The sequence below is a fragment of the Lemur catta genome, chromosome 6, assembly GCF_020740605.2.
Source record: "Lemur catta isolate mLemCat1 chromosome 6, mLemCat1.pri, whole genome shotgun sequence".
Classification (NCBI taxonomy): domain Eukaryota; kingdom Metazoa; phylum Chordata; class Mammalia; order Primates; family Lemuridae; genus Lemur; species Lemur catta.
Window position 1 is genome coordinate 41979876 of NC_059133.1, and position 288358 is coordinate 42268233.

Genomic DNA, 288358 nt, shown 5'->3' on the forward strand with positions numbered 1-288358 from the left:
TACTTCTATTTTGTAAAATAATTAGCATTTGCATAGCTTTATCACAGACATACATACATCTTTATAGAGAACTACATTTCATTTCCCTTATGTACTATGGTTCCTCTATTTGACTTACTAAAAAAGGAGATAAAAAGCAAGCTGATGTGTAAGATAAATTGATTACATTTTAACTTATAAACTATGAAGATATAGTAAGTACTTTTCTGAGATTAAATTTTACTGTAGGTTTATGAAGAGAAAAAAAGCCCACTATACTGGTATGCTATTAATATTTCTGAGGTATAGAATGTATTTGTAAAGCAGTTAAAAAGAAAAAAAAAAGCTTAAGAGTTTTGGTATCAACACACATGGGAGCACCAATTTTGAGGTTGGAAATGTGATATTTTTATTATGAAAGAAAGAGTAGTATACATTTACCTATTTGCTTCATTAAGGTAAAAGTTAGATTCTGAACTTCGTATTATTTCACTACATATTTTCTTAGAAGGTGAATATAATCAGCTACCAGACTACCAGTCTGAGGTACTTGAGGCTTTACCTAGTTTGGATGACTCAAGAGTACTTCACATTCAAAAATACTGTTTTCAAAATATTTTACAACCTATTTTAAAATCTATTCCTATGAGAGAGACCAAGCTCACTTTTACTGGTAAAAATATAAAGAAAGTTTAAATTAAAAAATTTGCCCTGTACCTCAGGTTTTTTTCTATAAATTTTTAAATCACAGTGCCAATAATGTGATTAATTAATAATTAATACAAAACCCAGTAGTTTTAAGGTCATATTTAATGTTAGTTAACTCCTACTTAGCATCTTATTTAGAATGTAATATCCCAACTTTGGTACAGGAAAAAATTCTCTTCTAATATAAATTAAACATATTACTTATCATAAGCTGTTCTTTAACAGTAGTTTAAAAAGACAAAAACAAAAACACCTTGCAAACATAAAATTTCCTGGAAAAATTTTTAAGTATGTAATTCTCATGTAAGGCACTTCCATTCATTTTCAAAAGAAAATTTCATAAAATTTTCTATTTTTTTGTAATCAAGTCTTCATAAGTTATACAGTAATAATTTTACTTCAAGTAAAATTTTATTAAATACTGAATTTTGGCATAATTGCCGTAAATGTCTTTGTCTCTGAAAAGAATGAAGAATTGGCATCAAGTTCTATGTAAGCTCAACTTAAATGAAAGTACTCTTGGTCTGTTTTAGATTTAGAGACTTGGTAATGTTTTACCTTGTTGATCTTGTTCAAGAATCTTGAAATTTTCCAAAGGAAGATTGCTTAAGGCAGCTGGTAAAATGTGTTCTGATGTGCCCTTAGGTAATATGTTACTTGATTCTAAATTCTTCACGAAGCACGTGGCTTTGATCCATCTTCGAGTTGCTCTGCGTTCTTTTTGTAAGCAAGTTTTCATTTTTCTTCTTAAGCTTGCTATTTCTTTTTCCAGTTTAATTATCCTCTTTTTTGCCTCCATAGGATTCCTGAAGGCATAACTGTGTTCAAGTAGTACTTGCTGACTACTAATGTTTGATTTTAAATTAGATGGTCCGGCTGGAGTACAACTGTTGTTTTTCTTCAAAAGATTCCTTGACTTGAGTTTCTGAGCCCAATAAAATTAGAGGGTTGAACATAAATTATGGGATATCACAGATAAAGAAATACTGTCCAGTTTTGGATCACAGTAAACTATTCTTTTAAGAATCAATTTTAAACCTTTGATAGGAAACAGCAGCAGCCCATCTCATGTAAACATGGATTAAGTTTCTGAACTGGTTGAATTAACTCTAGTCACCTATTTTCTTTTTGTTCTCTCTCCAAAGAGATTCAAACACTGATTTGAAAATTGACAGTGGACTTCAAACTATTGAATATGATTCTACTGAGACTTTAAAAACCCTTTGCAATGTACTTATTAAGGTCAATTTAGTATGTATGTAGACATTTTGTTTATTATCAGTGATGTTGATTTGATCCCCCTTTTTAAAATACTATTTTCTTAATTTGATGAATATTTCAGACCGAGGGTCCTACTTAATAAAAACGGTAGGATCCATAGAAACATATTCTTAAGTATCAAGCTTCTAAATAGATTTTTCTATTAATTGTTCATGGTTACATCTTCAAGGATTTAAAATCTGGCTAGGAACTTTCTGCCCAAATCAGAAACCCGAGGAGCCTGTTTTTTCTTTATCTCTTTCATTCAAATAGTCATCAAGTCTTATTAATTCTACCTCCTAAATATTTCTATCATGAATCCTCTCCTCTCCATCATTTGTAAGCCACCAGAATAATTTTTCTAGCAGATTTGGCATTTCTATTCTGGCTGAATTCCTCTTTGCCTACCCATTATATAAAGAAAAAAAAATTCTTTACATGACATACTATACCATTTAGGATCTCACTCTATTCTGCCATTCACCATCTTGATTTATATTCCAGCAAACTACTAAACTACTTAAGAGTTCCCAGATTATATCATATCCTCATAAATTTGTGTCTTTAATTCATTAAACTCTTATTGAAACACTTACTATGAATTCCTGGGGACACAGCAGTGAACAATTAAGATAAATATGGCTCCTGTCCTCATGAAACCTACAGCTGGTCCCTTTGCCTAGGATATTAGCAAGGACTCTTTTGATCTTCATATCCCCAGCATGTAACATAGATTCTGGCATAATGTAAAGTTGAGTTGTATTTAAACGATCAAAATGTCAAAAATAAGGTATATTTCAAATTCAATAAAAATTTGAATGCATATTATATCCAAGGCACTACTTGAGGTGGTAAAAGTTCTTGCCCTCATGAAGCTTTTCTAACATCTGTGATAATTAGTTCACCACAACCTCTGCTCTCATTCAGATAGTAACTCATGTACACTTACAAATTTAATTGTCACAAATAACAGAAGCAGTTATTTTTCCTCTCTCAGAGGAAAACACGTCTGTTCTACTTTTCAAAGCTAAACCCTCTATTTGTGTTCATTCTACCCCCTTTTACGTTTTGGTGATCCTGTCTTTCTCAGCTAGGTTTTCCTCTCTGATCAGATCTTCCCTTACTAGATAAAACATTGTTTTAATTCATCTTGTACTTTAATTCTCTCTTTCCTTTTCAATATCACTTGCTAACATTTTATTATTTCCTACTCACCCCTCAATCCATTGGCTTTTGTTCTCACCAAACAATTGCAATTGTTCTTTGCAAGGTCAAGAACACTCTCCTGAATTCCAAACTTCTGAGTCTTTAAGCCCAGCCTAAATGCCTGAGCTCTATGAAGTTTTCTGTGATGCTTCTTCCCTCTGAACTGACATCCTTTGGTGTAACTCTGGGTGTGCCCCTAAGTGCCCTTAAAGCACTTGGCAAATGTTAGGTGTGTGTAATCTTAAAATCAGAGCAGGGTGATGCTGGAGATTTCATTACTGGTATGTTTTCTGTCTTACCAGTGGTACAATTATTAATAATATTTGGTAGTAATTAAAAATTCCAATATAGTAAAACAATTTGGATTGGGGAAAGAATGTTGGAGTCAGGAGACCCGAGCTCTAATTCTAGCCTGCACCTTTACTGCAGAAGAGTCTAACTTTCTTGAGGTATATTAGCAGGTATGAATTTCAATATATCCTAAATTGCTCCATTGTACAAACAAAAAGGAATGGGTTCTAAAAATGGTTAAAAAAAAGGAGAGTAACATTACCTACCATTGACTTTATATGGGTACAAAAATCAAAAATGGTTGGAACAGCATCCATTTTAAGTCGTCGAGTTTGTCCTGTTAGGTCAAAACAAGAGGCTTCAAAGTGCTTTGAACAAAGAAAAGTGTGTTTTCCTGGCACAAAATTTTTGCGCCTAACTAGGCGAACCCATTCTTTTCTTCTTTTAGGATCCAAAGGAAACCTTAAAAAAAAAAAAAAAAGGCAACTCAAATTCCAGCTGTCATACTCTAGTTGTACATAAATGATTAAAAGAAATTTAAAAGGTGGTAATTTAAAGTGTCTTCCATTTATGTAAAAAATTTTAAACTCACAATATCCAGACACAGAAACAGAAACCAATTCATGGTAATTTTTATAAAGTATAAAAAAATAAAAAACTGACTTTAGTGAGTTTTCTGAGCTTTTAAAAAGAGATATTTGTTCCCAACCTAGTTCTTAACATGCACAGTAAAGTAAAATATGACTAAACTGATCCAGAACAAGTTTATGTGGAACCATTATAAGCAGGAATAACTTCACAGTGCTTTGCTCTGCTGCTGGTGTAAGTCAAGACAAATCAGATACCTAAAGATTAAATTTTATCAGGCAAAGTCTAAGCATATTCTGGTACTCCTTCCTCGGTGTTCCATCATTATAACACTTAAACCGCATTGTTTTATAATTTTTCCATTTTAATAAATTTCCAGTGAAATAAAGGATTGTATGTTTCTTGAGGATAGGGATCGTTAACATATCTTTTCATCTATTTATCTTTGACACTTAGCATAGTGCCTTGCAAACAGTAGGGACTCAACAAAAATTTGCTAAATTAGTACAAATACAGAATTTGTAGCAATGTTTTTCCTTTCATATTTATTAATATTTCAAATGCAAAATACAGTTGACCCCTGGAACAACGGGTTTGAATTGTGCAGGTCTAATCATATGTGGATTTTGCTGATAAATTTATTGGAAATTTTTTTTAGATTTGAGACAATTTGAAAAAACTTGCAGATGAACCATGTAGAAATATTGAAAAAATTAAAAAGGTATGTCTTGAATACCTAAAATATATGTATATTCTATCATTTACTACCATAAGATATACATAAATTATAAAAAGTTAAAATTTATATAAACACGGAGTGTACACGGCTCCATTCATAGTAGAGAGAAATGTTAACCAAACGTAGATGCAAAATTAAATCATGACTGCATAACATTAAGTGTGGTATGGTAAATGCTGTGCTATTGTAATAATTTTGTAGCTATCTTCTGTTGCTATTGTGTTTAGCTCAAATGTTACAAGTTTTCACTTAAAACTTCATGTGACACTGATTATCTCTGCCCAAGCAATTTTGTCTCAGTTTTCACTGATACATAGTTAAATTGTGTATCATGGCAAAAAGTGATCTCTTGTGGTTCTTGAATATTTTTCTTTATGGTTAGTGCACTACCATAAACCTTGAATAACACCACGGGACCCATATGAGTGCCACTAGTGATGCTGGATATGCTCCCAGGAAGCAGAGAAGAGTCATGATAATGCAAGAAAATGTTGAATTGCTTCATGTATACTGTAGCTTGAGGCCTGCAGCTGTTGCTGCCTGCCATTTCAAGATAAATGAATCCAGGACCATTGAAAAAAAAGAAAAGGAAATTTGTGAGGCTGTTGATGCAGGTATGCCGGCAAGCACAAAAACATTGCACTTTTTGCAAAATACTTTTTTATTCTGCATTGAAAATGCAGCTTTTATGTTGGTGGAGGATTGCTATAAGAAAGGCATACCTATAGATTCTAATATGATTTAAGAAAAAGCAAAGTTATTGTGTGACAACTTAAAGCAAAAGGAAGGTGAATGATCTAAAGCTGGAGAATTTAATGCTAGCAAAGGATGGTTTGATAATTTTAGAAAGAGGTTTGGCTTAAAAAATGTCAGGATAACAGGAGAAGCAGCTTCTGCCAACCAAGAGGCAGCAGTGAGTTCCCAGAAGCCATTAAGAAAATCATTGGAGAAAGGATACCTACCTGAACAGGTTTTTAATACAGATGAAAGTGCCCTATTCTGAGAAAAAAAAAAAGAAAAGGCCACAAAGGACATTTATTAGTAAGGAAGAGAAGTGAGCACCAGGATTTCAGGCAAGAAGGGATAGGCTAACTCTACTGTTTTGTGCAAATGCAGTCAGGTTTATAAGGACTGCCCTTATCTATAAAGCTGCTAAACCCCTAGCCTTGAAGGGAAAAGATAAACACCAGCTGCTAGTCTTTTGGTTGTACAAGAAGGCTGGGACAATGAGAATGCTTTTTCTAGATTGGCTCTGTTGATTCTTTATCCATGAAATCAGGAAATACCTTGCCAGTAAGGGACTGCTTTTTAAAGTTCTTTTGATATTGGATAATGCCCCTGGTCACCCCATAAGTTCAACACCAAAGGCCTTGAAAGTGGTCTACTTATCCACAAATACAATGTCTCTAATTTAGCCTCTAGATTAGAGGTTCAGAAGGACCTTTAAAGCTCATTACACAGGGTCCTCTATGGAAAGGACTGTCAACACTATGGAGGAGAACCCTGACAGAACATCATGAAAGTCTAAAAGAATTATACCATTGAAGATACCATTGTTGTCACAGAAAAAGCAGTGAAAACCATCAAGCCTGAAACAATAAATTCCTGCTGGAGAAGTGTGTCTGGATATTGTCCAAGACTTCACAGGATTTGTGACAGTGAATCAAGGAAATCATGAAAAAGATTGTGGATATGGCAAAAAAGGTGGTGGTGGGGAGGGGGTGGTGAAGGGTTTCAAGGTATGGAACTTGGAGAAATTCAAGAACTAACAGACACCACACCAGAGGAATTAACAGAAGATGATTTGATGGAGATGAGTGTTTCTGAACAAGTGCTAGAAAACAAATTGACACTTATTCAAGACTGCTTTTGACTTCTTTTATGACATGGACCGTTCGATGATAGTGGGACTGAAATGACAGCAAATGGGGAAGAAAGATTGGTATAGTACAAAAATATTTTTAGAGAAATGAAAAAGCAAAAAAGTCAGACAGAAATTACAATGTGTTTCCATAAAGTTGCACCAAATGTGCCTACCTCTCCTGCCTCCCCTTCCTCCTCCTCCACCTCTTCCACATCAGCTAACCTCGAGACAGCAAGACCAACTCCTCCTCTCCCACTTCTTCCTCAGCCTACTCAACATGAAGATGATGAAGATGCTTTATGGTGATCCACTTACACTTAATGAATAGGAAATATATTTTCTCTTCCTTGTGATCTTGTTAATAACATTTTCTTTTCTCTATTGTAAGAACACTGTATATAATACATATAATAGACAAAATATTTGTTAATTGACTGTTATTGGTAAGGCTTCTGGTCAACAGTGGACTATTAGTAGTCAAGTTTTTGGGCAGTCAAAAGTTGTATGTGGATTTTCAACTGTGTGGTTGGGGGATTAGCACCCTTAATCCCCACGTTATTCAAGGGTCAACTGTATACTGATCTGCACCCAGTATATACCTGTTAAGGAAGAGACAAATATAAGGAGCTGTCTCTAAAAATTCTACTGGTTAACTTGGAAACATAAGAATCAGCATTCACATGTAATAAGTTTGAATTCAGCTCTTTTTTAGTTTGACTACCTTATCCTTTAAATATTAATTATGAACTGATTAGTGTTTAAAAAAAAACTATAAAATCCAAGTTGGAAGATCATGTGGTTCAGAAGCCCCCAAATGAAGCCTCATTAGGTAACAGCTTTGAGTATATGACATATACTGTTTGTTCAAATTACCTGCAATGAGAGGCAGAGATGATAGTCCAGATTTACAGTCAGCAACCTCCCATATCTTGTCCCCATCCCCCTCAATCTCAAACATATCCTGATCTGAAGATGTTAACATTTGTATGTCTCTACAGTTTGTATGTTTTCATATGTTTTTCCTATTTCATTAGAAAATAGAAATTTTCTGATAAAGACATTTTCTCTGCCTAGCCCTCACCTCTTAATGATAATCTGTTCTCATTGCAAAGATCTCTGTTCCAATATTTAATGGTTTGGAAATGTTTCCTAAAGCCTAAGCTAAAAATCAAACTTTAGTTAAGCACATTCTTCTTGTCAGGGCCTCAATAAAAACTTAGAACAAGTAAGTACTATCATTGCATTATCATTTGTATAAGACTCTTCAGACATACAAAGACTATCTGATATTATTTTTCAGCTCCGTAATTCTTCTTTAAAGCTCTTTTTAAAATTAGTTCCTTAATTATGAAACCTCAAAGTGAACCTTAACTTGACCAAATTCTACTTCCTTAAGACTGTTAGGAATCCCATTTACTAAGGAAGTTTTTCATGATCAAAGACTGGGTTAAATGTTGCTATTAATATAATCATATAGCACTAATATCACTGTATTCTAATTGTTTACTTTTCTATCTCCCTCACTAGACTGTAAGTTTCTCCAGGGTAGGAGCTATGTTTTTCACAACTTTATCCCAGGATCTAGCATTGTACCTGTTAGGCACTCAATGAACTTTTCTGAGTAAATCAGGAATGAATGAACTAATGGGGTTAATCTGGCATTACTAGATAATCTTTAGATCATCTGTGATGAAACAGAATAAGAATAATAAAAAATTTTATATTTTGGTATAATGTTTTTGTACAGCAGTAACCTTAGTCATGTTTTGGATGTGTTTTTTGGATTTTTCTCAGCACAAAGGGTGAGAGATGTAGTCCATAAGCTGAATTTAAGTTCAGCTTAGTTTAGCAATAAATTATAATAACCTACAAATAATAAAAAATTTAACATGGTAACAGATGCACATATTCCTGTCTATACAATAATAGAACCAGGCTTTCATAAATGACAGATGTTTTAGAAAATCACGTAGTATTTTAAACAGTGCTATTCTGCTTGCAACTTTAATAAATAGTTGAATGCTTCTTACATTCCAAGCACTGTCCTAGGCACTGAAGACATGCTAGTAAACAAATCAAGACATGGTACTTATCCTCTATGAGAATATACTGTAATGGGGAAACTGGGGAATCAAATAGCTTGATGCAGTAGAACAGAGTGACTGAGAACATTGTCTCTTGACTCAAACCAGGGCACCCATCCTGACTCCTTTGCGTAATAGCTGGATAACTTGAGGCGTTATTTAACCTTTTTAGGTTTCCTTTTTATCATCTATAAAGTGGGGTAAGAATGGTACCTAGTGCGATTTTAAGGACTGAGTAAATGAGTAGCCCAGTGCACAGTACATGGTAAATACTAAATCAATGCTATTTACTATAAAAGTAATTACAAGTATCCATGAGTCTTACAAAAGTATAAGTACAGAGTTGCACTGAACCATAAAATAGGAAGAGCTAGTCAGGAGGCCTTAAAGAAGGAATTAGCTGGGGAAGTAGTGGTGAAGAGTGTTAAGAACATCTTGAGGACAGGGAAGAATATTAATGACATGAAATGATGCTGGAGGGCTTTCTAAGTCCAAGAGTAATTTTTGAACTTTATCCAAAATGGCATTGGTAAGCCATTAAAGGGCTAAATTCTGAACTGAGTATTAACAGAAAATTTGTGAGAGCTGGTTGTTAAACATAGCCATTATTAAAAATTAAATTATATATAAATTGCAATTAAAACTAAAGGTAATAAACACTAAAAACCCCTAATTATTTTGCTGTTATCTAAACTCTTAAGGTTATGTCTGTTGCATCTATATGGTGAAAATACTATATAGTGTAGGACTGCTGATGTCATATCGGTAGCTTGAAAACAGCTGTGGTAGGAGTATTTATATCAGGGAGATTGGGGAAACACTACAAATCAGGGCTTTCCCCCTTCCCTGAAGAGCCAGTTGTTAAAACATTTAGTAACACGCCATTGATTTTATAGAAGAGTGGCCAGGAATACATGAAAGGAAGCAGTGAACCAGTTAAGTCTGTTGTAATAACCTAATCATTAGGTAATGATAAAAAGTCAAGGGAGGAAAACTTCCAAGTTTCTGGATAGATGGTGTTTCCATTAATTGAGAAAGAAAATACAGGAAGTGGAGTATGTTTGGGGTAAGAGAAAGGGCAGTTCATGAATACAGATACTGTATATGGGTGACTGGAGGGAGACCAGGGAAATACTGAGTAGACACTTGGCCTATAATTCTGGAACTTATTAGAGATATGGACTGGAAACATTGATTTGGGAGGCATCAATGAGGAGATTTTAACTGAGACCACAGGAATAGCTGAAATCATTTTGATAAGAGTATGAAGACCTGGGATAGGGGTTGGGGAGAAGGGCTGGCAGAGGACATTGAAGATGAGCCAAAGAAGAAAGATAATCACAAAATTATTGTCAAATAATTCAAAAGTAGAGAGTATTTCAAAGAGGAAATTATCACACAACATGAAAAATGAATGTAGAGAGACATAGAGGTCATGTTAGCAAGAGCAATTTTCAGATTATTGAGGAGACTTAGACTAGAGTGGACTGAGTAAGAGGTAAGAAAAATAGAGACAGAAAGTTTAGGCAATATAACTTGTACATGGGGATAAAGAAATCTAATGTCCTAGAAGAAGAGTTAATCAGATCTTGTTTGTACTTATGAAATAGGAATGTATTTTTATCATAATCAATGCTGTTTTAAGGTTTGAATTTTTGAGGTTATACATGAAAATGTTAATTTTGTAACAGGCAAATGGTATTCATACTATTGTACCACTGTCCATCTCTTAAACATTGTTATTGGTGCCTGGAGTCCTCCCTCTCTTTCATCTTCCAAATCAAATTACTAAATTCAGTAGTTTCTCCTTAAACATCTCTCAAATCTATCCCTTTCTTGCCATCCCTACTGTCACCACCACCCTAGCTTGGGACACAGGGTGGGCTCTTCTTGTTTTACCGTAGCTTCCTAACTAGTTTTTCTTTATCAATTTTCACTTCCCCCGATCCAGTGCTGGTTTGGAGTACAGCTGGCTAAGTACAGTGTTTAATTTAGTTGACATTGGAGCAGGATATCCCTGTGAAGGAAACAGTAGCTAAATTAACATTCTGTAATAAGCTCCTTTCTTTCCAAGTTCATCTCCGATGATGCTTGACCAGCACTTTAAGTAACATTGTAATTCTCCACACTGCAGCCAGAGGGCTTTTTAATATAGCGTTTCTTTTAAATCCCCCCCCCCTTCTTGAGTACTCTTAGGACAAAATAGATACTTAAGTAGCATAAAAGACTAAATCTATGATATCCTTTGGTCTCATTTGAAATGTCACATCCTTTGAGAAGTGTTCTTTGACTTTCAAGGCTAAGTTAGGTCTCTGTGAATGTCTCTTCTGTGGCACTTAAATAATTATTTATGTCATTCTCCCCCATTAAACTCTAAACTCCAGGAGGGTAAGAATTTTCTGGATCCTTAGCATAATGTCAGTCAATTACGAACTCCGTACATATTTGATCGATGAATGAATAAAGCGCTACATTTGCATAAAGTAGTTTAAAAACAAACATCACAAGGATTTTTTTAAAAAGTGGTAGCTTTTAATAAAGGGTACATTTAGTAATAGGGAAAAAAGTCAAGGATATAATTTTCTCCATTCTAAGAGGATATAAGTTGTGAGGTATATAAAATCAGACCTGTTTTCACTTAACTTTTTAATGTTTCTTTTCTTCAGCCACGTGGCAGGCACTTGCAGAGAAGGTAAACATTTACTGAGTACCTGTTATTTTCCAGGCAATGTTCAAAGTGCTTTCGAGAGTTCTGACTTGATAGAACTAACGGATTTTGATTGCTCTTCCAGTAAACGAAGGAAAAATAAAACCCAGGTTCTTTTTATTACTCAGTTCTAGTAAGAACAGAAAGCTATCTTTTACACTTTCATTAACATCGCTTAATTCCAAGGCTACTAAAGGTGACTCAATTCCTCCGCAGTTACTCTGTGTGACTATTAGAAATCTAAATGCTTCCCATGTCAATTCGGCTAGCGAGAATTTCCTAATTTTAACGAGAACACAGCAGGCTTTTAAGGTGATTGCTGACTTGAACGGGAAGATCTCTCTGTCCCTTATGGCGTCATTCATGCCAAGACCCGGTCTAATATATAGAAGTAAAAGAATAGAAAATTAAGGTAGGCTCCTGTCACTTTTTCACTAAGGGGTAATCACCACACAGTACTTGGATTTCTTTTAGAGAGTAAAACTTCCCCGAAAGGAGAGAAAAATTGGACAGATTTCAGAAACACAAAGACAAAAATGATTCTTCCCCGCTACCAGCTGGTAAAACTATTAGAATGAGTAGAATCCTCCTGTTCCTTCCACACAAGCGATACCCAGAATAGGAGCTCGCTTTTCATCACCCCCACTCCCTGCCCAAGTTACCTGTGGAAGCTGACGTTAATGTGTTTGTTGTAGGTAGTAGCACAGCCCGCCGCGGCGCAATTGGTCGGCATTTCCCTCTCCGCCTCATTCGGCGATGTCCTAAGCCTGTTCTGAGGCGCTGGCCGCTAAGCTGCTTTCAGGCAGAGGCTGGACAATCGAAGCAGGCGTGCCTTAGTCGAAAGAGCTTAGTCTCGAGAGCCGGGTGGGAAAAAGGGGTGTGTATGTGGGGGCGGCGGCGAGGGAGGATCAACCTTCCCTTTCTTTTTATTAATATGGCGGACTTGAGCCAGCAAAGCTGACCATCCTCGAACTCTAGTCGCCCTCGTTTGATTTCACCAACATGGCGGACACAACCCGTTCTTTACCCCTACCCCCAAGAGGGAGTAGATCTGCGTCTCTTTGACAGCAGTCATCCGGGCAACAGGAGGTGTTTTCCCCTCCGATTACTATAAAACTCCCTCAAGGTTGCAGCTAAGAACAGGTCTGCCCACCCCCGCACGCACTCAGTTGTCCCAGCCTGAGGTGGGCGAGACCCGTAGACCGGAAGGGCTAACCCGAGGAGAGACTAAGACTACAAATCCCATTGAGCATCGTGCTGTCATTAATTATTATCGCGTGAATTGGGAGACTCGTTTCCTGCTTGCTGCAGGAAGTGACGTCTCGGGGACGGCCGCTGCCAGAGCCCCTTTCTCGCGAGGCGGAAGAGCCGCGATCGCTGAAGAGCAAGGGGGCGCTAGGAGAGGAAACTGGGTTGCGACGGTCCGGCGAGAAGGAGCTAGGGTGTCGGGAAGTTGGGGAGCAGAGGCCGCTAGGTGTCCGAGTAGGATAAGGCCGCACCAGCCGGGGCCGTTAGAAAAGAAGAGAGCAGAGGAGGAAGGTAATTGTCGGGCGGATCCCCGGACGGAGGGCTAAGGTTGTGTGGAAAGCGCTTCTCCCCAGATGGCGACGGCAGATACTCCGGCCCCGGCCTCCAGTGGCCTCTCGCCAAAGGAAGAAGGGGAGCTTGAAGATGGGGAGATCAGTGACGACGATAATAACAGCCAGATGCGGAGCCGGAGCAGCAGCAGCAGCAGTGGTGGCGGGCTGTTACCGTATCCGAGGCGAAGGCCTCCTCACTCGGCCCGGGGCGGTGGATCTGGTGGAGGCGGTGGCTCTTCCTCGTCATCGTCCTCTTCCCAGCAGCAGCTGAGGAATTTCTCACGCTCGCGGCATGCGTCGGAGCGGGGCCACCTCAGGGGACACAGCAGCTACCGACCCAAAGAACCGTTCCGGTCTCACCCGCCCTCCGTGCGGATGCCTTCGAGCTCACTGTCCGAAAGCAGTCCCCGGCCGTCTTTCTGGGAGCGGAGCCACATAGCCTTGGACCGTTTCCGCTTTCGAGGCAGGCCTTACCGGGGTGGGAGTCGCTGGAGTCGGGGGCGAGGAGGGGGTGAGCGAGGAGGCAAGCCGGGGTGCAGACCTCCTCTGGGAGGAGGAGCGGGATCCGGATTCAGCAGCAGTCAGAGCTGGCGAGAGCCTTCTCCACTTCGGAAGAGCTGTATCCTTAACGTGGCGGTCTGCCCTGGGTGTGTCACTTACTCAAGTTCCCTTTAGCGTCATTACTAGGGCTGTGAGATACGAGTGTAACTTTTCTGAACTGTCAGAACCGTTTATTTGTCCCTTGTGTCAGTGTTCTACCTAAAGTAAGTTCTTGGGCAATTCCCATGTGTTACACCATAGCCTTGTTTCCTAGATTATTGGGTATATTGCTTTTTAACATTAAGGTGTCACGGATTGGGGTAAGCTGATAGAATCTAAGACAGTCAAATCTGATTTGTAATAGTGCGTCAGAAGCCCGAGTTTCATTAGTATTTGTTTTTGCTGGTACGGGAATTTTGTCTTTTATGTAAAGTTGACTTAGATTGTTGGAGAAAAAATAGTCATAAATAGTTTGGGGAATACTGTTTCTTTATGATATTGCGCTGTGACATTGAATGTTGTGAAGTTTCATTTTGCATAATCTTACTGTTTTTGTGCTTCTGTTTTTACCTTTCTTGATTTTTCTCCCGATTGCTGCCATTTAAAGTGGGGGGAAAACCAGTGTCTTTATCAACTCTTAATTCAGAGCTTTTTAATTCACTTATCTTTTTGAAAAGATTTACTTCCTTAACGTTTCTATTTCCTGTGTTCACTTTTGGACAGTGTGTGACTCTTAGTGCTGACTAAATGTGAGCCAGAGGGAGAAAAATAAACAGCATTTTTATTTTACTATATTAGAATGGGCAAGTGTATATGGGAGGGTGGAGATTATGAACAAGTTGAGAAGGAAAATAGCAAAATACCTGATTTTTGCTACTTCTAACCTTATTCTCAGCTATTTTTAATATTACTGAGTTTACTCAGGATTTATACTGAGGAATCAATCATCTGAAGGTTTCTTGTTTTACGATGGGTTTTTATTTCTTGAGTTACTCTGCAATAACGACATAAAAATTGTTTAAGGATTTTCATTACTAGTTGTAATTCCCATAGTGCAATGATTTTTAATGTATTCATTATATACAAAATTTACATATAATGCCACTTATTTGGAAGACACTCAAAATTATTTTTACAGAATACTTAGAGCCGAATGGTCTTTCCCAGATGTTGGGATGTAGAGGGGACAGGGAACTTACACTTAGGTAAGAAACAGCAGCTTCTGGTGCTAGTGTCTTGAAAAAACTTATTTCTGCAACCAAAAGTTGGGTTAGGAGCATTTCAAGATTGTTTCGAAGAAAATCATATAGATATTTACTTTTTTAAAAGGAAGTGTTATTCCGAGATGATTAGAAAACCTCTGCCCAAGATATTTTTTATCTGTGGATTTGTTGTTTATTCTGAATCCAGAACCAGAAGGGCTATTTAAGTACATATATATGTGTGTATTTAAAGGATACAAAGGTGAAATTTGTAATTTGTGTTGTGGAGACAATGAAAATAAATAATTAAAGTTCAAACTGAAGTATGTAAAAAGTACTATGGGAGCTCAAAGCTTTTTCTTAATTTATTTTATAGTAGATGAGGGGAGGTCAGTGGGCTTGCCTGCTTTCTGCCTTTGTGTTTGTTCATTCATTACCAGTTTGGGCCTCTGCCATATACCTTTATTAATTGTTAAGTTTACATGTTTTTATTAATAAACAGGCATATGATGTTGCAGAAAAAGTACAGGAAAATATCCAGTCTGTCTGTGTGACTTTGATTTCTGTAGTAACTTGTCAGAAATGAGCTATGTTGCTATTTTTCTTTTCACAGATGCTGCACTTAAGAAAAGGATGCCTTGTTTTGATCCTGTGCTCATTGTTTTCCTCATGAAGTATCACTAATCCATCCTAGAGGTGGTGTTCTTTTTTAAGAATTTGAGAAGGAAAACATAGTTCTCAGCCACTTTTGTATAATGTGAGCAAACAAAATGTATAATACAAAACTTTATTCAAATTCCTTAATGTTAAGATTGTACTGAGTTTAATTCATATTTTTACTGATTATAATAACAGCTTTTTAATTTTTACAAATATTGTATAAAGAAAGAATAAAAGTTACTCTGCGGTTATTTCTATAATCTAGAAGTGAAGTAGCCAAAGTACAGGAGCTATTTATTTTTTTGCCATAAGCTCTTTCACTATGATAAGATGTGCTAGTTGCAGCTTTAAAGAAATAGAATAAACCAGATTCTATTATAGTTCTTATTTTCATTATTTTTTCTTAATGATAGACACTGTCAGTGTAAGTCTCTCTTGAATGACTACTGTTTTAAACTTTCAATTCTGATGAGAGCTAACATAATTAGGCCAGTGTCTCTCATCAGTAAAAAGTCATTCCATTTTCAGCTGCAGCTGAAAAAGTTGAATAGCCGTTCTTTTTTTTAAACCAGGTTTCAGTTAGAAATTGCATCTTGACAAGCTTAAATTTGCTAAGATTGTTTGATTCTAGGTATCTTGTATAGACAGGGGTAGGCGATTTCATTTAGCTTTAAAGGAAATTAACCAATTATAGTCATAACTCAATTGCTTTTCTTCATTTTCTGTTACTTTAGTTATGTTTTTTGTTAGTGTATTGAATCTTTTTTCTTTGCAACTGTTTCTAAGGTCTTTAGTCATTCTTTTTTTGAATTACTGCAGTTGTGCCTTTAAATGGCTCTGTTGAAAAGTAAGTTGTAAATGCAGGTAATTACAGAATTCATGTACAGAATACATGAGAAGGGGGAGAGGAGAGCAACTCTCACTTCACAGAGGAGGTGACATTTGAATTGGGGTCAAGTTGAAGAATGGAGAAACCTAAACACAAAGCTAGGCATACATTGTGATGAGCAGAAAACAGGTAAGTTTGGAAAGCACAGGTCAGATCTTCAAGGCATTGTATTCATTCTTAGGATTTTGGACTCTGTTAGTGAGATTTAAACAAGGGGAGGGGTTTTATCAGATTTGTATTTTAGAAAGATTACTCTCTCTGGCTGCAGTATCGGAGATAAATATCTTATCACCGCCGAACTTCTCTCTTGTAATAGTAAAACTATGGGAGTGCATTAGAATGCTCCAGTTGAAAAGTGAAAGAGACTAAGTTGAGCTCACTGAAGAACATTATTATTTCAGGAGTTTGAGAGAAAGGAGCCATGAAGCTTAAAAGACAGTCAAACAAACAAAACAAGTAGGGAAACAAGGGGAGAGTGGGGAGTTACGGAAGCCAAGAGAGAAGTGGTTTATAGGGTCAAATGCTGCAGAAAGGTCAGGTGCGAAACAAGATTTGAAAACATTAGTGGATAAATTCAGCCAGAGCAGTTTCTGTTGACTAATGGGATAGAAGCCAGATTCCATTTGGTTGAAGAGTAAGAAAGGTATTGAGAGACTAGTTTTCTTTCAAGAAACTTGGCTCTGAAGAGAAGAGATCAGAAAACCAAAGATTTACTGGAACAGGTTTGCTGCAGAAAAGTTAAGATTTTTAATTGTAATGCTTATTAATGCTTATTTAGTTTCTCAAATGGTGGTGATTGCCATTCTTGGAATTGATCATCAGGAGACTTTAAAAATCTTTTGCTGGCTGCTTGTCCTGTGAGTTGTTAAACGAAAAAGAACCACATTTAGGGAACTGTAAATGTTATAGTCTGGCCAGTTTAAAATGATCTATAAATGATTAATTGTGTTAAAACCACAGAGAGTATTTGTCTTTTATTTTAATTTGTAGGCTGAAAAAATGAGGTGTAACAATTCTCATGCATACATTGTTTGGAATAGCAATTACAGTTTGAAACTTTGTAGCCATTTCCAAGGAAGACATTCTGTTGTATCACTGTTAGAGAAAAAAGTAAAAATAATTGGTATCCTTGTCTTTAGGGGAAAATTAGTTTAGAAAATATATTTTGAGTCCTATTTAAATGTTTTTTTAATTTTATAACTGCCATAATTATTTTAGTTGTGCATATGTTGGATTTTAGTATACTTGATGAGCTCTAAACTTATGCATTAGATTTTTAAGAAAATGTCTCATTCGTAAATTAGTCTGCTAATTGTCAGTGTTCATTTTTTATCTCTTATTTTTAAAAAATTGAGACATGAGAAGAACTAATTAAAGAGAAGAAACATTTCCTCCTGATTATTTGCGGTGTAAATTATCCACATCTGTGACAAACCATTCAGTTTCTCCCCTCTTCCTTCAGAAAACAATCTCTAACATCCAGTTTGTTATGGGCTTTCTTGGCACCTACGGAAGGAAGGATGCTAAAACCTAACTAGGTGGACTGCCTGTGGATACTACTGGTAATTACTGGCACTAGTGATTTTGTAAGTGGACTATTTATGTGGATGCTTGTTAAATTGAAATATGGGCACATGATGAAAGTGGGCATTAGTAGCACATATATTAAATGGAATTTAGTAAGTTAAAAAATACCAATTCATCTTTCTTGAAAAATTAAAAAGGGAGAAAATTCGTCTATAACATATATATTTTTGTTAAATTTAACTGGAAAATTTTTGGAAACTGGTTTCCTTAATATGCTATTCAGCCAAAGGTTTTGGAAGATCTCCATCAAGAAAAAATTATTCATCAAAAAGTGAAAACTGTGGGGAAGAAACTTTTGAAGACTTACTTTTAAAGTATAAACAAATACAATTGGAATTAGAATGCATCAATAAGGATGAAAAACTAGCTTTGAGTAGCAAAGAAGAGAATGTGCAAGAAGATCCTAAAGTATTGAACTTTGAGGACCAAACAAGCACTGATAATGTCAGTATTACAAAGGACTCAAGTAAAGAAATAGCTCCTGAGGAGAAAACACAGGTCAAAACTTTTCAGGCATTTGAATTAAAACCACTCAGGCAAAAATTGACTTTACCAGGAGATAAGAACCGGTTGAAAAAAGTTAAAGATGGAACAAAACAGCTTTCCCTGAAATCCGACACTACTGAATCTAGTCAAGGTAATGGAATGAAGTATTTCAATTAGTAATAAGATTGTTCTTTCTCTAAAGGAGTAACTATTTGTTTTGGTAGTGCACCTCATTGAAATGATTCTAACCCGTAAATTCTTTTATTCTTACTATGCCAATAGTCATATTACTGAATAATGATGTTTTCTTTCTAATCTTTGTTATTTCTTTTTTAGCCTGACATGATGGCCAGGACTTATAATACAATGTTGAACATAAGTAATAAAAGTGGGCATATTTGTTGCCTAACTTAAAGGGAATGCTTTTGACATTTACCGTTAAACCGATGTTTTTCTAGTACCCTTTATTAGGTAAAGGAAATTTTCCCCTCATTCCTGGTTTGAGATTTTCGGCATGAATGGATCTTAAAGTTTATCAGATTGTTTTCTTTCATTGAGATGAGCATCTAATTTATTTCCTTTAATTTATTAGTATAGTGAATTATGTTAATTGTTTTGTAGTATTAAACCACCCATGTATGTCTGCTTTAAATACAGTTCTTGATAAATCATTTTTAAATCATGAATTTGTTTTGTTAATTTTTCATCTTCTCCTTTATTATTAGGATTTAATCTATATACAGTATAATTTACCTTTTTTAGTGTATAGTTTTTCAAGTTTTGACAGATGTAGACAGTTGGGTAACCATCACCAGCCACCACAGTTAACAGAATAGTTTCATCAACCTCTGACAATTTCCCCATGTGTTTTTGTAGTTAATTCTGCTCTCAGCCCTTAGTCTGCTTCGCCACCACTGATCTGCCCTATAGTTTTGCCTTTTCCAGTATGTCACATAAATGGAGTCATACAGTATATTGCCTTTTGATCTAGCTTTTTTCACTTAGCATAGTGTATTTGAAGTTTATCCATGCAGTTGTGTATATTGGTAACTCATTCTTTTCTATTGCTGAGTAATATTCCATTGTATGTCTATACTATAGTTTATCCATCTCCCATTTGTGGGACATTTGGGTTTTTCCAACTTTTGGCAATTATAAATAAAGGTTTGCTTATGTTTTGTTTAGAATTTTTCATCTGTGTTCATAGCCTGTAATTTTTCCCCTTTTTTCCTTGCCAGTTTTTAGTATAAGGTTATGATACTCATAAAATGAATTGGTGGTGGTGTCCTCTTTATTCTCTGGAATAGTTTAAGATTGGGATCATTCTGGGATATTTGGAAGATCTTGTAAAATGTCTGAGCCTGAATGGAGTTATTTCTGCGAAGATTTTAAGCTACTGACTGTTCGTGCTGTCATTTCTGTTAAGGCAGTTTATGTAAACTTTTTTCTTGTAATGTGTCCATTTCCTATAAGTTGTAAAATATATTAAAAAAATTCTTAAGACTTTCTTACCTTTTTAATATCTATAGCATTTATAAATTCTATCTCCCTTTTTTTCTCTCTTCTTTAATTTCCCTTGAAATAAGTCCATAATTTTAAAACTCATCAGTTTTCAGCCCTTCTCCTATTCAGATCATTTTAGGCCATGAAATTTCTGCTTTATTCTATCTCAAGTTGAGATATGTAAGATTTTTTTCATTCATTCTTAATATTTTCAAATTTTTGTTTTTATTTGACTTGTAGATATTAGAAGTGTGTTTCTTAACTTCCAAATATGTAGGTTTTCTCGCAGTTTTTTATTAGTGATATCTAAGTCAATTGCTGTCAGAGAATAAGATTTATATGCTTACCAATTTTTTAAAATATTTGTAGAGACTTGCTTTATTGTCTAGTATACGATCGATTTCTTTATATGTGTTCTGTGTGTGTTTGAACGGAATGTATAGATTGATCAAACTTCATGTTCACATTTTTAGGTTTTGATCTGCTTGATCAGTCACTGAGATAGGTTTGTTAGTATTTGCCATTATAATGGTGGATTCGTGATTTTTACTTTTTACTTTAAATACTTTGAGGCTGGGAAATTGACTCATTATTATGTAGTAACTTTCTTTATTTCTAGTAATATTTTTGCCTAAAAGACTATTTTGTCTTATATTAACAGCAACACCATCTTTCTCTTAATAAGTGTATGCTTGTATATAATTTTCCGTCCTTTCCGTCTTTCTGTATCCTCATATCTCACATGTCACTTGTACATAGTGTAGAGCTGGATTTAATTTGTAATTTAGTCTGACAATCTTTGGGTTTGTTTTTTTTTTCTCTTTTGCTATTCTGGAAGTTAGATACTAAGTTTCTAGTCTCTTATTGATTCTTGTAGGAATCGTAACATGAATTCTTATCAGTGTTTGAAGTTAATCAAGATCTTATTCTCTCCCTAAATTACAAAGACCAATGTTTGCTTAGCTTTGCCTGTATATTTAGCACTTTCTTGGCTCACTCATTTATTATGTCTAGAATTACTTATGCTTAAATACATTCTTTAGAATTTTTTAATGTGTTTCTGTTGGGTGGAGAACTATTTCTGTTTACCCTCTTTAAAGGTGATTTCTCTAGGTTTAGAATTCTAAGTTGTCCAATTATATTCTCACCATTCTGAAGGTATTTTCTGGCTCCCATTGTCGATTTTATAAAATGTCAATTATCAGTCTTAATGATTTCTAATTTGAAGGTAATCTGTCTTCTTTATCTGGTTGCTTTAAAGATCCTATTTCTGTTTTTGATATTTTGCAGTTTAACTATGATTAGATTATAGATTTCTTTCTTTCTTTTTCTTTTTTTTAATTTGTCCAGTTTGGAATTTGTTGTGCTTCTTGCATCTGGTTTGGAGCTACTTTTCCCCTTTTCAGTTTAGCACCATAATTCTTACACAGGCAGTTTTTAAAAGTATAACCCAGGGAGATAGAAAAGATACAAATAACTACCATAGAGTATAATAAGAGTTATGTGTGAAAGCCTGCAGTAACACAGAGGAAGGATCAAATATCCCCACCTGAATTTAGAAAATTTTCATAGAGATGGAAATGTTTGATATGCATCTTGAAAAATGAATCTTTTCCATTGGGGAAATTAGAAGGAACCAAATGAGCAGGCAGAGGAGGCACAGAGGACTTGTTAAGGATATTGAGATTGGTCAAATATGGATGCAAGGTGGGATATATGGTATGTTTTGGGGAGTGGTTGGACATAAGTTTATAAAAGGACAGGTTAAAGTTAGATTGGGAAGGGCCTTGAATATCTAGCTAAAGAATTTGAATTTTGTTCTTTAAACATGGGATGAACTGTCAGATATTTTTAAACAGGAAAATGGTGTGATCAGATGTGTGTTTTAGAAAAGTAACTGGCATCAATGTGGAAAAGGGTTTGGAGGAAAACCAAAGAAGCTTAAAACTTCATCTGAATCAATGTGTTTCTACATGAGCATTTCCCCCGAATCTTCAGTAAGACTCTGCTATCTAATTTTTAACTTGTTATTGGTTAGCTTTTTTTCCATGTCTCTCAGCAACTCTTATACACCTTCATCATGATTTTTTTCAGGCCTTTTACTCACCTTTATCCCTTATTGTCAGCTTGAAAAGCTTGCCTTATTTGAGGTGACCTCACTCAATTCCAGCTTTTCAGTTCCTGACCATAAACTTGTTATCCATATCAATTTTTACTTCCATTCTTCCCACTCTGTGGAAGTGATGACCGTCTTGTTCATGGCTACTTTGTTTTAATCTATATTCCTGGCTCTAACTTCTCCCACCTTCTCTGAGTCCTTGCTCTATGTGTTATTTATTCTGCTTTCTTTAACCACTTTCTCTTTAGGGGGTTCTTATTATAAACACGTTTGAGTTTTCCATCCAAAAAGTTAAACATCTCCTCTTCATCCTGCATTCTCCCTTAAATTAATTAAGTAAAGTATTTCTCCTCTTTTTACTGAGACTACTGGAATGGCTGTTCTGCACTAACTCTCTTCACTTTACTTCTCAATCCCTCATTAATCCAATACAGTCAGCTTTTCTATCCCCATTGCAATATTGAAACTACTCAATGGCTAGATTTTTATGCAACCTAATTGTAAAATTCAGTGGATGTTTTTTATTTCATTCTATCATTCATTCAAAAATTAGTTGAGCACTTTATTCCTGGTTCTCAGGAAATACTTTAGTGTAGAAAATATACAATCATTTATGGCTTCATGGGCTTGCATTTTAGAAGGTGAAACAGTTAACATGATGAGTAAATTAACTTATGAAAAAGAATAGCAGGGTAAGTAGGAAGAAGGGGATCACGGTACAAGTTGCAGCACTAATAGGGTGGTCAGGATAGGCTTCAGTTTGAAGACGAGATTTAAACAAAGATTTTGAAGACAGTGAGGAAATAGCCAAATAGATTTCTGGAAGAAGAGGTTTCTGGGCAAAGAGAATGGCTAGAGCAGTGATTTTCAAAATGTGGTGGTCACTGGGGCCTCATTACCTGGGAACTTAATAGAAATGCAAATTCTCAGGCTTTAGATCACACTGAATTGTGAGCTGTGAAAATGAGGCCCAGCAATCTGTGTACAGCCAGCCCTTCTTTGATGCTAACACGTACTAAAGTTTGAGAATCACTGGACTACAGTAATGACCCTTATGCAGAAGGATACCTGGCATATTTGGGAAATAACAAGGAGGCCTATGCTACTAAAGGCAAGAGTGAAGAGGATGAATAGAGGGAGAGAAGAGATTGGGGTGGGGACAGATCTTATAAAAGCCTTGTAAGAATTTATTATTCTGAGTGAAATGGGGAGCTCTCACAGGGTGTTGAACTAAGCACTGACATAATCTGTTTTATGTTTTCAAAGGATCACTCTGGTTGTAATGTTGAGAATGATCCATGGTGGGTAAACATCTCTTCTATTTTCAGTGATGTTTTTCTTATCTTGCAATTTTGGAGTTTCTGTACTATTGTACATACGGATTTTCTTATAACTTTCTGATTTCCTTTTTTATTTTTTAGAATTACTTTTCTTGTGTAACTATTTAATCTTTTATTATTATGGTTTTTACTACCATCTGTGTGCTGATGACTTTTATCTCTAGTTCACATTAGAGTATCATTCAATAATATTTTAAATATTGTATGACTGTATAAGACCAATTTTCATTCTGGAGGTTTTGAGTAAAATTGAGATACTTTTATTGTACAGACCCATGAAAGTGGTAAGACAGTGTCTAATTACCCATTTAGTTAGTTTAAACAACCTGCATTTGTAATCTTTGAGTAAAGTTTATTGTCTGAAATTTATGGTTTGTACTTGTTTTTAAGGGAAGCATCATACCCATAAGGTACCTGCTAGGTTAATGAATATTTGCCTCTGTGCTACATTAAAGGGCGGAGGAGGGGTGCTGCCATTTTTAATAGACAAATGAGATCCTAATCAACCAACAGATTTCTCATGACCTAATGAAACTCATAGGTTTCTCATGTAGGAGAAAAATTGTAGTTCTTTCTCTATTAATTACTGGAAAGCTATTTGTCTTCATTTTTTTCCCATTTATTTTTGTCTAATAGTCATTACTAGTCTCATGGTTTTTGAAGTAAGGTAAATTTTGCTGCAATGGGACATATGCATTCCTAAATATCACCACACTGCAGAATTGTGCAATAAAAACCAGAGTGTATGGAGAAAGTAGGGTTAGAGGAACAGCACTCAAACTTGTCAGTGACACATAAAAAAAGATAGGAATTGAAGAAAAATGATAGCATAGTTTTACATGTTAAATGAATTAAAAAATGCTTGAAATATTATAATACATGCCAGTTTACCCTGAAAAAGTCTTAAAGTGTGCTTGTGGAAGTAGAAGGTTTGCAGCTACGCATTGTTATGAAGTGGAGCATGCATTGTTACGAAGTGGATAAGTTGTAGCACAAGATGTGAATGGGTATGGTGCATAACATACACAGTGAACTGTGGTAGCTGATAGTTGTTTGAAGTATGTGTGGTTTGTATATTCCTACAAGGCTCAGATGACTTTCTGCATTATTAGTGTTTCTCTGAAACAAACCACATATAAGTAGATGTAAAATTTGTGTTATCCTCAAGTTATTTTCTAATATACCAATCATGTTACAACAAATTCACATTTATAGAATAAGCCGTATAGCAGAACTCATCTATCTTGAAATTTGATCATTGCCTTCTATTTACTTTCACTGAGGTGTTTGATTAGTCATTTCTCTTCTTATTGAATAAGTTGCATATTCTTTCACCAGTAGACACTTGAGCAATCAAATTAGGCTGTTTGGAACACTGACAAGTGTGGTATTGTGGAAAAAAACTTGGGCTTAGAGTTTAGATCTAGTTTAAATCCTAGCGTTGCAACTTTACTTGTGTCATCTTGAAAGATTTCTGAGTTTTTTTACTTCATCTGTTTTAACTACAAAAATATCTTAATAGTATTGTAAATGTACTATAACCATATTGTGTGATTTGTAAATCTGTTGTAGATTAGATAATATATAAATGTAAAATTTTGTACACTGCATCATTGGAATTCTGGGCCTAGGCTAGATTTCTGGAAAATGTGGATGAACTTAATTTTGTTAATACTTAAACTGCCTTTGCTAATGCTTTTCTAGATAAATAGAAGACCAGTTCTTTGATGCATGAGTCTAATACAGTCTTGAAATGTTGAATTCACTTCAACTTTAGAAGCCTAAATTAATTTAATCATGCTATCTGTGGATAATCTACTTGATAATGAAGCTTTGCTTCTTGAATATCTACTGTATAAATTCTATTCCTATTTGAAATAATTAGTTTTAGTTCAGAAGTCATTTTATCAAAGTATAGTTTTAATTTAATATTTTGTATCATTGCCTCATAATTCTCAGAATTGAGGCTGATATGAGAAGTTTGTTCAGATTTTCCTTCTCTTTAATGGAATTCTTTTTGGTTGAGAGATTGAAAAAATGAGACCCTTTATTGATATGCCTTACTACTAAATATTATATAGCATTATTTTATTTTAGATTGATTGTGACTATCTCTTAGAGTATTCAAAAGATGCTATTTTATTTTAAAGGATTAGAAGATAAAGAACAAAACTTAACAAGAAGAATTAGTACCTCAGATATTCTATCTGAAAAGGTAAGATACTGCTTTGTGGCATTGGGTTATCTCTGTAAGACCCATTCTTGCATTGCTTTAGTCTGTTCTTTTGAAGGGAAATCCTATCTTGCTTTCCACTCATTTTCTTTGATCATTGATATAACCCTATTTTGACATAAGCCTTAAAGATACATTCTGGAGAGACATCTTGGAGTCTCTTTCCACTGGGTTCTGCAAGTTATATTCAATTGAAGTGTTATACATACTCCTATAGATGACCTTATTGATTGTTTTTTGAAATTTTTCATTTTGATTCAGAGATTTTGTAGTTTTTGTAGATCATCCTGTGTGGGAAAGCTTTATAGTTAGGTAGACTTTGACCTGGTATCAAATTCTGGCTCCTCCTCTTATTAGCTGAGTGACTTTGTGTGTGAGCTATTTAGCCTTTGTTTGCCTCCATTTTCTTTTCTGCAAAATGAGTTTAATGTCATCTGTTCTCTGGGTTGCTGTGAGGTTTCATAAAGTACAGAGGATCAAGCACTGTGTTTAACATGTAATAGGCAGTGGATAACCCAAGCCTTTTCTTTATTGAATTAGAGATTTGAAATATCTGTAGTTTCTTCTATTGAGATTTCAATTTGTTTTTATGTGTAAATCAAAATAATTCAAACAGCCAAGGAGCTTTAGGAAAAGATGGTCTTGAATTTAGGGCTGATAAAATAACACATAGTTTTTAATATCCTCACGATTACTCTATGAAGTAAGTTGACATTATGTATGTTTTATAGATGAGGTAGGATTCATTTGGGTAAATTAAGTGATATGCCTAAAGATGCGTAGGAATTAAGTGCCAGAACAAGTAGTCAAATGAGGTTCTCTGACTCCTACTTGTTCAGTGCTCTTGCTGTTTAAGTAGCTACTTAAGGTGTAGCATGTGTGTGTGTGTGTGTGTGTGTGTATATATATATATATATATATATATATATATATATATATATATATATATATATATATGCTTGTTGTGTTATATAACAGAATCAGTAGTTTCTTTCATTCCAAAGGAAGTAACTACAAAAAGTAATCAGATTTTTAAGTCTCAATGGAATAGTGATGATAGGTTTATTTTAGTTAAACTAAATTTCCATTGTTTTCTATAATAATGAAAATGTTCTATAGTTGTACTCTCCAATTTGGTAGCCATTAGCCTCATGTGGCTATTAAGAACTTGAAATGTGATTAATGTGATTTAGGTACAAATTTTAAAATTCAGTTTGCCACATGTGGGCTGGGCACTGTGGCTCACATCTGTAATCCCAGCACTTTGGGAGGCTGAGGCAGGAGGATTGCTTGAGCCCAGGAGTTCGAGACCAGCCGGGGCAACATAGTGAGACCTTGTCTCTACAAAAGATAAAAAAATTCACTGGGCATGGTGGAGTGGACTTGTAGTCTCAGCTTCTTGGGAGACTGATGCAGGAGGATTGGTTGAGCCCAGGAATTTGAAGTTACAGTGAGCTGTGATCATGCCACTGTACTCCAGCCTGGACAACACATTGAGACCCTATCTCTTTAAAACAAACAAAAAAAAGCCATGTGCAGCTCATTGCTACCATATTGGACAGCTCAGCTCTGGAATTTCAGTACCAAACAATAAAATTTGGTATGTTTAAGTGACTTAGAGTTAAAAAAAAAAAAGGATAGTTCAAAAATTATTGTTTACGTGTTATTTCACAACAAACGGAAAGGGTAACTATTTCCTGGTTTGGTTAAACTGAAGTACTGATGTATACGATGGTAGTTTAATAAGGGATTTATAGTAGTTCATATTCAGGTGACACCATTAGTTTGGATCGACTGTTTTCTTTATGCTTAAGAATAGAAAGAATTTAATTGTATTTTAGGTGAATAATTACAATTCACCTATAAGAAAAAGTTATTGGATAAGTGGACCATAACCTTTTGGAATCTTGGACTCTCTCGGCTCCTTTCCCTTCCATACACACACATAAAGGAAAAACACACATAGTTTTGTGCTTAACTTTAGGGGTGGAGAGGCCAAAGGAGCCTCCCCTCCATTAAAATCCATGGACTCATCTAGGCACCATGGCTCACGCCTATAATCCTAGCACTCTGGGAGGGCGAGATGGGAGGATTTCTTGAGGTCAGGAGTTTGAGACCAGCCTGAGAAAGAGTAAGACCCTGTCTCTACCAAAAATAGAAAAAATTAGCCAATTGTGATGGTGTGAACTGGTAGTCCCAACTACTTGGGAGGCTGAGGCAGGAGGATCACTTGAGCCCAGGAGTCTGAAGTTGCAGTGAGCTACGGTGATGCCATTGCACTCTAGCCAGGGCAACAGAGTAAGACTCTGCCTAAAAAAAAAAAAATCCATGGACTCCAATTAAGAACCTCTGCTTAGGAACCTGACATTTCCAGTTATATTTCAGCTTTAATGTGGAGAATAGATTAATTTTTAAAATCATCTCAAGAAAAGAGAAAAAATGAATGAAATGAAAAAATTAAGTTATTTCAATTAGAAAAAGTTCTCAAACCTCTGCTTTTAACATCTTCCTGTTTTAGCTTCCATGAAGTTTTGTGTGTTCTAAATATTTTAAATATTGAAATAAATTTCTGTAGCTTTAGAACACATAATAGTCAAATGTAAGCAAATCTCTATAGATTTTTATCTTCAGCAGTACTTTAAAGAATTTAAAAATACATAAAAAAAGAAAGTTTGCAAATTTGAGTCTTGACATTCAGTGGATCTGTTCTCTGTATTACATGTGAGGCTAGAAAATCGTTATGGAACCAATTCACTCTCATTCCTTACCTCTCCTGGGTTCTTGATTTCTACTTGTATTTGCTGCCATCAGATTTTTACTCTCTCAGGTTTGGGAAGCTCTTTTAAATGCAAACCTCTAATTTCTAGTTTTCCCTTTTTGCATCATCCTGTTCTATCAGTTATACCCTCCCTGTCCCAACCCTGCATATTTACATGTATACAAATACCTTCCTCAGATTGATTTTCTGTTTGTATTAAAGGCATTAAATTAGGGTCTTGGGCTATGGTAAGTAAATTTGTTTCCTTATTTTATCTGTATTTGACCTTTAATAATTGCCTTAAAACTAACTTTAAATTCTAGTCTTAAAGATTTGACTTGGTGAAATGTTTGAGGTTAAATTATAGAATTAAAAAATTTTAACTGTTTCTTTTTGCTTTAAAGAAACTTGGTGAAGATGAAGAGGAGCTATCTGAATTACAGCTTCGTCTTTTGGCTCTTCAGTCAGCCAGTAAAAAATGGCAACAAAAAGAACAGCAGGTGATGAAAGAAAGCAAAGAAAAGTTGACTAAAACGAAAACTGTACAGCAAAAAGTTAAAACCAGTACAAAAACACATTCGGCCAAAAAAGTTAGCACAACAGGTGATCATTTCTGTTAAATTTTTAAGGTTGAATTAATATTTTCAGTATAGTTTCTAGATTTTAATTCAGAAAGCTTCGAGTCTGGGGAATTATAGGGCCCTAAAATGGAAGATAATCCTATATAAACAGAACTTAGAGGAGCAACTGTGTAGATGACTCAGTGATGATGAAAATAATTTTTAAAGCTCTTATTTTCTTTTATCTTCTATAAAATTCTAACTCTAACAGATACTAATGTTTATGTATTTTCATTTAGCTAAACAAGCATTGAGGAAACAGCAAACAAAGGCATGGAAGAAACTACAACAACAAAAAGAACAGGAAAGACAGAAAGAAGAGGATCAGCGGAAACAAGCTGAAGAAGAAGAGAGAAGGAAAAGAGAAGAAGAAATCAGAAAAATTCGAGATCTCTCAAATCAGGAAGAGCAGTACAATCGATTCATGAAATTGGTTGGTGGAAAGAGGAGATCAAGAAGCAAGGTAAGAAATGCAAAAATATAAAGTCAAAATATTACTCAAATTTAAGTGTTCTTAGAGTCTTATAGATTCTGTCAAATAAGATAAACCGCAAATATCTTATTTTTGATAGAGCTTATTACATAAATAACTCTTGGGGAAAAAGGAGAGTAGGTTATAATTGGGAATGAGTCTTTCATAGTTACATGTGTTAGAAAAAATTAAAGGAAGACTAAAATTATGGTTAGCAAAGACTGCTTCTAGCTTTTATCATTTTCTATTTAGATGAAAATAGGATTACTAAATTGTGTTGAGGACGTATTTCAAAAATGTCTGTTTCTTAAGTACAAAGGTAGAATTTCATTAGTTTTTTATTGTTTAGTAATGTAGAATGAGAAGTGTGTCTTGATTAATTGGTATGGATTATTTTAAAGAATGTTAAATCATCATAGAGTAATAACCTTAGTGCATGTGGCTATTTTCTATTTAATCATCATGCATTTGTTGAACATTTACTATGTATAAGTCATTGATAGTGTCTTTAAGAATACACTTGTGAATGTACTTATAAAGAGTAGAGGGATATTAAAGAATAAGTTCTTTAATTAAAGAGAGTCAGGAGGTAGGTTTGCCTAACCAAGGAATATTATTAGTATTGTAAATATTCATGCTTTGAACTTTTAAAAAGTACTTTGATAGAATCTGTTTCTAGAGATAAGTATTATTTGCACATTACTCTTCTACCTCCATGTGGATAGGTTTTGCTAGTTTTTAGTTATTAATAGTTATTAACTCTGTGAGTGGAATGTCATAAGTAAAAAAGAAAACACAATAGACAAACACATTGACCCAGAGGTTAGAGTTTTCAGGTATCACTAATTTATTCATGATTAAAATATTACTCAATTTTTGGGAAATATTGTTAATATAGTCTTCATGACATAAAACTTGTATATTTATTCCTCTAGTTTTTTTTTTTTTTTTTTTTTTTTTTTGAGACAGAGTCTCACTTTGTTGCCCGGGCTAGAGTGAGTGCCGTGGCATCAGCCTAGCTCACAGCAACCTCAGACTCCTGGGCTTAAGCGATCCTACTGCCTCAGCCTCCCGAGTAGCTGGGACTACAGGCATGAGCCACCATGCCCGGCTAATTTTTTTGTATATATATTTTTAGTTGGCCAGATAATTTCTTTCTATTTTTTTTGGTAGAGACGGGGTCTCACTCTTGCTCAGGCTGGTGTCGAACTCCTGACCTCGAGCGATCCACCCGCCTCGGCCTCCCAGAGCTAGGATTACAGGCGTGAGCCACCGCGCCCGGCCCCTCTAGTTTTTTAATCATATGGAAGACGTGTTCAAGAGGTTGGTGTCATTTAATAGAGGAATCACTGATTATTTAGTGGCTCAGCTAACTATAGGGAATTTTATTTATATAGATAGTACTTGCTAGATTTCCATTTTCTATCTGGTGATGCAATTATAAAATGGCAACCACAGTGTACCTGTCATGTAAACTGAATTTCCCAAATCAGATGTGATAAGCAGATCTAACTGAATCACCATGATTTTTGATACTGTTTCCTAGAAGATAATTATCAGTTTATTTGTGATTTGTAGCTTAAGAATAGCCTAAGACAGAAAATGCTTTGAAACTAAAAAATAGTGTTGTATACTTAGTCTTCAGATCCTGACCTGAGGCGATCCTTAGATAAGCAACCTACTGATAGTGGAGGAGGCATTTATCAATATGATAACTATGAAGAAGTTGCTATGGATACAGATAGTGAAACCAATTCTCCAGGTATGAGCTGTACTGGAAACATTTGTGTATTTACAATTATGAGAGAATGATCATTAAGCTACTCAAAACCTTGAAAGAAATGTGTAATAAAAGTGAAATTTGCTGATGGAATGTGTAATCATGGACATTATTTGGTATTCTAAATACTTAGAGAGCAAACCTGAAATAAGTTATGTTAACTTTTATTTCCAAGTGTTTCTAGGTAGCCTTTAAGTAAAAAAAACCATTGTTTAAAGTCTGATCTTAAAAGTGAAGATTGTGGGAAAGATGAGAACACTACTCTTTTTTAAAAAACCGTAACAAACCCTTGGTATCCAAGAATCTTTCTGCTTTAGTTAAGAAAGAAAGAAAGATCTTTTTTGCTATTAGGCTTCCTGTCTCCTTCCAGTAATTATACTTTGTAGGAATTTGGAGATGGAAAGTGATACCGGTGGCATCTCAAGAAAGGCTAGTTAGGATTGGTCAGAGCTGTATCTCCATTAAATTGCATGGTCTAGAATCTGACTCTATCTTTGACGGCCAGAACTTGCTTTTGTTTATGTTCAGGAGTGATTAGCTGTGAGAGACGACTTCTCACTAATTTGAAAACATAAGATGGAGACAGATAACAATGCAGTTGGCATTCCAGAAACAGCAGTGTTTAAAAGACCACATGATCAGTGTATTTCTCCCTGTCATACTGTGAGACCAAATCAAAACTAGACTCCTACTTTGGTGTGTTTAGAATAGAGACAAAGCAAAACAGATATTATTTGGCTAATGTTTACCAAAAGTGCTTATTTTCAGGTTGTTTTAAGCTGATGTTGATAATCTTACATTATGTTTTGATTTCATAATTTAACTCTCTTCAATTAAAGATTGAAAATTGATCAATCTTTAATTTTCTTATTTTCAGATTCTTGGATGATTCTTTATAATTCCCAAGTATTGACAATATTAATATTCTGTATTTCTATAAAATGACTTTATGATCTATGCTTTTTAAATTTTCTAAAAAATTATTATGCAGAGAACATACTCCTCACTCAGCTTTGTCAAATTTTAACTTTTTCCCATGTTAACTATAAATATTTATATTTTTAAGAAGTAGAATGTTCTAAAGATCAATGTGTATGTAGATGTTCTCATTTGGACCTCAAGTCAACCCCTTATAAGGCATGGGTAATATCTGTATTGACTTGTGAGACAAATGGGATAAAGAAGGAACCTTAGATTTTCCCTGAGGTTATATAGTTAGTGGGTAGTAAGAGCAGTCTTTGAATCTGCCATATTTCAGTGAGCCTAAGAAATCATTAAGCCAAAATGCCTAATTATTTTTATCTGTTACCAAGGAAGAAAAATGCTAACAGTTTAACTGAGATGAATTGATTGTAATTATTTTAGAATTAACGTGAGAAAAAATTTGTACCTTATTGATTAAATACAGTAAGTAGTTCTTCTCATTCCTAGTTTTATTTGCTTTCCACACAGCTTGTATAGACCATGTCCTCAGTTTTCTTTGCTCCACATGAAGGGAAGAATGGCACTTTGGCAGGATTCAGGGGAATTTTTTGTTTCATTATTTCGTAAAAAGTATGTTTGCCAAAAAAAAAATATATATATATATATATATATCTTTTAACCTATCCTGATCTGTTCCCTACTGTCATCATTAGGTGAGAAGTGGAACAACATGAGACTTTTGAGGGACTAATCGTCAGCTTAAAGTGAATGGCTGACTTTATGTGATGATGTGACAGTTTTAAGTGGGTAGAGGTGGTGGACTCATGGGGATTAAAGATTTTGTCAGAGATTGATAAAATCTAATTTGCATTCAACCTAGATGTATTTCTTATACCACAAATTTAATATATTTTTGTTGAGGTATTTGTATTATTAAATTCTTATCAAAAATTTTTTTATAGCTCCTTCACCAGTACAACCACCGTTCTTCTCTGAATGTTCATTGGGGTATTTTTCTCCAGCACCATCTATTTCTTTGCCTCCACCACCTCAGGTTTCTGTAAGTCAGAATTGATATGATTTCTAAGAAAATTATTGTGTTGCCTTGTCTTTTCTAATTTTACAAAAACTGGTGTGTAATGAGTGAATAGTTAGGTTTTAAGAGGGCTTAAAAATCATAATTGCTTACCAGAATTAATAGCAATGAAATATGCAGAATAAACAGTTGTGCGTTTACTGGCAAGCTATCCATCTGGTAGATTTTTTTCATAGCTAAATTTTTAAATTTCATGTTGACTTTCTTTGAGCACTTAGCATGTCTCCTTCTTTCTTACCTTTGCTTCTCAGCCAGTAGCTAGTCAGAAAATTTATTCCAAAGCAGAATAAAAGTTATCTACTGTTTTGACTTATCTCTTTTTGGGGGAATTAGGATTTACCTGTGTTAGGATACTTTCAAATATTAATTCTCCCCTTTCTCCTATTTTGATGAGTACAGTTATTTTTAACTTGAAAATCCAGCAAAAGAAAAGCATTTCCTATGGAAATTTATTTTCCCCCTGTCTTACACTTAAAAGAACTACCAGTCCCCCATTTAAAAAGAAAAAAAAAGGAAGTGAGGGAATTACAGAGTAAAAGTTTTGAAGTTATTTCTAGATTGAGAGGGCCTAGAGATCAAACTGAGTATCTCACTAGGTAAGAGAGAGAACTTTTCCAGTTCCAGTTCATATTCACTAGGTAGATACAGACATCTTGTGTCTTCCTAGGATGTTTATGGTGAGGGAAATGTTAGAGCAGAGAGTGAGAGAGAAAACAACCCTTTTTTTCCTTCCTTGAAATGTTTTCTTCTGGGAACTGGAGAATGAATGAGCTCAATGCCAAGACCAATGCTGGAAGATCTGGAAGCAAAAACATACCCAAACTCAGGGAATTGTATAAAAATTAGTTTCGTTTATAGATAATCTCTAAGAAGCCATTTTATGAGAGTTGTCATGATTCCTCTTGCAACTTAATTAAGGTATTTTGGGCTGTTATTCCCAGAATCCCTTTGGTTCCTAATTTTTATTTTACTTCAATATTATATTTTTGGTTTTAATATCTCTGCCTGTTTTCAGATAGTCATCTAGAAGGAAAGGCCCTATATAATTTAATTTCTATATCTTCTAGAAGGCTAAATGGAGATAAAAGTGGGAACAGAGATTTCAAAAATTGTTGATTTTTTTTAAAAATTGCAAAAATAACACTTTTTCATGGTTGAATATTGAATCTTGGTTTAGTTTTAAATTTACGGTATACTTAGTTTCCTTACAGCTAAAATAATACCTAAAGTTTACTTTTCTCTAATTTAATATTGCTGCAGAGATGAACATTTGCAGTTAATAAAATTTGCATTGTAATAATTATTTCTTTTTAAAAAATAGTCTATGCCACCTTTGAGCCAGCCTTATGTGGAAGGCTTGTGTGTTTCTCTTGAACCTCTACCTCCTCTGCCACCTTTACCACCTCTCCCACCTGAAGATCCAGAACAGCCTCCAAAGCCACCTTTTGCAGATGAGGAAGAGGAAGAAGAAATGCTGCTTCGAGAAGAGCTACTTAAATCTCTAGCAAACAAAAGAGCTTTTAAGCCAGAGGTAATTTAGGTATCTGAATCTCTAGGTGGTGCTCTTGAGCTTAGTTTTAGGGTAGTCCTACTTTTTTTTCTGTTTATTTGGGATTCATTAGGCTTTTCAGCAAAGTAAGAATAAGTCTTATACTGCTATGCTCAAGATTTTTAAAGATGATAGAAGTTTCTTTTTATGTAGTAATGTTTTACAGCAATCTCTTCCTTACTTAGGAAACATCCAGTAATAGTGACCCACCTTCACCTCCAGTTCTGAACAATTCACAGCCTGTGCCAAGAAGCAATCTATCAATAGTCAGTATTAATACGGTATCTCAGCCTAGGATACAGAATCCAAAGTTTCACAGAGGACCTCGTCTTCCACGAACTGTGATCTCGGTAAAAACAGACAAAAAATTTAATATTTTATTCAAATGGGTTGTGAGAAATTTGTATGAAGTTTTGCTGTCCTGTTTCCTACTCCCTGGTTTATTTATATATGCACATACATTCATAAAAATACAAATTGTTAAAATTTATTTTTTATTGATGAAGTGAGAGCAACGTCTTCACTAAACTGGTAGTGTTTGGTGATAGGGTATTTGGGGAAGTATTGTTCTCATCAGAGTGTGGTATGCTTTTCTCTGCCATTTCTTCAATTTTTTTTCCTATGGAAATTGGTTCATTCAGATTTTCTATCAATTCTGGAGTCAGTTTTAACAACATGTATGTTTTGTATTTTTCTCATCTCTTTTTATACTTTGCCCATATTTTCAAACCAGTGACTGTACTGTAATGGAATGATTTATTTGTGATGTTTGTTAAGGGACATTGAAGACACAGTTTTCTACCTTTTTTTTTTTTTCTTGCTGTTATTTGCATTTATTTTATGTTGCATCTATTCCCGTGCCATAAGTTTTTGTTTCTTCAGTTTCTTCTGGGATATCTTTTTCTTCTGTGCAACCTCCTCTTCTGGTTTTGGAACAATTTGTTCCTTTTTAGTGAGGATCATCTCCATGTGGCAGGGGGAGCTTATGTATGGATTAATCCGACCATGAGCTCTGTAAGTTCGGCGACGCATCTTGGATGCTTTTGTTCACCTGGATATGCTCAATGACCAGAGAATCTACATCCAAACCCTTAAGTTCAGCATTACTCTCTGCATTTTTAAGCATGTGCAGCAAAAATTCAGCACTCTTTTTGGGCCACCGACCCTGTGTCCAGCCCAACTGTTTGGCCTGGGCACACCTACCAACTCCACCATTGTAACGTCGGAATGGTACACATTGTTTCTTTAAAGTGACATCTTCCAGATACTTGGTGGCTTTTCGTATATGCATACCCTTGATGGCCTGGGCAGTTTCACGAGTGTTCTTGAAGTGAACACGAAGATTTAAACCTCTTGACTTGCATGATTTTGTGGGGTTTTCTGGGTCAAGTGAATAGTGAACCATTTTCACCGATCACCTCAGGCCGCCTCTCTACCTTGTTTTCTGAAGGCTTGAAAGTAAAATAAATGGAACAAAGCCAAGTTGAAATCTTGCCTGTGTTAGGGAAACCAACTTTGGCAGCTTAACTCTCTATATGTAACCACAAAGACTACAACATTTTTTTAATTATTATGTAGCATTATTAAAATAATTTTTCTTTGGTTTTAAAAGGGTTAATTTAGATGGCATTATGGTTCTTTATAGAATGTTAAAGAAAATAAAATTTAATGAGGGAGGTAATCATAATAATGTCTAGAAAGACTTAAAGAATATAGGCTATTTTATGTTTTTGGCATATAACCAGTATTAGTGGAGTGAGATAAAATCAATTATGTAATAGAACCAGAAAGAGCCATAGACAGCTTACTTGGAGCCCATTATTTTTGTGGATTGAAATTCAGAGATGTTAAAAACTTGTCCAAGGCTGTGCCCCTCATTGTGGTAGAGCCAATAAAAGAATAGACATACTTTTGTTATCAAGAGTAACAAATATATTGTCTTTGTAGCTTCCAAAGCATAAATCAGTGGTTGTAACACTAAATGATTCAGATGACAGTGAATCTGATGGAGAGGCTTCCAAATCAACTAATAGTGTTTTTGGTGGATTAGAGTCCATGATTAAAGAAGCAAGACGAACCGCTGAGGTAGGTGCAATAATGAGAGGTGAAAATAAAGATGATCTGTCAACAATTATTAAAGTTTATTTTTTCCTGATAATTAGACCTTAGAGTTAAAGATTTTTAATACATGGATTTGTGGACATATTTTAAGTATTTATGTTATTAAGACTTTAAATAATGAAGCATGTATCAATTTAGATCAGTTTTACTATTAAAAATCTCCTTGATTTGTGTTTCCTATTAACTGGTCCCTTCAAAATAGTAAAATTGGATAATTGTCCTGTGTACTACAGAGATTAATTGTTGTTTTAGAATTGCATTATGTTACCAGAAAAGAGTTCTTATTAAAGTGTGCGATCTAAGTACAACTCATTCTTTTTCCCCATTGCAACAGTTGTTTAGAAATGTCTTAATTCAGTGATTTTCCAAACTGTAGGTCTTGACTACTTGGTGGTTTATACAATTATTTTGGTGGTTATCAACCAAGATTGTTTTAGAAAAAGGAATAGAAAATAATGAAGATATTCAGGTATTTCTAAATGTATTCAGTATACACTGGATTACAATGTGCAATGCAAATTTTTTTTTATTTGCAGATGACATGATTTTCTTTTCATAAAATCCCAAAAAGTATACCAGAAAAAAGGTATTATATTTAATAAGTGAGTTTAGCAATGTCACAGAATACAAAGTAGTATACAAAGAGTAATTGTATTTCTATATATTAGCAATGAATCACTGAAAATTAAAATTTAAAAATAACATCATTTATATTAGAGATCAAAACACAGCAAAAATACATGAAATCTCTGGGTATAAAACTAATAAAATATGCCTAAGATCAAGATGTTAAAATTTTATCTTGAAATCAAAATACACCTAAATAAATTGAGAAACATACCATGATCATGGATTGAAATAAATAATACAGTTAAGATATCACTTCTCCCTAAACTGTTCTTTACATTCAGTGCAATTCACATGAAATTGGAGTAAGATTTTTTTTTTTGTAAAACTGACAAATGAATTCTATTAGAATAGCCTAAATGATTTTGAAAAAAATTAGAGCAAAGTTGGAGGAATTATCTACCAACTTTAAGACTTACTATAAGACAACACAAATCAAGGCAGTGTGTGGTAAAAATTAAACATAATGGGCCATCCATAATTATACCCACAGATAAATATATGGTCAATTAATTTTTTTAGTATATAAATCTTAGTATGAAATTTTTGAAAGCTGTTGATCTTGTTGACTTCAAATGTTTTTTAGCAAGCTTCAAAACCGAAAGTACCTCCAAAATCTGAAAAAGAAAACGATCCTTTGCGAACACCTGATGCTTTGCCTGAAGAAAAGAAGATTGAATATAGATTGTTAAAGGAAGAGATTGCCAAGTAAGTGTAATTTTATGTAGTTAGCTTTAAAGGTATGTTCTGTTTTCAGAACTTCCTTTAGTCTTTATAAAGTTTACTGGCACTGGGAAATAAGTGATGATGTTTTTTTCCCAAGATGCAGTTAATGTTTTTGTAACTCACAGAAGGGGGAGCCAGATGGTCATGTATAGACTTGAATACAATGATGCACTGTGATATAACCAGCTTAGAAAAAGATAAAAGCACTCAAAGAGAGGGACTACAGTGTCATCTTTGAATGCCACCTCGGGTCATACATATTGGTCATCGTTCATAATTGTTATTAGTGTGATTAATGTTTTTATTTTATGAAATGGAATACATTTTAAAGAAAAATAGTTTCAGTTTATTCTTGAGTGTAATGCATCTATCTTTATTGATTATTTTAGCCGAGAGAAACAGCGTTTAATTAAATCAGATCAGCTGAAAACAGGTTCATCATCCCCAGCCAGCTCTGATGTGGAAATTGATGGGATTGGCAGAATAGCCATGGTTACTAAGCAGGTTACAGATGCAGAAGCAAAACTTAAAAAACATAGGTGAGCCTTATTATTTTCACATATCTAATTATTACTGTATTTGAGGAATATATTTTTATGGTGTGTCATTTATACATATAGGATTACAAATTTTTACTTACACTTGGTAGAACTGTAGAAGTCTACCTTTTTGTTGAATTACACATTTATATAACATCATAGAATGAATGTTTAAATAAAAATACTAAGCCTTCAAAAGAAAGTGGAGCCCTTCAGATTGATAACGTGGCTCATCCATTGCTAAAAATATTTATAAAACTCTCCTCTTTGGAATTTTATTTAAAACTTCTGGCATGTTTTTTGAAATATCTTCATTGGAAGAACTATGCATCCATAGTTAATTTTTTTTTTTTTTTTTTTTTTTTTTTGAGACAGAGTGTCGCTTTGTTGCCCAGGCTAGAGTGAGTGCCGTGGCATCAGCCTAGCTCACAGCAACCTCAGACTCCTGGGCTTAAGCGATCCTCCTGCCTCAGCCTCCCGAGTAGCTGGGACTACAGACATGCGCCACCATGCCCAGCTAATTTTTTTTTTCTATATATATTTTAGTTGGCCAGATAATTTCTTTCTATTTTTAGTAGAGACAGGGTCTCGCTGTTGCTCAGGCTGGTCTCGAACTCCTGACCTCGAGCGATCCACCCACCTTGGCCTCCCAGAGTGCTAGGATTACGGGCGTGAGCCACCGCGCCTGGCCCATAGTTAATTTTTTTTGTTAAAGGTGAGCTTGATTGTTGGAAATAGTCATCATCTAGTCTGATCAATGACATATGGTCAAATTATAGTGTTATAAAGTATGAATATTAAGTTATGATCATAAAAATTCTTGTTTTATGAAATCGCTATGCTGTTCAAGTGGTGATTGAAAATTTTGAGAATATGTGTAAAACCTCACAAGATGAACATACTAAATGATAGAATTCATTTGAAGGTATTACCATATATTTGATAGAAATATTATGGGTACATATTTTTTCCACTCCAGACATCTTATTAGTTGATGAAGAGCAAAATGGTTTTAGTTATCCTTGACATTTGTGAGCTTTCTTCTGCCAGTCTGCTTTTAGGTTTACAAATTAAGGGGGAGGTTCTGTGTAAGACTTTTCTTGTCCTATTTTTAGTAACTGACTAACCAGTTCTTGAACTTCATGGTAGTAAAAAATTATTATAGTGATGAATTAACTCTTAATGTTGAAAATCATTAATAATATTTGAACAATTTAATGGTTTTTAAAACAAGCTTGAAAAGTTCATTCATCCATAGTTAATTAAGGAAAAGAAATAAAAATTTACAGCTTCATTTCTAACATAATAGCCACTTTTCTTTTTATTTTTTTAAGCCATGAGAAAGAATGTCATTTGGTATGTTTTAATAAGGCAACAGAGACATCTCAAGGAGATATTGACTGTGTAAGGTTTTATATTAAATATACAAATATGTTTTGTTTTTCATTTACGAGTAAGATATTAGATATTAAGTGTTCTGAACAAAATAAAATGCATTTGAAAATAATGTTTATAAAGTTCTTCAATTTTAAATATTTGTCTTGTGCTTAACTTACCATATTTCATTACATCTAAGGCGTACCATTATTTTATGTACTATTAAGAAAGGAAAATGCTGATAGTTAAACTATGATATGCAATAATGGCATCTTGATGTTAGAGATCTGAAAAATGTGCTTCATAGATGAAATATAAATAAAATTTCCAAAATTATCAATGAGAAATGGTATTATATATATTTTGAAAGAGTTTAAAAGCATTTAGATTCTATTTAATGACTTTTATAACAAATGAAAAGTTTATAAAAACTCTTTATGTGTCTTTCCCTTCCCTATCCTATTACATATGCTCTGTCTTTATGATTCATTCTGGATGTCAGTAGTTGTGACTAATGAAATCTGGTATCTTTCTGGAAACATGTTTCATTCTTTTTAACCACATATTCAGTAGTGTGAAATATTTAAAATCTTTTAAACTTATTCATATCCATGAATTTGTCTTTCTGTTCTGTTTTTCTCAGTTTCAAATTTATGTATGTATGTATAAGTATTTAAAAATTAGACTTTCTTCTCCCCTTCCTTGCCTTACTTTGGATAAAATGAGTTAGAGATGTATAAGTTAATTAAATGTGCTTATATTTATTAGATGTTTATTTGAGTGCATATTAGGAACATTATAAATGAAACTGAACATAGCAACTTTTCCAGTTTACCTCAACCCTCACTTCACTCATTGTTCAGGATCCATACAGGGTCAGATTCAGCCAACATTGAACATTCACTGTAAACTTTACAACTGTAATTCACATTAACTCAGGCTTAAATGATATTTTTAAAAAAAGATCAAACCCATAGTTAAAATTATAAAATATAACAGTGTCAATTTAAATACCTGTGTGATTGATGAATGTAGAAATATTCATCCTTTTAAATTCTTGCCTGCATATTATAGATATGTTTTTTAAAATGGTCTACTACTTTGAAAATATTTTATTCTGATAGTGTCAATCTGCTAGTTTAGAAAAATATTAAATAAGAATTTTGTTATTTCCTGTTTAGGATTCTCTTGATGAAAGATGAATCTGTTTTAAAGAATCTAGTGCAGCAGGAAGCTAAGAAGAAAGAATCTGTTAGAAATGCTGAAACAAAGATTACAAAACTCACAGAACAGCTTCAGGCAACTGAAAAAATTCTCACTGTCAACAAAATGTTTTTGAAGAAGCTTCAGGAACAAGTAATGCTCCTGTTTTAAAAAATTAAAATATTATTAATATAACCTTCTGTTTACTACACATTTTTATAGGCCAAGTTTTCTGTAAGACCAAAAACCCCATAAAGTCATCAAAATATGTATAAACTCTAGTCTTGCATTGAGACAGAATGGATTATTTTTATTTTCAGTTTAATACCCTAAAACTGCAGTGTTTGAGAAGAAGAAATTTCCTCTCCAAACGTTTTCATTTACATTTTCATAATTCTATATTTTCAGATTCACAGAGTTCAACAACGTGTTACGTTTAAGAAAGCATTGACCCTAAAATATGGAGAAGAGCTTGCTCGGGCAAAGGCAGTGGCTAGTAAAGAAATAGGAAAACGTAAACTGGAACAAGATCGCCTTGGAGTAAGTTGTTTGTAGAAATATTTATTTTTGGAAAGCAGAAAGTTTTTATGATACTTTTGAGGGTAATAGATGTATAAAATAACTTTTTCCTGTAAATTCAGAGAATAAGATTAAAGCTTTGTTTTTAAATGACATCCACATTTTTGGATGCTTACTTTAAAAAAATTTTTTTTTGTCTTGACTTTGTTCTTTGGTTTTTTGTAGGTCATAGATTAACTAGCAACACTGTTGGAGACTTATGTTAAACTCTGTTTTAGTCTCTATATTGATTTAGTTTTGTAATGTTGGCATTCTATGGTAGGGATAGCATGATTATTTTACCAAAAATTGTTTATAAAATCACAGTGATATAAAATATTTATATCATTTTTCTTCCCTAGCCAAACAAAATGATGAGACTGGACAATTCTCCAGTATCAAGTCCAAGAAAGCATTCAGCAGAACTAATTGCTATGGAAAAAAGACGATTACAAAAACTTGAATATGAATATGCCCTGAAAATTCAAAAATTAAAAGAAGCCCGAGCTCTTAAGGCAAAGGAACAACAAAATATTGCTCCAGTTGTGGAAGAGGAAGCTGAATTTTCTTTACCTCAACCCTCACTTCATGATCTGACGCAAGATAAATTAACCCTGGACACTGAAGAAAATGATGTTGATGATGAAGTTTTGTCTGGTTCAAACAGAGAACGAAGAAGATCCTTCTTAGAATCCAATTCTTTTACTAAACCTAACCTTAAGCACACTGATACCCCTAACAAAGAATGCATAAACAAACTTAATAAAAATACTGTAGAAAAACCAGAACTTTTTCTAGGGTTAAAAATTGGTGAATTGCAAAAACTGTATTCAAAAGCTGACAGCTTAAAACAGCTGATTTTAAAAACCACCACAGGCATTACAGAAAAGGTTTTTCATGGCCAGGTAACTGAACATTTCATATTTATAAAATTTAGAATTTGTCTCATTCTTACTTGCCTTATAGAATTATTATTTTCTTTTGCAGGAGATTTCTGTGGATGTGGATTTTCTCACAGCACAGAGTAAAACAACAGAAATGAAGCCGTGTCCTTTTAGACCCTACCATAGTCCTCTTCTAGTTTTTAAGTCCTACAGGTATAAAAGAAAGATTCAGTAAGGTTGAATTTCAGGATTACTCCTTGGTTCTTAATATTTTACCTTGAATATTTGATAAATGAAAAAGCAGTTGAATCATGGTCACTGGAAAATGAACCTGTCCTTTTAGGGAAAATAAAAATTACATGTGTTGCTGTTGGACTCACTGTGTCTGGAAGTGAGGTTTGGTGCACTCTTGGATTTATCATTTCTTATCAAATTCCAGTTTCTGGCTACTGGTAGAAATGTAGAGAACTCTGGATTTCTCTGTGTTAGGGATTTTAGGAAAAATACCTGGAGGATTTTTAATTTTTGATTCTTAATTTTACTACTGTTCAGTCTAAAGAGTGCCTTAGCCAGCCTTCATAAAATTTATTTAGACATTCTCAGATGATTAACTTTGTGGGAGGTTGTCCCACAAATTTTTTAGACTTCTAGAAGTTGTGAGACTGTTAAATGGGTATCATTTTATCATAAAATTATGAAGCACCTTCTAGGTAGTATAGATTTTTTCCCTATATTTGTGTCTGTGTGGGTGTGTGTTGGCTGGTAATGTGTGCAAGAAATACCCATATTATACAGCATTTTATTATGTGGTAAAAAAAAACACTACTTTTAGAATACAGGGTTTTTTATTTTCTATTTCAAATCTTTTATGTTCTTGGTATAAAAGTAGCTTGTTCCTATTGCTTGATATTCTGGCTCTTAAGTTCAAAGTATAGAAATCTTAACTGAGAAAAAAAAAATTTTCCTAGTTTTCTGAGGAATGTTTATGGAGCATAATATGCCTGTCCACTCTCTTTTTAGATTTAGTCCATACTATCGAACCAAGGAAAAACTTCCCCTAAGCTCAGTATCATACAGTAATATGATTGAACCGGATCAGTGTTTCTGCCGTTTTGATCTAACAGGAACATGTAATGATGATGATTGTCAGTGGTGAGTTGTTTTTATTTGTGAGCATTTTATAATTTGCAAGGAGGTTTTCGTTGCTTAACTTTAATATACACATGATTATCTTTGCTGTGTTGTTATTTTATTTTAGGCAGCATATAGAAGACTATACACTTAGCCGAAAACAGCTATTCCAGGACATTCTGTCGTACAATCTGTCTTTGATTGGTTGTTCAGAAACAAGCACTGATGAAGAAATTGCTGCTGCTGCAGGTTTTTAAAAACTTCTTATTCTTCCCCAAGTGAAAATTTGAATTTAGGCAATTTAAAAATTTTATGTTTAGTTGTTGATGTTTTTAAATAGCTACAATAATATAATATATTCACCTATGTCCCTTTATCTAGATCTGCTGTGTCCAGTATAGTAGCCACTAACCACATGTTGCTATTTAAATTCAAATTAATTAAAACTAAAGTAAAAATTTACTTCCTCAGTTACACTGGCCACATTTCAAGTGCTTAGTGGCCATATGTGGCAAGTATTTACCAATAGAACAGCATTTCCAATGCTATAGAAAGTTCTTTGGACAGAGCTCATCTAAATAGTTCAGTTTATTTAAAAGCAAATGTTAAGCTATTTGTATAGAAATTTACTAATGATTTTAACATTCTGATTTCACTTACTGTTTTCAAAAATAGAGAACTGGAAGTTAAGATGGCTGTAGTTTCAAATTCTATAATGAAATAGTACTTCATATACTTAGATATTGTAGAAAGCATAGATTACTATCAGACATTTTGAGCAAATATTGTTAAGGTTTTCCCTAGATTTGGTGCCTAATAATAAACCTTAAACTACAAATCTTTTGGAAGTAAGGTAATTGATAATTACTAAAATTGGTGTTATCACAACCCAAAGTGATTGTAAACTTACTGAATCTATTTCATCACTCCCAATTTGGGACTTTAACTTTCTTAATTATTGAGTTCAGTTCAGGAGATACTTTTTTTCCTTCCCAAATTGGGTGTATGATGTGGTAGGGTTTGCCATAGTAGTTAAAATAATGTAGGTTTTGCCCTCTCAAAGGTCATAGGAGTTATGGATTAGGGCCATATACTTTTCTTTGAATTCTTAAGCTATTCTTTGTGTCATATTCTTTAATTATACCAGTCTTTGTAATTGATGTTTTTATGAAGATAGTATTGCTCTTATTTCAGAAAAGTATGTTGAAAAACTCTTCGGAATAAACAAAGATCGGATGTCAATGGACCAGATGTCTGTTCTCCTTGTTAGCAATATCAATGAAAGTAAAGGTCATAGTAAGTATACATATATATGTGTGTATGTGTGTACATCCCTCTCTCTCTTTTTGGTTTTATGTTCTTAATATAAAGTAGATATCATTTCTAAGATGGAGTAAATGTATTTCTTCTTAAATATTATTTGGGTAGCCTTCAAAAGGATAAAAACCTAGTTATATCAATTAACAGTCTTCTCCTGTTTACGTTAGCACCTCCATTTACAACATACAAAGATAAAAGAAAGTGGAAGCCAAAGTTTTGGAGAAAACCTGTTTCAGAGAATAGCTTCAGCAGTGATGAAGAACAGTCCATAGGACCAATTAAGTATGGTAAGAAATTATGTAATTTAAGATCCAGAATTATTAAATTGTGGTGCTCTATCTTTATCTAACACTTTGCTAGTCTTTTGGTGTTGTACTGGCCCTAGTTTTAAAAATTTTTTGCATTCTAATTTCAAGTTTGCATAATTTGTTTACTGTTTGTGGATTAGCAAGTATCAAAGATATGTGTACTCTCATGTGATTATTTACATTAATGTAATACTTTTTTTCTAGTTTGGATATAGTGGAATAAATCATCTTCATAAATTACAACTTTTAATTTCTTAATTATAATTTATAATTTAATGAATATAAATTATCAGATGATGTCACTTATCTTTAAAATAGGATGACTTGTACTTCTTGTTTGCTAGGAGAGTCCTAATTACTCCTATTATCCTGCTGTAAGTTTGGATGATAAATTATGAGGTTATTAAGTATGAAATGTCTGATTTCCTTAAGTACTAAGTTTGGCAGTTGATATCTCTGACATTTCATGTTGACACTTATGTTTATTTTTATTGTGAAGATACATCCTCATTCTTTCAAATGCACATTTTGGCTTATGATTATCTTTCAGATTTTTTTAGAGCAATTTTTGTGAAACATGGATAAGTCAAAAATTCGTGTTATTTTCAAATATGAGTTCCATCGTGGAACCAATGCAGCACAGACAGCTCAAAATATCAAAGAAGTATTTGGGAAAGATGTGGCTAATGAACTCACGGTACGTCGATGGTTTGAGACGTTCCATTATGGTGATTTTAATCTTGAAAATGAGCCATGTGGGTGGCCTGAGACCCAGGTGGATAATGATGAGCTGAAAGCTATAGTGGAAGTGAATCCATCTCAACCTATGCGTGAATTAGCAGCAAGGTTTGTCATTACTATTCCAACAGTAGTGGACCATTTGAAACAAATAAGCAAGGGAAAGAAGCTGGACAGATGGGTACTACCTGAATTAAACAAGCATCAGAAGAAAAATCATCTCAAAGCTTTCCTTTCTTTTCTGTCATGACATTAAAGCAAACCTTTTCTATGCCGTATTGTTATGTGTGATGAAAAATGGATTCTTTTTGGCAATCTCAAGCATTGGGCACAATGTTTGCATAAAGATGAAATGCTGAAACACAGTCTAAAACTGAATATTCATCAAAAAAAGCTAGTGGTGTCTGTTTGGTGGTTCAGTGCTGTTATCCACTGCAGCTTCATGAAACCTGGTCAGTCGATTACACTGGATGTCTACTGCAACCAGTTGGACGAAATGATGAGGATGCTTGTGATTAAGCAGCTAGGATTGGTCAATAGAAACAGGCCTATCCTCTTGCAGGACCACATGTCACAAAAAACAACATTACTCAAACTACAGAGGCTGGCTTTGGAAACTCTCTGTCATCTACCACATTCACCAGACCTTGCACCAACTAACTACTTCTTCCAAGCTTTGGATCACTTCTTGCAAGGAAAAATACTCAATTCTCAACAAGCTGTGGAAAATGCCTTTGGTGATTTCATTGCCACTCGCTCTCCAGGCTTTTTGGCTGCTGCCGTAAACAAGCTACAATTAAGATGGCAAACTGTGTTGATAGTTTAGGTGCATACTTTGATTAATTGTACTGCTTCTTGTTTGAGATATAACAAGCTAAACTTTTGATTCAAAATAGGACATTTCATATTTAATGACCCAATGTATGATAGCTCTACCTTAAAGCTATAAGCTCCTGCCTGTCATTTAGAATCTAAGTTTTTAGTTTATCTCAAAGATGGTAAGTGCTTACTGAACATTTTTTCTTGGGTCTGTGGATTAAAGAAAGTATTAAGCTAATGATACTTTTTTTTTCTTACAGCTTTCCGATCAGAGAAGCGAATAAATGTTCCAGCTCTGGATACAGTTGTCACTCCAGATGATGTCAGATACTTTACAAATGAGACTGATGACATTGCTAATTTAGAAGCAAGTGTGCTTGAAAATCCTTCTCATGTACAACTTTGGATCAAGCTTGCGTACAAGTACTTGAATCAAAATGAAGGGTAGGCCAGCTTCAAATCTTTGTGTAGACTATTATACATTTATATTTTTATGTTTGAGGTTTATTTCACCTATGGTAATCAGGTTTCTTTCCTAGTATCAATGGACTCTTTGTTTTTTTGACAAAGCCAAAAGCATTTTATTGTTTAAAAGCTATTAGAAAAGTTTAAGATTAGATCTTGAGTTTGTGTGCGTGGCTCAGTGTATGGGTAATAAATTATACTCTCAAGTTTTTAACTCCAGTAGGCTCTCATTTTAAAGTAGGATTAGCTAAGACAGTAAATTCTGAGTGGTGGGAGGATTAATTATTAGTTTTTTTTAAAAAATCAAGTAGTCATAGTCTCTTAATAAAATTATGATAAAAATAATAGTGGAACAGATTAAATTTTATGTTAATTTGCAATGGAGATTTAAAGCTTATCTAAAAACCTCTAAATTTTGGTGAATTTTCTTTTTTCCTGTGCATGGTATTAAATTATGTGTATTTAAGATAAATAGTAATATTTTATAACCAATAGCTCCTGTTGCAAATGGCATCTCCTGACTTCAAGTTTTTAATAGTAGAGATAAACCAGGAGTAAAATAATCTTTTTATAATCATATTTTAAAGCTATTTTAAAGGGTTTATTTTTTTCAGGCTTCTCTGGCACATTTGACTATCTTAAAGCATACTATAAAAGTATAAACTTTTGAATAAGACAGCACTGCGGAGTGCTAATAAACCACACATGCCTGGATATGGTGCTTATTTAACTTTCCTTGTGTGTGATTTCCATGTTAATGGGATATGTTACAGTGTTTTCTTTTCTGACTCATTTACTGAGTGAAGGCCAAAAGAACTGTACATAATTTTATGAATAGGATCATGAGAGAGAATTATCTTCTCCAAAAGATAGCAAGCCCTTGACCGTTGAAAAGAACTATTATATTGAAAGCTTTGATATTTTTGTGCTGGCGGTAGCTGGCCTTGAGAGAGAATTGTTTAACTTTTCCTGTTCCTGAACAGTGTAAATCATAAAAGGTATTGCTGAATATGGACATAAAGCACATTTGAAGTTGATAATCTTAGTGGTTTTATAACACTGTGTTTTTATCTGTGGTAAGTGCTTACTGAACATTCACTTAACAAGAAATTGTTGGATCTCTGGGAAATCAGGACTTTTTTTTTGGATACATGTGATTGAAAATCCTAATCTATTGCCCTTAGTCATATGTGATCCTTGCATAATAGAAAATGAAATTTAAAAATTGACTAATTACACTTGTTTAAGTTTTTAAGTATTAGTTAAAAAAAAGCTCCTGCCTTTTCTTTTAAAACATACAGGCTGTGTTCAGAATCCTTAGATTCTGCTTTAAATGTTCTGGCTCGAGCATTGGAAAACAACAAAGACAATCCAGAAATTTGGTGCCATTACCTTAGATTGTTCTCCAAAAGAGGAACCAAGGATGAGGTGCAGGAAATGTGTGAAACAGCTGTTGAATATGCTCCTGATTATCAAAGCTTTTGGACTGTGAGTAGGAAAGATAACATAATTCTATGGGTCATCTTAAATATTGATAGAGCATGTGCTTTATCTGGATACAGATATAATAATTTTACTTTCAGTTTCTAGTAACCTCAGAGCCACTTCTGGATCAGGATTAATACAAAGTAAGCAAAAAGAAACTATTCAGTGAAGAGGTGATTTTTGTTGTTGTTAACGTTATTGGTTAGCAAAAAATATAAAATTATTAAATATTTTGCACTTAACTGTACTTACACAGTTTTAGTTTGGACAAAGTTAAGTGTAGTTTTTTGCAAAACATCTCAAAATTTTTTTTCTTTTAAATTGCTTGTATAAAATTATGGATGACAACAAATAATTTGGTCTCTTCATTCTTTATGGAAATAGTTGTAGTTTACAATCAACACTAATATGAAACCTTGCCAAAATACAAAGATTTGGTTGGAAAAAAAAATGGGTTCTTCCTCTTTCTCCAAGAATAGGATGTTTTCCACCCAGACTTAAAGTTATAATTGATCCACTTGTGAAATAAGTATTCATTAATCTGAACTTTTATTAGCTAAACTCAGGAATTATTAGATTCAGATTACGTTTTCAGATAAATCTGTTGCTATCAGATATATCATTTATTTGCTAACTAAAATTCAGAACCAAATAGATTTGTATAACATCGTATCTTTTAATGAATGAATTTGCTACTCTAACTCTTACTCTCTGAGCTCAGGTACTGAATAGATTTGAACAGTAAAGGATGCTTGATTTTTGACCTGGAGCCTTGTACCAAAGTTAATGCTATAGATCACCACAAGATTTTATAGGGTGTGGAATATTCAAAAGATTTAATGTTTTTCCTTGAATTTGTTTGGTCTTCAATGTATTTTGCCATACATTTCTAATATAAATACCATCTCAGATTGTTATATAGTCACACACGTAAGCAATGCAAATTGTATATGATCATAAATGTGAACTTTTGGATATCCATCATGGCCTTGCTGCAATTTACCTTTAGAATCAGGTAAAGAGAGATGAAATTGCTTCAGTGATGACTCCGAGAGTATATCTGTATTGTTTTAGTTTTCATCTGATTCCACTTTGCAACATGTGATAGAAGGGGAAATCTAGGTTATAATACTGAAAAATGGGTTTATACATTTTTTAATTATCCTTTTTGTAGAAACTGAAGATTTGGTATGAGACAGTTTCTTAATGAAATGTGACAAATCTGTAGTTTTAGTTTATTCCTACAAAGCAAGATTAACATATGAAATCCCTTTGGGCAGTTTCTACACCTAGAAAGTACCTTTGAAGAAAAGGATTACGTATGTGGGAGAATGATGGAATTTCTGATGGGAGCAGCCAAGCGGGAAACATCAGATATTCTGTCCTTTCAGCTTTTAGAGGCTCTTTTGTTTAGAGTTCAGCTGCACATATTTACTGGAAGATGTCAAAGTGCACTAGCAATTTTTCAGGTAAACATTTATTATAGCATTTAATTATATTTTGTAGAAAAAATTTAAAAGTCTAAAACATTACAGGTAGCATTATTTAAGGGTGAGAGCACAGCTTTTGGATTTGAATCCTTGTTTTGCTGCTTACTAGTAAATTGTGTAATGTTGGTTACATTTATGACTTTATTTGCTCATTTGCTTGGTAGGGGTAATATAAGGTTTAAATAAGGTTTATAAAGTTTAAATGAAAATATACTATTGTGTGTTAAGTACCTACCAGATAAACTTCAAGATTCAAACCATAAGGGAAAAAAAATCAGTCTATAATGGAAATCATCTTATGTGAGTGTGGTTTTTAAAATTATTTTTTTACTGTTTTGTTTTTACCTTATTAGATTTTAAGTATCAAGACACTTAAAATGTACAAGTAAATTCAGTGTTTTCCATTAATTATGCCATATACTTTAGCATAGTGAAATTATATTCATCTGGTATTGACATCTCTAAAGAATTTTTTCGTTAAAAAAATTAGTGACTATCAAAATTAACACTTGTTTACCTTTATGTTTAAATCATCGTGTATGAGAAGTCATTTTTTAAAAAAACACTTTCAGATTATTTTTTTATTTTACCTAGAATGCATTGAAATCGACTAATGATGGAATAATAGCTGAATACCTTAAACCAAGTGATCGATGTTTTGCTTGGCTGGCCTACATACATCTTATTGAATTCAACATTCTCCCCTCAAAATTTTATGATCCATCTAATGCCAATCCTTCAAGAATTGTTAACACAGAATCATTTGTAATGCCATGGCAAGCAGTTCAGGATGTAAAGACTAATCCTGACATGTTGTTAGCAGTTTTTGAAGGTAAGTATAAATGTTTACAAATTATAACATCAACTGGTACAAATTATAACATCAATGTTTAGAAAATTAAGCACCCATTATTATGATTCTTCATAATTAAGTGGAACAAATTTATATCTGTATATTGCAGGTTGTAGTTTAACTATTTATTATGTAAATGCTTAAAAAATTAAGGATTGAATCAGATAAGATGGGCATTGGCATCTATGAAAACCAAGAACTACATTATATGATTTATTTTTCTGATTATGACAAAGGAAATCAGCTAAATTATATAATACAGATTTTATAGGTTTGATGAGTTGATTGAATCAGAGAACTAGGTTTTTTTTTTTTTAGCAATCCATTAAGATAGAAGTTTAAGAGGATATGTCTTGTCTTTTCAATTAATTTTTTTCTCTATTAGTCAGTGACTTTGATTTTACTAAGTGATATGTCTGCTGTGAAACACATACAAGGTATAAAGCCTGTTCCTTTCTAAAAGAAGTGTATAGCCTAGTCAGAAGATGCAAGATAAAATCTATACCTTTGAAATAATTACTAAACATACAAGGCCATATAACTAACTGTATTAGTGCATAGTTTAAACTGTATGCTATAGAAAAGACTAGGATCTGTGATTTATATAATTATTTGGTACAGGCTATGAACCCAAAGGGAAGAGATTATTGTAGGTTGGCATGATCAAGGACGTCTTCGTAGAAAAATTTGTACTTGAAGCTGGACCTTTAAGCACAGCTATGATTTGACATAGTGGGTCCCCTCAAGATGGGGCCAGGGTGACCCTTATTTATCTCTATATTTCTGAGGGCCTATAAGAATGTCTGATATTAAGTGCTTAATAAATGCTTGTTGAATAACACAGTGAAGACAGGAAAGAAAAGAAAGGTCATTTTTGTTAAGGGAGCTAAGTAAACAAAAAGCAATAAGTATATAGGAATTTATGCCGTGCATTTGAAGTGGGATTGGAAGAAGGGATAATCACTATCAAAGTGAGAATTCTGTGCTAGACAATAGTGGGATTAAGCTTGATAAATGGAATGATACCAGATTGACAAGAACTTTGAAAGTATGGTAGACTTGATGATAGCAGTAGAGGTTTTTTAAGAAAGAGAGAATGTACTTGAAGAGAAATTATACCAGTGGTAGGAAAACCAACCAGAGGGTGATGGCCATAACTGAGACACAAGAAAAGTAACCTGAGAAAGAGAGTATTTGTTAGAGACATTTCAAGTTACCATATGTGGGGTACAAATTAAATGTCAGGGAAGAGGAGAAGGAATAATCAAAGACAATTTCAGGGTTTTGAGAATGATGAAATGAAAAGTGTCATTAATAAAAAACTAGTAAGTTAGGAAAACTGTTTTTGGTAGTAGGAATAGTATTTGTGAATGTAATTGGTCATTCAAGTGGAAATGATTGTTGGCAGAAGGAAGTAAGGAAGTGGACCTTAAGTAGACAGTTATGGATAGATAAATGGATTTGAGAGTTATTAACATAGAAATTACTGTGTTACAAAGTGCTTTACAGTTTTTAATGTGCTTACAAAGTAAATTATTTAATAGTTGAAGCTATGGGACATTTTGTCTGAGGAAATGAGATTTAAGAACATAGCAATAAGAGGTATAAGGGAGAGTAGAGTCAATGAATGAGGCTAAGAGGCAATATAAATAATCTCTTGGAAGCAGAGGCAAGAAGAAATTAAAAAGAATAGGAAGAACATTGTCATATGCTAATCAAAATGAGGGCAGAGGTGAGGGCTTAGGTTTGATAAGATATGAATCCTTATATTTGAACCTAGAACACAATTTCAAATTGATGACATTAACTTTGAAACTGTAAATCTGAGAAATCATGCTACCATTGGGCAAGGAGGAAATGGTGACAGTTATGCAAAGTAAAATACTGTACCATTTTATAAGAAGCAACAGGATTAAGTAATGAAATCTTTACAAGGGGAAAAGTGTGTTTTGAAGGAGTAAGGAAAGGATCTAGTTTAGGGGGAAATTTCGTAAATGGCTATTGGACAAGCAGAGCAAGACTTTTGCAGTGGTCAGGGAAAAATAAAAAGATAATTTATTCTGTGATTTTTTTTTTTTTAGGTGAGTATTAAGGAATTTAGGATAATTGCAGAGACACTTGCTTAAGCAAAAGCATTGATACGAGAGCTCATGTGGGATGGTTTTATTCTTGCCAGGGGAGTTGAGGGAAAGGGATTGGATTTTAGGATTTGGGAGATTATTTTAATTACTTCCTTTGGATAAAAGCCAAGAGTTCAACAAAGGTGAATAAGATGATGGGCAAGCAAAGGGATAGGTCATCTTTTCCCATTGGTCTCTTAGAACTGAAATAACACCGTCTCATAATTCATTTTATGTTCGATTCATGTTGTTGTGATGTTTTTGGATAGATGCAGTGAAAGCTTGCACAGATGAAAGCCTTACTATTGAGGAAAAAATAGAGGCTTGTCTTCCACTTTACACAAACATGATTGCTCTGCACCAGCTCCTAGAGAGGTAAAACCTAATTGCCAAGCAGCTAACCTTGTGTTAAAAATTGATCGTTTCATGTGTTTAGGCTTTTTTTTTCTTGTTAAGGTATGAGGCTGCAGTGGAGCTTTGTAAATGTTTGTTGGAATCATGTCCCATGAACTGCCAATTGTTGGAAGCCCTTGTTGCTTTATATTTGCAAACAAATCAGCATGACAAAGCCAGGGCAGTGTGGCTTACTGCATTTGAGAAAAATCCTCAGAATGCAGAGGTTTTTTATCATATGTGCAAATTCTTCATCTTGCAGGTAAAAAATGTCTCATAATTCTTAAATATAATGTTTTTATGTTTCAAGTTTCCTTTTTATCAGCCTATCCAGGAAGCATTTCCTGGTCCTTTTGCCCTTTGCAAACTGTGTTAGGTATTCCTTCTCTCTTTGCTATAGTTCTACGATTGCACTTAATACAGTGCTTTGTAATTTTGTTTATAGCTGCTTTATATACAAAAGAACTTCTTGAAGGCAAGGACCATGTCTTATGTTTACAGTCCCAACACCTACCACAGTGCCAAACATGTGATAGACACTTAGTAGATAATTGGTGCTTGAAATTTGAGCTTCTGATAGGTAGTATTGGATGTTAGGCTGTTTAATGGTTAGTTGAATTTAATTCGGGAATTATAATATAGAAGTTACTTGAATGTGTCTCAAACACCACCTCTACCCCTCACCCACCCAAGAAACTTAATCAGTATATTTTATTTTAAAGTGCTTTTTTCCTCCCTTGAAACATTTTAATTAAACACTGTAAGGCTGATGTATATCCCCCTCCCTCTTTTAAAAATAGAATCGAGGCGATAATCTTCTTCCATTTTTGCGGAAATTTATTGCATCCTTCTTTAAACCCGGGTTTGAGAAGTATAATAACTTGGATCTGTTTCGGTAAGTTATAGAACTCTTGATTTGTAGAGGAATAAGAGATAGTACAGTTCAGTGGAAAGATTACATTTTAGACTTTTAAAAAAATATGCCACTGTTATGAGGGCAGTAGAATAAATAGAATAATAAAAATGGAAGCAAGATATAAAAATTTTTTTTTACATTCTTTGGATTAAAGACACTTTGCAAAGTAAGGTTTATGGTAACACTGCAGTGACTCATTCTTTTACATTATTTTTATTATTTTATCGCTTAATGTTATAGCAACTAATTATCCTGAGAAATCTCGGTAATTTTTGGAAAAAAATGTGTTTTCATTTATTTGTTTGGTGATCTGAAGTGGATGTAAATAATAAACCGTTTTCTCTTTTTTTTTTGTTAATTCCAAAAAGAACTGCTCTGGCCTGTGAAATGTTAAGTAGAGTTTCAGAGAGAATTCTTTTCTCAACCATCAATTTCTCAATAGCTCATATAGAGCTCTGTATTTACTGTATTTGTTTTGCTTAGAGTTCTTGTTCCAGCTGTAGGAAGAGGCCACAGCAGAATATGAAGAATGGTTGTTTGGGGAGGCTTTTAAAATTCTCTTCCTTCCTCCCCCTCATCTCTCTACAGGGGTCAGCAAACTTTATGTGTTAGATTTGCAGGGTATATGGTCTATCACTACTTTAAACAACTCAGCTTTGTTGTTGTAGTGAGAAAGCAGCCATAGACAATATGTAAATGAATGGGCATGGCTGTGTTTCAATAAAACTATATTTACAAAAATAGATATAGTTTGACCCTAAGTAAAATAGTATCAAAATGAATATATTTTATTGTGACATACGCTATTATTTTATGTTAGGAAGAACTCAAAGAAGGAAGACCTAAGCTAGATATCTCCCCAAAAAATTTCTTGTGGAAAATATTGATGAGTGAAAATAAAATCTTTGTTTTATGTTAGCAAGTCTAACGCTTACAAATACATATTTTTCTTTTCTTCAGTATTCCTTTCCTACTCCCCTTTCCATCCTCCGATAGCAGTGTTATATAAAAACAGATTTTAAAAAATAATCCAAATTTTATTAAGTAAGTGGTCCATCTGCCCCAGAATTTTTTGTGAACATGGTAGTTTTATTTGAGATTTGGGGTCACTTTTCCTTCCAAGACCTAGATCTTTATATTTGTCCTTTTATGGTGGCAAGTTTATTGACAGTGAGTTTAGTGCCCTTGCTGAAATTCTTTTTGCTCTGCCACATCCAGGTTAATATCTTAAAAATAATTACAAATGAAATAATTTTAAATGCAAATTAATAGAAAAGGATGAAACTATAAGGAATTTATAGCTTCCCATACTCAATTTCTCCCTTGTTTAAATTAGTTTCCTTTAACTTCTCAAACTCAGGCAAACGACTAATTCAAGGCTGAACCAAACTCTTTACAGACTTGCTGGTTCTGGTCTTCCCTTAGGCATGGAGGTAATTGGTTTAGCTTAAAAGAATATGCTGACAGTGTCTGCCCTGGTAACTAATCAAAGATCTTCAGATCTTGATCTCTGCTTAATTAAGCAGAACAAATAAGTGTCAACAAAAATTTGAAAAATGGGTTGCCTCCAAATATTCTCATTGTTTACTGAGTCTTCTTTCTTTATTAAATTCTTTTGTGGAAGTAATCAAAATTCATAACTAACAAGAATTAGAAAAAGGTGTCCAGTGTATAGTTTATTTAGACAATACTGAAACCCTTGTTTCCACAAGGATTGTGCATTTATGTTAATGTAGAAAGTCTTTTAAGTCGTATTAGGAGAATGGCAATGGATAATTTTTGCATTGCCATACTTATTGTATATTGATATAAATATAGTCAAAGTATATTAATAGGAGAAATCAGTGCTCTTAATTGGTTCAAAATACTTTCAAAATTTCACGAGTAGAAATTGTAAAGCAGAGTACTTAGCACTATATTTACCTAGCGTTAAATTCTATCAATTCTCTGTGACATTTAGTATAAAGATAACAAGCAGAAAGAACTAAATAGGGTAATTTTCATGTGTTTCAAATCAATTTGAAGATTAAGTGGATAGCCAGAAAAGTTAATTTGGGGATTTCATTTACCGTACTTAAGTTAGCCTAGTGATTGTAGTTTTATAAATATTTGAAATCATCTATTTAGACCCCCTCAGTTTTCAGCTGAGGAAACTACAATTCTTTGAAGTTAAGTGATTAACTCATGGAAATATAGCTAGTTATTAGGATAAAGTCAGGAGGATAACCTGACTTCTAGGTGTCCCATTTCTTTCTATTGTTGTGTTTGTCTCCCAGTCTGTCTAATCCATTAAAACTTATTCCTTTGCAATCATTTTAAAATCCAAGGTAAATAGTTGTACTAGGTTGTCATTTTTGAGATCAATGTATTTCCTTTAAAAACATTATTTTTGAAGATGCTGTTAAGTATTATACACACACAGATTCAAATACATTGGGAGGGAAACTGAATTATTCAAAATCAAATAGATTTTTTTACTGATCGACTTAGGGCCTTTGATATCCGATTGTGTACTGTGGCTTTTCTAGAAGGAGGTATAATTTGCAGTATTTCCCAACTTCATTTGATCCTAGACCTCTTTTTGACAAGTGTCTTATGGGCCAATGTGTTATAGAATATGTTTTGAAATCATGTCTAACATTAAACCTAAATGGGGGGGGACATGTTTGTGAGAGAGATTATTTTCAGATATGAGGTTTTGTTAAAAAAAACCTTTTTTACAAGTATGTACAGGTTTTATGAGAAAATGTCAGATACTTGGTAGTCTCTTTTTTTAAAATTAGGTTTAATTAGAGGATTATGGTGATTTCTTTAATTTTGGAGATAGAATACAAACTTCATTTTAGGAAGGGAGTTATCCATGTAGGTATAAAACAATAAAATTTTCAGTGAATATGTGATCCTGGAGATGTGACCAAAGAGGTGTGGTATATATGTGAAAAGAGGTCTTATTACTTTCTAAAAATAATTCAATGAAATTTAAGGATTTAAAAAAATTATAATATGTACATAGGCATAATGTCAAACAATTTTGGGTTTTTTTTTTTCAGATATCTTTTAAATATCCCAGGACCTCTTGACATTCCATCTCGTTTATGTAAAGGGAATTTTGATGATGACATGTTTAACCACCAAGTTCCTTATTTGTGGCTGATTTACTGGTGAGATATTATCTACTGTGGAAAGATGTTGCATACTAGGCCTGAATTTGCTATTTATTACTGAATTACACTATGTTAAAATTAACCTGATGTTAAAGTCATTGAAGCAAAATTGAAGTGATGCTAAGGTTTAATACATGCTAAAGAAGAAAGATCAAAAGGACTCCATTGTTACAGTATTTGTAATGTTTAAAATATACTTTGTCATTCCTTTACCTAATAGTATTGAATGGTAGACATACGTTTTCCTTCATTTTTTAAACAGCCTTTGTCATCCTCTTCAATCAAGTATTAAAGAGACAGTGGAGGCATATGAGGCAGCATTAGGGGTGGCCATGAGATCTGATATAGTACAGAAGATCTGGATGGAGTAAGTTTAGTTTCTCTTAATAAGAATGGGATTTTGGAATAAGGGGATATGGTGGGTGTAAGGGGTGATAGACTTTCTTGGTAAGAGAATTACTGGCTTAATTATTCTAAATTACAATATTTTTCTTTTGGCAGTTATCTTGTCTTTGCCAATAATAGAGCTGCTGGATCCAGAAACAAAGTCCAAGAATTCAAATTTTTTACTGATTTAGTGAATAGATGTTTGGTTACAGTCCCTGCCCGATACCCCATTCCTTTTAGCAGTGCTGATTACTGGTCCAACTATGAATTTCATAATAGGGTAAGAACTTAAAACTTTTTTTTAGATGTTTGTGCAAAACAAAGGGACTTTTAAAATGACAGCAAAACTATGATTTTATATCAAGAGTACTTTTCCTAGGATCCTTTCCTAGCATTCACTATTATTCTTGGCCATGTTTCTTACTTACCTCTTCAAAGTCGAGCAACAGAGCCCTTGAAGGCTCAATTAAGGTATACATATTGATTGTGTTGTATTTTAAAAACTTAACACTGAAGCAAAATTGAAGGGATGTTAAGGTTTAATACATATTAATGAAGAGAGATCAAACAAAACATTCTATTGTGATGGTATCTATGATATTTTACTTGAGTAGTTGAAAATTTTACTGAATGAAATTCTTGTAACTTTAAATAAGAATGAACTTATACATTGTAGCTAGTCTTCTTGCTAATATTTTGACAAGCCATTATAGCCATACACAGGTCATAAGAAAGCTGAAATCAGGTGTTTAGAATTTTAAGAGTAGATGCTGATTAATGATATATTTATAAGGTTTTCTTTTTTTTTAAAAAAATTTATTTTCAGAGACCCCTTTCAGTCAGTGCAATGTAGGCTAAAAAGCTCCTACTAAAGCTCAGTGTAGACTAAAACTGTTTATGGGTTTGTTTGGGTTTTTTGTTTTATTTTGTTTTTTTGTGGGGTGATTTTGTTGCTAATCGGGATAACCAATTATTATGCTTTGTACTTCTATGCCATTCTTTATCCCAGGATCTCAAACCACTTTATGGACATTAAGTCATTTACACACGGGCATTCCATGAGCAAGATGTGGCAGGTATTATTAGCCCATGACTTGCCCAGCTATACAGCAAGTAAAGGTAGACTCAGGAATGAAAACCCGGACTCCTGGCTTCTTGTCAGTGTTCTGTCCATGGCTCTCATCACTAGATCATATTTCCTAATTCATATCTGGAAAGTCACTAATAAAATTAATGGTAGGAACTATAACTCACATCATACATTATTGTAATTTATACATTCACATCTCAAAGACCATTTTGGTTTTCTCATTAAAACACATAGGTAATTGGATTTCACATTTTGGTTGCATTCATTTTTTCCCCCCCTCAACCTTTACAGGTTATTTTCTTTTATTTGAGCTGCGTTCCAAAGACCCAGCATTCCAAAACCTTGGAACGGTTTTGCTCAATTATGCCAACTAATTCTGGACTTGCACTGAGGTAAGAAAAAGTAAAATTCTTTTGTTCCTCAGCTCAGTAGTATAGGTTCTTTATATAAAATTATTCTTGAAAACTTGATAAGAACAGTCTGTTCTTCCACTGTGTTCTCATGGATCTATACCATTTCAGAGTTTTGTTAAGAACTATTTAGCTATTCAAAATGGTCAGTGTAAAAAATCTGGTCGATTCAGAAAACTGCAGGTTATAAGGGGGCAAATAGTTCCCTAAGCACACACCATCTGTCTTTAGCAATTGCATTGTAAGTAGTATGCATGTTTAACATGGCAGAGGAATATTACTTAAGAGGTTTTCATATTTTCACATAGGTCATTTGCTCTCAAATATTGGCATACATTAAAATCTCCTCGGATGCTCATTTAGAATGTAGATTCCTGAGCTTGAACCCTCAAACTACATTTCTGAAGCACTGATTTAGGGATTTATTTCATACATTCAATCAGAAGGAGATTTCTGAGCATTTCTTTGTATTAAATAGTTTCTCTGCTCTAATAGAGTAAACCTATTTTCACTCTCAAGAATTGTGCTTTTTAATTCAAAAAGGTACCAGGCACACTAGTGGTTTGTCTTCCACTTGTGCAGTCATTTCTACTATGTCAGTTGTATCTTGTGGTTGTGAGTTTATTTTATGGTTAATAAGATGCCCAAAATATTTGTCAAATATTGCCCTGTGTTTTAAAGGATTTATATTTTACCTAGCATGTATGCGGGAAAAATGGTTGAAGTGTTTGAAAGGCTGTAACAAAAATAACCGTAGTGAATTATTATATAATTAAATTTCTTAGCAGGCATACTAATCTGTAAAAGGTTAAGTAATTTGAATTATGAAACATTACCTTTGATAAAAGTATAAAAGAAAATGTCATATTTTGACTAGTTTCTATTATGATAGGCATTTTTGAATCTAGGCAGTTTAATTGTTGGTTTTGTTGGTAAATTCTCACCTCTGTGTTTTGATTTCCTTGTGGTCATCCCTATCTCTTTTTTTCAGGAGTATAGAGAACTTATTATTTAGTTATTATACTTACATTGTAATTCAAGAAACATTCAAGATTGAGCATACTGTAAGAAAGAAAAATACCAGGAAATTGCATTAATATATCAAGTCATTACTTTTAAAAAGTTTGGGGTAGAGGCAAGGAGTGTTATTTGGAGAGAATGCTTTCATGTCCTGTAGGACTACATGGGCCTTATTTTAGTCCGTTGAGGATGAGCATGAATCTTGACTGGACTTCTTGCTAGTTTGCGTATTCCTATCCCAGGATAACTTTCATAAGAGACATTCTACAAATATTTGCTGAATAGCCTTGATGGAACTTAACTGACCAAAATTTATCCTTCGTCAAACATTCTGCTCATAGAGCACATTATGGTTCCCTACACTTGCAATGCTTTGTTCATTTTCCTGAATGTACTTTACAGGCTACTTCAACATGAATGGGAAGAAAGCAATGTTCAGATTCTGAAACTTCAAGCCAAGATGTTTACATATAATATCCCAACATGCCTGGCCACCTGGAAAATGTAATGCAACAATCATGTTCATGTTTTTATAGCTATTGCTTTTGTTTATAAGGTTTGCTCCAGACAGGTAAATCTGAAATGACATCTATTTTTTTTTTTTTTCTGAACAGATTGCTACTCTAATATAGATTTATTTTTGGCACTTGCTGAGGTTTAATGCCAAGAGCAAGTGAGTGTTCATTAACACTGGCCTCTAAAAGCAAAAAGGGTAGACTTTTAATTTTCCTTGAAGAAGAACATTTAGATAATACTGTTATCAAACAAATCTGTTATAGACATTTTAAGACTATCTTTTGAAATGTGGTGTTTCTCACCATTATAGCATGATTTCTACCTTTTTAAAAAGGTGTTAGTGCCAGATATTTTTCACTAGTAATTATGAGTAATTTTTTTCATGAACGTTATTTATATTCAAAACACTGGTCTGCTTTTTTCTTGTAAAGTTGATAAAAATTGTTGAATTTTTCTTTTCACTGTAGGTTATCCTCCTTGGAAGTTTAGCCTGTTACTTTCAGGAAGTTTTGTACTCAGATTCCCACAGTCAGTATTCTGCCAGTGGTGGTGTTTCATTTTGTTCAAAGATATATAAATTTTTCTTTTCCCTTTTCTATATTCCTTTTTTTCCTTAGAGCCATTGCTGCTGAGATTGTTCTAAAGGGACAAAGAGAGGTAAGCCATGATTGAATCTCAGATGGGTCACTTTTGTTTTTTTAAGTTATTCTGCCCCTGTTGTTGACTTCTCAGTTTAAAAGGATTAAAGCATAGAAGTTAACATTTCAAGAACTCTAAGTGTTTGCAAACCCCAAAACTCAGCATAACCATTTTGTCTTGAATGTTATTATATTGTGAAGAACCATTCTTTAAACAGATAGGATGGTGAAGGTGTTTTTCATCATGTTTTCTGATGGAATTGTATGTGTATCTATCTTATAGGTCCACCGTTTATATCAGAGAGCCTTACAGAAGTTACCTCTTTGTGCATCACTGTGGAAAGATGTAATGCTTTTTATCTTTTATTTTACCTTGATGTTTTCCTATAAATTTTCTGCATGTGCCATATCCATTGATGTGGTAATGCTCAAACTCTAGCTAAGTCTTACTTCTATGCTTCCCTGTCTTTTACAGCAACTCTTGTTTGAAGCATCAGAAGGAGGTAAAACTGATAACCTGAGAAAACTAGTTTCCAAGTGCCAAGAGATTGGAGTCAGCCTAAATGAGCTCTTAAATTTAAACAGTAACAAAACAGAAAGCAAGAATCACTGAACACTGGGTACAGTCAGTTCTAAGTCCTTATAATAATTGCCAAAATTATTTGAATGATTCTTCGAGATTAGGCTGATCCCTGGCTAAGGTCTATGTAAGGCAGACAAGCATTATTGATCATATCAAGTCCCCTACAATATCCTATCCTCAAAACCGGAAGCAATGAACATGATCCTCTTCGGTTGGATAAATGAACTTCCTGTTTGGCCTGCTTCTAGGCCCTGCCAGATTCTCATAACATCATGTACGTAAGTATAGTTCCTCAAAGTGACTGACATTTATTTTAATTTTGCTTTTTTTTTGTTTTTGTTTTTTACTTTTTCCCCTTCCTTTATGTTGTGTTATTCCTGATTCACTTGACACTCTCTGATGCCTGAGAGATTCTTGTTTGGGATTTAATTTCCAGTGCTGTGTTTACAGTAAAAAAAAAAAAAAAAAAAAAAAAAAAAAGGCAGGCAATCCCTTTTAGTTCTTCCTTTTTAAATCTTCTGAGATTCTTCATTTCAGGATTTAAAACTTAAGCAGTCCATCTTAAGGAAAGTGTAACTGCCATGGCCACAAGTCTGCTAGTTGCACTTGAATGCTCTAACAGGGTTGTTTATTGCCCTTTCTACGTTGTGGACTCCTTGCCGAGACTGTTTAACTTGAAGATTAAAGAAACTATTGCAAATGCCAGTGCATCAGAACCTAAGAGTGGTCAAATATTATGTGCAATTTTTTGTAAAGAAATTTTAATTTATAATAAAGTTTAACAGTTTAAAGAACAGTTAATATTTGAACTGCTTTGTATTGAAATACTACTTTGTAGTATTAAAATTGTTTATATACAAAATATTTTTAATATAAGTTTTTTAAAAATCTTGCTGTCTTTATTCACTTTTCACACTGGTGGGAAAAGGGTTGAAGTAGGAGATGTGGATAATCACTATAATTGTATTAGTACATTTTATTGTGAAACTGCTTTCCCATTAAAAAAAAATTTCAGTGACTTTTAATTATGACAAAATGGGTCCTGTTCTGAGGACAGTGAACAGAGAGGTTTGCACTACATTAAATTCTTTGTTCTCAAAACCACAGTCTTCAGGAAGTGTCTCCCAACTATAGTTTCAATGACTTGCCTAGTGACGTGCTGTCTTACGTTGAATAGCAATATGATCAAATATAAAGGAGACCATGTTTTTGTTTTGTTTTCTGTCTGTCTGGGGTTGTTTTCACCTTGGCAGAAAAAATGATAACACATGCTGCCACAAATCTGGTCTTACAGCTACATACAGTCAAATTGTTGGAGACAGAGCAGGAGCCCATGAAATGCCAGACAACCTTATACATCTTTACATTTGTATAATGCTTACTCAAAACCATATTTTGATGCCCTACTATGAGCCTACTAGCCAGTATATTTGACTATTAAGTGCTGTTTGTTAGGGTCAAGAATGGAACTCATTTGTCTAGTGTTTTTCTATTTAACCAAAAAGAGAGCTGGAGGCTTACTGGTTTTTCTCAAAACTGAAGAAATTTGGGTGGAAGATAGTAATTCCAGAGGGATAGATATCCATCCCTCCATTGTATGCATTTAACTGTTTAACCCTGGAAGGTTTGCCTGCTCTGATTATTTCAAAATAGTTGTTAGGTGCTTGGAAAAATCTTTGCATTCTGTACCCCCATACAGTTTTTATGTTAACTGAAATGTCTTGGTAGTTTTTAGGAGAGAGGGCTAAGTTTTGAACTTTTGTTCCATGAGCAATTCCATCAGCAATAACTATCTTACCTCCTTTTTAAAAAGAGCCTTTGCATTTGCATTGGTGTATGCAGAGCTCCACTCAGGCTGTGCATGTAAGCCCGGGATCCATCCACACAGGCTGTACACCGTAACAACTCCAGGGGTTGCCATTCACATGTCATGTAGTCATGCAGGCCTTGTTTCCTTTTGGATCGGTTGTATTGCTATTTAAAACCAGGAAGGTAGCTTATAAAAATTATATTGCCTTAAAGATACCTGCTTACGTCACCTTTTCTTCCTGTCATTTTATAAACTCACTTTAACCTCTGCATAAAAATAGCAAACACTGCTTAAGCATGAGGTATATGTTCCTGTCATCCTCCCACACTCAGATTTACTTTTTTTAATGAGGTGCTTTTAATATGTAATAATTAACATATTAAACAAATTTGGGGTTTGAGTTGATCAGGTTATTCTAACTAAAGTCTTTCTTTGGGCAGAGAAATATCATACAGTGAGAAAAGACTAGTCATTGAGCACTTCAGTCGCTTGCATCCCCCACCCCTGCTAGGGGAAAGAACATGCACACAAAAGAGGCATTTTAAGCTGTGGAGTTTTATCTCTGATAAAGGAAATGGAGTGGTAGATTACAGTGTATTTTTATGTGTTTTTCTTCATTTTAGAGAACAGCTTAATATTTCTATTTGCCTTTTAACGGAAAGTGGACCTTGTAACATTGTTGTCACTGGATTATCTAAGGCGGTTTGCTTTCAATTAAAGGGCATATAAACCTACATCATAAAGTAAGCAAGAATCTCCAGGTGCAACATCTAAGAGCTAAAGGCACTAAGCAGACAAGCTAAAGGTGATTAAGACTGACAACAAATGTAGAAGTACTTTATTGAAGATTGTAGTTCAAATATTTATTTTTCAAGGTTGAAAAAGTAGGAACATGTGGCTAGAATACAAAGCAGGGCCAATATTCTTGGTTAAAGCTGTCATGTGTTCACAGATAAGTCATAATTTCCTTTCATGTCTGTGTGTTAATAATGCGAGGGAAAAATGGGGAAATACAATTTTAGTGAACTTTCAGGTTTGGGGATTATGCTTCTAAGTGTATCATTGTCCCTCAGTGCAAATTAACAGTAATTATTACACAGAATATTTTGGAACCAGAGCTGTTTAAGAAAAGGCAGACTTGTCAGGAACATTTCTGACATTGTTTCTTATTTGCTCCTCACAATTTCATAATTAGGTCTGTATCTTTCCAAGCTGTGGTGTTTCTTGATGTAGGTGGTAGAGCTAAGCTGAAGAAGAGCTTTTTCATTAATTTTTTAGGGCTGTATTCCATATGCCACCAAAATGTCCCCTCACTTTCTGTAGGTGGCTCTTCAGTTGTGCGATTCACTCTGGGGGAGAGGGGGAGTGAACCGCCATCTGAGGACATGCTCCACCCTGTCCACGTTCCTGTCTTTCACCACCACTCACGTAAGCTTCCTCAGTACTTTTTGAGCACTGCTTAACTGAGATTTCTACAATAAATGTGAAAATATTTTTCAATTTTTTTTCCTGTCTGACATCTTTGACATAGATAATGGCAAGCTGTATCCATCTTCCACAGACAGTAAAATGGATGTAGAGTTCGTCTCCATTTTTTGTTTGGTGACTTTAATAAAAGGGTCCCCACAACACATTTTTCAGAGATCTCACTGAAGAGAATCAGGCATTTTTTCATTCCAGAATCCATTTGAGCTCTGTGCTGGGTACCTTCAATACAGAAATGAATAAAGGGGTCCCCAGGGGTACTTAGAAACCAACAAACAGAAGAGTGTATGCCAAGGAAGTGTCTCAGAAGGGATCCTAACTTGAGGTGGAGGTTGGGGAAACTTCCTGGATGGAAGTGATTTGTTGACTACGTCGTCGTAAAATGGGGGGAAAAATTGAGACCAATATGTTATTTTAAATTATGCATTACTTCCACCTGAATACTGTAGAAAGATTTGTCCATGTTTAGAAACCTATGCATTTTTTAAAACTTCCTGAAAAGCTTCTATGACTTTGCAAATTCTTGCTCAACTCACAATTGGTTAGACATAACAGGTAAGATGTGTAAAACTCCACAGCAGCCTAACTGTCCAGAAGAGAGTGCTCTTGGGGGCACCCTGTGCCTCAAAATCCACTTGAGCCTGACTGACTAGGAGTAATCTTACCACACTCAGCATAAACAGCCTTGATATGCAAAGTCTGATTGAAATTGCAACTGCTGCTTCTAGCTTTACTTTTTTTCCTTCTAACTTCTTGGGTAATGCATTGAATAAAATGCTACTTTCAGCATTTGTTAGTATCTACAACTTGCAGAGCACTATTTCAATTCAGTTAAGGCTACACAGTTGTTTTCCATTACTCTTTAAGAGTCATGGTTATTTTTCTATCTATATAAAACTGCCTAGAGGTGGCCCAGACTCAGAGCATCTTCAGTGCTTTAAACTTATTTTACCATAGGACCCAATACCAGAAATGTTTGTAATCAACGTTGAGTTAAGTAAAGCCGGGAATAAAATGGTCAGTTGGGGAACAAAAATATTTGCATGAGCTTAGAAGAATGTGTGCTTCCTAATTTCATCAAGAAAGCAGAGGTTCCAGAATATCTGAGGCCAATATGATTGATATTAAGCAGTGAGTGCTGTGGTGGGTCTGAATTTTTCCTCTAGTTCAAAGACAAAACTTATTGCATAGAAAACAGTGAATAGAATGTTAAAAGAGTGTGTGAGTCAAATGTATTCCAAATACCATTGAATAGCATGAATGTCTTTTATGCAAGACCTTAATAAATTTTGAAGGCATCCAAAATATAAATAAATATGACTTCAAGGGCCATCTTCTGTGAATTAAGTAAAAGCCTAAATCCAAACATGAAAACTATTTGCACAGCCGTTCTGAAGAGTATATACTACATTTGCCCTTTGGGAATCTGAAAGCTTCAAGACTGAGTATCAAGTCAGCCAAAATCAAAGGTGGGTTTACAATATTGTTAGGTCAATCAAGAAAATTCAGTCTTGCAAATGTTCTTACCTGGTGAACGAAGCCTTATGAAAGAGAATGATAGCCAACAGCCTAAAAAAGCTGAATCAATTAGGAAGAGTGATAGCGGACTGGTGAGCTGTTTGCCTCAGTGGAGATAATCAGGGCATCCGCTGCCAAGGCCAAAACAAACACTCAACGTGGCACATCATGCAGTCAAATTTATGAGGCTGCCTGTGGACAGATTTGGCAGTCACATCATGCTGGTTGAAATGGAGAGACAAATAGTTTGAGGAGAGGAGTGTGAACCAATGTGAGTGACGAAAAGGCACATATGTAAAAGATCTGGGTATTAGATTTAGCTCTGCCATGAACTATGTAATTGTGACAGGCCATTGGGACAGGCTCCTTGTCTTTTAACATCAAAATATGGAAATATGTGCACTTACCTTAGGGATGTTAAGAGATCATATAATAGAAATTATCTTTAAGAAAAACAAGAGTATTTTGGGTTTGAGATCATTCTCCAAAATGTTGAGGCCATGGGGACTACAAAGTAAGTTTGCTTGCTCTGGACATAATTCTATTACTGTCAGTTGATGAAGAGCATATGACCCTACCAATGGACAAGCATGAGTTAGTTGCTATTTATGAGAGAGACATCAGAAAATTGCCATCTAAATTCAGTAGCTCATTCCTGATATTACTCCCCAAAATAACAGGTAAAAATATCCATTAAAAGATGGTCTTGACTTAAGGTTTCTAAGTCAAAAGGGATCAATACAAAAATCCTGTCTGCTCTTATTTTGAAGTCTGAGGATTCGCAGCATGTTAGCTGGGCTCCTTTTGGGGTGTAATAGAGAATAAAGACTACCCCTTAATTCTGTACTCAGAAGTTAAGTACAGAAAGTGGCCAATAATCTAAGCCACTTGCCACACTGTATTGGAGTTGCCTCGAAGGGTATAACAGTATTGACCAACTTAAGTTTACTTATTCTTGCAGGCTAAAGCCATAAAATGACCTAATTGAGCAAGAGGACATGCATGAAGTTTGCATGAAAGATAACCCTGCAGGAACATACTTTTAAGATAAAAGAATTTTTTTTTTTTTTGGTGGTGGTTGGGGGAGGGAGATAGGGTCTTACATGTTGCCCTGGTTAGAGTGCAGTGGTGTCATAGCTCACTGCAACCTCCAACTCCTGGGCTCAAGTGATCCTCCTGCCTCGGCCTCCCAAAGTGATAGGATTACAGGTGTGAGCCCTCCCACACACACACCTGATCAGAATTGCCTTTTGGGGGGGAAAAACTATGATTTTACTTTTATTATAATTATGTTAAAGCCAGCTGAAGCTCCGGTCCCACTGGTGGAAAGAGATAAAAATCAGAACGCAGAACAGGGGTAATTGGTAGTATTCACTTTTGGTGATTAATGTGGTTCTAAGTAAAAGCAATGTGATCTTGTGAGGGGAAAAAAGGATATGAGTCAAAATGGCCAAAAGTAAAATCCAGAGCTTCCAATTCAGTGTGAATGAGATTTCTATATATTAGGACTGACAAAAATGAAAATAGCTTTGAATAAAATTTTCTGAAGTCCAAGTAGGTGGACCAGAAATGCCTGGTATGGCACTCCCTGCTAACAGAAACCTAGCAACCTTCTATCTAATTTCTCTGTCTTGTGTGACCTCTATTCCCGAAAAAGGGTTGCTACATACTGTGCTAGTCATGTCCTGTAGAAGGGCACATGGCCAAAAGGCTGAAATGTTAGGGGCTGAAATTAAGGCTCATGATCAGCTCATCAAGCACCCTAGGGTACTGGTTGAATTAGCAAGGAGGAAGGGTGGCCTTTTTAAAATTCACACAAAGAGGCAACTTAGACCCTAATTTCTATGAGCAGAGTGGGCCTTTTTTTTTAATTGCACAACAGCATCATGTGGGTTGGTGGTCTTGATGATTCTAGATAGCTTCTCCAGTCCCAGCCCTTTTGTTCACGTTCTATTAGCAGGAAGGAATAATGAGGGGAACCCCTCATTATAACAAACCCCTCTCTTAAAAGTACTTCTCAGAAGCTGAACATACCACATCTGCTTTTATCCTGTTGTTTAAAACATAGACACTTAGCCACTGCAAGGGAGGCTGGGAAAAGTAGTTTTTATTTTGAGTGGCTATGTGGACAGCAAAAAATTCAAGTATGAAATTATATACATATTTGGGGGACAACAAAATATCTCTGCCACACCACCAAGTAGAGTAAACAGATTATAGAGTAAAGTTTGTGGCTCATTCTGAGCTTTAAAAATATTTTAATGATGAATCACCAAAATCTCTTCTGTTCAGGAATGGGCATTTAATAACAACTAACACTGGAGGAGGGGGTGAGTAAATTCACACCTAATGGGTACAGTGCACACTATTTGGGTGATGGGCACACTTATTTAACTTTGACTCAAACTGTCCAAAAGCAATTTATGTAACCAAAACGTCTGTACTGCTGTAATACTCTGAAATAAGAAACAAAAAAATAACATTTTATTGAGGTTTTACCCTGTATCAGACTGTTGTAAGTGCTTGAGGTTTATTGGTTCATTTAAATTCTCACAACAACCCTGTGAGAGACTGTTATAATCTCCATTTTATAGATGTAAACTGAGTGACAAGAAGTTCACTCAGGTCACAAAAGTAATGAGTGACAACCCAGGAAAGTATTAGGTCATTAAATATGAAATGTCCGATTTCGAATCAAAATTTTAGTTTATTATATCTCAAACAAGAAGCAGTATAATTAATCAAAATATGTGCCTAAATTATCAACACAGTTTTGCCATCTTAACGGTAGCTGTTTATGCCAGCAGCAAAGAAGCCTGGAGAGCCAGTGATAATGAAATCTTGAAAGGCATTTTCCACAGCTTGTTGAGAATTAAATATTTTTCCTTGCAAGAAGTGTTAGTCAGTTGGTGCAAAGTCTTGTGAACATGGTGGATGACAAAGAGTTTCCAAGTCAGCTTCTGTAGTTCGAGCAGTATTATTTGTGCAACATGCAGGAGAGCATTGCCTTGCAAGAGGATTGGCCTGTCTCTGTTAACTCATCTCAGCTGCTTAATCACAGCATCCTCATCATTTCTTCCAATTGGTTGCAGCAGACATTGGCTGTAATTGATTGATTAGGTTTCATGAAGTTATAGTGGATAATACCAGTGCTGAACTACCAGACACCATTAATTAGCTTTTTTTGATGAATATTTGGTTTTGGACTGTGTCTCAGCACTTCATCTTTATCCAACCACTGTGCTGAACACTTGAGATTGTCAAAAAGAATCCATTTATCATCACATGTAACAATACAGTGTAGAAACGGTTTGCCTTTATGTCGTGATGGCAAACAAACGCAAGCTTCCAGATGATTTCTCTTCTGATGCTCATTTAATTCATCAGTACCTATCTACCCAGCCTCTTTACCTTGCCCATTTGTTTCAAATAGTCCAATATTGTTGGAATAGCAACCTCAAATCTTGCTGTTAATTCATGTGTAGGTTGTGATCGATTCACTTCCACTACAGCTTTCAGCTCATCATTATCCACCTTGGTCTCAGGTCGACCACGTGGTTCATTTTGAAGATTAAAATCACCAGAATGGAATTTCTCAAACCATCAACGTACTGTGCGTTCATTAGCCACATCCTTCCCAAACACTTCATAGATATTTTCAGCTGTCTGTGCTGCATTGCTTCCATGATGCAACTCATATTAAAAAATAATACAAATTTTTTACTTACCCTTGATTTCACACACACACACAAAGCAATCCTGAGACCTATGAAGGAATTGTTAAGACAGAGCTGCTTTCTGTTAGTAAGCTAGTAGAATGTAAGCTTCCCTCAACACAGCACTGTTAGAGCCCACTGGGAGTGAGGTCCAAGAGGAAAGCAGAGCTAAGAGGTGAAAAGAGACATATTCTTGGTGACAGCAGGATTCACTGTGTCTGCAATCAGATACACTTGCATTTTTCAGACATTTAAAAAGTTTCATTCTCATAAAGTACTCTCCTTCTGCTTCTTTTAAAAATGGAGCTTCTGAGATTCAGTAGAGGTTCTTTTCCTCTGAAAACACTAAATTCACCTAAACATTTATGGCCCCATGCCTGAAGAATGTAACATCACTGATTAAGTCATTTAACACTGAGGACAGAAAGTGAAGATCTTAGAGCTACATGAATTGTGATCTAAGTAGAAACTTTTTGTTGCAGTTGAGAGGTATAGAAGAATGGGCACTGAAAGAATTGTGTATTTAGATATATAGGGAATAGGGCTGGGAAGACAGAAGCTTTAGGAGGAAAATACAGCTGTAGTGCTTAAATTCTCATTAGCTTGGCTATATGACCACAGGAAAGTTCACTTAACAATTCTAAGCCAACATTTCTTCATTTGTAAGATGGGATTAATACTAGTGCTTATCTCACTTGGAGCTGGAGGATAGAATAAGAGTGTACAGGTAAAGAACTTAGAACAGTGCCTGGAGCATTGTAAGTAACAGCATTAGCCACAGAAGACTTGATATAGTAGAAGCTTTGAGCAAAGAAGGCTTGGAAATACAGGTAAGAGTAGTGTTTCAGTATAATAAGAAAAGGCTTGTATTGGTAGAGTCTAATTACTTGATAAAATTTTTACTAGAGGAAGGAAGACCTGAAAAACAAGTAGAGACAAGGAGAGTGGAATAATCAAGTAACATTTAGTTTGGACCTATATTAATTTGACAAAACAAAGCTCTATTGAAGCTTTGGAAGCAAACTGGTGTTGATGGATGGAGACGGCACTTGCATTGAGATGAAAAGAAAATGGGGCTTTTTCATGGTTGTGGGTGGTGGCTCATGCCTACAATCTTAGCACTTTGGGAGGCTGAGGAAGGATCACTTGAGGCCAGGAGTTTGAGAACAGCCTGAGCAACATAGCGAGACCCCGTCTCTCTAAACCTGTAGTCCCAGCCTCCCAGGGAGGCTGAGGCAGAAGAATCACTCGAGCCCAGGAGCTGGTGATTCCCCAGTGCAGGGAATGTGCTAAAAAGAAATAGGCCTTTGCTTCTCAGTGTGCTTCTGGATCTACAGCATCAGGGACATCTGGGAGCTTATTAGAAATGCAGAATCTCAGGCTCTACCCCAGACTTACTTAACCAGAATCTACATTTTATTAAGCTCTCTAGGTGATTTTATGCACATTAAAATTTGAGAAGCACTGCTCTAAGCTGGAGAAAAATGCATGGATCTCGGATGGGTGCAGTGGCTCACGCCTGTAATCCTAGCACTCTGGGAGGCCGAGGCGGGTGGATTGCTCAAGGTCAGGAGTTTCAGACCACCCTGAGCAAAAGCGAGACCCTGTCTCTACTAAAAATAGAAAGAAATTAGCCAAAACAACTAAAATATATAGAAAAAATTAGCCGGGCATGGTGGCGCATGCCTGTAGTCCCAGCTACTCGGGAGGCTGAGGCAGGAGGATTGCTTAAGCCCAGGAGTTTGAGGTTGCTGTGAGCTAGGCTGACGCCACGGCACCCTAGCCGAGGCAACAGAGCGAGACTCTGTCTCAAAAAAAAAAAAAAAAAAAAAAGCGCGGGTTTCCATTGTTTAAAATACAAAAGAATGAAGAAATGTGGTCCCAAATCACTGGAACATCTATTTTAATGTCTGTAATACAGTAGCTACAAGTCACATAGTTTTCTTTAGGCTCACTGTCTCATTATTCCATGGGTGCCTACAAGGTTTCAGAAACACAAAACTAACCATTAATCTTCATCCTCATCCATGCTCTTTACTCCAAAGCTGATGTTAAGGAATAATTCTGGCATCCCAATTTTTAAATATGTAAGTGCTGTTGACGTTTAAGTGAACCAAAACTCCTTGCATATTCACAGGAGGGTTGTATTAGTTATCTATTGCTGTATAACAAATTATCTCAAAATTTAGCAGCTTAAAGCAACAAACATTTATTATATCACAGTCTCTGTGAGTCAAGAACCCAGGAGTGGCTTACCTGGGTGGTTTGGCTTAGGGTCTCTCATGTAGTTGTATCAAGCTGTTGGCTAGGGCTGCAGTCATCTGAGGGTCAACTCGGGCTGAATGATCTACTTTCAAGTTTTCAGGCCTTAGTTTCTCACCACATGGATGTTTCCATAGGCTGCCTGAGTGGTTTCATGGCATGGCATCTGGCTTCCCCTAGAGTGAGTGGTCTGAGAGAACCAAAAATAGAAGCTTTAGTTTTATAATCTCTTGGAAATGACACACTATCACTTCTGCCATATGCTATTGATCACATCGACTAACACTAGTACAATATGGGAGGAATTCCACAATGGTGTGAATACCAGCAGGTGGAGATCATTGGGGAAGTCTTCTTGGAGCCTGGCTAGCTACTGCAATGGTGGGAAAGTGCTTTTCTTTGTACAACCAAACTCATTAATTAGCACCAGGTGCAGCTTGTACAGCTAGCTGGGAGCCTCTTTAGTCTCTATGGAGAGAAGGGAGCTGAAACAATGAATGACTTGCTGATCTCACACCCATGTTCAAACTGCTTCCAGGGATACCGATACAAGCGGAAATGGATTTTAGGGTCTTTTTTTGTTTGTTTGCTTTTGAGACAGAGTCTCAGTCTGTTGCCCCAGGTAGAGTGCAGTGGCGTCATTGTAGCTCACTGCAATTTGAGACTCCTGGGCTCAAGTGATCCTCCTAGCTCAGCCTCTCTAGTAGCTACAGGTGTGTGCATGACACCCAGCTAATTTTTTTATTTTTAGTAGAGACGAGTCTCACTCTTGCCCAGGCTGGTCTCAAACTCCTGAGCTCGAGCAATCCTCCTGCCTTGGCCTCCCAGAGTGCTAGGACTACAGGTGTGAGTCACAGTGCCAGGCAGGATTTTGGTCTTAAATGGATGGGGAAAATAGGGGACTGTGAAAGCAAAGAACACCTATCCAGTTGAGACTGTCTTTACATTCCAAAAATTTGAATACAGAGCATTTCTAGAGTTCTTTAATTCATAATTGTATCAAAACATGGGGAAGGATGTTTTACTTGAAAATGGTCTGACTCTTCTAAACAGTCTATATGTGCTGGGCATGCTGACTTTCCCATATCAAAGCTTCATCTTTTTGATCTAGAGCCAAAGAAGCAATGAATGATGAGTATAACCAAATATTGGGAAAACTTTTGCAACTCCTCTTACCAATATGCCTGCAAATAGTGAAATAAGCTTCACTTTGTTTCCATTTCCCTTTTAAATAAGACTGCATGCATCCTTCTGCTTTAGGTGATACTACTTGCTTCTTAATCAGCTCTGTGCATCTTGGCCCTATGCCATCTCCCACACTGAACCAGGCATATAATAACCCAACATACTATACCTCCTACAGTCCATAAACTATTAAAATTACAAAAATAAATTATATAGATGATTTATTGTCCATCTCCACTGCATTTTGGCTGGGATAGATACTTTCAGTCGTATGTAAAAAGTATTTAAATTTTCCTTCTCATTACAAAGATATTCAGAAGAAAAACTCTGAATATTCCAGAGTTTGCAGCACGTGAAATTCGCTACACAATCTTTTTTCAATTATTGTAACAAAGTAACATATCAGGAATTCTTGTTTTTCCATTGGAAAATAAAGTTATGTTAATCAGACACAATGACATTTGGTCTAGTTTAGATCCAAGGCCCCTCTGTGTTCCAGAGGGCTAATTCTGCACTATTTAGGACAAAATCCTTGGGTAAAAATACAAATTTTTTCTTTCTGTTTTTTTTGGACCACTTCTTTGTTGTTGCTTCCAATAAACCTCTCAGTGTTTAGCAAGTTTTGACCAAAATATCAAGCAAGATCATTTTCTTACTATGAAATAGAGATTTAAAATTTGAGAAGTTAATCATGTAAGCATCAGATATACACAAACAGCATATCCCTCCAATGAAAATGAAACTTTTCTATAACTCATATATCACCATCACCTATTTTATTCTTCTTTGATTTTTACAGTTAATTGGTATCTTAGTTTATTTGGGCTGCTATAATAAAAGTACCGTAAACTGGGTGGTTTATAAACAAATATTTATTTCTCACAGTTGAGTTCTGTAGGCTGGGGAGTCCAAGATCAAGGAGCTGGCAGATTCGGCGTCTGGGGAGGGCCCATTCTTCATAGATAAAACCTTCTACCTTCTATCTGTGTTCTCACAGGTGGAGGGGCTATTTATACATCTGGAGTCTCCTTTATTAGGTTATTAAGTATGAAATGTCTGATTTCCTTAAGTACTAAGTTTGACAGTTGATATTTCTATCATTTCATTTTGACACTTCTTGTTTTATTTTTATTGTATACATCGTTATTCTTATTCTTTCAAACTTTCATCCTTATTCTTTCAAACACATGTTTTGGCTTGTGATTACCCTTCACCTTTTTTTTAGAGCAATTTTTGTGAAACTGTGGAGTAAAAAATTCATATTATTTTCGAATATGAGTTCCATCATGGAACCAATGCAGCGCAGATAGTTCAAAATATCAATGAAGTGTTTGAGAAGGATGTGGCTAATGAACTCACAGTATGTCAATGGTTTGAGAGGTTCCATTCTGGTGATTCTAATCTTCAAAATGAGCCATGTGGGTGACCTGAGACCAAGGTGGATGTGATGAGCTAAAAGCCAGAGTGGAAGCGAATCCATCTCAATCTGTGTGAATGAGCAGCAAGGTTTGATGTTACTATTCCAACAATATTGGACCACTTGAAACAAATGGGTAAGGTTAAGAAGCTGGATAGATGGGTTCACATGAATTAAAGGAACATCAGAAGAGAAATCATCTCGAAGCTTGCCTTTCTTTGCTGTCATGAAATAAAGGCAAACCATTTCTACACCGTATTGTGATGAAAAATGGATTCTTTTTGACAATCATAAGTGTTCAGCACAATGGTTGGATAAAGATGAGTGCTGAAACACAGCCCAAAACCGAATATTCATCAAAAAAAGCCAATGGTGTCTGTTTGGTGGTTCAGCACTGGTATTATCCAATATAGCTTCATGAAACCTGATTAATCAATTATAGCCAATGTCTACTGCAACCAATTGGAAGAAATGATGAGGATGCTGTGATTAAGCAGCTGAGATGGGTCAACAAAGACAGGCCAATCCTCTTGCAAGGCAACGCTCAACCACGTTGCACAAATAATACTGTTTGAACTACAGAAGCTGACTTGGAAACTCTCTGTCATCCACCATATTCACCAGACCTTGCACCAGCTAACTACCACTTCTTCCAGGCTTTGGACCACTTCTTGCAAGGAAAAATATTCAATTCTCAACAAGCTGTGGAAAATGCCTTTTGCTATTTCATCGCTACTGGCTATCCAGGCTTCTTTGCTGCTGGCATAAGCAAGCTACTGTAAGATGGCAAAACTGTTGCTAGTTTAGGAACATACTTTGATTAATTATACTGCTTCTTGTTTGAGATATAATAAACTACACTTTTGATTAGAAATCGGACAGTTCATATTTAATGACCTAAATATACGGGCACCAATTCCATTGATAAGGGCCCCACCTTCATTACCTAATCACCTCCCTGACGGCCCCACCTCCTAATACCATTACCTTGGGGGTTAGGACTTTAACATATGAACTTTGGAGAGGTATAAACACCCAGACAATAGCAACTGGAAAGGAAAGTTTGTTGAAAGATGTAGTATGTTATGAATATTTTATCAATATTCATTTTACCAATTTTATTGATAAGCACTCTGATGAAGAGGAAGTAAAGAAATTTTCCCAAGGTCAAATAACTGTTAAGAGTTGGATTTGGGATTTGAACCCAGGTGCCTTGGTCTATTTTGTGCTCCTTTAACAAAATAACACAGACTGCATAGTTTACAAACAATAGAAGTTTATTTGGCTCATGGTTCTGGAGGCTAGGAAGTCCAAGATTGAGGGGCCACTTCTGGTAAGGGCAATCTTGCTATGTCATCCCATGGCAGAAGGCAGAAGGGCAAGAGAGCACGAGAGAGATAGAGAGAGAGAGAGAGAGAGAGAGAGAGAGACCGCACACTTTAAATGTGTGCTACATAAATTCTTTGTAGACAAATGTAAAAAAAAAAAAATGATAGAGATATTTATCTAGTTCTATAAATATTTCTCTTAGTCAATGCTTTAGCTAACATTTTCAGTTGTTATTCCTTAACATGAAATGAAATTTCCGTCTGCCCTCACTACTCCCCTTTAGTCTAGACTCAGGATAACCACCTTTCTTTTCCTTTTGTTTCCGGCTCTCCCTTGGCCTAGGAGCGATAGCTCAATTCCCCCTCACCCCCTACCTCTTGTAGGCAATAGAGTATCCTGGTTCTCAAACCTTAGCCTCCATCGGAAATCATCTGGAGGGCCTATTAAAACACAGATTGCTAGACTCCATTCTCAGAATGTCTGATTCATTTAGACTAGAATGAAGCCTGAGAATGTAAATTTCTAATGAGTTCCCAGGGGCCACATCTTGAAAATCATTAGTGTAGCTGTTAAAAGAAATGTCTCTGAGACTTATCTTCACTATTTACTACGTGAGTTATCTTAGGCAAATTAACAAACCTTTGTGCTATTGCTTCTTCATCTACAAAATGCCAGTGATAACAAGACCCATCTCATAGGCTTGTGTCCTAATTAAATGAGGTTTTGTACAGAAAGCACCTAACACACCACCTGATGTGGACCAAGTCCTCCTAATACCTATTACGATGGACTGGCTTTTCCAGACAAACATCCACTTAAAATATATTTAATAATGAAATAGTAGCTATGGCAGTGAAAAGGTATTCTCCCCCAACGCCCAGATGGCCCAGCCCCTGGGGCTTGCCCCGCAGGGACAATGACCACCAGATGCTTTCCCTTGTGAGCAGGACTGGAAGATTCAGACCGAGGCGAGGCAGTTGGGAGTCAGTGCCCTCCCCAGGGAAAGCCTTGTGGTGGAAGTGTCAGGGGAATGGCCGAAGTAACAAATAAACACAAGTAAATTAAATTAAAGCTACAGAATAGAGACGATCCATGGGTAGGAACAGAAGCGGTTGATGCAAAGGCAAACTGGGCCGTCATACTGGTGAGAGATCCCTAAAGCTAAGGGGACAACAGGAACACTCCATCCTAGGGCTGGATGACGCCCGCCACTTCTCCGACACCGCGCGGACACCTGATGAATGAAACTTCCTTAGGTAAACCTCATTCTGTCTCCTTGAATTGTTCACCAATCGGTTCTTATTCTCTCAAAGAGTAAGTCAACTTACTCTATGACTGTTTTTCAAGTGCTGTTAAATAAAACTTGTGTTTTTGTACTAGCTCCTTATTTTTGACCTTGGAAACTCACATATCCCTCTGACTCTGAGTTTCTTCATCTGCTAAATGACAAGTCCTGCTTTGCTCATTCCATAGGGTTGTTGGGAAGGGGGAAATGCAGTAACCATTTATTAAATATTTACTACTTTGCAGGTACCATGATAAGAACTTTGTATACACTGAGTTATTAATATTTCCAACCCTGTGAGGCTGGATTGTGCCCATTTTACTGAGGAGAAAATTAAGGCTGAAAAAATTAAATACCTTGCCCAAGAGTCACACAGATAGTAACAGAACTAGGACTCGAACCCAGGTCTCTCTGGCAGTTGGGCTTAGCCATTTTACTGTTTGGTCTGATATAAGCTGGTATTTAAGAAAGCACTAAATTAATTTCAGTTATTCAAAGATTTCAAATGCTTTCGTTTAGCCTTCTTTTCTCCAGGTGAACCATTCTCCATTTTTGTTTCTGACTATTCTTTGATGAGGTATCATTTCCCTATTGCATTCCATTCACTGCTCTCATGGAGCAGCATGTTTTCAACATCCCTCTTAAAGTGTAGTCAGTAGAGCACAAAGTCACGTCCACAATGGCCATGCACAGTCAATGGAAATCCTGTACTCCACGATGCTTTTCCAGCTTGTCCCATGTATTTTCTGCCTGTTTCTAAATCCACTTAAGCTGACGTTTTATTATCCCACATAATAGACTTGAGGGAACTTGTATGTGAGACGAATGAGTCTGTAGAACCTGAGGTCAGCATCTTTAGAAATGTTCATAAGGAGGACACTGAAATGAGGATGTGGTTACACAGCTCCTGACCACTTCACTTGCAAGGAAAAGCTACCGTAACCTGACTGTATGTGGGAGCCTCTGTGGCCTGAGAGAGAAAATGGTCCGCGTTTAGTGGCCTGGAGGGAGATGATCTCTTTTATCTGCATAGGTGAACTGTGAAATAAAATCTGCAAAATGCTGAAGAGCGTGAATGGAACTGCTACGGTCCCAGCGAGCCCCGTCTATTCATCTAGAACTTATTCCTCATGCTGGCTAATGGGCCCCTGGGCTAAATGTTAACGAAAGAAGCAGGACATTTTGTATTTTTTCAGATGTTAGATCTTTCCTTGTCCTAAATGAATAGGGTGTTGCTAATTTTATTTCCTTTTATTACCTTATTTTTCTATTTTAGCCAAAACTGAATGAAAAGGTGGTTTTTTAAATTTCATATAAGAAATGATTTGCTTTTCAGTAATAGTTGAGAAAAAAATTATGTGCAATAACAGCCACCTAATATATTTTTCTATTAAAATGTCATTCACAACAGTTTTTCATAGGTGACATATGAACAGGGGGACTAAAAATGATGAGTTTTATTGATGTCACTGGTTGAGCTGCAAAGGCAGCTCCATTTGGACAATAAGGTCTCAGTTTAAAAGTTGTCTTTCCAGAGAGAACTTTCCTGAGCGCCGCATCGAAAGCAGCAAGCCAGTCACGCCCAACAGGCTATTCGGAATAGCTTCGTTTCCTTCATTCACGTTTCTATGGGATAGTTCCTTGTTCACATTTGCGTATTGTCTGTCTCCCCTCCACTGGAATGCGAATTCCAGACCCTGCTTTGTTATCCCCAGTGCACAGAACACTGTACCTAGTAGGTGCACAATATTTGTTGAATGAATGAACCCATATTTGAAAACATAAAATTGTTAACCACTTACTCTAGGCTAGCTCCCTAGTTTATGTTCTTTTGATTGGTTTCATTGCTTGTTTTTCCTGTTGTTCAGCCTGTCAATCTTTATTACATCTTTCCCCCTTTTCACTGTAGATTTCTTTATTTGTGGATATAATTCCAATTCTTTCTGCTTATGCTGTGTTAAAGAGCATTTATCAGACACTTAATAGAGCAGTGTTTTGTGTGAGGTGTATTATAACGAATGTTTTGCTAATAAAGCAATAAAGCTAATAAAACAATAAAGCTTGTGGATTTGTATTTAAAGAAATAGATTAGAGTGGATCTGTGTTTTTTTTTTTTTTTTAATTACTTTACTGATTTGTGTTTTCTGTTGCAGGAGAAAAAGGAGTGGGCTGCCAGGTCTTGTTCCGAACTTTGGACACCCAAAAGCAAGTATGTTGAGAAGACTGAGATGCATTCTTCTAGGGGCAACTTTTACATCTGCTGCCTGGGCTAAAAGGAGTGAGATTAAGAAGAGTGAGCCCTTGTTTCAGCTGAAGATAAGCCAAGCATGGACTACACAGTAGGGAGCCCATTGGATGCCTGTTAACTATGTTGGGGCTACAGCATGTGGTTAAGTCTGATAGGTGGGTGGGAAACTCAGTGCCAGGTGCCCTGGGGGTGCTCTGTATACGTGGGTTGATTTTAGCAACAATGCTTTAATTTTGAAATCCATACAGGGAGGGCAGGAATCACCACCAAAGCTGGTATAGTCTGGCACGGGTATCTAGAAAAATCATTTCATTTCTTATGTTTGGGGGGGATGGGAACTGAAGTAGAACAGAATATATTTTGTGTCCTGGAAATTGCATGTCCTCATGTTTTGGCCTTGACATGGTCATGAAATATATTTGCTTTAAAGGAGGAATTTATAGCAAACTCATGTCCATGTTAAATATGTTAAGAATGATATGTTATTCATACATTTCTTTCTAATTGTGTGGGTTTTTTTTTTTTTCCTTACATTAAAAAAGAAGTTTGGCACCAGTGTAGGTAGGTAATGGCTATAAAATCCAATCTATCACTGGGGGCAATAAACTTCACCAATGTTATGACAACATGGCTTATCAATCGTAGTTAAAAATAATCCAAGAGTTGGTAAAGATATTTTGATTTGTTCTTGTGAAAGACTTATTTTTTTTAAGATAAGGCCAATATACCTGAAGTATTAAAGTACAAATACTTACATAGCAAATGTACTTTATTCCAAAATTTAAAAATATCTTGGACTGTTTATCTGCCTGTGGCCTCAACAGAGACTTGAAAACATTTTGTTTTTTAGTCACACATTTTATTACAAATTTATTTTGTACCCAATAGAAAAGCAAATTTGGAATCTATTTACAAGTACTATATATTTACATATATACAGTTAATGAATTTAAAGAGAATGAGCAGAGAAATACAATATATATGGAAGAATATGCCACTGTACATGGTTTATTATCATGGTCCTTAATGTTACTGAATCTCAACTATAGTAATAAATACAGTTCTATATTTACACATTTTATAAAACATCTCATAAATGTACTTTTTCAATTCCAAGTTAAAATATCTGATCAAAATAAACATGATTATATAAAAATAAATCTAACTAACACCCATTTGGTTTGGATGTATTGAAGCTAATGTAGGATAAAAGAAGTTAAGAATTAATACTTTGACTTTTAATATTTAATAATTTGCCTCTTAAAATACCAAATACATGTATTAATATGGAATAAGCAGAGAAGTAATGTTCCTGACATCAAGTGGGTTGATCCAGAGAGAACACAGCTAAAACCAAGCTAAATAAACAGGATAATATGTTACTGAGTCTCTGTTGAATCCAAATGGTGTCAGATATTGGGTTTACAAGAGCTCCTAGAGACACATGTGTGAGAAGTTACATCAGTGGAATTAATTTATGTTGTGTCTGCATTTGATTGTTATCTTAAGATGCATGTTCATTTGAATCAACTCATAAAACCTCTTGCAAAAATATGTACTCACTCAGGAAAAACAAAGTCCCAGGTTGCTTACTATCTTTTTAAAGTATGTCCGTTGCTGGCAACAGACTTTCCTTCTGAGCTTTGGGCACCAAAGAGCAAGGAGTGAAAAACGAATTAGACAAGACAAACTTCACCTGTACATGATTTCCTTAATAGCAATTTAAGAATTTCAGTTAATCTTCCTTTCAAAATATTTGTAAGCTGTTTTATTCCATTGAGGGTAGAACCATTTAGTACTGATACATAAAACCTGGTATCTCTAAATATAATCTGAATATGAGTGAGTTAATAATGCCTTACATTGTCCCTCCAAGGGATTGGTGACTGGGAAGGGTCCTTTCTGAGAAAAGGCAAATGAGGACTAAAACATCTCCACATGGCCATTAACATGAAATCCTATGGGTCAAAACCCTTCACTTAGTAATGTAGGGCCATTTAAAATCCTTATTTTCCTCATACCTCCAACCATCTTTTAAGGAGTTTTCGGGATACTACCTTAAAAAATAAACCCATTTTAGAAGCAAGTGGGTTCTCACCCCCATCCCCAAATAATTACATTGGTGAGTTTAAAAAGAATGCAAGTAAAATCACAGAGAATCATTTTTGAAGAACATTTCAATCTGCTTTTTTGATCTGGGCTCACCTAAATAGTGTGAATGATCTATCCCTTAACTAAACAAATTATACAAGCAGCATTTAGACGTATTTTACTCTCAAGTATCAATAGGTTTTCAGCTTTTTTACACTGAGAGTTTTTTATTTTTATTTTTTGGTTTTTAAACCAAGTTTCAACTCAGGTCTTCTCAGCTACTGCCCTGATGAGCTCAATCTCACATTTTCCGGTTTTCAACTTTTGAAAACTTTTTCTCTCATACATTAGAGACATGGGACAAATGCCACAGATGAAAGATGGCAGCTTTCGGTCACTGGATAAGCCGGCAGGGACACGGAATTAGAAGGCAGGTCGTAGGCTATGCTGGCGCTGGTGAAGGTCACTAAGGCTTGGGTCGAGTCACAGGACTGTTTTTCGACATCATCAGAGTTGATAGACATCAGGCTCGGGTGTGGCGATCTCGTCCAGAGGTGGGTTTGCTTTCCCAGGCTCCCCAGATCCTCCTTAAAATGGGGATTGAAGAGGATGTAGAGAAGGGGATTGAGACATGCAGGAAGTGGGACAATCACCAGAAGGATGAACTTAATTACTTCAGGGCTGATAAATGTGAGGTTTAATAAAGAGGAGAAGGACAAGAAAGCCACGGGGCAGTAAAGGATACAGTTGGTGAAGAGCAACAGGGCAATGTGCTTCACCATAGAACAGTCCCAGATATTCTCCAGGTCTCCCTTTTCCAAATGGCAGTAGAGCCTGGTGTAGGCGACGGTCATCACGAGGAAGCACAGGGAGTTGAGCAGGACCAGTGCCACCATGTAGCCCGTGGTGCTGGGCTCCCCAAAGGGCAGGGGCAGGCAGAGCGGGGAGGCGCTGTACTGGCTGCCGCCCAGCAGGGGCACCGCGGCCAGGGCCAGGGCCAGCAGGGTGCAGAGCAGAATGACTGCCTTCAGGCTGGAAAAGGGAATTTTCGTTTCAAATTTTGCAGAACATTTCACAGAGAACCCACGCTCCAGGGCTGCCAGAGTCAGCAGGAAAACGGATGATTCTGAGGCAAAAATGGACAAAAACCCAATGACTTGGCAACCGACCCCGTTCTCCCACCATGCACCGTGTCGTGCAAAGCTGCCAAAAGTGAAGGCATCCACACCAGCCAGCGCCGCACTGCAGGCTCCCGTGAGCACGTTCACCGCTGCGATCGTCCCGATCAACAGTTTTACGGAGGAGATGTACAGAGGGGATCTGAACACTGTGGAAGTCACCAAGGCGTTACAGGTGAGGGCCAGAACGGCGATGGTCCACACTCCGATTCTGATCAGCCAGCTACCGAACAAGTGTTCACAGGGCTTGAAGGGGCCTAGAAGTCCGAGGAAGAAAAAGATGGAGCATCAAATTAGAGTTTACAACTTTTGCCAAATTACCCTTTTGTTTCTCTAATTAGGACGCCAAGAGATAGAGGCCAGTAACAGCCCTGGTAACGCACAGCGCCGGGTGGCATTCTCCACTGTCCCGCACCACTGTTGTCACCACCTGGATCTTCCGCAGCGCTGGCTGGGTGAACACGCCAGGTGCTCATGTTTCCCGGGGAGCTGCAGAGAACTGGGAACGGGGAACTGCAATCGCTTGATTAAGGTCCCCAAGATACCGCTGTGTTGGGGCCAGGTACAAAGCTAGATCTCCTGGACTTTTCATTATGTTTTTCACGATGCTTCAGTAAGGTTCCACAGGCAGAGAAGAAGAATCCTAAAGAAATATTCCATAATACTAGAAAAGGAAGTATGGGTGGTATAAACACACATTTCATGAACATCTCATCAGTTTTAGACTCACATTTGATGTTAGAGAGCAAGGAACAATTTAATTGTTGAAAATAAAATATCTGCCCTTCTTAGCCATCTTTTTCCAACTGGCCCATCATGTTTCTTGCAATGGGACAAATTATTAAGTGAATTTAATATTTTTTTTTCTTTCTTTTTAAAAACTTATCTGTACCAACTATTATTTGCTTTCATCAAATGGTTATTTATAAGGGAAGACTTACAATAAATCACCCTCAAAAATCAGTTATTACACAAAGTAAGACTATAGCATACTATATTTCAGGCTGAATTATTAATATCGTTTAAAAAATTACATATGCTTCTAACGACATGCTTTATTCTTTAGTTTCCATTAAGTTGTTTCAAATATCTTCTCCCAATCTTACTTGCAAATAGAGAGCTCCAGAGAATGAGTGTTTGTATTTTACAGGCCCCCCCCAACCCTAATGGCCCCCCCAACCCTAACCCCGCCCCCATGAGGGACACTGATGAGCCACAAAGAAGGCACAGATTTTGCTTTTAAAGTGTAGCCACAGTGTTACCGACAGACTCAGAGTCGATGGTGGAGGCTGCTGCTGAGGTGGTTTCGATGCCTTTCTTACCTGGGGAAGGTGAACACTGCACTGAGTGAAGGGCTTTCAGGTCTTCCTCAAAGTCAAGCAGGAAATCTTCAAGGTCCCGCTCATCTACAGGAACGAGAAGTCCTGGAATGGTTAGGTTAGTTCTGTCTCTCTTTTCAAGACATCCCAGATCCCCGAGAGTAGAGTCCTGGGTCGTTCTTCTTTTTTTTTTTTTCTGAGGCAGAGTCTCACTCTGTTGCCCGGGCTAGAGTGAGTGCCGTGGCGTCAGCCTAGCTCACAGCAACCTCAGACTCCTGGGCTTAAGCGATCCTTCTGCCTCAGCCTCCTGAGCAGCTGGGACTACAGGCGTGCGCCACCATGCCTGGCTAATTTTTTTGTATATATTTTAGCTGTCCATATAATTTCTTTCTATTTTTAGTAGAGACAGGATCTCGCTCTTGCTCAGGCTGGTCTCTAACTCCTGAGCTCAAACAATCCGCCCTCCTCGGCCTCCCAGAGTGCTAGGAGTGAGCCACCGCACCCGGCCCTGGGTTGTTCTTGACACATGAACCATCACAAAGGTAACTGAAGGCAAGACATCCTGCTTTTCCGCGGGCTCTGGTTTTCTTGCAAGTCTGTTATAAGGTTGCCTTTGGATGTCTACTCCAGCTACTATGACATACTGTTCTAGCACAACTGGGAGTGAGGGAAAATGACCCCAGACTCTAGGTTGTAACGTCTAAACTATCTCATTCTATTCTTGTTCCTTAGAGCTTGTGATGGCCCCAAACTGCAGACTTAAATTAGGCAAAGGCTGTGGACTTCTCCATTCAGAGCAGGAACCACTTTATCCAATTTTTTAATACTATGATAGCTACAGTGCAAATGTTCTAGGCTGTGTTCTCTGAACACAAGAGGGAGAATCAGATACAGTTTCAGTCTTCCCTGGGGAATTCTGCATCACAAAGAACAAATCAAGAAGCTACAGTGGTGTTTGGTTTAGCTATCCAAGAAATAGGAAACTAAGAGTTTTGTGATCTAATACACTTTCCCAAAACGGCAGATTTAATTGGTTTCATTTGGTACTTGGGAATCAATATTTTAAAAAAGCTACTGTTTAATTCTATTATGTGGCCCAGGGTTGAGAATCACTACCCTGGAAAATAAAGTCTACGAAGGACCGTCTTTCTCTTGTTTGTTGTGTACTTTCACAGCCTAGAACAGTGCCTGGCACATAGTAGGCGCTCCAATTGTTTTGTTTTGTTTTTTCCTTGAGTGAATAAATGTGGTAAAAATTAGAGTGGGTGAGTCAGGAAATGCAAAAACTAAAGCAAGAATAAGAATAAGACACATGCTGTGGCCTAAAACAAAAAAACCAAGGGCCAAGATATCAGCTTCTTAGACAGGTAGGCAGGAAGACAGGTTAAGGTAATCTGCAGACAGACTGAATCACACTTACTTTGGAATCAACAAATCATTAGGGCTCAAAGCATGAGCAGCCGGTCTGTTTAGACTTTGTACAAACCTGCAAGTCTGGCAGGGAAAGGAGGGGCTGATGCCCAGAGTGGCTCCTCATTACCACAGGTGTGGTTTGAGCTGCATTGCTCTCTGTTTAAGTAATGTCTTACTTCAAGGAAAGCTAAGTGTTTTACAGACATTATCTCATTTCACTTTCCTGAAAGATAACTCCATGGGGGGTAGGAGAGAATGATTTAGAATTAGTTGGATAAAAAGTTGGATTCTTAAGCCCTTCTACTAAAATATGGAGGAACCTAAAATGCCTATCGTAAGAATAAAAATGGATTTTGTCTTCTGGAGAAAAGGGTTCCGAGTCATGTTTGAAAAAGTTATCCACAAGGATGGGACCCTTTTAAAAGTTTATGGAAACGCTGATATAAGTAATCACCCCTGAAGATAATATATGCTAAGGGGGATCTATGTAAATATTAAGAATTCACTTACAGAACAGATAAAATTGTAGAATGAATCTGAAAGGAGCTTTCTCTTTCTGAGGGAGTCCTTACAAAGTGTGATTGATTCTCAGCTTGTTAGGGTGGCTACACAGGGGCTTGTCTGGAGTTCAGACGATCTGTTTGGTGGCTTTTCAAGACCCTTCCAGGCATAATTTCACCACCATAACATAGCAGGTCTTACCTTGAACCTGAAACATTCCAGTATCTTTTTTATAAAGGTCATCCATACTGCTGTTGTCACCTTTATTCCATTGATTAGAAATTTTATAGACGTTCTCACACACTCCAAATGCACAGCACTGGTAGGCATAAGGCATTTCTATAACCCTTTGAAAGGAAACAAATAAAAAACAATGAAACAAAAAACACTTAAAGAAATGGATCATTAAATATAGTGTTCATCTTCTTTCACCCAATGATTCTACATTTGGATTTTAGCCTAAATAAATAATCCAAAATATAAGTTATCGGCATAAAGGTGTTACTACAGTGCTACTTATAGCAACAACAAAGTTATTAAAAATTATCACTGTGAAATGTTGATAACTGCTGAAATTGAGTGATGTAACTTCCATCATTGAAATGATGGAACATTTCCAAAATAAGATTAAAAAATGACTGCTAAAAAATTGTAACAACATTAAAAAGTGCTTATGGTATAATGTTAAGTGACTAAAACATGACTTAAATTTGTATGAACACTTTGATTCTAACAATTAAAAATACACTAAAAACAAAGTCTGGAAGAAATAACCTAAAATGTTGTCTAAGGAGACTTTCTTTAGATTTTTGTTGTTTCTTCTGCTTTCCAAACTCTCTTTTGGGATCATATTACTTTCATGGTTTTAAAAGTCTGTAAAAAGGATTGTGGTTTAAAAAATACATATAGGGCCGGGCGCGGTGGCTCACGCCTGTAATCCTAGCTCTGGGAGGCCGAGGCGGGTGGATCGCTCGAGGTCAGGAGTTCGAGACCAGCCTGAGCAAGAGTGAGACCCCGTCTCTACCAAAAAAAATAGAAAGAAATTATCTGGCCAACTAAAAATATATATACAAAAAAATTAGCCGGGCATGGTGGCTCATGCCTGTAGTCCCAGCTACTCGGGAGGCTGAGGCAGTAGGATCGCTTAAGCCCAGGAGTCTGAGGTTGCTGTGAGCTAGGCTGATGCCACGGCACTCACTCTAGCCCGGGCAACAAAGTGAGACTCTGTCTCAAAAAAAAAAAAAAATAAATAAAAATAAAAATAAAAATAAAAAAAAAATAAAAAATACATATATAATCTTTTAAGATGCTTCTTTATCAATGATAAGAATAGTAGGTTTTAACAAGTACTATTTCTTCAAACAAATATTAATTGAGTACATTTTATTAGAATCTACACACAAGCTAGATAAATTAAAAATTGTACACAGGAGTACAATAATATTATGATGTTATTTAATTACATGCCCTAGTTTATATACCATGGATCAATGGTTTTCAAACTCTTTCCATGCACTCTGTGATTCTGGGAAGCATCTTTGAGAAGGAAAGGAAATATGGTCAGGAAGACACATTCTCCCACTTCAGGACTTGTCCTAACAATGCTCCAGCGGTAAGGGACTTGAGGGCATGAAACGCAATTCAAAAGCGTCCCATGACCTCATAAATTTAGAAAACCACCATAATACGTCTGTTATTTCACATGACCACAAATGTATCTTATTAGTTTTAATGACAAACTCACTTGAGTTCTGGAAAGTTTTCAGATGATATCAAGCTCTGCAAGCCATGATTTCCTGTTAATTTTAAGTGAGTTAAACCATGTAACCCAGTTACAGGAAAAGACGACAGGAGGTTGGACGATAGGTCCCTGCAAAACATCAAACAACAATTGGCTTTTAGTCTGTGTTAGCATAAAACATTTATGTTAAAAAAAAAAGCAACCTAAAGATCATTAAACTGCTCAATAAAAACGTCTGAGCAGGGTCCTTACTCTTAATGGTAAAAGTAACCATTTTGATTTTAGCTCCTGATAACTCTTTTTAGTCAGGATTTCCGGGGTGAGGGAAGTTTTAATTTCATCCAAATTGTTCCAGAGTCAGCTTCATTTGTTTAGGTGGGGACATTTACAATCAAGGGGAAGGTGCTACATTTAATTAGAAAAGTGGTGCTGACCAGATTAGGAGTGAGAGATGAAAAGTGTAGGGGGCTTATTTATTCCCTTCCTTCTCCTGACTTCTGTAGGACTGTTTCCTTTTTTCTCTATCAGACAAGAGACAGAGAAAGGAAGAAGCAAGAGATGGGAAGTGGAGGGAGGAAATGAAGGGACAGAAAGGTTTTCAATCAGTTAAAACAATAAAATGAAAGCCCCTCAGAACTGAATGGACACCTTATTCCATTCTACCTGATTACTCTGCAAAAATAGACTTCACCTGAATAACCAGAGCCAGCTGTCACCCAGATCTTTAGTTATCCACTTAAGGGCCCAAGCGGCCTTAGAGGAGCAGGAGGGCTCCGCCCCGGCTGGGACACAGCTCTTGGTGTGGGGAACACGGACAGCAGGCAACCTGTGGCTTTCCAGCTTCCTCAACAAAACCCAGCTTTCAATTAACTACATGGCCCCCAATTATTAAAAGACATGCCATAAACAGGTAATTAAATACTCACAGCTTTATTAGAGATGGCAAAGTGGAAAATGCATTAGGGTGGATAATGACAATTTTATTCCAAGCTAAATTCCTATTTAAAAAAAAAAAAGGCAAATGAAACGATTATATAAAAAAAGAACCTGTGAAGTTTTACCATATGCATTCAGTCTTCTACCAAAATGTAATTTCTATTCAGATCAGAATCAACTCATCAAATTGCCATTCAGATTAAGATATTAGTGGTATAAAATGACAAAGAACTTTAAATCAGCCTTGTTTAAAGCAATCAAGGAAAAATTCATTCAGGAGGATATTTTAGTCTTTTTTCTTGCTAAAAGGTTGACTTTAACATGGTTGTAAAATTTTATTAGGGATTTTATAAAATGAGTGGGGGTAGGAGTGTGAGAAGAGACAGAAACTTCTCAGGCTCTTCTTCTGATAAGTTTTAAATTATAAAATATTCCTGGATATATAATGAAACTCAACAACAAGAAAAAATCTGTGTACATCACTCAGCTATGTCAGGCCTTGAGAGAAACACAAAGATACTTTCAAGAAAATTTCCAGGAAGGGATACTGACAAGTAAATTCTGAACTGGGTTATGAATAAAATAGGAGCTAATGTCTGTTAGAAACAGAATCCTTTGATAGCAAGGAAAAACTACAGTTTATGGGGAAATAAAATCCACTTGCCACACATACGTAATGAAACGTAGATAATTAAGCAGGAATGAAACCCTTTTCAAAAACTTCTGCAGAAAATTTACCAGGGATAAGAACTTCTATGCTTTAAAGAAGGGACTGTGGATTTAAGATTTTTACTTTTAAAATGCCTAACAAATAAGGGTAACTAAGATGTAGGCGTCCGAGAAAACCAAATGTGATCAAAGTCAACTTTTCTCAGGTGCAGAAAAGTTTATGATATTGAGCCCCTGAATTACCTTGAATAAAGGATATTCACAGAATATTCACATTCTCATGTGAAAAGGTCTCTGGGGAACTTTCCTCCTTTGCTGGAGGAAAGTGGAAGTGTATTCATTTTGCTCTTTTCATTGATCCCAGAACAGAAGAAAATTGCAGCTAACAAGAGGAGGAAAAGTAGGGAAGGTGGGAGAGCTACACATGGCGCTGGGCTCTGGGTAGCTGAGCGGGACACTGTCTTCTATTGAGCTGCTCAAGAAATAAGTGACTACTGATGTGAGCCAGTAACACATCTGTCGAAGTCTCTTTGGCAGACGTAAGTAGAACCTGGGTGCCTTGGGTGACCTTCACAGAGTGGAATATCTGCAATGTAGGCCAAGTCCTGCTATGGTGCTTTATAGTGAATTGACTGGGTTTTGAGTAAATATGTGAGAATTTATGTGTTCAAAGGACTGAAATTCCTTTTCCATTCTCGAGCCTGTGTGCTGGAATTCTCCCAGCAGCCCCGGAGGCGTCATCTCTGCTTTCCTGCCCTGCTGTGTGCCTGGCCGGATCCTGCGGGCCGGGCCGCATTCCCCAGAGCTCCCTCTTGGCCTCAGTTGTGTTCCCGCTGGAATTTCTGGGAGGAGAGAGAGGTCGGGGCACTTGTGGTCTGCTCCTTCCCTGTTCTGGAACCATATCTCTGATGGCAGCTGCACACCTTCCCAATCACTGCAACCCCTTTCCATGCGTAAGCTCTTCCTGCGCTCTGGACACACCACTTCCTCCCTGCGATTCTAGCCCCAGTCTTCATGATGGTGCTGGTTTCCGCACACCATGCTCTTGCTTGCTCCCTGCCAACACCTATTAAGTGTGCATTCATTTGAACCATCTGGGGTGAATTGTTTCCTGCCAGGGCCCTCACTGATACACCCTAAAGGCTATATATGTGTTCTATTAATAATAATATAGCATAGTTACTACTACGTAGCCAGGTACAATTATGAGGTTTTTTTATATGTATTATCTCATAACCTTCAACACAACCCTAACAGGCATTTTACTGATAAGGAAACAGAGAAACAGTGTAATAAGTCACTTGCCCAAAGTCTCAGGACCTGGGATTCCAACCCAGGCACACTGGCTTCAGGGTCCCTGATCTTTTGCTCAGAACATGTTTGAATTTTTAAGTAAATAATGAGAGCGACCACACTAGACCCTGGAAATAAAAAGACAAAAACATTCTTGTTTTCAGATAGGGCATGGTCTACCTGATGACAGTGCTGGGTGTTAAGTCCTGTAGCACAGAGGGTGCAAAGTGGGCTCCAAGACAGGAGAACTTATTCCTGTGAAATGGGCAGGGAGACTGGTCAGGATAGGAGGAATCCATAGGCAATGGCAACAGGAGGAACAAGGGGAGAGAGAGGACCCTGCCAGGAGGTTGGGATCAGATTTTGAAGAATGGTGCTGGGAAGTTTGGTCTTGACCTTGAAGACATAGGGGAATAACAGAAGGTTTTTGAAGCAGAGAAGTTAACATGATTAGACTTCTATTTAAGAAATATTTTTATGTCTCTTTGGAGAATGAGATGAATGGGTAGAGACAGAAGACAGATGGCAGGAGGACTGGTTACAAGAATGATGGTGACAACAAATGAATCATTATGTGGGCTTGTGGTAGAAAAGTTGAGTGGATGAAGTGGAGTTTGCAGAGTTTGGTGAGTGGCTGGATGTGAGGTCCAAGGGGAAGGAGGAATTCAGGGGGATTCAGATATTTATTTTTCAGAGTCTGTCACATTCTTTTGGTATCTTTAGAGCTCAGTTATAAAACTGACTTTTGAAACAGTCAGAAATCAAACCTGGTGAATAAGACAGGTAATGAAAGTAGGTATTTTTTGTTCACACTTATTAAAAAAAATAAGGAAAAGCACTACACAAGCAGATTTAAACCAAAAGTAAGGAAAGGGCAACATGACTAAATTCAGAACCAGATAGATCTTAAGGTAAATTTTTGGGAGGAAGTGATTGTTAAAGGTAAATTTCAAGTCTTTCAAGGAATGGTATTATTTAAAAAAAACTTTGGAGGTCAGCAAAAGAGAAAGATTTTTCACAAACATACTGCAGTTTAAACATTGCATATCATCACCATTCATCAGAATCATGTTGAAATCCAGTTTCAGTATAGAAAAGTTTTAACTGTTATTTCATAAAATAATCTGCTCATAAGTTTTCTTTTTTTAAATTTAATATATAGTGTTTCAATCAAATGGAATTAAATACAGGTATTTACAAATCTTAGTTGCCTGAGCCACGGAAGCATTTCTGAGGACATTTGTGCTCAAACCTTAGTGTACTTGTTAAAATGCAGATTCCCAGGCCCACTCCTGAGATTCTAACTCATGAGGCAGGTGAGGACCTGGAATCTGTGTTTTTCACCGTTGTTCCCATGTGATTATTAAGCACTTTGAGAAACATGTTGAAAAACTCTGCTTAACTGGGAAAGAAAAGCAGGAGAAAGAATTGTGTGACCATCCCATTTTTGTATGCGGAATCATCCCTGCCAATTCCAGGCTGTGGACGGGAACACACTCGGTAGGCTGTTCAGCAGCTTGGCCTCCTTCCTCTTCATCTAAGTGTCGTGCCTGCTGCCTGGTAAAGAGCACAACTGCAAATTCACTGCTTCTAAATTTATTCCTGGAAATTGTCAGCAATATATTGCTTTATCATAGCAAATATATGCCCAAGGGTCCCACCAGATGAGTATTCACTGAAAAGAAAATACTAACATTAGGGGAAGGCTCAAAAGGGAAAGTGCGTGCTCTGTGTTGGGGACGACGCGGAGAGGTGGTACTCACAGAGATCGGAGAGCAAGCAACTGCTGGAAAGCATCCGCTTTGATTTCGTAGATTTCATTATGTCTTAGGTCACTGAAATGACAGAATTGCAAAGACTGATTTCAAAGTTACTGGTTTCAAAGATTACAGACTTCAGAGAACTTTTACAGAGGGATTACCGGCCCTCAATCAAAGGAACACATGAAGTGTGACTATCAAGTGACTGATTTCTATTTGTTTGTTTAAAAACGAACATTAAAATTTATATACTCAAATAAGTATTATCTCTATTTCAAAGCAACTAGTTCCCCTGGGAGGATATAAAACCGTATTCCAAACATGCCATCATCATTCAAAACACTGGAGGACTCCTCTCCCGGTGCTGCCTTCTGAGCCTTTCTTGCATTGAGGGTCTTCAAGGAGGATCAAATCCTTGCCTTTTAAAGATGGGTTTACTTTGTTTTTCTCCCTTAATCACCCAGAGGCATTCAGAGAAAAACTGTGAAAGGACAGATGGTTAATATTGTTTTGATCAAAACTGAAGTGTGACTATAAAGCAACAAGGCTGATGTTTTGTGGGGGAGGCAATTTTAAGAGAGGAATTCTAAAATGTTTCATGCACAAGTAGCATCTATGGCACCTCAAATATGACAGAGATGGCACCTCCTCTAGAGAGACTACTGTGAAACAAACACACCAACAAACTCAAGCCCCGCCCCCCCCCCCCCCCCCCCCCCCCCCGCCGTATTCAAAAATAATGCCACTCACTGGGTAGGTAAGTTTGGTTGTACTTGTAAAAGAAGAAAAATTCTAAAGTTCAAACAAATCTAGTTCACTAGTACACTGAGTTAGGAAAAAACAAACCAAATACATAAGTGTTTTACTGATATTATAGCATAATGCATGAAAAAACAATATTATTTGTGTTTCCCAACTATCTAGCCACGCTACACGGTCACACCTTGTGTATGTAAGAAGGAAAAGCATCAAATGTCGCCCCAGTGAACCACACGGTAAATAAACCAATGACCCTGAGAAATGTGAGTTTTGGTTCTTGATCTTTGCTAGGTGATTTACAGATTCTTAGACGTACATTTTCTGAATCTTTTGGCAGACCGAAAAACTGGGTAAATCTTCTAACAGGTTGTAAGACAGATCTCTGAAAAACAGAAGGTGCAAAAAGAGAAAACTTGTTACATATGAATCATAAGAAGACATGCTTTGCTCTTCTTTTCCCTCCAAGCTGTTACATTTCCCAAAGGCGGACTCTGAACATTTCCATGGCCCTGACATGGGGCAGGTAGTCATAGGCATTAGTAGAGTACCCAGTAGATTCAAATATTTACTGAAATATAACTGTTATACTTCTTTAATTGATTTAGATAATTTACTTAATGAATTTATTTATATTTTTTAGTAATGATCTATAATGTTCTAGCTATTATCTTACTGCAATGTGTAACATTGTAAATTAAATAATTTTGCCTTTGTTTCTAAGAGCTGCTACAACTCTACAGCTAAGAAGAATCATTGTTGATTCTTTTCTAATCAACTTTTGAAAAACTCAACAATTCAAAACATAGCACAATAGTACTAACTTTGAAATCAATCACTGTGGGGTGGGGTTGAATCTAAAAAAGTCTTCAGCCCAAACTCAACAAATTACAGAATAACAAAAACATCTGGACATATTTATAGTATAATATAACTAATCTAAAACAAGCCATTGTAATTTGCAGAAAGCTTAAAAAAAAAGAAAGCTGGTAGATAAAGTAACATAAATATATAAAAAGAACTTGTCTCATGTTTTAAAAGTTATTAGCTAATCAACTAACACATTTCCATGCCTGATTCTAATTCTTAAAACCAGATCACCACTATGCAACTGAAAAATCATACTGTTTTCTAAGATGTTTTAAATTAATCTATTCTTATAATTGATTACTTTATTCTATACTTATTGAATAAATGGGATTTACATAGGAATAGAGGTCATTTATTACACATAAATAGTTCAAAGAAAGCTGCTTGCAAACACAAATTTGTGGTTTAAACTAGAGGTTTGAAAGATACTGCCTCTCCCACAAAAAAAATCCCCTAAACCCTATACATATGCACAAATACACCTATTAGTAACATGGTATGTATTTTTGAAAAGTAGTAAATGTAATAAAATGGATATATGAATTATCAAAGCTGATAAAAATTTGGTGCACGCATATCTGCAGGCTGCAAAAGTGGCAATCCTTACTCATCTACCTCTTAGTAGAGGGTGCATAAAACCTTGTTCCACATAAAGACACAGTGTTACCTTCTACCTAATGATTTTTATGGCTAACATTGACCAAGCACTTCTTATATAAAGGCTTTACTTGAATTATCTCATGTAATCTCTGAGGCCACCTTATGAGGAAGACACTATGATTATACCCATACAGTAGGAAATGACTTGCCTAAGATGACAGCTAGTAAGTGAGGGCCAAGTAATCTCATGTGGGTGAAGCAAGTTGGGGGCAAAACCACTCATGTATAATACAGTGCCATTTCCTCATATAACAAGTACGCATTGAACGACTCAGCCAAAGGAGGAAAGCTCTGACTAATACTGCCACGAGAAATAAAGCACCCTGTGTTAGATGTCAGGGTCCTGGGTTCTAGTCTCAACTTCAATTTATTATACTTGGTTGGTACACTGGCCAAAGCATATGTCTTTCTCAGCTTTCTTACATGAGAAGACACCTGCTTTGCCGATCTTGCAGGGTTGTTGGAAAGAACAAAAGATATTATAGGTTAAAATGCTTTGAAAATGGCAAAATACTGCCATTAATGTATTTGTGTTCTTCTGGGCTTTTCAAGTTCCAACCTGAGAAAAGAATAATGGTGTAAAGGAAGTGAGAAAAATGATAAGAGCTAACATTGACTGAGAGGTTACAATGTTCCCGGTGTGCCGTGTTTGACATGTAGTCATTTAATCATAATAATTCTCTGAAGGAAATGGCTACATCCCCATTTTATAGACTGGGAAACTGAGCCCCAGAGGGATAATAATTGCTGAACATACTGTGCTGGTATATAGAGAGGCTGGATTTGAACCAGAGAAACAGGGCCCTGAGCCTTTGCTCTTAACCATTTTGCCAGCTGGCCTCCGTTTCTGTGGTTCTAGCCCTGGGTAGTTTACCATTCACTGTGTGACGCAGTGGAGACAAATGCAATTTAAACACTGGCTCTCTACTTGTTAGTTACAGTATGTGAAATCCAATTCATGTCACTGAGCCAGTTTCCTCAAGAAATGGGGATAATTATACCTGTTCTGGGTGTGGTAGGCAGAATTCTAAGATGGCCTTCCAAATTTCTACCACCTAGTGTACACACTTTCTCTAAGTTATTCAATTAAACTGACTGCATTTGAATTTTCACTCTGCTACTTTAAGTGTGACTTTGACAAAGTTACTTAACTTCCCTGATTCTCTCAGTTTTCTCATCTGTATAGACACCTCACGGGGCAGGGTAGGGTAGAGAAGAAGGGATTTGTTCTATACTTCCCACCTCCCCCACCATCACATCACATTTGGATATGAATGACTGACTCCAAGGCTACCATGTAGTGTTATTGCACCCCCATGTCGCTGAGCAATAGGGGTATGAGGTGACACGGCAGTCTGGGGATGGGTAAGGTCACTGTGGCAGAAATTCCCATTCATTCACTTAACATTCGTGGTGCTGCTTGTAGTACTGCTGCTTGGTAAAGCCTATGGCGTAATTCCAAGCATGCAACTGCCACAGGTGTCCTCTAGGTGAGTGCAGAGCCATGGCAAGAGACTAACAGTCTTTTCATTAGTCCCAACAATGCTTGAGAGGACACTAATAGGGTTGAGTGGGGATTGAGGGAGAAGGCTGAAAATGGAAGGTCAAAACAAGGCTCTTCCAATCCCTATCAATTACTTTTCATAAAACATGAGAAAGGCAGGGGAAAAAAAGTCCCAAGTCAATAGAAATCACATATGCAAGCTGTTTAACCATTAGATGAAACACTAGAACATGGTACCCACAACCATACAGGAAGTATGTTTGGCCATCTTTATCAGGGTTTGTGTGAGTCTGATATCTCAAGTTTTGATTTTGGCATCCACATTGGGTGCTTGATCCGCTATATTATTTTTATCCTGCTCTGCTAAGCCTTTAGAGGGGGAAATGAAATTATTTTGGCTTGTTCATATCTTTTCTGAAAGAAAACGTATGCCAACTGAAACTCTGATGGGAGACTGTTTTGGGACTTGGAAACAGAGGGTACACTAGCATCACTACCAGGCTCATTCCAGAGGCCTGGACCAAAGAGGGCAAAGGAGACCTGACCTCCTGGAGACCTGCAAGGAAAAAACTTTCTCCCCTTTTGAAGGATTATTGAAATAATGTCTGCCATTTCATCCCTAAGTGGAAGTTGCCTGTTTATACATTATTGCCTTACTGATACGCACAGCACTTGGAGATTAGGTAACTGATCGCAGACGGTTTGAGGAAGAGATGAGATCTGTGCTCCAGTTAAAGTCCTGTTAAAACACAAACCAGACATAATCCTTTCATTCAGGCATCACACTGTGACATATTTTGATTCCCTTACGTCAAGACTGATCCAGCTCTCTGGGCAGTGTATGTTCTGGGAGAAGTCAAGAGTCTACTCAAGTACTTACAGACTCTCTAGGTTTGCAGTTCCAGTTAAATCAGGAAATTCAGTGATTTGTGAAGCACCATTCAGAGTCCTAGAAGGAAGAGTATTCAAGTATTATTGGGAGAAGATTCTAGATTGGGGTAATTTTTATTGCCATTTTCAAAGCACTTCAACCTATAATATTCATTGATTTTCACAGCAACCCTGTAGGGGAAAAGTGACCTATAAGAGAAATGGAAACTTACAGCGTTCTCAGTTCAGGTAAATGTTGAAAAGCAGATCTTCCAACAAACTGGATAGGGTTGTCATAGAAATGTCTGAAAATCCAAACACCAATATATTAGTATAGAACTTGAATGATAAATGAATATTTGTTCAAAATTTGAACAAATACATTAAATGTATTTATGTAATTTTGATCATACTATGTTATATATCATACCTGATTACTTGGCTTCTGGCAAACCTCAAAAAGTGATTTGACTTACCGTATGAAACTTTTGGTAAGCTCAATTAAATTCAACAAATAAATAACAGTCTATTACTTTCTATTTGACAAAGCACTTCCATATATATAGTTCAATTGATCCAGGCAACAACTTTCTGAGATCCACAGTGTAGACACTATTTTCTTCACTTTTGAAGGAGGAAATTGAAGCTCAGATACCTTGGCAAGTTCATTACCTCCCAGAGCCTTAATTTTCTAATTCATTAAACTGAGATAATAATACTTAGTTGTGGGGTTTGCCTAAGAATTCAAAGAGCTCATGTGTGTGTAACATCTGGCTCAGAACTTGGGTTATAGTTGTTTCCCAACAAACCTAGTCCTCTTTTGTCCTTCTACTCTCTGATCTCTTCTTTTCCCTCGGAATTAATCAATAAGAGAAAGAGCTAGAGCTGGAACATACACCTTATGATTTAAAAATGGACTTTTCCTCATAATATCACATTAGCCCTTAGCTATACCATATGCTTGTATGCCTTTAATTGTGTTCACATTCATGTGTTCATATGGACACTGGGCATGTATGAATATACATGCTTGTATGCATAAGGCAGAAATATCACAAATACAAATAAGGAGCTTTAGGGTTCTCAGGAGGGAGCTCTCTTATGTGTTAGGGGGAGATTTAAAAAAAAATCCCATGAAATGGCATTTGGAAAGAGCTTTGTTCTATGAGCATAGCCTAGTTGGTCTGGTTTATGACTTGGGGTAATTGAGGAGAGCTTTGGGGAACTGGTTGGGAGGGTTGGCTTAGGCCATATTGTGGAGGGCTGTAAATGTCAGGGTAAGGAGTTTGCATTTAATGTAAATAGATAATCCTGAATGTCTGCATATTTCACAGCAAGAGGGTGACAAGACGGATGCTGCTCTTCACGGGAGGTGATCCTGCCAACGGTGAAGGGAGGGACATCACCCTCATCTAGACTGGTAAAAGTCTAGAAGTAATGGCTAGCAGACAGGCTGTGCAATGGGGATAAAAAGGGAATATGGATAGGACGGGGACTGGCAGGTAGAAATGAGAACTGGATGTCCAACTGGAGGTGGGAAGTATTCACAGACAAGGGGGCATCAGAAGGGGCTGGTGGTGGCAAGAGATGGAAACAGGTGTAGGAGCAAGGAGAGCAGTGTTTCAGGGAGAAAGGGATCAACACTTTCAAAGAGTGAGTAGAAGCTCTAATAAATATGGGGCGCTGTTAGCCCTCCTCAGGGGGTATTAGCATATCAAAAGAGTGGTTAAAAACCAGTCCTGTGGCTACAGAAAGTGGAGCAAAGGCTGTTTGCCAACCACTTAATATGTAAATACTCTCTAATGAGGACTAATGTTTATTGTCAATACACTTTAAAACACTTAGTTTGCCAAAATATTGCCAGAACATTTCAGAAACAATGAATAGCTTTTTTTCTCTTCTAGTTGTCAATGCTAATTGGGATCCCAGCTTATTTGTGACAAATGCCACATGGTTCCAGAAAGCTTTTCAATCAAGTTGGCACAGGACCAACATCCACCATGAAGTGCCCCTGAGTCACGTTCCACAGTTGTTTTTACTCTCTTCCTCCATATTTGAGACCTCTCACCCATGACCCCAGGCCAATACTGTGCCCCAAGCTTGCCTCGGACAGGTGTCTTTTAACTAAGAGCCAGCCTAATGCTTATATATCTCCATCTTCCTACATATCTGTATATCATCAATCTTCTGTCTGTTCTAAATGTGAAACATAAAATTAGCTATACTTTGTAGTTGTAGCTCTATTTTATTCTTTTGTGTCATATAAATCCTCATATACACCTTTCTACAACATATGTACCTTCTAGAATTACATCCTAGTTTGTATAAACGTGACTCAATGCTTGGGCTTGATAATGAATAGAAATAGAAACTTAGTACAAAACAGTATAAAACCTCTACCATCAATTGTATATAATAATTTATGTTTCTAGTATACTTATGTTTAAGTTCTGAATGACTATGCGGCTTTGACATTAATGCTCTAAAAATAAGTTTTATTCCATAGAAAACAGAGATAACCAAAAGCATTTCACAAAATTGTTGTGAAACGAGACAAGGCATCTGAAGATACTAAGCGTAGTGCACTGCACATCAGATCCTAAAAAAAGAATCTTTTATATTATTTTGATATTCAGCTAAAACTTGGAAAAACACATCCATATACACCTCTTGTATAAATTCTTACATTGAGATAAAACTCAGGCAAATATAGAATATTCATTGTATTATATTTAAAAGTGCCATATACACTATGTATCTTAGGATGGGAAAACCAAAAAGCATTACGGTCACTTACATTGTAATAAGAGAAGGGTTGCCTACAAATGCTTTCTCAGGTATCGACCTGATATTGTTGCTATGAAATCCCCTAGAAAGAGAGAAAAACAATTCATAGAAAATCATGGGTGGGGTAAAATTATTTAATAGTTTCCCCCACCCCCATGGCAATAATCAGCACCTTTAGTAACCAGAGAACAAGGTTAAATTCCTCTCTGCATCTTGAAACTTACATGCCCTTATTTATTCTCTAGGAAAAAAGAAATCACATGCTGTCATCTTGAAAGAGGAAGAAAGAACCTGAAAATAATAACTGCACTTCATGGAAACTTATAATCTAATGTTATAAAAAGGAAATCCATCTGTTAATATCCAGTAGAGCATCATCATACAAACAGCCTGAGAGAATGGGAGCTATCTTTGGAGAGAGGATTATGCTCACTCCTCGTGACCCCATTTGAAGCTAGGAGGAGAGAAAATTAAGCTGCAGTGAAACAGAGATTTAAGTAATCCCCTTATAAGGACAAAATTTCCTGACTCAAAGGAAGGTGCCCCGGCTCAGTGAGTCTGTAGTAACAAACTGATTCTCATCTGTTGGTGTTAATGTTGTCTGAATAGCAGAGGAGCAGTCAGTGCTCTTTGGGTTTTATTTGGGCTGGTGGCTGTATGAGGTGGGTGGTAGTCTTTGGGCTGCCCAACCCTCTGCAATGAAGACTGCCCAGTTATAGGTGCAGTTTTGACTGTGCAGGGGTTGGCACCTCAGCCCCTGTGCTGTTCAAGGGTCAACTATAACGTATGTGAAAGCGTCTTGTACTTTACTAGGTACATAAAATTTTATTCATCCAGTTCTAGACTTATTTAACCTAGAAATGTTCAGGTTTTTAGAAATGCTCAGCAAATAACTAATTTCATTATAGTTCTACTATACATCTTATAAAGTATATAAACGTTGGGGGAGTATGTATGGCTTAGGAAAAGAGAAAAGTATGGCTTGGAGAAATGTATATATATTAATATTTTTATATATATATAATGGAGAAACCCATCATAAACAAAAAATGTTACCTTTGATATTTGTGGTGATAGAATCAATTAAAATATATTTTAAGTGCACTTAACCATTATTTGTATAAACTTTAAACGTATTTTAGCAAGTCATATTATGTACAATATAGACAATAATCACACATTTTAAAATAAATTCACAAAGAATAAAGTTCTCCCATTAAAATTGTCCTAAATACTTACAGTTCTTTAAGGTTGGAGAGTGTCCTAATTGCAGTGGGGAATTCATCAAGGTTATTATAATTTAAATCTCTGAAAATGAGTAAATAGTGTTTTCAGTTTTTCATTTAAAAATTCATATATACCATATTTACAAGGAAATTAACATGCTATTCCAATTGACCCATATTACTGAGGAAAGTTCTCATTCCTGTTCTTTATGGAGAGAGATTTTCTTGGCTTTCTGACAACTAACACTCCACAAGTATCTGCATTAAGATTATTACACTGATCGTGAGAAATTTCTGACTCAAGGCTCAATGGCACTGGGGCATTTAAAAAAGGGAGGGAACATGCAGTGGCCTTAACTTCCAAGTAGGAGGGATGCTTAGGCAGGTGTTGACAGCTTGCTGTTGGAGCTCTTCCTCTGGACCTGGCTTACTAAGTCGCCAGCTTGTATTTGCCCTCCTCAGGGCTCCTGGATCACAACCCCTTTCTTGTTTCCCCCTTCACCCTCTTGCAGACAGGACATCTTCGAGGTCTGCGTTGTCCCTGACTCCCATAGAGTGCCTGCATCTCCCAACCTGAAGTCCTGGATGAGATCTGCTTCTGTGATACAGGGTGGTCTCAGGAAGGACATCTGGTCTAGAATTTCCTCAGGGTCCCAAATGATTCAGATCAGAAGTATGATGTTTTCCTTGATCTGAGCGGCAAAGCTCCATTATCCCTCATGCACAGGGATGGAATGACCAATCTCAAATCATCAGTTACTCTCTCTGTTATGACACAATTGGCTTCTCAATTTCATTACTTACAAGCATTTGATAGACTTACTCCACCTTATATCTACATCTTCCTATGAAAAAGTAATTGCCTCCTAGTCTCTGGGAATGGTAGATTTCCCAGATGACGCAGGAAAACCTTTTAGTCAAGCAATCAGATGTGGTTAGAATCACCTCTGTAAAGAAGAATTGCTATTTAATTTTAAGAGAGAGATAATTTGACTGAGTTAAACATGAATCAAGATTTCTACTTGTCTGGCACAAACCGTCCTTAAGCTATACTGCAGGCAGGAAACGTGTGTCTTTTGTGGACATAAATTTTCTTCCTGTTTGTAAATCTCTCCAGATGCTCTGTTTTGATTAAATGAGGATTGGGCCCTTATAAATTACTTGGATTTCTAGTGAGGAAAAGGAAGAGGTTGGGAATAACCAATTTACTTATCCTCTGTAGCCCTGGGCAAGATGGGGGGAGGGGAGACAATAAGACTCACATGAATTTTGCCCTGAAATGTTTTGCTCTATGGTATTTATATGCAATCCTCAGTCCTAATCCCAAACATGGGGGAAAAGAAAGACTATTTATGGAAATACCCATCAAAGCCCATCTTGTTTTTTGTTCCTGTTGTCGTGTTCAAAAGGACTGGAAGGTGATTTCCATTGCTAAGATTCCCCAGCCCAGCCCTGTGTAGGTAAGAGAGAATTTCTAATTTTTCCTAGCAGCTGATGGGAGCCGCTTGTTTATGTCATTAAGTTGACATCAAGGGCCTGCCTGGACAAGTTCATCTTTGGCACCTAAGAGGAGACACAGAGGGACTTAACCCTGGAAAAAGAGCCGATAGTGTTCATTGTCTACAAGATCACCACTAACAGATGGTCCCTCAGGAAATTGGTGGACCTCTAGACCTGGTTAGAAGCTAAGTTGATCATCTACAAATTGCTAAACTCTGTATGCAAATGAACAATGGGCCCCAGGGCCACAGGAGAAGTGGTCTTTGGTCCTTTCCTTCTGCACTTCTGATCACAGCCAGCATTGCAGATCCAGTGCCCTGTGTGATTTATTGCACTTGAGTATTAAAAACATGGGGGTGGGGATGGGAGCATGGCTGCAACCACCCTTCTCCTCCAGCACACTCAGGACCCTCTCTGCCTGTCACTCACCTCATTACGCCTGTCTCACTCAACAGGGCAATGAAGAGCAGCTCCCTCCCTGGGAAAAGGCTGGGGCCCTGATGTGGCACTCAAGAACCTCCACCTTGGCTCTAGGAGAGTGTGTAGGATATGGTCAGCTGGCTGGACTCTATTTTTACTATAGGTACCAATTAGGAACTGAATTTTTGACCTATTCTTTGGAAGAAGAATATAGTGGTAAATATGTATTTCAGAATCAGACTAGAGAAGGAAGCAAATCTCAATTCTGCTACTGAATAGTTATGTTATGTTGGTAAAATAACTAAACCTCACTAGAGCCTAAATTAAGATAGTAATAGCTTCTCTCATAGGATGGTTGTAAGAAGTAATTGAATCACTGTAATATTTCATTATAGATATACTCAATAAATGGTAACTATTATTACTTTCTAGTCTTTTGTATTGCTTTAGCATGAAACTTCACTGTTTCCTGAAGAGTTGCCAGTTCATTTCAGATTGAAGACTCAAGCATTTGCCTAGTCTGCTTCCTCTCCTTGGGCAGGGAGTACCAGACTCATGAATAGTGAGCCTGAGTGACAACACAGAATTGACCCTTGACAGAGAATACACATTCCTAAGCAAACAGTCACTGCTCAGCAGAGAACATCTCATTTAACTTATAATGATTCTAATTTATTACTCTCATTAGATTAAAATAAAATCTCAGGTTTATTGTTGAGCTCCGTAGGGTGTGTGTGTGTGTGTGTGTGCATAAGATAAAGCCACTATAAATGTCTGTTTAAAGCTCAGGCAATTAACCAAACCAAACAGCAAGTTTGGCTTTAAGGGTATTTCAATTCCTTCAGAATATTCATGAAAACACTGAAAAAAGGGAAACAAACAAAAGGTCAACTCACAAAGTCTCTAGGCTGTGGAGCCCATCAAAGCATTTCTTTCCCAGGGAGTGGATTCTATTGTTATGGAGATGTCTGCAGGAGAACATTACAGACAGTCATGAGGGCACACTGCACATAGCAAATTTAGGCACAAGATTTTGATTGCTTAAATGCAAAGAAAGTTATACTAAAGAATGCATGTATTATATAAATGAACATTTTATAAAAGAGGCTAGATTCCCCATTCACTCATACCGCAGATGATTCTATACCATAGAATTTAATACAGTCACAATTTTACCTTTTGGGTTTGAGATATCAGGGTGTGTATAAAAATATGATCAACATGATCGATATAAGTAAATTCAGGTTTTACAGCATATTTTCCAGCGTAGGTTGTTCAGCATGGCTTTGGGATGTAGGATGTTAAGCAGAGATACTGACCATTGAGACATAGAGGATAGAGGGAAGGTCCTAGGTGTATTAAACACATTTTCTATCAAAGCTGAATGCATATAATGGCTACATGCCCAGTGTGGGACCACAGGTCAACAGGAAACGATTTCAGCCACAGGGAATGGTGACCAGATTTTTTGGCTGCCCAAGGAGATTAGTTATCTTGACACAGTTTTAATGTGCATAATTATCCTCTTTCGCTCAACTGGTAAGTCAGTTAGGTCAGAGCCAGTGAGAACAGCTGTGTGTATAACTGAAAACTGGACCAACTCCCAAGGGGATTTTGGAAAATGGGCTTAAGGAGGACAGGGTGAAAAAGAATAGCTGGATGGATGGATCTCTGTAAATCCCTCTCATGGAGGAAGAAAAGTGAAGCGCATAGCCAGCTTCTGCTGGGTCAGTGGCATCATCTTTGTATTTGAAATTCAGTATAGAATTTGTTAATATCACCAAAAATTTCTTTTCCTTTCAGACTAAGATTTTTGTTCTAATAAATACATTCTGGTTTAGGTGAGATCTATGTGATGTTCATTGAGGATCTTCTACATGCAACATATGAGGAAGGGAATTGAGGGGAACCTAAAAAGGTGAATAAGATACTGGTCAGCCCTCAAAGGAATACATACTACAGTGCAAGAGACAGATATGTAATCAAGTAATAAAGCGGAATGGCTGAAGGCAGCTGTAGGTTGGTCGGTGGGCGGGCATGAAGTAGTGGGAGAAATAGTGAGAAGACACCTCCTCATTGACTGGCTATTATGTTACACATGTGGAGAAATATTGCTACATTCTTAAAGAAGACTGATTATTTTTCAAACTATTGCTTATTAGGAATAATTTTGGTTTACTAAAATAATAAAATCTAGACAAACTGGGGAAAAAAGCTGTGTAAATGCATAACTCACTGTCAAGGGTTTGTTCTCACTTCTCTTTCCTTGATAAGGGTTCGAGAAGTTCTTATTAAATAAGAGAGCATCTTTCAATTTGACCTGAATTACCATTTATTATTAAAAAAATAAGGAATCTTTATTAACTTAGGTACTGTACTAATTGTACAGTGTGGTGATTACTTATACAATATACAATGGACTCCCCTAAGGCAGAGATGGTATTTTATGATCTTTGTATACTCAGTGGTGCTTGGCAGTTAGCTGGTGCTCAACAAATGTTAAGTCATTTACACAACTGTAATATTTATGAGTAATTTTGGGGGGGGGCTCCAGGGGTTTCCTCCCTTAAAACGTCTCATTTATGCTTTGAAGGGGCAGCAGTTTTAAGGCCAAGGTCTTACAGGGAATTTGGAAACTGTTAAAAGAGAGAGCAAAATCAATAAAACTTACAGAACTACCAAGCTGGAGAGGTTTCCAAAGGCATAGTCTGGTATGTGGTGTATTTTGTTCAGGGCCAAGGTCATGGCCTGCAATGCCGATAAACTTCTGAAAGCCTGGACAGGGATTTCTGTCAAAGCGTTGTCATCCAGCCACAGGTGCCTCAGGGAATGCAGGCCACTGAAGCAGCTCGGGGGCACGTAGCTGATGTGGTTGGCATCCAGTCGCCTGTGTGAAGAAGAAAGCAAGAATGGACGAGGGAGCAAAGCCAGGCAGATCGACTCTGTAGGAAGACTCCCGATGTCTGGAAGTTTTTCCTCTCCTAATGGGCTCTCCTCCTCACTCATGGGCAGAACCACTGCTACTTAGGTCCCCCGGCTCCAACATTCCATGGTGCTAGGATTCTCTTCCAGGCTTGTGGGTAACTGCTTTCATGCATGAGGAGGCCTCCCCTGGGGTATAAAGTTTCAGCGTGATGATCTTTTAGCTTTCCTTTCTAGCAGCTAGACATCCTCTTCCTCCCTCCTACCCCAAGCCAAGTGAATGCCTTTGCTTTCCTGGACTGTTTTAAACATATTAAACTTACTAATCCACTAGTTTATTCAGTAAGCTCTGGGAAAAGATTATTTCAGTATTAAAAGGAACTGAAATAATTATTAAAAACTGTCAGAGATAACCCTCAGGGAGAGCAGAGGCAGGCCCTCCCCCTTTTCTTAATACAGTGCCGAAAAGCCTCAAAACTGCTGGGTTTCTTGCTCATCCTAACCATTTGTGTCAGGCAGATGTTTGTTTTTCTGACATTTTAAATGAATAATAAAATTAACAGTCTGGGCGTGGTGGCTCATGCCAGTAATTCTAGCACTTTAGGAGGCCAAGGTGGAAGGATCATTTGAGCCCAGGAGTCGGAGGCTGCAATGAGTTGTTATCGTGCCACTGCACTTCAGTCTGGGTGAAACAGCGAGACCCTGTCCCAGAAGAAAAAAAAAATTAACAGCTTTCCAGGTTTTGCTTCCTTTTTCCACATTCCATTTTTTCTCTTTTTCTTTTTTTAAATGGGGAACTACATCTAAAAATAGGTCTGGTTAATGAGCTGTTGCAGCTTCAGAGCCAGCAGAGGGAGTGCAATACATTTATTTTACCTCAATCCAACATAAACAGTGGCTGTAATTAACTTTTCTTATGGAAGTGACAAAACTCACATAGTTTGCAATTTTCTGTAGGTTGCACAAACAATAGAACCACTGTCACTCAAGCTATGTTTCCAACAGCCCTCACCATTTTTTCCCAATTTGTCTTTAAGACTCTCATATTTGCACGTTCAAAGCTAGGATTAACAAAAAGAAGAGTTGCATTTTAAGTAGTCCAAGTATTAGGAAGGATTAGAAAATCACGAGTGGATTTTGAAAAATGTTTTCGGAAGCATTTAACATTAAACAGATGCAGGAAGCACACCAGGATCACAAAATAATCCCCTGAAAACCAAATTTAAACAATTTAGAAATAGAATTCTCTGTTGGTAGGGAGCTAATCTCCACGGAAAGCAGCTTCCTCACTTTTGGTCACTTTGTGTCAGTCTGGTCATCCTCTGGTTCCTACTGCTACTGACTGAATGGGAACAATGACGCCTGTAGGGCCCTGGGCCAAGTTCTGATAATAAGTGAGATAAAGTTACTTGGAACCAATTTTAAGAGTTGGGTGTTGTAGCCCATTCACAATTAAATTTCCAGTAGAACAACTCTCACTGTAGGGCAACAGAAACACCGCTTCCAAACATGTCAAGCTTCCGTCAACAAACAGAGCTGGAAATATTTAGGAAAACTCAACACCACCTCTTCTCTCTTTCTGCAGCAACAACATGCTGGGCCTATGTTCAATTAAGGTAAATTTCATCAGAGGACAAGGAGGTGATTGTTTTTGTTTAACTAGAAGTAAAGCAGATATTTGTAGACGCTTCGTAACTATTGTGCTTATTAAAGAATGGAGAATTTATTTATTTATTTATTTATTTATTTATTTATTTTTTTTTGAGACAGCGTCTTGCTTTTTTGCCCGGGCTAGAGTGAGTGCCGTGGCATCAGCCTAGCTCACAGCAACCTCAAACTCCTGGGCTTAAGCGATCCTCCTGCCTCAGCCTCCCGAGTAGCTGGGACTACAGGCATGCGCCACCATGCCCAGCTAATTTTTGCTATATATATTTTAGTTGGCCAGATAATTTCTTTCTATTTTTAGTAGAGATGGGGTCTCGCTCTTGCTTAGGCTGGTCTCGAACTCCTGACCTTGAGCAATCCACCCGCCTCGGCCTCCCAGAGTGCTAGGATTACAGGCGTGAGCCATCGCGCCCGGCCAAGAATGGAGAATTTATAATACGAGCTTCCACGTTTTAGTTAATGTATTGTCTAATTATTGCCAGTTGCTTATGCATTGAAACTATAAGAGGCTTCTAAAAGTTTTGAAAATGACAAACCTTAAGATTCAGTGCAAATGTTAGGGTAGATTTATGGAGAAGGCTCTCTCAGCATCAAGGCATAGGCTCGTCTTCTTTGGTATTTTAAGTTGCTACCAAAGTTTCTGCTGTGTCTTGAAGTGACCCTGGTATCGGTTCCCAATGTTACTAAGGCCATTTCTCAGGACAGATCTCTTTTATGAATCACTTTTTCCCCCCAGAAAAAAGGATGTAGTCTGGCCTCCACACTGTTATCTTATACCAATTTGCTATCTGAAATGAAATGAGTTAGAGCAATTCTTCAGAGTCCTAACACTCTAAATGCTAATATTTCCAGACCTAATACTCAACAGCACAGGCTAACAGATGTCCTGAGTACAGCATTAAAAAGTCTCTTTACTAAAAAATTTCTTCATCTAAGAAGCTCTCAATAAATGATACTCCTAAATGCAGCGTTTTAGAGTCCATATCCACCTGGCTTCAGTGCCCCAAAATGGGAGTGGCATGTTGTTCACACTCAAAGGTGTTATCTGATTTAGTTTCCTCCTCCAGCTTTATAAAGATATAATTGACAAATAAAAATCACATATATTCATGGCATACAATGTGATGTTTTGATAGATGTATACATTGCAAAATGATTAAATAAAGCTAATTAACATATCCATCACCTCACATATTTCTAATTTTTTGTAGTGAGAACATTTAAGATCTAATCTCTTAGCAATTTTCAAGTATATAATACATTATTATTAACTGCAGTCACCATGCTGTACAATAGATCTTTAGAATTTATTCATCCTGTCTAACTGAAACTTTGTATCCTTTCACCAACATCTCCTCACTCAACACCCACCTCCACCCCCATCCCCTGGAAACCACCATTCTACTCTCTGCTTCTATATCTGATTAAATCTTAACAGAAGATCCCAAGGCTAAACCAGGGGATGGAATTAATTATCCAGTTATTCGTACAGGTGGTTCTTACAGAACAAGGTTAAGACTGTGGACAAAGAAGCTGACAGGGTACAAGTTGTGCTTATTCAATGAGTAAACAAAGAGTTCATATTATGTCAATCTGGTCTTTTCAGGCAGCTGAACATTCCCTATTCATATGCTTGGAAAATGCAATATTTAAGCAGTGGGGTATAAAATAAACATCACTCTACAGTACAAGAAAACACATATATAGAAAATATGGTTCAATAATAGACATTATCAGGAGTAAAAAACCCACTACATTATATAGCTCCATGTTTCTTTGTTATTTCTATTTTGTGTAAGTCACAAGGGTGTATGTGTGTGTAGGCACGTCAGAATCTGTGAATTAATGCAGAGATTTGGAATGGGAAGTACCAGATTGAAGCCAACTATAGAAGCTGTTTGGCCATGGCCAAGTCGATAGGCCTCAGCTATCACATCTGTAAAATGGGGATAATTCCTATCTTATAGGGCTGCTTTATGATTCAAGAAAATAAAGCAATAGGTCTTTGTAAATATAAAGAGCACCTCAATGATTTTGAATATTACTATCTGAAGCTGGTTAACTTTTTTTTTGTCTTTTGGCAATTGAAACCATTCAGGAAAAAAAAGAGGTAAACTCATATTTCACTTAAGCAAAAGTTGGCTAAAATGAGTACTAGATTGTCAGTGAATTTCAATTCTGAGAAAGGTAGGCTATTTCTTTCAACCCTCACAATAGAAATAATTAAGCGGTATCTGCAATTAGACTTAATAGAAGTCATCCTTATTTTTCAGCCATTAGTGTTATTGCTATGTGTGTGTATGTATATATCTTTACACACACACACACACACACATACACACACACACACACTTTATGCAACAGGGCAAATAGTTTTGTTCCTAATATATTACTGAATATATCTTTATTCTGAAGGCAAAGGAGGAGTGGTGATGTGAAAGTTTCCAGTGATGAACTTGGCATTTAAGCATCTATCAAAACTGTGGCAGAGGTAGTCCCAAAACTTGAATGCAGTTATCCACAGCAAAATAAAATACTTTAACAATAGGAGTGGACTTACCTTCATTCAAACAAAGAAAATCTCTTAATTATGATCTTGAAATGCCATCAGAAAAGTGATCACTATATGGGAAATGGCACCCACTTTATGCTCCTTTTGTGGTGGTCTGTTACTTATAATTTATAGTGAAATCATAGATAAAACAAAAATTTACCCTACTTCCTATGTCATCTGGAACCATCTACATAATGTGTATATGGTAAACTGGGAAGACTTAAGAAACAAATTTAAGTCAAGACTGTCACTTATTAATTCTGAGATTTAGGGACATATTGATTTATCTCTCTGAGGGTCAATTGCAGAATCACAATATGTCACAAAATTGCTGTGGGAATTAAATGAGAAAATGAATGTGCACCATTTTTGTAAATAGTAAAGCATTTTACAAATGATTGGCTTTGTTGTTTGAGGAAAATCTTCACATTTGGGGAGTGGTATCGTTTTTTTCCCTCTGAAAGTTTCTTTTGTTCTTCCCGAAGTTTCCTAACCCTTTGTAATTTCACACTTCTCTATAGGAGATCTCCATTTTTGGTCAAATTGGCAGAACTGCCAGTTCTCTACTTAACCACATACATCCTTTAGTCTGTATGCTTAGTACTATGCTGCATGTTCTGACTGTTATAGCAAGGTTCCCCTCACAGAGAAAAGATGTACATCTCCTATGTTAGATCAGCAAAAAGATAGCTGAGGTCCAAAAGGGTAAAATGGCTGAGGTTTTGACTAGTGTCAACATGAAAAAATAAATGGCTGAGGAAAAATATGACCATATCTGGTGCAAGAACAGAATTTTTATTAAGTATGAGACTATAATGTTACTCAGAGGGCTATGACTGAGAAGAAATGGTTTTGTCATGACTTTTGGGCTTATGTTGAATTAACTTCTTCTCTGAAGTGAGGACTTGAGGTTGGAGGAAACCATAATTGCTGAAGAGATTCATTCTTCTGCTCAAACTGCTTGGCCAAAGGGACTGTCTCTCATGGACCTTGGGTTGCCTCACCACTGGGACCAGGTCACCAAAAGGACCAGGTCAAGACCATCCAGTTCACCCCGACAGGCTTGAATAACTTTGAGTTATCTAAGGTAAGTGTTTAAAGTCTGGATAACTTCACTCCCAGAAGGTGTCTGGACTATCTGCCTAGGAGGAATGTCCCACCCTCTCCAAACAATCTTCAAGGTTTGCATAAAAATGTTTCTCTGGAGTGGGGGTTTCATTCTGCCTCCTGTCCAGATGCCCCATGATTAGATGTGCTGTAGAAAGGTGACTCTAAGAGCAGTGTGAAGCAGGGACTAGTGGGAAAGTAAATGACCAAGGCAGCTGCAGTCGTCAGGGTGAGAAAGATGAGTGCCTGAAGGAAGTGTGGAAATGGAGACGAAGGGCCTAATGTGAGGGATGTTAAATAAGTGGGCCTGACAGATGTAGGTGACTCCCCAGATGTGACCAGAGAGGGAGGCATGGTGATTTAGCCTTCTGGCCTGGGAAACTAGGCAGATGGAGACCAAAACCAGGGATGAATGTTACCCAGTATTATGCAAAATAAATATAAAACAGAACTACACATTTCCTGTGAATGCAGTTCTGTAATACCAATGTATTCTATGTGGCAAAGATCTAGAAGGTAACAGTCAAAAAATCAAGCTATGTTCAGAAATTGCTTCCCCCTCCCCAAATGAGCTTATTTTTTTTTGTGTTTAAAGTTTCCTTTCTGCTGGGTACAGTAGAAATCCCAGTGCTTTGGGTGGCCAAGGTAGGAGAATTGCTTGAGGCCAGGAGTTCGAGACCAGCCTGGGCAACGTAGTGAGACCCCATCTCTTAAAAATTTAGCGAAGTGTGGTAGCGTGCACCTGTAGTCTCAGCTACTTGGGAAGCTAAGGTGGGACCATCACTTGAACCCAGGATTTTGAGGTTTGCAGTGAGCTGTAATCACGTCACTGCACTCCAGCCAGGGTGATAGAGTAAGACCCTGCCTCTAAAAAAAATTTTAAATATTAAAAAAAAAGTTTTCTTCCTAATGTCTTTATTTATAAAGGGTTAATTATGCAAATTTATCTTTGAAAAGAGACATTTTGCCCATCTGCTCCATACTCCCAAAGGAATTTTCAGTTTATAAATGGCATTATTGTAGGGATTAGAGAATTTATGAGATCACTCTTGCGATTGTTTCAGAAAATGGCCCTTTATATATTATCTTGTATATAACACCTTGCCAATGTATCACACAAACCTGTATGTTTGTTTGAGAATGTCTTTGATGAGCCATTAACTACAAGGAAGAAAGCGTTAGTCAAAAGATAAGCCATTGATCTTGGCTAATTCCATATCTGAGATGACTGTAACAGTGTCAATTATTAACATGGATAACCTGGAAAAAACAAAGCTAAAAGTGAGAAGAATGTTGCAGCTGCTTAGTACAGCTTATGGGGATTCTTACAGTAAACAGAATCATGAAGCAATGCATTTTCATAACTGACATTGCTATATTATATTTGGGTGAACATTTTTCCTTCTTAAGTTTTAAAGAAGTAACCACTCTTCTTATACAGAACATACACTTGGACATTTTGTGAGATCATTTTGAATAAGTCATGAATAGTTGAAAAACCACATAGATTTGGTTCATTTATAGGTTTTAAGAAATAAAAGCATTCTCAGTTAATATTTTACTTTTTCAATATAATAAAAAGCATGTAATTCCAAGTCTGTATATAATATAATTTAATAAAGTACATCAGTTTTTGTGTTACGAGGAAATTTTACTGCTTTGAAATTTTATTGCACTGGAATCAGCAGATCGTTGGAGCTGAATTTGTCACAAGATCGTTATTATAATACTGTCAAGATATCACAGATTGAATTCATAGTGATTTATATAAATTCTTCACCATAACATCAGAGTCACTTTTGCTGTTGTGGTTGTTTTTAAATAGTTCTGGAGTGATCACAATGTGGGATTCCACATTAATATCTAGGAAGATATTTAGCATATGAATTCATGCAAATAACATGATTGCTTTTACGGAACATTTCTGCTTCTGTTTTTCTATTCTCCATCTTATTTACTGGTAAGCTTAAATCCTGGCTTTAGATTTACCTCTGAAAAGGTAAAAACAAATTTTTACCATCTCTCCAGCTTGAAGACAGACAAAGTCTATGGATTCATTGAAGTGTAATAATTTAGAGACTATTCAGCTGTCTTGATTAGAAGCCAGATGAAAAGTGACTAAAGGAACCAAACCTCTGACTCTCTGGCACTATTGAGGAGTGTAAGACTCCAATGAGAAATATATTTTAAAGTTCAATTATATTAAATTGTTCAGTTTCTCAGAGATCACCACCATTGTGAATTTTGTAACAAGATCTATAGCCAAAGTAACATGAGCAGTAACCTCTTTAGTTTTATTTTTCCCCATAGAAAACAAAGACCCTCTTTTTGTCAGGGACACCAGTAGTTTTCCAGGTACCACCACCAGGGTTTGAAATCTGTGGGTCAGTTTTGAACCTTCCATTGCTTTCCAGCCAATCATTCACCAAGTTCTCTCCATTTATCTTCACCTCCCAGACTCTCCATTTCCACTGTCTAGTTAATTCTCTTATCTCTTCACACCTGCATTACTGCAACAGCCTCTGAGCTGGTCCTTTTGCCTTTGATCTCTTATCTCTTCAATTTATCCTGTAGGCTGCTGCCTGATTAATCTTCTTGAAATTGCAGCTCTATGTCATTCCCCTGTTAGGAACCTACAGTCCTTCCACATTACCATTCCCAAACTTTCCATTCTGATATTCAAAGCTCTCCATCCACCTTATGTGGCCAAACTTTTCTCTTATTTCTCTGTCCCAATCAAGTCTCCTTTCTAGCTCTTTCCCACAGTAATTCCCCTGCCTATCCAAAGCTTATCAACCTTCTAAGACTTCACATCACAGTTCTTCTTCAACCCTACTCTTGAAGGGGGGAATCCTAAGCTGAGACAATGGGAAAACTCATTTTGGTAGATAGATCAACTCCAAAATCTCTGCCAGAGCCACTAGGTCCAACTCTCAGCCCAGAAAAGGAATGTGGAAAAGTTAGGGTACAGAGAGAAGAGTTTGGAGCCTGCGAGATGAATGAATGCAGGTTACAGTCACACTGGGGAAGATGGGCTGATCCTGAGTAGCTGTCTGGAACCACATGAAGAGTTCGAGGCATCAGTTCAGATCAATAAGTATTTCCTGAGTGCTTTCTTTGTCCTAGGTACTATACTTGGTGCAGGAGATCTAGCAGTAAACCAGGCAGACTTGGTTCCAACCCTTATGGAACACATTTTCTAAAGGATAGTCAGACAAATAAATCATTATAATAAAGTATTAGGTGAAGAGAAATACATAGTAGGGGGACCTAACCTAGATTTCACTTTTTTTCAGTCCAGATCTGGATTTCAAATTAAGTGACATCTCTACTTAGTTGTGCCTCCTCAAACACAAGTGTTTGAGATCAAACTCATTATCTCACATCCACACACTCCCCAAATATGTGTAGTCTTCTACCAGTGTTTCTTGTCTCAGTGATTGGTTTTATTAAGTACATGTTTGTATAAACCAGAAACTCAGAAATAATTCTTGATACCTTCTTCTCTTTCATTCTTCACAGCCAATTCATTACCAAACACTGGTAATTTCATCACTTAAATATTTCTCAAATCCATCTCCCTTTCTTCATCTCCACAGCCCCTACCCTGACAAAGTTCCTCTTTCTTTCCTAGACTATTTCAATGACACAGAACTGATCACCCCCCCACCTCCTGCTTAAAACCCTCCAGTGGATTCCCATTGCTTTTACAATAAGGACTGCAATTCCTGACGTGTTCCAAATGGCTTTCAAGTGGTCTGGCCCCCACATGCCTTACTAGGCTCCTCTTGCTTCAGCCACACTGACCTTCTCTTTGTCCCTTGACAGACCAGGTTCCCCCTGCCCCCACTACAAGGTATTGCACATGTAGTTCCTTCTGTCTGGAATGTTCTCGATTGTCTTTGTCTAGTCATCTCTTACCTTTGCAACAGGGGCAAGGTATCCTTAACTTTCTCACCTATAATTTCCTCATCAGGAAAGTGGAGACAATTTCTACTTCACAGATACTGAAGGATCAGACAACCAATGCATAGAGAAACACTACAAATAGGCAGGCTGGCCCACACAGTAATACTATTTCCTTCCCTTCTGTAATTTATGTATTTCTGCCCTGCAGCATTACAAGTGTCCTTTGTTTTTGTAAACCTTCATAATCACATGCCTACAGGTAATATGAGTTTCTGTCAGGCCTTCCCTTCTTCTCATCAGTGGCCATTCTCTGCAAGGGATTCTCTGAGGGAGGGAAGATAATGAGGTGGTGAAACAGGCAGGTTCTGGAATCTGACCGACTAGAGTTCTTATCCCAGACTCACCTCTAGCCTGACTCCATCGCAAGCCATCTGACGTTGGGAAGGTCAGTTGACCTCTCTGAGCCTTTTGCTTCCTCATCACTAAGGAAGGGCTAATCACAGAACCCACACCCCCTGGCTGCTATGAGGATGAAGTGGGATGATGCAGGTAAAAGTGCTTCCTAAATACTGGCAGCTGTTGCTTTTATAATCATGGGCATTTAACCAGTTCCACATTTTGATTTTGTCTTTGCAGTGTCCTCATTCTCTACGGCTTTCCTTATGTGTCTTTCCCCAGTTCATCACAGACCCCATCTATCCTGAAAAGGAGCAAACTTGTGCCCCGCTTGCATGGCTGTCATCCCTTTAGCTTCTCCAGAGAGTTCAATCTACTTTCTAAAGTTAACCCTCATTTTATATCACAAGCTTTAAAAAACTTTATTTTACTTCTCATTCCTTAACACCCATGTTCTCTTTATCTACGTGGTATGACTGTCACGTATGGGACTTAGCACGCATGGCACTGGCAGGCAGCCCGATGTACGAACATTTCATGCATGGAGTCCTGCATGAAGTATGCACTCCCCCCGCCATATGTGATTCTGAGGACCACACTCCAATTTTAGTTCTCTCTTCTTATAAACATTGTGTAGAAAGGGCTTTGCCTCTGAAAATAATGTTTAAATTGGGCGGGCGGCAGGGCAAAACTTTTCCTTCTTGTAAGTATTCGCTGGCTGCTGATTTTCATATGGGGCCATGAAACGAACTCTTCACTGTGAAATAGACAAACTCTTTGGCCTCTACAATTTCTAAGTCCACCTCCATCCCAATATCTACCTAATATGTGGGCACTTTCATTAAAAAGGCAAAACAAACTACCACCACAGTATTTTTTATTGTGTAGGCTTGTGACTTCTCTTTCTGGAGACTATTTTAGTGGAGGGAATAATGTTACCAAATCTAAAACCACTACTTTTTTAAACCTCTTTGATCCTTTAATCTTCTCCTCTTGATTACCTCACCTTCCTTTCTTTCCGTCTGCTTACACTTCCTTGTCTTCTGTTGCTTCCTTCCCATTCTATATCCCTCCCGGTCTGAAACCCAGTAGGCTCTTGGATATCAATAGGAGAAAACCACTACTGGTTCTAGGTGTTTTCTGCTCTGCGTTGTGAGCCCTACTTCTTTCTCCTCATTTGTTGCTCTTGCTTACTGTCTTTTATTTTATTTTATTTTTTGACTACGATTAGCAAAAAACTTGAAGAGGCCAGGTGAAGTTATTGACATATCACAGGGTCCAGGGGTGGGTTCTATAGCCCTAAAAATGATATCACAATAAGATCACGTGCTGGGTAGGAATATACATTATTCTTGGGTTGTAAAATATAGTCTTATACTTTGAAGATGAATATTAGCCAGTTGGAGAATAGAGACAAGAATAAAGATATGTTTAATTCTCCTTTCATTATTTTCCAACCTATTATCTTTATGATTGTGCATATTCCACAGTTAGCTTCATTCGTGCAGACTTGAACAGCAACATATATTAAAAAAATTATTCTGGTTAACTGGACAAACATGAATAGGTAATTCTCTTTGGTCCTCTTGAATTTCACAGTGACAGAAAATTGCTTGAAATTCATGAATGACCATCACAAATGAAGCAATGATTTTTTTATAGGTTGATTTCTTCATCATTAATAGAAAGGTGTGAGGGTATGGGAGGGTTAAGTTCTGCGTTTCTATCAAATCACTGTAATCTAACCCTAGTCCTCAAATGTCTACAATGCCAAAAGTTTCTTGGTGAAATATAACTCACTGTGAATTCTGATTACATTTCCTATTCCCTTCCAAAAAACAGAAAGGAAATTAGGTTATACTTGATTACATTACAAAAAATCCAACTGGTGTCTGGGCAGTCACTGCCATGTCAGAAGCCAAATGTACATATGGTACAGGGGCAGGTTCTGGGTTGCCCGGCCTGTGCTCGTAGGCCTGGGCTCTTATTCTTCAGCAGAGCGATTTGTTAGCATCAAGAGGGTTAAAAGAACACAAATGTACCTATGTATTTTCTTTATGAACAAAACAAAATGTCTTTTGTATATGTGGAATAAATGGAAAATTACATCCCTTGAAACATGAGTTCAGTTTTGTTTCTTCCTCATAGCAATGTTACCAATTTTCAATATATCAAGTTTCTTAAACTTTATTCAATGAAGCCAAGTCTATATGGGTGGAGCAGAGAATGCAAATGATTTATTTCAGTAGTTCTCAACCATTTTTGGTTTGTAGACAACTTTGTTAGTGTCATAGAACACTAAAATTTTAATTTCTCAAATGCATTTTGTATACAAATCACCTAGGATTTTGGTAAATGAAGATTCTTGTTAAGTAAGACCAAGCTGAGGCCCAAGGTTCTGTATGTGTCAGGTGGTGCTGGCACTGCTGGTCCATGGACCGTATTTGGAAAGCAGGGTGATAGATGGAGCAGTGGCCTCTTCACTTTATCCACCCTAGGTAATCAGTAGAATTAATAGGCAGATGTGAGCTGTTTTCAATTAAATACAAGGCGATGCCTGACTTTTATATTCTAAGTACATAATTAGCTCATACTAGAATGCAAAGTATGGACTTTGTTACTATTTCAAGTTTGAAACGAGTTTAGGAGAATAGTTTGCAGATCATCTGAAGGAAGGCTGTAGGACACTAGTTTTTCCTAATTTTCACTTTAGGAAACACTTTATATACAATTAAGCCAGCAAGAAAACACTGGTGCTTGGATCCTACCCTCAGAGATTCTGATTTTAATTGTTCTGCGGTGCACCTAGGCTTTGGGACTTTCCAGATGATTCTGATTTGCAGCCAACGCCGAGAAGCCCCACTGGAGAAGTTACAGGGCCAGGCATACATAGGGGCAATGAGCACACAAACCCTGTCCAGTGCAGAGTGCTTCTTAGAGAGTGAATGTATAATGCAAAAAAATTAATGAAGTGGAGAAAAATAGAGTGAATTCAAGAGGGCGGAAAAAAAAAAAAAGCCATGTAGAAACAAATGCTAAGTGAAGAGTAAAGGTCGACTCTAGTCCAAGAAGAGACGGGCAACTGAATGGAGACTTCCAGGTGTCGGCCGCGTGGATGAGATGAGTCCCACCTTCAGCATTACTCTTGCTGATGGTGGACCCACAAATGGCTTCGAAAATGACTGAAGCATGGCTAAGGAATGCATGTTTGTAATGACCATTAAACTCAAAACTACTGCTTTTATTTTTGGAACTGCTTATGGAAGCAGGATAAATGTAATTAAATACTTTAAATCCAGGACATCAGTAAATCTTTAAAGGGGCTCACTGAGCCCCAAAACTCCAGACTGGCCTAACGTGTACTCAGGGAGGGAGGCTCCTTCAGTTGGTACCATACAGTATCTGCAGTGTTGGTGGTTAAGACTATATTTATTATGCTTTTTGACAACTTTTAATTCTTGTATCAAAGCAGCACAAAAAATATCAGTGAGAAAAAGTGGCATGTCAGCACACATTGCCAACATTCAACACCTCACACTGGTCTGTCTGTACTCTGGGCAAAGGGACCCCTGGCAAACATCGCATAACCCAGCTGATACAATCCAGTGTGAACCGGGGCCGAGTATCCATCTAGATGCTTCTGTTTGGATGTAGTGTCAAACTAGAAAGTTAACCCTGGACCTTTTCACAGGGAACACGTATTTATAAAGTTTCAAAACATAATTCTTTCTGTGAACTAGAAACCACATGCAAGAGACACTTGGTGAACAGTAACTATCTAGACGGTAAGAAACTAAATCTGAACACCTTTATCAGAGGGGCCCCACCCAGGTTTGAGTGAACAAAAGACTCATGGTTTTCTCTTCCTCAAAGAGTTCACTTCTGTTTGTGTTCTGTTTGTGATCTTCTTTCACCTGATAGTGGCTTTTGGTTACAAACTCTTATCCTTCTATCTACTGCCTGCCTTGCAGCTGTTTTAAAGTTCCTATTGGCCACTGCCATTATCTCGATTTCAATTCAGCCACGAGATCCCTGTGCCCTTACACAGACAACCTGAGTTGAGGCTGTTTGGCTTCTCTGGCTGCTGCTTCTTTCCTCCAGGTAAAGGCTTGTGCAACAAAGGAGGAGTGATACCGTCATGTCATTAAGGAGCTCCTGAAAATGCGACAGACCTATCCCATGCCACAAAGGGGCCCTTGTGGGTTTGTTTATCTATAGGCTGGTGAAAACCTAGGAAGTCACTTTGTTTGACTGGAGTAAAAGGCTTAAAATGATCTCAAGCGCAGCTTTTCTTTCATTAAAAAAAAAAGATCAAAGGACGAAAGTATCATCTTCAGATCTCACGGTCCTCCTTCTCTTATGTCACCTCAGTCAAAGGCACTAAGCACACTATATGTAATTGCTAACCAATGGATTCTTTACAACGACTTTCAACTACAGTCTGTAATATTTGTTTGCCCTTTTTATGCAATTCTCTCTCTCTCATCATTCAAGACCAGAAACCAGTATTTTGGTTGACAGATGAGGACCTCTAGTGTAAGTAAAATTAGAGAATACATCACACATGTGTATATCGGGAATCATGCAACGTATTGTAAACACATACATTCTGATGAGAGGAGGATTTACTCAAAAAAATAGCAGCATAGACTTGCCAAGTAATCACTGCAACCGACTGCTTACAATCCAAGCTCCAAAACAACTCACTGGTGAGAATGTTCTTTTTGTGAGGAATCATTAATATTTATTTATTCGGAGGTTTTAAATCAGTATGTATGTGGGGTGGTGGTGTGGGACTCCCGATGGTACAGTTGTAGATTCAGAGTGTGGAACCCCAGCACCACTGCTGGGCATGTTTGCGCGTGTGTATGTGTTTGCCTGTGGGGTGTGCGTGTGTGTGTATGTGTGTGTGGTATGTGAATCTATGACATGTATGTATCTGTGAGCTTGCTTATGACTATGTTTGTACACCTGTGTGCAGTGATGCAGAGGCTCTTGGTTTGTAAACCGGGGCAGTAGGGCTTCCGGATATATCAGTAGATCTTAGCCTCCTGATTTGATCAACCCTAACGTACATACAGGACTTAAAAATTAAGTCTTTATTTGACTCCAAAACACTTGATTACAAGGCAGCTCAGATAATCTAAAAGCAAAATAAATTGAAGATGCCCAGATTTCTAGATTCTGGCATTCATTTTTCTAGCTAAAAGGAAAGCATTATTTCTGATTTGAATTCAGGAACAAAAATAGTACAGGGAAATGTAGGGCAAAATCCTGGAAGTAGAGCTTTTGACTGCAGGTGTTGTATTAAATCTCTGCCCTGAAAACCCAAACTCCAACACTGGTCCCTTTCATACATATTGCTTAACGAGGACATGGAGAATTGTTGCTCTAATAGACTCTCACTAACAATTTACTCAGGTATGAGCCCCGACCGAGGAACATACTAAAATGGTCAACTGGACATTTTAATGCTCTTTCCCAAACTGATCTTTAAATACATTTTGCAATTTCAACTGTACTTACAGGGATTGAAGGCTTCGCAAGTTCTGTAGAGCTTCTGTGGGTACCTGTCTTAGCTGATTATTCTGCAGCATACTGTATGTTAAAAGAAATAAAGAAAAATTTTAAAGAAAGATGTCAGAAAAACTGTGCAGCATTAGACAGTCTTGGCTTTTGGGGAGCTTAAATTCCTATGGGGAGTGCAGATAATTAAAAATAAATGAATGCATAACACAAGACAAGTGATAAGTGCTATGTATAAAACTCAAAACATGGATTAGAGATAGATGGTAACAGGGGGTGAGATTTTTATTTTAAATGTGGTCAGGGAAGGTTTCTCTGAAAAGGTGATATTTGAGTAGGGACCAGAATGAAGTCAGGGAGCAAACCATTATGAACATCTGGGAAGAATTACTGAGGAAGAGGGAAGAGCAGGTGCAAAGGGCCAGAGGCTGGAGGGAGCTTGCTTGACTGTGGAGGGAGCAGCAAAGGGCCCATCGTGACTGGAGAGGAATGAGTGAGGGCAAGAGGCTGGGAGAGGATGTGATGCTATCTCATGCAGGGGTCCCCAACCTATGGTAAGTTGCATAATTATTTCATTATATCGCAAGTCGTCATGGCAGGGTATTGGGAAAAGTTTTCAATTAGCAATAATCACGCCTTGGACAAACCTCATTGGCTATGATACTGCTACTGCGCAAAGCTATGCCATTCTGTGTTCCAGTGTAATAATAATAATAGAAATAAAGTGCACAATAAATGTAATGTGCTCGAATCATCCCAAAATCATCCCCACTCCATACGTGGAAAAACTGTCTTCCATGAAAATGGTCCCTGGTGTTAAAAAGGTTGGGCACCGCTGACGACCTTGCAGGCAGTAAGACCTTATGTTAAATGTGATGAGAAACCGCTGTTGAAAGGTTTAAGGAGGGAAATGACATGCTCTTAATATTTATGTTTTTAAAGGATCATTCTGGTGGCTGCATAGATTAGACTGAATGGAAATAAAATAGAAGTAGGAAGCTATTAAAGATCTTCTCCCTGCTTGTGCATGGCCGTATTTTGATACGAATTAAATTCTTTCTGTGAAGTATTTGTGCTTTCACTCTCCTAGGTTGAACAGTTTTTTCAGAGTATGGAGACTACGGAATGGAAACACCTGGCAACAGTGAAATAAAAATATATCCTTGTTAGTGGGGAAATAGCCTGAAAAAAAATTCCCATTAGATTTCTTATATTTTGCTACCTTATTTATAAATTTTATAACACAAAATTTCTCGGCAGCATATTTTTTTCCCCCAATATTTCATGGTCCATGTAAGCCTGAGGCAGAAGACTATTTTAGGAAAGCAGAAATTTTAAAGGAATATTTCTACTTATTAGGTTAGCAACTTATATTTGGATTTTTGTAACAACTCTCATCGCTACAATGGAAGCTTCTTTTCATTAGTTGGCTGGTTAAGGATTCAACCCCAGGAATATCTAATTCCAAAGCTTAGTGTATATTCCAGCGTACCATGCAGCATTCTCCTGAGGAATATTTGCTTTGTGTATAAATTCTCAGCTTGTGTGGTTACGGTATGGTTAAGAGCATGGGTTCTCAAATCTGACCACCCCTTCTTTGCCACTAGTGGTGTAGCCTCCAGGAAATAACCCAATTTCTCCATGTCTTAATGATCAGTGATCTCACAAGGGCTTATTGTGATGATTCAAGAGTGAAAGTTCCTAGAACAATACCTGCCACATGGTAAGCATTCAATAAAGGTTGGCCCTTTCTACATACATTCATAAATCCTTTCTCAAAATTCATAATTTTTGTACTGGATGTGACATTTTAATTAATGAGTCAAAGAGAAAGAAAACTCTATGCCAGTGGTTGTCAAGCTTTAAGTTTCATCAGAATCCACTGGAAGGCTTGATAAAACACAAATTGTTGAGCTCCAGCTCCAAAGTTTCCGGTTCAGTCGGTCTGGGTAGGTGCCAGAAAATTTGCACTTCTAACAAGCTCCCAGGTGATGCCAATACTGCTGAGCAAGGCACCACACACTAAGAACCACCCTACACTATGCTAAATATTCATTTTTTAAATTTTTTATTTTACTTTTTTTAGAGACAAGGTCTTGCTTTGTTGCCCAGGCTGAACTTGAACTCCTGAGCTTGAGGGACCCTCCCACCTCAGCCTCCTGAGTAGCTGGGACTACAGGCATGTCCCACTGTTCCCGGCTATCTAAATATTTCTAACAGAATATTTTACCTGAACTTGAGGAAGCGCTATGCTGGGCTTGGAGGTAAGACCTAAGTTTTTAGTTTTGGTAAGCAAACCCACTTAACCTCCCTGCCCCTTGGTCTTTTATCTGTATAATGGGAATAATATTATTTGATTGAAAAGGTGTTTGAGGATTAAAATATGAAAGTGTTTATAAAAATTTTATATATACAAATATGTGCTCACATACAAATAAGATATGAAAAATATTTGATCATAAAATTTACACTTTTCTCACCATGCCTGAGATTCTGTTTTCTAAGGGTCATAATTATGTCATTTGTATTCCAATAGTTCTACTCCACTAATTTCATTATGTTAAATTTGGATTCAACTAAAATTTCATAAATCAAGAGTCTTAAATGCATTGGTTTCTTGTGAATACAGTTGAGTTTTAGGGAGATTTCGCACTTGACTTGCCAGTTAGGAAATTAGGAGAATGGCAGCTTCTGTTCCATATTTTGCATAACTTACCTAAATATTAAAAGTCTAAATTTCTATGTTATTTTACACTTTTCCAAGCAGTTTCAAGCTATATCTAATTTTCAGTTCACAAAAATGTTTTCCAAGTAATGTATTAGTTTTGTGATAAATTTATGAAGGTAAGATACAGATAATGGACTTAACTGATGTCTAAATTTTGTAGGTAATGTATTACTGGTACAAAGTATGTATTGAATTGTCCTTCTATACTTTGCTAACCAAACAGTGAAACTCTTAAAATGTAGTTTTCCTAAAATATCTGAAAAGTTAGAGTAGAGGTTAAGAGGTATTTAGATAGTTTTCCATCATTGAATAGTTGCAAGCTTTCTTGGTTGCTTATATATCTGCCTTCAGAAAATGAAACTTAAATGAGCTTTAATAATGATAACTTTTAAAGCTACCCCCAAGCTACCTCCCAGTGATCTAATTTTTCAATTACTTCTACCAATAAAACACCAAAACTATAACTTTAAAAAAACCAATTTAGGCCCTGATCTCTCCCTAAAGAAGGAACTTTTGTTTGATTACTTTCAAATGACAAAACAGGAGCAAGTTATCTCCATTATATCCTTATAAGTCTCCGGTGAGTTAATTAGAAAATTCTGTTTTTTGTTTAAGACATTCCAATGGGAAACAAAACTAAGGGTTTATAGTACTACAGAGTGCAATTAAAACAGAAAACATTCACGACATGGCTGCTAATTTCTTTTGAAAATACTCCTCACTGAATACATAGGATAGAAGCAGAATGCACCACAGACTGAATATGGGTGTAGGCACTTATAAGTTCATTTTTATCATTCACATGTGGGTAAGAAAAGAAAATGAAATGCTTTCTCTAGAGACAGAGGATGAGTTCATATTTTCTTAATTTCTTTCCCTGAGGAGCTTCAAAGTATTCTCTATTTCATACAGCATCCTCATGCTACTCTATACAATTTTTTGGTTATCTTTTTTTTTTTTTTTAAACCATCAGGACTAAATAAGAACAGGTACAGTGACGTGGAGGGAGATGAAATAACTTGTTGAATGGAGATTTAGCTCAATTCGTAGGTATTTCCTCTGCCAAATTGTCCTCTGTGTAGATATTAAGTAACTGTCAAGCTCTCTTCTGGGTCTGGCTGGGAATGGGGTAATTCGGGCTAATTGTGACTTTTCTGTGGTTAGTTTTACTCATCACCTCCACGTGGCTTTGGTTTAAGTGCTGGGCAGTGGGAGGACGAACCATTCCCTAACTGAATGGCTCACACAAGAAAATGAACCTTTGTTGAGGATAGCCTGGTTCAGAATTCCACTGGACTTGGTATTGTGCAATATGGAACCAAATCACTTATTTATTTTTATTAAGGCCAATATTTACAGGGATAATAGTCTTAAATATTAGTGATCTTTCAGTGCTCACAGTAATAAAATTTCAGATATAAAACAGCCCTAGCCAAGGATGGCTGTTGCCATCTGTAGTCTCCATCTTAATGGACTTAGTGATAATAATCACTATTATCTTTCTCTTGTTTTACCCACATGAATATTACTCTCATGTTATCGTTTTCACCAAGCTGCAAGACAATTAGTTATTTCTCTTCCTCAGCCACTTTTGGACTTTATAAAATATTTGAGACAGTTTCCCTGAGGGTAAGGACGGGTCTATCTCATTCAGCATTTTACCTCAAGCACTGTGGTTCTCACCCCTATTGGATCCAATGCTCCCTTTAATAACAAATATTTTGTAATGTTTCTTCTACTATACCTAAATGAAATTCACAAAAATGTAGCCTATTCACACACATTTCAAAGAAAAAGATCAATACAATGTACTGCCTTAACTGTATTATCAAGGAGAAATATAAGAAAAGTAATTTATAGTAAAATGATATGTGTACCACTCTATACATGATGCTCACATGTGACTACCACAGGAGACATTTTTATGAATGAGTCAGATGCTTGCCTCTACTTTTAATGGGTAAGGCTGAGTGTGAGAAAAATAATATGATCAGAAGCCCTTGTGTACAAGAATAAGAACATGAGAATAGAGGTGTAGATGGATACTAGAAGAGAAACTAGCTAAGATATGTAATAACGGAGCATACTTACATATTATCAGGGAAAGAAGGAAATAACTTTACTAAAATAAAGATAACATTCCAGGACAAATTACAAATGTTGTAGTGGAGAAAATGAGGGCATGTGACACACAAATGAGGATGGATAGTCTCCAAAATGAGTGTTTCTTATGGGTGAGTAGTGTTAAAATAATTCCCTATGTTTTTGGGCAAGATAGTGTTGAGACATGATAGAGAACATTTATCCTGTGTCAAAATTCCATAATATGCTGAGGCGAACATTCATTCTTCAGCACTTCAAAAGGCCCAGGAGAGCATATCCCTCCATAGGCAATGGGGAATTGAAGTAAAATTGCAAAAAGAAACAGTCACATAACTGCTTTCACACAAGTTGAGTGGTAGACCCTGCTAGGGAGTGAAAGAATAAGATTAAAAAAGCAATGGGCTGGCCACTCTCAAATAAATATATCATTATTTAATACCCACAACATAAATCTTGTGTGCTCGTGCTCCAAAAATTTTAAAAGGCAATAATACAAAATATTTATAAAGCAAACTTTGTTAATAAAATTCAATGAGATCCCTGTGTTTCTTGTTTCTCCCCTAATTTAATAACTGTTTTTAAGTTTCAAATTTCCATGGTTATATATTTTTAATTTGTTTTGTGGCCTTTGAGGTAATTCTTCCACTGTGGTAACACTATTTCAAATTGAATATGCGGTTAGAAATCCCACAATACCAGAAATAGACAGGATGTGTGAGCTGAGTTAATGATTCAATAATTGTGAGAGAAAATATTTACTTCATTTAATTTTTCCTACACAAATTAAGAGGCTTATGCAGAACTTCTTATAAAATCTTTTAGAACAATTATGCATTGTAGTAGTATTGACTTATATTTGGTATGAAGGGACAGTCAGATAGGATGAGGGAGAGTTTTTCATGGTGGGCTGTGCAGTACATTGTAGGACAGTTTACTATGTTCCAATTATCTAGACAACTGAGGATGCCTCTACAAATTTCCAAAACACTAGGTAGCAGGCAGAACCACTGTGGTTGAGAACCATTGCTCTAACATGGCTGTGGTTTGAATGTTTTTCTCCCCTCCAAAAATTCGTGTTGAAACTTAATTCCCAATGCAACAGTGTTGGGTGATGGGGCCCTTTGGGAAGTGTTGGGTGGAGCCTTTTGGGAGATGTTGTTATTAAATTAGTAGAGAAACAAGAAACATAGGGATCTCAATGAATTTCATTAACAAAATTTCCTTTATAAATACTTTGTATTATTGCTTTTTTTTTTTTTTTTGAGATAGAGTCTTGTTCTGTTGCCTGGGCTAGAGTGCCATGGCATCAGCCTAGCTCACAGCAACCTCAAACTCCTGGGCTTAAGCAATCCTCCTGTCTCAGCCTTGGCTGAGGCTGGGACTATAGGCGCTTGCCACCACACCTGGCTAACTTTTTCTATTTTTAGTAGAGACAGGGTTTCACTCTTCCTCAGGCTGTTCTCAAACTCATGAACTCAAGCGATCCTCCCACCTCGGCCTCCCAGAGTGCCAGGATTACAGGCATGAGCCACCATGCCCAGCCATTTTTTATTTACCCCACGTCCCCCCATTATTGCTTTAAAAATCTTTAGAGCACAATCTTGTGAAATGGATTAATGTCATTATAAAAAGGCTTGATGGAGGGAGTTCATTCCTTTTTTATCCTTCCACCTTCTGCAACGTGAGGACACAGCATTCCTCTCCTCTGGAGGACTCAGTATTCAAGGTGTCATCTTGGAAGCAGAGAACAGTCTTCACAAGATACTGGCACCTTGATCTTGGGCGTCCCAGTCTCCAGAACTGTGAGAAATAAATTTCTGTTCTTTACAAATTATCCAGTGGTATTCTGTTATAACAGCCCAAATAGGGTAAGACAAACACCAAAATATTTTCAAAATATCTGACAACTTGAGTCCACTTGTTGAGTATTAGTCTTTATGTTATCAAAACAAAGAGAAGAGTGAACACAATTCCTGTCAGGGTCTTGCTCCTCTTGAACTCTCCTCACATCGACAGTGATCTAGCTAAACTGCAAAATCCAAATATGGCATTCCCTTGCTTACATCGTTTCCTTGGCTACTCATCATGCCTAGAATATAACCATGTATACATTTTTTGATGTGACATATGTCCCTGCAACCAGAACCCCTTCTGTCTTTCCAGGCTCTTCTTCAAATTCTCTCCATCTTCTCCTGAATGCACGAGCACTAACCTGCTTGGGGCTGTCTGTTCATCCCAGGTCTTTCCTGCCTCTGTGTCTCTGTGCATATTGCCCCCTCACTCAGCCATTTTTTTGGGAGGCTAATTCCCAGTTGTGCTTCAAGATGCATCTCCTGGGTCATCTCTCTGGGAAAAGCTCTCTCCTACGAAGCCCAATGCAAACTGTCAGGCTGAACTAAATGCTTCCCAACCTCTGTAGTTCCACAGTACCTTGCACCCATCGCTAGACAGACTTTCCACAGGAGTCAGAAGTAATCTGTTTGTCTGCCTTCATCCCACTATCTTGGTCCCACAATCTGTCACCATATTATAAGCTCTTCAAGGGCATTAACCATATTTATTGATTTTTATATTTCTAGCAATTATTTGTTTCATGCCGTTTTGAGTATCACACTCACCAGGCTTCGCAGAACCCTTGTGCACAGAAGACAGGAAACATTGGTTAGTTGGGAGTGGATAAAAGAGAGGGTCTAAAAGGCACATTTCATTTTTTTTCTTCTGGTGGAAAGGGTATATTTAAATGGTAAGTTTGAGAGATAACCTATGATTTTCATTTTTAAGTCAGATTAATGCAATGCTTTCTGGAGCAGTAAGGCAAAATGCACCACAGGAACCAGCGAAGGGTGTGCAGAAGCATTTTGGGTGAATAAAGCCTGCGTGCAAGTAGAAGCCCATACCAGATATGAAGGCACGATTTTTTTGCTTAATACATTATACAATAGATGTTCCATTAATAAACATACAGCATTGGTCAACATCATACAAAATGAAGAAAAAGTTGAAAAATCTAGAACTTCCTAGTTTTCTTTGTTCATCTGTCTGAATCATTCATTCAACAATTGAGTGTCTACTATGAGTCAGGAACTGTTCTAGGAGTTGGAGATATACCAGTGACCAGGACAGATGACAGCTCTAATTTCATGGGTCTTTAGTATATTGTGAGATACAAACATTCAATGGTAATATGATACAATTAGAAATATATAATAGTATAACTAGAAAATTTAAAAATGTTAAGGTGGAAAAATTCATAAAAAACTTGAATAATTCACATGTGAGAATTCAAGAACTTAAAATTGTAATTCTATGTAATGATAATAGCTAGTTTACATATAATTCATATATATTTATATTACTTAATTTCTATGTATTCATATTACATATTCATAATTCAAATATATCATGATGGCTGGAGGTACACAAACACACCAGCCCATATATCCAATATATATTTTGCTAATTGAATTAAAATAATTCATTATAGTATAATTTATTTGACAAGTATCCAAAATAGCTCAACGTTGGAAAAAAATCACTTTAGTTGTTTTATCTAAACTTGACTTTTGTGATGCATTTTAAGTGGTTAATATTTTGCTGAGTTTGTGGAGATATATGTATTGGAGCTGGTAGTACAACTCAGAATTTTACCACATAATGAATTAGCATTAGGGTTTGGCAACATGACAACTTATTATTAGCAAAAAAAGTCCAAAGAGGGGAAGAGACGCCAAACCCAATTACCTAACCAGATCAGACAATGGTTTTGCTGTTGAATTTAACTTTTAGCAAAATATCAAATTTAATTAAACTGCTTTTTTACCTATGTATCCCTCAGGCTACTGAAGTGCAATTTTCATTAAGCAAAAATATATTAAATGCTTTTCTAGAGTTAATAACTTTTATCTCAAAGAAAAGAAATAAAATCAGGATTTTTTTCCTGGAATAAAATTTCCCTAGTATTACTTTCAACTTGCAGTATCTATTTTCTCTACCTAGGTGCCTTTTTTTTTTTCCCAAACAGAACAAACTGAAAGAAAATTAAGCAATGAGTACTAAAGGAAGGAGGTGTTTAATAATAATAAGTTTTCTGATAAATTGGGAAGTTGGACATTACATAAGAAAACCCATGTTTACAATTCTCAAAAAATAACCATTTCTTAATTAAGCAACTATTCAGTGTATCTGCTATGCACTAGGCTTTCCCACCTCTATTCACAGGTCAAACACAAACATAGTATATTTTTAGCTGATTCTTATTCAGTGCATCATAAGGAAACAAACTTTGAAATTGATCTGAAACTGTGGTCTCATTATGTAGCATCATAGTGATTTATAGTGCTGACTCAGCGATCAAAATGCTTTTGAAGACACACTTCCCCATTTCATAATACAAAGGCAAAGGGAAATACAGTTGACCCTTGAACAACACAGGTTTGAACTGTGAGGGTCCACTTGCATTAGAATTTTCTTCCACTTCTGCCACTCCTGAGACAGCAAGACCAACCCTTCCTCTCCCTCAGCCTGCTCAACATGAAGATGACAAGGATGACCTTTATGATGAGCCACTTCCACTCAATGAATAGTAAATACATTTTCTCTTCCTTATGATTTTCTTTTTTCTAGCTTACTGTATTGGAAGAATACAGTATAATACATATAACAAACAACATATGTGTTAATCAACTGTTCTGTTATCTGCAGGGCTTTTGGTCAACAGTAGGCTATTAGTAGTTAAGTTTTGGGGGAGTCAAGTTACATGCATGTTTTCGACTGTATGGGGGGTTGGTGCCCCTAACTCCCAAGTTGTTCAATTGTTATTTTTTTAAAAGTTTGAGTTGGTAAGGTGGTTATTTAGAGGCGAACAATTTTAGATATTAAAGTTAGAAAAGAATTTTTTTCATATACAAATTTAGCCAAGTGTAGTATGGTTCTATGGCACCAATGAAGGTAGACTTTAAATTAGGTAAATTATCCCATGGATCTAAATAGTTTATTAGAAGGACTCAATCTTTTTAAGTTAATTAGCAGTCATTTGACACTAGAATCAGAAATATATACAATGAGCCTTGGTTTACTTACAGAACTTTCAGACTGTAAAGGCCAGCAAATGCTCCCTTGGGAATGTATGTCAGAGCGTTTCCAGCGAGCCGTCTGTGGGTTTCAGTGGAAAGGAGAGAGAGTGAGCATGGTTCTCTTCACATGGAATTCATTTAGTTGTTAAATAATGCAATACAGCTATGTTCAAACCACAAATGCCAAAAGCAACTATAAAGAACTTTGTTTTGTTATATTTTGTTAAAAATTTCTATACATTTCTAACAAAAATGTTGACAGAAATGCCTAAAAAGGAATGTAATAAATTACCTCTTTTACCATAAATCATTTTCCCATTTACATTATATATACATAACTGTTCTTAAACAGTTTTAATTTATTCATGCTTACAAGCATGGATAAATTAGACAATCAAACATAAGAATATGTCTGTTGCAATTATATCACAAAATACCAACTTTCTTATTAAACTTGTCAAATAAGAATGCGGACTATCACAATCCATTTTGTCTTAAGTCTACCAGAAAAAGGTAGAGTAGCTTAATTAATTTAACAAGTTTTAATTGAGTCATGCCTTAAAAAATTGAAAACAAAGAGAGTTTAGTATGGAAGACATGAACATAGGTTATTTAATGGAAACTTTTGACATCATTAACTGGTAAAATTTAAAAGTTCACTTTATAATATCTTTCTAATTGGAAGACAGTTGAGGTGGGAAAATATGCAAAAAGATCCACAAGGTGTGGTACCTGAAACATCGGATTCAGTACTTTTTTTGGCAGCCACATCAAAGCCATAACCTCAGATGGTAGAGGGTCCCAAAAAACAGAAAACCCAAGGACAACAATGTGACTTGGAAGAGCACAAAATCTTTTGAGGAGCTGATCCCATCCTAGAACAGTGGGCAGAACGGGGAACAAAGATACACTGTCTTTTCTTGATGGAGACAGGGGTTTGGAAATAAGGGTAGAGTTGTTCTGTATGATGAGCAGTTATTACTGAAGGGCCTAACAGCCTCAAATTTACACTTTTGATATTACCTTCGAAGGAGAGATAATTCAGTCATGGAGACCCACTGACTGGACTGAAATAAGCCATTCATCCTACAACTTTAAATATGTGCCCCATTGCCAGTCCACACCATTGATTATGTATCATCGGTGAGTACTTAAATAAATACTGCAATTATCATATGATTGGAACTTCTGAGCAGTATTTGTGGCATGTATATTAAAAGCATTATTTGCTTAGTCCAAATTAAATAAAATTAAAATATACCATAATTTTTGTGATCCTGCTTTTTTTAAAAATTTGATAACATAAGGGACTTGGGCCTCTCCAAGAGGCCCTGTTTATTTTGCCTCTGCAGCGCTAACTTGCTCTGTGCTATTAAATAAGTTAGTTAATGTTTCTGAGTTTCATTTTCTCACTAAGTACATGAAATGTTAAGATAAGATGGCTTCTTGGGTCTCTTCCAGCTCCAAAACTCCATGATTTTCCTACCTTGTCTTGTGGTCTTTTGTGTTTGTGCCTATTTTTCCTTCCCTGAACAGATAATAATCTTTTAAAAGACTTGGGTAGTTCTTGTGCCACAGTCCTCTTGCCTTTCTCATGGTGCCTAAATAAGTGTTTTTCAAAGGATAGATACATTTTGTGGCTCAGTCTAGAATTAAGAGAAAAATAGAGTAGAAAAGTAGCAGAATGCATTGGTTGAAGAATTATTTTATAAAACATTTGTTTCCAAATATATTTGTGAAAATGGATTGAGGGGAGGAAGTATGTTTCTTCCTGTACAAGATCAGAAAAGTTTCAGAGCTGCTAGCCTAAGCATGGTAGGTATTCAATAAATATATGTTACTAACATGTAATTCAGCTTCGTATTTGACCAGGGTGACTTCAGAGATGTTTTATTTCATTTCCTACAACATTGTCTTATCAGAAAACCTCTTTAGACTGTAGCTCTGACCTTCCATGTGGTCTTCCCATATTCATTCTCTGCCTACTCTAACTCATTCTACATTCACTGATGGTCTTTATAACTCCAATTCTGATCATATCACTACCCTGTTCAAAAACCCTCTGTCAGTTCCCATGTCAGGTTAAAAGAAATGGAAAAAAGTCCTCTCAGCCTCTCCTCCCATAATTCCCTGGTCCCTATTTGACGCTGGAGCTAAACCAGACCATGTGGCTTGCTTTTCTTAGACATGTCCTCCACTTTCTCCCTTCTAGCCCTTTTTCCCATCTAAAATGCTCTCCTTTCACTCCCTTCCTGTCTCTCAAGGCAACTTCATTTCTGAGCTTCCAAACTGATGGGCAATCTCTCTACTTTGAACTTTTTTGGTAGCACTTGAGCTTTGCTTATGGATTTTATAGTCTACCTTGTGTTATAGTGTGGGCCTGTCTTATGACTCATAAAAGCCTGGGAACTCCTTGAACCTGGGAATTCTCTTTGTATCCATTATAAGGTCTTGAGTAATGTCTGAAACATAGTTGGTTGCCCCAGTAGCACCCAACTAATCATTTAAGTAGAGACTACTGACTGTCCCCCAGTATCCATTCTTTCTCTCTTCTAGAATAATTCCCTTACCCAGAGTAACTGATCAGACTAAACTGACTGGTAACTGTTACTCCAGTCAAAACAGTCATGGCTTCAACAGTCCAGTTTTGAGTTCTAGAACACAGCCTTGAGATAATTGCTTATCAACTTCTAGTGCTTTAGCAGTGTCATCTAGCTTGATGGTTTTTGAGACATTGACTTTGGAAATGAAAAGGAGAAAGTAAAAACTTCATTTATTTTAATTAGGCTAAATTATTGTTAAGGTAAATACTTTTCTGTTACATTTCCTGAAACTCACTTCACACAAGTTGTTTTCCTTTCTGGGCAGGGACTTTCAGTGCCCCTGAGTCTGCATTCAGAACTCATCTGTGGAACCACTGACCTGTGTTATCAGGGGAGTCTGCAAAAGAATTTATGATGTACTGTGAGCTGTTTGCTGTGCTGGTGGCAGATCTGTCTCATTGACAAAAACAACAATGTAAGGAAATCATTCCCCTCTTATTTCTTTACCATGTGGGATGATTTCAGTACTTTGAAAACCTAAATATATATGAACTATAGGAATAAAACAGACTTTCAAATGAATACACAGTACACAAATACCCAGAACCACACACAAATCTTTCCTGTGACGATTTGAACTGACAGATCTCTGAGCAGCACTTTTCCAACTCTCAAGACCCACATACCATTTGGCTGAGAGGGTTTTTTTCCCAGCTCTCAAATTATTAGAGTTAAAATAATTTCTAAAATTATTATTTCATATGAATATCTCTTTCATTGTCTTATTTTTATAAGACATAACAATAAGAGAAACTTCTATGTCTTTTTATATAAGATATTTTTACTCCATACATGATTCACATTGTCCTACCTGTTGTTAGTTTTACTGACTTAATTGCTATAGAAAGAAAAAAAAATCATTGTTACTGTAGACACGTTCCTATTCTCACAAATCAAAAACTAGATGTTTTGATGCTATACCAACCAACTAAACTATTTTTGAGAATGTATAATTTTCTTTGAATTGTGAATTCGAATCTTTAAAGTAATCCAAAGGAATTTTTTTTTTTGGAATCTTTTTTTGTACAATGGAGGGATGAGAGCAAAGCAATCACACGTTAAGTCTGATTTTTCCTCTCTGAACATTGGAGTAGGGAGGGAAAGGTGTGTGTATAAAATGGGGTTAGTACTGAGAGTGCAGAGAGTATATGATCCTGTTCTCTGTTTGGGGCCCTCTGAAAATTACTGTGCAGGGAACCATGGTCCAGTGTGGGTCCCCTTGGCTGAGTGGCATTTTCAGAGATAAGCAAGAGGGCCTGGCCAGTTCTACCAGGCCTCCTGGGTCAGCTCTTGCATGAACTCCTTGACTCCTAATTTAGATTTTTTTTTTCCATTCCCTTTTCAGTTTTCTTTCTTTTTACCATGAACTTGTTGTGAGACAATGCAATTACTTAACTTCTCTGGGCCTCATTGCCCTCACTTTTAAAAAATAATAGGTTTCTTCCACAAAGGTTATCTTCTGCCCTAAAGTTGCTTTCATATTACACTTGCATTGCCTGCTCTCCTTCCTTCCTACTTCATTCTCCCCATCCCCCATTTTTCTTCTTGTCTATTGTAAGATTTCCTTATTATAACATGTCACTAACATTTTAAGAAGCACTTTCCCATACTTTATATAATGGAGATGGGTCAGGGATTATTATTGTCCACATTTTATAGATGAAGACAACAAAGCTCAGAAAGGTTTTATGTAAAATGAAAAACATTATCTCTTTCCTATTTCATTTAAACATAGTCTAGTCTTATGGAGCATGGAAGTGTGCAAGAGCAGTGCTACCTAAATAATTAGAGTAGAATGAACTTGAATATGATAATTCCTGTGATTTAAAGGAAGACATTTCAGACTACTTAACAAATTCATGCTGGCTCCTAGAAATTATTGCTTTATTTTCCAACTTTTACAAAGTACATGAGACTGAGAGAGCACACAGTCTATAAATGCTAAATTAATTTGTTCTAGAAATTTGAAGAGGGCTAACATCAGACTTAATGGTAGTACTTTCCCCGCTTTTCCCATTCTGAAGATCTTGCCTATTTCCAGTTTTCTAGTACTATTTGTCTTCTCTGTGATATTCCAATATTGATTTCAGTAGTTCTGTGATTATTTCTGAATCTTTTCACTCTTCTGAGTTTTAACTTACCTGCTATTAAACTATTATTTAAATGTAAAATTTCTGAAAATTCTTTTATCTCTTATAATGTGTCAAAATATTCTCATTTGAAAAAAAGTTGCCCTAAAATAAAGTTAGCCAAAACCATGATAAAATTGTAATTACTGACTTCTGAAAGACAAATAAGTGATGAAACCAATATCATAGTCAATGAAAATTGATATTCATGATTCAATTCAATTGATTACTTTGTTCTTGTTGCTCTAGGGGCCAACTATATTTACAGGTTTGGCTTTGGTTAATCCAGACAAGAGCCATGAGTTTGAGTCATATGAAGAGTTAGAAATAGGAAGAATCTTACAGTCAGATGTAATTTTGTCTCAACTTGTGGTAATGGATCACTGCTGTAATTGACTAAGTACACAATGGTAGATTTTCTTATATAAGATGTCCATCCTAGCCAGAAGGGATCTTTGTTAAGGTTTTCCAAAGCCAATTCAGTAGCCTTAGATACAAGGATCATGATATTCCATCAACTGTTTTTCTTCCCATTGGAGAGAAAAAGTCTTTCCTAATATGCCTTAAAAAATTGCAATTTTCAAAAACTGTGGTATACATCTCCCTTCCATAAGTTAAGCATATCCAGTTGGTCAAATCCAGCCAAAAAGCTTCCTTTCTTAAACTGTGTATTCATGAGCTGTGCATTTTGCTCTTATTATTATTTACATATTCAGATTTCAAGGTTCAAGGGCTAAGAATTGTTAAGGGCTAAGACCACTGGATTGAATAAATGAACTCTTTCAGGTCAACAGGGAGATCCTTTAGTCAGGGTAGGGCCCTGTGGTTTCTTTAATCAGACTAATGAAGTCAATTTTAATTCCTTTGTGGCATTTTCCTTAATCACCCCAGTTCATAGTCAGCTCTCCTATAAGATATATTCTACACAATGCTGTCTATAAAGGTTCATTAAGGTTCATTTTCTACTCTTTTTTTTTTTTTAGATCCTGGGCTCAAGCAATCCTCCTGCCTCAGCCTCCTGAGTAGCTGGGATTACAGGTATGCATGATCATGCCTGGCTCATGTTCTACCCTTTTACAACAGTCTGATTAGATTATAGACTCCCAAGGTCAAGAATCTTATTGCCTACACAGAGCAGAGAGCTCAATCAATATGTATTGATTGATCATTTGATCTTGTTTCCAAAGGCAGCTGGCTATAGTGCAACAGTTGCTTCAGGTCAGACATAACGATTGCAAGATAGCTAGTCATTATATGACCAGATTAGAAATAGCTGAAGAATACTCCTTCTTTATTACACATCAAATTTAAATTTAGCAACTTCTTTGAGCACTTTCAATATGCCACATGTAGTGCCTTGGGCATATAAATAGTAGCTACCATTTATTAAACAATTTATCAATGTAGCCACAATGTTAAGTACTTCATATACATGGTGCTAATTAATTATAACAAGCAATTAAACAATTGACATTGTTATTCCCCTTTTACAGATGGCAAAGTGCGCCAAAGAGAGGTTATTTGTTCACACATGCAAAAGTTCACACAAGCGAGTTTGGGTCAAACAGCATTTTGACTCTAAAACTTGAGTGTTTAACCATTACTTTGGTTAAAGGAGGTTGGTCTGGAGCTTAGATTGGTCGGAAGAACGTGCCTAACCAGGAAAACACAAAGACACAACAGCTGCATTACTTCAGGCACTGGCTATAAGAAAACCGTTGCCCACTGCTGCTTATTTAAACTCCTCCCATTGCCTTCCAGAGCCGGTACAATCTTACTGCTCTCACCACTATGGCCGGGCTTTTCTTTTTCTTCTTCTTGCTAGCTCCTTTCTAAGTTTTCATCTTCCAAACATAGATGTTCTTCAAGTTTTTGAACTTTTCTTCTGCTCTGTCTAGTGGTGCTCAAATTTTAGTGTACATTATCATCACTTTAGGAGCCACAAACACTCAGATCCCCAGGCCCCAGTGCCAACCCAGTGAATCAGAATTTCTCGGGGAAGGATTTGGGAATCTGTATTTTTAGTAAGCTGAACCAGTGATTATAACATAGGTAGAGAACCACACTGGGAAACACAGAAGCCTATACCCTCTCTCAAGGTCTTCATCCATTCCAGCACCTTCAAATATCACCTTTTTGTAAACCATTCCCCAATCATTACCTCTAGTACAGACCCATCATTCCAACAGTGTTACTGACATTCCCATTTGGAGTCCTGCTGGCATCTTACACTTAATATATCCAGAACCAGACATCCCCTTGCCGACAAAGTCAGTTAATCCCCTTAAATTACCTGATTCTGTGCCTCCCCAATCTCCCAGCACCTAATCTCATAACCTTACTCAGAGTCATCTCTCACCTTTGGACCTTCCCTTTAGTCCCTTTGTTCAACCAACTGATGAGGCCCTGTCTTCCTCTGCAGTGATGCTTTCATATATTCCAGTAGTTCTCAGTCCACCTGTAGAGCTTTTAAAATATAATGTCTGAGTCCCCACTGAGACCCATTAAATCAGAATCTCTGGGAAAAGCCCTTGTCATTAGTAGTTTTACAAATTGTTCCAGGTGATTCTAATACACATTCAAGGATGGGAAACTTTGAAGTACCTCTCACTGTTTAACATTTACAAGATCACCTGGAGACCTTCACGGTCTCCATGAATTAGGAGAGGTGATTAATTAGTTAATAGATTTTAACAGTTATCCAGATGAGAGAACAAGAACCTGGGCCAGACATGGTGGCTTGTGCTTGTAATCCCAGTGCTTCGGGAGGCTGAGGCGGGAGGATCACTTGAGTCCGGGAGTTCAAGATGATCCTAGGTAACATGGTGAGACCCTATCTTTACAAAAAATAAAAAATTAGCAGGTGTGATGGTGCAGGCCTGTAGGCCCAGCTACTCAGAAGGTTAAGGCAGAAGGATCGCTTGAGCCCAGGAGTCGGAGGTTACAGTGAGCTACGATGACACCACTGCACCCCAGCCTAGATGGGAGAGTGACACCCTGTCTCTGAAAAAAAAAAGAGAGAGAACCTGAACTAGCTGGTGACAAAACAGAGTGAACAAATGAGAAAGACAATGTAGAATTAGGAGCTTTGGGACTTGAAAATTGGCTGGAGATGGGGGAAAGAGAAAAACAATAGGCACAAAAGGAGTGATAGACTCAACAGGCACCGTTGGGATAGTGAGAGTGATCGTGGAAAGCAGGAAAGGCAGGAGAAAAAGCTTGGGAGTGGTGGTGCATAAATGAATCTGGTTCTGCACATGTTGAGTTTTAAACTATTGGTAAGGTAGTAGGTGGAGGTGTCACTTAAGTAGTTGGGGATTCTCAAAGTGTGGTTGCCAAACTAGCAATATGGGCATCACCTGGGAATTTCATATAAATGCAAATTCTTGACATTCTCTTCCCAAGCCCCAACCTGCTGAAGAAACTCTATGGTGGGCCCCATCGATGTGTGATTTAACAAGCACCTCAGGTGTTCTGACGCCACTAAATATCAAGAACCACTGGCCTAGAGTGAGTAGTGGTCCTCAAACTTTACCATGCATCAGAATCTTCTGGAGAGCTTGTTAAAGGCAGTTTCCTGGGTCTAATCCCCATAGTTTCCATTTCACTAGGTTGGGGTGAAGCACATGAATTCATATTTCTAAGAAGCTCAGATTAGAGAATAAGTTTAGATAAATAAATAACAAGGTGATGCCAATGCTGCTGTCCAGGGATCCCACATTGAGAACTGCTGGTCTAGCAATCAAAGACACGAGACATATGGTCCAGAAACATATATTTGGGGCTCACCTATACAGAAGAAATAGTTCCAGTCATGGATTTATTACCTAGACAACTCTAGTAGCTTCTTGCTGGGTCTCTTTCCATAATTATCTAATCTATTTTGCATACAGAAATCAGAGAAATCTTTTAAAATCATAAATCCTATTGTTTCACTAGCTGCATACAATCCTCCAATGGCTTCCCATTGTTATTGCTTTAATTCCATACACAGCCTGATAGGCCCTGCATGATCTGGTCTTTGCCTTCCTCTCCAACCGCATCACACGTCACTTCCCCTCTGTCTTACTCTGCTCCAGCCATACTGATCTTCTTGCAGATCCACAAACACGTCACATTCTTTCTACCTCAGGGCCTCTACTCATGCTGTTCTACTGCCTAAAACACTCTATCCCAGCCCCAGGACCCCCAACTCTCCCTCGACCTCCTGATGTCAGTTTAGACGTCACTTTCTTCTTCTTCTTCTTCTTTTTTTTTTTTTTGAGACAGAGTCTCACTCTGTCACCCTAGGTAGAGTGCAAAGGTGTCATTGTAGCTCACTGCAGCCTCAAACTGCTGGGCTCAAGCGATCCTCCTGCCTCAGCCTCCTGAGTAAGATGGGACTACAGGAGTGTGCCATGACGCCCGGCTGACTTTTCTATTTTCAGTAGAGACAAGGATCTCACTCTATTTCAAGCTGGTCTCGAACCCATGAGCTCAAGCAATCCTGCATCGGCCTCCCAGAGTGCCAGTAGGTGTCACCTTCTTAGAGACTTTCTCTCCTTGTCACCCCCTGTTACTTACTGTTTATCTAAACCATGTTTTTGTTCTTCATTGCTCTTGTCACAATTAGCACATATCATATGTGATTTTTTTCTTGCTTATTATCTGTCTTCTCCACTAGACTGCAAGCTCCCCAAGGGTAGGGCTTGCTGAATGAATGAATGAATGAAACAAATGTGGCAATTCCTATTTGCTCTTATGTTTCCAGTAGCTCCATAAATATGTGTTGAAACGAGGAAGTAAAAAGTACTGAGAAAGAGACAGTAAAATTAAGGAGGAAAATTTGGAGGATATCTACATTTTACAGAAGTTGGGGGTAGGGAAGAATAGAATGCTAAGGAGAAAAAGAAGAGAAAGCAGAGGTAGGGCACTTTCAAAACAGTGCCCTCACTGTCTTAACAAAAGATACACACACACACACACACACACACACACACACACACACACACACGCAATGACAGATATCTAAATGTCTGTATCTAGCTGTATGGATAGTCATTTGGGAGAGAACCAAAGCAATTGTCATGAAATAACACTAGAGTTTTAAGGAGGCAGCATTTATAATTAATTGCCAGCTCTGTGAAGACAGGAGACTGATCGCTGTGAGGTCAAGGGGCACTAAGATTATTCATGGGCATGAAGGTGTTTTCATTTTACAAATACAAATCAATATGTGACTTATGGTTTACCAAAGTTCTTTCATCATCATTCCATTTGATTCTCAGAAAAATAATCTCAAAAGACAGGCAGGACAGAGCTCTTACTATTTTCAGTAACATGGTGAGGAGGTAGAAGTAACAAGCATAGATTATGCTTTCAGGAAGTTTGCTGGTATCTCTCATTACAAATTTCATCTGTAATAATAGATAGCTACTATTTATATAGAGATTCTTCAAGGCCAACCATAATATGAGCAAACAGTTCCAGGGAACAATAGTAACTTAAAAACAGACCTCCCTAGAGGTTCTCATGTTTCTTTTCTAAATCAAGTATTTGATTCCAGCAGCACTAGAATCTGGGAAGATTTTAAAATGCTACTCAGAAATAAAGGCCTTTAACTTGTACTGTTTAAAATGGTAACAATTCATTTCCGCCTCCCGGTTTAATCAGACTGCCAATCTAAGTTTAATATAACTTGTAGATGCCAGCAACAGGCACCATCTGCCATTAGTGCCTAACATCTGAATCACACTCTGATGTACCAGATGTAGGGTCTTTCATTTGTCCACACAGCAAGCGTTAACACGAAGTCCTTAGAAGTGAGTAAGCAGAACTGGGAGAGGTACTGTTGGAGAGAAATGCAGTGGTTGCTCGGGTTGTTAAAATCTGGTGAAGAACTATCTGCAATCGTTGCCTATATCCATTAAACCTCAGGAAACAGCTTTTCCTTCCCAAGTCCCAGATACCCGGGATTCCTGCAAAGTCAGGCTTATGAAATAGGAAAGGAGGTTAGAATCTTTTTGAAGGTGTTTTCATTTCACTAATATAATTCAATATGTTAATTATAGTTTACCAGAGTTCTTTCATCATCATTTCATTTGGATCCTCAGAAGCACCTTAATAGATAGGGCCAGCAAGGTTGAGTATAATAGATTATCAGCTAGTAAGCGGCAGAGCCAGGATGGGATTCCTGGGCTTCCGGATCAAGACACTGTGTGCTCTTCTTTCTACACAGCACGGCCTCCCTACGTTTAGACTTGTTTTTGTTTGTTTGTTTGTTTCCTGCAAAAGGAAAAACCTCTCTCCTTCTCTTTGTGACAGCACATTGCCACCAGCAGGATGACTGGCCTGTGCAGGTCTGGTCACCTTGTAGGGTCATTAAAAAAACAAAACCAAAAACAAGACCTGAATGGTCCAAAACTTGTGGCACAGGTAGTAGGTGCACCAGAATGTCAGGAGGGAGAGAGCAAGACCATTTTCTGTGATGGCTTTTATTCTTCTTAAATATTTGCTCCAGACAGTCACTCTATCCAGAGTTACACGTTTTTAAACACTGTCAGTGGCTATCTCTAGGGCTTTATTGATTCTTACGGGATTTTGAACTGTGGCACATTTATTAAGGTCTAGCAATGGGTGAGGGATGAACCATGGGTATCTACCTTGTTTATAATGTAGATAAATGAATTAAATGAGGGTATATGATATATGGGGTAATTAGAGCTAAGGGGAAGAGTAGTAAGTTGGCTTTATTCAGAGTGATTTTTAAAGATTGAGTTTTGTGATAAGGGTTTTATTAATATTATTGATAGTGTCAGTAGCAGTTTCCTATTTAATTTATGAGGAGATAAGGCACAGAGATGAGCTGAATAAGCTGAAAGACTTTACACTTTCAAACAGTGCCCTAATTATCATAACACACACACACACACACACACACACACACACACACAAATACACACACAGATACCTAAACATCTCTATCTAGCTGTATGCATGGTCATTTGTTAGTTCGAGTAAAATATTATATAAAACACAGTGCTTAAGTATATATATTTATATGTAAAAATATTAACTAAGCCTTTCTACCTATTCAAATATGCTGGATTGGCAAAATTCTATACTTGAAAATTCTGATGTTAACTTTTCTCATAGCCAATATATGATCGTAGTGGATTAATAACCTCAATATCCAACTTTTCCCTCCTGGGTAGACAGCTCTTTCTTGCTTTCTCATTCTCTTTTTCATTTCCTCCCACAGACACAGACACAGACACAGACATACACACCTATCATTACACAAATCAGGTCACACAACATTTAAAAGTGTTCAACTTTGCAAAGCACTGGGAAACACCACCGTGCTAGGTACTACTGGGGAAAAGAAAAGCAAGATGAATCATGTACAATTCCTAACCCTTCCTCCACTTTCCAAGCACAGCTTTGAAAGTCATTTTGAATCTTAGCTTTGACCAAGGTTTGAATCTTAGCCCTGATACTTATCAACTCCATTATCTTAGGTAAGTTCCTTATTTTCCCTATAGTCTAGTTTTCTTATCTGTTAACTGAGAATAATAATAATATTTACATTTATGGAGTTATTAAGGGAATTCAGTGGGATGATGTGTGTAAAGCACTTTGAATGGTGATTGGCACAGACTAAGCTATTACTGTTATTATACTTATTCTTTTTTAAGATTTTATACTCTAAAAGAGAATATAGACTCAAACATAGCTAAGTATAATAGAAATGATCAGCAGCATAATAAAGACATAATTGAAATGCTCTGCTAAAGGGATTTTTTTAAAAACAAAAACAAAACAAAAAGCCCCCCTAAACTTAGCCTTGGGAACAAAGGAATGAACCGGAGTTGAACATTTTTCCGAGTTCTATAAATACTAACCCTTTTGCCACTAAATGAATAATGCTGTCTTCAAAACATCAGTTAGATGCAACACAGAATTATATTAATATATGGGAAAGTGGTCTTGATTTTAAATTCAGCAGGTAGGCCAGCTCAGCAGAAGGAATTCCAGAACAGAGCGAGAAAATGAAATGAATAGCCTTTAAAGGGTCCCGTCTATTTCTGAAATTCTGTGATTCTATGGTCAAGACACTTGGTAAAGTTTCCAGAGAGATAAAAATAAGACAATCCAGAAAAGTAGCATTTTCAAATGGTAGTTCCCCACCCCACCCCCCTTTTTGTAATTTTCCTCAATTATCATTTGAAAAACTGGCCTTGGAACAGAATTAACATTCACCTCATGAAGAAAGAGGAGTTATTTTGAATGAGTTGGGTTGCTGGGGGAAGAACTCTATTAAACAAAGTCCTTGAGGAAGTGAATTATTTATCGATTCAGTTTGTGGTCTAAAGTTGAGGTGTGTTGGGGGAGAAGGGAAGCATTTTGCTATGGGATATTATAAGGAAATTAAAGAGAAAAGGATAGGAAATGCATACCTCTGAAATATGGGTATAAACTGGGCTAAGTACTGTATATTAATTGTGGTGGGGGAGGGAAAATCAGAAAGATGTAATTAAAAAAAATCCTGATGTTTGAAAATTACTTAATCTTTAAAAATATTGACTAATGTCAGTTAAATCTATTACTTTTTCCTAAGGCAGCTGACATGTATACGAAGCTCTTTTTACATGTTTTGCTTTCTCATTGGTTCATTCATGAAAAATTTGTTGATTATTTAGTATCCACTAACCATGACTAAGACAGACATGGTCCAGCCCTTTTAAAGGTTAAGTCCTAGCAATGGAAATGTCCAGAGAGCAAAGAGAAGAGGGAAAAAGAAGAGCCAGGAACCTAGAGTGAAAATCCATTCCCTGAATGATAAAAACTTGCTGTACAATCTAGTAACCTAAGATTCCTCATAACACCCCTTGAAAACAATTTGGTCATAATCAAATGATTTCAGTAGGAAAACAATACCATTTCTTAATGCCATCAAAATAAATATAGATAAAACTTTGGAGGGGAAAAATTTGAGAATATTATCTTCTTGAAAAAAATGATCAATGGGGTATGATTTGGTTATGATGGAACATTTTTTCCACCTCCCATGGTGGATTGTGTGGTGCATTAACAATTTAAATTACTCCCCAAATTGGACCCTGACTTTAGGATTTATAAAGGAAGTATTTTCAAAAGAGGTCATTGGCTGAACAATTCCTTTAATCAACAGTCAGAGGATTTCCTCAACTAATGGTGCCAAACGTTCTTCACAAAGGCTATGATGGTGCATCAGGTCCTTAGTCCCCATCACTCCAGAGGGTAAGAGGATCAGATGGATTTTTAAATGCAGATTTTTGGTTTATGCAGTTCTTTTTCATCTTCTAGAAAGTGATTACTAGACTCAATCAAAATTCCTCTGTGTATCATTAACTAATTTTAGTTTCCTCCTTTTTAATTTTTTTTTTACAGTGAGTTTGGGAGAGCCCAGTTTTAAGTCCTCTATGGATTTCATGTTTTTCTGTTGAAGCCTTAAGGGAAGCTAAATTTAAAAGTAGGGAAACAGTAATTAAAAGTGATCAGGACAAGAAGTTTTGGTGCTATGCAATGTGGACTCAATTCTCCCTGTCACAAGCCGAACCAAGCAGCAGTTTTTGGTTTTGATTATAGCTTTACTTGCTATTTTAATAAACATGAACCAGTATTCAAACTTTTAATATCCTGCTGCTTAACTATTTCCAAAGAGCCATCCAGCTCTTTTAAACAGGCTTTGTTTTAAAATTTTAATTTGTTTGGCTCCGTCTCACCTTAGAAAGTTGTAGCCTTATGGTAAACTCTTTTATAAGTTGATTTCCAGAATCATAAGCAATTCCCCCCCACCCACCACCCCAACTAAGTGTTTCCTCATGTGCCAGAATTGTTGGTGCTGACAGGTTTTCTGCCGTGTTTTATCTGGTTCCCATAGTAAGTATGAGAGACAAACACAAGAATGTGCCCAGTGTTGACTGGACACATCAAGACTACAGTGATACTTACAACTCCTCTAGGAAGCGGAGACTGGGCAGGGGATTCGGGGGCAGATGGCTGATGTTGTTCATACTGAGGTCTCTGGAGGGGAAAACAGACAGCATGTGAGGAGCAGCGCATGCCACCACAAGGAAATCCAGCTGTTCATTCCACACATTTCCAAGCCACACGGTAAAATGAACTCATTCCTCTGCTTGACAAGTGAACTGCGATTTTGCATCCTAAATATGCTCCTTTTCTCCCATTCACCGCCCTCCCCAACATCATGGGCTCTCCATCACATTAGAGACCCTAAGGAGGAGCTTACATGGAATTCCAAATGATTTAGACCATGCATGGGCATGGCTGTAATTCTTCATGCTTAAAATTATGTGAGCAGGACAGCCAAGGAAGCAGACATAACTCAACTCTAGACATAACTCAACTTTGTGTCTTGCTTTAAATTATGTGACAAAGAGAAACGTCTTCACCATGCAACTCTAGAAGTCCTGTTTCTCTGGGACTTTAAGCACCTTGTAAAAACAAATGTTTTGATTCAAAGAAACTTAAAAAAAAAAAAAAGCCAAAACAAAACAAGACAAAAACCTATTCCCTCCTTCTAACATGTTCCTTTTGCACGTTCTCAGATTGCATTAAATAAGTGAAATGAACCATAAAACGAGGGTGTAAGGTGATCCTGCTCTGGAGCACACTTCCTGCTGGGCCTGCACAGTAGTTCCTGGCACAGGAAACAACAAGCCACTTTGGGCAGAACTCAATCAATTTTTGTTTTAAGTGAAACTCCGTGTAATTAGATTTTATTCTGTTTTTATTTTTCTATTTCTTTACTGTCTCTCACATAACCCTATAGCATCACTGGTGTACGCCGTCTGTATCTCAGGGGCCAAAAAAGACTGAAGGCTGGATAGATTCTAATCAAGGCCAACTCAGACTTTATATGTCAGTTGAAGGTTGAATTAAGAAATGACTTGCTGCTCAAACCCGAAGATTCAGAACTAATATCATTATATTCTCACACCGGACCTCTATTCTTAAATTTATCTTGAGAGAAGCTAAGGAGCTTCTTTTCAATCTGAATTTTTCCTGTTGTTAAAGTGGACACACCCATTTCACCCAACCAGCTGATTTCAGTATCAATAGCTTGGTTCCTTTATCAAATATTAACTTTAAATCAATGATGCTATGAATTGAGGGGTCATTCTCTGCCTTTAAAAGGTCACAGGAATGTGCAAGGAAGAGAAAATATTTTGTTAATTGTTTCAGAGTATGGCAAAAAAAAACACCCCAGAATTGCTGTTAATTTTAATATCTGCTAGTGAAGAATAATGAAGCCAAGTAGATGCTATACTCTTTTTTTTTTTTTTTTTTTTTTTTGAGACAGAGTCTCACTTTGTTGCCCGGGCTAGAGTGAGTGCCATGGCGTCAGCCTAGCTCACAGCAACCTCAAACTCCTGGGCTTAAGCGATCCTACTGCCTCAGCCTCCCGAGTAGCTGGGACTACAGGCATGCGCCACCATGCCCTGATAATTTTTTCTATATATATTTTTAGTTGGCCAGATAATTTTTATTTCTATTTTTAGTAGAGACGGGGTCTCGCTCAGGCTGGTCTTGAACTCCTGACCTTGAGTGATCCACCCACCTCGGCCTCCCAGAGGGCTAGGATTACAGGCATGAGCCACCGTGCCCAGCCCATAGTTAAGCTCTTAAGCTATTAATAAAACTAAACAATGTCATAAATATAGACTAAAAACTTTTTGTTGTCCATATTTAAAAAGTCTGGGTTTTTCTGGCACTGTCTAGGTAAGTGAGCCAAATAATGGATAAATAATTTCAATTTTTCATGCAAATATTTCTCCGAAGTAGCATAGTTGTTTAGTTCACTGAACAGCTGTGTCTTAAACTGATTAATGCAGTTTCTGGATTCCTCATGGTGACTATAATCTCTGCAAAGATTTGATATTTCTCAGGAATAGTCACTTATTTTCACTGATATTGCACTTATTTCCTAAAAGGATGAAGGTGGTTTGCTTTTGGAGTGTGTTTATTAGTAATTTAGATCAAACCAGTCTCAACATCCAAACAGCTGGTGTGGAGAACACTGATTTTCTCTCTTATATTTTTCTGCATGATGATGTGCAAACCAGTTCAGAACAAATATTGATCTTGTCTATCTGCAGAAAGCTCTAAATAGAACAGGGGCATTTACATGTTAAGAAGATTTAGACGCACTCTGCATTGTTTAATACTTGTTACCTTATTTCAGGCACTGGAAGTGAAGCTTACATAAGTGTTCACTCTCTGTTCCCACTGGAACACTTTTTACAGTGGAGGAGCCTCAGGCAGCAGAAAGAGGTCGGTAAAGCCTGTAATAGTGTCTCAGGTGTGAATCTAGACTTTTCTATTCATTAGCTGTGTGATCTTGGGAAAGTTAACCTCCTTGTGCAGTCTTCCTCGTATTTAAACAAAGGACTGTCTGTGTTAATAGTTTGAAACCATATGATTAGCTATTTCCAATCAGAAGGGAGAGTGAATTCTCTTCTTAAAAAGGAAAGGAAAGTACCTTTCCCATCAGAAATTAATATAATAACTTCTCCGTGTTACCTGGCATGCCATATGTGGCTCCTCTTAGAAGATGAGCTAGTACCACCAAACCAAACCTTTACCACCTGTTTTCTAATACAGGCTGTTTTCTTTTAAAGAACTTCTAGCAGTTTATAAGCTTATATCAGAAAATATATTTTAATAACAACAATCTAAGATCAAATGAAGTGGGCCTTTAAAATAATCAAAGTGGGCAAGGTAAAAATCATTTATCTGCATTCACTTTTTCCCTTCTGTGTGCCCTTTTGTGTTGATATTAAAATGTAATCACGGTCCTCCAGCTCAGTGTGTCTCAAGCTATCCACAGTGAAAGACCAATTTTTTAAAAATTTCTAATTTGCTATGGACTTTTATGAAATATAGTAAATTTGGATTACTAGAAATGTGAAAAAATACAAAGATATGCAAAATGCAAGCCTCATCCCTTTATTAGGTGATTCAACAGAGATTGTTAAATTACTATGAACGTTTCTGAACCTTTACTCTAAAATGCTCATCTGTGTGGATCAGCGAAAAACAGTGATGGCCTGGGACGGGTCCTCAAAGTAATCTGCAATCAGCAATGCTCTTCTGGCTTTCACATCAAGAAAATCACTTTTGGCTGCTCAACTTTGAGTTAAAAACGGTAGAATACGAGGCTGTTTGGCTGCTAGAGAGGACTGACACTCACCAGGGCAAGGATGCTCATTGTATTAATAGGTGAGGAAAATGAGCCTGGGTGACTTGATGTGGCCCCCAGGTCACACTGCAGTGTGCAGTGGGAAAGCCCCATGCCTAGAACCTAGGTCCCTGCTTGCTCTAGGTGGTTTTCACTTTTCCTTTTTTCAAACAACCTCTCTATTGTTTACAAACTATCCTCATTCTGATGTTTAAATTATTTTTAAGCCTTTCTTTTCATTTTTCTACAGTATTTGGTCTTTTTGACCCCTGGCACACATATAATCTTAGCAGCAAATGCATGGAATTAAAATAATTTCCCAGCCTGTGTAAAATTTACTCTTTAAGTTATTATTTTAAAATGTCTCTATTTTTCTTTTTTTACTACATCTTGCCCATGACTCAGTTTCCTAAAACCGGTGAAGCCATATAATGGATTTCTTGAACTTTTTTTGATCTTTTCCCAAGATGTAGGAATTAATTTGAAAGAACTGGTCACTACGTAAAGAGATTTCATAAGAAATGGAGAATTCAGTGTGACAAAATGGTCAAATAGGTTAAAGCATTCTGCCCTGTCTCTGGTTCAGCTCTTGACTCTGCTGCATTAATGATCATGTCTAGAAATCTAGAACAGGGGTTGTGAAGTTCGATGAGAGTAGTTGGCTACATATTGGAATCACCCCAGGAGCTTTGAAAAATGTTCATGCCTGGGTCCCATCCCCAGGGTTTCTGAGTTAACTGATCCAGTGTGGGCAATGGAATTTTAAAAAATTTCTCAAGTGATTCAAATGTTCAGCCAAGACTGAAAACCACAGCATAAGAGTAACTAAATTTTTAGGTGAGTTCTCTGAACTCTACAACTCACTCAAAATTTAGGAGGCTTAAGATGATTGAAGGTACTTTTTCTGGTATGGGTTCCACCCCAGCACTCAGCATCTTTCCCTTGAAAATGATTTTGTTACTTGCAGCTCTATTTTTTTTTTTCATTTGACAAACATTAATTGAGCATTCATTGTGGTCAGATTTTATTCTAGGAACACAGTGGAAAATGAATCTGAGTCATCTTCAACTTCTCCCTTTCCTACTATCGCTACGTCCATAAGCCGCCTGGTGTTGACTCTACTACAGAGCTCACTTCTGGATCTGGGCCCTCTTCTTCCTTCTTGGCTGCTTTTGGGCAGATACTTGTCATGCTGAAAACTGTTCTGCCCTCCATGTTTACCGTATCTCCTCACTCTGGGTCATCTTCTACGCCACAGCCAGAGAAGTTGTCCTGAGAAGTCCACTTGCTTATCACTCCACCCAGAGCCACTGCTAGCCAATAAGAAATGCATCTGCAGGGGGATAAGTTAGAAAAGGGTTCCCTCTCTTGAGGGGGTGAAGAATTACAGAACAGATCCTCTTCCTCCTACGCGAGCAGCCACAGAGAGGGGTGAACGGTTTGGTAGCAGAGCTTGGCCTGGAGTTCACCTCCACGGAGGAGCCTCTGCACAGGGCACAACCTGCCCAGCTGTAGCCAGATGGGGCGGCCCTAACTCCCCTGTCTGAGAACTTCTGCTGGCTCCCAGCCTCTGAGAGGAAACAATGCCCAAACTCTTTAGGGTCTTCACAATCTGGCTTAATGTATGTTTCCAGCTCGATCTTCCCTCCATGCAATGTGTGATCTAGTTACGTGGAAATTCTTGCTGTTCCCCTTTGCTCTGTCCTTGCATGTGTGATTCTCTTTCCCTTATCCTCTCCATTTCCAAATTGCTACTCCCCCATGTCCCCCTTTTGAGGCCATTCAAGTTCAACAGACACCTGTTTTTCTGGCACAACCTCCTATCTTTCTGTCTCTGTTCTCTATTTCAACCTCCAAGTTCTTTGATACTTCCAGTATCAAAGCCCTGTCTTAGCCTGATAACCTAGCTTAGATCACATGTTGATCACTGGGTCACCATCTCACCAGCACCCTCAATGCCCTAGTCCCCGTCTTTTTTTCACTCTCCTGGCAAAATCCCAGCTTTGGAAAAATACCATAATTTATTTATTTATTTTTTTGTTACTATACCAGGGTACTGAGTGCTACTAGAAAAGAAAAACTCACAGATGTGCAGGTTAGTGGCTGTAAATTCACAGGCCTTGTGAGTTCTCAACACTGCTGCACAATCCTGTTATTTGTTATTGCTCAACCAACTCCCACAGGAACTGCTGCCAGCCTGTACCACTTGCTTCAAACCTCTTAATCAACAACCACTTCCGTCACGCTCATGGGACACCTTCCCTCTTACTTCATGGAAATAACTGGGATTCTTTAGAGCACTGGAGAGGAAATAGGCTAAACTCTTGTTCTCCTTTGCTCCCTGCTTACCATACCCATCGTTTTCTCCTTGCTCAGCCTTCCTCATGGGTCCATCCCCCTTAGTATACTATAGCACATTACCCCATGCTATAGACTATTTATGTTCCCCCAAAATTCATATTTGAAAACCTCTAATCCCCAAAGTGATGGAATTTGGAGATGGGGCCTTTGGGAGATAATTAGGTCATAAAGGTAAAGCCCTCATGATGGGATCTGAGAAGAGACATGAGCGACCTCTGCCATCTTCCGTGTGAGGATACAATGAGAAGACAGCCATCTGAAAACTGAAGGAGCAGGTCCTCACCAGACACTGGATCTACTGGTACCTTGATCTTGGACTTCCTAGCCTCTAGAACTGTGAGATATAAATTTCTGTTGTTTAAGCCACCAAGGCTACGCTAATTTTTTTTTTAATTGCAGCCTAAACAAATGGCTATCCTACTTCTAAGAGCATGAGGTGTATAACTCTTCTGGAACGATGTTGTGCCCACCTTCCACAATGATTTTTTTGCTTATAATTATGTTTCCCTCTTCAGTTGATCCTATTTGCTTTCTGTCCTTTGGATTCCTCAAAGATTCACATCCATTGAAAAGTCTTCTTCTACGCCCATGCCCAAGTGCCACTATACTGCTGCTGCTGCTGCTGTGCCTTTCCTCCTCTTCCTCCTCTTTCTCCCTCCTTCTCCCCTCCTTATTTTTTCTTTTTCTCCTCTTTCTTCTGCTAAAGTGTCATTCCTATCATTTCACAGATTTGTTGTGGGAGGGATGACTGACATATGTACTTAGTCCACCATCGTAAAATCCAGCCATACTGTCTATGAGACCTGGTATTTGAATCAATGAGCAAAGAGGTCCTTCCCTACAGTGTTAACCATTTAAAAAAAATTAAGAAAACAAAAAATGGGTTTCTTTCTTTAATCTCTGCCACAGTTGAAGAGAAATATTCTCTTCTTTAGCAGCACGCTAAAATTTTTATTTCCTCTAAGCACAATCATTTAAAATTTGTCTTGGAAAATCTAGTAGCACTTGGCTCTCTGCCAGGTACCTCTGTTAACAATGGATCTAGGCTGGAGCCATTCCAGCACTTTTAAATTGATCACTTTTCAGATATGCTTCTGGAGATAAACCCTCTTGTGAACCTCAAAAGCAAAAGGTGCAGGATTGAGTAGCATTTCATGACCGTATGAGTAATGCTATTTACAGGCACTTTTTATGTTACTGTTTTAACTCCAAAACAATGTGTCTTTTAAGAATATTTTTTGGCCGGGCACGGTGGCTCACACCTGTAATGCTAGCACTCTGGGAGGCCGAGGCGGGTGGATCGCTCAAGGTCAGGAGTTCGAGACCAGCCTGAGGAAGAGTGAGACCCCGTCTGTACTAAAAAATAGAAAGAAATGATCTGGCCAACTAAAAATATATATACAAAAAATTAGCCGGGCATGGTGGCGCATGCCTGTAGTCCCAGCTACTTGGGAGGCTGAGGCAGTAGGATTGCTTAAGCCCAGGAGTTTGAGGTTGCTGTGAGCTAGGCTGACGCCACAGCACTCACTCCAACCTGGGCAACACAGCGAGACTCTGTCTCAAAAAAAAAAAAGAATATTTTTTATTGAAGTATAACATATACAGGAAAATGCATTAATCCTGTGTCCAGCCTGATGAATTTTCACAGTGTGAACACACCTCATAAACTAGCACACATCAAGAAATAGAACATTGCCGTCACCTCAGAAGCCCCTCATGTTCCCTTTCACACACTACTCCCCACCAAAAGTAACTTCTCCTGACTTCTAATACTTTGTATTCATTTTGCTTGTTTTTGATCTTCTATAAATGGAATCATACAGTGTATAGTTTTTGTGTGTGTGTCCAGCTTCTCTGCTCATTATATTAGATTTATCCGTGTGTTGCACATAGCAATAGTTTATTCCTTCTCAATGCAATATAGTATTTAATTTTATTATTATACCACAATTTATCCATTCAACTGTTGATGGACATTTAGGTTCTTTTCAGTTTGTGACTATTATACAGTACTGCAATACATATTTTAAACATGTCTTGTTGAACATATATATGTGTACATTTCTGTTGGGTATATATCTAGGAGTAGAATTGCTGAGTCTTGGTGTATGAATATGTTCAGCTTCAACGGATACTGCCAAATAGTTTTCTAAAGTGGTTATATCAATTTATACTACCACCAGTAGTCTATAAGAATCTCAATTATTTCACATCCAATAGTTTCCATTTGTTGTCACAAAATTGGTAGTGTTTCTCTTTTTTATTTTAGTCATTTTGCAGGTATACAATGGTATCTCATTGTGGCTTTAATTTGCATTATGTCTAATTGAACATCCTTTCATATGATTTTTGACCATCAGGATACTTTTTTGTGCAAAGTGCCAGCAGAATATATCTTATATAGTGACCTGCGGATTAGAAGTAAGACATACTTGTTGTAACAAGTGAAATTATACATTGACATGTAAAGAAAAGGCTAATAATCTCTTCTAATATTACTCCCCCTAGGGTTTCAAAGGTATTCTTTTGAAAGAGTTAATACTGTAATAGTATTAACTTATCTGCATCCCACCAGGAACTGGGCAGCACAGCAGAAGGCGAGTAGTGGGCAAGTGAGCAAAGTCCCACCTGTACCCACAGCTGCTCCCCATCAGTGGCATCACCACCTGAGCCCCGCCCCCCATCAGACCAGCAGTGGCATCAGACCCTCACAAGAGTGCAAACCCCACTGCAAACTGTGCATGTGAGGGATCCAGGTTGTTGTGCTCACCATGGGGATCCACCCCCTGATGATCTGGGGTGGAGCCAAGGCAGCGTCACCCTGTGGCACCCCCACCCTTCTGTGGAAAAACTGTCTCCCACGAAACCAGTCCCTGGTGTCAAAAGGGTTGGGAACTGCTTCACTAACCCATTTGTTCAACATCTTCTCTTCCTGAGCCTACTAATCCTTTTGCTCAATTACTCTTCCACTCTGAGGGTAAAGAGAGAGAGGAAGTTACGCTAATGTCTTACAAAGTTAGGTCCAGGTTTGGCTCCTATAACTATTTTTGCCCCTTGATCAGAAGCTGACTCAAAGCCATAGCAAAAGATTTTCCAAATCCCAAGGAAAATCCACAAAAATTTGCTGAGGAATTTAGAATCCTCATAGGAACCTATGACCCTGGCTTCCTGATTTATATCCGTTTATACACATGATTTTAAGACCTGGAGAAGCACATAAATAGGATAAAAAGAGCAAAATAGAATAGGCTTGAGGAAAGTATTGCTGACCCTTCAAGAGCTACTTTTAGGAATGGTCCAAAAGATGCCAGAAAAATAGCTGAAAAATCTTTACAAACTATCCCCATTGTCTCCTTAGAAAAGATTGGTCTATTATTCAATTATGTAAACAAAAAATGATAAGTCAGTTTTTTATTTCAAGGCTAGACTGGAAATCTCATTTGTTAAACATTCTGGTCTTAAAATACAGCAGGGAACATTTCCTGCTGCAACTGAAATAGCTCTTACAGCCTTATTCATGAATGGGCTCCAGCTAGAGCTTGGTGACCTGATTAAAAAGCATAAGATTAGATAGGAAGTTACCAATATAGCTGAATTAGCCACCATGGCCAAAGATTTTGAGAGAACTTTAGCATAAGAAAAAAGTCAAATGCTGAAGGAAAAAAATCAAAAGGCTAATAGGTGCCTGTCTTTACAGCTACAATAGCTATAGGGACAAAGACCAAGAGCACCTCTTCATGCATATTATAACTCAAAATCAAGAGGTCTTAAACAAAGGAACTCCATACCTCGAGATATCTGCCATCACCGTAAATAGTCAAGCCACTGGAAAATAGATTGTCCACTCTTGTATCAGTCCTCTAACAGACCTACCCCCTTGGGCCAAGACTGTTTCCCCATTTAGAGAAAACTCCCAAGAGTTTAACTCTCAAGAAAATAATCAACACCAATGGGGCTCTGAAGGATTCTCTGGTAAGTTATTTCCTTGATACTACTAAACAAACATAAGAAAAGTAAGATTAAGATCAATGGGGAGTCACTTATGGTGTTGGTGGATTCTGGAGCCACCTTATCCACTTTGAACTGCACCCTAATAAACCAACAAATCCCTCAGAGTGAAAAAATAATGTTTCTGTGGTGGGGTTTTCAAATCAAGTTCAGAGAATTCTAGTGTCTAAACTGGTTCAATTGATGCTTGGACCATTTTCAGAAAAGCATGCCTTCCTACTGTGGGATGCTGCTTCAGTAAATTTACTGGAATGGGATTTGCTTTCTAACTTAAGAGAACACATAAAGTTCTCTTTGGAGGGAGAAATAATCCTAGAGGTTCCTGATTCTCCTCTACCCGAACTGCTCTGTTCCCTACACATAGGAATTGATAATATTGAAAGCCAAACTTAGACCAACCCTGAACTTTCCAAAGTACCCAAATATTTGTGGGTTTCCTCCTCAACTGACATAGAAAAAATTAAAAGTGCTGAACCTGTAAAAATCCAAATAGAACATTCTAAGTCTTTGCTTAAATTGCCCTCATACCTCCTAAATTCAGCAGTAATCCAACAACCTTCACCAATTGTAGAGGATTTAATAAAATGAAGAGTTGTCCCTATAACACCCTAATTCTACAAATCAAAAAAAACTTAATGGATGTGGTTGGAGATTTGTTCAAGACTTATGTGCAATAAATAAAATTGTAATTCCAAAATTTCCTGTGGTTCCAAATCATAACACTTTGTTATCTAATGTGCCTGTAGGTTCTACATGGTTCATGGTGATACATCTCTGCTCTGCCTTCTTTAGTATTCCAGTTGAAAAGGAGAGCCAATACGTTTGACTTTACCTGGAAAAACCAGCAATATATCTGTAATGCCACAGGGGTCCACTAAAGCCCGATTTTATTTTTTCTTAGGCATTACACTAAGATCTGTCAACCTTACAATTTTCTAGAAATTCCACTCTTATTCAATATGTTGATGACCTACTGTTAACATTCTCCTACAAAAGAAAACTCTGAAATAGGTTCATTTTATCTCTTACATAGTTAGCCTTTAATGGCCATAGGCCTCTATGGAAAAACTTAAGTTCTCTAGAGAAAAGGTCATTACTCAAAAAATAATTTGACTGCAGAGGGAATTTCCCTCTCACCTGAAAAAAAAAAAAGACAATCCAAGCTTTTCTCAGATTGACAATTAAGAGATAACTAAAAGAATTCCTTGGATTTGAGGGATTCTATAGAACTTGGGTCTCCAGTTTTTTTTGTTGGCATCCCCTTATACAAACTTACAAAAAACTCTGTCTTAAGGCCTTTGCCATGGGAAGATAATCATTAACAAACCTTCAATCAAATAAAACTGGCCTTACAACAACCTCTAGTTTTAAGGCTCCTGAATTATATAAAACCTTTTACTTTGTTCATAAACATGAAAATCAGACCCTGGGAGTCCTTACTCAGAAACAGAGGAGAAGAGGGAGACTGATTGCTTATTATAGCCTATAGTTAGATCCGGTGGTAAGAGCATGTCCAAATTGTCTGGAAACAGTGCAAGAGCTAAGTTAGTAGAAACCTTATCTGACCTAGTATTAGAAAGTGAACTACAAGTTCCACATACAGCCAAAACTTTACTAAATTCCAATCAGACCCAGTATTTTTCAACAAGTATACTAACAGGAGAATCTCCATCTCAAATGTTGTAATTGGCTTAACTCTGCCACTTTGCTACTTCTGCCTTACGACAGAGAAGACCGTAACTGTGTGAGTGTGGTATTAACTATCGACCCCTCACGTTGACTTACAGGAAATTCCATTAGATAATCCTGAATTAATATTTTTTGTTGATAGACTTTATGTCAAAAGTATAGAAGAGAGATATTAATACCAAACAGAACATGCTGTAGCTACTCAATATGAACTAAGAGAAAAGGGAACTCTTCCACAGTTTAAGTCAGCACAACCTGCAAAATTATACATTTTTACTAGGGCTTGTCATATAACCCAAAACAAATAAGTTAATATTTATATAGACAGTGGATATGCCTTTGGAGTGGTCTGTGGTTAGGGAATATTATGGAAACAAAGAGGGTTTCTCATTTCTAGTGGAACCCCCATTCAAATGGACCCTAGGTAGATACAGTTCTTTCAGCTATTCTGCTGCCCTCACAGGTTGCTAGTATTAAAATTAAAGCTCATATTCATAAAACTAAATCCAAATATCAAAGGTTTAGTATAATTTCAGCGAAGTCAACTAGCACTGAAATTTCTAAAATATGCAATCTGAATGAACTCCATAGAGTCAATTCAAATCAAATCACCAATGATAATTTGCTCAATAAACAATGCTGTACACTTGAATTGGAACAACAAAAATGGTATCTAAAAGAATGGAAATTTCATGCTATATGAGGACTCATCAAGAGTCCAGATGGTTGGCTGCTCCTTCCTGAGTCCCCTAAAAGTGCTACTCCTAAAGGCTCTGCACTTTACCACTCATCATGGTGTAGATAATATGGTTCAAATTATTAAAAAAAGTACTGGTGGAGACATTGTTCTAAAATGACAAAAATGGTTTATAACAAGTGTCTGGCTTTCTAAACCCATAATCCCAGAAAGACCCTTAAGGTTTCAAGTGGTATATTTCCACCATCTGCTGGACCATTTAAACATCTACAGATGGATTTCATCCAATTGCCACCCTCAATGGGACATCAATATATTTTTGTGATAGTGTGTCTGTTTTCAAAATGGATTGAGGCTTTCTCTTGTAGAAAAGCTGATGCTACAATAGTACCAAAAATATTATGAAAGAAAGTGTTTCCACAGTGGAGCATCCCTGGAGAGATCTCCAGTAATAGGATAACTCACTTTACTGGACACATTATCAAACAATTAAATAAGATTTTATAAACCCAATGGCACTACCATTGCCCTTATTATTTTCAGTCTTTTAAAAAGGTTAAAAGGACAATTGGTATCTTGAAATTAAAATTAGCTAAATTAACAGAGTTGATTGGATTACCTTGGCCAAAAGTTTTATCAGTGGCCTTAATGGCAATGAGATCAACCCCTATGGGGAAACAAAAATCAACCCCTTATAACATAATTACTAGAAGACATATATGCCTTTGATGATAGAACCTCCTGTATCTCCTACACTTACTAGCTCTGATATGATCCAATACTGCAAGACATTGATGCATTATGCCAAAGTATATTTCCACCAGGTAAAGGAAGCTTTTTGTGGCTCATCTATTGATGATGAACAGACCTTCCATGATCTAGAACCTGTAAACTGGGTCTCTTGGAAACTAGAAAAAAACTGCCCTTGAGCCTCATTGGAAGGGACCATACCGGGTTCTTCTTTCTACTTAGACTGTAGCAAACTTCAGGGTCTTGAAACATGGGTCCATGTCTCTCAACTGAAGAGAGCTCTGTTAGATTTTTGGATTTGTCAACCTACAGGTGACTTAAATTTAAGAATATCCAAGGGAAATCCTTCTCTAGAAGTAGACAGCATCATGTAGTAGATAGCTTTCCCAAGAAATCAAAATAAAACTTCATGTGCCTCTTTTTCATTGACTAAGACTTGTTTTTGTTTTACATTTAACACAAAATGTTTAAACTTTTACTTTTGTTAGGGACTTTCATCACTCAAACTGAGCATCTTCTAAAGTCTACTGTTCAAAGTATAGCCACCTTCATTAACCAAAGCAATTGCTGGCTATGATGAATTTCTGGATGAATGGGGAAAATCATACCTAATATTAAACCCTGCTCCCATACACACTTGGGTGAGCAATTCAGTAAAATGGCTTTATAAAAATGTTTTGTATCCTTCCCTTGGCCATTCAGTAGATATTTATGATTGACCAATTTGACATGGGAAAGAAGCTATAAAAACAAAGTGATGGCTTACAACTACCATTGATTCTATTGCTGGTAATTTATCTTTATGCATAGAAAATATTAATGGAACTGGGTCCAATCTAGGGAGTATTACAGACGCCCTCAGCAATCAAACTCTTTGGTTTAACACAGATTATGGAGACTGGACTCCTATGTATAATGACACATATGTAAAATCAAAACATGATCATAATATCCTTGACCATATTATTAGAAAATGTTTTCAATAAAAACACTAAAGGCAAAGGAAATGCCTTTATGGTTCCACTATATAAAATAAATAATTGTTCTATTTATCGGATAGATCAATACTCAAGACAAGTTTGAAAAGAAAACCAATCATCTTTGTTTGGTGATAGTATGCATGGGCTACTTTATTAAATTCATAAAAATGTTTTTTGTTACTACTCCAGTTTAAACCATAACCATTCAACCTGACAATGTACGGATGCAGATAAGACAAAAAATAGCTATGACATTCATATCACTCCCAAGTGGTCAGTAATGGGATTCATGTTGACCTTTTCTCTCAATAATACTGGATTATTCATCTTGTGTGAAAAAATATATAAAGATTTTCTACCTAAATGGTCTGGACGCTGAGGCTTGGGATCTCTTACCCCAAATGACCAGATATGACTCTTTTAATGCTACTGAAATCCTTAACTTAGGGTCATATGCACGTAAAGTGACCCCTCACAAACAAATGTGCTGTGATCTCCGAAACCCAATCATACAAAGGGAGTCCAAATTTCATTCTTTTATAAGAGCCCTTTTTCCTCATCTACGAGTTTCTGAATTGAAAAAAATTGCTTATTAATATTTCAAAAACTTTTTAAAAATTTTAATGATACTTTAAATTCTTTTCAAGAAGTACAACCTGAGATGAATAATTTGGCCTCACTGGTACTCCAAAATAAAAGAGTTCTTAATACTTCAGCTGCTCAACAGAGAGGAGCTCTAATTGGTGATTTTTTTTTTTTTTTTTTAAGACAGAGTCTCGCTCTGTTGCCCTGGCTAGAGTACAAATTGCGTGACCATAGCTCCCTGCAACTTCAAACTCCTGGGCTCAAGCTATCCTCCTGCCTCAGCCTTCCACATAGCTAGGACTCCAGGCATGCACCATTACCCTGGCTAATTTTTTCTATTTTTGGTGGAGATGGGGTCTCACTCTTGCTCAGGCTGGTCTTGAGCTCCTGACCTCAAGCAATCCTCCCACCTCAGCCTCCCAGAATGCTAGGATTACAGGCGTGAGCCACCTTGCCTGGCCTATTTTGTTTTTTTTTGTTAATAAATTATTGCCCCAAATTTAAAGAATATTAAATTAACAAATATTAAGGAACAAATATAGATATTACATCAGATAAACACTGCCTCCTCCATTGATCTATTCAGTTGGTTAAATCTTGGCTTCTGGAAGTCTTCACTTAAGTGGATTTTTCAATCTTTGGCTTTTATTCTCCTTCCAGCCATTATGTTTGCTCTCCTGGTGCGTTGTATCCTCTCAAGGGTTTTCAACAGCCACTCACATGTTAAGTGATTGCTGTCAGGCTCAGACAACTCGAGGAAGCTGACATTGACTATGTACTTCCTGATGGCAGCCATGTGACTTTAAACCCCCATGCATCATTTCATGATGACAACATCTACTTGACTAGTCCCAATGACTGCTACATCAACAGTGGTAACTGAGAGTAACTTGTGCCATTTGGCCACCCTCTCAGCTTCCCCAAAAGGGGGGGAATTGTTAAAGTAAAATTAAAATAGAGACAGGGCCTGAAAAATTCCTGAGTAAACAAAACCAGCTAGACCTTAAAAACAGCCTTACTTTAGCTTAAATTGCAAATATAGGCAAAACCTGACTTGGGTCATAACTATAAATATAAGGAAAACTTAACTTGGATCATTTCTGGCAAATGCTTATGTTAGACAGAAATAAAACATAACCCCAGCCAATCGTAAGCAACCAATTGACATAATTATGTGACTAGGAACTTTCCAACAAGGTACCCCCCTCCAACCAATAATTATGTAATTATAAACCAGTCCAATTTCTCTATTTTACTTCCTAATTTTTCCCCTAAATGCTTTCCTCTGATGTTCTGACATGGGAACATTAAGCCTCTGTTGGTCTGGTATTCCTCAATTCGTGAATTACTTCTTACTCTTTAAAATTTTATTGTGCCTTAGATTTTTCTTTAATGGAAATAAGTGAGCTACTACATGTAAAGTACCTCAAATGATACCTGGAATATTATAAGTACTACATATTTTACTATTATTATTATTATAGTTACATAGAATCTTTTAATGTTTTTACAAATTACAACTCTAGGCTGTACAGATGTATCAACAGTAGAGTAATGCTAGCTTATTGATGCTTATAGTTATTTCGAAAATTTTTTTTAAAATTACTGGATAATTCTAAAAAAATGTTTAGAGATAGCTGGTTTACGTTCTACTGGTCCCTTATTAAATGACTATCTTAATACTGTATTAATTTTTTTAGAGGAGGCTTTAAAAAGAGACTTAAGCCAAAGCTCATTTGAAAATGTTTACATTATCACTCTAATCTTAATAGAAACAGTTAATGTAATGGACATTCATCTGCCTTATCTATAGAATCTCAACAAGAGAAGAGATAGATGTAGTTATTTGTGGGGAGATCACTTTTCTAGGAACCTCATGAACTCAGATCACACACCGAAATGGAGAAATAAGTAAGCATACAACAAGACAAAACCAAAACAAAAATAAAGAAAAAACCAATAGCAAAACCAAACCAAATCCTTTTTGAACAGCCAGAATCAGAAGCACGTAAGTCAGGCACAAATGTTTATGCACTTCCCTCAGAGGAAAAGGCCCCCATCAGAAGGGAAGTAATAATATTCTCTACTTAATTAATGGTGTGTGTTTGTTGTGTTTTTAAATCCATAGCAGCAAATTACCAGTGGGAGGCAGACTCAACAAGTCTGGCAATGATATGGAAAAGCAGATTTAAAAACTAAAATAATAACAATAATGATATCAAATATGTAGTTGTTTGATCATCTAGCATAATAGTTCTGCATATCTCAAAACTCTAGGGCAACCAATTTTCCCCCCAATATAGTGTAATGATTTATAAGCTCTAAAGAACTCTACAATCATTAAAATCATCAGAAAAGTTTAAACATCTAGGGATACCCTACAGTTCTATCTCTTCTGTCTTGCTTTTTTGTTCCTCTTTGTATATTTTTCCTGGGAAATCTCATCTAGCCAGATGGAATCAACATTGTGAACATTTCTAGCCTTGAACTTTCACCTGAGCTACATACAGATCTTTATTTCTGACAGCTTCCTAAATGAACTTCTCCATGTGGTTAACTGACCAGTTACCTAAAACTCAACACATCTCAAATTGAACTCATTGTTTTCTCTCTTTTCTCCAAACCACCTTTTCCCTCTGTGTTTTCTCATCTTAATTAATACATTCCCATTCTCTCAGTCAACGAAGCTAGAAACCTCAGGTTTATGTTTTTATATCATCCTATCATTCATTCCCACTCTCATCTAAATAGTCATCAACCCTATTGATTATATTACCGAAATGTTTCTGGAATAATAACTAACATTATTTGTGCCAAGCACTTCACTCATACGATCTAACTAATCTCCAGACAACAACCCATTTTACAGATGAGGAAACACAGGCAAGTAGAACATATCTAGCTCTCCCAAGGTGACATAAGCAGTAGTAAGTGGCAGAGTCAGAGTCTGAACGAACCCAATTCATCTGACTCCAAAGCTTCTGAGAGCAGCCTTTTGCTGCTATACTGCATGCTGGAATCCAGGGTCTAATTTCCAATTTCTGCTGCCATAGTTTAAATTCAGGTCCTCCTACTTGCCTGAACATTTTCACTCTTCAAAAGTATCACACACATAAGGAGGTGCCTCAGGGAATGTCTCCTCTCCACTTTTCTGAAGCTGTTCATGCCTTAGTGGCATTTCTGGGTGCCCTAACCCCTTTGCCAGCCCCTTTGGGGTGACTCCTTGTTCAGACTCCATCTCTGAACAATCTACTCTGCTTCCACTTAGCCTTTGGACATCATCTTTTGGGTCCTTCTTGACTCCATGGCCTCTGGCCCCGGGTCCATCTCTCTCCCAGCCCCAGATCCCAGAACTCCAACCAGAATCCTGAGCTTCCCACTCATCTTCGAAGGAAAGACAAGCAATTGCCATGGGCTTTTAATGGACTTCTCTGCCTCAGTCTTTGCCCCTTCCCAGTCCATCTGGAGTTATCTTAATTTTTTTCTTGAGGGATAAAGGAGCTCATATTTTATATTTGCTTCCTTTTTAAAAAAATAATAACTCATTTATTTGTGCAGAACTTTAGATTACAAACCACTTTCACGCCTACAAAATTTTCCGAATTTGTCTTAGTGGTACAGTAATGTCAGAACCCAATTTGTACTATATTCCCAAGAAGCTGCTTTGAAACCTGTCGGGGGAAAAATGTTTCTGTGTGTGATATCCAAACATGGATATTTGCAGAGTTCTTCCCAAGACTATGCTATAATTCACAATACTAATGTTCACTGGAATAATATGTTCTGCTTTTCTTTATGCATAAAAACTATCAAACAATTGGCTTTGGAACTAGGACAGGATTTCCCAGCCTTGACACTATTGCTATTTTGGGCTCGATGATTCTTTGTTGTGGGGGGCTGTCCTGTGCATTGCAAGGTGTCTAGCAGTCTCTCTGGCTCTACCCACTAGATGACAGTTGCACCCATCCTTCCTCCAGTTGTGACAATCAAGAATTTTTCTAGACTGTTACGGGCCAAATTCTGTCCCCTTAAAATTTTTTATGTTGAAGTTCTAACCCCCAGTAACTCAGAATGTGACTGTATTTGGAGATAGAGTCTTTAAAAAGGTAATTAAGTGAAAATGAAGTCATTAGGGCAGACTTTAATCTAATATGACTGTTGTCCTTATAAGAAGAGGAAATTTGGATATAGGCAGGCACAGAAGGAACACCATGTGAAGACACCGGAAGAAGACAGCCATCTACAAGCCAAGGAGAGAGGCCTCAGAAAAAACCAACACTGCCAACACCTTGATCTTAGACTTCCACCCTCCAGAACTGAGACAAAATAAATTCTTGTTCTTTACGCCACCCAGTCTGTGGTACTCTGTTATGGCAGCCCTAGCAAACAAATATATTGCCAAATAAATGTCCCCTAGGGTCAAATCACCCCTGGTTGAGAATCACTGAACTAGTACACATGAATTACACACAGGAAACTATTAATTTTGTCTTTTTGATGTCAGAAAAAGTAAGTTTTGAATGACTTTTTTCCCTCAAAAGGGAGAATTTAAAAGGATACTCCTCCCTACTTTCCTTTTACACCATAAATTCCTTTTAGCAGATAATTTTATTGCCTTATAATTGGACAATGAAAATATATTAATAAAATAAAAAGCAGAACAAAAGGTTATAAAGATACAGTGCATCCAGAGAGTCACTTTGGGCTGTGTTACTGAGTCTCTGTTAAGTAACTCTGGGGCTGCGCCTGCACCTAATGGTTCCATAATAATTACACAGAAAAGACCCCCAAGATGACATTTCAAAAAAAAAATCTTCCAAAAGCTTCTTGAAAAGAATCGTGTCTATTTTTATTTCCCTCAGGCAGAAATTCCCATTGTTTTCCCTATCCTGTGCAATAGCCAAGAAACTGAAATATCTTGCAGTTAACATGTTGTGGCTATGGGACCTTCCATGTCCACAAGACGAAATCTTCCTCTCCAATCTACATTCCATCTAATGTCCCAAACCACATGCAAAGGCTCTGAGTTGGCATTATCACAAAAGACAAATCTGATCCGTCATCCCTCCCATCCCATGGGTTCAAAAAGCCATTGTTGGTTGCCAGTCATCTGAAGAATGGAGCCTGAATGTTGTAGCTATCATGTGAGGAAAGACCAAATGGGTTACAAATTTGGTAGAGACTAGGGTCTCAAATGACAGTTCTGCCACCAAGTTGCTGTTAGACCTTGGTCACTTTCATGCATTCATGGCCTTGACTTCCTCATGTTATACTGTAACACCTATTTCATGCTGCCATGGTGAGGATTAAATGAGATAACATAGGTGAACACTCTTAGTGCAGCATCTGGCACTTGAAAGAATCTTCATGGTCCAGTCTTAATGCATTGGGTTAGATTTATGTCCCATATAGTCTCTATTCCAGTCAAACCAGAATGCCTTTGATTCTCCCAATGAGTCTTGAAGTTTTGTCCTTTAGATAGACACAAGAAATACATTTCCAGTAAACTTTCTCTTCGAGAGAGGGATCTGGAGACCCCTTGTCCTGTGGTCTTCTATTCCTGGGCTTTGCTGGAGCTGGGTAGACTCGAGACACTGCAAGTCAAGTGTCTGGCATAAGGTCTTGTCCATAGGAAGCATCCATCATCTCCCACTAGTCACACCTGCCTGCTTAAACCCCACTCATACCTCGTTCCTGAGTGCTCGGCCACTCAGCTTCCACTTCTGCCCTTGTCATTGGATGCTCCACAGGGCAGCCACACTTTGCTTTCCAACACAGAACTGGGTAATTCCTCGGCACCACCTAAAATCCTCCAATAGCGTCCTGTTGGCTCTTACCTTAAATCCAAATGCCTGAGCACGGCTGACAAGGTCCTGAGTGATTGGCTTCTGTGTAACTTTCCATCCTCATCTTGAATCATTGGCCCCTTGCTTGCCTTGGTTATACCCACCACCATGCAGTTCCTCCTACACCCCACGTCCTTTCTGTTCTTGGGGCTTTTCCTGTGCATTTACCTATGCCCACAGCAGCCATCCACACGCTGCCCTCCCTTCTGGTGGCTGGCTCCTCTCATTCTTAAATATCACTTTTTCAGATAAATCCTCTTGACCTTCCAGTCTAGAATATGTCCCTTCTTTGCTCTTTGCCTGCCTCCCCCTTCCTTCCCTCCACTCCATTCTTTTCACTTAGAACAGTTTGTGGTCACATCTTTCTTTGCTTCCTGTCTTCCTTTCTTGAGTGCCATGAGGGCAGGAGTGTGCTAAATCTCCAGCTTTTAGCACACCATATGGCCCATAGTTGACGTGCAGTAAATATTCCTGTGGAGTGACTGACCAGCTGAATGAATGCTGCATTCTCTGGCACTATTCCCTTCCTTTCTTATTTCTAGGATGGTTATTTTTGATAAGTATGTGTTTGTGGGTCTGGGAGGATAGTATAGCAAGCAGGTTAAAGAATACTATATCTACCTTGTGTTTCCTTTAAACAGTTGGCTAAAATGTATTGTAAAAAATTACTACAAATGCTAATCTATTTACTCCAAAGATATTAATGAACAATTGATAGGAAAAAAAAATTTAAAAAGCCAATAAAGTTTACTGAGTAATTTTTGAGTTAATTTTCAGATGAATATGATCTTTTAGTTGCACATAATCTTCAGGTGAAGATGTAGAAATATGACTGTATTTTAAAATCGAACAGTGAGGGCATAGATTCTATTCCCCGTTTTGCTACTGAATAGTATGTGAGTCTGCACAGACACATAAGCTTCTCCCAAAACTGAAAAATTTCCTTCATGAAATGGAAGAATCTTCACTGTTTTTACATCAGTGATATGGGTAATATGAATGTAATATTTATAAAGCATATTCTGAGCTTCTTTGAAGTGCTCACAATATACTTAATGAGCCCTTGTTATTTCTGCAGTGCTTTCAAGCATTTTAAACCCAAAACAATGTAGTAAAAACAGGAATGTAATTCTCCAAAAGAAGAAAATACAAAATGGGCCCTGAATTGTTTTCAACCACCCAAGTGTTTGATTTAAACATTCTTTTTTTTTAAACTAAAATAATCCTATGCCAATTGGCTTGTGTTAGAAAGATGAGAGACAAAATTTTCTCCATGTCATAGTGGTACTTTTCAATTATGCTATGGGAATTATTTTCTAGCTTAATGTTTATTTTCATTTCAGTCTGGACTTGATTGGCCAATTCTGAAGAGACATTATTCAATTTCAGGTAACCTCTTTTTCCCATTCAATGTAACCAAGATTCCAGTAGAGGGAGCAGAGTCAACAATTAGAGAAGAAAGATTTTTAACTCAGATACTTAACAGTGAAAAGACCAAATGCTGACTTAATTTGGGAAGTATGTAAGATTTCATTTTAACTACCAGTAACGTGGCTTGCTTATTCACCTTCCTAAGCATGGCCATCGTAAAGTCCGTTGTCTGCCATTCCTTAATATCTGCTATTGAACATTCATTTATGTGCTGACAAGTGCCTCAAGAGCCAATAAATCACTGATGCACTTTCAAAAACAACCCAAGGCATAATCAGTCATTGTTATTGGTTAATAAGTCACAAAGCTTAAGAAAATATAAAAAATAAGTATAGCACTTAAAGTCTTTTAGACCAAGTCTGACTATGTATATAATCAGAAATTCAAAATGTCAATGTAAGCTACATCAAATATATGATTAATTATTAACTGAGAAAAGATGCAAGAGAAAAAATGGGGAAACCTCAAAAAGGGGGAAACTCATGTTTGTGTCTTTACAATGAATCTGTTAAAGTAACTGAGCCATGTATGGGAACTCAACAAGTACATATTGGTGATTAAGCTAAAAGAGCCACAAAGGCAAGGAGTTGCATCCACCATGAAAAATTGAGTTTGCAAGTCTTACTATAAACATTAAGAAGTGGAGAGCTAACACATACGGAAATTTACTATTAGTTCCATGTTGCCAACTCCTCCTGCCCTAGGGTTGGGGCCTGCACAGCTTGTGTGGCTTTATGTGACTGTCCTACGTAATTACTATATCCCTGCCAGTTCAGTGGCCATTATTAAAAAGAAAAATTTCCAGGGCAGTTTTTGGAATAAATTATCAGTGATAAGAATTTTATCTATTCATATAACAGTGTGTAGTTTTAAATGTGAGTTCAATGAGCATGAAACTTTTTATTATTTTATTTTACTTCTTTAAGTTAAAATTTTACTTTAGGTCAAAGTGATATAAACATATACACACAATATAATATATATTATACATATAATATATTACCTAATATATTATCACATATATATTAATATATTTTATACTTTATAAAGAGCTACAAGGCTTATAATAAAAAAACAAAAAACAAAGCCACTGGGTCCCTGTCCCACCCTTTCCACTTCTGATTCCCACTTCCCAGAAGCAACCAACCATTTGCATCTCTTAGTCTAGAGTCTCTTAGGGGTCACTAGCTTCAGACTGTGAATCTCTAGTCTTCTACCAGTATTATTGTTTATATTAGGAATGGAGGTGTTGTGGAGACAGTTGCCTTGCTGTGTGAGCTAAGGGATGTGTTTAACTGCTTATTATTCAGACTTTCAATAGATCTTCCTATATTCAACAACACTCTGACCTTCAAAAGTATCCTTTCTAGGGTTTTATGACAGGAATTGGCTTGCTTCTTGACTTATTCCATGTCATTTTTTCTGCTAAGTCATTTCACAAATTTGTTAACACATCCTGTCTATTCTAATATTCTTTCCTGTTCTCTTTGCCTATGTAGGCTTACGCTTTTTAAGTTACATTTGTGTCACTTGAGATAAACATGTGTTTAATCTGTTATATTTTTCTTAAGCAGGGACCATATACCAGTTATTCAAATATCTACTTGTCTGGGTATGTTTTATTTTTCCAATCCATGCTAGCCTGATTAAAAATAGCCACAATATATTATTTCCATGACTTTGCCCCTAGTTACATTTAAGAACTTTAGTTCCCAATAGATTTCCTTCCCAAAATCACTCTGGAAGTTCCAGCTTTGGCTGGGATGACTTATCTGCATGCCAAGAACTAATTCTTTTGACCATAGTGTGGTGTCTGCTGTTTACCCCTTCTCCTGCCTTGACTTGTCCTAGATGTCAAGACCAAAAAGTGTCCTGCGCTTCTTGGTACTATTAATACCATCACCAATGCCACCACCATGACCAATGCCATTGCTCTTGACCCACAGTTCTCCAGTTAGGCACAATTCCTTTCAGATACTCCTAGATGGGTTCTGGGTCCCTCCATGTATATAGATCCTTCCTCAGTCAGGCTTGAACCCCAGAGTAGACACAGCTTGGGCACAAATTAAGTTAATTTACCCAGAATGATCCCACTTATAAATTTTTATGTGTCTGAAGAACATGTGTTTAACTACTGCATGTTCAGAAAACTGTCAACACACTTTTCATTGGTTGGGAAGGACTTCTTGAATGAGATGGGATCTCAGTATTTTTTTTCAGTGTCAAAAGAACAACAGTAAGGTAAAGTGGGTATTTAGAAGGAGGGGTTGGTATTCCAGCTGGTTGGTTTGGGTGACTTTACCATTCATCTACTGACCTGGCTAGCGGACAGTGTCCTAATCTTCCCTCATTAATATGAGAGTCCCATTTGACCTTCTGCTCAAAGAGGACAATCTTCCTAAACAGAAGAACCCTGTGTGTCAATCACCAACATATCAGTGATTTTTACTGTCCTACTAGAATCTCCAAGCTACCTCTCAAGGTTTGTTCATTTGGGGAAGTAAAATGTCCAAGGAGGAAAAGATCTATAGAATAAAATTCTTCATTTTCTAAATAATATAAAAAATGATAAAATTTCCTAGTTCTATCAGATTTAATATAAAACTTATCTCTTCATAAAATCTCTCCTAGATCTTAGTTAATTGGGAATCAATCTCTTCCTCCACCAAACCCTCCAAAAACTTTCTTTTTACTTCTATTAAACAATTAATCATAACCTTTCTACTGTTAGAGTTCCAACAGGCACTGGTGCTTAAAATGAGTCTTGAAGAGATGTGTAAGCTAAGATAAAGGGAGGGGTGAAAGAGGGAAGAGCATTTCTGGTAGGAGAACAGCATGCACAAGAGCTAAGAGAGCAGGCTGTTGTGCAGAAACTACAAATAAGTGGGCATTGTTGAATGGAAGTGCTTGTGTTACAACACCACCCATTATGAGGCCTGAAAAGCATCAAGGGCCAAAGCCAGACCAAGCTGGCCTCATATGTCACAGTGAGGAGCTCAGACTCTCCTGGAGCCTCTGGGAGCCACTTTAGGATTTTAAGCAGGGAAATGACATCACTTTTGGATTTAGTAAATCTCTTGGGTGGCAGTTCTTTTTCTTCTGTTTTTAAATAAAGACTTAAGGAAGGAGTGATGTTTTAATTTTGGAGATTGTGTAGTATATTTTAGTTTATTTTCTCCCATTCTTGATAGTGAACACTGGATTTTTTGTAATTTTTGTGCATATTCCATATTAATTTTGAATTAGACACACTAACAGGCTTAAATTAGAACAATTCTTCACACGTTCTAAACTTCTTTTGTGGTTGAGCAATCTTCCTAGATGCATTTTTAGGAGTCTTACATGTCTGCTAGCCTCAGACTGGCTGTAAGAATCTTCTTGAACCCTACTTGCAATTCCAATTAGTCATAGATCAAAACATTAATGTGGACAGATTAAAGCAGAAGCCCTCATGCTTTATTTCCTAATATCATCTGTCTTTGCTTTGAAAAGCACACCAACGGAATCTTCTGCATCTGTACACCCCAAAGGCAATTTAATCTCCCTTGGCCAACATTAAAGCTTTAAAGTAACTCTATGCTATGATGTATTTTTCCTCCTTTTCCAAGTTCAAGCATTATATAATTCACTTTTAGCCAGCCTCATTTTTGTAGATGATCAGTTGCCACATTGTTTATAGTTTTTAACATTATCTAAAAGAAGCCTTACAAGCTTAAAATTAAGTAAATTGATTTTTCAACATGCTGTCATGTGCAATTGAAAGTAGGCAAGGACATAATCTAGAATGTACTAATATATGTTGTTTTGTAATGTATTAACTAATGCTAGTGTTTTAAAAGATTGTTAAAGTAAACCATCCATTTATAAACCATAAATGCCAAAATAAACAATTTTCCTCCATTTACTGGGTCTATTTTAAAATAGATTTTTCTGTAGGTGTGAGTTTCCCACCTAAATTGAAGCTTTTGTTTAAAATGCCAAGATATTTTTAATGTTAAAATTTCATATAGAAATATTTAAACATTTTATTCTAGACTTTACTGCCTTCTTAAAAAGAAAACATTTTTTTTTCCTTGATCATTCATGATCACCATCATATAAACACCATTACCTGCCTGGGAGCAACTTTTGAAACTACCAAGTGAAATTTGTAGGATTCCTTGTTCACATACCAAATGATGGCAGATAGCTTTGTTTTATTTTGTGGTTCTAACTTGGGAATTCTTTCTCTGCTTCTGTTGATTGGGTTATTAATTGATAAGCTGTGTAGTTATCAATGAAAAGTGAAAGATGTTTTTGTATTTAGTGTTTACATAATTTAAATATATACTCGATATACGTTCAAAAGCCAAATAATCAAGCTTATCAGGATTATCTGTAAAAGAAAACAAATAGGATGTGAAAGAGAACTAAGAACTCCTTTTGAAGATATTTTAGTGTGTAGGATTTGTACAGTAATATTTGACACTCAGAGTCCTATTTCATCTCTTGGCTCTGTTCTAGGAGTCTGAAGTTGTAGAAGTCTGACCACAGGGAAAGCGAGGCATTGTTACTTATCTGCTTGGTGTTATGGGAAACTGACTCCGACTTTTTAATGGCTGCAGGTGATACAGAGTATATCACATCAGGGTCTGAAGATATATAGATAAATGTCCTATAATTTCATTTGTTTCATATATAACAATAAAACACCAGTAATCTGGTAAACTGAACAATCACATTCTGAGAATTAAGGATGACCTAAGTTATCACTCCAAATTTACCCTCTTTTTTTAACCAAGACTTAAAAAATTTTTTTAATGAATTAGACAGGACAGTGGAAATTAATGAAAATCTTATTCAATTTTTAGTCTCTTTCTGAAAATACAGCTTGTCGTATTAATTTACTTAAAGTCATATCATTCATCATTCAACATATTAATAATGGCCAGTTTAAAAAGTGTTGAAATACATTGATTTATAAACAAGTTATGTAATTTTCTCCCAAATCATAATTCATTTACTCATTTATTCACTCAACCAACATTTACTGAGAATATTCTATGTGCCAGACCCATGATAAGTGCTGGGAATACAAGATCCAGTAAGATGTGGCCACTGTTAAAATCTTTCAGACCAGATTGTAATCTCTTTGAGGGCAGAGATTTAGTGAGAATTAAATACTAAAATCTGAGTCTATTCATCTATGAATTATTTATAGTGTAGGCTGTGAATTATTATATGTGGGCTGAAGCTTCCATCTCTACATTCATTGAATACTTGTCGGGAGAGAGAATTTAACCTGAAGCCATAAAGTTTGCTCCCAGATGTTCCAAGTGAGTTCTGTTATCCACTTAGGATTAGTTTTGCATTGTCCTTTTTGATCATAGGATGTGCTTCATACAATCAACTCGTGCTGTGGTATGCACATGCCATGTGTAACACATTTCTTGCTACTGACTACAGTGATTGAAGTCAGATGTTTTAAGCTCTTGTTTAGCCAGTATTCTTAATAGTGTCATAATGCTGATGTTGAGAGACAAGGATCACGCCCTTGTGGTACAGAATCCCCAGCCCTATCCCTTCTCAGGTTATATTTGTTTAACAACATTCTCAAGACAAAGGCTCTGCCTATTTTCCATTTCAAAAGAATATTTCTTCTTATAAAATCTCAGACAAGATCGGAGGACCTGTTGTATTAGTTTGATGTGGGAGATGTGTTTGAATAAGGAAAGCGTTGTGGAGCCCATCATATCCATTGAGGCAGTTCTCTCCGGGGGTGATTACCCTATTTCCTGGGTATATATATGTGGGCATTCTTGCACAGGAGAGGGCCTGGTACACTGGAAAGGGCACTGACCCGGGGGTCAGATGGCTTCTTGTCATGTATGACACATGTAAACTTGAACAAGTTACCTTGTGCATCAGTTTCCTTGTCTATAAAATGGAGATAATAATAGTTACCTCATAGGGTTATTCTGAGGGTTAAATGGCATTAGAACATATGCATATGCATGCATTTTATTATGATTTATGCACAGTATATAAAGGATGGCTTATTAACCAAGAACATTATATATGCTGCAGGCATATCACCATTTTTGAAAGAACTAAAACACAGTTAACATTACAAGTATATTAGAATGTATTTTTTTCTCATGATTCAAAATATACTACATAATCTTTTTTAATAATGATAGCTAATATTTATGGAATGCTACTATTTCACAGGCACTATGCTAGGCATATTCAATCTCTGCAACAATCCTTTGTGGTGGGCACTAGCATCATCTCTATTTTAAAGAGGGGAAACTCAGTCACAGAGAAGCTAAACATTTTGCCCATGAGCACTAGCTAATAAATTGTGGAGGATTCAAAACAATCTTATTTAGAGCCCTCACTCTTTTTTATAAAAACAGCTTTATTGAGATATAATTCACATACTGTATAATTCACTTATTTAAAGTATGCAATTCAATGATTTTTAGTGTATCCACAGAGTTGTTCATCACCAAAATCTAAGTTTAGAAAATTTTCATCACTCCAAAAGAAACCACACATCCAGTAGCAGTCACAGACCAATACTTTTCTATCCCCTAATTTCTGTCTCTATAGATGTGCCTATCCTGGACATTTTGTATAAATGGTTCATTTACAAGGTTCATTCATATTGTATCATGTATCAGTACTTAATTCTCTTCTATTGCTGAATAATATTCCATTGTATAGAGATACTACATTGCATTTATCCACTCATCAGTTGGTGAACATTTGGGTTGTTTCTGCTTTTAATAGAGCCCCCATTCTTACCCATTATGGTTGACTTTATTCTTTATAAATCACTTATTGTATCATTATCAAAGTTTTGGTTATTGTATATCTCTGATCATTTGCCTTCCAGATAAAAATAATTTGTTAATTCATTAGACATTTACTGAACAAACACTATATACCAAACGGGTGTGTCAGGGACTTGAACAAAATTTCCTGACCTCATGGGGTTTACAGGATAGGAGGGGAGACAAACAATTAAACAGTTACAGAAGTGATAAGTGCTCTAATAAAGATGTAACAAGGATGCTGTGGAAGCTCAGTGGAGGGGACCCTACTTCAGCCAAGGGCAGCGTGAGTAGGATGGGTGAAATAATGAGCAGCAGACAACCTCAGCCGCAGGGACAGCACATGCTCTGCCAGGGAGCCCAGTGTGTGCTGGGAATTATGCGTGGTTTGTTACAAGGTGTACATGAGGCAGTGGAAAAAGTTGACTATGCCTGGAGATAGGGGTGGGAGTAAGATTATAGTGGGATTTATAGGCTGTATTTGGACTTTATCTCATAGCTTAGTGTTTCCCAAACTCATTATTTTGCTATATAAGGGTGGTAATTGAATTATCACTAAAAAAATATATTTGTATATATACATCTACGTACATAAAGAGGTATACATGTGTTTGTATGTAGATGTGTCTGTAGATCTATGGGTATAAATTAATTGACTCACATTACCTAGGGAAGTTTAATAAAAATGGAAAATTTCTATTACTACTTTTAAGTAGAAAACCAGTAACACCTGTGATAAATAAAAGGAAACTGTTAAAATATATCCAATGAAAACCAAACAATGTTATTAAATCTACTGAGATTTCTAGTTTGATCTGCCAGGTCAAACTGAGCCTGAAGCCTATTCTCTTTGATAAAAACCTAAAAATGGAGTTCAGTAAGAGGCAGAGTAAGAGTAAGAATAAGAGTAAGAGTAAGAGAAGTGTTGAAGACAAACCAGCCCTCACTAAGGCTTCTCACTGATGAAGCCAGAAGGGTTGAAAAGGAATTTAAAAAGGGAATGACTTTCCCTCTATGTGACGAGATGTTTTCGATTTCATCACCCAGTACCAACTAAGATCAATGTGGATACTGCTGGCGGTGTGGGTGGCCCTGCGAGTCACGGAAGGTTTTTTGGCAGAGGCCCTAGTGCTGATCTGAAGAATGAACTGGAGGACAGTCAGCCCATGGGGGCTACTCCAATCGCCCAGGGGAGAAAGGAGGACCCCGAGGGGCCATGTGTGCTGGTATGTGCGTGGTGGGATGTTCTCTGGCTAGAGGTGAGCCTTTATTAGGTTCCAGCTTTTAAAAGAAAGAGCGGGAAGCTGACTACTGGGGTTTCTAGCTGTTGGGGGTCGTTGGGGGGGAGTTGTGAGGTGCTTGTGTGAAAACCCTTCCTTCCTTCATGGCACTGGGCCTTTAATTGTTACCAAGGCAGTTAAGTGGGAGCCTTTGGGGGAGGTGTGGCCGCCTGAAGTGGGCTGAGAAGCGGCTCTGAGCCTTCATGTGTTTATCCTTTCAGCTTCCACTTCACTGGATTTTCTCAGTTTCTCTGCTTTGACCTCACCCCCATCTCCTGCCCCTCTTGGCTTCTTTGTGTCAGTGTCGCTTTCTGTCAGATCACTGTCAGCAGCCCAGGGAAATGGGCAAACAAGGCCAGAGCGCGCCCCTGCCGAACCGCACCGATTCGCGTTCCCGTTCCCAGCGCAGGGAACAGGCCCGCCCGCACCGAGCGACTCATCTCAGCCCCGCAGATCAGGCCAGGAGACACCAGGAGTCGTCCTGTGCATGAAATCGCCTCGAGATTTCACTGAAGTCAGTAGGAGACGGCGATGACAAAGTATGAAGGGGCAATTCTAATCCACTTTATGACCTGGTGGTATTTTAAAATTGCATTCAGAATTTTACCCTATGAGGAAACATTTTGAATATCATCTCTTTGGAATTGTGTTACTTTTTATACTGAATAAATTTTACCTGGCCAAAAACCAATGGCAAAATGCACAGAAGAATAAATGCGAAGGAAATGATGCTCCTAGTCATTCTAGAAGTCTAAAATAATCTATATATTAAAACTAAACATAACCTAAAACATAAAAATTTAAAAACATAAACACCTTTAAAAAGCATTAATTCTTTATTTGAACAATGTAACTTTACACTTTTAACAGTGGAGGCTACTTACAGCTCCTATATTAGTAGAAAGGTAATTGAGAAAGATTGTCTATATGCACAATTGTTTGGCAAGAGCTTATCTAATTCTCACTAACAACAAAAGTATATGGGTACCTTCTTAGCATAGAAACACATTAGCGGACTTCTTCCTGTCCTCTTTTTTTGAGTCCTTATTTTAGGAATTCAGCAAAGATGTGGAAAAAAAAACAGGCAGGAAAGTGAAAACTCAACACATCCACACACCTAAAAAACAGAGGCTACCACAGAGATCCTTCAAAGTCGTCTTCTGTAGTGGGAGGATTTCCTTTAAATCCTTTTCAAAAGCATATGGCTAGCTTTGAAAGCTTAAATGGCATTTGTCAACCATCAGTAAATCTTTAAAATTGTTTCTGCAAATAGGCCAACTCAGAGTTTCGGCTTTTCCCATTAATCTTTAGGTAGGACCACTGAAGACTTTTTCAGAGGCTAGATAATGCCTTGATTAAAAGGCTCATTCAAGAGGGAAGGCTTTAGCATTCACCTTGGGTACATAGTCATTTCTCCAGGGTATTCATGGGCTGTTATTTCAACTCTGCAATTGTGCCCCAAACAAGACATTTTTTTTTTTTTTTTGCCACAAAGCTTTGAGTAGAGACATTCTTTAGTGAATTACTGAAAACTTGCCCTTCTATTTGTCACAGCTTGTTATTTTTTATCAAGTGCAATCAGTTCAAATAGGAGCCTTAGATTGACAACTTTACAATTGTTACTATTTAAAACAGACATTTTATTTTATTTTTCCAAGTGACCTAGTAGTCTTACTCAAATTACATATACCTGTCTGGGCACTGCCTTGCTTACCAGTTTGTCATTTACAGCACAGCTTCTGGCAATCAAAACATCAAAACAAATTAAAATAGATGAAGGTCAAAGCATGAAAAATACTCAATTGCCATTTTAAACTTTCACTTAGTGAAAATTAATCTGCTTATCACATGTTAATATGACAATTTTCCTTGGTCTACATAATATTTTAAAAGCATCTCTCTCAACTTTATAGAAATACTGTGACAATTAATAAGAATTCAGACAAAGCTCTGTGAAATCCTTTGATGGAATGTGCTTTACAAGTTTAAACAATAAAATACTTTGGATTTTCATGAGGTTAAAATGCACCCATCTCTAGAACTTACAGCATTTCCATGGAAATGATATGAACAGAACAAGTAGTTTCTAGGCACAATATCCAGAATTATGGTAACTAAAATTACTATTCATGTCACTTCCATGAAGCCTGCCAAATTGGCATTTGTCCACTGACAATATTAGTTTTGATCTCTACCATCATTCCAAGATATTTTTTGATGTTCCTAATTATCACTGAAGTTACATGCAGCAAACACTCTCCTTAGCAAACACTATTAACTGGCCAACAAACAAACAGACAAACAAAACTACTTTGATTTCCCCAAGAAAGATCACGACAATCAGAGACACAGGTGAAATGACAACTCGCCATTCCCGATGCAAATGTTATTATAAAAATGACAAAAAATGGGGGTACTTAGTATTTTCAGTACTGAATTTCAGGGCACTTATTGTGCCCTCAGTTCTCAAGGCCAAATTCACTCCAAAGGTACTTCCCCACCAGTGAAATCTTGAACAAGTCTCTCTTAAATGTACAATTAACTTTACTACCTTTTGAAGTAACTTTAAAACTTCGGCCTTCTAAAAGCAAGTTAAAATGGCCATCACAGCTGATATTAAGGCAAAGTTCACATTTGGAAATTCTCTTGGAGTCCTGGGGAAAGTACAGCTTTGGAATCAGACAGATCTCTTTTCAAATCCCCCCTCTCCACTATTTATTGGGTTTGTGACCTTGGAAAATTCCTTAACTTCTCTGATTTTTTTATTTATGGAACAGAAACAAACCCCACTGGTTTGATGTCAGGAGTATATAAGTTAACATATGGGAAGTCTGGCACATCATAAATGGTGGCTATTTTTGTTTTAAAAAAAAAAAGCCTGGTCCACATTATTTTCCTTTACCTTTCTCATCCTCCAAGCATTCAGACCGTACCTTAAATAACTATCTTGGTAACTCTCATTATCCCTCAAGATTCGCTATACCTTTAAAGTCAGTTGCATTCTCCTTATTTCCAAGGAGAACATGTTACCAATATCACTAAATAGCTCCCCAAAGAGCCATAGTTATGTTTCTATCTCCTCAGTTTCCTTAAATTTGGAAAACCTGAAAATGACAACCAGACCTTAGATACTAAAGGAAGCCTTTTAATTTTTCAATTCCTTATAATTTGCCAGATCTTCCTTAGATACTACTCATAAAAGGCCAGAGAAGACAAAGGAAATTATTAATCACATGTTTAGAATCCATTTTGGTTTTCTGGCGAGGAATCCAACTGCAAAATAACATGATCATGAAGAATCATAGATGCAGTAAATCCTTTCCGTATTACTTTCTTTTTATCCCCAAAATAAGGGAATGATTTTTATCTAATCTGCTACATTTACTTTCCATTTCTTTATCTTCTTCTCATTCAATTTAAAGAAGTCAGTGCAAGATGACTTTTCTCTATATGATACCCTCAGTTTCACACTATCTAATATTTTACTAAGCAGGGACTCCTGAATTACCACAAGTTTAGTAAGAGCACTTAAAATTTTTTGAACTCTATTTAGTAAAAAAAATCTTTGCTAAAATGAAATGATGGAATGTTAAGCCCTTTCAGGGTTGATGATACAGAAGTAACATAATTTCATAATCCTCCTTACTCTTTCAATTCTCTTCTTGATTCATAAAAAAGGATTATACCAGTATATTTTGTCCTCATTTAAAAAATACAAACAAAAAACTGTTCTATTCAATGGATAATCCTCACAGCAATCTGTCTAGGTGGTAATTCATGACTTTACTTCTACATAAAGGCACAGGAATCACTGAAGTACACCAGCCATCTAGTTGGTGGCAGCCTGCCAGTCTTCCCAGGTGCAGTGCTGGATAAAAAATTATCTCATTCTATTGAGTTCTAACAGTGTGCTAGACATTGTGCAATGGAAAGGAGCACAGAACAGGTGCAAGTGCTGCCTTTTAAGAGTGCATAGTTGAAGACCAACAAAACATCATTGCTGCTGTTGTTTCACTGAGTTATTTTTATTATATAGATTTTTGTGAGCGGTTAGGAAGTGGCCATTTGATAACCTCTATGCTGTGGATTACCAGATGACTGTTTGTTTTCTCATTTCCAGTTTAATCAGTTTATGTTACCTGAAAAGGGGGTCCAGAGGTAAGTTTCTAATAGAGGAATTGAGAAACATACTTTGGCCAGGTGTTAACTAGCAAGAATTTACCTGATGGACAAAGAGAATGTAAATGCAGGAAGAGAGGAAGTTTGTGCAGCTGGATGTGAGATGGAGTTGAGCTAGTATGGTAGTGTTCTAAGGCTGTTCTGTAAATCCCTAAGGAATCTTAGGACTAGGAGATGGAGTTTTGTTTAAAAGACAGGAGGAGGAAAGCCAAGGAGTATAAACATTCTTTGGGACAGTATAAATGCACAAACATTTACATATGGTAAAGGCAGCAAAGAAACTTAATAGAAAGTGAAGAAGCCTATGAAACAGAAGAAGAAGAAAATGGAGGAGGATTAAAGTCTGAAATGATTTTCAGGATCCTACAAAGGGTTGACCCTTTTCAGAGTAGTACTGCCTCATGTGATAAATCCACTTTGATGAATTTCCTAGGAACTATGGTGGTCTTGCCTGTTCCCTCCCTCTTCCAGACTAAATCCTGCTAGACCAATTGTAGGAAATGTTAGAGTATGCTGCCCCTTCAGGACTGAATCTCATTCCCAAAGCACTAGCTCCTGCTGAGACGCCTTGCTGAGAGATTAAAGAGAACCTCCTTGCTCAAGATCACACTCTGGGGAGGGGTGGACAAAGGGAGACCTGCATCCAATAACTGGTTAGTGTGAGGATATGAAGGGACACTTCTGAAGGGCCACCCCAATGCCAGAGCTCCCTGTAGAGTTGGCTGAGGGCTTTGGTGCGACCTCATCTCAATTCCATTTCTGCCTCTACCCAATCCTGCCTCCTTCGCTCCTCAATCTCTTTGCAGGTTTGATCCTGAGGGTGCACCCCAAGAAAGTTTCTGTACTCAAATCTCCAAGTTTGCTTGGAAAACTTTTCTAACCTACACCCCTGTTTTTGAACATGAAAATCTCATGCCAACTTTTAATGTTCAAAGACATTTCAAATTAAATATCACTACTGAAATAAATCAAAACAATTATGATATTGAATGTACTTATTCAAAAAATATACACATCCTCCCACCTATTGAAACTCATTCCAGTATGGAGTTAGGACTACTTCCCTTCTGCCTACTCTAGGGCTATAATTGTAGCTTATGTGATATAATTCTGCTTTTTCTTAACTCAGTTGTTCTTTTTTTGTCTCTTTCAATCTATCTTCTGGATCAATCTGGGGGCCCTACGTCTCCTCTATTTATGTTAACATCCCCCGGACCGTCATCATTTTCTTAAAACATTTATTAAGTATATCACACGTCACATATTTCTGAATATGTTAGATACCCATAGCTAGATTGTAAGCTTTGGTGGGTTGAGGTTGCCTTAGCTTTTTGTATACTTCATTTGAAGTTCAAAGTTTATTCTGTGCATAGCTCCTGGTTCTGTGATGAATATGTGGGAGTACATAGATTCACCCTCCCTCACTCCCATCTTCCTTTCTTCCTCTTCCTCAACAAATGCTTGCTTGGCACTCACTGTGTGGTAGGCACAGTGCTAGGCTCAGGGGATTCAACAGTGAACAAGACAGATATAACTTCCGTCTTTGTAGAGTCTTACTTTGAGATATTTGTCATGCAAACAGACATTAAGATGATCATAATGCAAATAATTATTTAATTACATTTGTAAGTACTGTGAAGGAAAATAAAAGGTATTTTGATACAACAAGCATGATTTAAAGAATCTTTTTTAAAATGAACATTTAATTCCACCCTATAATAACATTTTCTGGCATAGGCTTCTATATATTACTTTGGCCAAAAACTAACACATCAAAGGGCCATCGGCGAACTCTGAGATAGTGCTTTGTTTTTGACTATGTTGACAAAGGCCTCTGAAAACTTTTGGTTTAAAAGTTAGAAAGGGTCAAGACCTATTATGTGGCCACTTGATGTACTAGAGATCACATACACACACATATATGTTATATATATACACTATTATAATTCATATATGCTAAAATGTATTCCATTAATGCAGAGAAATAATAATAAATGCAAGAGAAGCATTTGTTGCTGAAATACTGACCTTTACAAGTATACAAGTAGAGTGATCAATTACCTTGTGTTAATATTTTCTTCAGTGCTGTTGTAAATTGATCTTGAAGGCACTTAGCCAATTAGGGATTTGGAGAGAGAGACTTAAATAATCATTGTCATCATAATAGTTGACATTTATTGATTGCTTTCTATGTGCTAAGTGTTGTGCTAAGTACTTTCTAGAACCAAGCTCATTCTTTCTTTCTCTACAGTGAGTATTGTCATTGTCCTCTTTTACAGATGTGGACACTGTGGAGAGACTAAGTAATTTGCTTGAAGTCACACGTCTAGTAAGTGACAAAGCTAAAATCCTAACCCAAATGTTTCTGATGTTAAAGCCTGGGTAAACCTCTTGACTGAGGCTAAGAGAATATGCCATCCAAATCTACCTGGAGTCACTTCCTAGAGCTATGCAGCTATGCGTGCACCACACAATCCCTAGAACAATTCTAATCACCTGTGCCAATGTTCAAGAACAGATGCCTGAGTTATTTCCAGATCTACCAAATCAGAAACTCTGGAGTTGGTACCAAGGAATGTGCACTTAAAAAAATCCCCATGAATGATTCTGATTTTTGCCCCAGTTATGAACTATTGGACTGGAGGATAAATGCACTCAAATATGTGTGGAATTTTGCTCAATCTATTAAGTGGATAAATGTGCTACAACCATAATTCTAGATTTTTAATAAAATACAATCACAGCTAAAATCCTTTTAAGCACAATTTAACCTCTTTGCTGATTTTATACTAACTTGTAAAGGCATTAACCTAGTTAGCAACACTATTAATATTAAAAATTCAAACCCCTTAAAGTCCCTTCCATGTACGTACGACCTCAGCTACACTGGCTTAAGTTTGCCTTGAAGAGTGGTTGGCAGATGAGAGAACTAACATTATCTGGGACATTTTAGTGAAGTGTTTTGAACCTTGGATAAAGATGTTGGATTTGAGGCACTGGACAATGTCAAGGCACAATGGATCTTTAGATAATATGTAGCACAGCCAAAGCTGGTAAGAGGAAGATAGAATTGGCCGAAGTGCAAAGGTTAAGACACTGGGGCAATGGGAAGAGCGAGGAGAAAATTGCAGGGGTCCAAATGAGACCTGTCTAACATGAATGCACCATAAAAGATGACTGGCATCTATTGGGTGGGACGATTACTCCTGGCCATGGATGAGGAGATGGCACTTGAGAAGAGCCTGAAGGAAGGATTTTTCCCCATGGAGATGGGAAGGGAGCCAGCCAGCCAGAAAGATGGGGGAGAGCAAAGATACCTAGGAAGGAAAGCAGGAACAGTTAGGGAAATGGGGCCCCATCTGATTTGTCTGAGGAACATAGAAAACTTGAAAAGGAAGTGTGGAAAACAAGGCCAGAAAGGTAAAATCATGGAGTTTTAGAGCTAAGAAGAGCTTTGGCTTTAAATTAACCTGATGTTTCAATCTGCTAATGAAGACATTAGAGATCAAGAGATATTAAATGACAGCCAGTCAGAGGCTATAATGACAGAGATTCCGGATTCTCCAGACTCTCAGTCCTGCACGGTGCTGGAGCACAGCTGTGCATGATTTGGGCTGACTGTGGAGATCTTGCATACAGGCCTATGAATCTGGAGTTTTCCAGCTCTTGGGTGTTGCTGCAGTTTTCTGAGCAAGAAAGTGACACGATCAGCATCAAGTTTAGGAAGACAGATTTGGCAGCAGCGCATGTGGGAGAGGAGAGGGAGGTAAGGAGGGCAATTAGGAGGCTGAGCAGGCATGTGCCAGATGCAGATGATAGGCTTTGTTAATCCCATTTCACAGATAAGGAAACTGAGCTTTGGACTGTGGCCAAACCCAGGCCTGGCAGATTCCAAAAACTGTGCATTTTGAGGCTGGAATCTCGGAGTACTCCAGCTGACTCGTGTGAAAGGAGAGATAGTCAGCGGAGTGCGATGCTGGGGAGCGGTCCAGGAAGACTCAGGGCTGAGCAAAGGCCGTTCAGACGTGGCAACAGGAGGTCACTGTGGTGTTTAAGAGAGAGTGATTTCAGCTGAATGGCGGAGGTGGCAGGCTGATTTCAAAAAAGATGAAAGAGTGAGTGGGTGATAATGAAATGGTGGCAGTGAATATACCCCCCTCTTTCAAGAATGTTGGCAGTGAGAGGAAGAAAGAAGGGAAACGGTTTGAGGAAATTGCAGAGCAGAGGGAAGGCACTTTGCTTTTTGAATTGAGGAATCATTCATTCCACTAATAGAAAATATTTATATAACAATTATATGTGGCAAGTACTCTGCTAGGTAGTGGGGAACATGATGATAAATAGACTGAAGGGGGGAAATAGAGGATGCTATGGTGATACGATCTTTAAATGGGAATCCCTTTCTAAGGTAACATGCCAAATTACCAAATTTATTACAGTATGGAATGATACCAACCTTTTAGATTTCAAACTTCTAGAGGAGAATTAACGGATATTGACTCCATTTGTGTCCTCCGTAGCACCGTGCACAGCACACTCTGATGTGGGTCCTGCCCACATGGTGAAAACCTCACCATCCTTTACAAGCAGGGCAAACACGACCCTTTCTGTGAAGTATTTTCAACTCCAAGTGGAGTGAATGGTTTTCTTCTCTATGCTTCCACAGGACATTATGCCAACCTTTATTAGTAATCATAGCCAACCTTACCCTGTATTTACCACCTGCCAGCCACTGTTCTAAGTGGCCTGCAAATAATGACCCTCAACAGCCCTAAGAGAAACATTCTGTTTTACAGATGAGGAAACTGAAGCCGCAGAGGAGTCAAATAATTTGCTCAAGCTAATAAGGGGCAGTGCCAATACCAAGTGGCTGCCCCCGGAGTGAGACACTTGGCCACTATACTCTGCCACTTTTGTTTTCATGTCTGTCTTCCTTGGTTAAATTGTGAACTCCAGAGACCAGAGGCTGGTCCTTAATTCATCTTTGTTTCTTGGGCCTAGTCTAGAACCTGCCTGATAGTAGGTGATGAGTAAATATTAGGTGAATAGTTGAATGAATAAATAAATGTGCATACTTAGATCTGCCCAGCTCCCCCTTGTGAACAAAAATTGTGAGAGTTTACTGTTAATGAGAGAAGGACAGAGGGGAAATCTTGCCTTCTACTTCCTGTGGGGAGTAGGGTGCAGTATGTACCTGGCCCTTGGTTCTTGGCTTCCCCACCTAATGCAGGGAAACTGTACAGGCTCACACAACATGATTGCCACCTCCTCCTTTTAGGTTATTATTAGGGGTGCAAATAATTGAGTTCATAATTGTTTCAGAAGGACTGAAAATGAATGAGGTATGCCCAGTAAAACTATAAACTAGTAAAGCAGAAGGGAAGGTACATTTATGACATCAGAATATAACTGCAGAACCCGTTGCCATATAGATCTTTATAAAATATTCCTATAAGAGGACTCCTAAGAATGATAAGTCAGATCTCAGAGGAGGATCCTGCCCTTAAGGATAACTGTCTTAAGACCTCCCTTGGCACAGGGTGCTTACTGGTCCCAGGTATCATGCTATATGGTACAGCTGCAGAATGCAGAGAGGAGAGTTCAGCCAGTGCTCTGACTTAACTGGGAAAGTTTGCCTAGAACACTCTTGCCTTCTCCTTTTCTTGGCCAACTTCAACTCATCCTCCCCATTTCAGATTAAATGTCAGTTCCTAAGGGAAATTTTCCCTGATCAACGGGACCACACAGGTTCTTTCAGTGCACTCCTATTCTCCATCAGAGCACTTTTTAATAATCTTAATAATTTAAATTTAAATAAGCATTGTCTTAACGTTTGTCTACCCTGCAAAGGCAGGGATTGTGTTCGTCTCATACACTGTTACACCTTCAGTATCTAGCACAAAGTAGGCAATTGATAAATATTAATTGTGTGAATGAATGAATAAATTTGCAGGAACATGAAGTTGACACTATTAAAGATCTCTTCCACAGCCTTAGGTTGACTTCTTATTCCTAAGAGTTACCATCTTTTCTAGACCTTATAGAAGCTGGCACGAAAGTGAAAACAGACTTATTTGCATTTTTAAACACTGCTATTACTAAGAACTTTTAAAACAATGATAAAAGAGTTAAAATGTTCTTTTGACTGCAGCTTTGCAAAAAGAGGAGGAAAACATGAGGAAAAATAAATAAAATTATTTTAAATAATTTTAAAAACAAGGTAGAATAGTGGTCCTTAAATCATATTTTCTAGTTTCCTTTGGAATTATTCCACAATAACAGTTTCTCTGTAACCTTGAAACCTGGTGAGCTCCAATCTCACAGAGAGATCCTTATAAAAGATCCGCTCATTTTTTAAGACACATTAAGTCTGACTTGAAATGCACACTTTGGTATCTAAGAACCCTAACAAAGGAGATTAGTAGCCAAAAAAGCAATTAAGTTTACAGTAGGGTTACAGATACCATATCTAGTACAACAGTTTGGAAAAGGAAGTGACGCAAAGGTCATGTAAACAAGAAAAAAAGTAACACTAAATAGTAGGTTTTTTTGAAGAAACAAAATCCCATATTCCAAAATCTTTCCTTCTCATCTAATAACTACATGTGTTTGGAGGTTTAGAAAAAACAAAAGAGGAAGCAGCATTACTGAAGTTGCTAACGGGCACAAAAAAGCATGAACCAGGCTGCGAAATCGAAGCATCTGTGGAGTCAGTCTCCTGATTAGCTTTTTCAGTTTGATCTCCGATCCCACTCTAGTATATCCAGGAATGTCGGAGCCCAAGCTGGCTGGGTCTGTGTGCATTACAGGAAGAGCAGCAGCTCAGGGTTCAGATAAACACAGCCAACTACCCCAACAACTTAAATGTAAAAGGCTGAGCTTCAAGAAAAGCCAACAATGTTTTAGGACCAGGCAATAACTGTATTATACCTTTTTACACGAAGGCAAATGTCTCCCTACAAAAGAACAGAACTATATGATACAGACACCGATTATAAGTCGTCTTTGGTCATTTTGTTTAGTTACACAGCAATGTAGATCCCTGGATTCATGATTCTGGTGCAGCCTATGAAACTGTCTTTAGCTGGAGTTCCTCTTCTGTGTCCGTATCCTATTTTGAATGAACAATGCTCTCAGATGAGCCGAAAAGATGTATTTAGCTCCCACCATTACAATTTCTGATCCCCTTTCCTTTAGCTCTTTTGAAATAACATGAAAGCTTTGGCTTGCTAATTACTTTTATCCAGCCCATAGAAAAATTAGTTTATCTTCCTGATCAAAGCAAATTAGGCAGATCATGGTTGATTAGAATGCAACAGTAAAATCTCCATACTTTCTCTTCCATCCCCTTTCTCTCAGAAATAGGGCCTGTGTCAAATATGTAGGTATTTCCCACGGCCAAGCCAGACTCTGTTTCCAACAGGGACTGCGGCTTGGACAATGGTTCTTACACAGACACTAAAGTTCTTTAGTTCAGTCATTGTGTTCGAAAAGAACTAGTAACCCCTTAGCTAGCATTTGATGAAACATCTAGATTTACATATTTCCTTAATTGCATTTTTGAATGTGAGTGAGATTTATCTGACCAGAGTTAAATGCCTCCTTTATTCCTCTACCCAAGGCAAAATTCAACTCCATGCTCTTAAAAAAAGTGAGGTGGGGGTGTATGGAATCTTATTCAATTCCGATCTGAACAAATTTTAGGGTTTCAATAAAGTGGGACGAGGGAGCTACGTTACTAAAGACAGGAAAGATATATCTTTACCTTTCAAAGTGGAAATGTCAGTTTCTAAAACTTTGCCTTGCTTAGCTCTTTCAAAAAGGCGATTTTGATTTTAAATGAATGCTATTCCTTGTTGCTGAATTCCTCATAACAGTTGCTAAAAAGCTCTAAAATTATCGTCCTTAACAATTTCTTGCTAAAATGTCTGTTGTGCGACTGTAAAAACTAGAAAGTTGGGGTTTATTTTCTTTATTTATTTACTATAAATTAACAGTAAATCTTGCATTTAGCTCCATTTAAACCTCCCTCTGCAGCTGCCCATTTGAAAAATAAAATGGTTGCCTTCTTTCACTTCAGTGGGCACAATACAAAACATCCATTGAGCTTTGCCTTTATTGCAGCTGCCAATGCCCAGCCGACTTTTAACAAACCAACCAAGCGGAATCACAATGCAGCTGCAACATTTTATGGTATTTCTGTTGGTTCTCTTTTGAGACTGAAGGTGTTAATTAGGAATCAAAGAACACAACCCTGCCAGCTTTCTTTCACAAACCATACCCTGGTCACTGCAGTTTTCAGAAGAAAAATAAATCTAATAAAGGGATAAAAATGTTGTTTGTCACACCAGTAAAGTGTACTTAAGGCCCTTTGATCAAAAGCTTTTTATGTAGTCTTGTCAGATGGGCTGGAAATATTGTATTTTTTCCTTTGCTCCCCCCCTTTCATGCAGACTTATCTGAATTCTGAATTTAATTTAAGACTGTCTGGAAGAAAAAAATTATAAGTGTAGTCATGCATGGATTCTTTATAGGTGATAACTGGTCTCATATAGTAGGATAATTTGGCTTCTTAGAAAATTTTTCATATTCAACATTCCATCATGTTGTAACTTCACACAAAACTGGGTGTTCTATTAGCATATTATGATAGTCTAACCATAAGTTTTCATGCTTACAATTTACATACAGATCTGTCAATACTCTATTTAGTATAATGATTATTTATTACATAAATCTCTCAGTGTTTTAGAGGATCCTTTTTTACATACACAGAATTGAGTAATTCCATAAGCATTAAAAACCATATTTATATACACACACATGTAATATTAATTTATCAAATAGTTTTGTCATTTTTTGTATAGTTTTTTTTAATGCATCTTGAGTATCATGCATTCAAACATAACAGCGTGAAGTCATTACCTTTAATCTTCAGTCAAAGTTAAAAGCTTAAAGTAAGTTTATGAAGTTAGCACTGCTGGGAATTAGTCAAGCCTGCTAGCTTTCTCAGCACGAGGTTTTGCTGCTAGATGCACAAATCATGCCAAAATCCATTAATCCTGCTAGAGAGAGGCAGAAAGAAGGTCTGCTTGTTGATTTAATGTTAATGAAATGAATGGGCTCCTGAGGCTACCTACAGAGGCCCTCTAAACTGTAAAACAAATAAAGTCATTTTAAGTAATGCTCGCTGCAGGAGAGTAAACAATGCTTCCAGATTTGCTGCACAAAATGGGATTGGGTGTGGATGCGTAAAACCTCCCATTTTCTACAATCCTGCTACACCTGCCCTCTTACAATACCCACAAATGTCAAGCTGATAGATTCAGAGAACGATGGAATTAGGAGAGACCTGGGAGCATGTTTTCACCTCTCTTATTCTACAGATGTGAAAATTGAGGCAGGGAGGATATGAATCTTGCCGGAGATTCTATAGCTAATTAGTGTGGTAGCTAGATCTAAATCAGTGGTTCTCAAACTTGGCTGCACATTGAATTTGCTTTGGGGAGTTAGAAAACATTCTGATGCCTAGCTCCTTCCCCCAGAGATCCTGACTTAGTTGGTTTGGTGTGTGATCTGGGCTTTGAGATGGTTAAATTAGCTCCCACATGGACCCAATGTGCAGACAAGTTTGAGAACCACCGATCTAGACTTTTAACCTGGCGCACTACTGCCCTGCATTTTTTGTTTTGCTTTTTGTCTTGTTTTTTTGTTGCACCATAGTCTTCATTATTTTCAAGCTCCCAGGAGTGTGCCAGTTGCTTTATCATCCTATAGATAGATTTATTTTGAGATTTTGAGGTTATTTATTTCCACAATGAGTGTTTTTGTTTGTTTCTTTGTGTACCTGAGTGCAGAGATGTGTCCATGTTGTGTGTGTGTGTGTGTGTGTGTGTGTGTGCACGCGCACACCTCATGGAGCCCTTGAAGGACTGAACTCTACCCTTTGGATGCGCCAGCTCCACAGTGAGCCAGCAGCCAAGCGCCACACCATGCTCGGTAGCTCGTCCTCTTGCCTGACTCTTGCACTCTTCCTTCTGTCTTGCATGTCACCTCACTTTTGAGTCCCTTTGGGCACTTTTTTATTCCTTTCTAATTTGCCAGTCTCCTTTTGGCTGCCACTTTCCTCTTAACCCCTCTCCACCTGGAGAATTTCCCTTTGTCTCAGTGAGACCCTTCTGATTCTTCACTTGAAATTGTTCCAATTTTGCTGCTTTCTGTTGCCCCTTGGTTTGGTGATTATGTAAGCTGTTTAATAAAACTGGGGGGACAGAGCGCACTTCTCCTATCTGTGCTGCTGGATAACATGTAATAGATGTCTGCCTGAAAGTTACTTCCATTGTGGTTCTAAAGCTGTAAAATAAATCAGCTTCCTGCTTTACTAATTCTGTAGGCACTTGAGAATTCCAGAATCATCTTTTTATATGTGGTAAGATATAAGGAGATTTCCCACCTTGCAGACCTACCCTCTTGATTTCATTGGTTCTGGGCAAAGCACCTTACCTCTTTTGCAGAGGGGTGGAGAGCATCTGTAGAGACAGTAACACAGGTTCATCTAGCACGATTAAAAGACTGGCCCCAAACTGCTCACCCATCCCTTTCCTCTGCTGGGGATCACTGGGCCTAATTTCAGAGGCTTCTTGCTGAAAATATAAGACTACAAAGTGGCACTCTGACACTCTATTCAACTTCAAATCCCCTCTCCTACATAGATTGTTGTCATCGATACCTATTTATTATTCCCCAGAGAATAATTTTAGCCTCATTGTCATCATTGACCGCAATCATGTTGAAGCAACTGCTTTTTTATCAAAGATGGCTACTCATAAAATTTCCTCATGAAAATTCAACTCTTTTGGATGTATTTTGAGACAGACATAAGCCTTTTGCTTAAATCAGTTTTTGTCCCTAAAGTAGAATTTTTTTTCAGTTGTTAATATAAAAAAAAAACAAAACATTTTTGTTGTGTTGAAATCTTGGTTTTTCCTGAATGCAAATTTGGCTCTGGGGGGAAGGTAGAATTCCCTACCTTCTCTCAGTCCCCCTAAATCCGTCATCTCTTGCCTGTCATTGCAGCAAATCAACTGCTGAGATCGAAGCTTCTAAGGGCCCAAGAAACTACCAAGCTGAATTCTTCCTCCACAGTCAGGAAAAGTCATGGGGGTGGAGGAGATGAAAACTAAAAGGACAAAGACAATTCAAGCCCAGGACCACAAATTGTGGGCCATTCATTAAACTGCTTCTGAGGGTTAGGGTCCTAACATCGTGCCATCAGCCCACTCTCTGTGACAAAGCATTCACTCAGCCATCGGCCATCCTGGAGATTTGTGCAGCGTCTACACAATGCTACACCCCCATGCGCAAATATGAAACTTCATTAAAACACAGAATCTTTTATCTATTTGATACCGAGGATCAGAGATGAAAGTTAAAATATTTTTAAGAGATGGTGGGTGATGCCCGATTTATTTGAAGCTGCCTTTTCTTTCCTTCCCTCTCCTTTACCTAGTAGGTGCCTCTCTGCAGTTCTCTCCTTGTTTTTAGCATTAAAAAATCTTGTTTAATGAAAATTACATTTGTACTGATAAAGTTTCAGGGCAACTAATTTAGCTACTTGGGAGAATAATAGTAAGAGTTAACACGGTGTATTTGAAAAGCATGAGTTTAGTGTGCTAACAACTGTAACATCATCAACAACAAAAACAATAGCACCTAACATTTGATGCAAGCTCCACACGGGAGGTGCTATGCAAAGTTCTTTATGTGCATGATCTTACCAGTCAGGCAGATTATTATTGTCATTTTACAGATGAGAAAACCAAAGCACAGAGTAACCGGCCAAGGCCACTCAAGATAAGCTGTGATATTCATCAACAGATGCTCTCCTCTCTAAGCTGGGGATAGTAATAACTATGTTACTGTTTGTTATGAGGGACAATTAAGAAACTGGGGGTAGAAGTGTTCTCAGCATTTTTTGAATTTCTCTGTCTTGGAAGTTTAACAAACAATGCAGTCTGCCAAGTTTAGAGGAAAGAACCTCTCTGTCATCACATTATAAGATTATGTCAGAGATTATATCAGCTAGTCTCACTCTGTTGCACATTTGGTGCCCAGAAAAGTGGCAGCTTATATCTTAGGTGTGGAAAAAGTTTGAGTTTTACATAGAGTTTAGAGGAGTACGAGAGCGCCCTTCAGAGAGAGAAGACAGTGCTGAGTCTCCTTCGATTGTGCCCTGGCCATATTCCCTTTTGAGTTGTCCAGATGCAGACATGCATCACAGGGTGTTTCAAAATGTAGGTGCTAATATTATTCAGGTGTGGTGAGGCCAACAGGTCAGGAGATGACTGCCACTGAAGAGGCAGTTTGTTGCTGAGAGTTCCCAAGAGGAGGGGCGTGCTGTGCCATGCCCGGCCACACAGGGAAGCAGTAGGGTCAGTTAGGAGGCAGGGGGAGTGGGAGAAAAGCATGGGCAAGAGACTTTACTGCGGTTTCTGTGGGAAGGAATGGACAAGGCAGGGTAAGCAGGCTTAGGATTGGCTAGTTTGAATAATTTCAGCAAGCTCTGGGGTGTAGGGGCTACCCCAACTTGTCTGGTATCTGCCCTTTGGGTGAGTTGGGCAGAGGAATATAGACCTAGATTATAAGAGCCTTGCAAGAGTCTGGGGGGTGGTGAGGGTTTTGGATTGGTTGGTTTGTGTATGAAAGGTACACCCACAGGAGAGTCATTTGCTATCTCTAGAAATCCCCTAGCCCTAGGAGGGATGGTCTCTCTAGAATCAGCAACGCACCTACATGTCAAAGCATCATAAAACAGAGAAAAAACATGATTAATACACAGGAATTCTGTGATCTGATTTGTTCCCAGGGAGATCTCTTTCTTCTTTGGTCCAAGAAAATCTACAATTCAAGGGGCATACAGTCCAGTAGCAGGCAAGACAAGTGGATCCAGTATGGGGATCAAATGTGACGAGTGCTGTGACAGAGGTGGGCTCAGCAGGATGCGGGAGCACCAAAGGCAGCGTCACAGAAGGCTTCCCAGAGGAGCTGACATTTGAACTGAGAATAGAAAGGCTCACAGAAGTTAGCAAAAGAAGAAAGGCAATCCCAACAGAGACCAGCACATGTAAACCCCTGAAGGCATGACCTAGGGAAATTGTTGGATGCAGTTTGAGAAGGCTGGAGAGAAGAGAGACTGGGCGCCTAGGGAGGAGGGATTGGCTGCAGGATTGCAGGTGGGGGATGAGGCAGGGGAAGTCCCCTGTGAGGGCTACACTGAGGTGTTAAGCTTTATTATGAAAGCCACAGAAAATCACTGAATGGTTGACTATAGGAGAGACATGACCAGAGGTGCATCTTGGAGAGACTAGTGGGGTGGTAGGGCTTGTGTGGGGGTGTGCATGTCTATTGGGGGTCTGTGTGGACCACTACAGACGACTGCCACAATATCCAGGCACAAAAATGAGGAGACACTGAACTAATGGAATTTTGGTGCTAGAGGAGAAAGGGAACAGATACAAGAAACATTAAGGCAACTTACATTTGATCAACTTAAGGTCACAAGTAAAATTTAAATTATAATCAACACACTGAACTACTACGAACAGAAATTTGAGAAATTAATTATGTATTCCTCAAACTAAATCTGATTGTTCCTTTTTGCTCTGCAGATTTTTAGGTGACATGGATCTACAATGGCCAAAATAAGATGATAAAGTTAAAATTCAGCCACACACCTAGATATAAACATATATAGCATGAATAAACAAAAGGGTATTTGGCAACATCTAGAAAAGTAACTGGGAGTTTTAGAATTCATTCAAGTATCTGGCATTGGAGCAAAAATGCGTCAGGAAGGAGCATGGACTGGGGTTTCCAGGAGACTTGGGGTCCAATTCCTTCTTTGCCAGCTACACGATTTTAAGAATGCCATTTACCTCTTAAGAAGATGAATTTCATTACCTGTGAAATGAAGGCATTGGATTAGGTGACCTCCAAAGTTCTTTCCACTCTACAGTCCGTGGGTAGCCATAGCTTTTGACTCATTGAATTCCTCTGTAACCCATCTAAGTGAATTTAATTCCGTTTATTTCGGCAATTAGGGTAATGCTCTAGCAATCACGATTAAATTTCAGTCTTGCACTGTGTAATGTGACCTTAGGTATACAGCTTCGTCATTCTGGTAATTTGTGGATAAAGGATTATCCTTTTAGTTCTTTACAGTAGAACTTAACTATAATAAAAAACTAATTCAAAGCTTGAGCTAATAGCTAACTACATTTAGACTTAACATAAATCTACCCCAATTAGCCTCTCCCCTCCATTATACAATTAATTATGTTCTGAGAAGTTCCTACAGCTACAGCAAAGGGAGGCCTCACATTACTAGGTAGTAGTCGTTCAGGACCAGACCATATCCACCTAACACGTCTCCCGACTGTAAGACCCTGGAGGAGTAGACATTTTTCTGGAAGGCTGGCAGCTATAAGGTGAAAGGTAGAGACTTGCTGTCAGTTAATCATGTTGCTAAAACTTTTGAGATCTTCAAATGAGATGCAGTCATGCCCAGGGAGCATCTGGTTTAATTAGGATTTCCTTTTGCTACCCGAGCTTGAAGACTCAATGAAAAAAGATCTTGAACTTCCTCCTGTATTTTGTTGCACTGAGTCCCAGAGAACAACAGCTGCTGCAGAACGGGGCTACGGATGAGTTCAGATCTTTCCCCACAGGGATAGTGATGTACCTTCTCTAAGTTAAAATCAAAGACCCTAATTCTGATGCACTTAGAGTTGACACTTTAATCCCAAAGACTCTTCTTTCTAAACTTCCCTTCATCTTATAGTTTGAAGCCTTGTGGGGGGGGGCGGCGAGGGGAGTGTCTGAGATAAGGAAAATGCATCCTTCTAGTTCTCCTCTGATACTATCTAGACATGAGGATTCAGAAAGATAAAGAAAGACAGAAGTATATCACCTGGCAACAGATGTCTAGTGAACCGGCAGCTCACAGTCTCTCAGTCCTGCCTGCATTGTCCCTCGGGTAGCAGATTTCCTGTTAGCCTTTCCACCTCTTGCCATTCTCTTTCCAGGCTTTGCTCTATTGTACATTTAATACTATAACAATTATGGAGTAGGCTTATTGCCAAATGCAAACATGTCTGTAAGGGTCCCTTCAGGACAGGAAGTATGAAGACAAAATAAAGAAGATTTCTTATCTCAGTCTTTACTAGAAGATTCCAAACTCATTCTGTAGATTCACTTAACAAACATGAAAAAAATTTTATTCTGAAAGTCTCTCCATATATACAAAATACATGCTTACAGAATATAACTTCTTCCGTGGAAATTTTTATTTGATTTTCATAACCAAATAATCTTCACTGCATATGCATATAAAAACTGTAAGGTTGTATTTTGTGCTGAGAGACTTAAAGACCAATTGATTATGTAACAAAGTGCCTCACAAGAAAATTTATAACCTAAAAACGTCAAGCACTATGTGGTGTTTTGTGTGTCGAACCAATAAACTCATTAAAATAACATTGCATAAACCCAAACACAACACAATGAAAGTTCTAACATAGCCCACATTAACCAACTAACTTTAAAATAATATCTTTGTTATGTACTAAGGTTAAAAATTCAGCAAATTCTTTATATTTTTTCCACTTGAGATCATGTGTGGTTTTCTACTTTCCTGAGAAGTACACTTTTGTGGCTTTTTTGATCAAAGGAAGGTTACTTTTACAAATAGGCATCTTTTGTAGAGGTCTCTGCTCTTCTAAATCAAGGTTTCAAGGCAAAAGGATGAAAGTGTCGTCCAGTTTTTTAGTGAAACATAAAAATTCTTACATTCTCTTCTTAGTGTAGACTTTGAAAAGAAGACACGCATGTAAGGGTAGCCACAACAGTTGTGTGTGTGTGTGACAGAGAGAGAGAGAGAGAGAGAGAGAGAGAGAGAGAGAGAGAGAGAGAGAGAGAGAGAGAGACAAGGAGGAGGAAGGAGGAAATAAAGGAATTTGGCTGCAAAATTGAGGAACAGTTTGAAACACTTGGCTTCCAGTCGTGAAAGATGAGCAACACTGGGGAAAAGGCTGGCCTAACAAGGGACCACTTGAGGAAAGCTTCATCTCGCCTGGCAGGCTGAGGAGGAAGGTCAGCTCCGAGCACGCGTTCTCAGCTGGAGCTGGGCTCCCTTTGCCAGCATGAATGTCTTCTGCATTTCAGCTTCTGAACCAAAATGAAGGTGCCTTCACACAGCCAGCTCCTGAGTCTGTCCCCGTAAAAGGGTTGGCCTGTCAAGCACTGCCATGCCCTGTCAACGTGGGTATCATTTCTGCCAAGCAAGTGGCACACAGAGAATTGTTTCTTACTGGTGTGCTGGTGTGTGTGTTAGTGTGTACTTGAAATCGCTTTCTTCCCCCTTCACCACTGCAATCCTTGTCTGCAGATGAAGTCAAACTCACTCTAAAGGCAAGAAGGATAAAGTGAATGTGGGGAAAATGTGCGTATATAAAAAAGGGGACACTGGAAAATTAGGAATTGCTGAATAATTTTAAATTATTAATGTTAAGTTAATAAAAAACTAGAGTATGACAGTACTATTTTAAGAGATATTAGAGATTGTACCTCCATGTATCCTAAATTTTCTAAACATCAGTACTTACTTGGTGAGGGGCTCTTGATACTGAATAGAATTTGTAATTAATTGGTCACCTAATAGTTTTTCATGTTGACATTGTAATACAACAAATGATTAATGCATATCAGGTTAATAGCAGCAAATGAATTGAAGGACTGAAGAAATTAAAGGAATTCAGAAAAGGTTCTTTGTTTGAAGGAGGGGACTTTACTCTGACTTATCCAGATTTCTAGTTGACACAGAAGTATCACTAACTGTCCAATTGTTAAACCATGCATAGTTTTAAAATATTGGTTGGGGAACTTGATAAAACTTTGAAATAATTCTGTCTTCTGAATCAAATGAATGACACTGTGACACCTTTGTGATGCCCTTTTGTCTAATCTCATCTGTTTCATAGGTGAATACAAACTCAAGTAAAATTCGCCTGTTAAGAAAGTTCATGTCTCTCTGATCTGAGAAATAGTTCCAAAGAATGCAGCTACTTTATTTGACACATAGATCTGGTCATAGCAAAAAAGTTTTATTCTTGCCTACGAGATTACTGATCTATTGATATCACTCTTTACAATACCCTGGCAGCTAATACAATCAATCTCTGACTTGGAGACAAGAAAAATTGTTCCTGTGGTAGTAAGAAAATGGACATATAAAAAGATACCAACTAAACTTAAAATATTGGCTGAAACTATACAAAATCATGCTTATTTTATTAAAAAGTAAAAGCTGCATTTTGCTCTGAAATTCCCTGAAAAAATATCTCTGGTATTAGAGCTTCATAAATTGTGTTCCTTGAAAAGAAAAGTGGGCTGAAATACTTCAGCACCAATTACAATTATGAGATGCAAGTACAAATTAGAAAGCTGGTTTTCTTGTGTTGCTGGTAGACTGGTCCTGACGATAACTTCAAAGAGGTCCAAAAATATTTTGAGCAATGATAATATCCTTGGGATGAGCTTCCAGGCCCCCAAGTTAGGAGTGATAATAGTATACCTACAACATAAAGTTGTTGGAGGCATATGACTGAGTAAAGTACATAGCATGGTGCCTGATGCTCTGGAAGCACAATATCAATATCAGTTGTCATTATGACTATAGTTACTAAAATAATAAAATCATTTGGATATGCAAATTCTGGTATATGTTAATAAAAGCAACCCATTGCATCATTTAAGCTGAACACAATGCAGCTGTATTTCAAATGGGGCCGGTGCCATAATTGTTGGCACCGGCAGCCTTGTGTTGTTTGTTACTTGTAGACTGGCAGTTTTCATCTATTTTTCTCTGACCTTTCAGCCACTGGGATTTCAGCAGTGGGTTCAGCCAATTCTTTTCAAATGTAACATTACAAATATTTACTGTACATCTTCTAAGAGTCAGGCACTGGTGTGGGGACTTGGGATCTGAAGTGGAAAATTTCCTGCCCTGGAGTAGCTCACAGCCAAGTGAGGAGAACAAACCCTGGAGGGAAGAGCCCATGGTGACATCCTGGAGCATTATTCCATCTGACTTTTAAGGAAGTTGTTTCCACAGTTAGGGGTTGGTTCCTTGTATACTCTCTCAAGGTAAATCTCAGCTTCTCCAATTCCAGACTTAAACACTGAGAAGAGAAGTAATGTATGAGGCTATGAGGAAGCACTCCAGCTCATTAAGCATCTTTTAAACTGTTCCCCCACTGATGCTCCACCCTGTTAAGAGTCCTTTTAGAATTATCACTAGATGATATTATTCCATTTCTTGCAATCAAATGAGTACTGTTCTTCTACCTTCCAGTGTCAAGTAAAACATTCCCATTGGGCTTAATCAATGTAACAGAAAAATTAACTGGAAGAAGTGGGAGAAATTGCCACAGATTTTAAGAATGGACCTGCTTCCCACCATGTAACCTATAGAGAACAAAATTAATTTTGAATTATGAGAATTTTCATGAAAAAGTCCACATCAAAGCCTGTGAAATGTCTCCTTTTCCCATAGATAATGAGTTCTATAGGTGAAATTGGGCATATAGTTGGTGTCTATAATGGCTAAATAAACATACAGATTGAAGCTGACAGATTTGGGAATAACAGAGTTGTGGTTATCAGATTTAACAAATTTAACTCATGGGCAGATTTAACAAATGAAATTCTACTAAGGTACATCAAAAATAGCAACAGGACTAGAGAATCAGCTTGTTTTGTTTGGTATGTAATGTATCAGTGGTTCTAATGCTAGTCTGATTCATCTCTCTGCTCCAAAATGAGACTCTATAAAGGAAAACATTGCAGCAGGAGGGAGGAATTTGAATCTTAAAGGAACAAATTTGTCTTCTCATGAAGACTTCAATTTATCCACTTGAGGGGTGTTTACAAGGAAGTGTGCCATTTAGTTTTATTCTAAATTTACATAAATAACTGAATCAAACAAAAAAAAATTACTTTACACAATTCTCAATGCAGAACTCACCACTATCTTTCATTTCTATCTTATGGCATAGGATTTAGATTATTTGGAAACATACTTAAATTCATAGATAAAATAAGTTAAATGCATGAATTTGATAGAAGAAATATAAAAACATGCTTTACTAAGTCAAAATTAGGTATCAGTTATAAAATTTTAAATATTCTATGATGTCTTTAATTTTATGATAGCTTTATTGGGTTGTTTAGTCTGATACTTCTATGCCTTTGACAGCTGCATGTTTTAGAAATTAAAAAGAATCAAATAGTTCAGATAAAAAACTTTTAAACTATGAGAAATCATAGACCAGTTTTGTGTTTCTGAACTTCTTTAAAAACATCCAAGTGTGACTGGATGGTCTATTATCAAAACATAATGTTGTTTAACTACATATTTTTTTATTCCTATCTTCTAACTCATTCATAATTGCTCCTTTTTGTTGCTTCATCAGAACTCCTTTACTTTGAAGAAAATACATAGCAAGGAAAGAAAAAACTGAAGATCTTGTTTATTATGTGTAAAAATTCATTCTTGTTACACAAACTCTCCCATACATATGATAAATATATTCAATAAAATATTTGTTCTAAATTTATGCCACAAAATTGTTTGAATCAGAACTCATACTTTAAAAAATTATTCACACTAATTTAGTCAATTAGTTTCAATAATTGCCCCCATCACAAAAACACTACTGAAAAAAAAACCCCAGGAATCCTGGAGAAAAAGAAAGAACTTTATTAAAATGGAAAAAAGTTATTGTCATCATTATATTTCAAACACATCTTAAAAGTAGGTTGTAGAGAAAACTGTACAACTTTTTCAATTGATCTAAATGTTAAGACTGTTATAACAGTGAACATTTTGTAACCATTTCTAAAGTACAAATATTTTCTTTGCTTGAAGTGAAGCAGGAATATATTAAACCATTTTCAAAGAAGATTCTTGATACAGTCTTTAATTTTGAAACTGCATTAAGCTGCTTAAAGTGCATATATGATACCAGAGCACTACCTGATTTAACTGAGGCTTTTGTTCAGTTCTTATTAACATCAGTTTTACTAATTATGTATAAGTTAAATTTTGTTTCAAAGTTACATACGGAAAAGTAACGAAACTACATAAAATGAAAAAAAAAATTCTTTTCTCTCAGTTCCTTTGGTTTACACAACATAAATTTGCTTGTGGATGCAAAGTTCATTCCTTTAAGCAACAGCAAAGAAAAACTCAGTTTTCTTTTAAAAATAAAAATGGCTGTTCTAGACCAAGAGAGAAAAGTATATTTACTGTATTACTATGTTCATAGGATTTAGTTTTCTACCTGGATGCCACATTAACTAGATGAAAGACACATCAAAGTAGCATAGGGGAGTTTACTTTTAAGACTCTATTAGCAAAAATGTCCATAGCTGATGCATTAAAATAATTTACCTACACTAAGATTAGATGCTAGAACTACTTTCTTTCTGACAGATCACAATTGGTAGATTGAGATGCATTAAACGTTGTAAACAATTATTGTCTGCTTTTATATCTCAACCTTGGTGTGTTCCTTATTTTCTGCTGAGTGAACTTTATTAGCCTCTGTTAGTAAAATCAGAGCCCATAACCATTAGGGGTGAGGGGTGGGTGAGAGGAAGGGGGGAGAGAGAGAAGGGATTGAGATTGAGATTTTTCCAGTGTTGCCACTATGTTCAATGGTCCAATTACAGATCTACTGGGGAATGCAGTTCAGTAAGAAAAGAGAGTTAATATTAATGTTTGCACTGGCTTAAGATTTCGCTTTTCTGGGAAGAAAGATTATAAAACAACACATAAACAGATCTCGCCTTCTACGAAGAGATGTAGGAAACTTTCTTTACCTACAAATCTAGCTAGCCAGCTATCAGATTGTGGTAAATGTGAACAGCTGGAACTTGCCACTGTCAATCTGAAGAAAATGAAATGCTTATTTTTTTTTCTTTTGAGGGGTATTAGGAGATAACATTTTGACTAAATAAATGGTGATAACCTCTTACAAATAATAAAAGATACTAGTTTGGGCTTTCACCCACGTCAGTCTTTGCACACTGCAACTTTTTCATGAAAGCCTAATTACCATTGGGCCCCAGTGGAGTGGAGCCATAACTTAGTGTTCTCTTTCAAGAGCAAAGGAACGTTATTCCTTAAAACCAGAAAATCAGTAAAACACATACTTATTTACCTGAATATGAGTAAATTCCTCTTTTAGGTTATGACTACACAAGTGAAGACAGAAATGGTCAGATAATACTAGGTGTCACCAAAAGAGGGCATCATCTACCCTTAATGTCTGCACAGAATTCTTGTGGATGTAAAAACAAAACACCCCCAAAACTCTCAACCCATGATGGAAGGGCATCCCAGAGCTCCTGGTATTTTATATGCTATAAGGAAACCAAATCATGAAATCATGCATTAGAAAGGACATCAAGCGGTAATCAAACTGATTTCTACATTCAGCCTTCCTATTTCCTGAAATGTGTTAATGTTCTTCTAATAGCTACATTAAAAGTAAGGATTTAACATTTACTGAGTCACTTTTCACAGGCACTCTGAGTTTAATATTTTATACAGCACTGAGAAAATTTTCCCGTAGGCCAGGGTATAGGATGTCATCAAATAACATGAGAATACAATTAACTTCCTAAGGGTATCTTAACTTCAAGAGGTTATCTATCTATAGTATAGATAGATAATGTTCCCTATCTATAGATCAGAAACATTGGCAGTAGGTGGCAGTAAGTTCTACTGAGCACATGGAGAACGCAGTTAAATGCATTTGAGGTATGTGGGAAATGGTTTAAAGGAGAATTTTATGCCAACTTTTAGTAAAAGAAGCCTAACAAATGTTTGTTCTTTCAAGTGGGAGGAAAAAAAAATGCCCGGACACTATTAAACTTATTTTCTGTATTCTTAAACATGTTTTATAATAAATGTATGATTTAAATAGTAGGTTAAGTGTTTGAGGAGATGGCACACTTTTCTTCGACTATATACAAGGGTGGTGAGGAAGAATAGTTACAGGCTCTCAAGTAAAATTGCCAACTAGTCTCAAAAATTCACTATACTGGAGAACACACGATCCTTGAAACTCTGACTTTAACACTTAAACCAAAGAGATTGGGGAGGAGTATTCTGCTTTGTAGTAGAGACAGCTGTTCAGGAGGAGGACATGTGAATTCTGAGAGAATGATCTCCTAAAGGAGGGCAGATTCTCAGAACTGAAAAAACATCACTACCATAGGGAATGAGTGCACGTAAAGGGAAACCTGTTGGGGAAAATAATTTTATAAATATTTCAGGTAAAGAAAAAGTGGCCAAAACAGTTTTATGGTAGACAAGGAGGTGACTGCCATCTACCAATACTAAAATCTAGCAGGATGGTCCCTTTCTTTAAATGCAATATTAAAGCAAGTTTTTAAAAAGTTTCTCTTCTTCCTCTCTGTCTCCAGAAAAAGAATCACTACCTAGTGGAAAACGTTGTGCAAGCCTCTTCGTGTTTCTTCCCTCTGGAAACCAACTAAACAGAGGAAAGAACGAGTTCACAAACATCCCAACTCGTTCCTGCCAAGGTACATCAGAGGAGCCGAAAACTGGGATTGCATGGGCTTTGGGTAGGCTCACCGCAACGTCTTGAATTAAAACCTAAATGTTCCTTCCACCTTGTGGTCACGCGCGCCCATTTCTCAGGGTGGCTTAGACCCTGATCTCTCTGCTCCAAGGGACGGAGCCCCAGATTCTTGACACGGGGGTCGGGACAGTGGTCACCTTGATCTCTGAGAATAGGGTTCCTCCTGGGTCACCTCATCCACCCAACCACCTGTTACCCTCGGGCCTGGGCTTTCCAGACACAAAATTATGAAATGAGCCGCTGCTCATCTCGGTGGTCAGGGCTTTGTAGGTTGTGGTGTGGGAGGAAGGGGTGGGAAGGCCCCAAGAGATGCTGGCGAGCTCCAGGTCTCCCGTTGGCAGCGCGCGGCTGTTTGCCCTCCCCGCCCGCAGCCTTCAGCCCACTTCCCTTTTCCTCCCCCGGGGGAGGAGATGGTTAAAGATTACACGGCGGCCGCGGGCACTTCAAAGGGCGGCTCGGGCAGCCAAAGGTAAAGATAACGTTCTGGCAGCTCTAATCAGGGTTTGTTGTTGCTACATTTTAATCACGTCGTTAAAAAAAGGAAAGAAAGAAAGGAAGGAAGGAGGGACGGAAAGAGGGAGGAAGGAAGGAAGGAAGGAAGGAAGAAAGGAAGGAAAAAGGAAAAAGATGACATCATGCCACCGTGCAAGGGATGCAGAATAAATCCCTTTAGAGCTGGGCAAGTCGGCTTTCTCCTTTGGGGAAACTCTTTAAAGCCCACCTCTTCGCAGAACGCAACTAGACGCAGAGGGAGCAGGTCGGGGCGGGCACCGGCCGCGCAGCCTGCCCTGGGGCTCCCTCCGGGCGCCGGGGCACGAACGCCCACTCCGGACGCAAAACCCCGCACTCGGAGGAATTCGCCCCGAGACGCACCGAGCGTTGGACCGGGAAGCTGCGGCGCGCCAGCGCTCTCCCGGGCTGCGCCTGAAGCCGCGTCTCTGCAGGCGCAGGGAGCGGGCACGCGCTCCCCTCAGACACGTGCATGTCTCCGGGGGCCGAACAGGTCCGGCCGGGATGCCCTGGGCACAGCCGCTCGCCGCCTCCAGAGTAGGCGGGCACGGGGCAGCCCGCAGGCTTGACTTGAACCGGCCCTCCCTCCCCCCGAGCCTCCCTCCCGGCGCGAGCTTGGGGGAGCACTTACAGGTAGGAGGTGAAGACGCTGAGGTTGGAGGGCAGCTCCGAGAGCCCCAGGTCGGAGCAGTCCACCCGGAGCAACAGCCTGCCGTCGGGCTCGCACTGACAGTGTGCGGGGCAGCCCCGCGGCAGCGCGCCCGACCGAGGCGAGCCGCCCCCGGCAGCCAGCTGCAGCAGGACAGGCAAGGACAGGAGCACGCGGAGCCGGGAGGTGTCCATGGTGCCCGAAGTAGGGGGCCGCGAGGCGGACGCGGGCTGGGGGCAGCGCCCGGGCCGCTGCGGGCCGCGACGCGCCGGGCGCCGCTCAGGGGGCTTCTGCACCTCGGAGGGCGCCTGCAGCACGGGGCGCCGCGTTCCTGCCCCCCAGCAGGGGCGCCGAAAAGAAGCGCCGCGGGGACAGAGGTGCCCGGTGCTGCCACGCCGGCCTCCGGAGCAGCCCCGGCTGCGGCCGCGGCCGTGGCGGTGCGCGTTGCTGCTGCGGCAGGCGGCCTGAGCCGTGTGGAGCAGCATCTCTGCTCGCACGCTCGTTTTTTAAAGCGCTCCAGCCCGAATTGCGCGCCCAGTGACGTCAGCGCAGCCCGGCTTCCCAGGCACCCCCGCCCGGCCCCACTTTCCCTCCGCTCGTCCCCTCCCTCCTGTCCCGAGCCCTGCGCGGCGGCAGGCGGAGCGAGGGGCCGCTGCGCGCTCCGTGCTCCGACTGCGCCTCCGCGGGGCGGGCTCCAGCGCCTGGCGCCGCACGCCGTGTAGGGGACCCCCGCCCTCACCCCTTCCTGCGTCCCGGTGACCCAAACGAGAGCCGAGAGGGCTCTGCTTCCCAGAGACGCAGGCAGACGCACAGGGACGGACGGAAGAGGCACGCTTCCTCTGAGCCCTCTTCAAATAGTGGGTGAGATACATGGAGTGTTAAAAAAAAAAAAGCCACTAAAATCCAATGCAGAGAAATATTTACGTTACCAGGGTAGGGAGGCAGGCGTCCCCCGCGAACGATAGGTGGCCTTTTTGATCCTTACGTTAGCCACACTGTCTGGCTCGCTTTTGCCCTAAAATCAAAGTGCTGGGCTAATCTCTTAAATAAATACAGCTCCTGAGTGAGCACTCCAATGCAGCCTTCCTAACCGTGCGGGGCGAGGAAGTCGAAGTGACTAATTGTTTTTTAAAAGTGTTTTAGAATCCCATGGAAGTCTCATTCAGTAAAGCGATACGGGACAGACAGATGGCTGTTTGCTTTTGCTCGGGGGCTTTTTTATCTTAAGTATTCCGGGTTCTCTAAACTAAGGTCCGTCCCCCCAGGTGAGTGGCACTGGACCCTGAGGACCGATGCTGGAGCGCCAGTGGAAGAATGCATGTTCTTGCTGAAAAGTGTCCTGCAGTGAGTCTGCGGGGGGGGGGGGGGGAAAGGAGGAAAAAGATTCAGAGCTTTCTTGGAGAGAAGACCTCAGTGAGGTACAAGTCGCCTTCTCCATACCAGAGTGAGCAGCTGAAAGAGGTGACAGCCCAAGCCTGCCACACCAACTCACAAAAATGCACAATTTTCACTCTGGGAACACAATGCCTCCTTGCTTCATGAAGGCAGGGAACCCTTTTGACTTTCATGGTCCTTCTTAATCTTCTTCCACTTAGACTGTCCACCCAAATTTCCCATATAAACGTCTGAATTTTATAATAAGGAAGGAGTGTGTGTGTGTGTGTGTGTGGGTGGGTGTGTGGTGTATTTACTGTCCTTTATTTATAAAGTGATTCCCAAACCTGGCTGTTCATTCACCTGTGGAACTTGCAAAAATATATAGATTCCTCGGCATCTATCTGTATTCTGAACCTGGTCTTTTCTTTGGTGAATTTAACCATCAGCAAATTTGTGCTTCTCTGCATTAAAAGAGTGAGAAAGAGGATTATCGACTCCATTCTACTCATTTTGCAAATAAAGGACTGTAGCCAGGATTTTGGAAAACTTGACAGTACTGCTGAAAACTATGAGTCAACCTAGGTTTTAGTGTAATCTGTGTGGCACCCGGTTCTGGCCTGTCCCCTCACTTATCCCTTGTGCACACCACGTTCACTCCCACCCTTTGCTTATCCTCACATTATTTATGCTTCTCTCAGCCATTCCTTCCACATTTATAGAATGCCTATCTTCTTTCTTTTTTTTTACTTATCCCCAGATTATTTTACAAATGCAACTCAAAACATATTTTCTGTGAAACTCCCCACGACCACAGTCTGTGTTAATCACCAATCAACAGATATTTGGAGAATAATTACAACGGGGATGTCCTAGAGAGGTAAGTTATCTCTCCTTATGGAGCTTGTGCTCTGCAGGGGATGACAGACACTGAATAGGAATCCCAAAAGTGATGAATCTCACTGAAGGGTATATTATAAATATCACATGATTTAAAGCTAAAGATGTTTTGAATACATATTTGTTTTGTCTTGCCAACTTTATCGTGGCCATTTTGCAGGCAGGGACTAGGTCCCTTGTCTCTTCTTTATCTGTAGAACTCATACCATGGACTCATAATAGTGAGTACTTAACAAATATTTGTTGACTGATTGATTTATCATCGTAGGCATCCAAATATGGTTGTGCCCACCATCTGTTTGAGGACATTAAGCAACACTTTCTTTGACTTCAAGGTTGCTAAAAAGAGCATAGCACTTTGGTTGTGGAATGAGTTAGGCAGGGCTGTATTTGAATTTAGGTTCTGTCAGTTTCAGGTTTTTTTAATCACAGGTATGGAATGAGCCTATCTAAGTCTCAGTTGTTACCTTCTCTGTAAAAGGGGGTGTTACTCCCCTAGGTTGTTCTAAATGTTAAAATATCTGCAAATTGGCCTAGAGCAGAGTAGATTTTCAACCTGTGTTAGTGCCTTTCCTCTTCTTTTCAGGAATTAAAGCTTGTTAACAAATTTATGGAGAGCAGAACAATTTCTGATTCAATTAAATGGGGAAGACAGCTTTGCCGGATGAGGCCAGGTGTAATGAACATCTGTTCCTTTTTTTTTTTCCCAGACCCAACACTTCTCCCCTCTCCTTTTTGGTAAGAGCACTCCACAGTTTTCCTTTGGGAAATTGCCTCCCCAACCTCAGGGCTGTTGGTCATGTGGCCCCACCTCCCTGCCTCTGGGGTAGGAATGTAACCCAAGCAGAACAATCTGAATCTGTTTGGGGGATTGTCATGGACGCTGGGATTAGAGGGTCTTCTCTGGCTTCCTGAGCTCTAAGGACAAGCACACCTGGAGCTCATGGGGGCTTCTGTTTTGTCTTGTGGAGAAAACTGACTGGGAATGGAATATTAGCAACAGCAAGGAGGGAAGCAGAATCCTAAAGGCATATTCTAAACAATTGGATCTAAAGCCATTTCTGCTCTATCATCTCTCCCCTACATGAACCAATTAATTTTGTTTTGTTGCTTGAGCCAGTGAATGAGAATTCAGCTGTGATCACTTGCAACCAAGCATATTCTATAAAAACCTGAAAACACAGGAAACATGAATATTTGAGCATGGCCTGATGAATCTTCAAGGTCTTATAGACCTTATAACAAATCACATGGGTTGAAAATAAGAACGGTCCAGCTGATGATGACTTTATGGCCTGAATGGATGTAGGTTAATCAGTTTATCTTAGCTAATAAAGATAAAAGTACAGTGAACCAGATTCCTTTCACACTAAAAAAAAAGTTTGAGTAAGGCTGTTGATCAGTGGTCTCTCTCTCTGTCTGTATTTGTAACAAATACCAGTTACTTTATAAGATTTGGTTCTCAAATTGCATAGTAATGACCATCAGCATTGACTCAGCCCTTTCTATGGTTTCATGTTCTTATTGAGTCCTCATAAGAGGGCGATTCTTAAAACCATTTTTAAGGATTAGAAATGCAAGTGGTTTTCCTAATGGAGCCAAAATTCTAACATGAACATTTTTACTTTAAATCCTGTACCCTTTTCCAAATCCCTGGGAATTCTAGTAACATATAGACTTAAACTGGATAGGACCTTGGATTTACTGTCATTTTATTGAGAAATAAATTTACATATTTTTGCAAAGAAAAGTACAGTTTTTTTGGACTGTGGTGGGACCAGTTGGAGCAGAGAATAGTGGTTTATTATGTGAACAGTAGGGACAAGTATATATTAAACCTTTTTTCCCCAGGAAAATTATATATATATATATATGTTTTTTTTTCTGGTTTCTCTCAACAACCACTCATAGGAATGCATACTGGTGAGATGTCAGAGAAAATCATCCCCACCGTTACATGAGATAGTAAGGTTACTAGGCTAAAATTAGATTCATTTAGTATTTTGTTTGGGTGAGGTGTTCTTATTTATAATTTTGAAGGTATCTCAGTATTAATGAGTTGTTGTGTAATAGGATATCTCATGCCAGGATGGAAATCACTCTTTACTTTTTAGACTCTTAGATTGTAAGTTCCTAAATTTGATTCTGGTGAAGCGTAGTCTGCTACGTGTCTACTTTCTGCACTTGTTGAATAGATGTTTTCCTAATTCTTTAATCTTTGATAAAAGTCCACAACTAAAAACACTCACATGCACCACAAGAATTACTAATAAGCTTAGCTGAAGCATGCCAGAATAATTTTGGTTAACAGGTAAGTCAATATTTCTTTTACAAGTATAGGGAAATAGTGTTTACACAACTGGTGGGCTATTATGGACTTATTTAACTTGTTTGAAAGAGTATAGAGCCCATTATTTGCCCTGCTCATTTTACATTCATGATATAATCAGGCTTATGCTGAATTTCTTAACTTCCTTTCACTAACAAAGTCTAATTAATTGAGAAGGGAGGAGGAGGATTTAGGAATAAAGATCTATTTTCTTTCAGAATTATTTATTTTTCAAGAAAGCATTAGTTCAGCTAATTCATTACTTTGAAATAGCCTATTATGTAAAATCCATTGGATCTGTCTTTGATTTTATCCAACATAAAGGCTACCTTTAAATATATCCATATGTTCACAATATTCTAAAAAAAAAGGATAGTGGTATATGATATTATCAATTCTTTAGCTCATTTTGATCCCCTTGTCTAATTTCATGTATGATGATGAACATGCTCCTGCTGGTATGCTTCCTGAGAACACGTGTCCAATCAAACTCACATGTAAACCAGGGGTAAGGTTTTCTTTTCAGACTAGGAATAAAATTAATGAGAAAAAATAACAAAACACTTGAAATTAAACAATATTCCCGTTTATTCACATGCTTTATTTAATTCTTCCAAATACTGCCTTAGCATCCATGTGGCCAATGTGATGGATTTTTTTTTTTTTTTCTGGTTAGAATTACACTTTTAGGATTTTTAACCATCTACCGTCTCCTCATGCTCATACTTAAATGGGAGGGCTCAGACAAAGCTTGGGCTGTGCTCCAAAATGATGAAGTGCTAACAGTTTCCCTTTTGCAAAGCTGCTTCCCCCAAGTCGTGTAGCTAAAGGATATACAGATTCACTGAATCCTAAGAGCTCTGAAAGGGGAAAGATTTTTTGAAACATATTTGGTGTCAGAATTTGAACTGAACCAATGTGAACTCATTTATAGACTTTATCTCATTTCATGTAAATATTCGTTTAAGTTGCTGTAGAAATATGGATGTGTTTGATTGTAGGATGCTTCTCCAGATTTTATATACTAGATAGGATACCACTCTCAACATATTCTAGTTTTAAGATTCTCCAAAATTCTGAATTCTGTAACATCTGTGACCCTGACATTTTTGCCTGAGGGATTACGGACCTGTAAACAGCAGCAAACCCTAGAATGTCTATCTCATAAACAATTTTCAGAAGAAAAAGAAGACAGAAAAAAGAACTCCCGGGATGAGGGTCAGAGTGGAAAGTATTATCAAGAGCAAAATCCAGAGAGAGGAGAAAGGTTAGCTTAGGTGATATAAGTGACCATCCCTGGGGACGATCCCTTTTGCAGAGTACAGGGCAGAACTTCCCGTACTCTTACTCTTGACAAATATTTGTGAAAAGGCTAGAAGAAAATATTCTATATGTTAAAAGTTAACTTTCCAAAACACTAGAGAATAAATAATAATTGGTAGGTATATTCCAGAAAAGAAAAAAAAATAGGTGCCGAGCAGAAATAGTAAAATTAAGGAGAAGGAATTATAGAGCTCACCTAGAAGAACTAATTTATGGATTTTACTTCATGGACATGCAGGATTTATAAAGTAAAATAAATAAGTACAGGGCATGCTATTTCCCAAAATGCTTTATTTTGATAAGTCTGGTATATTTTAATTGAGTATGTATAGTAGCATTTCATTGCAATTACAATCTCATAAAGCAGGGCAAAATATATTGCATAAACATTGCGGCTCAAGTCGATGAGTCATGGTAAAACATTGTCCAGATTACTGCTATTAAAATGTACAGAAACCTTTTGTTGAGTGTTATTAGGTTTGCGGATAAAATTAATAAAATGACCCTGCTTGTTTTCATTGTTCTTTAACAAGGAATAACATTTTGATTTTAAGTTTCATTGATTATTATTCTTTTGAACAGATTTTAGATGGGCACTGTGCTGAACAAAATGTCATTGTTGCTTAAAAAAATTCTAAATACATTTTCTAAGAGATGATGTCTTTCATTTTCTGACTTATCTTCACTCTCCTTTGCTCACATCCTCTCTGTTTTTCCCACTTTTATTGTCTTCCTAACTTCCCCTCAGGATTGCTGGGAGTGGGTGGGATAAGGTGAGGGTGATTGGCTCAGCCACCTACTAGAAGGGCAGCATCATGAGACAGCACAGCACAAGTCCTGGATCCTCACAACCAGAGTTCAAATCTCTGCTCAGTCATTTACAGGCTATGGCGCTTGGAGCAACTTCATCTCTGCGGCCCAGTTTCTTCATCTACAAGATGAGGGTAATTGTACCAAGTTTGCAGAACTGTTAGTAGAAGAAGAGCTAATATGTTACAGGGCTTTGCATGCAGTAACACTTAATATATGGTAGCAATATGGGACTTTTCATTCTTTTCCTAAGGGTTTTTCCCCTTAAGAAAGTCTTTTCAACTCCATAGAAATAGGAGAATGGAAACAGGCAAATAAATAAATCCCCTCCCTTTCTCTCTCCTTCCTTCCTTCCTTCCTTCCTTCCTTCCTTCCTTCCTTCCTTCCTTCCTTCCTTCCTCTCCCTTCCTTCCCTCCTTCCTTCCCTCCTTCCTTCCTTCCTTCCTTCCTTCCTTCCTTCCTTCCTTCCTTCCTTCCTTCCTTCCTTCCTTGCTTTCTTTCTTTCTTTCTTTCTTTTTCTTCTTTTTGCTAATGATGTGGGAACTTTGAACATTTATAATGGTTTCACATGAAAGTAGGGTGTGTAACCAAATTTTGGAGCCACCTCGGTTGGGAACATTTGCTAGTGAAACAGTCTTACTGAGTTACATTTAGTAGGCCACAGTTTTATTATAGTGAAGCCTCAATTCTCGGTTTGAACCAGAATATATTTATTCAAAGGCATCTATTGCCCATCCAATAGATGCCAAGCACTGAAAATGTGGGAATAAATACATATGGAGCCTGCTTTCAAATAATTCATTGTTGAGTCGAGAAGAGACATGGAAAACAGATAATTAAAATGCAGTGTAGTAACAGGGATGAACACATATGCTCTTAAGGTAAAACAAAGGAGAAACTAACTCTGCCTCAGAGAAAGGTTTCACAGAGAAGGTGATGTTTGGAGCAAGTCCCTGAAAGATCAGGTGGAGTTTGTTAGGTGAGTAGGAATGGAAGGGCATTCCTGGGAGTTGGAAAGAGACAAACTTTAATTTTTATACAATGATTAGCATTAGCTTAAGGTGAATGTGAGTGTGAGGGTTTGGAGGCTGGTGTAAAGTGCAGCTGAAAAGATATGGTAAGGCAGATGGATTGTAAAAATGGTATATGCTGTGTTATTAAGCTTGGACTTGGTCCTTGGTGTAGTAGGGGGGCAGGGCATCTTTAGGCAGGGATTGGCATAGTCATTTATCTCTGGGAAAAAAGAACTCTGGTGTCACTGTGGGGAAACTGTTGGAGAAATCAGAGACGAGTGGTAGGAGCAGTAGTCAGGAGGTACCACCGATCTGAGCAAGAGGTGAGAAGTGCTACAATCAGTGTGCAGCAGTAGACATGGGAGGAGGTAGACGTTAGATTGCTGAGATATTTCAGGGGCAGAATTGGCAGGACTTGGTGACTGTGGTACCTACGGGGCACAGAGCAGCTGTGATGTCTCCACTGCTGCTAGCCTGGGAGATTAGGTAGTTTGTGATTATTTACTGCAAAATAATTGCCACTTTTGAGTCCTTATTTGTGCCAAGTGCTATGCTAAGTGCCTTAAACAGATTTTTGTTTTCCATTTAGTTCTCTCAGCAGCTCTGTAAGAGCTGTGCAGTTATCCTCTTTTTACAAATAAGGAAAATGAGGCTCAGAGAAATTAAATAACTTTCCAAAGTCACTCTGCCAATAATTGGCATAGTTGACATTGAATCTGTGGTCTGCTTAACTCCAAAGCCACGGTTTTAAGCCCTGGAAGGAGAGCAAGCATTGAAAAGAAAATAATAAATCTAGCTTTGGACATGTCAAGTTTGCAGTTGAGAAAAGTTTCCAAAATGATGAAAGGTGCTGACTATAACATGTACCTTTGCAGCTTCCAGTCTTCCTTGATGTAGATTCTTTGATTTGAGCCAGACATAAATTCTTGAGCACAGACTTGATGCAATGGTCTCTGTTTGTGTTGCTCTCTCCCAAAGGTAGACCACATATACCCCTCTAAAAACCCAAAACTCTGCAACTCTATTGGTATACTAACCACTTGTGATGGCATATATTTTTTGGCAGGTGATTTCTAAGGTTCTTTATTCTACTTAAGCCTTTTCCAGTCACATTATAACTGAAATTTGATGCATTTTGAAGATAGAAATGTATTTTTTTCCTTTTTTATGGTGGTATTGAAAGTCGTCTATTACCCTAGTAATTTTTAAAATATTTCTTTTTATATACTGGCTTTTTCTTAATTATTTTAGCATATCAGATCATAATATAGTTTCTGAAGGTATTCTATAAATGTTAGTTTGATGAGTCAGTTTCAAGAGGAATATAAGGTAGTTGTAGAAATATTGGAAAATAATCAAGTATAGAGCAAAATAAAAATCATCTACGGTCCCACAACTTGAAGAGAATTACTGTTAACATTTAATCTATTTTCTATTTCCTTTCAATCTTTTTAGTGTTCACATATTTTTACCTAAGTGGGATAATTTTCTACTTATAGTGGCAAAAGTATTTTCCCTTATCATTAAACATCTTCATAAACACCAGTTTTTATGTCTTCATGAGAGTTTGTTCTCCCCATCTTACAGATGAAGAAATTGAGCCTCAGAGAACTTGAAAGATTTCCTTAATTATGTAGTAAATTTGAATCTGTCTTATACATTATGTGACCTCCCAATCTAGCAAGGAAGATCCTAACTTTAGACAAATAACCACACTAGAGTAGCATATGGTAAATTGATTAGGAGCAGTTCAAAAGGCTACAGGAGTCTGGAGGAAGAAACAGCAGTTCCTGCTGATGGAACTAGGGAAGGCTTTACAGAGCAGTTTGCATCTGAGATGGGTCTCAAGTGATGAGCAGCAACTTGATATTGGAGAAATACATGTAGGAGCAGGGGACAATGTAAGCAAAGACATGATGGCAGAAAACCTTAGAACCTATTTGGGAAATTGTAATTAATCCAATTTGATTAACTCTTGGGATAAAGTTACACAATTGTTGAGAGAAGATTGAATTGAAGTTCAGATACTTATAGATGAACGAGTAGCAAAGAGCCTTGATCAGAACTGTGCCTTAGTAGAGTTCCTCTGACAGCAGGGTCTGGGACTGATTGCAGGGAAAAGGTGACTGAGAGATCATTGATTTGGTATGTACTTATGGACTCGGTACACACTATTATGTGCTGGGTATGCCAGCTAGAAGAACACAACATGGAAAGTTTCCAAGTGGGTTGGTTGGGAGAAAGGTGGCACTATTAAAAATGAGCATATTTGTGGAAGAAGAGTCAGGATTTGGGTGTGTTGAGTTAGAGTGGTTCAGAATTCAGCTGGGTATTCAGTCCCGTGCTTTAGAAAGGAAACAGGGATAGATGTCCTTACCTTTGGGAGTTCTGGTTAGTGAAGTGGTCAGGGTTGATATTAATATTGAGAGGTGATAGATGTAGTGTGAGAATTGATGAAAGTATAGAGGAAGAGATTACAGATACATATCTAACATTTCTTAAGCACCAAATATGTATCAGGCACTGTTCAAAGCATTTTACAGGTAGTATCTCATTTAATCCTCACAACATCCCCAAGAGATAGGTACTATTAACATCCACATTTCATAGATATCCTGTTTTATAGATGAAGAAAATGAGACACTTTCTGAAAACAGCCAGACAGTTTTAAATCTGAGGATTTGACTTCAAGCAGGCTGACTCTAAACTCATGTTGCTAACCCCTACTTTATGCTGCTCCCCAGACAAACGAGAGAGAAGACAAAGCCAAAAGATATCGACACTTAGGAGAGAGATCAGAAAGAGAAGTTTGCAGAGACCAAAAAGAAGTAATTAGAAAAGGGTATTAGAAAGAATCTGAGAGTCTGCGGCCAGGAGGGCAGATAGACAGAATCAAGTACCACAATCATTTTGTCATTTGAAAGGTACATCAATGTTGGTATGACTCGAGTGTTTAACAAAATAGTAAAATTAAGCAAATGCCTGAATAAATAGTTACAAATGACTTATAATTATTATTTCAGTGGTTTGATTAATAAATTGGTAGTTCCAAAACCACCTTTCTCAAGACTATCCTCTTAATGCTATTCAATAAGAATTTATTGCCCACTGCTACAGATTTTACAGAATTTATTGCCCACTGCTAGACACAAAGAGTGCTATAAAAGGGACATTTATTTATATATTGACTAAATATTTATTTAGAATTTACTCTGGGCTGGGCACTGTGTTTGGCACTGTGAATACACTAACTAGTAAAACAGAAATAAATGGTCCCTGACCTCCTGGAGCCTATGGTCTGATGAAAGGGGCATGCTTTGATTAAACACACACACACATACACACACGTAAATATATGTTTACAAAGTGTGTTGAGATGCATGAATGATCTTTTTTGGAAAGAAAATTTACCAATGAGCAAATAAAATAAAATGGCACACAAAAATGAGCTACATTTCTTAGAATGGTTTTTATACCATTAATTTGTTTAGCAATCCTTATTTTCATAGATAGATGAAGGAAAATCATTCCAAACACTAATGCAATTATTATCCTTCTCAATTAGTAGGTTACAGTTTTACTTTTCATTTGCCTTTTTTCTTTAGGTATTTCTCTTTATTTTTACTTTTTTTGTGAGGCTGTATAATTGTGGCAGCAACTTGTTGGTTGAGGGTTTATCCTAGTGGCAAGCAAACAAAGAAAATGTATCAATGAATCATATAAATAAATGGGGTTGGGGACCATATAGGGTTTTAGCACCTCAATTTCAAGGCTGCTTTGAGTGTTGTAGAAAGTGTGTGTGTCCTCTCCAACACAGCAACAGGGGGCTAAATTAAGTACCTGAACTTCCTTAAATACTTAAGTTGAAGTCTTTTAAGAGCAAGATCAATGTTTTCCACAAAGTGTCAAAAAACCTCTTGAGTGAGCTCTCCAGTGCCAGGTCACTGTGGACATTCAACCATTAACAACACTAAACGTTGACTTCATATGTTGGCTTATACTGTTGATTTGTCTATATATGAAATGTCAGAAGAAGTTGTATTTTTCCATGAAATTCAAAATGTTTTGACAACGTGCTTTTTATTTCATATCCAAACGCTTTTCAAGTTCACACTGAGAGCCTGTGCTCATAGCCCAGACAGAACATGTGGCAAGACTCTGGCAAGTCTTTTTTGGAGGAACAGGTGTTTTATTTATAAAGAAAGAAAAAGTAGATATCATAATTTTTGGAAATGGAGAAAAATTCAAAAGAGATCATTTTGAAAAGAAAAAATAAATAGTTTGTTCTAAGGTATAAATGGAAAATACATATAGTACAATTTCTAAAATCAATTTGTCTTTCCTTAGAAACCATAAAGATAGACACCTTTTTTTCACTCAAAACCATTTAAAGTCTAAAATTTTTGTTTATTTCACGTAATGTGGGTAAGACAAAGAAAATAATAAAAGAAAAAGTCTATGGTGGAAGAGTATTAAAAAGAATAGTTTCTTAGTGGTCAATATAGAATACATACACAGAGTATTGTATGTGTGCTATAGTAGATTTTGTTTCATAAGCACATTTTTAAAATTTTATAATTTAAAATTGACCTACTTAAGTGCCAGAAGCCTTTAGGCTTTAATAATATTTAGGAGGTTAATTAACATCTGTTCTTGGCCTAGGAAAACTATTCTTTCATCGTTTCTAGTTATTCAACAAATAGTTGTTGAGTGTCTGCTATGGCAAGACACTCTTCTTGATTCTGGAGACATAGCAAGTAAACAAAATGGATAAAAATCTCTGCCCTTTACATTCCAGAGTGAATTTACATTTTAGAGAGGCAGACAATTAACAAATAGATAACTCAAATATATACAATGTCAGGTGGTACTTAGCTGAAAGAAAAAAGCAGCAATGTTGGGGTAGGGAGCCTGAGGGTGGGGAAGGTGAATTGTAGCTTGAAAGAGAAAGGCCAGGCTGGGCATGATGGTTCATGCCTGTAATCCCAGCATTTTGGGAGGCAAAGGTGGGAGGATCACTTGAGGCCAGGAGTTCGAGACCAGCCTGAGCAATATATCAAGACCCCATGTTTACAAAAAATAATTTAAAAAAATAGCTTGGCATGGTGGTGTGCCCCTGTAGCCCTAGCTACTTGGGAGACTGGGGCAGGAGGATCGCTTGAGCCCAGCAGTTTGAGGTTGCAGTGAACTATGATGATGCCGCCGCACTCCAGCCCAGGCAACAGAGCAAGACCCTGTCGAGAGAGAGAGAGAGAGAGAGAGAGAGAGAGAGAGAGAGAGAGAGAGAGAGAGAGAAAGGCCAGGGCCAGTGGAGGGCTCATCACCAGGAGAGGTCACATGTCAGAAAAGCCCTTAAGGAAGGTGGACCACACAGGTATCCATGGGGAGGAGCCTTCCAAGCAGAAGTAACAGCAAATACCAAGACCCTGAGCAGGTGGGAACAGGCCTGTCAGGTTTGATGGACAGCAGAGGCAGCTTGGCTGGAGTGCACTGGGAAGGGACTTTAAGATGGTTTCCGACTGGCCATTGCAGGGACTTTGAATTTTATATTGAGTGCAATGGAAAGCCACTGGAGGATTTGAGAAGAGGAGCCACATAGTTTAATTTACATTTATTGATAAAAGACTGTCTCTGTCTGCTGAGTGGGGAATTGATGCATTATAAAGAGGGGTGAGGGAAAAGGCAAGGCTGTGATAATCCTCATGATGTCTTGGACCAGGATGGTAGCCGTGGAAGTGGCAACGAATGACTGGATTAAGGGTTGGATTCTGGATATGTTCTCAAAATAGAGCTGACAGAATTTGCTGATGGATTGGATGTGGGATTTGTGAGAGGGAGGGAGGAATCAAGGAAGAATTCAAGGGTTTTGACCTGAGCAACTGGAAGGATGAAGCTGCCATTAACTGAGATGTGGAAGACTGTGGGAAGAAAAAGTTTGGGAGAAAAGAAAAGAAGGTAGGAATGGAACTTGTTAATTTGGAGAGCATATTATATATCTGAATGGAAACACTAAATATATAGTTGAATATATATGTCTGGAGTTCAGAGGAGAATGCCAGGGTGCAAATTAAAACTTCATCATTGTCAGAATGTAGGTATTAAAAGCCACAAGATTTTTTGAGATCACTAAGGGAGTGAGTGCAGATAGAAAAAGGAAGAGATCCAAGGACTGAGCCTGCAAGGCTCTGAAGGCTGTTGTCTAAATGGTCAACTGTAGGGATTGGTGCACTGAAACATTACCAGCAAAGATTATGGAGAAGTGGCCAATGAGAGAGGAGGAAAATGGAGAGGAAGCAGCGTCTGGAAGCCATAGAAGAAACTATTTCAAGTGAGAAGGAGTGATCAATAGTAAAATATACTTCTAATAGATTTTAAATGAAGAGGGAGAATGTCTATAGGGTTTAGCATTATGCAGGTCATCGATAACTTTTAACAAGAATGATTTTCATGGAGTGATGGGGATAAGGTGTACTTGGAGTGGATTCATTTAATCTATTTGAAATTATCTGAGATAAACACCCAAAAATGTTCTCTAAAAAAAAGACCTAAAACATATTTTCAGATACCGAGACACCGCCACCAACGATAACTGACATTTATTCAGTACCCACTTGTGCCGGGCGCTGTAGTAAAATGCTTTACATGCCCAATTTCATTTGGCTCTTCACAGTAAACCTATGAATTAGGTACTATTGTCTCCATTTTATCAGTGAGGAAATTGAAGTTTGCAGACTTTAAGGGACTTTTCTGAAGTCATATCAGAAGTAAATGACAGAGCTGAGGGGCTGGAAGTATTTTCATAATACTCTTAAGCTGAATGATTATTTTGTTTCTAAGGTATATTGATTGCCACATAGTCTCATTCTTTAGAAACTAAGGTGGCATTTTCATTCATTCCATTTATTTCACGTGCTTTTATTTTCCCAATATCTAACACTTCTACAGTATTGGAAATTTATAACCAGTTCCTTTAATAGTTGTTTGTGTTGTGTTTTTTTAATGCAGAAAACTACTCAAAATATTTTAGTTTGTTGAATTAGATTAACATGTTCAATCACATTAAAATGTTATTTAAAAGAATGTCATTTTCTAGCATGATTTCTGTTTTTTAATATAATTTTGTTTTGAGGAACTTGATTACATTTTTGGAAGTACATTCTTAAAATAATGATATTGAAGAGCCATTGAACATTTAACATGCTCACTTCGTGTTCACAACCTCTCTGTGAGGTGGACATTATTCTTATCTACACTTTATACACAAGGAACCAGACGTTTAGAGAAGTCGAGTAAATTGCCCAAAGTCACAGAGCTTGTAAGCGGTTGAGTAAGGATTGACCCCATGTCCTCCAAAATTACATTCCATGCTCTTTCCACTACAACATGCATATAAATTTAGTTAATTCCAATGCTCAGCTTGAAATATTATATCTTTACTCATCTGTGTAAAATTGATTACCTTCATTTGATGCACCATTGTAACTCTACAGCTGGTGCAACAGGGGCCCCCAATTTTAGGAAGCGTGTATACATTTTTAAATTAGACATGTTTTCTCTGGGAAGCATGTGAGTGGCTTATTATTATTTTTCCTTATTAGGATTGGTTCTACATAACCCAAGAGAGGGAAAAACAGCATTACTGTTTGCTTGGCTATGTTTTTCACAGTTGCTGACCCTTTTTGAGGATGTAGCTGGGATTGGTTGTTGGTAGAGAATTGGGATGAAACAGATTGTGCCATGAATTCTGGAGCCTGCCATGAAATGGGCCAAAAAGTGTGTCATTGTTTTTCTGGAATGACTTCCCATTGCTCCTGAATCTCACATTCTATTCACTACAAAATTGTTGCTTTCTTTATACTAGCATGCTGTCTCACTTTTATGTTTGAGCCTCTTTGATCAAGCTTCCACTCTATGACCAGAATGGTCTATTAAAAATGCAACTCCAATAAGCCACTTATGTGCTCAAAATTCTTCATTGGGTCCTCATTACATTTAAAATAGAGTAGTAATCCCTTAGCATGGTCTATAGCTGTGGTTCCCAACCCTGGCCCTAGAATGTACTGCTCTGTGGCCTGTTAGGAACAGGGCTGCACAGCAGGAGGTGAGCTGTGGGGCAAGGGAAGCTTCGTCTATATTTACAGCCACTCCCCATTGCTCACGTTACTGCCTGAGCTCCCCTTGCTTCCTGTCTGTGGAAAAATTGTCTTCCATAGAACCTGTCCCTGGTGCCAAAAATCTTGGGGACCACTGGCCTACAGGGTTCTACATGACCTAGCCCCCTCCCTACTCCTCGGCCTCAGCCAGCGTCATTTTCCATTATGCTATAGCCCTCAGGCTTTCCTGAAGCTCCTCCACATCTTTTCCTTCCTCAAGGCTCACATAAGGCTCTGCCTAGAACATTCTCACTCGCCTCCATGCTCAGTGTAAGTGCTACCTCCTCAGAGACCTTCTCTGATCACCCAATCTAAATCAGGACCTTCTGTTGTCATTTCTCTAATTACTTTGTGCTTTTCCTTCAAAGCACTTATTGCAATTTGGGATTACATTTTATTTGTATATTTATTTTATATCATGATCCCCACACACATATAAATGTAAGCCACGCAAGAGCAATTTTGGTAACTGCTTTTTTTCACATCTGCCTGGTATATAATAGATGTTCAATAACATTTCTTGAGTAAATGAGTGCCCTTTCACAAGCTGTTTTCTCAACCTGGGATACAACAAAAATAGCTAACATTTATTTTGCACTAATATCCTAAGGACTGTGATGACATCACAAATCAAGTTGGTCCTCAAGCTGGGGCAAAGATGGGAGATGCATGTATGTAACGATGAGGATGTTTAGTGGAAGGATGCTGACTCTCTGCTCTGCTGAGTTTTATTGACTGCCTTGAAAGCAAGTGACAGGGAAAGAGCACAAAAGGATTTGGCCAAATTATATCTAGATATTCTTATGCTATGGAGAACACTGTACAATCAAGAAGCTGAGACATATAAGCGGATCAATGTGGGTTTATTTTTAAGAGCTGGAGATTCATATAAATTTTTCAATCCTTTTGGTAGGGATAAGTAAGGATAAAACTCAGCTATCTTTTATTTTCTCTAATTTTGAAAATATTCATTGACTGGCCTCACAGGATGCATGACTGGGAGCAGAGATTGGTTAAAGTTATCATTTTAGCTCCCTCTACTGGTGGTGAATGACGCTTTTAGCAGAAGACTGGTGAAAAAAAGTGCAAATGTGGCTAAAAGATAGGGACAAAACACCTTTGCCATCATTGCTATACTCCCCTTGGTCAAGGTAGAAAGCACACATACTCTTGTTAAAACAATTTTTAACAGCCTTATTGAAATATAATTTACCATAAAGTTCACTTGTTTAAATTGTATAATTCAATAGTTTTTACTGTTTATTGAGTTGCACAACCAAAACTATAATATAATTTCAGAGCATTTTCATCAGCCCCAAAAGAAACTTTCTATCTATTAGCCACCATTTCCCCACCCTCCGCTGCCACTAGTTCCTGGAAACCACTAATCTACTTTCTGTCTCTATAGATTTATCTATTATGGACATTTTGGATAAATAGGATCATGCAATATACGGTCTTTTGTGACTTCTTATTTCACTTAGCATACTGTTTTTGAGGTTTATCCATATTGTAGAATGTATCAGTGCTTCATTACTGATTTTTTAATTGAATTTTTAATTGAAGTATAATTATTTTTATTTTTAAATTTATTATGGGCACATAATAGTACATCTTTATAGGGTACATGTGATGTTTTGACACAGGCATACAGTGTGAATTAATCAAATCAGAGTAACTGGGGTATCCATCACCTGAGGCATTTATCATTTCTTTGTGTTAGGAACATTCCAATTCCACTCTTTTAGTTATTTTAAAGTATATCCTAACTTATTGTTGATTACAGTCACTTCGTTGTGCTATCAAATGTTGTTCATTCTATCTAACTATATTATTACACTCATTAACCATCTCCACTGTATTCCCCTCTACCCCCTACCCTTCTCAGCCTCTGGTAACCATCATTCTACTCTCTTTCTTCATGAGATCAGTTGTTTTTAATATTTATCTCCCACATATGAGTGAGAACATGTGAGATTTGTCTTTCTGTGCTTGGATCATTTCACTTAACATAATTTTGTACAGTTTTGTCCATGTTGTTGCAAATGGCGGAATTTCATTCTTTTTGTGGCTATATAATTTTACATTGTATGTATGTATGATAATTTCTTTATCCATTCATCTGTTGGTGGACACTAAGGTTGACTCCAAATTTTGGCTATTGTGAATAGTACTGCAATAAACATGGGAGTGCAGATATCTTTTTGATATACTGAATTTCCCTCTTTTAGATATACACCCAGCAATGGGATTGCTGGGTCATATGGTAGTTCTATTTTTAGTTTTCTGAAGAACATTCATACTGTTTTCCGTAGTGGTTGTACTAATTTACATTTCCACTGGCAGTGTACAAGGGTTCCCCTTTCTCCACATCCTCACTAGCATTTGTTTTTGCCTGTTTTTTAAATAAAAGCCATTTTAACTGGGGTGAGATATCTCATTGTAGTTTTAATTTGCACTTCTCTGATGACTAATAATGTTGAGCATTTTTTTTTTACATACCTGTTGGCCATTTGCATGTCTTCTTTTGAGAAATATCTATTCAGATCCTGTGCCCATTTTTTAATTGGATTATTTGATTTTTTCCTTATTGAGTTGTTGGAGCTCCTTATGTATTTCAGTTATTAATCCTTTGTCAGGTGGGTAGTTTGCAAATATTTTCTCCCATCATGTGGGTTGTCTCTTCACTTTGTTGATTGTTTCCTTTGCTGTGCCGAAGCTTTTTAGCTTGATGTGATCCCATTTGTCCCATTTTGGTTTGATTGCCTGTGCTTTTGGGGCATTACTCAAGAATTCCTTGCCCAGACCAATGTCCAAAAACATTTCTCCAATGTTTTCTTTTAGTAGTTTCATAATTTCACATCTTAGATTTAAGTCTTTAACCCATGTTGATTTGATTTTTATATATGGTGAGAGATAAGGATCTAGTTTCATTCTTCTGGGTATGGATATCCAGTTTTCCCAGCACCATTTATTGAAAAGACTGTCCTTTCCCCACTGAATGTTCTTAGCACCTTTGTCAAAAACCAATTGGCTGTAAACACATGGATTTATTTCTGGGTTCTCTCTTCTGTTCCATTAGTCTGTTTCTGTTTTTATGCCATTACCATGCTGCTTTGGTTACTACAGCTCTGTAGTATAATTTTAAGCCAGGTAATGTGACTCCTTCAGTTTTGTTCTTTTTGCTCAGGATGGCTTTGGCTATTCTGGGTCTTTAGTGATTCCATATAAATTTTAGGATTATTTTTTCTATTTCTGTGAAGAATGTCATTGGTATTTTGATGGAGATTGCATTGAATCTGTAGGTTGCTTTGGGTAGTATGACATTTTAACAATGTTGATTCTTCCAATCCATGAGCATGGAATATCTTTCCCTTTTTTTGTGTATGTCCTTTTCAATTTATTTTATCAATGTTTTATAATTTTTATTATAGAGCTCTTTTGCTTGTTTGGTTAAGTTTCTACCTAGGTATTATATATATTTTTGTAGCTATTGTAAATGGGATTACTTTCTGGGTTTCTTTTTCAGATTGTTTAGTGTTGGCATATAGAAATGCTACTGATTTTTGTAAATTGATTTTGTGTCCTGGAACTTTACTGAATTTGTTTATCAGTTCTAATAGTTTTTTGTGGAGTCTTTAGATTTCTCTCTGTGTAAGATCATATCATCTGCAAAGGATAATTTGACTTCTTCCTTTCCAGTTTGGATTCCCTTTATTTCTTTCTCTTGTTTGATTGCTCTAGCTAGAACTTCTAGTACTATGTTGAATAAAAGTGGTGAAAGTGGACATCTTTGCCATGTTCCAGATCTTAGAGGAAAGGGTGTCAATTTTTCCCTATTCAGTATGATACTAGCTGCAGGTCTGTCATATATGGTTTTTATTGTGTTGAGGTAAGTTCCTCTGATACCCAGTTTTTTGAGAGGTTTCATCATGAAGGGATGTTGAATTTTATCGAATCATTTTTCAACATCAATTGAAATGATCATATGGTTTTTGTCTTTTGTTCAGTTGATATGATATGTCACATTGATTGATTTGCATATGTTGAACCAACCTTGCATCCCTGGGGTGAATCCCACTTGATCATAATGAATCATCTTTATAATGTGTTTTTAATTCATTTTGTTAGTATTTTGTTGAGGATTTTTGCAGCTATGTTCATCAGAGATATTGGCCTATAGTTTTCTTTTTTTGTTGTATCTTTGTCTGGTTTTGGGATCAGGGTGATACAGACCTTATAGAATGAGTTTGGGAGTATCCTTGATTTTTTTGGAATGGTTTAAATAGCCTTGGTAGTAGTTGTTTTTTGAATGCCCGGTAGAATTCAACAATGAAACCATCAGATCCTTGGCTTTTTTGATGGGAAACTTTTTATTATTGCTTGTATCTCATTATTTGTTATTGGTTTATTTAGGTTTTGGATTTCTTCCTGGCTTAATCTTGGTAGGTTGTATGTGTCTAGGAATTTATCTGTTTCTTCTAGGTTTTCCTATTTATTTGCATATAGTTGCTCATAGTAGTCTCTAATGATCTTTTGTTGTATTTCTGCAGTATCAGTTTTAATATCTCCCTTTTCACCTCTGATTTTTTTATTGGGAGGATCTTCTCTCTTTTTTCTTAGTCTGGCTGAAGATGTGTCACTTTTGTTTACCTTTTTAAAAAAGAACTTTTTGTTTCATCGATTTTTTTTGTTTCAATTTCATTTATTTCTGCTCTGGTCTTTATTGTTTCTTTTCTTCTACTAATGTTGAGTTTACAGATTTCTCCTCTGTAAAGATGGATGGTGAGATGATGTTCAAGCTTCTACTCAGCTTAAATATACTGGGTTAGAGGTGCAATTAGATAAGGAATGATATGGAATAAACACAGATTTATTCCTCTGTTTTGCCCTTCTCCTGGACCACCATTCCATTAGCTGTTCAATTTCTTTTTGGTTGCTTCTAACATCCCAAAATTCCCAGCTCTGTGTTTATGACGAGTCCTACTCTTCCTACACCTAGAAGCTATTGGATTCAATGTCTAGAGTCATAATCCACAAATGTGGCCAAGTTTTAGTGTTTCACTCTTTCATCCATAAAGTTGAAATGAAACTCTCAATTCTAAACCAAGAAGCTGAATCTCCAATATGGAAGCTGATTGAAAAAGTTGTATGGTCATTTATAAATTGATTTTTTTTATGGCTAAATATATTAAATTTACTCTTGGGAAATTTAAAATTATAAACTGCAACTCCAATTTGCTACTTTGAATAAGACGATAACCCCAAATTTTATTTTATTATTTCATGAGGGCTCTTTGGACCTGTAATGCAAGAGGCATTTCAAAATTTGGACTGCCCTTGAAAAGAAAATGCCAAGTATGTTAAACTCTGCACTTAGTTTTCAACATGGAGGAACAAATCCCGGATTCAATGAACTAACACAGTTCTTCAGAGTACTAAGTGTATTTGCAATTAAGACTCTGTACTTGCTGGGCACTGGCTGATTCTTTCTCCTGGAAAGCTTTGTTTCTCTGTGGAACTTAAAATCCTGCCATTGATCTGCACTCACAAAACCCTGTTGATTTAAACAAGACTCCCTGAGGTGGAACAACAGCAAAACCAAGAGACTCAATTTACGCAGCTTGGGTTTCAGAAAACATATTTAATAGCAGACAGTTCCTGTTTTCATTGTTTTCCATTTAAGTTCCTACAAAATCAGATTGTCTTTAAATAGATGCTGCTGCCATTGGGACAAGATTCAGTTTCACATCCCTAAAGAAATAAAGAGTTTTGTAAAAATTCACTCTACTTAGCCTCACATATAATGGGCCCGAGTCAAGCCAAGAGGATCAAGACAGATATCATGCTAAAACAGTGGTGGAGTAATGACACCAAAGATGTGAAATGCATACTTTTTTAAGACTCTTTAATGTAACCCTCAATAACCAAGAAATAATAGCTGGTGGATGGAGGTGAAAAGGAATTTCCTTTGAGGGCAATCCCATTTTGTCTGTTTTGGAAGCATAATACAGGTTGGTATTAAAGATTTCTGAGGAAAGAAAGGAAGGGAAATAGTTTGAGAAAATTATCGCTTATGATTGATCTTGTTCAGAAAGGTCCTGGGTTTGGCAGGATTCCTGAAGTTTTGCCTTGAAAGAGATGAACTCTGACCAAATTGTAATAATGCTAATGATAATAAGGATGACTAATACTTATTGAGCACATAGTATGTGTTATAGGTCCTATGCTAAGCATTATACATATATATATTATATAAAATCTCATTTAATATAGTATCAGTTCATAATGATTTGGATTAATACCTCCACCCTGGATGGCTGCATAGTGTGATGGTTGAAGGAAGGTACAGGGTTTTATGTCTTATTACACCACTTATTAACTATGTGACCCTGTGGAAGTTTCTTTCCTGTGTAACCAAGTTTCTTGGTTTCCTAATCCATACAATGGCATAATAAGGCCTACCTCACTGGGTTTTGTGAGGATTAAATAATACACGCTAGTAGCAGAGACAGACAAACCACCTTGTCATACACTAGGGTCAATGGGATGTATTGTAAAGTGCTGGTAGCAGCTTGCAGGAGGAATTTCTGATCTTTTCGGACTTTTTGAGGATGCAGGATTTTCTGTAGGAGCTGCCCTGTAAGTGATTGAGGATGCAGCATTTTCTGTAGGAGCTGCCCTGTAAGTGATGGCTTGAGTTATGGATGGGAATAAGTGTGGAGGAAGTGAGGGAAGGGTGTTCCAGTTTGAAGGAGTAGTGTGTCCTTGGGGAATTCCATCTTTCTGCACAGCTGTGACCGGAGTGGGGCAGGTTGAGAGATGAGGCTAGAGAACTCAGCAAGCCCAGTTCATAAAGGGCTTTGGATGGCATTTAAGGAGTTTGAACTTTCTTCTGAGGTCAGAGGGGAGCCATTGAAGAGTTTAAGTAGGAGAGTGATATAATTAGATTTGTTTTTGTGAAGTTACTCTCTTTGAGATTAAAGATACTGTGAACAGAGACCCTTTCTTGACCCTGCATTTGAGCAAACTCATAACGTTGACCTCTTTGGTTTGAGGACTGTCATCAAGTGACTTAACAGTTATTTGACTCCTGCTGCACTGATTTCTATTATTTCCTTATCTGAGATAAATAGTGTGGTTTAGAGGATGGAAAAGTAGCATCTCTGCTCACATCTGTGACTGGGCCACATGAATACTTTTTTCCTTCAGTTGCCTCATTGTTTGTGGATTATATACTTAACATATTAAATACAGCTAAAATTTAATCTTAGGTTGACTTTCAACTATTAATACTTTCTTCTGGATTACAGCCGTTTACTGAGAGTTGACATGTACTTAGGCCAAGTAAACCATTTTCTGATGTTAATTTCAGTAAAACAATAGTAAAGAGCATTTGTAGACACACTGCCACTTCTTGTCCCCAACCTGGTAACTTGTTACTTGAGGAAAACATGCAATGAAATCCAACTGTGTGATATATTTTATTTTTTTGGTGAAGTGTTATCTGTGCTTCTGCTCATTTTGAATAGAAAATTGACTCTATATTATGATCACATCTTATATTCCTAGAAGATTCCAAGAAAATCATCTTTTTAAATAAAATTAGATAATAATGTATTTCTAGGTCATATTGTATTGATTGTCAATTACTATTTTCCAAAATATTTATAAAAATGTCAACACCTGTATAGTGGCAAGATTTAAGTTAGATATAACAAAAATAAGAAGGTACATTAAACAAAAATATTTCTGCTTTGGATTTCTGGTGAAGCAGGCATTTAACATGTTGAAATTCATTTAGAACTTGCTATGTTCTAGATTTATGGTAAAATTTGAAAGCTGTTAACATAGCCACAAATACTAATCTATATATAATATCCAAAGGGTAAATAATTATAATTTAATTTTAAGAGAAATTAAATGTCAGCAGACTGTGATAAAACTTTTATTGGAAAATTTTAGTATTTCTTAAGAAAGAAAAATATGTATAATGGAAATCAAACATATTTTCTTTGAGTTGTTCGCAAAGTGACTTAGCACTCTTGGAGCATTTTATGTTTTACTAACACTCTTAAATCCCATCTGGTGTTTGTAAAGTCCTTTACTATCCCCTGCTGGGACAGGCAGACATTGGTTTGCATGACTGTATGTTCCCAAAATGTTTTTAAAAAGTATCTAGTGGATTTATACCAACTGTAGTAGGATGATAGAAGACCACATTTCCATTATAATGTCTTCAGGAATGGAGACAAATGTCAGGTCACAAAAGATCCATCAGTTTTACAATTGTGACATTTAGGGAGGAATGTGAATGATTAGTGGTTTTCAAAAGTTGTTCGGAATTCAACATCCTGTGTCGATATTACTTGAAAAATATTTCTGAGTTCTGAGTCAGTGAGATGCGATTTATTCTCCATGGAATTCATTCTAGAATGTGTGGAATATTGCCCTGAACCTTAGTTGTTCCAATAAATTTTCTGGAATTATCTTTATTGTCAATAAACAGGTTGTTCTGCCTCCTTGAGTGATATTTATTGTATTATGAGAGCCCTCTATCTCTGGAAATCAACAAAATCTTTGTATATGGAGAAAATAATTTAATTTGGCAAGAATTTACTGAATAACTTCTGTGTTCAAGGCTGTCTGATAGGTATTGGGAAAAATGGAAAAGATTTAGACATAATCCCTATCTTTAAATAAACAAGTTATAGTCTAGGTGTAGAAGCAGATTCTACATTCCAAGGCATTCTAAATTTTAGAAGTGAATTATAATAAAGATACTACACTGACATTGAGAAAGGGGCGATTAAAACTTAATTGGGGTATCAAGAAAAGCACCTTGGTGAAAGTAAAACAAGCCTTGAAAGATAAGTATAATTTTAATTAAAAGGAGGTAGTAGATAGAGGTCAGCATATGTGGATAGTAAATTTTACAACTAAAATTTACTTTAAATTCCAAACAAAGTCATAGAGAGGTCAAAATATAGTAGAAAGAATTTGTGGATAGATACCTGAATTTTTAAAATTTATTTCAGGATATTATGGGGGTACAAACATTTTGGTTACATGTTATGACTTTGCCACACCCAAGCCATGATTTGGGGTGTGCCTTTTCCCCCCTATAACGCTCACCACATCCATTAGTTGTGAGTTTACCCATCCCCAACCCCCTAATCCCTGGAGAATATTACTACCATGTGAGCACCATAGTGTTGCTCAGTTAGTGCGAATTTGATGGCGTGTACATGTGGAGCCTATTCTTCCATTCTTGTGATACCTCACTTTGGAGGATGGGCTCAAGCTCTATCCAGGAAAATATAAAAGGTGCTAGATCACCGTCATTTCTTATAATTGAGAAATATTCCATTGTATACCTACACCTTATAAAATTTGGTATATGTATACAATGGGATACCCAAATTTTAATCTTGGCTCTGGAACTAACAATGTAAGCTTAGGCAAATCTCAACATTTATTGAATACTTATAATGTCCCAGGAACTGTTTTAGGTGCTGAAGTTACAGTGCTATAGGTGGGGAGGGTATCTGATAGCGTACATTTTAGTGGGAGGAGGTGGAAAGAAATAAATACAAAAATTAGTGAAAAAAGAAAACAGCAGGTAGTAATTAGTACTGTGATAAAATAAAACTGGGTGATATGATAGGGAGTGATGAAGGTGGGGCTGCTTTAGGTTGTTATGAGACCCATCTAAGGAGGTGACATTCCAGATGAGAAGTGAATGACAATAAACTTCCATGTGAAGTTCTGTGTGAAGATAGTTCCAGAGCAGGAGCCTTGAAGTAGAAACAAGCTTAGAGTGTTTCAGGAACAGAAATAAGTTCTGATGGTTGAAGAGAGATGAGAGAAGAGTATGAAGTTAGAGTTTTTGGCAGATCATACAGAGTTTTGTATGCAGGGTAAAATACTTTGGATTATATTTTAAGTATGGTGGGTAATCATTGAAGTATTTAAGCCAGTTTGTTTTATGGTGTGTTTTACAACAGTCACCGTGGCTGCTGGTTAGAGAATGGCGTGAACAAGTGTGGAAGCGGAGTGATGACTTAGGAGGCTCTAGCAGCAGCCCAGGTAATAATGACAGTTGTTTGACTGGCGGGAGCAGTGGAGATGAAAGCACATGTAAGTGTTAAGGATGACATACAGGTTTTTAGCTTGAGCAACTGGGAGGTTGGTGGTGACATTGACAGAGTGGGGAAGACTGGGAGGTTTGGAGGTCAGGCCTCTTGAGATCTCTAAGCCTGTTTTCCAGTTGTAAAATGGTAGTGACAATGCCTGCCTTACAGGATTATTGCTGTTGTAAAAATTAAATCAAATAAAGTAACATATATAAAGTGTCTGGCACACAGTAAGAGCCCAGTAATTGTCAGTTTCCTTTTCTATATCACACAGCGACTCTAAATAAACAGTTTCCAAAAAGATGAGGTAGGAATATAGGACATGTTTTTCATGACCCCAGACTTCAAAATATAGTGTTTAAAAAAAATCCCATTTCATATGCTTTATGCAAGACTGATTATATTATTATTTTATTGGATGTGCTTGCAGCCAGGAAATGTTCTGTTGAGACAATGACTCCTGGCAGAAAACATAAGTGGAGCCACGAGTATGGCATGTGAGATTTTACATCATGGAGCCCACTGGGGCAGGATATGAGTTGTTTTCTGTACTGGCGAGGATATTCCCTTCTGAAGACATGCTTGTGATGGTTGAATTGGACCGTAATTGTGATGCTCACAGCCCTTAATTCAATCTTAAATTAGAGTAGGACACTCAGGTCACTTTATTAGATGGCTGTGAGGCTTAGACCTGCAATAGAATCATTTCTTCAGTATCTTCTGTGTACCATATTTAAAAGCAGATAGCAAGAGAAGCTGATCAGTGCTGACTTCCTGGAGGCTCACCCTCCTCTGGCATCATAGCTACACAAATTAAAAGCAAATGGTTTTACCTAGGACTGCAAATTGCTCCCACCCCCAACCCTGTAAGGCGATCTTAAGTGTGGTGACAGCAAGCTGTGAGGGCTGAAATAATTTTATAAAGGCTTGCTATAGAATTTTAGGCACTGTAGCATGGTGGGAGATGGCTGAGAGACAATTTCCACCATTAGACCAATGTAACATCCAGCAATTGATCTGTATCTTTCGGTCCTTGAAGTGAAAGAGGTAGAACCACAAATTGTGATGAGGTATCTAAGAATGGTTAATCAGTGCATGGATTATGTTTCCAAACTGGAAAACACTGGGCATTGCACAGAACTTAAAAGATAAAATATAGAGGGATTAATTAATTTCTCTAAAATTTACTGAGTACTTAATATGTGCTATGCTCTGTTCTAAGGGCTGGGGAAACATCAATAAACAAAATGAGTTTGTGTCACCATAAACCTTATGTCCTAGTACAAGAGACAAGCAATAAAAAAGTTAATATGTAATACGATATAAGGTAATGATAAATTCTTTGAGAAAAAATAAAGCAGAATAAGAGGATAGAATGATAAGTTTTCTAATTTAGACACAATAGGAATGTTTCTCTGACAGGTGACATTTGAGCAGAGACCTGAGTGAAGTAAGAGACCAACCTACTGGAATACTTGGACAAAAGCTGTTCAGCAGAGGAAACTACATAGGCAAAAACTCTAAGCTGGGAGCAAGCATGGCATTTTCAAGTAGCAGCAAGGAGGCCAATGTAGAGTGAACAAGGATATGAAATTGGAAAGTAAACCAAGGATTATATTAAGATGGACTTGAAAAGTGAGGTGTGGAATTTGAATTTTATTTTGAATGGGAAAATAAGCCATTGGAGAGTTTGAACATAGAAGTGACAAAGCATGTTTTTGGCTATAACAGATGAGAGAGGTGGCAGAGTATTGGTTATGAGGCAGTTGTAGTGGTTAGCAAAGTGAAGGTTTACAAAGAACTGGATCAAAGTAGTAGCGGTGTAGTTGATGAGAAATAATTGGATTTGAAATGTACTTTGAAGGTAAATCCTAGAGAATTTGCTAATGGTTAGGTATGGGATGTGAAAGAAAGATAAAAAGACTCCAGGTTTGGGTTCTAACACAGTCAATGGCAGTGCCATGAAATTACATTCCCCCGAATTCAAGAAGAGGAGATAGCAGGAGGTAAATTGGAGGGAAGGCAGAATGATAGCCAAAGAACTAGTGGGCCTAACCACAGGGCTGGACCGAGGGTGGGAAGGAGGTAGAGGTAGTCTTCTTGGTTGGTTTGTGAGTAAGCACAATAAAATTGTTCCTCCATTTGCCTATATTTTTCTGCATATCTAGGTCTGATCAATGATGTTTCAATCATGTATTGAACTCACTGATCTTTTGCTTTCACACTGGTTTTTCTAATATCTTTTTATTATAATCTTAGCAGTCATATTAATCTATTACCTACCTCCTACCTCCTACCACCAAAAAGTGGTTCAATGTCATGTCTAGAAAATGTGTTGAGGAAGCAGATGGTTTCTCTGCTCCCTGTGTATTAGATTATGATTTGTAATAATGACTTTTAGGAACTGAGTGGAGGAATGAAACGAATTATGTGATAAAAAGCACTGGACCAGGAATCATGAATATTGAGTTTTATATAGTCCCAACTCTGTTAGCTGTGTGACCTGGGGTAAGACATTTAACTTCTACAGGCCTTGGTTTTCTCATCTGCATAATTAGTGATTGGATACTCTATATCATAGAATAATCTTTAGTACACTAGAATCTAGCCTGTGGTAAGACTATGCAATGTAATTTAAAATACTCATTTATAGTAGTCAGTGTATTAGCAGAATGGCAATGTCTGCAAAAAACAGTAGAAAACACATACTCAAAATGGCTTCAAAAATGAGAAAAAATTATAACAGAAGAAAAAGATTCTGAATTAGGGTGGCTCCAGTTTTGGTTAAGAATATTTATTACCTAATAGGATTATTATGAAGCTTATCCTGTGAGGTAATAAAGTTATTGTCTCCACTTCACGTATGTGTCCACTGAGAAGCAAAAAGTTAATTCATGCATTCACAGTCACAAAACCAGGAAGTGGCCTAGGAAGGTTTTACCCTCACAGGCTGCCTAACCCCAGACCACACTCTGAATTGCTAGGGCCTTTTTGGCCACTAGATCAGGACACTTTTAATTAGCTTGTTTTCTTTGTCTACTGATATCAAGATAAGTGGAAAGCCATGTAGACACTTGAAAAATAACAATCACCGGATTGACTACCCAGTATCAGGCTACGGTAAGAGAGTTGATCCTTGATATTACGAAAGAGAAAGGTTTCTATTTTTAACATGCAGTGATAGCTTTTGGCCACTAGAGGACACTTTGCAGAGAACATCGTTTAGGACATAGCAACTGCCTTCCCTAAGTTTAAGTCTTCAGTCAGTACCACGTTTTATGGTCTTAGCTACCGCTAAGGCTGTGGGTCATATATTCCTAGTGGCCATTTGGATACCTTTGTCTCAGGGTGGCTCCCATGTTGGAGTTGTCTTCCAAATCTCAATATGGACCTCTCCAGCCTTTTAGAGTCTTCCCCTTTTCACCCAAGGTACCTATCCTGTAAGTAATGCTCTAAATATTATACTTTCTAGTTGCGCTAAAGGTACTCAAATCTCCATCAGCTCATGTGTTTCAAATTAACACCTGCATTCTAAATTTAGTTAGATTGAATTATTATTTTTATGCATTCCTCTGATCTTGCTTTGAGTTATCATAATCATTTAACTATTAGAAACAATCCTGGGATTGGCTAGTGTAGTTTTTCTGTAAGTCTAGGTTTGTCCATGTTGATATCAGTTGGTACAATTTCTAAAACACATCTTTTTTTCTCCCAACAAAGTGTCGAACACATATGAGTGCTTAAAATGCCACCTAATGATGAAGTTGATTAATTTTCATAGTTGAAATTCAGCAAGAAAATTATAAGAAATACAAAATTTTTCCAGATAACGGACTTAATTCCATTTATAGGTTCTCAAATATGCTTAAATTTATAGGGTAGTGAAAGATAGAGTGACAAGAGAACTCCTGGTGGTATACCAGTGGATGGACATGTGCAGTTCCCTGAGGGCAGGCTAAAGAACAGCCATGCTGTTCTTAGCCTTGCAATAGGGTCAGTCTGGAGGAAGAAAATTCTCAGGTATTTATGCTAGAATTACCCTAAGATTTTAAAATAAATTATCCATTTATGGACTTTTTGTTCAAATTTTTAAATCATAGTTTTGTTTTTAGAGTGCTGAAGCTATGGAATCTATGCAATTAGTAACTGGGATACTTTATGGTGATAATAGTATAGTTTTTTAAATGTACATATAATTTATTAAATCTATAGAAACCTATTACAGTAGATCTTATATATATTTTGTTTCTTTATTATTATTTTTTGTTTCAGCATATTATAGGGGTACAGATATTTAGGTTACGTATATTGCTTTTGCTCCATCTGAGTCAGAGGTTCAAGCATGTCCATCCTCCTGATGGTGTGCACCACACCCATTAGGTGTGAGTATACCCATCCCCTCTTCCCGCCTCCCACCTGCCCCACACCCAATGAATGTTACTACTAAATGTGCACATAAGTGTTGATTAGTTAATACCAATTTGATGGTAAGTACATGTGGTACTTGTTTTTCCATTCTTGTGATACTTCAGTAAGTAGAATGGGCTCCAGCTCTATCCAGGATAATACAAGAGGTGCTAGATCACTATTGCTTTTTTGTGGCTGAGAACTCCATGGTATACCACATTTTGTTAATCTACTATGTATTGATGGGCACTTGGGTTGTTTACATATCTTTGCAATTATGAATTGTGCTGCTATATACATTCTAGTGCAGATGTCTTTTTTATAGAATGTCTTTTTTTCCTTTGGGTAGGTGCCCAGTAATGGGATTTCTGGATCAAATGGTAGTTCTACTTGTATCTCTTTGAGGTATCTCCATATTGCTTGCCACAGAGGTTGTACTAGTTTGTAGTCCCACCAGCAGTGTATGAGTGTTCCTATCTCTCTGCATCCTTGTGTACATTTATTGTTTGGGACTTTTTGATAAAAACCATTCTTACTGGAGATAAGTGATATCTCATTGTGGTTTTGATTTGCATTTCCCTGATGATTAGATATGTTGAGCACTTTTTCATGTTTGTTAGCCATTAGTCTGTTTTCTTTTGAAAAATTTCTGTTCATCTCCTTTGCCCACTTTTTAATGGAGTTGTTTGTTTTTTCTTGGTGATTTTCCTGAGTTCTATGTAAATTCTAGTTATCAGCCCTTTATCAGATGTGTAGCATGTGAATATTTTCTCCCATTCTGTAGGTTGTCGGTTTGCTCTCGTGATCACTTCCTTGTCTATGCAGAAACTTTTTAATTTGATCAGGTCCCATTTATTTATTTTTTGTTGTTGCTGTGATTGCCTTTAGCATCTTCAAAAATTCTTTGCCTAGGCCAATGTCCATAAGAGTTTTCCAACATTTTCTTCTACAATTCTTATAGTTTCATGCCTTAGGTTTAAGTCTGTTATCCACTGTGAGTTGACTTTTGTGAGAGGTGAAAGGTGCAGATCCTGTTTCAGTCTTCTATATGTGGCTATCCAGTTTTCCCAGCACCATTTATTGAATAAGGATTCTTTTCCCCAGTGTATGTTTTTGTCTGCTTTGTTAAAGATTAGATGGCTATGTGAAGATGGTTTTATATCTGGGTTCTCAGTTCTGTCCTATTGGTCTAGGTCTCTGTTCTTGTGCCAGTACCATGCTGTTTTAGTTTATATAGCCTTGTATAGCTTGAAGTCTGGTAAATTTTTGCCCCCTAATTTGTATTTTTTGCTTAAGATTACTTTTGCTATACAGGGTATTCTCTGGTTCCATACAAAGTGTATAATTATTTTTCTAGATTTGTGAAAAATGATGTTGGTATTTTAATAGGGATTGCATTGAATCTGTAGATCACTTTGGGTAGTATAGACATTTTTAACAATATTGATTCTGCCGACCCACGAGCATGGAATGAGCATGGAAGGGTTTTCCACCTGTTTACACCCTCTGCTATTTCTTTCCTCAGTGTTTTATAGTTCTCCCTGTAGAGGTCTTTGATCCCCTTAGTTAAATACATTCCTAGTATTTTATTTTCTTTGTTGCTATTGTGAAAGCTATTGAGTCTTTGATTTGGTTCTCAGTTTGACTGTTTTTGTTGTATAGGAATGCTACTGATTTCTGTACATTGATTTTGTAATCTGAGACTTTGCTGAATTTATTTATCAAGCCCAGTAGTCTCATGGCAGAATCTTTGGGGTTTTCTATATATAAGGTCAAATCATAAGCAAAGAGGGATAGTTTGACCTCTTCTGCCATCATTTGGATGCCCTTGATTTCCTTCTCTTGGATGAATGCTCTGGCTAAGACTTCCAGCACTATATTGAATAGAAGCAGTGATAGAGGGCAACCTTGTCTGGTTCTAGTTCTAAGAGGGAAGGCTTTCAATTTACCCCCTGTTCAGTATGATGTTGGCTGTGGGTTTATCATATATGGCTTGTATCATTTTTAGGTAAGTCCCGTCTATGCCTATTTTGTAAGCATTATTATCATAAAAGGGTGATGAATTTTATCAAATGTTTTTTCTGCATCTATTGAGAGGATCATATGGTCTTTATTTTTACTCCTATTTATGTATTGAATTATATTTATAGATTTGAATATGTTGAATCATCCCTGCATCTCTGGGATGGAGCCCACTTGGTCATGATGGATTACTTTTTTAATAAGCACCTGAATTCGGTTTGCTAGGATTTTGTTGAGAATTTTTGCATCTATATTCATAAGGGATATTGGTCTGTAGTTTTCTTTTTTGTTTTAGTTTTCTTTGGTATCAGGGTGATGTTGGCTTCATAAAATGTGTTGGGGAGGATTCCTTCCTTCTTGATGTTGTGTAATAATTTCTGCAGGATAGGCACCAGTTCTTCTTTGTAGGTCTGGTAAAATTTGGGTGTAAAAATATCTGGTCCTGGATTTTTCTTTTTAGGAAGTTTTTTTTTTTTATTGCTGCTTCAATTTCAGTACTTCATATTGGTCTGTTCAGGAAATCTATTTCTTCCTGATTAAGCCTAGGGAGGCTGTGTGTTTCTAAGAATTTGTCCATTTCCTCCACATTTTCAAGTTTATGTGCATAGAGTTTTTATAGTATTCATAGATGATATTTTGTATTTCCATGGCATCGGTTGTAATTTCTCCTTTTTTATTCTCGATTGAGCTTTTTAGATCCTTTCTTTTCTGCTTCTCCTTAATTTAGCAAGAGGCATGTTTGTTTATTTTTTCAAAGCACCAACTTTTTGTTTTATTAATCCTCTACGTAGTTTTTTATTATCGATTTCATTTAGTTCTGCTCTGATCTTTGTTATTTCCTTTCTTCTGCTGGATTTAGGGTTGGCTTGCTCATCATTTTTCAGTTCTTTGAGATGATTCATTAGATTGTTGATTTGTAATCTTTCTGTCTTTTAGATGTAGGCATTTATGGATATAAATTTTCCTCTCAGGACTGCTTTGGCTATGTCCCGCAGATTTTGATACCTTGTGTTTCCTTTATCATTTAGTTCAAAGAATCTTTTGATTTCCATCTTAATTTCCTCATTAACCCAATAATCAGTCAGCAGAAGGTTGTTTAGTTTCCATGACTTTGTGTAGAGATGAGAGTTTCAATTGAAGTTGATTTCTACTTTTATTCCACTTTGGTCTGAGAAGATGCATGGTACAATTTCTATTTTTTTTTTAATTTGTTGATACATGCTTTGTGGCTTAGGATAGGATCAATCTTAGAGAATGTCCCATGAGCTGATGAGAAAAATGTATACTCAGTGGTTTTGGGTAGAATGTTATGTAAATGTCAGTCAGGCCTATTTGTTCTGGAGTTCTGTTTAAGTCCATTGTTTCTTTGTTTATTTTCTGTTTGGAGGATTTGTCCTGTTCTGTCAGTCATGAATTGAAATCTAGGTGGCCAAATATTATTTTTTTAGAGCTGGAAATAATCTTCTGTGGATTTTGTCTCCCCACTCTGGGTTTGTGGCCCTACCTCAAGGTCATGCTTACCTTTTCAGGAAAGGTATTTAATAGTATGTGCTTGCAGCTGAGTAGTTTTATTAGTCTGTTTTATGTCTGTAGAATTTTCAGAGTCAGCAGACTCTTCTTCTTCTACTTCTTCTTCTTCTTCTTCCTTCTTCTCTTCTTCTTCTTCTTCTTCTTCTTCCTTTCTCCTTCTTCTTCTTCTTCCTTTCTCCTTCTTCTTCCTTCTTTCTCCTTCTTCTTCTTCCTTCTTTCTTCTTCTTCTTCTTCTTCTTCTTCTTCTTCTTCTTCTTCTTCTTCTTCTTCTTCTTCTTCTTCTTCTTCTTCTTCTTTCTTTCTTTCTTTCTTTCTCCTCCTCCTCCTCCTCCTCCTCCTCCTCCTCCTCCTCCTTCTTCTTCTTCTTCTTCTTTCTTCCTCTTCCTCCTCTTCCTCCTCTTCTTCCTCTTCTTCCTCTTTCTTCTTTTTCTCTTTCTCTGTCTCTTTCAGTCCAAATGGGTTGTGCTGGTATAAAATTCTTAAGAATCTTGTGGTCTTTGGTGTATGTTCTGGGATTTACTCCATTTGAGAAGAGACTTCCCACAGGTCTTTTCTAAATAATCCCATCCCTATTTTTGGATTTTGCTTAGATGGCTGGGGGATCTATGAGTGACATCACAATCTTTTCAGAGCCTTTTGTGTGACTAAATACTCCAAAGGTTAAAAGTGTCCAACCTTTTGACCCTTCCAAGGTACTAACAATATATATTCTACACTTATTAATACTTATTTGAGGTATGATTTTATATACAATAAAAATTAATAAGTTTTAGGGGAACAGTTTAATGGATTTTAACATGTGTATGCACCTTGTAACTACCACCCAAATCAACAATAGAACATTTTGATTCTCCCCAGATTCCTTCATGCCTTTTTAGTCAATACCCTGAGCAACTCACCAGAAGTAATAATTATTCTGATCTTTATCACCATAGATTAGGTTGACCAGTTCTTAATCTTCACATAAATGGAATTACACTGTATATACTCTTTTGTGTTTGGCTTCTTTGGCTCAAAGTAGTATTTTTGACTCTCTTCCATGTGTGTGTCTGTGTGTGTGCATGTGCACATACGCACCCTTTTTCATTGCCAAGTAATATTCCATTTCCTATATTTTGAAGGTAGAGAAAACAAGAGTTTCTCATGGATTGCATGTAGGATGTGAGAAAAAGAAAAGAATTAAAGATGATGCTAAGGTTTTTGGCCTGAATAACTAGAAGTTGCCATTAATTGAGATGGAGAAGACTATAAGAGAAACAGATTGTAGGGGAGAAGGAAAGGTTAGAATATAAGCTCCTTAATTTTAGGCATGTAAATCTTGGGATGCAAATTAGAATCCAAAAGGAGTTATTGAGTAAGTAATTAGATATATGAGTGTAAAGTTTAGGAGAGTTTTCCAAACTAAATTTGAGCATTGTCAGCATTTTGATAGTATTTAAAGTCATGACAATTGAAATGATGAACATATAAAGAGAATTCTGAAGATAGAGCCCTGCAACACCCCAAGTAAGTGTTAAGAGATTGGGATGTTGAGGAGGAACCAGCAAAGCAGACTGAGAAGGAGCAATTGGTGAAGAAGGATGAATACCAGTAGCATATGCTGAACTGGAAGCCATCTTAAAATTCTCTGCGACATTCTGATAATGGTAAATAATTATTTTGCATTTAATTTAACAGGAAAATAATTTGTATGGTTTTTAAAAAGTTTATGAATAGCTGCATTAATATTTTTCAGGAATACAAGTAAGGAACTGGTGGCTTTTACAAAAGTGGTCAACAAATTGTATCACTAATAATTTTGAAATGACCAAGGATCTATTAATCAATATTCTTTTATGGTAACTGCTTACTTTGGACTTAAATTTGATGTTTTGGGCTTTGTTAGTTCCTGAAACTGAGCCTCTCTCAAAAGAAAATTGGCCATGGTGAGCCTTACAGGAAATAGATTATAAAAATAAAGACCCAAGAAAAATATCTCAAATTCATACAGCATCAAACTGAGGTTTTTAAAAAGTCTTATAATTCCACACAAACCATCAGGCCACATGTGTAGACATCCCTCAACTTTTAGGTAGAGTAAGGAGTTTCTCTTTAAATATCACCTAAAAATTAGACTTTAACAGGAATAAGCACAAAAGATGCACTTGGATAAGCCAGAGCTAGGCTAATTTTCATCCAAATATCCACTGTCAGTTAGTGATGTGGTTATTTGATGACACCCCAGTTGTTCTGAGTTTCTTGCTAGTAGTGATTGTCAGCTCTGCACATGTCCTGCATTTGTTTGCTGGCTTTAGGTTTCTAACAAGAAAAAATGACTCCTGGAACAAGAGAGATACCATGAAATTTATTTTTGAGGTGACTGTAAGTAAATTGCAACCATAGAACCCTATATTTTGATATGTTTATGGAACTTCTGATGCTAATGACGATAATACCATGTGTGCTACTCTGATAGTATGAAACTTGAAATATCCCGTAAGTGGAAAATAATACACCATGTCATACTCTCCATCTTAAACATTTTTCAGATTTCCAAGAGCTGTTTAATACAATGGTGCTATGTGACCCTCATGCCTTTAGAGAGGAAATTATATAGAAAATGACCCTCAGCAGACTGACTGATGAGTTGTTAATGATGGCAGTGTAACCTGTTCTAATGGAAGATTTGTCAGCAGCATTTCAGATGGCTAAACAGGTAGCGTTGAGGTCTTAGTTACAGTTCCTGGTTGGGATGGTTGGCAAATACTTGTTATTTTAAACTGACTTTTGATGGAGGTCAAAGAGGGCATTAAATTCCCTGGAAGAGGTTTTCCTTCTATTTTTAAATATGTTTTGAAGCTACCTTTTATTTATTGTGGAGAATGAAGCTGTGGCCAAATAAACAGAGGTCTGAACTGAGAGCATCAAATTTAGGCATAATTAGCCAGTAGGTGTCTTATTGTTTTCTATCTTTTGCCTTAGTTTCTTTGGGGTGGGGGTGTATGTTTCCTGAAGGGTAGCTCTAGAGATGTGGTACTTTCTTTTATGCAAGTGTTAAATATCAAACAAGGAACTAACGAAAATATGTTTTTCTACTCAAAAGATATGGGAAAAACACATTGAAAAAGAAAACCCACTATGTATATTGATTAGATTAATTGGCATTACAGTACAGATCATTAAATATGAAATGTCCGATACTGAATCAAAAGTTTAGTTTATTATATCTCCAACAAGAAGCAGTACAATTAATCAAAGTATGCCCCTAAATTATTGACATAGTTTTGCCATCCTAATGGTAGCTTGTTTATGCCAGCAGCGAAGAAACCTGGAGACCAAGTGGCGATGAAATCACCAAAGGTGTTTTCCACAGCTTGTTGAGAATTAAATATTTTTCCTTCCAAGAAGTGGTCCAAAGCCTAGGAGAAGTGGTAGTCAGTTGGTGCAAGGTCTGTTGAGTGTGGTGGGTGACAAGAGAGTTTCCAAGTCCAGCTTCTATAGTTTGAGCAGCATTTTATTTTGTGACATGTGGTCTTGCAAGAGGATTGGCCTGTCTCTGTTGACCAGTCTCAGTGCTTAATCACAAGCATCCTCGTGATTTCCTCCAATTGGTTGCCGTAGATGTCTGCTGTAATTGATTGACCAGGTTTCATGAAGCTGTAGTGAATAATACCAATGTTGGACCACCAAACAGAAGTTGTTAGTTTTTATTGATGAATATGGAGTTTTGGATTGTGTTTCAGCACTTCATCTTTATCCAACCATTTTGCTAAATGCTTGCAATTGTCAAAAATAATCCATTTTTAATCACACATAACAATATGGTGTAGAAATGGTTCGTCTTTGTGTCATGACAGCAAAGGAAGGCAAGATTCGAGATGACTTCTCTTCTGACATTTGTTTAGTTCATGTGGAACCCATCTATCCAGCTTCTTTACCTTGCCCATTTGTTTTGAATGGCCCAATATTGTTGGAATAGTAATGTCAAACCTTGCTGCTAATTCATGCATAGTTGAGACGGATTCGCTTCCACTACAGCTTTAAGCTCATCATATCCACTTTGGTCTCAGGTCGCCCACATGGCTCATTTTGAAGATTAAAGTCACCAGAATGGAACTTCTCAGACCATCAATGTACTGTGCATTCATTAGCCACATCCCTCCCAAACACTTCATTGATATTTCAAGCTGTCTGTGCTACATTAGTTCCATGACAGAACTCATATTTAAAAAAACATGAATTTTTTACTTATCCATGGTTTCATAAAAATTGCTCTAAAAAAACTTGAAAGATAATCACAACCCAAAACATACTTTTGAGAGACTGAGGATGTACCTTCACAATAAAAATAAAACAAGAAGTGTCAAAGTGAAATGTTAGAGATATCAATTGTCAAATATAGTACCTAAGGAAATTGGACATTTCATACTTACCATCATTAATCAATTTCTTTTTGTTAATTTGTTTATTAATTAATTCATCTATTATATTCTGAGTTCCAAGTTACCAGTTTATAGATTTTTGCAACCCCAAACTGTGGTAAGCTCAAGGTTACCTGAGAACATTTGTTTACTTTTGTTTATTTACCTATCATAAGCTCTATAAAAATGATGTAATAAGAATGGATTCTCTCACATTTTTTACTTAAGAGAAGCTTATACATTGAAACTATGGTCCATTGTTTTCCTCCTTACTTAGTCTATCATGTAAATTAGAACATGGTGACCTGGGTTTGAATCTTAGGTTTGACGTTTACAATAACAAAGGTGATGTTCAAAAATACTTAATAATCTGGAATTCATGGTAACCAGCCAGTCTGTCCTGAAGCTCTTCTGCTAGTCAAGTGTTAACCTTTTAGTTACTGGATCATGGAGAGGTCTATGGGCTCCAGGGGAAAAGCTGGAGAAGTGGTAACCGGGACGCTTTGGCAATGAGTATTTACCAGCTGTATGGAAGTATTTTAACATTTTAACATCTCGTAAGAATACACCATTATATACCCACTGAATATTAGCCCTGTCTATGAATTTAATTTCATTTTTCTCATTCTCATATTCTTATCGGTATAATGAGTAAAAATAATACTTATATAGGCTCTGCCTGCCTCATAGAGTTTTTGTGAGACTCAAAAAGTTTGGGAAACAGTAACACAAAAGCTTTGTTAGGCATCATTGTAGTTTGTCATCATTATGTCATATAATTGTCACAAAAACCTTTTAAGGTAAGTATTATTATTATTCCCATTACAACAATTTTATGAGCCAACATATATACACTATATATTTTATAGAAGGAGAAAGTAAACTCAACGAGATGAAGTAATTTGCCTGTAATCACATAGCTGTTTAGTTCCTGAGTAGAGATAGGATTCAAACACTAATATTCCATTAAAATATGAATATAAAAACTTAATATATAATAGTAAAAACCAGTTACATTTGTTACATACCTTATATGCAGTGGTACAGAACTTGTGTATTTACAGTTCAAACCTTAAATTATTTTAATCCTTTTTCAGATGGCTATTAATACTGTTACACTCTATTCTCCTGACCAAAACTTGGCAAAGGGAAATGAGAAAACCCGAGAGGTAAAAGAACAATTAAAACTATTTTAAGTTGGGAAAATGTGTTCAGACTTTTAGTTTAGTTTGGAGCTTAGTGATATATTGGCAAGAAATTCTGTCTCTTAAAATGAGGTTTTCAATTTCTTTATTAATAAACACACCATTAGACTTTGTATTGCCTAAGTGGGAGATATGGTCAAAATGTTCAAACATTATACTTAATAGGGAAACCTTAGAAGTCTTCCCTTTAAGGTCAGGAGCAAACAAGGATGCCTGCTATGACCCCTTCTGTTTGACAAAGGACTGGATGTCCTGGCCAATGAAATATGAGACGTAAAAGAAATGAGGAAAAAAGCTATAAGGGAAGAGACAAACTGTCAGTACATGCAGATGATTTAATTATTTACATAGAAAACCTGAGAGAATCAACAGATGAACAATTAAAGCTAAAAAGAGAGATCATCATGCTTGCTGAGCACAAATCAGTAAGTACAAATCAGTAGAATTATTTTACACCAATAGACAATTAGAAAATGTAATAGACAATAATATGCTATTTATAATAAGAAAAAAAATCCAGTCCATAAAGTATTTAGGAACTGACCTAAAAATGCAAAAGTTATTATTGAGGACATTTTAAAATATTGTTAAAGGACGTAAAAGACCTGATTAGGTAGAGAGAAACACCATGCTTGTGGAGGGAAGATTTCACATTATAAAGATATAAATTTTTCCTGTATGAAAACATAAATTTAATGTAACTAAAATAAAAAATCCAACAGAAGTGAATTGGGCATGCACAAATCCACAAATAGGTAAAACAGTTCTTAAAAAGAAGAATGAGGTGGAGAAATATCTTAGCAGATATTAAGATATAAGTTGTCATAATTCAGTGTGATACTGATACTGAAAATGTCAACTAGATAATAGAATAAAATCTAAAATAGAATAAGATCTAAAATAAATCTATTTGTGTTTGGAACCTTGGTGAATTGTTGGTAGATCATTGAGGAAATGATAGATTATTTAATAAACATTATTGTGAACATTGGCAAAATATTTAGGGGAAAAATAAGCCCCAAACTCATACCACATACAAAAATAATCCCCCACTGAAATAAAGATATAAAAATCAAGCACAAAACGACAAAGCTACTATAAAAAATGAGAGAATATCTTAGTAACAATAGAGTGGGAAAACGTTTCTTAAATAAGATGGAAAAAAAAGCACAGAGCATAAAGAAAAAAATTGGTGGAATTGATGACATCAAAATTAAGGATATCTGCTATTTGTATGACATTATAGACAGACTCAGAGAAGATATTTGGGATGTGAACAATTAATAAAGAATTAAAATATAAGGAAATCCTACAAACCAACAATGAAAAACCCAAAGAATCCAACAGAAGAATGAACTAAGAATATAGAGACAATTCAAAGAAGGGGAAAACAAAAACAACTAAAAGGCATATGAAAAGAAGCTTAACTCAGATAAAAGATTCTGTAATTGTTTTTTTCCCATTTCAGTAAGTCTATTGGAAGGGGGATTTTTATCTAGTGCTTCAGATTGACCTCTATCCCCCATTAAAAATACTAAGTCTTTTCATAAATTGACTGACTTTTCTCTTTTTGTGAATTCTCACACTGGGGATGCAGTGGTTGATGAATATCTAGCATTTGGAGTTATGAATTTTATAGATTATATGGGTTGTCATTCAAGTCTTTCAGATCCAAACAACAGAAGAATAAAACACTTATTTATATTCTTTGCTAGTTCAAAGGCTAGCAGGCCAAGGGAATTGGCTCTTTCTTTCCTTAAGATAGCTCAGATGCTACCTTTTCAAGAGGATTTGACTTTTATACCTAAACTAACCTACCTCAATTTTCATCTGTTTCATGTGTTGGCAGACTGTGGCCCACAGGCTAACTCTGGTCCATTGCTTGTTTTTTAAAATAAAGCTTTATTTTAAAAAGCCACATCCATTCATTTATGTATTGCCTATTGTTGCTTTTATGTTACTATAACAGAGTTGAGTGGTTACGGCAGAGGCCATTGGCCTGCAAAGCCTAAAATATTTACTATGTGGCCCTTTACAGAAAAAATTTGCTGACCCCTCCATGTAACCAAAACATTTGTACCCCTGTAATATTCTGAAATTAAAAAAATAAATTTACAGTGTGTGCAGGAAATAAATAAATAATTTTACAAAAATAAAAATTGCTGACCCCTGCTCAATCTCATCATTCTATTGTTTCCTTTATGCCACACATCACACTTTGTAATTGTCTTATGTATTTCTTTGGTTATTTCTTATTACACCTCCACAAAGATAGAAGTTCCATGAGGTCCGTACTTTGTTTTGTTCATTGCTGCATCCCCAGTACCTAACACAGTGTCTGGAATGTAATAGACACTTAATAAATGTTTGCTGAATAAACAAGTGAATTACATAAATTTAAAAATATTCAGTGAGCTGTGATGGTGCCACTGCACTTCAGCCTGGGTGACAGAGGGAAACTCCATCTCTAAAAAAAATAAATAATTAAAAAAAGTTATATTATTCTACTTATTTCACTGGGAATTTAGGAGCGGGGTGAGTTAAATGTATTTTGATTAACATTTTATTTATTTAATTGTGGTAAGGACACTTAGCACAAGATCTATCTTCTTAATAAAATTTTAAGTGCATAATACCGTGTTGTTAGCTGTAGGCATAATGTTGTACAGTGGTTTTCTAGAATTTATTCATTTTGCATAACTGAAACTTTATACCTGCTGAACAGCAGTTCCCTGTTTCCCTCTCCTCCCAGCCCTTGGCAGCCACAATTCTACCCTCTACTTCTATAAGTTTCACTATTTTAGATATTAAATACTTTGTATAAGTGGAATCATGCAGTGTTTGTTCTATGACTGGCTTATTTCACATCAGTTAACATGTTAAATTGGAAGAAAAAAACAAGAATATTTAGAGTATGAGCCAAAGAAGAAGATTTAGAAAGGAAGACTGAGGTGGAATCACTTGAGAGATACTGGGAAACCAATAGAGTGGTGTCCAAAAGCCAAGGGCAGAAGGATTTCAAGGGCAGGGAGTGAACAATTTGGTCAAACGTTGTAGAGACAGATCAAATTTTTAAAGACCTGAAAAGTGTCCTCTGGATTTAGCAATAAAGAGAACATTGTGTTATAAGCAAGGGCTGTTTCAGTGGGGCCATTTGGGGTTGTGTTAGTTTCCTAGGGCTACCAAAACAAAGTACTACAAACTCAGTGGCTTAAAACAATAGAAATTTACTCTCTCACAGTTATGGAGGCTAAAATTCCAAAACCAAGCTGTCAGCAGGACCACGCTCTCTGTGAAAGCTCTAGGGTAGGAGCCCCCTTGCCTCTCTCCTAGTTTCTGGTGTTTGCTGGCAATCTTTCATGTTCCTTTTCTTTTGGATGCATCACTCCAATCTCTTCTATTTTTGTCACATAGCATTCTCTCTGTGTGTCTCTGCATCCCTGTATCTCCACATGGTCTTATAAGGACACGAGTCATTGAATTTAGAGCACACTCTTATCCAGTATGACCTCATTTTAACTTCATTATTTTTGCAAAGACACTATTTCCAAATGCAACCACATTCACAGGTGCTAGTGGTTAGGACTTCAACATCTTTTGGTGGTGGTGGGAGCACAAAATTCAACCCACAACAGGGGCATAAGTCAGATTGCAACAGGCCAAGAAGCAAATACATCAAGAAGGTGAAGATAGTGAGAGTAAAATCTTCAAAATGCCTGATGAAAAGAGGAAAGAAGCAGAGCAGTAGCTAGAGACACAGGGTTTAGGAAGATATTTGAACAGATTAAGTAAAGATCCAACAGAGAGGTAGAATTAGAGGATATATGGAAGAGAAAATATGAACAGCAAGAAGAGCGTGAGAAGGCAGGAGAAGACTGGGGTAGAAACTGTTACTTGTCCCCCAGTATCCATTTTTCCACTCACATCTTCCCCCAATATTTATCTGGGCTTATGATTTTCCATAATAAAGAATATATTGTCTTGCTTCCCTTGCAGGTAGGTAGGCCTTGTAATTAGGTTTTGGTCAATGGGAGGAAAGTAGATGAATTGTGTGTGGACTGGAATGCACACGTGTCGCTTGTATCTTCATCAGTAATCTTGGCCCATCAGGTGGAAGCCATGTGTTGAGAATAGTGGAGACTCAAGTCAGAAGGAGTCAAATCTCTAATTGTGCAGTCATTATATTAGCTCTAATTTAATTATGTCAAGTCTTAATTTTGCAAAAGTTTCTATCCTATTTGAGCCACCATCATTTTGTGTTTTCTTTCACTTGAGGTTGAACTTAATTATGACTGAAACATAGATAAATGTTAGGGCATAAGGCATGGTGCAGAGCTTCGATTCAGTTCAGGTGGAAGATAAGCTAATTCAATAAGGCAGGAGGGAAGAATGAAACAATCATTGTGGATACAGCCGCACTGGTAAGTAGATGGTGGGAAGTTTAGAGAGTTGTCTTAAAGTGTTGATTTTCTCTGTAAAGTAAAAAGTAGAATTAGCTGTTGAGAATAACTGAAGAGGGTTTAGTAGAGCAGGTTTGAGGTGAATAATGAAGATTTAACAAAAAGTTATTGTGAGGCCTGAGAGAGAGCTGAAAACTAAGGGTTGGGGAATGGCATTGAAGTTAAAGAAGACATTTATTAATGCAACGGTCAAGTGAATACATCCTATAGTGCTCTAGGGGATGGAAGAACGTTCACAGTCAGGACATCCATGATTAGACTCATGCATTATGGGAATAAAGACGAGTCAAAGGGGCTTCATAGCAACATTTTAGTCATCTTCTATTGGACCTTTTCTATGTGATAGGTGGACTATATGAATGTGTCAACATGAAATAATACAGATTTCACACCCACTGTGAAAGAAGCTAGTTTGGAAAGTTTGACCCTTAAAGAAAGCTCCTGAACACAATGGCCATGTTTGTGGGGAGGTGGGTGGGTACCACTTCTGAACATGTTGAGAAGTCAATAAATGCCCTAACATTTTAAAAGGTACATCATATTTGCCATCTTTAAGACAAATCGCTGTAAATTTAATTGGGCAGCTAACTCACCACTGCTCTAAGTTTGATTCTACCTAGTGTTATCAGGGCTGTTGCACAACATAGAGAGAGTGCAAGAAGCTTACTTTGAAAAAGTTTTTAACTTAAAGGAGTCTTTATTAGACCAATATTTTGTTTTTGTTTTATCACTGTGGTGACAAAAATATATCATCTAGAGACAAAAGGCAACATCTGAATAAGTAGTGATGTAATCATAATGAAATTTGTGTCCCTAGTTTAGTACTTGGCAGTTTTCAAGATACATTCAGAATATGTGTTTTCTCATTTAATCTACAAACAGCTTGTAAGGTAGGTTTTATTATGCTTGCTTCATTGACAGATGAGGACGTTGAAGCTCAGAGAGGTTAATGATTTTTCCAGAACGTGTAACTAGCAAACATTAGAATTGAGTTTTGATCCCAGGGTCCAGTGAATGCATTTCACTGTGTTCATCTTCAGCATGATGATTACTCACAACAAGTAATTAGTCTGGACAGCTTTACTGTGAAGTAGGCAAGGTTTTCATTTTCCATGAAGGTTCTCCAAGTGTCTGAGGCTTTTTCAAATTATTATTTAAAACTTCAACTTGTGGTTTGTGGTTGTTAGTTCAAGGCAACATATCTACCTAAAATGGAACCTCTCTTCTCTTGAATTTGCTCGATTTTCTAATGCCTATAAATCTTCAACTCTTGAAGATTGTACTTGCAGGCACTGTAGAATGAATAAAAATATCACATACACGTTGGCCTCTAGAGGTCACAAATGCAACAGAATCTTGTTTTCTTCTCTTCAAGAGTGTTTCAGACAGCCCACAAACCACTATGGTTTTGATGGATGTGTGTGGTCATCGTAATTCTTATGATTATAATGATTGCATTGCAAGAATAAAGTTGCCTACAAATATGTCCAGAAATGTAATTTCTTAACCAGAATTTTCAGAGTATCCATAACCCTGGATAACAGGAAAAGGCTGTTTTTAAGATGTAAGATGTTTTTGGAAGCTCTGGGAACAATTTTAAAAAATGCAGAAAGAGATACCATATTACTCTGAGAAGACAAATCATCATTAATAGCTATTGCTTTTAGAAGCTGGTTAATCAATGTATCAATGGTAAATAAAAACACGTGTTATAGATATGGGCAATGAAAAATTAAAAAATATTTTATATATTTATAAAAATTAGTGCAAGAAGTATTGTTACTTTGCTATCTATGTGAAATAATTAAAGCTTATAATTTAGATTGGTTAAAATAATATGAAAACATTTTAAGAAGTAGTAAATTTGGTCAGTAATACTTTGAATTTTTTAATATTTAGATTTTATGGTGTTTTCCTAAAAAGAAAACTCTACCATTTACTGATCATTTATAACCCTCCAGGCATCATGCTAAACACGCTCTAAACATATTATCCCATTTGTTTTCACAATAGCCCTATACAGACCTTTTGTTAAACTTAAAAAGTATGTACACATTGAACTTTTTATTTGCTTATATTTTCTTAGGACTATTTCTAACTTTTTCCCATTATATATTAATCTAGAGACAATAGGCACGGCCATTTCAAATTATAAGTGACTATTCCAAATGGAAATGCAATCATATATTACTTAACTATGGGGAAATGTTCTGAGAAATGTATTAGGTGATTTTGTTGTGTGAACATCATAGAGTATACTTACACAAAGCCAGGTGGCATAGCCTCATACACACGTAGGCTATATGACTAGGCTACAAACCTGTACAGCATGTTACTGTCCTGAATACTGTAGGAAATTGTAATATAATGGTAAGTGCTTGTATATCTAAACATACCTAAACATAGAAAGGATGTAGTAAAAATAAGATATAAAAGATTAAAAAATTGCACACTTGTATAGGGCACTCGCCATGAATGGAGCTTGCAGGAGTAGGAGTTGCTCTGGGTGAGTCAGAGAGTGAGTGGTGAGTGAATGTGAAGGCCTAGGATATTACTGTACACTACTCTAGACTTTATAAACACTGTACCCTTAGCCTACACAAAATTTATAAAACACAGTTTTCTTTCTTCAATAATAAATTAATTTTAGCTCACTATACATTTATTACTTTATAAACTTAACTTTTTAAAAATTTTTTTTTCTTTCACAATAAAATTAGCTTAAAACAGTCTATAGCAGTACAAAAATATTTTTTCTTTATATCCTTATTCTATATGCTTTTTTAATTTTTAAAAATTTTAACTTTTTTTACTTTTTAAGCTTTTTTGTTAAAAACTAAAACATAAACACACATTAACCTAGGCCGATCGGGGTCAGGATCATTAGTATCACTGTCTTCCATGACCACATCGTGTCCCACTGGAAGGTCTTCAGAGGCAATGAGTTAGTCCATTTTGCATTGCTATAAAGGAATATCTGAGGCTGGGTAATTTATAAAGAAAAGAGGTTAATTTGGCTCAGAGTTCTGCAGGCTGTACAAGAAGCATGGCACAGACATGGCTTCTGGTGAAGGCCTCAGGAAGATTTTACTCATGGCTGAAGGGGAAGCAGGCATGCCACATAGCAAGAGGGGGAGCAAGAGAGAGAGGAGGGGGTGCCCAGGATCTTTAAAACAACCAGCTCTCCTGTGAACTAATAATGCAAGAATTCACTCATTACTACAGGGAGAGCACCAAGTCATGCATGAGGGATCTGCCCTCCTGACCCAAACACCTTCCAGTAGGCTCCACCTCCAACATTGGAGATCAAATTTCCACATGAGATTTAGAGGAGACAAACATCTAAACTATATCATATCAAGCAATAACAATAACAAGCATGGAGCTGTTATTTCCCATGATATCAATGCTTTCTTCTGGAATATCTCCTGAAGGACCTGCCTGAGGGAGTTTTACAGTTAACTTTTTATTTTTTTTTGTAAATAGGAGGAGTACACTCTAAAATAATGATAAAAAGTATAATATATTAAATATATAAACAAGTAAGATAGTCATTATTGTTATAAAGTATTAATGTCATGTACTACTGTATATAATTGTACACTCTATACTTTTATATAATTGGCAGAGGAGTAGGTTTGTTTATGCCAATGGTAGCACAAACCTGAGTAATGCATTGTGCTACAATGTTACAAAGGCTATGATGTCTCTAGGTGATGGGGATATTTCAGCTCCATTATAATCTTTGGGACCACCATTGCATATGTCTGCGGTTCCCAACCCCTGTGCTGTGGACCAGTACTGGTCTGTAGCCTGTTAGGAACTGGGCCGCACACCAGGAGGTAAGCAGCAGGTGAGCAAGTGGAGCTTCATCTGTATTTACAGCTGCTCTCCATCACTGGCATCACTACATAAGCTCTGCCTCCTGTCAGATCATCAGCATTAGATTCTCACAGGAGCATGAACCCTGCTGTAAACTGCACATGCGAGGGATCTAGGTTGTGCGCTCCTCATGAGAATCTAATGCCTGATGATCTGAGGTGGAGCTGAGGCAGTGATGCTAGCACTGGGGAGTGGCTGCAAATACAGATTATCATTAGCAGAGAAGTTTGACTGAATAATAAATGTAAAGTGCTTGAATCATCCCCAAACCATCCCCCTCATCTGGTCTGTGGAAAAATTGTCTTCCATGAAACCAGTCTCTGGTGCCAAAAAGGGTGGTGACCCCTGGTATATGCAGTCCTTTGTTGACTGAAATATTGTTATGCAGTGCATGACTGTATTTAAAATGAAAATATCTGTCAATCAAGTACATATGTACATATTGAAAGATACTTAAAAAAAGAAAAGAATTCTAGGTCAACACAGGCAGTTAATAAAACATACAGCTGTTATTGCTATGTTTTATCCTGGTTTTTGCTGAATTTGTCTTGCCTAGAAATTATATCATAAAGCCATTTCTCAATATATTACCAATCAGGAAACTCTTGGAAATTACTCAATATGTCATTTCTATAGAAGGAAAGTTAATATTCCATGAGGTGTACAGATATCATCAGAAGAACTGTCCTGAATTTTGATTATGGTAAGTAGGTTTGAAGAACTGAAAATGATATACAGTTAAAATAGGACACAGTGTGGAATATTCATCATTGGAGACTTGGAAGTGTTGGAGGGTAGGAGGGGGCTCAGGGATGAAAAATTACTTAATGGGTACAATGTACAGTATTTGGGTGATGGTTACACTAAAAACCCAGACTTCACCACTACACAATATCTCCATGTAACAAAACTGCACTTGTACCCCTTAAGTTTATACAAATAAAGAATAAAATCAGAGTGTAAATACCAAGAAATGAGATAGAGCAGAACCACCATATTGATGGTTTTACACCAAACTTAAAATGAAGCCAGATTTGCATTAAACCAGCACCTTTGTTTTGTTTTATCTGGTTTTAAAGAGTAGGTTGTCCCTAAAAGACAGTATGCTTTCGATAAGTGTTGCAAAATGTCTGATGTAGCTTCAGTGTTTGAACTAAGACCAGGCCAGGTGATTTTGATTTTTTAATAAAAAATTGGCCTGATTTGCAAAATGCAGTTAAAACCTCTGAAAAGGAGGACTAAATCTTGCCAAATCTAATATCATAAATACCCAATGACATTATCTACCTTTGTTTTTCTTTTTTTTTCTTTCTTTCATTTTTTTCCCTGCATAATAATTTAAGAAAACAAGCTTGAAAAATAGAGTAAAACCTGAATTTAGACTACATTTAATTGCTTATGGGCAGATAACTTCCCTTACATCTAGATGAATTTTTATATAATCTACACTTATCTCAGACTCCATATACTGTAATAAAATTTATGTTCTTTTTCAAAACTCTATCATTTGCTGGTCACCTCTAGTTGCATTAAGAATACTATCACTCGCTGTATTCCTCATCTTGGCTATCTCTGAGTCATTGTTTTGATCATGGAATATTGTCAGATCTACGTCTAGAATAATTATGAGTCTGTCTCTTTTGTTTCTAGTATCAGGCTCACCCTCTCACACTCTTCCCCCTGCAGTTTATGGTCAACCATGTTGGATAGTCCATGCACTTTTGTGATTTTGGGCCTCAAATCTAAAATTCTGCAATAGCTTTTTAAAGTATATTCTTTTAATTATTCCCTGAAATCTCAGTTTAGAGTAATTAAAGAATTCAGCTTTTCCCTATGGTGACCTGGGATATCTTCTCTTATCTTTGTTTCCTGAGGAAATAGTATGTGTCTTGGAACATGGTGGGTGCTTCATGAGTGTTTGTTGAATGAATGAATAAGCCACCACAAGAGTGTTAAATTATTATGTGCCAAATTGGTCTCACACAAAGTGGTTTCAACTATGAAGTAGCTCCAAGAAACAAAATGTAAGAATATTTTTTTAAATTAATAGCTATGAGGGATTCTAGCTTCAACAGCTATATACCTTTGTAGGAAGTCTAAGATTTGAAGAGAAATATTAGTGAAGACTAGGTTTTTCTAACACCCAGAGAGGGTCATCTATCAGATAATTTTTTTAATATAGTAGGAAAAAAAGCCAATTCCACTGCTCCCTCAAAAACAAAAAAATCTATAGGAAGAATGACTAGCTAGCTAGCTATCAGAGATTTGTGTTCTACTCTCTACAGTGTGGAGTTATTTCAAGGAAGCAGCTGCCCAGCTAGCCCTCCCAGCTGTAGGTGGTACTAGGTCACCAGTTCTCACCAGTAGGTAAGAGACCAAGAGTCACATTACGTCTGAACAAAGGTTAAGGTGTGGTATGCCTTTTCAATTCTGTCTTTCCTGGACTACCAGTTGACATCAGAGGACTTCAGGGCCCCCAAGTGGCAGGCAAAAAAGGATCTCCTCTTTTTTAAAGGCTGAATAATATTTCATTTCAATGTGTGTGTACACACACACAAGTTTCTTTATCCATTCGTTTGTTGCCCGACACTTAGGATGTTTCCATATATTGGCTATTGTGAATAATGCTACAATGAACATAGAAATACAGATATCTTTCCTAAATAGACTTTTATGGTGTTAGGCCACAGGAATTTTGGAGTATATTTGTTACAGCTACTAATATTTCCCTAACTAATACATCATCTGATTCCTATATACATATATTGATTCTATAATAATACTGCATGTTCCTCATAATCTGGCAATATGTCTCATAAGTTTTTGTATTCATCATAACACTTAACATAGGGATAAGCACATTCTTTTCAATTCATAAGCATCTATGTTTAAAAAATTGTGAATATCAGATAAAATGATTGAAAGTTGTTTTGAGGGAAGCCATCTTCTATGAAATATCTCTTGCTGTCTTCTCATTACATAGAACAGTGGTTTGAAAGTCATTTGGTTTGATTGTTAGTTTTTTTTAAATTAATAGACTTTATTTTCTAGAGCAGTTTTAGGTTTACAGAAAAATTGAGCAGAAAGTACAAACAATTCCCATATACACTCTCTCCCTACCCCTTTCACCTATAGTTGTCCCTTTATTAATATCACATATTAGTGTGATATTTGTTGCAAGTGATGAGCTTATATTGATACATTATTAAGTAGAGCCTTACATAAGGTTTCACTCTTTGTGTTGTACATTCTGTGTTTGTTTTTTTTTGTATTTTGAGAATGGAAGTTGCAGGGACTGGAATGGTTTTTGAGGCCAAGCACTTAAATATACTTATATTTTTTATCTGTACAAATCTGTGAGGTACATGTGAAATTTTGTTAGGTGTATATAACGCACAATGATCAAATCAGGGTATCAAGTCAGGATGTCCCTCACCTGAGCACATTTTTGTTAAGTATAGTCACTTACTCTGTACCAAATATTGAATTTATCCCTTATATCTTACTATATGTCTGCACCCTTTAACCCACTTCTCTTTATTCTACAGGCTTGCACCACCATGCCTGGCTAACTTTTCTATTTTTAGTAGAGAGGAGTTGGTCTCACTCTTGCTCAGGCTGGTCTTGAACTCCTGAGCTCAAGCAATCATCCTGCCTCAGCCTCTCAGTGTGCTAGGATTACAGGTGTGAACCACCATGCCCGGCTGTATACTATCTTTCTGGTGTGCTGATAGATTCAGTTTGCTAGTATTTTGTTGAGGATTTTTGCATCTGTGTTCATCAAGGATATTGGCCTACAGTTTTCTTTTTTTTGTTGTGTTCTTGTCTGGTTTTAACACCACAGTGATGCTGACCTCCTAGAATGAGTTGGAAAGAATGAGTTTCCTCCTCTCTGATTTTTTGTAATAGTGTCAGGAGAATTGATGCTAATTCTTCTTGTATATTTGGTAGAACTTGGCTGTGAATCCATTGATCCTGGGCTTTGTCTGTTTAATAATAGCCATTCTGACTAGAGTAAGATGATATCTCATTGAGGTTTTAATTTGTATTTCTCTGATGATTAGTGATGTTGAACATTTCTCCTATACTTATTTTTCTAGTTCATCAGCGTATAATTGTTCATAATAGTCTCTGATGATCTTTTGTATTTCTGTGGTATCAGTTGTAATGTCTCCTTTTTTATTTCTGATTTTGCTTAATTGAGTCTTCTCTCTCCTTTTCTTGGTTAGCTTAACTACAGTTTATTAATGTGGTTTATCTTTTTGAAGAACCAACTTTTTGTTTCATTGATTCTTTGTATTTTATTTTTAATTCTCTATTTTATTTAGCTCTGCTCTGATCTTTATTATTTCTTTTCTTATGCTAATTTGGGATTTTGTTCTTACTTTTCTTGTTCCTTGAGGTGTACTGTTAGATTGTTAATTTGTAATTTTTTTACTTTTTCAATGTAGACATTTATTACCATAAAATTCAATCTTAGTACTGCTCTTACTGTATCTCATAGGTTTCGGCATATGTGTTTCCTTTTTCATTTGTTTCAGGAAATTTTTAAATTTCCATCCTAATTTATTCATTGACCCAATGGTCATTCAAGTGTACATTGTTTATTAATAATTTCCACATATTTGTGTAATTTCCAAAGTTTCTCTTGGTATTGATTTCTAGTTTTATTCCATTGTGATTTGAGAAGATACTTGGTGTGATTTCAATTTTTTAAAAAATTAAGACTTGTTTTGTGGCCTAACATGGAATATTAGGATAATATCCTGGATAATATTCCATGTGCTGAAAACAATGTATATTCTGCTGTTGTTGGATAGAGAATAGGGAATCCTGCAGTACCTTTGGGCTCAGCCAGTGCAGTTCCACGGCAGTCCTCTTGGTGGACTCTGAGGAGTGTCAGCAGGATCTCCTGCAATGTGGAGATACAGGGGCTGTGGTTCTCAGGGCAAGATGCAGTCCATGACAACTGTACTCCTAAAATGGCATGCTACCACAGCTGGTCAGGTCCCAAAGGGTGTGAGTGACCCAGCACAAGTTCCCTATCTGATGCAATGCCCTCATGGGGTCTTTAAATCACTGCCCGTGGTAGTGTCATGGTTCGTTTGGGCAGAGGAGCTTTCCTACGGTTTGGATCACAGCAGTCTGTGGCAGGAATGTGGATTACTGAAGTCCTATGGCCCTTTCCCTGCAACAGCAAGCCCCTCCAGGCTCCTGGCCAATCTTGTCTGAGCTGGCTGCTTGCTTCTCTCTTCTTCTGTGCCTCAGATGTTTCCTGTGAGTTCTCCATTGGACTCCAGTGTTCTCTCCTTGATGTTCTATTTGAGGTATGATCGTCTATTCATAATTTTGGTTTCTCTTTCTGGAGAGGATGCGTGTCTGATGTCTCTAGTCAGCTGTCTTGAACTGGAATTGCATTCTGTGGGTTTTGACAAATGTATAATGACAGGTATCAACCATTATAGTATCCTACAGCATAGTTTCGCTGTCTTAAATGTCTTCTGTGTTCCATCTGTTCAGACTTTCCTATGCATATCATTTTTAACCAAACTATACTGCATATACTAATTTTGCATCCTGCTTTTTTCAATTAATATTACATAACAAATATTTTTTCATGTCAGCAAAATGTTTTACTTTTTTTGCTTTTATTATTTTTGATTAACACATAATAATTGTAGATATTTATGGGATAAAGTGTGATATTTCCATACATGTATACAATGTGTAATGATCAAATCAGGGTAATTGGCATACCCGTTACCTCAAGCATTTATCATTTCTTTCTATGGGGAACATTCAAAATATGCTCTTCAAGCTATTTAAAAATATTCAATAAATTGTTGTTGGTTATAGTCACCTTATAGTGCTATAGAACACTATAACTTATTCCTCCTAACTAGTTGTACTTTTGTATCCATTAACCAAAATTTGGCTATCCACACCTCCCCCTTCACTTCCCTGACTCTAGTAACCACTATTCTACTTTCTACTTCTATGAGATCAACTTTTTTACCTTCCACATGTAAGTAAGAATATGTGATATTTATTTTTCGGTGCCTGGCATATTTCACTTAACATAATGTTGCTGTGAATAAGAGAATTTCATTCTTTTTAAATGGTTAAATAGCATTTCATTGTGTGTATATATATATTTCCTTTCTTGATTCCTTTTCTTTGGATATATACCCAGTAGTGGGATCGCTGGATCATATGGTAGTTCTATTTTAGATTTTGTGAGGAACCTCGATACTGTTTACTATATTGGCTGGACTAATATACATTCCCACCCACAGGGTATAAGACTTTTCCTTTCTCCACATTCTTGCCAGCATTTGTTATGTTTTGTCTTTTTGATACTAGCCATTCTAACTGGGGTGAGATGATATCTCATTGTAGTTTTGATTTGCATTACTCTGATGATGACCGATGTTGAGCATTTTTTGATATACCTGGTGGCTATTTGTATAGTTTCTTTTGAGAGATGTCTGTTCAGCTCATTTGTCCATTTTTAAATTGTATTATTTGAATTTTACTGTTGAGTTCTTTTTATGTTCTGGATATTAACTCCTTGTCTGATGAATAGTTTCAAGTATTTTCCCTCACTCTATAGGTTGCCTTTTCATTTTGTTGATTGTTTCCTTTGCTGTGCAGAAGCTTTTCAGTTTACTATAATCCCGTTTGTCTATTTTTTGCTTTGGTTGCTTGTGCTTTTGAGATCTTCTCCATAAAATCTTTGTCCAAACCAGTGTCCTGAAGCATTTCCCCTATGTTTTCTTTTATCATGATTTCGGGTTTTATATTTAAATCTTTAATCTGTTTTGAGTTGATTTTTGTATATAGTGAAAGATAGGGCTGATTTCTAGGTTCTCTATTCTGTTCCATTGGTTTATGTGTCTGTTTTTATCCCAGTACTATGCTGTGTTGGTTACTGTAGCTTTGCAGTGTATTTTGAAGTCTGATAGTGTGGAGCACTGAGATATATAAGGCAAATATTAGTAAATCTAAAGGGAGGGATAGAAGCACCTATCTTTTAGTGAGGGCATCTGTGCTCAGGCCCATGCTTTGTTCTTTTTGCTCTTGGATGGCTTTGGCTATTCAGGGGCTTTTGTGGTTCCACACAAATTTTAGGATTGTTTTTTCTATTCTGAGAAGAATGTCATTGGTATTTTGATAGGGATCGCATTGAATTTGTAGATTATTTTTGGTAATATGGTCATTTTCACAATATTAATTCTTCTAATCCATTAATGTGGGATGTCTTTCCATTTGTGTGTGTGTGTGTGTGTGTGTGTGTGTCTCCTTCAATTTGTTTCATCAGTGTTTTGTAGTTTCACTTGGAGAGATCTTTCACCTCCTTAGTTAAATTTATTTCTAAGATTTTTTTTGGTAGCTATTGTAAATGGGATTGCCTTCTTGATTTCTTTTTCTGCTAGTTCTTTGTTGGTGTATAGAAACATCACTGAATTTTGCATATTAACTTTGTATCCTGCAATGTTGCAGAATTTATCAGTTCTAAGAGTTTTGTGGTAGAACTTCTAGGATTTTCAATGTATAAGATCATGTCATCTGCAAACAGAGACAATTTGACTACCTCCTTTCCAGTTTCAATGCCCTTCATTTCTTTCTCTTGTCTAATTTCTCTCTCTATGACTTCCAGCATTATGTTGAGTAGGACTGGTAAAAGTGGACATCTTTATCTTGTTCCAAATCTTAGAGAAAAAGCTTTCAACTTTTTCCTGTTCTGTATTATGTTGGCTATAGATTTGTCATATATGGCCTTTATTGTGTTGGGGTATGTTCCCTGTATACCTAACTTGTTGAGAGTTTTTATCATGAACAGACATTGAATTTTATCAAGTGCTTTTTTTCTGCTTCTATCAAGATGATTGTATGTTTTTTTCCCTTCTTTCTATTGATGTGATGTATCATTTTTATGGATTTGTGTATATTGAATCATCTTTGCATACCAGGAATCAATCCCACTTGAACAGGATGAATGATCTTTTTAATGTGCTGCTGGATTAGTTTGCTAGTATTTTGTTGAGGATTTTTGCATCTATGTTCCTCAGGGATATTGGCTTCTGATTTTCTTTTTGTGTGTTGTCTTTGTCTGGTTTTGGTATCAGGGTAATGCTGGACTCATAGAATGAGTTTGCAAAAATTCCCTCCTCTTCAGTTTTCTGGAAGAGTTTGAGAAAAATTGGTATTATTTCTTCCTTTAAATGTTTGATAGAATTTAGCAGTGATGCCATCGGGTCCTGGGCTTTTCTTGGATGGGAGAATTTTTTACAGATTTAATCTCATTACTTGTAATTAGTCTGGTCAGATTTTCTCTTTCTTCCTGGTTCAGTCTTGGTAGGTTGTAAGTGTCCAAGAAGTTATCAATTTCTGATAAGTTTTCTAATTTGGGGGGATGTAGTTGTTCATAATAGTCTCTAATGATCCCTCCTATTTCCATGGTATCAGTTGTAATGTCTCCTTTTCATTTCTAATTTTATTTATTTGGATGTTTTTTCCCTTGGTTGATTTAGCTAATGGTTTGTTAATTTTGTTTATTCTTTCAAAAATCAACTTTTGTTTCACTGATGTTTTATACTTTTTTGTCTCAATTTTGTTTATTTCTGCTCTGATCTTTATTAGTGTTATTATTATTTTATTATTATTATTTTTCCTGATATTAACTGTAGGTCTAGTTTGTTCTAGCATTTCTAGTTCCTTAAGGTACATGCTTAGGCCATTTATTTGAAATCTACTTTTTTGATGTAGGTGTTCATTTGCTGTATCCCATAGGTTTTGGTATGTTGTGTTTCTATTTTCATTTGTTTCAAGAAATTTTTTAATTTCCTTCTTAATTTCTTCATTGACCCGTTGGTTGTTCAGGAGCATGTTGTTTAATTTTCATGCATTTTTACAATTTTAAAATCTCAATTCATTATTGATTTCTAATTTTATTCCATTGTTATTAGAAAAGATACTTGATATGATTTCAGTTGTTTCAAATTTATTGAGACTATTTTTGTGCCCTAGCATGTGGTCCGTCCTGGGGAATATTTCCTGTGCTAATGAAAAAAATGTGAATTCTGTAGCCCCTTAGATGAAATGTTCTGTAAATGTCTGTTAGGTCCATTTGATCTTAAGTGCAGTTTAAATACCATGTTTCCCTGTTGATTTTCTGCCTACATGATCTGTCCAATGCTGAGAGTGGGGTGTTGAAGTTTCCAGCTATTATTGTATTGTGGTCTATCCCTCCCTTTAGATCTAATAATATTTGCCTTATATATCTGAGTGCTCCAGTGTTGGGTGCATGTATATTTAGAACCGTTATGTCCTCTTATTGAATTAATCTGCTTATCATTATATAATGACCTTCTTTGTCTATTTTTGCAGTTTTTGACAAAGTCTATTTTATTGATATAAGTAGAGCTACTTCAGCTTATTTTTTAATTTCTCTTTTTGTGGAATATCTTTTTACATCCCTTTCCTTTCAGTGTATCTGTGTTTTTACAGGTGAAGTGTTTCTTGTGGCAGCATATAGTTTGGTCATTTTTTTTTATTCATTCATCCAGTCTGTATCTTTTAGTGGGGAATTTAATATATTTGAATTTAGTTATCATTGATAAGTGAAGACTTACTCCTGTCATGTTGTTAATTGTTTTCTGGTTGTTTCGTACATAGCTTGTTCCTTTCTTCCTTTCCTATTATTTATAATTGAGGTTTGGTGGGGTTTTTGTTTGTAGTGTTAAGGTTTGATTCCTTTCTCTTTCTTCTTTATGTCTACTGCATTAGTGAGTTTTATACATTTGTGTATTTTCACAATAGTGAATAATGTCTTTTTGCTTCCAGATGTAGAATTCCCTCGAGCATTTCTTATGAGGCTGGTCTAGTGGCAGTAAATTCCCTCAGTATTTACTTGCCTATGAAAGACTTTATTTCTCCCTTATTTCTGAAGAATAGATTTTTGGGCTATATTATTTTTAGCTGGCATTTTTTTTCTTTCAGTACTTTAAATATATCAACCCATCTTCTCCTGGCCTGTAAGGTTTCTGTAGAGAAATCTGTAGTTAGTCTAATGGAGATTCCCTTATCACTTTTCTCTGCCTTTTCCCTTCTGTTCTCCTAGAAATCCCATCATACAAGAACTTGTTTGCTTAATTGTGTTGCATAAATCTTATAGGCTTTCTTTACTCTTTTTCATTCTTCTTTCTCTTTTTTTCCCTTTGACTGGGTAATTTCACATGATCTATCTTCAAGTTCAGATTTTTTTTCCTCCTACTTAATCAAATCTACTATTGATGCTTTCTATTGTATTTTTTAGTTCATTCATATTGAATTCTTTATCTGAAGGATTTATGTTTAGTTCTTTTTATGATTTCCTCTCATCAAGAGGCAGAGTCTATTTCCCTACCCCTTGAATCTGAATTGGCCTTACCACTTGCTTTGGTCAATAGAATGTGCAGAAGTGAAGCTGTGCCCAGTTCTGAGCCAGGGCTCAAGAGGCCATGTGCATCTTCCCTTTCTTGCACTAAACTTTGCCACTGCCTTGAGAATCATCCTGTTGGAGGATGAGAGACCATATGGCAGTGCTGATTCAGCCCAGGCTGTAGCCAAAGCTTTCAACTCAGCCAAAATCAGCCACGCCAACCCAACCAGGCTTGCCTCTGACCACAGAAGCATGAGTGAGCCTAGCTGAGATCAGAAGAACCATCCAATCACCAGCAGAAACTTGAACTAAGTAAATGTTTATCATTTAAAGCTGTTGAGTTATATAGTTTTTCATCATGTAGCATCATTGTGACAGATAGCTGAGGCATAATCCTTTAGAGCATTTTTATATATCTTGCATTTGCCCTTACTCTTTTAAAAAATAATTTATTTTTAATTGATAAATAATAATTGTGTATATTTATTGTTCTTATTCTTGAGAATTCAAATAGGGGTGCTATTTTCTTCTACCAGTCCAATATCTCACTTGAAGGCATTTGGTCCTGAAGGCATTACACAAGTAACATGTTTATGATTGAAGTGATCATTTCTTCCAGTCTCTGCTACACCAGAGGTGCTCCTTATGTATTCCCTATCTTGGTAGATGTAGTACCACAATTCTCCCAAGTTGCCAACCAGAAAAAAATCTTGAAGACATACTTAATATTTTTTCTTCTCCATTGCCTCCTTGCCCCTTCTATACTGTGGCTGTCTTACTTGAAGCCTTCAGTCTCTTGCTTTAGAAAAGTTACATAAATTTTCTGGTAGAACTCTCTTAGGATAAGCCCTCCCATAAGCTAAGCTTGGGAACCTGAGAAAAATAAGCGCACATACCCTCAAATTTTCCATAGAGAAAATAAGTCCATCTCATTGAAAACTTGATTTAACTATCAAAAGTATATAAGATCAGCTGTGTACAATATAAAACACAGGTCACCATTTTATTGAGTCTGCAATATATACAAAAATCTTTAAAATCTTAGCAATACAGAAAAGAGAAACCAACCATCACTACATCTAAATAATTTGCTTTGCTAAAATATTATTTTCTTGGGGGACCCTAACTACTTGTTGGGAAATAGAATGAACAAATTAATTAATCATAGGACTGAAATCACTTTTAAATAAAGTTTTTGTTTATTGTCCAAGTGCCAGGCACATCCAGACACTCAGCAAATGTTTGTTGTTGTTCTTTCATTTCATTTTAATCAGTAGTGCTTATTGTCGGAATTTCACAAGTGTTGGTGGAATGACATGTTGCATCGAATTCCATACTTGGGTTCCATAAATATTTTCACATACTGATGTGTGTAATCAAGACGAGATGTTTACACTGACACATGGTTTTTCTTTATATCAGAACTAGTAAACAGCCACTTTATTTTGTTGCTTTATGAAAAGTACACTTCAGTGTGTGAACATCAGCCTCTGTTTTCAAAGAATGGAAAAGTTACAGAATGAAAAATGGTCTGTGGTTGTTAAGACAGATGCTGGGGTTACAGCACAAGTAAAAAGGATTTTGTGGCTGGCACCTAATTTTTGGTAAAGATCAAAAGGATGAAAAGAAAATCTACCCACTACTGAGAAAAGGAGTCTGGGACCTTTCTGATCATCATTTAAGTTTTGACCAGATACAGCAGTCTTACTGGGAAAGAGTCTTTTGGTGCAGGGGCTCAAAACCGTGAAATGCCATCAGGACCACCTGGAGAACACCTCAATCAAAACCAACAGATTCTCCAGCCTGACGCTGTCATAGGACCCAGGCACCTGTAGGCTTTAAAAGCTGACCAGCTGATTCCAATAGCCAGACATTTTCGGGCTTGAATGTAAGATAGTAGCTACAATCTTTTTGTTGGTGGTGTTTTTTTTTTGTTCTTTTTTTTGTTGTTGTTAAGGTCAGTGCTAATTTTCTGATTTATGAAGACTCTGGATAAAAATTTTTGAAGAAAAGACATTATATTAATATTTTTTTAAAAAGATATATTAGAAAAAGACATGGAAGACAGGTTCATTTCTCCACCCTGAAAATTGAGTTTTATTTGGTTAAGAAACTACATAGGCCCCTGTTTATGCCAGAAATTTATGTTATAAACCTTGAACACCAACATTTGTCTATTTAACCAGAGGAAAAATCATTTATTTTGGTGATTACAATTTTGATTTTCTTTATTTTGATATCTGGGCATATTTTTATGATAAGAGATGTTATGAAAATGTTTTTACAAAAGTATTATTCTTATCATTTCATAAGGTTTATTTGCAATGCCATGCTGTTTATTTTGTATTGAAAGTTAAAAACGCCTTTTTTATCCGGTAAGCTATCAGCTATGACAGTTAACTGAAAAAAGGGAGAATTCCTGAAAGGGAAGGAAAAAAATGAACCCTTTCTGGGAAAAGTTGGTCTGAAAACAACTTCTAAAAACTCAATAATTTCTCTAGGGACAGAGGGTCGAATTTTGTCAAAACATTGGCTGCCTTCATTTAAAAAAAAAATCAACTGCCAAAGTTTCTGCTAAAACCACTGAGTGCTGTCAAGAATCAACCAGATGGCAGCCTACCTGCCTTGATGAAACTGAAAAATTAAAACAACATGTGAGTAGGAACACATGCGAAAGAAACAGCTCTTCAACATGCCTGTTTCTACTTGAGTGCTTTTAAAAGGAGCAAATATATGCAGGGCCACAGCCTAAGTTTAATGCATCTTTTAATGATGTTTTGAAACAAGGATAAATTCCCAAAAGATAATCCGTTGGATAAATCAAGAATAAAAGACAGAGTTTGATCTTTGGTATGAAGTAAAATTGAGTTTCAACTATTTGGCAAATGCTTCTCTAATGAGAAGCTACTTTGTACCATGCTGACAGGTGTGGAACGTTATGCAATTGCTACTATAACTGATGTAGAACAGTTTCTTGGTTCTTTGCAGATTTATTTTTATTCATTTAGTTAACATATTTGAATACTCACTGTGTGCTAGATGCTAGGCTTACAAGAACAGATAGATTCCTACCCTCATTAACCTTTTGATTTAGGTTAGGGGTCAGCAAACTATGGCCCATGGGCCAAATATGGTCTGTCACCTTTTCAGTAAATAAAATTTTATTCAGACACAGTCATGCTCACTTGTTTGTTTACATGTTGTCTAGGGCTGCTTTAGCACTACAGTGGCAGAGTCAGTAGCTGGGGCAACAATTGCATTGTCCTCAAAACCTAAAATACTTACTATTTGACCCTTTATAGGAAAAATTTGCTAACTCTAGTCTAGGTTCTTTCTGAAGTAGTAAATCTAAGTGGAGAAAGTAAGAAGAGACAAAAATAGCAAGCTCATATATTAAAAAAGTCACAATGCCATACATATAGTAGATACTAAAAATACTGATTTTAATTAGTAGGAAATGTCTTTTGCTGGCTAGCTCAAATAGTTATAAAACCATGTTAATCAGTCCAAGGCCACATACTTGATATTTGTGTGGTACAGCAGTCTTCTCTCTAGTGATTAGAATCTAGTGTATGAATACAGAAAACCATAAACACTAGGGGACTATGCTGCAAATTCATGGTGTTTGTTATAAGGCAACAGGTTGAAAGAACATGACTTAATGCAAAATTTTCAATATGGCAGAACAAATAACTTAAAATATATCCTTTTCAATTTTTTTTTTTAAAGAGATGAGGTCTTGCTGTGTTGCCCAGGCTGGTCTCCAACTCCTGAACTCAAGCAGTTCTCTTGCCTTAGTCTCCTGAGTCGCTGGGATTATGGAGCACGCCATCAAGCCTGGCTGGTATGTCCCTTTCTATTGGTGGCCTCATAGTGTGTTTTTTGGGTCAGACTGAGAAAGAAGTTTTGGGGAAGAGCAATCCCAGATAAGAAAAAGATTGCAACCCAAATGGCAGCAACTCTAAGATGGTATTTCTGCCTGGTGCGGTATCTCATGTCACAGCCAGATCGCTACCCCCTTGGAAGCTGTTTTAATTGAGAAACTCAAGATTCTTACCTTGTGAGATAGAATTCAGGGATAAGGGTGTAGTTCCAGCTCTGTATCATTAAACTGCTAGTTTAAGAATCTCCAGTATTGCCCTGATAACTTTGAGCCACATGGGGAGACCTTGTATCTAACCTTGGGCTGTGAAGTGGAGGCATCACTAAGGAGGATATGGAACTTTATGTGAATTTCTTTTCTGCATCTGATGATAAACCCATCACCACCTTCATGCTGCCACGACAGCACCTGTGGAAGCCCACACCCAGGGGGGCATAGAGGTGGTGACTAGCTTTTCATTGTAACTTCTGACTAGTGGAGAAATGCTGGAGTTCTCCTAGCTCCTAGAAATTGGAGCTAAAGATATTCCTGTGCTGCTTCTATCACAGATAGAGGCTAAGCTTACTGCATATGCACAATTTGCCTAACGATTGGTTTTAAAGTAGCTTGGAAAAATGGCCTCAGTGGCAATGCTTTGGGTTGGGAGAGAAAGTGAGAATGAACAACTCTTAATTTCATTAAATCGTCAAAGGATGCCAGATCTCATTTTCTTCAATTAAATTAGTTTCAGTTGTTCATAATTTGATTTATTATACCTAACTTGGTGAAACAAATTGTCTGGTTTCCAGTAAATAGGGATGACCAATTCAAGCAAATAACTTTGCTTGATCCAGGAAAAATCAAGTCAATACTCAGTAAACTAAGTCCAGAGAGAGAGAGAAATAACATCCCAGTAGAGTAAATTTATTTAAGATGATGAAGCTTAGTGGATTAGGCACACTATCTGGTTTTAGAACTTTGGCCTTCAATCTGGGCATCTTGAGCTCATTGCTGTATCACTTTAAGTTAGCTTCCTGCCTTTGCTTTGTCTTGAGTTTTTCTTTTTTCTTTTTTAAACAAAACTAAATACCCTAATTAACTAAACATATATCTCTCTCTATTTTCTTCTACTTAAAAAGGAACTGGGATTTGGGAAATTCTGTTTCTTTCCTAGAAAAGTATCAGTCCTACTTAAGAGATAGTTTTGAAGTGAAAATATAGGCTGATGTATGTAAACGTGAAAAGGTGTTGTTCCCCACGCCCCTTTTCTTATAAGCTTATTCTTATTGGTGGTTCTTTCTAGTTCTTATGTCCTTCAGCTCTCTGTCTAATTTGGTTGGGTAAACAACAAGGTGGGGTCCCAACTGTCTTTCCCTACTACAGTCAGGAAGAAGGATACTTTTTGTGATACTTTTTTTTTTATAAAATAGAGATTGTTGTATTACCTAACTAGGTTTCTCATGGGGATTATATAACACAATGCATGTAAAACACTTAGCAGAGTGTCTAGCACTTTGTATTAAATAAATATTAATTATTGTAATTCAAAGTCTGAAATAAAATGTGGCAATCATTTTCCTACCCAAACAGTGATTGTGAATTGAGAGGTTGTGTTCCATGCCAGAAAACAGAGTTCATGGGTTTAAATCTCAATATGGGATTTTAAATGTTTAATTCAGGAAAATCCAGCTTGATTTTTCCAAGTGGAAATAATTTCTGTCCCTCTAAAGCCTCAGATCCTGGCCGGGCACAGTGGCTCACACCTGTAATCCTAGCACTCTGGGAGGCCGAGGTGGACGGATTGTTTGAGCTCAGGAGTTCAAGACCAGCCTGAGCAAGAGCGAGACCCCATCTCTACTAAAAATAGCAAGAAATTATACAGACAGCTAAAAAAATATATATAGAAAAAAAAAATTAGTCAGGCATGGTGGCACATGCCTGTAGTCCCAGCTACTCGGGAGGCTGAGGCAGGAGGATTGCTCGAGCCCAGGAGTTTGAGGTTGCTGTGAGCTAGGCTGACGTTATGGCACTCCAGCCTGGGCAACAGAGTGAGACTCTGTCTCAAAAAAATAAAATAAATAAATAAATAAAAATAAAGCCTCAGATCCCCTGGGTAATGGTAGGCTACTGTGTCCTGTGTAGCCTGAGTCAGGGCTGAGCAGAAAGAAAGTGGAGCGCCCTCTTCTCCCCAGGAAAGGAGAGTGTGGCTGGGGTGTTGTAAATGTTCAAGATGGCTTTTATGTTACGTCCAGGAACCAGTTAAGAGGCATGATGATAAAGACCTGGAGAAGCTAGGGATTGCTATTGGAGTGTATATGTGTACTGTGAATCTGAATGGAGATACTGTAAACGTGATATGAACTAGGCTGGGGAGAGGCAAATGATTTACTTACTACAATTCAATTTGATGACAATGGAGTGGTTTGGTAAGTGGAACCACTAGGGAGCTTTCTATAAAAGAATGAGGATGGACAAGTGAGCATGATAGAATGCTCATTGTGTTATGTGCTTCTTAAGTAGGTTATCTCCTGTGAGCCTCACAACCACCATATGGGATGGCTACTGTTACTCCAGCTCACAGATGACTAAATACAGGATACAAGAAGTTAAGCAGTTCTTCTGAGACCGCATTGCCAGTAAACGGCAGGGCCATTAAAATATAGTTTCAGACTCTAAAGTCCATGTCATTTTATTTTATTTTTCAATTATAAAATACAGCCTTCCTTTAAAATAGGATGTTTAGACAAAAAGAAGGGAACACAGATAGAGAAAATTCAGGTGTTAAATACCTGAGATTATGGGATTGAGAAATAGCCTCAAAGAAAAACTCAAGACCCCAGGCCACGAGAAAATGAAAGTGGAGGCTGAGCAACATTAACCAAAGTTGGAATGGGTGATTTGGAATCAGCCAGAGCCACTGTGCCTTATACCTTTCTTCCTACTGCATCTGACACATTTCTGGCTTAAAGTGATGTGGTTGGGAGACAGCATGATGTAGGGAAAAAGCCCTGGCTGAGCCTCAGGCTGAAATTTCAGCTTTACAGTTACTGGCTCTGTGACATTAGGCAAATCACTCAATCTTTCTTAATCAGTCAAATGGAGGTAATCTCACATGTAATTGAAAATAAAAACTATGCAAACAACTTAGTATAATTATTATATTAATTATTTGTAATCTCAACCCCCCCCCATTATCTTTTGTCCTAGGGTCATAGACTATGAGAAGGAAATTTGTGTGCAGGAAGCTTATTGGGGAGTATTTTCAGGATCAACATTTATAAAGGAAGGAGGAAAGCTGGATTAGGTGGTAACAGAAGATGACCTGGGATGCGTTTGTAACATAAATCCCAGTCGATCACACAGGTCATTCTGAAATTGGGATTTGCATTTCAGGAATGCTCTGAATTACAGCTGCCTCTGGGGGAGGGGCATAGCTTTGGGAGAGACACCTTCATTTTGCCAGGGCCATTTTCTGAGAGGGACTGAGCTGTGAGCTGTTAGCAGGCAACACCCTTGGTGTCTGCAGGAATGAAGTGGGGTTCTGGGTAGTATACCACAGCAACCCCCATATCTATATTTCTTAGGTATAGCTAGCTGAAATCATCCACTTGCATCCTCTGTTATCTCTTTCCTTCATTTCTTCCTCTCCTACCTCAGTCCTTCAATCTAGGGCAGTGGTCCCCAACCTTTTTGGCACCAGGGACTGGTTTCATGGAAGACAATTTTTCCACTCACCAGGGGATAGGGGGATGGAAGGGGAGGGAGGAAGAGCTCTGCAGCCAGGTTCCTAACAGGCTGGGGACCTCAGATCTAGGGGACTGATGATTCACATTTATTGAATGTCTATTGTGTACCGGGTACTGTGGTAGGTATGTTACATATATAATCTTTTTTCCTTGAAAAAATATCCATTTTGTTGCTGAAAAAAGTCCATCTAAATCCTGAGAGTGTTACATGGCAGCATCTTTGTACACAAATCACAGCATATAATGCATAAATTCCTGTTTTCATGTATGTAGAATCTGAGACATGCCCACCAATTGATGAGTGGATAAAGAAAATGTAGCACATATATAATCTTATTTAATCTTAGAACAGTTCTAAGAAGTAGGAGAAGACTGAGATTTTTAGGGTAACTTGCCCAAGCTGGTGAGAACTGGGGCCATGAGTTGAATGCAAAGCAGTTTATGGCCAAGGCTGTGGCCCTCCACACATGGTCATGTCTCTTCACTGCCCCCACCAAATCCATTCTACTTACTGTTTCTACTGTTCCTATTTCTAGTATTCCTTCAATAGCCATCCCTACCTGAAATATGCCTTATCAGCTTTTTGGAAATGTGTTTATTTTATTTTAAAATACCTACCTCACTCCTTTCATATAGTACGTTTAATTTGCAGGATGTTATACAATTCAAAATCTGGCAATCATCAATGGTCTATAAATATTAAGGTGAAGACAAAATAATTTCATTAGGTTCATAGGCAGCTCACTAATTTGATTTTGAAACTCATCATCAAAAGTCCTTACAATATAATAAAAATGTGTCTTTAGATGGAGATTAGTTTCTCAGGACCCCACATGATGAGTCATTAAGTTCTGTCTTCCCTTAACTTTTACTAATGACTTGGGGATTCTTAAAAGTAAGACCATAATCAAAGAAGCTCATTTGACCATAGTAAATTAGGAAGTGGGTTTTTTGGTTGTTGTTTTATGAGGATGGTAAAGTTTGATGTCAGCTTAGCAACAGATAAAAGGTAATTTTTTCTCCTTCATTTTCTTTCCCTGTGAGTTTTCATACTACTTCTTAGCCTAAAAGAGATCATAGTTGTTTTTTTTAAAGTTCTGAAGGGATAGGGTGGGGAATGTTTCTTGGTCAATTTCTTTTTCTATACACTACAGAGTTGTTGCCTGTTTAATGAATTTTAAACCAATTTCTAGTTCTTTCCCTACTTCCACTGAAATCTTTAAAATATCTTTGAAAAACCTTTGTGTGTCAGTCCCACAAATTATCTCTAAAATATTAATATATTACTGTGAATCAAACTTTCATGCCAGTGACTTTTTTCCCCACTGTAAAAGGTAATGTAATTCTTTAGTATTCTTTGGCCAATAAATTTCCAATTCTCCAAAGCTACTGGTTTTCTATGCCTGTCTGTCAAATCAACAAATCCTGTTTATTACATAGATACTTCTACAGAATGTTGGAAAAAATCTTATTGCTTCTTTGCCTTTGCAGAAGGAAGGAGCTATTTTCTGTGCTTCACATTTCCTTACAAAGCATGGATTTAAGAAACAAATTCACTTTTCAAAGTCAGAGTCAGGGCACTCAATGGAGAAAGGTGGCAAAGTTCTAGGCTAAGTACATGACTAATGGGCCATTTTTGATTCTATTCTAGGACAAATGGTAGAAGTGAAGCTTGGTTTCTGATCATCAGTTTTTATTTTAATATTTGATTTGTTTTCTTGAGTAGTTCACCTTTGCTCCTCACACTTGGAGCTTGACTCCTGTGCCATCTTTATTAAGGATCCTGCTTTCTTAGAGTTTCAAAAGGCTTAATTCATACAGACTGGCCTCCCAGCAATATAACTTCTAGAAGGCTTTCTTGTTTTTGTTTTTAAGGTCCTTTTCCTTTCTTTTATTTCATTGAAAATCAATATAAATTTTTTTTTTTAGTACCTTACTGGTTAAACATTTTCCATCAGTGCCTAAAAAAGGGAAAGTGTTTTTGAGTTTTGGCCACCCTGATTAGCAAAAACATTAAAGCACAAAAGGATTTAAAGTTTGTATGCTTTAAAGATCAAGTAATTAAAAAACACTCTTTGTTCTTAGTTTTATGTGGAGGCAAATGTTGAGGTTAATTCTTTGACCATGTGGGATAATTTGACTCTTAATCAGTAAATTTAAAAGATCTTTCATAACATAAAAAAGATCCAGCCCTGCCAAGGACAAATGACTGGCACTGAAATTCCTTTGTTAGCTTAAGTCATTGATATGTAAAACAAAAGAAAATTCTTTGGCAGAAAACAGAGGAATGTCCAGATGGTTTCTATCTATTTTCTCATTGATTGTATAATTAAAATCCCCTTTAATCATCAGAAAAATTGAGATAGAATGTTTGCAATAGAACAGTACTCTGTTTTAAAGAAATACTTCTTTGGTGGTAGGTTTACTAGTAATGAAGTACTGGCAGCAACTATTTTGTGATTTTGCCCTGTGGAGAAAGGGCATGTAGATAGTTCACTTGGGGATGGAGCTGCCTATTTGTAGCATTATGTTAGTTGTGCCTAATAAGACCAAACACTAACCCATTAAGATGAATATGAATTAGCAATAATCACCTGATTTCAGGTGGTATTTCCCTTTACCTGAAATAGGATTCACACCTTTGACGGATTAAGAAGTAGACTAGTTCATTTATGAGGTTAGTTACTAAGGAAAGCACCAATAAACTAATTAGTAAGCTTATAGTTCATATCCTTAGCAATTATGGGATGGAATATTTTTAACATAGGGAACTATGTAAAACTATAAAATAAAATTTTTATATTTTAGAAACATATAAAATAAAAAATATAAATAGTTTTTGCTAAACTATTTATATTCGGGAAATGATGTGTTTGTTGATGTTGGTCAACAGAACTACATTCCCATGTGTTCTTTCTAAATTCCATCTACTGATCACTGTACTCTTATTGCTGTATACATATAGAATGTATATGTATATTCTTGGTTGTAATTGGTGGATGACTTCATCTCTTTAGGTTGAATGTCTGCTTAGAACCTTGCATGACATTTTCTATATGTATGTCTATCTATATCATTTATATCATCTGTATCTCCTTGGTTTATTAAAGCGTCAGTAATAAAACTTCTTGTGATTGACTCATAATCTCTGGGGTGTTATTTTTCTTTTTTGTTTTTGTTACTTAATGGTTGCTTTCAAGGTATTTACTTTGGGCTAAGGAGAAAATATTGTTATGATTTTTAGGAGGCTGATGACAAAATGCAGAAATGTAGGATTTCTTTCCTAGCAGCTCTGGGAAAAGGCTATGGGGTAAAGTAATGGTGGATTGAGTACTACTTGAGAAAGAGTAGTGCCTTTCTAAATGCTAGGTTTAAGGAGAAGGGGCAGGGATGAATGTAAAGAGGAAACCACAGAATGTGGTTTCTGTGGCTCCTTGCAAGCCGGTGTGGTTCCTGCTGGGCAGTGGCTGACAACCATGGAAACTAAAGACACAGGAGGGTAGGGCAGGAGGCACTGGTTCTAATAACTACTGTGTTTATTAAGCACTTACTGTAAGTCATGTGCGGTTCTAAAAACTTCATGTAGATTTTCTCATTTAACCCTTATAGCAGTACCTAGGGAGATAGGTACTATCATTATTGTCATCCCATGGTTAAGGATAGGAGAAGCTTAGGGAAGTTAGGTAATTTGAAGGACCTGCAATTCAAATCCAGGTAATCTGACTTGAGTGGCAACCTCTCTTGATCATACTTTGCTCTGCCTCAAAGTTTAAACAGTATCCCCACTGCATAATTAAGCAGAAGTGCTCATCACCATTCTAATAGGACTTTGGAAGATCCGTATCAATACTAGGGAACATTTCTGAAGCAAATATTAGTAAGGAGAACAGCTGTCTGCTATAGTCATCTATTTTCTTTCCTTACCTTTCCCTAAGTCTTTGTGTTTCCAGAGGAAGTGATGGTCACAAGAGAGACAGAAAAAGGCATGGTTGGTACTCAGGGTTTGACCTGAATTGATTCTGCTTGCCTGTTATAAAAATGTCTCAGTACCTTCTCTGTATTTCCAAACCAAGATTTGTTTTTGTGTAGGTTTTGTATGGTTTTGGTTGGTGTATGACTGTATTTTTAGTTGGCTGATCACTATAGTGATCCTGCAACGTGAGTTATTATTTAGCACATTGCTTCATTTAGTCCTCCAATGATCTAACGAGGCAGATATTATTACTATATTTCATAAAATCTAAGTTACACATTCCCTGCCCCTACATATTTTAACATTCCAGGATTTCTCTTGCAATAATTGATGGTGTGTCTAGTTTAATTGGCAGCATTGTTTTCCTTATTAGTGGCATATAAAATAATAGTGCTGCTTAAAGTAGTGATGGTATTTTGGATCCAATGAAATACAATATCTCTGTTTTACAGAAGCAACTGTGGAGCTGAAATAACTTCTTCTAGTTTACTCAACTAGGGACTGGTTGTGGCATATGATGACTAGTTACTGAGAAAGTCAGTTTTTCTTTCATCCTGGGCACAGTTGGTCTATATTTTCCAACTTCCCTTGCAGTTAGTTAGGTTTGTCATGAGACAGAATTCTGGACAACGGAATGTAGATGGATAATTGGACCCATAAAAACCACTTGCTGACAAAATGCAGAAACATAGGATTTCTCTCCTAGCAGCTCTGGGAAAAGGCTATGGGGTAAAGTAATGGTGGATCCAGTACTACTTGAGAAAGAGAAGTGCTTTTCTAAATGCTAGGTTCAAGGAGAAGGGGCTGTTTTCCCCAGTCTGCAGCTGAGTACCAATGCCCAGGACAGTCCTGGGTGGGGCGTGTTAAAAATGGCTGAACTTTTGCCATCTGACTTATGAATGACTGTGTGGAACAGAGCTGCCTTTTGTTCCCCACTTTTTCTAGTCTACTGATTGACTTTACATGAGTGAATGGCAAACTTATGTTAAGCCACTGAAATTGCGGGACTAGTATGTTGCAAATAGATTCTGTTACTTTAACTAATACGCTAGTGGAACTGGGATTCAAACCTTGTCATTCTAATTCTAAAACCTGTCTTCTTAACTAGCATGTCTCAAAGTTAACAGGGGTTATATTGAATAAAGGTTTTTGTTGTGAAAAAATTTGGGAAACACTTAGTTGAGCAAGTTTCTTGATGTAAGACTTCATGGAGCCATGCCAGTATGTATCGTGAGTCTCTTAAAAATGTCATATGCAGTGTGATAGCTTTCTGTGACGCTGGTTGTGCTTTAGCCCTCTTTTGAAGACATTGAGTTATGTCTATGTAAAAATGTGTTACTTTGTACAGGGCCATCTTCTTTATGGAAGCTTGTATATACACTTGAAATTATACTCATAAAGAAACCTCTCTAATCTTGATGATTTTCTGTGGTTATATTTTCCAGTCTAGTCAGTAAATTTTCTATTTAGTCAAGGAAATTAATTACCACATAACTTTTTTTGTGTAAGTTATTAAATGATGATTTTTTATTAAAACTCTTTTGAGGACAGGGTCTTAGGTTTTCTTGTTGACTACTATGTTCCCAGGTCCTTGGCATAGTGCCTGTCACATAGTAGGTATTCAAGAAATACATGCTGTTCTTGTTAAAGAGATAACACGGTGTCATCAAATAAATGTTAAATTAGGTGCCAGAAAGTGTCTCTATTATGGGAGCTCGGAGCATTAATTGACTCATTTATAAAATAAGGAAAATGACATTTTTTTAATTCAAAGGATTTTATGATGGTGAAATGAAAGAATGTACATATGAGTGCTTTGTAAACCTATCATGTAAGATATTTGTATTACTACTGGGATAAAATAGTATTCAGTAGGCTGTATTTAAAACATATATTTTCCCACAATTGTTAGACTTTGGTACAGACTTTATATTACATATAGATGATAAAATCAAATCATATGTCTCTTCTCCTTGGAACACGAGGGAAGTTGAAACTCAGTAAATCTTATGTGCTTTTCCTTGCTTATAAGGCTCTCTGAGCCAGTCTTTTTTTCTGGGTATACCAAATAGCCACATGGAAATGCATTCAGCAAGTATATAAAAGAATGATACAAAGAATACCAGAAGTACTAGCAAAAAGTTAGTTAAAAACCACATAATGAATAATTTTTTTAGACTATCTGGTAAAAACAGAATTAAAATTTGGAAGTCTTTTTTCTTCCTGTCTGAATTTTGCCATGTCTGTTTGTCTTAGAATGAGCAACACATTAATAATCAAAAACAGATTAGTGTTTGAGTCAGTATCCTTCACATCAACCCCTGATGTCCTTTAGGTTCTATATAAAAGAGGGTTCATTACTTTCATTGGCATAAGCTTCTTATTTTAAAAAATACTTGGATGAATCGTGTCTTGTGATACTGAGTATTCTCCCTGTAAATGTACTATGTATATTGGATATCTTGTTAAGTATTTGGACACTCTTTAAGTGTTAGTGGTGAAATTAGATTAGATTGCTTTCTTTCAAACATATATATTTCATCACTGCTGGATGAGATGGTTTTATTGCCAAATGACAAGGCCACATGTGTGGGTATTTTCAGGCAGCAATATATGGTGCTGCAGCAAGGGAAGGAAATAAAGCCCTTAGATTTTGGTAAGGTACTGAGTGGTCCAGGGACCGACTTAGTCCCCTTTCCAAGAAACAATTCCAAAAACAAAATGTTTTCTCTTGAGCTTAAATGAAAAGCAGATACAACAAAGGCTTTAAACTGAGAAATAATAGATTCACTGGCATCAGGTACTGAAGGAGTTGCACATTATTTAGACTTCTCAAAAAATTGGCTATGTTTGTTAGCTGGGGGTCCAAAAATTCTCTGGAAATTATTGTCTCTGTTAACCATAAAACTACTAAACAGTTTATTTTTGTCAAATTCACTTAAAATGGTTACCCTTGATCTCTAAGTAATTCCCTTTAGGGAATAGCCTGTGGTAAGAATGTATTTTAGAAGTCCATTGTTAAGCATTTTAATAAATCAACATGATGCAGGAAAATATGATATTCCTATGGAAATTTCTATGCTTCCATTGCTCTTTTCATATTATTAAGACTCATGATTCTATGCTGAAGACTCTGGGACCAAAATTTTCTCAAAGTATAGTTTACGAATACTGATGGAAAGAATGTTACTGTGGAAATTCGTTTTCCTTAGTGTGCATTATCTATCTTCATTTTCTCCAAGTTTACCTTAACCTCCTGTCAACCTAAATTAGTTCTGTTATCCAATCACAGATATAGCCTACATATTTGTCATGAGAGGGATACAGGCCTCAAATATTTGGTTAATGTAGTTTCTGATGGAGTCTTATAAAAGTTATGATTGAGATTATGTAGGGATTGTGTGAGATAGATTTTAGCTGTAGGTAAACAACCATCGTTGTTTGCTTGCTCAGGACTGAGGGGTTTCCCTGGAACATGGGATAATGCTATGCAAACTGGGACAGTTGGTCATCGTAGTATATTATTAAGAGACATTAAAATTATATAGAAGATACTTATCCCAACAGCATAACATTAATTATGAAATGTATATCCCAAGATCATCTTCATTTTTAAGGGATTACAATTAAGATTAAACTCATTCTTTGAAATAGAGCTTATTTAGTTAATAATCATTATAAACAAAGAGAGAATTGATTTAATACTTCTGGCTTTTGAAAAATATAATTGATCTATTTATATAGTTAGCCTAGATACTAGATTTTACTATGTTCAAAATACAGAATTTGTTGTAACCTCCTTATATTCTTTCTTAGTTTTAATTCAATAAGACATAAGAAATTATAGACCAAGAACTTCATAAAGAAATATTTTTAAGTGATTTATTTTCTAGTTGCCTATTTGCTATGTTGAGATGTTTACCTTTAGCTGTCATTAAATATATTTCTACTTCTTTGTGAATTTGAGTAATTATAAAGTTCCCCACTCAGGTTTAACGTATCTGAGATATAAATCTCTTGTCAACAACCCTCACTCATTTTTATTTTCCCAGAGTTGTGGTTTGTAAAACAGGCTCTATGGGTATTGACTTTCTCTTATAGATGACTTTGTTCCTTTCATGAAATGTTGTAATCTAAAGTTCCAGAGACCTTGGAGTATCTCAGATTTGGGATATTTTAAGATTTGTTCTTGTAAGACATAGTATGTGGGGCAAAGAATACCTATCAGATTTTTGGAGGACTGATCTTAGAAAAAAGACCCTCCTTCCTTAAACCTTGGTCTGAAGGGCTTTCCTTCTTTTAGAGTTGCAAAGAATTAGTTTTATCCTACAGAGGGTCATAATATTGAACATAAGAAAATGACAAAAGCATGTTGATTCACTTGGACTATAGCTAATAGTTGCAGTACACCCAACAGGCCCGTTTACCCTTGCTGGTGGAACATGGAATGACAGCAACAAATGTGTTGAATGTCCATTTCATTCCTGAAGGAAGTGAAAGGAAATAGATCTGTCTGGTTTATCTCTCTACGTTATGGAAATAGATGGTCTAATATTGCATGGCAAGACATGCCAACTGGTGGTCATATTAAATAATAGAATTTGTTGTACCTAGTTTTTCCTTTCTATGTATAGTTGGTGGGATGTTTTGCTATACTGCACATTATCAAGGGATCCGTCTGTGGTCTTCTACTTCCCTTCATTCCTGAACAGTGAGCGTACCCTTATATAAAAAAGTGACAAGGGTTGAATACGCGTAGTACGTGAAATCCTGCTTCCAAGAAGAGCTTAAAAAAGGATTATCATTTCTTTTGTAGGTCTTTTATGGAATATATATTTTGATATCTTTAGGATTTTTAGTATTTCATATATTTAGTATTTTTAATATTCATATAATATTTATAAATTTTTTCCAGTGGGAAAAGACACATTTTAATTATATCACAAATAGCTTTTCATGTCATTTATTTATATCTACAGATCTTCTACTGAGTCTGAAATAGACAGACAGATAATCTCCTGTAAGGGAGTAAACTGGCTACTAACTCTAGCAACACTGTACACTGCCTTTCCCTACTTTAATAATTCATTTGTTTATGGAAAACACATACCTGACAGCTGCATAAAAATGTTATTTGCTTTTAACTTTTGAAGAATAAATTTATGTTTTTCTCTTAGGATAATAATGAGAAAACCAGGGAATGTGAATTTTAGTTCCTAATGACCATCCTTAAGGTATTATTTCCAGGTCATTTTTTTAATGGTTGATAATTTTTCCTATGACCTAAGCAAGATATAGCAAGTTATCTATACCCCAAGAATGTAAATTATACATTATATTTATTCAGAAATAGTATATCTTCTGGATTTATCTCTTTAGCAAATTGTGCCTTAACCACATGTGCTAAATTATTCATTCCCATCTGTCAGCAGTTTCTCAGGTGGAACCACTGAGGAAGCCTGATGGTCAATGGCTAGCTGTTTTCCAGACAGTCATAAATGTACAATGTGTGTAGCTAAGTGCCCATGACCAAGTGTACAGTGCCAGGTGTAAGGTCTGTGCAAAAGTAGGCTGAGGGTCTCAAAAGGCCATAAATAAATATTGCCTCTCCTTCTGATGGCATCTTTTTTCAGGCATACCATTTCAAAGGAAACAATAATAGTTCTTTTTAAAAAATGATATTATTTTTTATTGACAAATCATAATTGTATACATTTATGGGGTACAATGTGATGTTTTGACATATGTATACAATGTGAAATAATTAAATAAAACTAATTAACATATCCATCACCTCACTTGCTTATTTTTTTGTGTTGAGACATTTTAAATTACTAAGTTATTTTGAAATATACAGTATTATTGACTATAGTCACCTTGCTGTGAAATAAATCTCAAAACTTACTTCTCCTATCTAGCTGAAACTTTGTACCCCTTGACCAACAATTATCCATTCTACTTTTTACTTCTGTGAGTTCACTTTTTTTGAACTCAACTTAATTCCACACATAGGTGAGATTATGTGGTATTTGTCATTCTGTGCCTAGCTTATTTCACTTAACATAATGTCCTTCCGGTTCATCCAAGTTGTTGCAAATAACAGAATTTCCTTCCTTTTTTAGGCTAGATAGTATTATGTGTATACATACCACATTTTCTTTATCCATTCATCTGTGGATGGACACTTAGATTGGGAAACAGTAATAGTTCTTCACCAGGTTTTAATACTGAAGCATATCAGTCACCTAGTACTTATGGTGCCCAAAGAGGTTTCTGAGTCTTTCCCCCTGCTTTATTCAGGTAAATGAATTAGATACAAGAAGCCCCTAAAAATCCCTGTTTTTCAGAATTTTTATTGGGGAAGAAAATCTGAAAAATTTGACATCTTGTGAAAGGAGTTAGTGAAATACATGAAAGCAAAGTTGGAGGAAGTGGTTCTAGTGGTGCACTTTGTGACTTAATATTTTCTGAGTTCTTCACATCTTCTTAATTTATCTTTGAAGTTGCGGAAGAACTTGCTGTTCTTTGAAGATGCCAAGATCCCGTGCTAAGCCTCAGGGGCTTTGCATTCGTCCTTCTCTCTGCCAGGAATGCTCCTTTCCCAAATCTGAGACTGGCTCTTTCCCTCTCTTCATTCCAGTCTCAGCTCAAATGTCTTCTCAGAGAGGCCTTGCCTTGCAGACCACACTCTCTGATTTGGTGTTTTCATTAGAGCACTTGTGACATAGAATCTACGATTGAACGTCATTCATTCATTCATTATTTGTTCCTGCCACTGGAATGTAAGCCTCCTGTAGGCAGAAAACTTGTTCAGCTTATGACCGCACCCTCCAGCCTTGTACACATCATGTGCTTGATAAATGCTTGTTAATGAATGAATGACTGAATTTAGAGGAAAGCCCAAAATGTTCTATAGCTCTTTTTCTTTTCACTGTAAGAAGGAATTATTTATTTTCTAAGTTAGAAGCACAAAGAATCTGCTTCTGGTCATAATATATGCCAAGGTCAAGTGAGAAATTGCAAATTGCTTACAAGTGACACCTGATGGTGAGGTGTATGGGAACAAAGGCCCAACTGGGGGGCAAAAAAAAAAGGAAAGGAAATCTCTTCCTCAACTCCTAACTTCTAAACTTCTAAATCAGAAGCAGATCATGGATTTAATGCTACCTATGCAGGGAATCAACATCATCATCATCATCACACGAACGTACGTCCATTGAACAGTGACTCTATACTTCTCTTCTGAGGATACCCACAGGCTACAAGGAAGAAGCAGGTGGTGCCTGCTGATGAAAGTAAGCATGAGAAACTGCATAAAGATTAGGGGACACCTTGTCTTTCAGCCTCTTCTCAGTCCCATTTTTGTTAATCTACCAAGATCATATGATCACTTACTACTTCTTGAAAATACTCCTCCGTCCTGCCACCTATTAAAATACAGTCTTTTGCTGTTTGTCTTCTGCCCTGTTTTCTTTAGCAGCTTCTCTTCCTCGGCCTTTTGCTTAAAAATTAATGTTTTCTGGAATGCTGCCCTCTGCCCTCTTCTCACTCTCACCCGTCCTGGTGGCCTCCCCTATCATCCTTCTGCTTCTGATGATGCTTTAACCTCTGTCTCTAACACAGACTTTTATCCCAATTCCCAGGCCTGCATTTCCAAGATGTTGGACATCTTTGCATGGATTTTCCCTTAGGCACCTAAGAGAGTTATGTCGCAAACTAAATCTGTTCTGCCATTCTCCTGTTTTCCCCATTTTAGTTTCAAATCATCTAAGAAGCTCTTTCCCTCTTACCCTACATCTTACTAGCTGTCTTCTTGTTATTCTTGCCCTTACCTTTTTCTCTGTCACTGCTTAGTTCGGGCTTTCATTGTTTTTCATGCTGGTTATTGTAGTAATTGATAAGGCTTCTTACCTTGTATCTCTGAAGTCATCAATTCATTCCCCCCTCCTGAAAACTCATTTTTTGTTTTCAGAAGAAAATTCCAACTTCTTTATGAAGGCATAGAAGTTTTCCTGAAATCTGGCCCCAAAATATCTTTCTAGGTCCATTCACCTCTACAGTGTCTGCATAGCCAGCCCCGTTAGACCATTTGCTCCCATTGAACACTCCCTGTGCCTCTCTGCTCTGTGCCTTTAATCACGCTTTGCTTTGTCTGTGTGCCTTTTCTTGATTCTTCCCATAGAGAGATCCCATTCACCATTTGAGATCTAGCTTAAAAGTCTACTGTGAAACCTCTCTCTGCATTCTGAGAACTCATGCATCTTTTTCCATTTATTTAATTCTACCTTGCATTAGAATGGCTTTCTCCCTCCCTGACTGCAAACTACACTTGGATCAGCTGCCTCACCTGTCCCTCTTTATACCCCACACTCCTCCCTTTGTACGTCCAAGTGTAGAGTCTTGCCAACAGAAGATACTTAATAAATGTTCCTTAAAATGAAATATGGTTTTTGTCTTGGGTTTGGAGTAAAGTGCTCATTCTAAGTAATAGATGATAAACAAAGAGTCACTTTTCTCATATTCATAGGATAACATTCATATGCTATTCATGTTTAGCAAAGCGGTTAAGACACAAGCTTTGGAATTAAGCAGATCCAGGTTTAAGGTCCTGCTTTGCCACACATTAGTTATGAAACCTTGGGTGAATTATAAAACTTCTCTAAACCTCAATTAATTTATATATAAATTGAGGCATAATAATATTTCTTAGCTAATATAGGGTGGTTGTGGGGACTGATGAGATATGAATGTAAAGTGCTCAGTGCAGTGTCTGGCACATAGTAGGTTCTCAGTAAAAGCTATTATTATTTTGTTGTTGTTTTTGTTATTTTAAGCCTCTATGTAGTCCAGTCCAGTCCTAAGATATCTTCATATCAAATATTAGCTGGAGAGCAAACTTTCCATGTAACTCCTTTATGTCTTTGGAAATAGAGTCTCATGATAAAAACTCTTTGATTGTGCAATTTTTCAGTATGCCTATTGTCACTCTTGCCTTTTGTCTACGATATTTTAAAAAAGCAAGACACATGAATATAAACATTAATCATGGTACAAACAAAGCTTGTTTATGATATGAAAACAAAGCAATTGTAACCTGATGTGAATTACAAAGATAACACACTAAAGTCACCAATATTGTCCTGTCTACTTTCTTTTTGAACAACTATTGAAAGCTAAATTAATTTAGATTGCTGAGATATAATCTTGGCTACAGTTTTTGGTGTCTTTAAGCCAAAAGCAAGATTGCAGTTTAATTGGCTTCCCTGACTTAGGCAATAAATGGTATAATAGATTTTACTTAGGAAATTTTGACATTTTCACAAGAATCAAGATTTGTTTTTTTATAGCTTCTAAGAGTATTTAAACCTCAAAAGAAGGGGAGGTTAGAGGTGGGGAAGAGACACAGAGAAAAAGACAGAGAAAATTATGAAAGAAGAATATATTCTGGCTCTGGCCAAATATAATTTTTGAAGGAGAAATTTGGACTAAAGTGATGTTTGTGAGGCAATTTAAATTTCATGAAAGAAAACTGGCATTACAAATACAGCATTATTATCTGCATATGTGTTTATGTGGCATCTGTCAATATGCTATAAAAGAATTTAGAAAGACATATTAGATAGATGTTATTAAATATGAGGGCTATCAGGTTAGTACTCAGAGGAACAATGTATCTTTGAGTTTCTAAGGAATTCACAAAATTGCCCAGCCACGTCCTCTCCTTTGCGCAGATATACACCTAAAGTATACAAAGAGATTGCTTATTTTGTTTCATTCAAAGTCTTTCCACAGGTAGAACCTGTTGGTGTATCTTAATGTGTAATAATCCTTTCTGGGAAAATTGCTTTTACTTCCCAAAAATGCTCTCTCTCACTTTTGGTCATCATTCTTGTATAGTTGCTATTTTTGTGCCTCCCTTATCTAAATAAAACAATCCATTGTTTCTTGTTTGTGTATGCATTTAAAAATTGCCATCATAAAAGTAATGTATGTACATGAAAATAGTTACAGAGATATAGAGGTGTACACATGGGAAAGTTAAGTTTTTCTTTTCCTCATGCTCATCTAGCCCCTTGGAGAAAACATTTTGGTCTCAGGACCTTTTTACCTTATATTATTTTTTGGTTATTTATTTGTTATAAAATTTTTAATCCACTTTTTTTTTGAGGTATGACATAAAAAAACCTGGCATACATGTTTACTTCTTGATGAGTTTGGGGATAAGTATACACTTGTGACACCATCACCATCATCAAGGTTGTAAACATATATATCGCCTCCCAAAGTTTCTTCCCACTCTCTTTTTTTTTTTTTTTGAGACAGAGTGTCACTTTGTTGCCCTGGCTAGAGTGAGTGCCATGGTGTTAGCCTAGCTCACAGTAACCTCAAACTCCTGGGCTTAAGCGATCCTACTGCCTCATCCTCCCGAGTAGCTGGGACTACAGGCATGCGCCACCATGCCCGGCTAATTTTTTCTATATATATTTTAAGTTGTCCAGATAATTTTTATTTCTATTTTTAGTAGAGATGGGGTCTTGCTCAGGCTTGTCTCGAACTTCTGACCTCGAGCGATCCACCCGCCTCGGCCTCCCAGAGGGCTAGGATTACAGGCGTGAGCCACCGTGCCCGGCTCGTCCCATTCTCTTTATCATTATTATTGTTTTTGCCTTTTTTTTTTTGAGACAGAGTCTCAATCTGTCGCCCTAGGTAGAGTGCAGTGGCATCATTGTAGCTCACTGCAACCTCAAACTCCTGGGCTCAAGTGATCCTCTTGCCTCAGCCTCCTGAGTAGCTGGGACTACAGGTGTGCACCACCATGCCCAGGTAATTTTTTCTATTTTTGGTAGAGACAGGGTCTTGCTCTTGCTTAGGCTGGTCTTGGACTCCTGACTTCAAGCAATCCTCTCATTTTGCCTCCCAGAGTGCTAGGATTACAGACATGAGTCACTGCCCCTGGCCTGCTTTTCTTTTTGGTAGAAGCACATCATAAGATCTACTCTCTTAGCAAAATATAAGTATATAGTGCAGTGCTGTTAGCTATAGGCACTATGTTGTATGGTAGATTTCCAGAATTAATTTTTCAAAACTAATACTTTTTAACCGTTAACCATCATGTCCCTATTTCCCTCTCCTACATTTCTCACACAACCACCGTTCTACTCTGTTTTTATGAATTTAACGATTTTAGAATAGTGGAAGGATATGGAATATAAATACAAGGGAATATTATTCAGCCTTAAAAAAGAAGGAAATCCTGCCATTTGTGACAACATGGATGGACCTGTAGGACATTATGTTAAGTGAAATAAGTCAAAGAAAGATAAATACTGTATGATTTCACTTATATTTGGAATCTCTAATATGTTTCCATATCTTGGCTATTATAAATAATGCTGTAATGAATGTGGGAGTTCACATATCTCTTTAGGATCCTGATTTTTAGTTCCTTTGGATAGAATACTCAAAAATTGGGATTGCTGAATGGTAGTTACATTTTTAATTTTTTGAGGAACATTGATACTGTTTTTCATAATGGCTGTACCCATTTACATTCCAACCAGCAGTGTACAAGGTTTTCCTTTTTCCCACATCTTTGCCAACACTTGTTATCTTTTGTATTTTTGATAATAGCTGTTCTAACAGGTGTGAGGTGATATCTCATTTTGGTTTTGATTTACATTTCCCTGATGATTACTGGCATTGAGCACTTTTTCATATATCCATTGGCGATTTGTATGTCTTCTTTGGAGATATATTTATTCAGGTCATTTGCCAATTTTTTGGTTGGATTATTTGTTTTTTTTGCTATTAAGTTGTAGAAGTTCCTTATATATTTTGGATATTAACCCCTTATCAGATGTATGGTTTGTAAATATTTTGTCCCATTTCATAGGTTGCCTTTTTGTTTTGTTGATTGTTCCCTTGCTGTGCAGAAGTTTTTAGTTTGATGTAATCCCACTTGTTTATCTTTGCTTTTGCCTGTGCTTTTGGGGTCACATCCCCAAAAACTCCGTGCTGAGACCAATGACTAGGAGCTTTATCCCTGTGTTTTCTTTAAGGAGTTTTATGGCATCAGGTCTTCCATTTAAATCTTTAATCTATGTTTACAAAATGTCTTTATAACTATATTTTGATTGAAAATTTGGCTAGATGCAGAATTCTAAATTGAAAATAATTTCCTGTAGTTATCTGTGAGGGCATTGTTTCAGGAGTACATTCAGTGTAGTTAATGACAAATATGATACTAATCTGATTTTTGCTTTTTTATAGGTAACTTCTTTGTTCCTGTGGATACTTTCTCGTCATTTTCTTTTTCTTATTATTCTGAAGTTTTGTGACTATGAACCCAGATATGGGTACTATTTCATTTATCTTGCTCTGTAAACAGTGAGACCTTTCAATTTGAAGACCTGTTTTCAGTTTTTACAAAGTTTATTCTACTAATTCTTTTCTTCTATTTTACTTTTTCTCTTTTTCTGGAACTCTTATTAAGTAGATATTGGATATTATTGATTTTTCTTTATATCTTTTCATTTTTCTCTCATTTATTTATAATTATGCTTTTCTGAGAGATGACCATAATTTTTGGTCATCTTCCAAACTTCCATATTGAGAGTTTTATTCTGGCTGTCACGTTATTATTTTCCCAGAGCTCTTTTTTTCTTTCTCACTATTCCTTTCTTTTTTTTAATAGTCTGGATTTATTATAAAAATCAATGCTAGACAAGCCTGGCAAAACAGTTTGACAATATAGGTTAGCACAATCCCATAAGTAATATATATGGAAACTGCTTTAAAATATTTATCACAAATTTTTATTCATATCTCAATATCAACAGATCTATAAACAGAAAAGAGTCTATGGATGACAGTTTAACTCAAGTTCTGATTTTCAGTATGGTATCACAAAAAGGACAATACATATCCTTCGGAATGACTTTATACATTCAGTTCTCTATTTTCTCTATATGGATTGTTTGCAGGAGAAAAAATCCACTACAACCTGGCTATTCTTTTTCTTTTCTTTCATTGTTATTATGTAAACTGCTTTTACATTTTTTTATTTCACAATATTATGGGGGTACAAACGTTTTTGGTTACATGGATTGCTTTGGTAATGCTTGAGTCATGAGTATAAGCGTGCCCATCACCCAGGTAGTGTTCATTGTACCTGTTAGGTAGGTTTTCACCCATTCACTCCTCTCCCCTCCCACTGCTTGATTTCCCTCAATGCACATTTGTGCTCATCAGTTCCAATTTAGTAGCGAGTACATGTTTTTCCATTCTTTAGATACTTCATTTAAGATAATGGTATCCAGTTTCATCTAAGTTGTTGCAAAAGGTATTAATTCATCCTTTTTTATGGCTGAGTAGTATTCCATGGTATACACATACCACATTTTGTTAATCCACTCCTATAAGGATCCCCAACCTGTGGTGAGTTGTATAATTATTTAATTATATACTACAATGTAATAATAATAGAAATAAAATACACAATAAATGTAATGCACTTGAATCATCCTGAAACCATCTCCCACCCCTAGTCCATGGAAAATTGTCT

General features: G+C 37.0%; 3 protein-coding genes and 2 pseudogenes across 4 annotated transcripts; 1 reads left to right on the forward strand and 4 right to left on the reverse strand.

Moving 5' to 3' along the window:
- Window positions 1-944: 944 nt before the first annotated feature.
- THAP2 (THAP domain containing 2) lies at window positions 945-12673 on the reverse strand. The gene is made up of 3 exons (XM_045553363.1): window positions 12089-12673; window positions 3711-3906; window positions 945-1612 (listed from the first exon to the last, which is right to left on the reverse strand). The coding sequence occupies exons 1-3, from the start codon at window positions 12157-12159 to the stop codon at window positions 1223-1225; spliced, it is 657 nt and encodes a 218-aa protein (XP_045409319.1). The 5' UTR covers window positions 12160-12673; the 3' UTR covers window positions 945-1222.
- On the forward strand, window positions 12663-63441 carry ZFC3H1 (zinc finger C3H1-type containing). Its single transcript, XM_045553362.1, has 35 exons — window positions 12663-13625; window positions 18108-18521; window positions 25483-25547; window positions 28728-28926; window positions 29183-29406; window positions 31054-31177; window positions 33082-33179; window positions 34537-34746; window positions 34950-35114; window positions 36712-36849; window positions 38099-38220; window positions 38628-38777; window positions 41336-41510; window positions 41766-41897; window positions 42278-42820; window positions 42903-43012; window positions 43820-43951; window positions 44058-44179; window positions 45125-45226; window positions 45418-45537; window positions 47376-47559; window positions 48882-49068; window positions 50346-50534; window positions 51150-51387; window positions 53798-53903; window positions 53985-54183; window positions 54722-54816; window positions 57888-57998; window positions 58264-58368; window positions 58503-58668; window positions 59770-59870; window positions 61311-61412; window positions 62042-62081; window positions 62346-62408; window positions 62538-63441. Exons 1-35 carry the CDS (start codon window positions 13028-13030, stop codon window positions 62673-62675), a joined length of 5967 nt encoding a protein of 1988 aa, XP_045409318.1. The 5' UTR covers window positions 12663-13027; the 3' UTR covers window positions 62676-63441.
- On the reverse strand, window positions 35585-36176 carry LOC123639514 (annotated as a pseudogene). Its single transcript, XR_006735744.1, has one exon. The product of XR_006735744.1 is annotated as a 60S ribosomal protein L17-like (transcript).
- Window positions 63442-81737: 18296 nt separating the features above from the next.
- LGR5 (leucine rich repeat containing G protein-coupled receptor 5) lies at window positions 81738-205331 on the reverse strand. Its single transcript, XM_045555148.1, has 18 exons — window positions 204829-205331; window positions 147084-147155; window positions 132384-132455; window positions 122474-122545; window positions 107066-107281; window positions 105291-105362; window positions 102488-102556; window positions 101259-101330; window positions 98695-98766; window positions 98472-98540; window positions 98259-98330; window positions 94877-94942; window positions 93805-93876; window positions 90070-90141; window positions 89147-89272; window positions 87604-87749; window positions 85492-85575; window positions 81738-84426 (listed from the first exon to the last, which is right to left on the reverse strand). Exons 1-18 carry the CDS (start codon window positions 205329-205331, stop codon window positions 83339-83341), a joined length of 3015 nt encoding a protein of 1004 aa, XP_045411104.1. The 3' UTR covers window positions 81738-83338.
- LOC123640807 lies at window positions 123031-123154 on the reverse strand (annotated as a pseudogene).
- Window positions 205332-288358: the final 83027 nt, after the last annotated feature.

Coding starts and splice junctions, on each gene's coding strand:
- THAP2 (XM_045553363.1), bottom strand. CDS start 12,159: ATGCCGACCAATTGCGCCGCGGCGGGCTGTGCTACTACCTACAACAAA. Junction 3,907..12,088: donor ATTAACGTCAGCTTCCACAG/GTAACTTGGGCA, acceptor TTTTTTTTTAAG/GTTTCCTTTGGATCCTAAAA. Junction 1,613..3,710: donor GTACCCATATAAAGTCAATG/GTAGGTAATGTT, acceptor TATTGGGCTCAG/AAACTCAAGTCAAGGAATCT.
- ZFC3H1 (XM_045553362.1), top strand. CDS start 13,028: ATGGCGACGGCAGATACTCCGGCCCCGGCCTCCAGTGGCCTCTCGCCA. Junction 28,927..29,182: donor CAAAAAAGTTAGCACAACAG/GTGATCATTTCT, acceptor ATTTTCATTTAG/CTAAACAAGCATTGAGGAAA. Junction 54,184..54,721: donor GCAAATTCTTCATCTTGCAG/GTAAAAAATGTC, acceptor TTTTAAAAATAG/AATCGAGGCGATAATCTTCT.
- LGR5 (XM_045555148.1), bottom strand. CDS start 205,331: ATGCTGCTCCACACGGCTCAGGCCGCCTGCCGCAGCAGCAACGCGCAC. Junction 101,331..102,487: donor CTCTCCAACCTTAAAGAACT/GTAAGTATTTAG, acceptor CTCTCTTTCTAG/GGGATTTCATAGCAACAATA. Junction 98,331..98,471: donor ACTGCAAACCTAGAGAGTCT/GTAAGTACTTGA, acceptor GTGTTTTAACAG/GACTTTAACTGGAGCACAGA.